General features: G+C 38.8%; 6 protein-coding genes and 1 long non-coding RNA gene across 12 annotated transcripts; 4 read left to right on the forward strand and 3 right to left on the reverse strand.

Annotated features, from left to right (window-relative positions):
- Positions 1-5,483: 5,483 nt before the first annotated feature.
- Positions 5,484-78,052, reverse strand: klf8 (Kruppel like factor 8). Its single transcript, XM_032575849.1, has 7 exons — positions 77,638-78,052; positions 38,567-38,884; positions 22,892-23,140; positions 22,574-22,808; positions 16,669-16,780; positions 12,940-13,079; positions 5,484-12,234 (listed from the first exon to the last, which is right to left on the reverse strand). Exons 1-7 carry the CDS (start codon positions 77,662-77,664, stop codon positions 12,053-12,055), a joined length of 1,263 nt encoding a protein of 420 aa, XP_032431740.1. The 5' UTR covers positions 77,665-78,052; the 3' UTR covers positions 5,484-12,052.
- On the forward strand, positions 45,389-47,979 carry LOC116728080 (uncharacterized). The gene is made up of 4 exons (XR_004340938.1): positions 45,389-45,479; positions 45,576-45,896; positions 46,005-46,057; positions 47,664-47,979. It is a non-coding gene; the product is annotated as an uncharacterized LOC116728080 (long non-coding RNA).
- A 1,479-nt stretch (positions 78,053-79,531) lies between the features above and the next one.
- Positions 79,532-87,620, forward strand: rbm41 (RNA binding motif protein 41). The gene is given in 8 exon segments (XM_032577102.1): positions 79,532-79,644; positions 81,550-81,666; positions 82,566-82,770; positions 82,847-83,051; positions 85,367-85,821; positions 85,919-86,066; positions 87,340-87,493; positions 87,495-87,620. Coding segments are annotated over 8 exon segments (1,320 nt in total). The 5' UTR covers positions 79,532-79,636; the 3' UTR covers positions 87,523-87,620.
- Positions 87,621-90,130: 2,510 nt separating this feature from the next.
- cldn2 (claudin 2) lies at positions 90,131-95,009 on the reverse strand. The gene is made up of 2 exons (XM_032577103.1): positions 94,342-95,009; positions 90,131-92,384 (listed from the first exon to the last, which is right to left on the reverse strand). The coding sequence occupies exon 2, from the start codon at positions 92,358-92,360 to the stop codon at positions 91,542-91,544; it is 819 nt and encodes a 272-aa protein (XP_032432994.1). The 5' UTR covers positions 92,361-92,384; positions 94,342-95,009; the 3' UTR covers positions 90,131-91,541.
- A 4,432-nt stretch (positions 95,010-99,441) lies between these two features.
- On the forward strand, positions 99,442-136,582 carry clip2 (CAP-GLY domain containing linker protein 2). 4 transcript variants are annotated; one of them, XM_032576597.1, is made up of 19 exons: positions 99,442-99,932; positions 102,800-103,016; positions 110,011-110,510; positions 115,445-115,569; positions 118,210-118,423; positions 121,531-121,728; positions 121,805-121,908; positions 122,730-122,790; positions 124,203-124,307; positions 125,880-125,930; positions 128,290-128,658; positions 128,791-129,354; positions 129,440-129,497; positions 130,128-130,211; positions 131,442-131,598; positions 132,565-132,724; positions 134,045-134,233; positions 135,522-135,581; positions 135,827-136,582. In XM_032576597.1, exons 2-19 carry the CDS (start codon positions 102,902-102,904, stop codon positions 135,836-135,838), a joined length of 3,126 nt encoding a protein of 1,041 aa, XP_032432488.1. In that variant the 5' UTR covers positions 99,442-99,932; positions 102,800-102,901; the 3' UTR covers positions 135,839-136,582. The 4 variants fall into 4 exon arrangements, with proteins under 4 accessions (XP_032432488.1, XP_032432489.1, XP_032432490.1 ...); XM_032576598.1 differs by lacking the exon at positions 125,880-125,930 and having other exon boundaries at positions 99,443-99,932; XM_032576599.1 differs by lacking the exon at positions 124,203-124,307 and having other exon boundaries at positions 99,444-99,932.
- Positions 136,583-143,015: 6,433 nt separating this feature from the next.
- On the forward strand, positions 143,016-193,736 carry gtf2ird1 (GTF2I repeat domain containing 1). 2 transcript variants are annotated; one of them, XM_032576601.1, is made up of 27 exons: positions 143,016-143,295; positions 165,513-165,642; positions 166,810-166,951; positions 168,734-168,910; positions 168,986-169,169; positions 171,947-172,245; positions 173,332-173,427; positions 174,220-174,303; positions 175,369-175,552; positions 177,396-177,421; positions 178,178-178,292; positions 179,462-179,505; positions 179,642-179,722; positions 181,556-181,708; positions 185,274-185,327; positions 185,468-185,548; positions 186,322-186,505; positions 186,632-186,693; positions 187,772-187,840; positions 188,834-189,101; positions 189,185-189,213; positions 189,298-189,345; positions 189,437-189,514; positions 191,154-191,346; positions 191,671-191,708; positions 191,793-191,902; positions 192,925-193,736. In XM_032576601.1, exons 2-27 carry the CDS (start codon positions 165,517-165,519, stop codon positions 192,991-192,993), a joined length of 2,994 nt encoding a protein of 997 aa, XP_032432492.1. In that variant the 5' UTR covers positions 143,016-143,295; positions 165,513-165,516; the 3' UTR covers positions 192,994-193,736. The 2 variants fall into 2 exon arrangements, with proteins under 2 accessions (XP_032432492.1, XP_032432493.1); XM_032576602.1 differs by having other exon boundaries at positions 191,796-191,902.
- Positions 193,737-194,507: 771 nt separating this feature from the next.
- On the reverse strand, positions 194,508-215,529 carry dtx2 (deltex 2, E3 ubiquitin ligase). 2 transcript variants are annotated; one of them, XM_032576604.1, is made up of 9 exons: positions 214,936-215,529; positions 210,932-211,505; positions 208,798-208,856; positions 202,892-203,107; positions 199,884-199,951; positions 198,467-198,634; positions 197,460-197,621; positions 196,849-196,938; positions 194,508-195,720 (listed from the first exon to the last, which is right to left on the reverse strand). In XM_032576604.1, exons 1-9 carry the CDS (start codon positions 215,249-215,251, stop codon positions 195,475-195,477), a joined length of 1,899 nt encoding a protein of 632 aa, XP_032432495.1. In that variant the 5' UTR covers positions 215,252-215,529; the 3' UTR covers positions 194,508-195,474. The 2 variants fall into 2 exon arrangements, with proteins under 2 accessions (XP_032432495.1, XP_032432496.1); XM_032576605.1 differs by lacking the exon at positions 202,892-203,107.
- Between the last annotated feature and the right edge of the window lie 10,909 nt (positions 215,530-226,438).

The raw sequence follows: 226,438 nt of genomic DNA on the forward strand, positions 1-226,438 counted from the left end.
GTCGAGGACTGGCACCAGCAGAGCTTTGGCTACAGTCACACGGATGACTCACCTGTTTATCTACAACCATCAGTCGCTCTTCCATTTTCTGCTCAGCTACTTTTTTATTTTTATTTTTTTTGTGGTGAAGCTGACAGCAGAGCACATGGCTCATTCCACAAAAGGTTCCTGTTAAAACTTGTTCAACTGCTTGAAGTTAACTGTCTCTCAGAGGAACAGAAAGTACAGAAAGACTATAAATACATTTTTAAAAACATGTAGGATATTTCCCACAGGCATTCACTACCGCCATCAGTCTTTCATGTTGTTGCTTTGGTTGAGTACCGATAATTTTTTATTACTATATTTATTATTATTACTAAGATTTTATTAAACTTGTCTAGGCTATTTTGGAACATTATTTCTTCGGGTTTAATTAGTAGTGACAGACACACTAAATAGATAGGCTACTTAACAGTCTATCTATCTGTAGCTAGCTGGTAGCTAGCAATTTATTGAGCTATTTAGTGCTGTAAGGTTTCTACCAACGTCCCCCTAAAATTGATCTTAATTATTTTGTAAACATTCAGAAGTAAGTTGAAGTTTTGGTTATCGACTGTTAAGAACTCCTCAAGTACTTAGACGTTTATATTTAAGTTAGCAGTTTAGCATAGCTTTTGCTAAATACCACATTAGTGTAGTGCTTAAACATTGGCTTAAGCAATGTTTATGATCAGTGCTTTAGGTTAGCTGCACTGCTAGCTCTCTTACAGTCAAGGTTCAGAAGTTTCCATCCATCCGTCCGTCCGTCCGTCCATCCATTTTCTAACACTCTTGTCCCTAGTGGGGTCAGGAGGTGCTGGTGTCTATCTCCAGCTAACGTTCCAGGCGAGAGGCGTGGTCACCCTGGACAGGTCCCCAGTCTGTCGCAGGGCAACACAGAAACAGACAGAACACACAACCATGGACACACACACTAAGGAGAAATTAGAGAAACCATTTAACCTAACAGTCATGTTTTTGGACCTTGGAAAAACGCCAGAGTACTTAATATTAAGTAATAATTTCTTAGTACTTAATATTTGTTTCTTATTTTGATCAGCAATAAATAAAGAATCTCTTTCAAGTTCATACGTTAATTTGACTTAATGATGTCCTAAAATGTAATGCAGTGGAAGTGTAGAACTGACAGGAGGTTTGTTTAAACTTTTCCTCTCAGATTTTTTGCCACAATAATTGACAAAACACATCCGCTCAACAGTCCCTGACGTGAGTGACTTGTTCCAACAAAAGCCAGCACTGATCACTCAGGATGTTCACGGTGAAATTCCCTGAATTGCTTTATCAGAAATCTGAGAGACGCTTCTCCTCTCTTCTCAGAACACTTGAAATGTCAGAGATGCTGAAGTGGGACAACCCGGCAGGTGTCCCTGCCTGCCAAACCTTCAGGGTAGAGGATGCCTGAACGGCCTGAGCCTCTGTTCCACACAGGGACACAGCTCCTGCTTCTGCATGCCGCTGTTTGTTTTAAACACTCTGACACTGTTTCGTTTGGAAACTGCTCTCCGAGCCATGCCTGGATGACATGTGCGATGGTGGAAATAGGGAAGGCAGCCAAAAAAAAAAAAAAAGATGTCAAAACAGCCCTCAGCGCCTGCAGACTGTGACTTCTCGCTCTGACACGCAGGGCTCAGCTGCATTGTTTGCCTAAATCCATCGTTTGGCAAAGAGCTGCCTTAACAAAAGATCCACCAAATCCACAGAGCGTTACGTGATGTAACGGACGACTAACTGGTCTGTTTGGCTGCGTTGCACCGACATGTTGCAGGACACCATCTATACGTTGGTTATGCTGCTGAGACAACAATCCATTCTCAGAAAGCTTCAGGAATCAGTTTGGACTGGTGGCCCATCGTGACGATGAGCTGTGGAAAAGCTGCTTCCAAGAAACCCTGTGATGCTCTGCTGTGGATGTAAGTTTTCAGGCCTGAGGATGGCTGCAAGCAAAACGCCTACTGCAGGAATATCTCTATCAGATATGGAAAACGGAAGGCCTATGAAAAGCATCTTCTTAGTTTGTTCTTATTTTGCTCAGGAAAGCATTCATCAGAGGATTCTAACCCGAACGTTTTCAGAAACATTAAAGTCCAATAGTTTCCAACACAGCTTCATTGTCTTCCAAAGGGACAGAAAGAGTCACAAAACAACTAAAAATCTGCTGAAACAATAAATGAATGTGTTACAAAAAGCATTTTACGCCTCGTAAACTTATTGTTGAGGAGGTGTGATGCTGTGGGGTCCGAGGTACTTGTTGTCTCATGAGCTCATTTTGGCACCAGGAGATTTGATTTTATTTATTCATTGATATTTTTTGTTGGAACTCTTTGTTTAGGTTTACACAATTCAAAAGAAAACATAACCAGAGACAAGATTGAACACAAAATAAACTAACAAACAAAGCAAAACAAAAAAAACATGTTCTTCTCTTGGAGCTTCTTTCCAAAACTTTTTGGAAATACTTTCAAAATAAAGTATTTTTAAAGTATTTAAAACGACTTTAATTTTTTTAAGTATTTTTAAAAATTTTAAAATACTTATACTTCAACTTAAACTAAAGTTGATAGTTTAAGTATCAACTGGATACTTAAACTATCCAGTTGATTTATTTTTCTATCACATAAACCTGTTTTAGTCTGATCTAAATAATAAAAACCTGATGTACTTATTTTATTCTGTTCTAATGTGGGAGTTTTGTCTTTTGATTAAAAGTGCTCCTCAGTCAGAGACACACTGGAGTGACCTGACATCGGAATGCATGTCAACAAGCCATCAAGCAGCAAAGATTTCTCTTTTTATTGCATTTATATGGCTCATAAATGTCTCCATCTGCAAAAATCCAGTGACTACCTGCGTGTGTGTGTGTGTGTGGGTCTGTGGGCGGGTGTGGGTGTGTGTGTGTGTGTGTGTGTGTGGGGGTGGGTGTGCGTGGGCGTGTGTGTGTGTGTGTGTTAATGATTGACCCGATCAGGACTGATTGGAGCCAATAAACCTGTTTGGGTTAAAAAGTAAAGTGAGGAGCCTCTTCACTTCTTTTAGACAACTTTCTGTTGTTGACATCCAGCATGTCTTTCTGAGAGTTTTTTATGAATTAGATCAGTGTGCTGGATATACTGTTTGTCCTGCTGCAAATGAACTAAATATATTGGTTTTCAATTCTTTAAGTAAAGGTCAGGATGTTTTTGAAAACACACATTATTTTTGTTTAACATCAGTAACAAATCACAACAAATGAAAGATTTGAAGACAGACAGGTGTTTGGTTCTTGGCTTTTCCACTCTTATGTTTTTACATGGCGCCCTCTTGTGGACGCAATCTCAACATCTGATTGTTTTTGTGTCTTTCATAACTAATGATCTCACATAACTAATGATCTCACATAACTAATGATCTCACATAACTAATGGTCTCGCACGCTAACATGGCAGGAATAACTGTCCTGCCAAATGCCAAATTTAAAATAAAATAAAATAAAATTCTGGGACTATGTATGAATTCAAATAACCCCAAATCTGATGCTTTTGTTTGTAGGACTTTTTATACGTTGTCACATTTTAGTGTATTTGACATGTCACCTGGATACATTGTTCTGTGCAAATACAAATCTGAAAAATTTTGTATTTTTATAACAAATTTGTAATAATATGAGCATAAAGTAGCAATGGGCTCTTTGCACCTCAGCTTCCGCGTTCGGGGAAAAGCGGCTCAATCGTTTCCGATCTATTGAAAAAGGCTCTTCACCCTGGGTGTTTGCAGGGCTTGTCCAAGGTAACAATTAATGATGAACATCGATCCGAAGCCCCGACAAGTAAGCTGGAGAAAGATTTTAAGATGTTCGCCTCGTTATACACAGATACAAAGGTGAGTTTTACTTTCTTTAAACTTTGTGGCTAACATTAGCTTTAGCTTATGCTAGACATTTTTCTTGTAAAAATGTGCTATTTAAGTATCTAAACATTTTTCATCATTCATTAACGGACAATGTTTTTACCTTATGTTCAAGTATATTATGTGTGTTTATTGTCGTTAGTGTCAGAGACCAAGTAACGGGGATTTTACGGTTCAGGCTTTTTGCTTCTGAAGCCTGAGGAACAACAAGCCCATAGCTTAACAGTAGAGCAGCTCTGGTGTCAGAGTTCTAGTTCAGCTGACGGTTCAGGTTCAGAGTTGTTGCTTTTAGAAAAATATGGCCGTGTTCCTTAAGGTCTCCATGTTATTTCGCTTTATTAGTTTTGCATGTTTCTTGTGAAGCAGGACGGTGTTTACAGCAGTGTGTACAGGCGGATCAGTAGCTCGGCTGTCTGGCTCTGGTCTGCTCTCTCGTTCCCATAAACTCTTTCAGGCTGAATACAGAAGTGATTCCATGGAAATAACACAGGAGGCTCCTTTACCTTCTTCTTTAGGCTGAAGAAGTTGATCCGGAGTGAAGTGAAGGCTGTAAACTTTGCTGTGCAGCGTTAGCTTTAACTGGTAGCCACGAATATTTACAAGCCACCATCTTCTTAATTCAGGATCCCTTGGAAATCCATGAAAACTTAAAAGCCCATTATATTAGGAAGACAGCAATGTTCATAGTATTGTTTTATTTGCGTCTGAAATAAGACTTTGTCTTTTCTAGCTGTCATGGTAACTCAAAGCTGAAAAAAGAGAGCCGCATTTGCGCATGCGGTTGTGACGTCAGCGCGGCAGGTGCAAAGAGCCCATAATACAAGAATAACATCATTATCAGGCGAGAATAAAGTCGCAATATTAGATGAATCAATTAGTGAAAAAATAACTCCTACATTAAAAATAATGTAGGAGTTTGGGCATCTTGTCAAGTAATAATTTAGTATTGTTTTTTACAAATCAGAAAATACTTAATCATTTATAATAAATCTGTATCAAATTATGATCAGCAGGCAGAACCTGAAGCACTTGTGCAAACGATTGTGTTCATTACAAAGAAAGAACTGCATAGACCAGCCAATCTGGTCACATCAGACCTAAATATATCAAAGCTTTTTTTCCGTTATTTTCCCTCTTCTAGTAATGTTGCGTCTCAATTCTGATAAAATTATGACTTTATTCTTGTAATATATTTAAGATATCCTCTTTGTCTGGCCCTAATGATTTGTTGAGGAATTGTATATTAGCAAGAAGTACTTTTATATTTCTTCAAAGTACCATAATGTACATTTAGAAATGTGGAGGACTAAATTAACACTGTGCAATCTTAAAATAACTTTAAAATTGTGCTTAGTAACAGTTCAAGGAAAACTTACTTCATGCACTGCCAGTACAACCTGAAGCACCAGTAACTGGTGTTACCCTCTCAGTTGCTGGTTTCGATCAAAATCCAGTAACTTAAGTAGTTGTTGTTTTGTTTTGTTTTTCCACTTGATTTTGACTCGATTGTTTCTCACTGTGAGTTTGTAATATGAGAAACAACACAGAGACAGCAGGCGTGAAATCGCACCAAAAAACATTTTTTTATTCTATAAAAGAAGAAGAAAGGGAAGAAAGGGGGTCAAAATAATCACAACTGTACAGGGAGAAAGCGACTTTTAAACACCATGAGTCACAGTATCAAAAAGCTCACGTTTTCCGCACTGATCTTTACACTTTTGTTCTGTACAAATAAAAATAGAAATCAAGAGAAACTAAGAGATAATTGTATTATTATGATAACTGCATTGCACTGAGTAAATACACTACTGGCCCATAAGTTACTGCATTCAAATAGAAAATACCTAAAAGTTCTGGGTTTTGCGGGAGAAATGATTCACGGTGGGTCGAGGCACGCAGACGGACACGGGCGGTGACGTCTCAGCAGGGGTCAAACTCTAAAAATATGTTTCACAGATGAACATCCCCGGTTGTGTACATAAAAAAAAAAAAAAAAGACAAAAACACCTCTGAAGGAATACTGACTAACAAAAGATTTGATAAAGAAACAACAACCAGAACAGGAAAGTTAAGTATATAGAAAAATGAAAAAGTATTTGCTCTCTTACATATTTATGTTGGTTTAGCTTTAAAGGTTTTATATCATTAAATGCATTTTAATATCCTGAAAGAAGTTGTTCCATACTTTTTGTAGCAAGATGATCAGTATTTTTTGGAAAGGTCCATTTAAATTTTGAATTTGATGTGATCAAATCAGACCTGGAGAATCAAGGAATTACTTCAAAAGAACCCGCCGGACAGCATGAAGTAGGCTAAACATTTTCAATAAGCAACACATCATGCTCTGAGTTATACTTAAAAGGACCACAGTTCTTCCACAGTCTCATAAAAGGCTCATTGCCAAGTACTGCAAATAATATGGAGACAATAATTTGACTTAGGGAGCAACTCCTTTTTCATACAGTGCCTATCTCAAATTAAATCATCTAAAAACAGCGTTTTATATTTTCTGTGGTCATTTTTGTCTGATAATTAAACTTGTTTGCTGATGTGAAATATTTAGTTTGCCAAAACCCGACAAAATTTGTGAGGAAGCAAATACTTTTTCACATTGTTTCACTGGACATTTTACCCTCCAAATCCCACAGTAACACACTTTGTCCGAGTCGTCATGACCAGGTGTTTACTGACTCTCCTCAGTGTGACTCTATAGGTCTAAAGTGTATTTGCTCACAAAAGCTTCTGTGATTTCTTGTGCTTGTTAAGTATTTTCCCTAAAGTGCTACTCTCTAAAATGAAGGGACGTAAGATCTGGGATGAAGGATAAAAACACAGCTTGCTTGTTTTCTAACAGAATTCAGTTCTAGTTTGCCATAAAGTTTTGTTTTATCCGACTGTGATACGTTTGCCTTAGCCAAAACATATTTGATTTAAAATGTTTCTACAAACATTTAATCTGAATGCTCCACGATACTGCTGAAATAATAATCATAATAGTTTCAAGTATTCATTTTGGGTGGCTAATAAACCAGATTCGGTGGGGTCACAGCAGTATAAAATACGTTGCTTCTTAGTTAAGAGTGTCTCTCATATTTAGATTATGGCATTTGTATCTCCAACTGTAGCTAATAAATTGAAAAACTTCCAATAAAAAAGAAAATTAACATTTGATTTCTTACTCCATCATAAATGCTAGTAAATGCTTTAGTGAACTAAAGTTAGATAGCATTTGTGTAAACTAGCTTGCAGATAGATTTATTGGTCAGGGATTGTAATAGTTCTCCCACTTAAAACATAATTTATAATTTTAGAGCATTTGTATAGTTTAGCTTTAAGAAATTACAGAAATTTTAATTTCATTAATGAATTGGTAAAGTACTGGAAATGTTAGCTTTTGTGCCTTTGTGAATCTGTTTCTTCAATATTTAGCTTCTTTAGTTTGATTTTTCATTCTTTATGCATTTCAGCATTGGGGTCAACAGCTGCATGAAGTTTGAAAAACACAGATAAAGCAAGAACATTTGAATTTTTTTCTGGTCCACCTTTGATATTACCAACTAGTGTTGCATTTGAGTGAATTAGCTACCTATTTAGAGTTAGTAGAAGAAGACTTGTAATCTCTTCAACGTCTCTAGATAAAACTATATGTTTAATGGTATTTTTAAACTACAAGAAAACTAAAATGTAAAAAATGTGAAATTAAAATCTGAAATGTTACAAGCATCACAAACTAGTATTGCTCCATTTGCCTCAACAGAATATTTAGCCATGATATAATTGATATTTCTCGGAAAAATTTTGTCTTTTGATTGAGTTTTATGGCGACATTAATATCTAAAACTAGATTGAAAAAACATGTTCTAAAGAAAAATAGTTCACAATTGTTATTTCAACCCTCCTTAAACGCTAGTGAGCTAAGTTTATGTAGCATCTAAGTTAAAGATCGTTTTGCTTCTATAGCTGAAATCTTTTCGTGGTAATGTAGTTTGTTTGTATAACAACAGTCTTTTATGTACTATTTGGGAACTTTTCAAACTTTCTACAGAAGTAAAAGTAGGTCTGATTTAACCCCCAGTAAGTCTGTTTCTTTTGACCACACCTGAACCTTAGCTGACCTCACCGGCAACATCTGAGTGCTTTTTGTGTGACAGAATTCAAATCAGGTCCACTGATAAAATATTAAGCTCTCTTACTATTTAAAAATAAAAACCCTGTTCGTCTTTTTTAATAAAAAATCCTCAACCCGCCCAAACTGTCTCACACGCACTTACATGCTCACCAACGTCACTAGAAGAAAAAACAAATCTATTCTCCATGCAACACAAGTGTGCACAACACAAGTGGGACCACTTTTTAAGAAACTACGAAACAAATGTATTAGATTTTGGGGGGACAACACACATGATGAAACACATCGTCATCAAACCAACAAAGGAAGAAAAAGAAAAACTTTTTTTTTTTTTCACATTATCTAGTCAGTGTTAAAAATAGAAATTCACCCGTTACATTTACTCTGCACTTTCTGATTATATACAGTTATGTACATGGATTTCTTTTAATTATTTGTCCTTAATGTCTTATCAACAGTTTACAAAAGAAAGAAAATTGCAATCAAATGCATAAACTCTTCTAAAAAGATGTGCTTAGTAACTTTTTCTTTTTTTACTTGAAGCAAGGGGGGATAATAAGAAAACTGGGACTGTTGTGTTGGTCTGCTCAAGTAAAAAGAACAATGTCCCTCCAAACCAGTGACTGAACTGAGTTAGGATTTTAAACATTTGTTTTTACGTGAAGAATTTTTCAGATTTCTTTTAACTGGCCTCCACTGATTTACAGCAAAACACGTTAAAATCCAGAATCAGATCCAGTGACTGTATTTGGATTGCTCTTCTTTTGCAGTTTGCAGATCAAGCAACAACCTGCCCTCGTCTCAGCATGCACTCAGCTCACAGGAAACCTGCATGTCCATTTCATTCACTAACTTTGCGTTCTCACATTCAAATTTTTTAAATGATGACAAAAATCTGTATGGTCTATAAACAGAATATCTTTTTCTTTTTTTTTTTGCACATGAACAGACCAGAACTATAAAAGAGGTTTTTTCAATCACCAACGAAGCCTCCATAAAATCTTAGAATCTGTTGGCTTTGCTCAACAACACGGGCTCCTATCCTGACGTTCCCCCATTTTTAAGGTTCTTGTGAGTTCAAACTACCAAGCTAGTGCTCTACTTACTGAGTTGAACAGAACAGCGCATGGAGCGAGGTCTGCGTTTTGTTGCATAATCAAGTTCAGCCCAGGTCAGGGGTTGGAAACCAGCCTGTTTAAGACATGTACACAGGATCAGTTCTGCTCCGAAACACCAACAGTTTGATTTGTGTGCTGAACAGCACTAAAAAACAAAAACAAACAAACAAAAAACCCATTAAATGCAGATTTGCTCAGTATTTTGTGGAGCGTACTGTATATTTACTGAGAGGATTGACCTCCTTTGGGGTAGAAATGCTAGTGAGGAGAGCACTGTAGTTTCCCCGTGGTCTGAACCCAAAGGCGTGATGGACCCTGACAGCCCGGCACAGTGCCTGTAATTTCATTCAGGACCTCTGACAGACGACCTACAGCCAAAACCTGACGTACGCCACTGGATGTTTCAACAAAGATGAACATGAGGCGCAAAATGGAACGATTTCTGGTGCTACACATTCACAAAATGAATTTTTAAACTAATCTAGTGGAGATCCTCACATTTTCTCCCGTGTCTTTAAGGTCTTGAACACACGTAGCCGCATCTTTATAAAAACAAGTATTTCTGCCACATCATTTGAAAAAAATAACATTGTGTCCACAGTATGTGTTTAAGAAAGTGTCTTCATCAACACGAACCTGCTGAATTACACCACTCACCGTTGTTTCAAACATGCCAAACCCATAGGGGGCAGTGTAGGGCAAAGCTGAAATCTATGTCAGCCAATTACATCCTTCAAAACAACCACGACTTCCTGTAAGGAATAAAACATGGCACTAGGATTTGTGTGGACAGAGCGGTTGAGCTGCTTTAAGGATTAATAAACGAAAATAAATGTAACTTTATCTCATAAGCAGAGCCCTTTTTTATATTCTTTATTTTTATTTTCATTGTAACAGACCCTTTATATGTATTTGATTTCTCTTGCACATTTAAGAAAATAGTAGTATTTGAACAAACTAAAAGGTGCACATTATTTTATTTTACTCATTTATGTATATATTGAACTTTTTTTTTGCTTAATTTATTTTACATGGTATATTTCTAGACATCAACAGTAATATTGCCAATGATTGTGGTTAATTTATATTATTTATATGTCATTATTCCTCTTTATTGTGTTGAAAATCTTTCGATGTAATGTGTTTAGAATTAAAAATATTTTTTGAAAAAAAAGAAAACAAAGGTTGAGCTACTTTTAGTAACCCTGCTAGAATACAGGGTCAATGAAACACAAATCAATTTTAATGATATTAAACTGAGTTTACATGTGGATGACATCCGGCTACGTGTGAACCAGGCCTAAGAAAACCTCCAAAAGCTGCTGGATTTATGATTTATTTGATTTATTACGTCACGGTTTGGACTGCAAACTTCGTCTCAGTGGTTCTGGTTTCGCCCTTACAGATTGACTTCAGTTATTAAGGCTCAACGGGCAAGAGGTAAAAGAACGTTGACAAATGCCCGCAATAAACACTCGTAAAAATGTTCATTTCTGATTATTTCTAGTTTTTTTTGTTGTTTTTTTTTTCTCAAAACTCACCCACAGTCACACAAACGCAGGCAACTAACACACAATCTGAAAAGTCCCCCCTATTATATTTCCCTGCATGAAGAGTTTGTCTTATTAAACAACTTGTGTTGCTCCGTCTTTTTCACAGCCTCAGAAAATCAACAAAAAGGATCTGACTTATTTATTTTTTTTGTTGCCGTTACTGTTCAGATTGGCAAACCTGGAGGAAGAAGAAAACAAAGTGTTCACCGAAGGCCTAGCTTTCCTTCTTTCTTTTTTTGTGTAAAACACCAATAAGAATGCATATAAAGCAAATACTGTTGCCGAAGAAGGATTGGAAAAGTGTGTGTGCACGCCCGAGGGAGAGGTGAAGGGAGAACAAAAACAACGTGACTGATACACTGGAAAAAACAAAACAAATCAGTCTTTAAAAAGTTCACAGTCTTGCAGCTCCATGTACCGAGGAGAGGCGGGAAGGTGGGTTGGTTTGTGGACCAGGATGCCGGAGATGTCACTTCAGCTGCTGCAGGCGGGTTTGCAACATGGAGTCGGCAAAGTACTTTATCCATAAATATTGGAGGCTGCGTTTGCAAGGAACCCCAGGAGGTCAGTTAAATTTCCTCCATTCATTAAAAATCTGGAGTAAACATTTACTATGATGTGACTTAAAAGATGAGATAAACCAGATCCACCAATGAAGGCGAGCTAAAGGTCATTTATAAACCACCTTCTGGTCGCCTATGTGCCACGCTGCATTGATGCACTAATCCATGCAAAACGACTCCCGACCAACAACTCTATAGTGCGTACTTTTCAATACGTCAACATTCCTGAAAAGGTTCCTGGACTCTTTGAGGAGCGACTGAACAACTCTTCACCAACTCCAGACTTAAACTGAATTTAAATGAAAAAAGAAAGAAAGAAAGGAGCAACTGAAGTGACATCCAAGTTACATTAGGTTTTAAAAAAAACACTGACCAACCTCTTTGTATCCCCTACTCTTCCTCCTCTCCCTTGGATGGACTAATGGATGGATGGATGAATGAGTGAGTTTCAGTCCCGTCTTCTTTTTCCAATTCTTTCAAAAACTGAGTTCTGGATTGTAGAGATAGGACTGAACTGGGGTGCACAATGAAGATAATTAATAAATCCACCATGCATAAACACATATGCACAGACACACTCCCAGTTGTCCTGTAATTTCAACATGGAGAGAAGGAGGAAGTGTTCTTGCTCCCCCTCTGCAAATTGTGTTTAGAAATCCTGGACGCAAAACGTGGAACAACGTGGAGGCTCTTGTCTACCCGGGCAGACTCTGGGAACCCGAGAGGGTCAGAGGTCGGTTCGATGGGCTGGTTTTGGAGGGGAGTTCACATCATCACGTGGCGGCGGCGGTGAAGGGACAAATGGTCCGACCGGGAGAAAGAGCGGTCGCATTCCGTGCAGCGGAAAGGTTTGATTCCTGTGTGCTTGCGGAAGTGTCGGGTGAGCTCGTCGGAGCGGGCGAAGCGCCAGGTGCAGCCCTCCCAAGTACAGTGGTACGGCTTCTCTCCTAGAAATAAACACAAAAATCATTGTTACATAAGCAGCAGCATCACGCATCTAAACTATATATAGTTCATACATGGACATCACACCCAAGGGGAATGTGGATGTCTTAGCACCTTCACTTTTCCTCCAGTTTTGCTCAAAAACCGACTCTGGGTGTGCAGTGAGACTGATGTGAGCACATACTGTATATCTAACAATAATTAATGATGTGTGTGTTTAAATCACACAAACTCGACACGTATTCTGTCACAACTCTGATAAATCCTGGCTCCCATGCTCCTCACGTATGGAAATCCAGGAGGGCCAAAAGACATGCAGCATTTTTAGTCTTTCACATGCAAAGTACGTTTTTTAACGTGCACAACGTAAAGGCAATAACAGACAGTTTTTGTCTAATAAGTGTATTTGTTGGATGGAAAAAAAAAAAGAAATCACTACCAACAAATTAAAAAAAAAAAAACTCAGCAATTTTGTGGAATATGTGGTTAAGCATACAAACATGTTTACTTTTTGCATTTCCGGTAGTATTTCAACGAGTTACTATGTAACATATGAAAATATTTAATAGTTTTACATTTGATTTTTTTTTTCAGATAAATCCAGTCAAAGTAGCTCAACCACTTTTTCAGTCACTCACTTGCTTTATGTCGCATTTAATTATAAGTGAGAACGAGCATGCAAAAAAAAAAAAAAAAAAACCTTTTACCTGTGTGTATCCTCCTGTGGGCTTTGAGGTGAGAGCTCTTGGTATAAACTTTTTTACAGCCTTCATAGTCACACATGTGGATCCGCCGCCGCTTTAGGTCTAGTGTATCAGGATCGACAGGTTCCAAGTCTATAACTGACCTGGGACAGAAAGATGCAAGTAGGAGTTAGTGATGCTGGACAGTGAAAATACAATACCATTTTTTTTATTTCATGTCAGTTTGTGTAACCTGTTTTTAAAATAAAAAATCATATCAATGTATTAGAGCAGTCCTGGGTTTATGGAAGTCAAAACATCCCATAAACCCAGTCTTCTACCTTAGCAACACCACCACTTAGTGATTTTCTTCAAGTGAAAAAGAAAGCTAATCAAAACTGTCTGTGACTGGTTGACTTTGATAATGCCAGAAAGTGTATTGGGATGTAGGATATATTATTATTGTATTGGATTTTAGACCACAAATGAAAGGGAAAATCAATTTTAGCTCATTTCCAACCTTCATCTGTCTTTCACTGGAAAATGGCCAGGGTATCCTTGGCTCAGCATTTCCTTTGTGAGAGACTTATCAGTTTAAACATGTAGCTTATTCACTGGAAGAATGTTGGAGTACCAACACATCGGGACCAGATGGCACAACAGAACAGGAAAGATTGAGTTTGTTTATGCTAACATCTATATTTATGTGCAAACACCACTGTATTTTATATATAAAGTTGCCTGTTGTGTTTTTCTCAGTTACAATTGCAGTGCTATTTCTGAAACAGTAAAGTTCTTCAGTGACAGCAGTTTCCAGAGTTAAAACTAGTTACAGTAGTGGTTATAGAAGAAACTACTGCTACAGCTTTGCCTGTGAAACTATAACATGAGCTGGAGCATCATTAAACAAGAACCTCTTCTGCTAATTGTGTACGTAATGGTCCTTTAAATAATGATAGCATATAAACTGTTGTTAGCATAAGAGATTTGGCTGGCATAAGCTAACACGTTAGTGTTAGCCAACATGTTAATGTTAGTGTGTTAGTTAATGGTAGCACGTGAACTGATTTGAACTTAACTAAATGTTAGCAACCATAATAGAGCTGCTCATTTTAGCATTTCAGCTAGTTATAATATATAAGCTGCTGTTAGCATGGTAAATAGGTAGCTAACAGGCATTCAGTTCAATTCAAAAATATTCTAATAATCCAAAAATGAAATTGTATGTTGTTGTAACTCATATTATCCGAAGTTAAGCATAGGAAGCTGAGTTAAGCTGTCAAATATATAGTTTGACAACTAATCAATGTAGAGCAGGAAAGACTAAGGTAGACTAAGGTACATGTAGGCATAAGTGCTTGAAAGTAATGAATTTATTAACTGTTAAAGGCCTGTGAGCACAAGGGGCCTAAGAACAGTGAAAGTACTACCCTTTGACTATCAATGGATTTCACTTTGACTTCATTCAGGTTTTCAGCCATCAGCTCTCATGTTAGTCTGCTGATCAGGTTCAGTATCAACTTCTTCAACAATTTTTGGCTTTAGCTCAAGCTTTGATTGTTCAGTATATTTCTACGTATCTGTGAAGGTTTTTCTTTGAATATTTATGGTAGTTTTGTTTTCTAACAAAGCTACCATAAATGGATCTCCAAGTCCATTTTACACAGAGGTGTGATGGCAAACTGCATTACGTAACCCTTGAAGTTCTTTCTTCAGCTGAGCTCATCAGTTTGGCTTAGAGAACTCCCTTTGAGCTTTCTCCAAAAATGCTGATTTTTCTAGTTAAGAGGAAAGTCCTGAGAAGATTTTTGTTGTTGTTTTTCTAAAATATAAGCAGGCATCAGTTCTGTGAATATGAATAATGTTGTAGTTTCATCTCTGCCCAGCAGGTGGCGTCACACATTCACTCTCCAACAGCTTCTCAAGACAACCTACTGTATTTTACCTATTACCTGTCTCTCTTCGTCATGTATTCAAATCATTCCGTTTATTCTTTTCTGTCTTCCTCAAATGAACAAGGCCGGTGCTGAAACAGAAACTATCTCTTCTTAATTTCACTCTGATCTACTTTTCTCTTTTCTGCTGAAGTATCTAAATTATAAAGCTTTCAGTCATTTAAAATGTCTCAGAAGATTTTTTGGGGGCGGTTAATGAATCACTGATCTCCAAGTCCATTTTACAAAAAGGTGCGACGGCAAACTGCTTACGTAACCCTTGTTTACACCCCGGTTCTGGGACAGCCCTGCCCAGCAACACACAGTCGCACAAGCAATCCCTTTTTTTCCCTCTCACACAAACGCACAACTGTCCAAATAATCTTTCTTATAAATATAAAATACCCCACAAATGTGCTGAGTTTCTACAAGGCAGTCTCTCCGTCATGCACACACATGTAGATTACAGAACTGAACAAACCATCAGCGTCCACACCCTGGAAATACAGTTAAGTAACAGCGCCGCGCCCATGCGGGTGTGGCAGAAACCCTGTGCTGATCTTCTAATGAACCCACTGGACACTAACACACACACACACACCCTGAGAAGTGTTTCTGCAACATCTCAGACTTCTTTGTATGAAGTATACAGACTGCACCTCCAGTCTCTCTGCACACTTTGTCTTCCTGTGTTGCAGCCTGGGCGTCTCCAGTGTGTTCAGCTGTATGGTGGGTTATATAAGGTTATATAAGCATCCAGTCATGGCTTCGCTGCAGTAATCTAATTAGTCAGGAGCCTGCAGGCGAAGGAGGTGACCCACGCAAAGACCGAATTTCTCATAAACCCTGCTGCACATTGCACTCTCTTTCTGACCCTGCTGACTTGTAGTATGGCTTCTAGAGTCAGCTGACGTCGCATTAATGGCATATCAACAGCTTCAGCGACTTACAAAGACATACTGCACCTTGCAGAGTTAATCATGTTTTAATGGTTAGCTTCCTCGCTGATAATTGGGGGGAAAAATCATTAGTTGGTTAAGGTGTGCAGAAAAACGTACATTTGACCATTTGGTGTTTATTTCAGCAGAGAGAATCAGGTTTGTTAAAGAAGTTATTTTGAAAATCAAGACGAAAGCAAAAAATAAAATGTGCTTAAAGATCCTTTTGAGATTGACTTGCAAAAAGACAGTATTGTGAAAACTTCCACTTCTCATTAATGTTGCAAAAAGGCATCATGAATATGTTAAGTGCAGAGCTAACCAGCAGGGAGCGACTCCAGTGGCTGCAAACATATGCTAATTGATAGACTTGGACTTTCTTTTTTTTTTTTTTTCTTTGTCTAAATCCTAGTTAAACACATCCGTCAAGTGGGATGATCTGACATTTTTCTCAGTATATGATGGTCAACAGTAGAGCTTATGGTAGGCCTATAGCATAAACCCTCCACCACCATTCTTGACAGAACGACATGTTTCTGCTGATATGCTTTGTGTGTGTTTCTTCAAACAAGGGGCAGTACATTATGACCAGACATTTATGCTATGGGCTGATATAGCAGAAATGGAACTGGACACTGTTGCATAAGCCTCTCGTTTCAATTAAATGCAACTTTGCAAATCTTTTCAAACAATATAAAAACAGAGTTCTACCATCTTCTATTAATTGTAATGAACTTTAACATTTAACAGGATACGTGGGACCTGTAGAGAGAGAGCTGTTGTTTTGGTTGTTATGTCTGATACAAAATTTGTTGAGGGATGGAGGGAGCGAGGGAGGGAGAGAGGGAGGGACGGACGGATGGACGGACGGACGCGCTTACCCTGCGTCGATGCTCTGGGCGCTGAGGGAGGCCGATCCAGACTCTGTACCGCTCTCTGCGTCGCTGTCACTCTGATACTCTACTGGAGACGTCGAACCCGGCTTGATGCGAACTGCAGGAGAGGAGAGGATGACAGAAAACATAAATCAGTTGTTTAAACAGATGAGTGGAACCGTGGAGACGGTGGAAGGTGGAAAAGCGGTGGGGATGGGTGGAAAGCAGAGAATAGAACAGCAGGGGGTTAATTGGAGAATTACAATGTCAGGATTTAGGCAACTTGGCAAGACAAAGACTGTCTGAGTCTGAGTGTGTATCAGAGGGTGTGGTCTGCTAAGCTGTAGCATTAATGCAAAACCTTATATTGGGATTCCCTGTATCTTTATCCCTACATTTTACAGTTTATTTTCAAATGCATTAGAGTTAAAGGAAACTCTTCCTGAAGCATCCTCTTTACTCCCAGAAGCTAATTAGTAATTGAGTGAAAGATAAATCTCTGTGTTGGGTTTCCTGGAGCCTTGGCAAACTGCTAAACTCCTCACAGATGCCTGTTTATCGTGAAGTCAGGAGGCTGTTTGTTTTTCAGCTGTGATCTCCTGATAGTCCAGAGGCAGGGCGAGACTTGTTCAGCTTCTCTGCATTCACAGAGATTAAAATTATGTCAGAATTGGTTCTTCTGCGTGAAAATAATGGCCTCTCATTTCTTAGGTTTTAAAGTCGGAGGTGATTTTTAAGAAAATAAGAAAGAAGTAAGAGGCTCCAACTGGTGATGAACCCACAGAACAGGGCTGCAAAGATTTGTAGATCTGAGCCAGATCTTTAAACTGACTTGCAGCTAGTCAGCTTGTTTCAGCTAAAGCTCTGTAAAACCACAGTGTGCTGCTTGTTCAAAACCAAACAACATGAATGAGCAAATTATTTCATATTTAAATCTGAAATTTAGATTCCTAAGCTAACAAATGTGCAGCTAGACCAGCCACAACCCATCATCACAATATGGCTGTAGTTATCCGTGTTGTGCACTCTTTTTTTCCACACTTTTTCCTTCCACTCAGCTTTCCATTTACATGCCTGGATACAGGAATCTATAATCAGCCAACGTCTTTAGCAACATCTAATGGGTGGGGCACAAAAATGTTAGTGCTGTTAATTCTACAGCACTAATCATAAACATTAGTTCTGCTAAAACTAGATAACTACAGCAATACCGTATTCATTGGAAGAAATGCTAAACTGCTAACTTCTATTTACTATAATTTGATCTTATAATTTACATGTTTTATAATACCCCAAGACACTTTATTTACATTTATGTCTTGATCTCTACTGTCCATGATTTATTTTTTTTTCCTGTATGTTTCTTGTTTTGAGAAAAAAAGAGCGAGAACGCTGCGTAAACAGTCTTCACACACTTCAAAATAAGAGTGTGTGAAGAAATCTTAACAGTTGAAAAACACAGATGTTGAACTTCATTCAGCTGAAAGTTCACAAACAGCCAAGTAAATCAGTGCATTAGAATATATCTGAGAAATCTAATGTAGGCGAAGCTAACTGTGCTAAACATTTTCAACATTAGCAAAAGGGCTAAACAAAAAAGTAGCTTGATAATTTAGCCACTAGAAATATTCTTTTGTGGCTTATTGACCTCGAAACAAATGTCTGTGATTGTCCGCTGGAAAACTTTCAAGTCAGCAGCCTTCATCATAATTGCGTAGGTTATAATCACTGTTTTAAAAATGCATTTTTTTTAGTGCTTTTTGCAATATTAAAATTTTTTTTAGTTTCCAAGTTTCACTTTTGAACACTGACACTGAAAATAAATACTTCATGATATTTAATATGTATATACACGATAATATTGCCATTTACTGAGACATTCTTGTTTGTGGGTCAGGCTTTTTGTATGAGACTCCTTTCGAGGATCTAAAAACACCCAATCATCAGAAACAGTTGGACACATTGTTTGCAGGTTTCTGTCCAATCGCAATCAGTTCAAATTAAATAAAACATCTAGTACCCATTTAGGTCCCATTACGGCCCAGATTTGTCCTGAAATAATTATTTTTGCAATTACGCAACACAGAGACAATCCTATCTGGCACCCATATGTAAATGTTGGCTGATTTCTTATCCATCACACAATACCTTCGTGTAGCTGTCTTATATGACCATTTAGGAATGTGTTGGGTTTTTTTTTACTTTTATGGACCTTGTTGTGCAGAATTATCTGATGTATTTAGCAGTTTTAAGAGCTGCATTGCTTTGCTTTGAATTATTTGTTTTATTCAGTCTTAATACTTTTGAAAAGATCAAGCAACAATACCAGGAGTGAAGAAAATAAACACTTTTTTTTACACAAGATTGCCACTTTATATCTAGTAATACAGTGAATGGAGACAGGAGTGACCTCCCCCTCGTCTGCTATCTGCAGGAATGTGGAACCCAACAGTTCAAATTCTACCAGCCTGAAGAGAGCAGTAAGGGGTGGGGAGGTCTGAGGGGTGATGCAAGGAATTTGGGTGGAGTATATGCATACGTGGGGAGGGTATGCATATACACACCAAGCAAAGACTTGCTTTTTGTCTCTTGAGATCATCAACCCCCCCAGTCCTCTGGTTGCTGCAGCTTTTCTTTTTCAAAGGCAGAGAAAGAAACAACCCATCTTGTCTCCTGTCCAGCCCCCTGAGCCGCTCCCCTCTCCTTCACATCCTTCCTGCCGGACCCTCCCAACTCATAGAGTCATGGAGCCCGCTTTCTCTCTGCACCCTTCCAGCCGGCTTTAAATCTCGTTTGCCTCCCACACACCACCGCGGCGCACGAAGCGTCATCTGCCTCCAGCTTGCTCGCCTTGCAGCCACACAAGGCTGAACAAAACGTCAAAAAGTTTTATCTGTGCGCTGCACATTTTACTTCCAGTGCTGCCAGAAAATATGGACAGAAATCTAAATACGCAACACAAGGTCTTCAGAATCCACCTGGCCTGATGAACCACACCAACACTGGAAAAATAAATAAATAAGTGGGGGCCTTTCAAAATTCTTAAAATCTACCTAAATGTAGACATTCAATGACATGGAAAATCATAAAAAAATTTATCTTGTGTTTGTCCTTACAGCAAAAACTGTAATTTTGAATAATGCTACAAGTATCTGGAAAGGTGCTTTTGTAGAGCATTATCAGGTTTTCAAGCTGCTAATCTGATTTAATCTGGCACAAAGGGGATGAAGTCTTTAAGTCATCTGACTAGTTGTAACAATAGACGTGAAAACAATATATACAATTTATGAAATTAAATAAAATACTACCCCACGGATGTTTATGCTGCCATCCATCCCTGGTAGATAGCATCTCCTAGGTGCTACCGTGCTAGCTCTGTAATTTTTGTTCAATGATTAACCTTTAGCACTTTCAATTTGAACCATAGTGCATTGAAATAGAAGGCAAAGCAGAAATGACAAGAGGAAATGAAGATGAGGAGAATCAAATGGTTGACGAGGAGAGAGTTGGCTGAAAAAGCTGCTGTTTGTGCAGCTGCTGTTTGGAAATGTCAGCCGGAAAAGAGAGCACATGATTTAAAGAGCTCCAATTTCTAACTCAAACTGTTTACAGTTAGCATCGGGATGAAAGCATTTCGTTCAATATATTAAAATGGTGTGTTACAATGGCTTTAAGATGCTTTATTGTCACTTTAAGCATTGACTTATGTTACAGTTTGTTTTGGCTTTGCTTTAGCTTCCACTAATCATGTTAGCTCCTGCTACTGGTGTTAGCTTCTACTGATGGTGTTAGCTCTAGCTAATATAGTAGTGGATCAAGCCGATAACGTTCATTAATTTCAACAGATTTCAGGTGTATAAAAGTTTATAGAGCATAGTCTTCCAAAGCATGCCCACCTCATCATCACGGCATGCATTGCTCAGATGAAAAAATCTCAATCTCCATAGGCAAAAAATATAATAAAGTTGTACAGTTTTTTTTTTTTAGAGTAACTATGAGTTTTTACATTTCACAAACAACTTTTAGTTGTTTAGTCTAATAGAAAAAGGACAACATGTTCAAGCCAATAAGTTCACATTGGCTTAAATATGGCTCTCATTAAAGACACCGTTTCCCCCTATCAATCAACCTGATTTTCTTCACTCTGAAAGGTTTCTTCTTCTTTTCTTTTTTTTTAACAGATTAATTGATTAATTGTCAGAATTATAATAATTGATTACTAAAATAATCATTAGTTACAGCCCTACTTTTATATGAATGGTTCTGTATTAACAAGATTGCCTTCCCATATAAACAGTAAAGCTTCAAACAGAAGCTCTACTTTTCTCACAAGTGAAAAACAGTTTTAACCCCTTGAGAAATCCTGACCTGACATTTTTAAAAGTCGCTGCTGGGAACTGGGGGGAAGTAAGAGGGCTAGTTTGAGACATGGATGTAAAAAAAAAAAATAGGAAGAAGGAAAAAAGATGATAAATTAGAACGCTGCAGCTACTGGCATGTACTGAACGTCACAGGCTGCTGAGGACAAACAGTCCGAGAGCATCTTCAGACCGGTCAGAGCGCCGCAGAGTCTTGTGGAAATTTTCCAGAGTTACTGCCTCCGTCGTTTACATTCCTGAGTCGAGGCCATGCTGGTTTGAATTAGAAACCAAGGTGAAGCAAACAGGGACTTTAAAAAGTTAGTCAAAGAGGTGAAGGCAGGTCTATGCCCAGAGTTTACCCAAGGATGGGCGACACTTCATTCAACCTCATCCTCGCTCCAGTTTGATGAGATCAGCGGCACATCAGCAGTGTGCACACGTGACATCATTACAGTCCGACTCCTTTGAAAGTGGTTATATCTTGAATTTCAGGCAACAAAAGATTTGCAAAAACAAAACAACAACATAATATCCAAGATGTTTTCCTAAAACTATTAGTCATCTGCTACCAACGAAGATCTTAACACCAGCTTTCAGGACAAGTAAGGGAGGGTGAAGAACTGTCTCTATATGCTTCATACAGCCAAAGAGGTATTTAGTCGTTCATGCAACTTCTGCTGGTATCTCATTAAAACAACTTAAAGCATTGGAAAGGTAACAACACAACATTTTCAGCCCATAGCTAGTAAGTATTACTCCATCTTTGCATCAGTAGTCCAGTCTTTAGGCACCCGAAGCAGGCACCTGTCTACTATCAAGGGGTGCATTCACACCAGTCATGTTTAATCAAAGTCTAACTAGACTCTCATTCGTTTGCCTAGAAAGTCTGGTTCGTTTGGGGAGGTGTGAATGAGCAATCAAACTCTGATGCGGACTAAAAGTGCGAACTCTGGTCCACTGCCAGACCTAGGTCTCAGCTTGGTTGAATTGAACTCTGCTGTGGTTGGAATGCATATGAGAATACCAATCGCATCAGAGACCGTTCCAAAAGCAGGAAGTGGACCATAGCGCAGGGCATTCTGTAGCACTAGTGGTAGAAATGGGTGTTTTTGCCAAAGGCAAAAGAGAAATCCTACAACCTCTAAAATCTGACACCATTCCATTTTTGTTTACGTTTCATAAAGAAGTGCCTTCTTCAGAGGTTTTTGTGTCGTTTCCTTCAGTGGTTTTCGGTGCAGTGCCACCACAGGCAGGAGGGGAACATGTTTTCAAAGGGTTTAGTTTGTTTGAAGTTTTGGTCCACAATCAATTCGAGTCAATCAGGTGTGAAAACATCCTAAGTGCAAACAGCGTTTTATCAGCAGTTGCTAACAGTGTTTCATACAGCCTAAGAAGAGTGAGATGAAGTCAAAATATCCCAGCTATTGCTACAAACCAGGACTCTGTAATGTATTTATCTTTATGGATTTGTGCGGTTTAACCCAACCTTAAGACCAAATTAAAACTTTGAGATTCAGGAGGAGTCTCAAACAGCACAACAACCCACTCACCTGATCCTTCTGAGCGCCCGTCGCTGCCTATCAGTGGCACTGTGATGGCTGCCGTTGCGACGCCGTCTGTGGGCATGGTGGTGTAAACTACAGGAAGCGACTGCACCACCACAGGGATGGTCTGCAGTTGGCCCACCTTGCTCGGCATGCTGACCGACGGGATTGTATGGATGACGTGGAGAATCTGCTGTCCTCCGGCTCCTTGTGTTGCTAGGATAGAACCTGGAGAGAGGACCTGGCAGGAGAACATGATGGAGTCAGAAACCATGCTGTGTGTCTTATTATGAATAAACAGAGGAGGCAGGAGTTTGTGTTTACCATTGAGCCTATGGATTGTACCGTGGAGGGAACCGGCGTGGCTGAAAGGCCGGGCTGGGACATGACGCTGCTGGGCGCCGGGTTGACCGTGGAGCTCATTGTGGAAGCAGAGCGAGGCTTGTTGAGCGACAGGTCGACGGGTTCGGTCTGGTCCTCAGCGGGACTCGAGTGAGGCGAAGACGGCTCCGCCTTGAACTCTGACTTCATCTTCAGGTCTGTGGGTTGGGAGCAGTCATCACCTACATCCGCCTGTCGGGGGAAGAAAGAAGGGGAAGAGCTACATTAGACTAAAACAAGACGTTGTTTACACATTAGACATATCATATGACATACAGCATTAAATAATAGATTACATTACTAATGTGAATCACGACAAATCAGTACAATAATGACGACAGAAGTTTTCAAACAATCTTTTGTAGCTTTTTTCCCAAGAAAATGTGGGCTTTCTCTTACTGTAAAAGGTTTATGTTTTTCTTTGTTTTAAAACGAGAAATGCTGAGAAACTAAAGCCTAGTTCTTAAATTTCCCTTGAAATAATGAAGTTTTGTACGGTAGGCATTTACCAAACATAAGTTTGTTAATCAGTGTCAAGTTCTGTCTTGATAAAAAGGCCTTTTACCTTAGAAAGTAATCTTAACAGAAAGAAGAAAGTCAAGTTTCAAGGTGCTTTATGTGATAAAAACATAACACAAATAAACAAAACAAACAGTACAGTGGCAAAATAAGACAACTACATTTATAGTTCAGACTAGAATGTATATATTTTCCAATTATTAAATAAAAAAAATTCTAAACAATTTGGTTTTTAGTCTTGATTTATAGAACTCACTGTTTCAGCAGTTTTGAAGTTTTCTGAAAAGTTTGTTCCAGATTTGTGAAGCATAGAAGCTGAATGCTGCTTTTCAATGTCTGGGTCTGGTTCTGGGGATGCAGAGCAGAACCAGAACCAGAAGACCTGGGAGGTCTGGAAGGTTGATACAACAGCAGACTATTTCCACTGGCAGAGTATTTCACTCATAGCAAGACATTTCCCCCTGTTATCGTGAAAAATCTGCCAGGAGAACTTGTACTTTTTATCAATATCCAATAATTATTTTGATGAAAAGTTTCTTGTTTTGTATTATTTCATTGCATAGATATTTAGACTAGACAAAAATATTTGGTAAGATTTTGTGTTTTTGCAGTGAAACAGAATGAGATTCAAAATAAAGGGAATTTTAGTAAGGCAGACTATTTAAACTGGAAAACGGTGCAGAAATGATGCCATCAGACAAGCGATATGCCTCTATAAACGTGTCATTTCATATTCAGTCTTTTTTCCCAAGCAGTGGAAGCGGGAATGCCGGCGTTGGGATCCAATAAGCCCTCGTTCTCTGAGCCTCCTTAGAGGAATGGAGCGCCGATTCTCCTCTCCAACCACCCAGGGCTCAGCTGCCATGCAGCCCCAAAGTACAGCGAACAATGGCTGCTGTGTGGAACGCTGGGAAGAGGGGGAGGTGGATGAGAAAGTGAGACGGACAGAGACAGAAGGCTGCATGGGTATGGAGAGAGACTGGTACAGGCTGAAAGAGAGAGAGAGAGAGAGAGAGAGAGGAGAAGTGGAAGAGGGAACAGCAGTGAGGCTCCAGTCCAGGAATTGGCCTTCATCCAATTGAGCTGAGCATAGTTTGGCTCTGGGCGAGGAGGAGAGGGTGGAGGCTCTGCTACACCCTTTTATCAGGTCATGCATTCAGCTGGAAGCTGGGTTTATAAAGGTGAACGGATTAACAAACATGTAAACATCAGATATCCACCTGGATGTCTATGCAAATAACAAGAGTGTAATAAGGAAACTATTTGTTCTGCATGTTTGGTTGAATTTGTTACAGATTAACTTCTTTTAAAGGGATGAGTCTGTCTTCTCTTCCAGCTCCAAAACTAAATTTACAAATGGAGATTTAAAAGTGCTAATGACCTGCTCTTTGTGTCGGATATATTATCTGTTTTCTCTGCGGATGAACTGAGCAGGAGAGAACAAAAATGAACAGAGAAGAGGAAAGAAAAAGGAGCTCAGAAGACAAGAGGAAGAGAAAAATAGAAGTAAAGGAGGAAAGGAAAGGAAAGCAGAGGCCAACAGGTATATCTGAAGTGAATTCAAAATCTAAAATTGTTCAAAACTTGGCAAAGGTCTCCTGAACAAAATGGAGAAAAAGAAGAAAATAAGAAAAGGATTATCATAGGCCAAAGAAAAAGGAAAGCCGTAACGCGATTATAGTGAGACGGTCAAAGGGAAGGAAGAACGGAAACAAAATCCTGAAAAGAAAATCAAGTGTGAAAGAAGTGAGCGAGGCAGGGAAGAGAGAACGAAACAAGAGAAAGAAAGACAGAAAGGAAGGAAGGAAGACGGAGTGGGTGGGAAAGGCCCTGCCGTTTCCATGGAAACTGAGAGCCATCAGCTGACTCCATGTTTTCCGCTCGTTCCACCCACCACCAACTCCCTTCCTTCTCCCTCCCAGCCCGTTCACCTTTCCATCCTTCATCCCTCCATCTCACCCCCCCTCTTCACTCTCCCTCTTTCAGGACCACACCTCTGACACCTCCGCCTCTCCCTCCTCAGCATCCCTCACTCTTTACACCAACCACACCCTCGGTGCCTCACCCTCTCATCCCCACGGCAGCTTTCCTTTCTACCCACTCGCTCATGTACTTTTTTTTCCTGTTTTTCCCCTCTCCTCACGGCTGCTCAGACGATCCTGAGCAGAAATCCACAAACAAAGACTCCGAAAGGATCCGTCTCGAACAAAGAGTAGAGGATCTTTTCTGGACTCGAGACGAGATAAAAATTAGAAAAAGAAAAATATTTTGTAGCTTTTACACAGGTTAGTTCACGGAAATCATATGTGGAGATATAAACTGAGTTTGTGCAATTCAAATAAATTACATTGCCTTGAGAAAATATTTAAACAACTTAAACCTTTTCACATTTTGTTATTCAATTCAGTTCAAAAATCTTTTTTTTTTTTTATCCTAAGATGGAAAGTAAGCATAACTAATATCATCCAAGCATCTTCAAAGAGTTCCTGCTGTGGGCAGGAAGAATGTCCTGGAGCAGTCAGTCTTGCAACAATTCTGAAGAAGCCTCTGACTAAAGACTGTTTCTATGACAATATAGTTTGATTTCCAGAGACAATATTCCACAGAAAGCATGTTGCTGCTCCCTCCTGTGTTTATGCTGGCAGAAGCTGGAGCGTATTACTGACAGACATTCTTCTCTCAGCGCATCTATAAGCCGTTAGGTATGTCGCAAAAAGCGATAAGTCAATTAATTGCATGATAAATTTCTACCAAAAACTGGATGACGAAAGTCTTCATTCTGGTGCTTTGGCCAATTTTGTGTACAGAGACTTCATAATTCATTTTATTTATTGTTTCGTTTATTTATTTTGGATATTTCAAATGTCTTCCAGTTCCAGTGTTAAATGCTCATTAGAATATAAAGTTTATTGATCTTTGAGAATGTGTTCTTGCCATTACCATTAGATCACTTGAATATTATTGTTTACTGCAATAACTTCTGGGACAATTTATTGTCCAGCAAAATGTGTTATTGCGAGAGGTCCATAAGTCATAAAGAAATGGAATTCTACCAGACAGCCTTTGGGCTTTTGACGGCAATTAAATAAACAAATTCAACTTTTGCTAAGAACTTTCCAAAGTCAAAGAGACTCGCATCAAACTGACTTTGTTTAAGTCACAATAAACTTCCCACATCGGGATGCTCTGAACTGAAACCCTTGACTGAGTGTGATGTGTTGCTCTTCTTCATCCGCCTGCATTCCTCAGTTCAACAGCTCAGCCGTAAAATGGGTCACCCGGTCCTCATCTTGCAATTAATTCATGCGATCCCGAACTCTGCCTGATGCGGCCGGCAGCTGTGACTGCGGCGGCGGAGGAACGCGCTCCCTCGGCGTCCGCAGGACTTTAATCATCTTGTACTTGGGGCCGCACGTTTGGTACCGGTAATGAGTGATTTACGGGTGGGCAATAAAGCTCAGCTGTCAGCTGGCCCACAGAGGACAGCTGACACATGTAAGACGTATGACTGCGTTTAATGCATGTGAACAAGGATGAGGTATTCAGAGCTGGCAGTGGCTTTAAATGACGTTTTAACCGTGTGTGTGTGTCTGGTTTTAGTGATGTGACTGTAAGCATTTAACAGAGAGAAACTGGTCAGGTTAGAGGAGGTCAATTAAAGGATGGTGAACGGTTTGTGCAGCTTACTGGTATACGTGGGATTTTTAACTGTCATTTTAAGGTAACAAATGAATATATGGTTATGTAATTTTGGAGCACTTGGGGAAATAGAAATAATTATTGAACCAACTGACCACAGAATGAATCCCACAAACCAGATGAAGGCAGCTTGATTATTTGTATGACTAAACTTCTGATGCTGCTGTTGTTGTTGTGCTCTCTGTTAGACGACATGGAATCAAGATGATGGTCCAGCAGAGACACATTCATAATTACATCCATCCAAACAGGCCGGGTCAAGCGTCTATCCATCAATCAATCAATTTATCCATCTCTCCATCCGGCTGTCGCCCACTTTTCTGAGATCGTGTCTAGCAGGTAAACACCAGTGAGATCCCAACATCCTACTGTCCCAGTGAGACAGGGCAGAAAAACCTCCAAACGGAGGCATTCAGGAGGAATCCTTAAGACAGATTCCTCCTTAGTGCCTCCATTTGAAGGTGAACTGGTTTCTCTGCTGCTTTTACGTTTGATCATAAGGGCAGAGATGGACAGCACAATACAGACATGAAGAAGGAGAGAAAAGAAACGACAGCTGACAACATTCACACAGATGTAGCTCCATCCACTCCAACACCAATTAGCTACAACCAGTGTTTAGGTGAGAGCATTGTGCTCTCATTTCCTGCCCTGCTGGATTCACCTGTTCGCAGACTGATCCCAGCCACCAGGCCAGACTTTTTCCTGTTGCTCACTACACACCAAAACGCACCAAAAATGGAGGTTCGCTTCGGTCTGGAGTGATTTGACAGGAAAACTCTGGCAGTGGGCAGGAAAAGCTCACTGCCAACGAATGGATTTTTAGACAGTTACCATAGTGTAACTGGTAACTGTCCAGTTACCAGTTACACTATGGTAACTGGTAACTGTTACCATAGTCACAGGTTGACTATGACTGGTTACCATAGTCAACCAGTCAATCTTGGTTGACTGGGAACCAAGATTACAACATTTGTTATATTTTCAGCTGCTGCGGTTCGCTGCACTGTGTCAAACAAACCAAACCCTTTGAAAAACCTGCTCCCCTCCTCACCTGTAGGGGCGCTGCACCAAGAACTACTGAAGAAACCGACATAAACATCCCAGAAGGAGACACTGAGCGCAAATGTCTTCTTCAGGAAATGTAAACGGAAATGGAGCGGGAGTGGTCTGCATCAGAACTCCATTATGCATTCACACCTGCCCAAATGAATCAGACTTTCTAGGCAAACTAATAGTTTGATGAAAGGGGAGTAAACCAGGCTGTGTGAAAATGTTTCAATAGAACAGTCTACTCAAAAGGCAGTAAAATGATGAACTTTTGCTGTTCGATGAGTCATTTTTTAATTTCTTAACATTTGCATAACTATATATAATTAGCATTGTGTAAAAATTGTTCCTGAATTGTTCGAACAAGCTTGCCACACTATGACGGTGAAGAGGTCAACAGTGAGGCCTCGCTCATCACTCGTCACTCCACTCCGTGTTTCACACCTCAGTGACAGTCAAAGTGTCACCAGAGGGTTTTTCAAGTTATAACTCACAGTCACAGCATACCCTCTTCTAAAACTGCAAAAATATTCCCGTTCCCTTTCTTCCTTGTTCCGAGGTAACGACTTACAGGAAAGACGAGTTCTGGGAGATACGTTACATCCACCTACAGTAACAGACAGCAGAGCAGTTCCAGAGCCACAGCAATCTGAGTTCAAACAGCAAACATGTAGCTTCTGCACAGCTGGGGAAGCAGGAACTCGTCTTTTCACTCTGATAAAACCAAAAACAACACTGCAACAAGCGCTTTCGCCCGTCTCCTGCGCCGTATTCATCCCTTTCATAATTAAAATATCTTGATTGAATCATGGTGCACGGTAAATCTTTCAGCACTTCATTAGAGGAAGAGCTGGCACAGACGAGTCCTCCGTTTAACCAGAGGAAACAGACTGTTTCTGTTGGATCACCACTGGTAGGTATTGTTCTCCTTCAGTTTATAGGCAAATATAGAAACAATAAAACTATAATCCTGGTTTTATGGATGATCCTTGATGAAGACTCAGCATCAGAGCAGCTTTTGTCCATCGCAGTACATCCCACTATAGATACAGTATATCTACAAAATAAACGCCTTATTAAAACATTAAGCCAAAAAGTGTGCCATGATTGTTTGTTGTGTTTGAGCTTAAAAAACATTTTTTGTTCCATGTTTCCAGAAACATTTTATGCGTCTATATATTTGCCTTCAAACTGTAGCTCAGTTTAACTAAAGCAGAAAACTTTTCAAAATTAGTTTTATTTGGTAAATAGAGGAAATACATACAATTATAATATAATCATATTATATTATGATGTACATTTCATTATTTAAATTTATCATACATTTTTTGTATTTAAAAAAATACACACATTTTCCAAATTTGTGCTGTTAATAGTTGAAATTATTTATTTTTGTAATTCCTAGAGCAATATATTAATCTACAATTTAATATTTTGTGTTATTCTAACAGAAAAGAAGAAAAAAAATCTTTGTTATGTTATTCATTTTCCTATTGTTCTTATTGTTTTTAATACTCAAAATATACTTTACAAACTTAAAATGACATATTCAGCACGATGTTAACTTTATTTTTTACAAAATATTTTATACTAAAGGAAATTTTTTAAAAATTCTCCTAATTGTGCATTTTTGTTAATTTATTTGTTAAAAATATATATATATTTATATTAAATTATTGAATAAATAAAACAAATATTACCTATCTGTTAATATAGTTAATTACACTTTTTTAAGATTTAATTTTCCATTTGGTTAATTTAAATTTGTGCTCCTAAACAATACAAATAGATTTAAATTTTTTGATCAAAAATAAACATATTCTCCAGAAATCTCAGATTTTAAATTATATAGGTTCCTAGCAAAACAAAAATCTGCTAAAAATATTAAAATAAGCAGTAGAAATTGGTCTTTCTGTGCAAAAATGATATTAATAATTCATATTATAAAACTTTCAGTATAGAACATCTACATTTTCCCAACAATTTAGGTAATAATTTCACCTTTTTTTTTCTTATGTTCTGGATTTTACAAGCAATGCAAATACATGTAGCCTGAGTGGTTTGGTGCAACAAGCCCCACATTTATTGCGAGAGATATAAACCATTTTTGCCTCAAATTGCTTGAATTTCCTCAGCAGATGACAGTTGAAGCCGGCAGCTCAGTTCCCCACAGCTGTCTGCCGGGGCAATTAAAGCAGCAGGGTGTGTGTTTGTCGCTGCTGCCAAGGATCAAAGGCGAGCCAAGCATTTCTCAGCCTCTCCAGTTGTTCTGCACCGAAACCCTCGCATTTCAGAAACCAAAACAACACGTACAGTACGCAAACTGCTTCCTGTCTCAATCAGGGCTGCTGCTTCTACTTCCTGGAAGCCTCGCGGCGTAGGAAAAGCGAGCTGCCAGCAATGACATCATCATCACCATCATCATCCTCATCATCCTGCAGCAGCAGCAGGAGAAAAGCTGCATCCATCCAGTATCTGCACTGCAAAGCCCCAACTCCCCTGAAACGTCGCTGCTCTATCAGAGTCTGGATGTGAAATCCTCTGAATGGGGTGAAAGCTCGGAAACAAACACACACTAACTAACTCATACAGGGTAAACGCTCAGCAAATAGACCTCGAAGCTCTCACACATGCAAACACACCCCCACACACACGCAGGCCTTCGCTGTTTGCTTGTGTGTATTTGTGCTTATGAGAAGCACAGATTAGATCCATTCACTGTTTGGCTGGCAGGTATTCACTGTGACTGTGTTTGAAAAAGAGAGAGAAAAGGTGGAGGAGGAAGAGGAGGAGTGATGGGGTGGGTTTGGGGGTGGGGATGTTGGTGGGATGAGGAGGGTTTGGGGGGGTCGGGCTATACAGTCTTTTGGCAACTCCCGCCAGAGCTGTGGTTGCCATGGTGACTGGGCGAGCGGAAGCAGAGCCTCCCCCGACATATCCTATTAGGGTGAGGTAGCGAGGCCGACCAAGAGAGAGAGAGGGGAGGAAAAAGGGGGGGGGAAGAAGAGGAGGATTTATGTGAGAAAGTTTGTGAGAGAAAGTAGAAGAAGAAGAAGAAGAAGAAGAATGATGGAGGGAAAGGTGAAGGTGAGATAAAGGTGTGTCCAGATCATTTTCTCCCAAACTTTTCTTTTGCTGCTGCAGTACCACAGCTGATGAGCTGAACGACCCTTGACCCCGTTCCTTCGCACTGACGAACACTGATTAACCTGCATGAAGCAGACATGTTGTTTAATCATCAACGCTTTCTCTGCTGGTGACCCAACGTCACAATGTTTGTTTCATCAGCATATCAACCAGAAACACCTGTTATCAATTCATTATCTCTCCATCCATCCATTTGTGAATCCATCATTCATCCCTCCCTCCCTCTATGAATCATCAACAAATCCACCTATCCCCTTTCCCTAAATACATTTTTCTAAAATTCTAAAGCGCTGACTTACTTGACTGAATGTAAACTTGCAGTTGAACAAAGTTTAGCATCTAACGTTATTTCAAACAAGGAACACAGAGGAACAAAATAAAACAGGGACAGCAGGGAACCAGATAGAATCATCTACTAGTCTTTCAAGGACAGATATAACTTCAATTAAAGTTAGCGTTTTAGCATTAGCCTCAGCTAAATACCATGTTGGTGTAGTGCTTTAGCATTAGCGGAACAAATGTTTATAATTAGTGTTCTAGAGTTAGCACAGTTAGCTTTTTTCTTAGCAATGCCTAATGCTGACCTGTGTTCAGATCTCTCCCATACAGCTACTAGTTGAGCCTCGCTTGAGCTAACAATGCTAATAGGCCGATCATATGCCAAGTTTAGTGACATATTTTACTTAATTTCCTGATAATTTTTAAATAACAGTTTGAAATTACTTGAAAAAGTAACTGAGACATTCCCTTCATATATGTGAGAAATTTCTGCTGAATAAAGTTGACAATGTGTCAAAGCAGTCATTAAAACAGTTCAAAGTTCACCACAGCCGAGATGTTTTAGCTCTAATTTAGCTGCAAAATAAATATAAGCAGATAGCAGTAGGTCCGCTGGATGCATGACGGTTCTGGACGGCATTGTCTTTGAGTTAATGAATGTTGTTTTTATAACTTTATGCCATTTATAAATAAAATAATTAACCCAGTATTTATTGTATAGTTGAATGGAGCTAATCATTAATCATTTTACAGCTTTTTGCCATTTCTCCGGTGAGATCAGGACCCAGAGAGGAGCTCTCAACGTCTCCTGCTGAGAAGCAAAGTGGGACGCTTATTGTTTGCATGCCTCTAACATGTGGGAAGCCACTGGTGCATGTAGCAGCTGTATGGCGGTGTTATTCATTTTCAAGCAGTTACACAAGGGCACAGACTTTCAGAGTAAACATACAACAGCGATAATAATGATGGTTCTGATGGTTTTGAGGTATTAAGTAGGATGTTTTAGGTTCTGAACTCCAGGAGGGTCCACTTCCTGGAGACTTTATCTGCGGACAGGAAAGTCCACTCCCCTGTGTTAGAGTCAGCCACAGAGGTGTGGTCAACACACACACACACACACACGCCCTCTGCTTAATGATCCCTTACGCAATACTACTCCACCCAGCCCCCACCCATCACTAACCCAAACCACACCACAACACAAGGGGCTCCACCAGAACCCTCCCCCATTCCCCAACACTTTCAGCCTCATGTGAACAGAAATTGCTCAAAGTTTTTCCAATCAGAAATTTGCTTCCGATCCATCGGACCTTCTGTCGTTTCTGAATGTTGTTCTCGGTGGCCAGAAGATAACAGTTTGATCGAAAATTCATGTGGTCAAATTCTAAGTTTGGATGCAACTATTTTAAGTCCATCTGCAGCTACAGTAGAATTACAGAGTTCATGAATGAAGAACTCTGGTACTGTCGGCATGAACGTGGCATTTCATTGCTTGAAATTAGAGGATTTTGTGGTAAAACGTCATGGTCTCAGTGTCTAGATATTAGGGTAACCCTACTAATACTAATAACAGGTTTGTTTAGGACACAAGTTACATAAAATGGTGTGATTTTTATCATTAAACTGCATAGAATAACTGGATTTACTAAAAATGTAGAATTTTTTGATATTGAAGTAGAGCGGAGAAAATATTAAAAGTAACAATTATGAGAAAAATCTGTATTTAGAGGGTTTTTAGACATCATTAATTCAAATTCTTATTATAATTATAGATTTTTCACAAGAAAAAATGAGACAATAAAAGTACAGGATGGGCTAGATCTCAGTCCAAGCTTGTTTTGTACCAACATTACTAGAAGACATCGCAATCTCAAGGAGGAGCAGATTTATGACCTTCGTTTCGAACAGATCCTTGTCTATGATTAAGGGAAAACTGTGATAAATGCTGAGTACTCTGACCTATGATGCAGCTGAGCCAGGTGTGACATTGCTTTATGTCTCATCAAAATTACAGTGGTCAATATCTGGTAACACATAAGAAAGCAACACCAGCACAAAATAATGTGGAATTAGAAAAAATGTATATGTCTTTCAGACTAATACGCACAAACTATCCAGAAATATTGAAATGCAAACTGTTGCAAATTTAATCCCCCTTTATTGCATGTTTTTTTTTTAATAAAATGGCTGCTAAAACAAATCCTTTAAAAACCCCAGCTTTGTATCAGATGGAACATGCTGAAGGCATTTAAATACTTGCAATTTTCTGCATTTAGCAAATGTGCAGCACAAGGTCTCTATGTGTCGGCTTGAGTCTGGTCAGTTAATACATTCATGTTTTTTCAGCTCAGGCTAAACGAAGACCAGCCATGACATTTACAGGAGCAGTGTAACCAAACAGGAAATGATGTGTCCCTGAAACTTTTTAGTAATTTGTTTATTTTATGATGGTAGGGTTAGTTAAAGCTCATTCACCTCCAAATTTACGATTTTTGTACAAAGCTGCTAGATTTATACACATAATTTCAAGGGTCATCCTGCAGACCATTACAACGGCAAGACCGAAAGACATCCAACCTTAGAGATGTAATTATTGCCTCATATCAGCCTGGAAAGGCCCATAGCCATGTCCAAACTATTTGAAGTCCAAGAAAACATGTAAACATCAATCCCAACACATATGCAGATTGTGCAACACAAAAAGCTCCATCCCAGACTCAGCATGAAAGTTCAAGGTTACATCAGCCTAATTAGACAAAGACACGCTAGTGGTAGGGTGATGGTCTGGGCTTCATTGAGGCAGCATCAGCCTCTCCAAACACCAATGTACTCTAGAGTCAAACAATCATCTCAAACAAAGCAGCACATCCACAACAGAATTTCCCAGGAAGAAAAGAGAACCGTCTTTCCATAATGCTGGAAAAAAACTGGAAGAAGCTTCAAAAACATAAAAGCTGAGCAACTTTTTATCAATAGGAACTTTTAAAGACGCTGTCTGAAACGTGCACATGCTTCAATTAAGATATATAATGTCATTTTTATCCTGTGTCTTTGTCTCAGTATTGTTTATACTGTTTTATGACCTCAACTACAGTATGTTGTTCATGTTTGTTGTTTACTGGAAAAATGTGCAGTTTGATCTTCCAACATGTTCTTCCCTCCCTGCCAGGTGGTTAGTGTAAATAAGAATTTGTTCTTAACCACTCACCTGGTTTAAAAAAAAGTTAAATAAGAGGAAAAAAATGTCTGGTGTAGTCAAAGTCCAGACTTTCTTAAACTACTGAGTTATTGACACATACACTGCCTCAACATTCAGGCTTTATTTTGATTAACAAAAGTAACAAAAGTGTTACTTATTACTAGGTGACAAGGTTTTCCAAAAATTATTGCGATATTTTCAACAGCAATATGTGTTATATTTGTAACACTGTTACAAATATAATAGTAACAGTGACATACCAATGAAAGTATGCAAACTCAAAGATTGATTAAAAAAATATTAATCATTTAGATTAGACAGAGAGACAAAGGCAAAAGTGAAAGGTAGTGCAAACCAAAAATGTTTGCAGCATTTTTCAATGATATTCAAGGGGAACATCTCTTTAATGATTATTGTCCAATGGGAAATTATCAAGCTCATTTTAATTTATCATGCAGTAAACTGATTTATATTATATATTGTGCATTATACAACAGTAAGCATCTCTGGTGGATTCTCTTTTAAAAACAAAGCGTCTTCATCTTGCAACATGGAGGACAAAATGGACAGCAGTCTGCTCTTATCTGACTGTCCACACCCTCTCCACCTCCACCCTATCTCCTCCCTCCATCTGAAACCTATCCCCGTCTGCCTCCTACTGCTCTTTTCCACTTCCTCCAACATATTCTGCGCTCATCCAGCCTTTCTCTGGACGGCGGGGCTGAGGTAATGGCTGTTGTTGCGTGCCTGCGACCGACAAACATCGCCTTATCATTAATCCTCACGCCCTGCATCATATATGCTCTGATAATAACAGGTTATGGTCCTAAAGCCTATCAACTTCAATATGCAGTTAGAAACGTTAATGTGCAGCGACTTGCCTGCGCCAGCTAAAAAGCGTTCTCATGCAGGGTGATGTACAGACAGTACTTATGATTATATTTAATTAGCACACATCAATAATGAGGGTGCAAGATGTTAACAGGCGAGCAGATAGAATGATAACAAGAAGGGGGAATTTTAAGATGGTGTAAGAAATAAAGTGTTTATGAGCTATCCACTTTGATTCCTTTAGTACAACTCAAATGTCTTTTAAAGGTGACGTATTTTGCTTCCTTCAACAGGGAGGGTAGGTCTCGGGGCTACACAAAACATTGTTGGTTACATTTTTTTGCGCAAAATCAATCTTAGCTGATGAGATTTTAGTCTGATCAGTTCTGCCGATTCTGAGCTCCTTTCAGATCGAGCTGTTTTAGGGCCTCTTGTCACTTTAAATCCAAATAAGCTGCAGCTGGCCAACTCAACATTTACACTCGCACGTCAAAACGGATGCAAACAGATGCACAATTATACAACCGTACAAGTTTGAAAAGGAGAAGTAGAGCCTCCTGCACAACGAAGAAGAATGCAGAAAGTAGTTTCTGGATGGTAAGTGAACAACAAAACACTTGTCTTTTTCAGCAGCCATTGCACAGCGCATACAGCAGTAAAACTAGCTGATTAAACACGCTGGAGTTCAGCTTGGGTTGCTAAGTAACGGGTTGGGCTTCACTGCTAATATGTGAAGTTCTTTTCCTTAAGTTTTTGAAATGGTTCATTTTCCAGACACCAAAAAAAACTTATTTCCAAAAAATGTTTAAGTGTTTTTTTAAGAACTTGTGCTGGTTTTAGAAGCAGTAGAATCCAAATAGAAGTACAAATTAAAATGCAAAATCAAATAGTTTGTTTAATGTTTTCTTGTTTTCAATGTTCTGATCGAGGCTGAATGTTCCAGGTGGTTCAAACTCAAGCTAAAGGGGGAAAAACAGGTTGCCAGGGTGTTTTAAAACTTGTTGTGACCTTAATAAGCTCATGAACGTATTTGGGTCAATTTCTTTAGAGGTTTTGTAGGGTTTTAAGTGGGACTTTACAGAACATCTTCACCTTGTTTGCCTCTCTGAGGGCAGAAAGCAGTTTGAAACTCAGCATAGTCTGTAGAGCTCTCACCACAGTTTACAGTGGTGAACTCTATCAAGTGTCTACTTAAAGTTAAAAAAAAATTTACTCAAATTTTAAACTTTGCAAACAAATGATGTGGTTAGGGTGTGTTTCTTTCACATATGGCTCCTGGCCAAAGCCAAAATGTTTTTAAACTATAACAATCTTGTAAAGGCTGTCCACATTTTATAACTTTGAGACTGGGCTTAACACAATACCCTTTATTTTGGCATACACTAGTCTCTACTAAGTCACCTCCAAAACGTACAGAATGCTGCTAACAAACTCTAAGAAGCACAATCAGTTTAGGATTGATGTTAAACTTTAGACTCTGGAATAAACTTCCGCTAGAAATAAGACTGACCTCTGACCTAGAACTCTTCAAGACTCTGACATTTTTTATTATTCGACTGTCACTTCTGTTTAATTTTATTGTACTCATTGCAAAGTCATAAAGAAACTCAAAGCAGTGTTTAACCTAGTGGTTATTGTAAAGAGCAATACAAATAAAAGCATTATTATTAATTATTATTATTATTATTATTATTATTATTATTATTGTTGTTATTATGCATAAAATAGCAGCATCTCTATGACTTAGTTGCGATTCAGTATTTGCAGATATTTCTGTGGACGGTAACTCCAGATAATTTGTGAGAAATTTGCCTGTTCACAGATTTTCTTTAAATTGAGCATATGTAAAATATTCAAAAGGAAAAAATTCCTTCACTACTGTGAATACTAAATGTCTACGGTATTGATTTTTCGAGTTCATTTTTATCCTAAAATAGGATCTCAATGCTGAACATGATGCACCAGCACAGACGTCCCCAATGCTAAAAATGATCAGGGGTTCCTGAAACACGGGAAAGCTGAATGGGCATAATAGGAGTTTGCACCAATCTGATAGAGGAATAACCTAAATAACATTAAAAGCAATAAATATCTTTGTTGTTGAGCTCATTTGTCTATTTCTTCAATAATTTAGCAGCAAAATGGGTTTTTAAATTGAAATTGTTGCTCGTTCTGTCAAAAAATTAATTACAGACTCGGCAATTAACTCGATTTAGAATCTTAATGCCATCCCACCACTAATAATTATCACACCAAACGTATGCCCTACCATCATCTTGATAATGACACCCTTCAGTGCGGAAGTATGTAGTGCAGCAAGAAGACTCAAAAGAAGCAGATGTAAGAGTAAAACTCTAAAAGCTTCGACAGAACAGAATAAAGGAGAATCTGGTCCATGATGAGAACTCACTATGGTGAATTTATGAATAAATGGTTGAAAATCAACTGAGAGAAAATGGGGTACTGTCTCTCTGAACCTTCTGGTTTTTGTATATAAGCCATTCATGGAATAAACTTTCTGAATGTTTTGCTAATTTAAATTTAGACAAAAAAGTAAACCTGACTGCTTTCACTCAGAGTCTTGTAGATCTGATGGATCTTTACACCTTCTGTTTGGATTTTTTTTTTTTTTTTTGACTGATTTCTAAAGTCAGGAACGTCCAAAGATATATTTTTTAAAAATCACAAAATATTGCTAAACTGAGAGCAATAAACCAGAATCTTATCTGAAATCCTGTGAGGACTCAACAGGTTCCAACGCGTCAGAACCTGCAGCCACACCCGCTGACGCCTACCTACACCCAACTGATTCTCCTCCATCACTTCTTCTATCCACCAATCATCTCCACCCAAAACCCCACCTCTCCTTCCTCCCTCCTCCTCCTCTTCCTCACCGTGCACTCCATCTCCTCTGGCTCTGGTTTGATCTGTACTGAGGGCATGTCTCTCCGGCCTTGGGCCTCCTTCTCCTCTTCCGTTTCCTCCTGCTTCACCCTGACGGTGAGCGTCCCCACCTCCTTCAGCTTCTCCTCTTCCTCGTGCGGCGGCCGAGGCCCAGTCGCCAGCTCCTCCTCCTCCTCCTGCTCTCGTCGGGCGGCGGGGGGCGGAGGTGAGGACGGCAGCTGCCGGGTCACGGCGCTCTGCTTGGCCGGGCTCCTCTGCTTCTTTCGGGCACCAGCGGCACTCTTCTTCTGCTTTGGAGTCGACTGGCACTGAGGAAGAGGAGGAGAGGCAGACAATTAGTTAGGAAGATACAAATCATGCAGAAGATGCAGAGGACAGGAAGGTGGAGAGAGGGGAGGAGAGGGGAGGAGGTGATAAGGAGGAGAGGAAGGGGGGAGGGGTCGGAAGAAGGTAAAGAAAAAAGTTTGAAGCCAGAGAAAGGGGGTGAAAAATGGGAGAAAACCAAGAAAAAAGGAAAAGGTAGAAAGGAATCTGTAAGCTGGAGTTTAAAGGCAATAGAGCTGATAACAAGCTTTACCTCCTCTCTAAAAATCAGCCAGAAGAGGGCTCACACACACACACAGTTTAAAAAGAGAGGGGAAATTTAAAGCTAGAGTAAGAGAAGAGAGCAGAGAAGAAGAGGCAGAGAAACAAAGGCCTAAATCCTGAGGCTGACACTGAGGGAATGAGAACGAAAGAGAAATAACAGACAGAGCAGGGAGGAGTAGCCGTGAACTGACCCCTCCCTCCCTTTCAGTGGCAGGCAGGCGGACACACCCTTTTCTGGAAGCCGAGCTGCAACACACACACACACACACACCCCCACACACACACACACCCCTTCAGAGAGCGACTGGGGAGTGCCAAGGCAAAGGGACGCAAGCACACACACACACATTCAGGAGGAGAAGCAACACACCCCAGCTCCTCTAGCTTACTCTGCTGTCCATTTGCTCTTCCTTTATAAGTTAAACTATCAGACAATCATCAGCTCTCCCACAAATTATCAGGGAACAGAAACTTTTGACGAGCCCTAAAAGATCAACTTCAAGGGTTTTGAGATGAATATGTCTACAGGTTTAGGAAATAGTTGGAGTTTAAACAGTTTGCTTTTACTTCTACTTCAACAAAGCAAGGTTTCCGCTTTTATTCTGTATTTCTCAACTATATCACATGAATACAGGAAGAGATACAGATAGTTAAAGTTTCTCCTGAACAGGCTGGGAAAAACGCAGCACAGAAAGGGGAAAAGGAAAGAACAAAAAAACATGAACAACCTTTTAACGTCAGAAGAAGACAACTTATGCCAAAAAAAACTGTGTCCTGAAAGAGTATTCATACCCTTTAAACTTTCTATAATACATCTAAAATCTTGTTGAAAGAAAGTCATAGGAAGTCCTGTTTGCCACAAGCTACAAAGGAGGAACAGCAAAATTGTTAAAGGAGGACTTTTGATCAGATAAGAACAGAATGAAGCTTTTTGGGGGTCTACAAAATGCTGGCAAACTAACATTTCATCTGCTTTAATCTAACTCCAGTTCATTTGTCTAGAAAGTCTGATTCGTTTGGGGAGGTGCGAATTCGTAATTGAACTCTGATGAGGACCAAAAAAGAGAAAGCAAGTCTTGATTCAGTTAAAGTGAACTCTGGTGCGGTTTGAATCAAAATGTGAACTCCAAGTGGACTGGAGAGCGCTCCAAAAGCAGGAAAAGGACTAAAGCACAGGGCATTCTGGGTAAATAAAACCACAACAAACACACAAATTTGGCACTAACAGAAGAAATGGCTCATGGTGTTATAATAGAAACAATTTATTATAACCAATAAATTCTGACGCTACTCCACTTTTCTTTACATTTCGTGAAGGAGGAAGTTTTTATGTCGTCTCCTTGAGTGATTCTTGGTACAGCGCTTGGTACAGGGCGGAACAGGTTTCTCAAAGGGTTTGGTTCGTTTGACACAGTGTAGTGTGAAAGCGAACAGCAGCAGCCGAAAATATAACAAATGTTGAAATTTTGGTCCCCAGTTGAACACTGGACATCATCACAGAAAAACACAAGGCAGGCAGCATCATGCTGTGGGGCTGCTTTAGAGGGGCTGCAAAAGACTTGAAACCCTAAACATACAGCTGGAGATCCAAAGTGATGTCTCTACAGCAAAAGGCGATTCTATAAATTATTGACTCAGGTGAGCGAAATACAAAAGCACACCACACTTTTCAGAATTGTAATCATTTAACAAATATAAACCAAATCAATCTTTTCCTTCCATTTCACAGATACTTTGTGCTGATTAATCAAATAAAAAGTCCAAGCAGTGTGAATACTAAACATACTGTAACAACATCCCTTAGAATTGCTCACAGATTTAATCAGTATAGTAAAAACATTGCGCCATTTTAGTTGGTGCTGCAGGTCACGACCCCTGCTTGGACTTTTAAAACATGCTGACTTGCCTACTATCTGTTTCCCTTCCCTATAATTTCAGCTGATGCTGGTGTGAATACAGGCCTGGTTTCTGAGCATTAAATGAATAATATAATATTGTAAGGTCAGCACGTTCACACACATACGCTTTATACAAAAAACATTGCGTTGGTGCAATCAGACCATCCGTACTATAAAGCATCTTATGTTTAAGCACAAGCAAGGCGAAGCTGGTTGCATCTAAAGCAAAAGTGTTCAATCTGAGTGATTTGTAAAAGCCTCCTTAGTGTATATATAGATGCTTATTTGTCAACTAATTTTTCTGGTTGACCAGTTTGCTGTGTTTTGTCTTGTTCCTATGAGCCTGAACCATGGTGCTGAGTTTTATGCTGGTATGCTACCCAGCCCCAGCAGATTCCACAGTGGGGTGGGGCCTTAAGTTAATCAGGTCGGGTGTGGCTGTAAGCACCGCCCCCCTCACTCATGCAGAGGACACACACACACACACACACACACAAGTACCCCTCCCCAGGTCCATTGTGGCCAGACAGAGCCCCCTCTGTGTCTCTAAACAAAGGTAAATGCAGCTTGATGCATTTACCTTCCCCCCAAACCAACAACACAACCCACAAACGGACTATGTCTGATATTTCACTGGACTCCCATAGATGAAAGCATATTTTTGGTGTGAAAAACAAATGACTTCTGGGGCAAAATGTGTTGGCATTTTGTCCTACAATTAAACGTGACACAGAAAAAGTTATTTCTAAGGTAGTAAAGCATGCTTCTACAGTAACACAGCCATGATGTACATGTCACTGCACCACAATGACATGACTTCATCTATACTGGTATGTGTTTCAGTTCTGCTTCCAGGAAGTTTGAACATGAAGGCAAAAAAGGCTTCGACTATTTGTGATCACATTTTTTTTTACCCTTTGCAATTTGTTTGGAGCGTTTGAACCAATATTTTCTCAAAAATGACAAGATTTCCATTGTAATTGTTTAGTGACTCATGACATCTCATCTACCACTCATCGTGCCCCAGTATGTCCAGTCCTACCAATGGCAGATGACAAGATAAAGCTCTAGCTAGATAATCAAACTAGGCTCTATGAGAGAAGATCATTTGCAGGTTGAAAAGTAAACCGTCTACTGCATTAAAACTACAGTAGACACTACAGTAAAAAAAACTAAAACTACAGTATGTGAACTCTTTCCAGGCTAAACTGGATTTTTTTTAAGCAAAAAATGCATTTTAAAAAACTCTTCAATGTACTTTTAGTAAAGCAGCACCAATTACCTGTAAAGGCTCAGTATTTAGGTAAATATGACTTTTGTTTTAAGAGAGGATAAAACTTGTATCAGCAATTTTATGCTATCTACTTTTAATGTTAAAATCTCATTATATTACCCTCATTTCATCCCGGTGAACTTATGGACTGTAGAATCCAGCAGGATTGTTTCTTCAGATGTACAGTAACTCCATAAACTAAAAGTATTTATCTCATGCTAATGCCTCCTGTCTAACTAATGTTAAACTGCTAATGCTATATGTCTAATATAGCATTAGCTAATATAGCTAATTCTAATTAGCTATATTAGCTAGCTAGCTATATTAGCACTAACTATATTAGACATTAAAGTAGAAGACATTAAAGCTAATGTCTTCTACTGACTACTGCCAATTACTGTTAGACAAATGCTAATATGATCTGCTATTGTTCCAACTCTAGCTAAATTGTCTATCCAGTAAAAGCTAATACTATCTGTGGAACTAAAACTAATATCTAACTAAAGGTAATGCTAATCCTATATGTTTACCTAATCTAATGGTATCCAACTTGCTAAAGCTAATGCTATTTTTTTCAACTAATGCTAATGCTAACTGAATCTTATGTGATCTTGCTAACTACAAATAATGCTGTCTTAAGATATCTATACTGCTAAAAACAATACTATTTTTCTAATTTTTGCTAATGCTATATGTCTAACTTACATTCATTCTATTCATAAAATTGAAGCTCATAACAGTCTTGCTAAACGTAGAATACAGCTATCTGTGTAGCTAAAGCTTAAACTATCTGTGAAACTAGAGCCATTATCTTTCAAACTAATGCTAAGGGTATGTGTTTAATGCTACCCCTTAAAATGATGCAAAAATGATCTGCCTGACATCAAAAATTGAAGAAAATATTGTAACTTGTCGAGTTTATTTTTGGATTTAAAAGGTTAGATTAGACATATTGAAGTCATTACTGGTTATATCGCTTGCTGTGAAAGCTGTGTTGGTGAATATTAATCTACAAGAGGCCATTGCTATATTTGGTGCTGTTTTGTTACATTTAATTTCAATATGATTAAAAACATACTCTAAATAAATTAAATAATGAAGTAGTTAATTTTACAAAATATAAAAAAAGCATACAAAGTAATGGAAGAGTAGAATGTGTGTATTTTGATTTTCATCACACTGTCAGTTTGCTTTGTTAACAAGCAAATCTTTTTATTTTTTTGTTCCCCCTCCTCTCCATCCACCCTCACACACACACACACACACCTGCACACAACTGAGCCTGCTTTGGCAAATAAAATTTAAAGACAGTCTGGAGACTTGGATTGAGGTTTATCTGCAGTCATTTACAAGACACTGAGGGCGACATACAAGTGTCACTACTCATGTGTAATGAAAACAGTTTAGAGCTGATCAGGGCAACCCATACACAATAAAAAGGAACAATTGAAAAGAAGCAAGAGCACCTCTGAATATTAGTCCCTTCACAAATGTTTTGGATTTAAAATCTGCATAGTGTAAACATAACACTAATTTGCTAATAATAGCAAATAATTCTCGAGTGTTTAACTTAAGTCTGTCTGGCTTTCTAGATGGATGGGGTTAAGTGTTTAATTTGAACATTAAAAGAAGAGATTTCAAGTCAGCTGGATGGCGTTTCAGCTTGCAGATCACACGCATGTTCTCACTGCAAACAGATCGAAGCAAACACTGGGAATCTTCAGCAAATCCAACTTGATCCACATCTGCCCTCCGACAAGGCAGTAGAGGGGAAGGAGCACACCGAGGGGGGCCAAGAGCTAGATGGGTGTGTGTGTGTGTGTGTGTGTGCATGAGTGTGAAGAGCAGCACTAACGAGTAGCGATAGTGAGAGTCTGTAGTAAGCCTATGCGCATGTTGTGTGCATAAATGAGAACTGACAAGATGCTTGTGTGTGAAACCCCCACCCAGGAGAAGGGGGTCCCACTGTGGAGTTCCAGGAATAAAAAAAGGGTGGGGTGGGTGTGACCCTGTCAGCCTCTGATCCCACCACAGGAAGTTGGGGTGGGGGTAGCTGGGATGAGGAGGATTGCAAGAGAAAAATAGAGAAGGCTGCAGAGTTTCTTCACTTCTTTATCGGCCACTTCTTGGGTAAAAAGGTTTTTTTTGCCCGCTTACAACTATCTTCTCACTGCATGAAAAGAGGGATTTTCGACAGCTATTGACACCTAGAGCTGCCATGCGCTTAGAGATTGAGGGCTATCGGCAAGAGTTTTTTTTTTTTTTTGTCAGAATGGGAAATTGTAGGGAACTGCAAAGAATTGTCAAAAACTGTGTGCGCCTGTGTTGCCCTATCACCCCCCTCCCCTTGGGTCTAGGTGAGGCTTTCATATTCAAAAGAAGTTGCTGGGACCAATGCAAATGCCAATCAACTTTTGAGCACCTGCCTTTCTGACTGCAGTTTCTGTTGTAGTTCACCCATTTTACCTTCTGTGCACCACCCAGGTGTGTTTATCAGTATCAGTTCCAGGACCCGGCCGAAACCTGTCAGTGTTATTGCCTTGAGAAATAATGAGATTTATTTAAATATAAAACAGGCATTAATGCCGAAAATGTTCTAATGTTACAAGTCATATAAATGAAACAAATACAGAGTGACATTCACCAGCTCTTGGCCACACGTAGCTCACTTTAGGGATGTAACCAAGTGTGCATCGCTAAGTACAATTTTCAGGGTAAATCTGATTATGCATTGTCAACATTGCATGTCTGCCAAGCTCATCCAAGATTGTGTGGTGGAATGCAGACAGAGCCACCAGTGTACACATTTCCAAGAGAAGTGTTTCTGCCGACGTGACAAGATTTCGGCCTTGTTTTGAATAAAAGAATGCTTTTAATCGCAAAGTAGCGACTCTCCTCCACATGAACACAAGCGTCTTATTTGTTTCTTACAGAAAGCGGTCTGCCTTCTCCATAATGCCAAAACATGTGTAGGATGAGATTTCTTATTATATTTTTATTACATCTGATGTTATAAACTATTAAAAATACTCGCATCTTCTTTTATTTTTTCAGACGTGAAAAATGGCCCAGCCTCAACAGCCAGGCCTCAGACCTCACTGCCGAGGCGCTCTTCCGGAGTCCACCAGGACAAAGTGAAATCCTGTGAGTTATGATTTCACGTTTAGTGGTGAGCACTCAGACATTTGTAAGTCAAACTGATCTCCCGGTTATTATCTTGTGTCTTCTGCTATAACCCAGTACAGCAAGCCAGAGTGTGGTAAACACAAGAAATCGACAACATGGGGGACGTGATCTTCAATATGAGGACGGAGGGACGGGATGAAGCCGGTATGCATTATGTTCATTCACTGCGTTTATTCCCGATTGCTCAATGGCTGGTTATCTTATGCACTGAGTGAAAGAGAATAACTTGAATGTATTTATTTGTATATATTTTTTATTTTTTATTAATTTATTTATCTCCACAGACACTTCACAGTATGGGGGTCACATGGATGTTGATCAGAACTCTTCAGGCACGTTCTGATGTCCGTGATGAGGACAGAGATGCAACTGTGTGTGAGTATCTAATATTTTCAAATGTTTGTGATATTTATTGCTTCAATATTGTTTATGTAAATATTTTGATTTTGCTATTTATTTATAATGCACAAAAATGTTTTCCAGCTGCGTCCAGGACCTGCTGCCCGTCACCCAGATGTTGGTCAAGAAAGAAGCAGGTAAAATTTATTACTAATCTAGAGATGTCACAATTCCCTGAATGATTCAAGTACCGTAAATTCAAGTAAAATTTTATTGAGGCAAATTATCTGCCTCAAAGCTTCATTGAATTATGTTTTACTATTTATAGCACTATGTTTCAGATGGGTGATTATTTATTTTGCATAATGTTCTCAGTTCCATATATGAGTTGATGACAAATGCTAAGATTAGCAGCATAACCTCCAATTTTCAAGTTCGGTCCGGGGCGTCCGGGTAGATTTCATTGCTTGATGTCTGGGTTTTTATTGTTTTTCAGGTTGTTATATGTCTGGTGCGATGCCTGGAATACAACAGCTCTTCTCCTGCTGGAGCTGCTGCCTTGTGGCTGGATCAGACAGAACACAGTGGGCTGCGAGTTAGCGTAGCTAGACAAACTGGAAATAAATTTCCTATCATTTTTGTCACAACAAACAGGTGGTGTTGCGCATCATGGCAGTACATATGTGTTTCTGTCTGTGACGAAGGAGCCACATCCTGTCACTAACTTGGGACACAAAAGTTAAAAATAGCCGGACAAAGTGAGAGTTCATCTATTAGAGTGACTGAAGATGAATACATAAACTAAAACAGGAGTATAGACATTCTTTTTATAAGCGTCTTTGTAGACCCACTGCTTTATTATTAAATTGAATATAATTTCAGATTTTTGTATTTTTTTTTCCAGGTTGATGTAAAAAGTGAGCTATTATTGTTACTGGTTAGTCACAAGTACAGAAAAGAAAATGTTAGGGAAGCACAAATTTGAAAATTTGGGCCGATATTGATTTAAAGTATTAATACTTCTGTATTAACCAATATTTTGTCAATTTAATAAAGCAAGACACTTATAAAAAAAATTCCATAGTCCTGTTTTAAATTAATATTGTCTTATTCAGTCAACTTAACAGATCAACTCTCACTTTGCCCAGCCCTTCGTAACTTTTTTGTCCATGTGAGCGACGGGATTTGGCTCCTACTTCATACATAGAAACACATCTGCCAGCCATGTACATGCCGGTCTGTTGTGAGCAGAATGATAGTAAATTTATTTTCCAGATTATCCATAAAGCTACCTTTACGCACAGCAGTCCGCTGTGCTCTGTCTATCCGCTCCACCTGCGTAAGTACAGATGGAGTCACGCACTTTGCCGCTATTTGCTCAGTAGCTCAGGGAGGAAAAAGTTGTCGTACTCTTTGCATCGCACATTTTTTAATCATTCATTTTAATAATGCCTATTGGTCCCCTTGGAAATAATAAAAACTTGGACATCAATCAATAAAATCACCCCGGATATTTTTCTTCTGAGGATTTTTTAAAATACCAAGTAATTTTAATTAATTTTTTTTTCTGTTTCTCAGTGTTTTCTATTTTTTTCCATTACAGTTGTTTTATGTTCTGTAAGAATGCATTAATAGGATGTTTTTTTGGAGCTTTCAATGTTTTGTGTGTGCAGTCTAAGCTGGAAGTTGCCACAAATGTTTTTTGTGGCAGTGTTTTTTTTAATTTGTCATTAAAATTTTTTATTTTTTAATGACAACAAAGATGCCTGCAGCTCATAATGATTGTCTGTTCTGTGTTCACAGGTGATGGAGGAAGGCAGAGAGTACTGGCAGCAGAGGAGGTGGCATTCTGGGATGATGGCACCTATGAGGGGGAGTCAGGATGGACTGTGGTGAGGTGGAGACCCCAAGATCCCCCAGCCAGGAGCTCAGTTGCCTCAGGTCTACACTACAGGAGAGACGTCAGGCCTTTCCTGAACGCAGCACAATGTTGGACATGTTTGGACAAAAAAAAACACCACCAGATGGTCCAGAAGTGGACAAGCATTTATGTCTTATTTTGTGTGGAAACAGTGAAAAAAGAAAATGAAATAAAAATGTGTCTCATTTATGTTCCTCATATATGAACACATTGCATATAATATATCATTTCGAATGTATTAAGATATTTGCACGAGAAACTAGACCAAACCTTTGGTAAAATTGTGCATTTTTGCAAGGAAGAGATTAATTAAAGAGCAAGTAAAGATTTAAATGAATTAATAATTTAGTTCACAACATTCTCACTAAACAAATATATGGTATTATACCCACAAGTGTGTGGGTATAGGTTTTTATGCCACCTATTGTGACATAAAAACAATCCAGGTGCATTTTGCTCGTAGTAAAACTGTTTCTAATGGGTTAAATTGTTGAATATGGCCACAGAGTTTAGATTACAGTATCTCAAAAGCAAGTCAAAGACAGTTAATAACAAAAACATGTTCATTTAGTATTAAACATTTGCAGATGTCAACCAGATCCTGCATCTTGGATATGTCAACAGACAAGCCTAATCCAGAGAGGCTCCTCAACGCGGACTTAAAGAGTCCTGACAACGTCCTGGTGCCAGACACCACAGGACTTCCCCCGAGGTCCCAACTCCATGCCCCAATGCATCAGGGCTGATTTGGCAGCACAACGGGGGCACATATGTTAAAGACAATGCATGTTGACTCTGATCTTTGCAGGCTCAAGCAAATGCTGCTTTCTCATTCAGTTTTATGAATGGAGACTGATGCAAGAAAGGCAAAAGCCAAAAACAAAATAACCACTCAAAACTTTGGGGATTGAATTTTGTCCATGAAGTGGGGAATATAAACGGTTTAAAACCCTCCTGGTTTGATAATATAACACTACAACTCACACAGACAGGTTGTTATTAACCAGTACCAGTCCAGGGAGCTTTATTTCCCTTTAAGGAAAGTAAATGCTCTGTCAGAGCTGTGGTCTGTGGCTCAGTGACTACTTGCTCAACGGTAACATTAAATACGAACAGATAAAACCAACAGCCGGCCACTTTTTTTCATTTGCTATCGAGAAACATTAGAGAATCCACATGTAATGAGACTCGAGTCTCAGACCTCAAGTACAAATTAAGTCTGGAGTCTTTAGAGTGTAAGGCAACTACAAGGTCTTTGTGACTTAAGTGTGTCTCAAGTTTACAACTAACGGTAGATTGGCAAAGCAGATTGCCTGTATGAGTAACATACAGGCATTTTTGCCTGTATGTGATAAATTTTTCACATCAGTCTGAACGGCCAACTTCTAAACTTTTCACTCACCCATAATTCTGATTTCCCATATGTGGTGCTAAACCAAATACATATCCAATAGTTTGTAAAGGTCATGTCACATCCAACGTTTTTGTTATTGACATGAGACATGTTTCGTAATTCTGCTCCGCAAGAACCCAGACGCAGTAAACTGGGAAGTAAACAATGGCTGAACATTATAATTAGGAAAATTATGAAAGAAGCCTGTGTCAATGAAGCGAATCACATCACAAACCCACCACTCTTGGTTCCGACTACGCATCCAAACAGACTTCTCTACAGAACTTACATTATTAGCTTCGTTTGTCTTGTCATCATCTTGTGACAATAATGTTGACTCCTTTCCTGAATAGCTTTAAAAATCAATCCACAGTCGGCGGCATCCATTGTTACTTCTGAAAGCAATGCACTGCTGTGTGGCGTCTACGGAATTAAACATTAAGACTTGTTGTGTGAACCTTAGACTGAGTCCCAAACTCTGGTCTTAAATACATTTTATCGGATAAATAACTTCCTCTCATGGACAGTGTAAATATCACATATTGTATGGGGGATGAGTGTCTTAGTGCTTTCAGGTTGACATTAAACCTTTAAGTCCTAAAAGGTGTGCTGGCAATCCAGCCAAATTAGCAGCACCGTAATTCCGCTATCTGAAAATTTCATAGTTTTTGAAAAGGGAGACGTTGCGCTTTCCAGTCAATATCGGGTTATCACGGTAATTTCACCCCTGGCGAAAGGCGTAGCAGGGAGTGAAATTAATCTGAGGGGCATTCTTTTAATAGATGGTAAATTGCGAAAATAATTTGCTAGATATTGAAAGTTCCAGTTGTTACGGATAAATGGGCAAATATATTTACTCACAGGACAATTAAAGAACGGCATACAATTAAAACAAGCAAAAATATAAAATTTACGACATAAATGGTTAAATTAGCATGTTTAATATGAATGAAAACTGCAGAAAACATTTTTTTTCTAGAAATAGCTCCTCCTGGTGGAAACCAAAATCACTACAACTTTTACATTTTAAGTCAACTCATATTTATTTAAAGGTATTCATCTGTTTTTCTTTTTTTTCTGTAGTAACAAAATCAAACTTAATAGGGATGAAGTTACACTGACCCAGCAACTGCAATAGCACAACCAAAATGGGCAAAACTAGCAGTTGTAAAATAAACTACATGCAATAATCATAGCAAATAATGAAGTGATTATAATAAACTACTCTTTAGCGACTAATTTTAGCTGTCACAAATCAACGAAAGTCGACAGTGTGTCAAAAATAACATGCAGCACTGGCTGTGTCTGGGCTTCATAACAGGCCAATCTCCACATTTTTTAAAACCTATTTTTATCCTCTGAAGGCTGGCTGAGCGTGAACTGAACGCTCTGCTTCATCCTCATACGATCCCACACATTCACACCCGCTCAGAACAACCAGTCTGTTGCTGCAAAGCTGCAAAGATCTGATGAGAGCCCAGAGTCATGCTGTAAGTTTGTGACAGAAGTTTTTTCCATTTCCGCTCTGTGCTCTATAGTCTGGGTTTCAACCCCTTGTTCAACTCTGTTCTCGTGAATAATTTTTGGCGCCATGCAGAGCAGTTGGTATTGAAATTAACTGAATGTTTAAGCCTCATTTGATGAATTTTGCAGATGAAGAGGAAGGATACTAGTGCAAAAAGACAATTTTTTTTTTTTTTGCAGTGCGCGAGCCAGAGAGGGTGGGACTGTGAGACTATCTGGGTCAGCTCTCCCTTCGTGTCGCTGCTGCCTCTCTACAAACCCCCTCTGGCTTTGTGTGTGTGTGAGTGCATGCACGTGTGGGTTGGGAGGGGGGAGGGTGGGACTACCCCAGTCAGCCGCTGCGTTCATGCCCTCACTTTGTTCCCATGCATGCTCGCATATGCGCACATCTTTCACTTGTGGTCATGGGTTTCTTGAAAAAGTTCTCAAGAAGAAACACATTCACAGGCACCTGGACACAACATCTGCACAGAAAATAATTAGGTTTCCATTTTTCTTTCTGTGTTCAACTGCTGCTGGGGATTCCTGTCATTTTACGATACTAAAAGAGGAAAATGAATAACCAAACGAGGTGAAAAGATTTGCCCACCTAATAATGGCTTTTTTTCATTCCACTGGCGGTTCAATCTAAGTTCACAGCACTGCTAAACATCCTGCAATACAAAATACAATTCACAGATGAAACAATGCCACAGTTTATCATCCAGCTAAACGTTTATGCAGCCAAATCTCATAGTCGGTTAGATTTTATCGTCCTCGGGTTTGCTTATCCACAAATCAAAAGAGGCAGAAGTGAACAGGTGCAACTAGAGTTCCAGGTTGATTATTCATTGACTAGTAATGGGGAGTGTTGGCGTAAAAAGTGCTTCTCTTTCACAAACACCATTTGCTGGTTTGGTTGGCTTATATTTTTGTTCACGGTGCTCCAAGATAGCGTGACTTTAATTTGAATGAAAAGCTTCAAAGCTTCAGCACCTCTCGGTTTAAGAACCAAATTCAAACTGGAGACGTTGAAGCTGGCAATGTTGCAAGAGATGCTGGATTTCTTCAAGCTATTGGAGGTATTTTTGCTAGAAAATAATAAATAGGTCAGGTCTGGGCTATGACGACAAGAAATTAAGTAAAAACTTGCAAAAACATAACAAAAAACTATAGCGTGCTCGAATCCAGCTATTGACTATCCATTCTGCAATTTTGTGGTGTTAATTAAAATTTCATTCTTCAAAAACTGTCCTGTGGCACAACAGGTCATTGTATCTGTAACTTTAACATTACAATAACACCAACATAAAAAAAAAAAATCAGACTGAGATTTTTGGAACATAATTACTGCAACTACATTCTTGAACTCACAGCCAATCGACATGCTTCAGTTAAAATCCAATCATTTTATGCTAATTGTTATTTTCTCCCCACACTTGTTAAAAAACTGCAGCAGGTGTTCTCCCAGCATCTCAGTTGTTAGAAAACAATTTTTGGATACATTAATGTTGGCATCCTAGAGCTAACTTCAGTTTTAGTAACGCTAACGTTAGCATGCTAACAGCAACAAATTGTTGTTGCTAACACTGAAAGACCTAGCAACAACAATTTTGTATTTCGTACAGTCCAAACTTCCATAAAAAATATAACCAGTCAGGCCTCATATCAGTCATGACTCATAAACAGTCAAAAACACCTTCAGGTGGTGATAATTGTATTCTAGGTAGTCCACATGTCAAACTGAACCAGATTTGTTCAGAATTTCCGATAAAAGTGATTGTCTGGAAACAGCATGGCCCTCCAGATATTTGGGACTAAATACTGATATGTTTTTTGAACCATATTTAAATTAAATAAAGTGTCGCATGTAAAGGATTGTTTCATTTCTTTATTCTTTAAAGTCACTACATAATTGTTGAGCTGTGACAACAAGGTTCAGTTTTCTGAACGGGCCGTACTTTGGATAGAAGAGGACGTGCACCAGATTAGTCTGCTGGGAGGACAGGGAGGTCAGTTTCCATTGGTTTCCAGCTGAGGGTCCAAACATTGCACAACTCCTGTAACTGGAGTCCCTAACACCCACACCCACACACCCACACACCAATCACACACATCCATGCCCCTCCCTGCGAGGCCTCAGCCCTGAGACGCAAAAGGACAAACTTCTTCGTACAAGACCAAGGGTGTGAAGAAAAATCTAGCGTAACTCACAGCCTGTGCTAGCTATCATGGTCATAAGGTTTTGGCTTGAGAGTCCTTCAACTCAAAAAGTTAACATACAAATTTACAGAAGGTCATTACTGTAGCTCAGCAAATCCTTCCCCTCCCCGTCTCAATTTTCTTCCTCCTCTCGCCCTCCCTCACTTTGTGCTGTGTGTGTTTGCAAGGGTGGGGTTTGGTTAATAAGTGACATGGATGAGATGGGCAGATGGGTGGTGGCTGGTTGGCTGCAAGAGTACAAAAAATACTTCACAAAAATACCTAAACCTCAGTGTAGTCCCAAATATTTAATTTTTTTGGAAGTTAAGTCTCTTGGAATTTCCAAAAGGTCCTGAAGACTTCATCTAGATTTATGTTGTTCTGTCAGGCATTCAAGGAAAAATCACAAGCATTTCGGCCTCTAACTCACACACTGAAGGTTGTTCATTACATGTGAGACGACTGGATACAGCAATAAAAGTAAATGAAGAATATAACCTGTAGGTAAATATGCTCAGGAATTATATGCTTAAGGAATATGTGAGGACTAAAAAATTATTTTTGGAACATTAACATTAACCAGTTCTTCCCCAGCCAGATTTGTCTCCATGTGCAGTACTTCCTCTTTTGGTACAAGCCACACCTATCCAGGTATTGCGCGCAAGGGATTTGACTGACAACAGACTGCATTCGTCGATTGGCAGATAGACTGTATGAGTGAAGGCAATACTTTTAAACTCCTCAAAAACATCTCAACCACCATTTTCAACCCAGATGAGAACATAGTATGAGATGCAAATAGATTAATTCCACAGTTAACTTTTAATTTATCAATTGTGGCAGAAGAGAGCATGCAGCATCAACTGGATGGGGCAGCCCGCATCCAACAAGAGAAACTGGCTGCTGAAGGGGACACGCAAAATTACATCATCGGAGAATCAACCACAGTTCCTGCACGCTCATGGTCCACCCAAGGTCCCACATTCCCACCAACATAGTGAGGAACACACTGCCAACGGAGACACACCCTACTCAGCTACAACCAAACCAGACATTAACCGGCTAGAGTGAGACGTGACAATGGAGAAGGGGCTTTGAAAAGTATGTGTATGCTGACCTCACAAAAGTTTGTTGGGGTTGAAATCAGAAAAACAGGCAGGTTGGGCATGGAATTGGTGTAGGTTTTTTAGAAAAGCTTTAAAAAAAAAGAACTACAGGCACATTGTTCTATCCTGTCCTCTCCCAAACTCTGGAGGTAGTCTCTTTTGAACCCTGCTTGGTGTGAGTGAGCATTGTCATCCTCCAAGATAGAGATTGGTCCCGAGTGGAGGGATGGAATTTCCACTGGTTGTTGGAGCTAATCTTGATTGGCCGATAGAGGACGTTGTGAATTTTTCATGCTGCTACTCAACACAAAAATACATTTTCCTTATGAATGCCCACTAAACCATCACTGTATAATTGCAGGGTTGCAGAGGGGACTGGTCCCTATCTCCAGTGATCATTGGGCAAGAGACGAGGTACACCCTGGACAGATTGCCAGGGTGTCTATGTGTTGTAACAGAACAACACAACGACACAAACAACCGCACACACACACATACATAAGTGAATGTAGAGACTAGTTAACTTAATCATGTTTTTAGCTGTGGGAGGAAGCCAGAATACCTGGAGAGAACCCAAGCGTGCACATGGGGAACAAACAAACTATATGCCGTACAAATGTGACATCATTTAAAGTTTCTAAGTAGATGCTAATGCCACGCCCAAAAAAGCTGGTTGAAGAATGGGATGAAGAGTGTGTGACCAGGCAAAGGAGAGAAGAAGCCAGGCTGTTGAACCTGTGGACAGTACTCCAACTTTTGAGGACCCAGTTTGTTGAATGAATTAACTGTTGAATCACCAAAATATGTTGTTTCTCCAATCATAAAAATCCAATCCAATGAACAAGATAAAATAAGAGTCAATAGTGAAATAAGTTGCGATAAAGGCACATTGCAACTGAAAAATGCGTCCTTATGGTCTTTCACACTGGTTACGTTTTGATGCTGCTGTCGTCAAAACACCAAAATATGGGATAGGTCATATGCCAGTTGGCTTTCACTTTCAGAATTTTAATAATGTGAAGCAGCAAGAATGTCTACAGAAACTACAACCAGTTTTGGTTTTCTTTTCAAGTGAAGTTTGCTTTCAGACACACACCTACAATAATCCAGAGATGAACAGGAAGGAAGTGGTTCCTTAACAATGCTTTATATCTAAGAAAGGCTTCAGACCAAACTATTGTCTTGTATTTTTATGCTCTTAATCTAACGCATATTCCACATTTCTGTTGTAGAAAACTCTTATTGACAAGTTCTGAGCAACATTGCTTCTATATTTTTTTTTTAGTATGGTTTCTATTTTCATGTGGGTATCAGATCTTTCTGTATTTTTGCACAGAATATAGAAATAAAAAATAAACACGCCTAAGTAAGTATTGTTCTGTTTATTAAACATTTATTCTTACATTTTATTTATTATGCATTTCTACTCGCACATTGCTTTGCTTCTTATACTCAGAAACTTCACTCCAAAGGGACAAATAAATGAATATTATATTTAATTCTGATCTGAACACATCATGATTAACCTTTTTTTCATAAGATTCTTGCAATTATGAAGTATTTTTAAAGTATAAGATTTTTGTGCTAGATTTATTTATTTATTTATATCACCAAAGGATTTAAAATTTAGAAAAATAGAGTTAAGAGATGTTGTTTATCTTGTAATTGAGCACTCTTAATTTAAGTCAACGCTGGTGTGAGACTAACAAATTCTGTAAATCTTTTGAACTTAATCTGATATAAATGGGCTAGTTGTTATGCATGATGAATGTGAATTGATTTGGATTCCATTTCTTCAGTAGCACACATGATTTTTATTTGGTGGCACCTGCTACTGAAACTTTATCAATGTCTCTACTGCTGGACTATAAATGGAAAAACCTCTATGCAACCTTTTTGATTATGATATTTTCTGCATAACTTCATACTTCATTCAGATGATAAACAATTTCTAACATCAGCTCCTGCAATTCGCAACAGAAAAAAGGTGAGCAGACACTCAATCCGGTTACATCACATCAGCCTTGTGGCTGATAAAGTCCCAAATAGCACAGGAACTACAACAGGGCTACTTCTGCTTCACATCGAGCCACACAGAACCAACTTATCTCGGTTCTTCAGCCACTCCCTGACAGTTTCACTCCCTCCAACCCTGCATCAGCTGAGAACAGCACGACAACGCCCCTTAAAGGGCCACGGCCTCCTTTGGAGAGGGCTTACGTCCCAGGAAGCGGAAAGTTTGAGGTGAGCCGATGGTCTGAGAGGAAACAAGATACTTCTCTGTACCATGAGCATAAGGTGTTGAAACATCAAGAAAATTTGCTTCATGGATTCACATGCAGCGGTACTTTGAGGTTAAAACTGTGTTAATAAGTGAGATTTACATCTGGCAATTAAAAAGGTGTCAGAAAGCATGTGTATTTATTTTTGCCTTCAAAGTAGTCAGCTGTTCTTGTAATTCTTTAAATCATCTTAGTCAAAAATTCTCCAAGCTTTCTGAATGTTTTTCAGTGTTTTTCATTTGGATTTCAGCTGTGGTTTGTTTTGCTACCAAACTCTGACAACAAACTACAGTATTTGTCAGACAGAAAATGGTATTTTAGCAACAACAACGTGTCAGACCTTTAGAGAAACTTTTTTAATCCCTGTTTCCTACAATGACTTTAAAGTACTCTGTCAGCTTAAGGGTGTTTTGTTTTTGTCATGAGAGATGTTTCTTCCTTTGTTTGCCATATGTCCCGTTTTCTCTTTTCTAATCAAAGCCTATTGTGAGAATATTCTATCATGGTCAGGAACACAGACTCACAATAAGACAAGTAAAGTTTGATAGATAAATGACTGCCTTGAAGGAAAATCTCTATAAATAAGGAGTAGCTTAAGATTTACACAGTCAGGTAAATGTTTACAACCAAAAACACAAACTTTTAACTAAAAGAACAAAAATGAAGACAGATTGATGGCTAACTAAATATGTATAGCTAGCTAGCTGCATATTGCTAACTAGCTAGCTGAATGTATGTAGCTACCTAGAAAGCTAGATAGAGAGCATTATTATTTGATGTTTCCTCCCTGAGACTAACATAATAAAAATTGTTGGAAAACACAGTAACATCCTAGAGCTAGAACCACTCTGTCAGGAGGAAATTTCTTAAAGTTCAAAGACCGACCAGTAGTTACTGGTGAAATATGGTGGTGAGAGTTTCATGCTCTTAGTAGGAAAATCTAGTTGGGATGTTTATCATATTAAAGCTTAAGAAAAAATATTCAATCTGTAAATGTTGAGGAAAAAGGCTCAAAATATATATATTTTTAAATATGTTCATTAAAACATTATCTATTTTGGGACCATCCATATAATCTATAGATTTCCTTCTAGCATTAAACATAATGAAGTGCTCATTTGCAGCGGAAACCAAATCACCAGCTGTCAGGCATTCACAGATCTATCCGCTGATTACATGATACCTCTGACTAAGATGTGTTTGACATTCCTCGGCAAGAACTGTCATGCATGTTCCTATAGGACAAAGAAAACATGCTTCAAGGGAAATTTCTCTGCAGTTGGGAATCTGACGAAAACAAGGTCAGAGTCACCGAGGAATCTTCACATGCAGACATGTAGGAACTGACAGCGACATTTAACCGGAAAGGATGCAGAGATAACATCACTAAATGCAAACAAGAGGGCACAGGGGCGTCACTTATTTTAGGTGTTTTTTGAATTAGTGGCCAGAGGCAGTCTGAAATAGAGTATTTGTCTTCCTGTAATGTGCAGCCCAAGTTTTATTGAAGGTTAATTGAAACAACTTAAAGATTTCCGTCTGTTTATATATATGTGTGTGTGTAAACAGATTCCATATATATATAAAAATGTGTGGAAACGTTTAGAAAGATATGGAACTTAAATTTTTTTCAATCTTTCCTTCCATTAACCTATCAGTCCATTTATCTGTCCATTTCCTTCTTTCCATACATCCAACTATCACCTTCTATCAATCCATCCATCCATTACCTTCTGTCTATCTACGTATCCATCCATTTCTATCCAGCCATCATTACTATCCATCAAACCAATACCTTCTTTCCATCTGTCCACAGATCCATAGTTCCATTTCTTTATTCATCCATACATCTGCCCATCCACCCAACCATCAACCTTTCCATCAGTTTGTCTGTCCATCCATACATACATCAAAATTAATATCAAGATATTCTAAAAAGTAACATAATCACAGCTGAAGTCGTACAGATGATAGTCATGTGTTACCTTGTTTGATCTGACTCTGTAAAAAAAAAAAAAAAGACGAAATAAAACACCAGATTGCAGCTTGTAAATGATCTAAGGGACAACGACTTTTTAAAAAAATTTTACAGCATGTTATTTGTTCAATATTATAAGCTAGAAAAGGAAAAACTCCACCCTATGGCTTAGCAACTTGTAAAACCACCTTCAGTAGTGGTTGTCTGCATGACTATCTGTCTAGCACATCACTGTCGAAAGCTTTTGGCCCTCTCTTTTTCTACAACATTGCTTCAGTTGATTGAGATTTTGCAATGCCTTGGAGAACTGCAGGGGTTCACCTCAAGATGAACCTGCTGAGACATCGACACCTGGGAGGAATTCTCTCTGTAAATTTACAGACTTGCAACACTTCTCTGTTTGACAAGAAGCAACTGTTGCTTCCATAGGATCATTTCATAATGACTTGTCTACTCGCAGGCGATCAGTTCATCAATACACTTGATCAGCACCTGCTGCTACTTACCCTCTTAATTCTCCTCAATAAGTAAGGATGTGTTTTGATTTTCACACAGTGCTGATGACTTTGTCCTCAGTCTTTCTTAAAAAGACTGCTAGGTGTGTTTTTCTCCCTGAGACATACATCAGTTCTACATTTAATACTAGGCTTAAAGTGACTGTGGATTAGCTGCTATAGGCATAGTCTGCTTAAAGACTAATAACCTAATACTACCACTTTCCCATTTTTACCATAATCTCAATTTATGCATTATTTGCAATCATTGTAGGGACAAAATAAATAGTGTTGTATTCTGCTGAGGTTTCTATTGTTTAAGGTGAGTAGATCCTATCCACTCTCACCAAATGCTTGCTTCAATCCCTCGTTCATATTTCATATGAAATTTTTCATATTTTGCAATAAATTGTCAACTGAATTTCCTCAATTTAATTTAAAGTTTAAATTAATTTGGCTCAGAATCTGACTGATGACTGGTCTGTATTGCTAAAAATTGCATCTAAAAATTCAATTGATTTCAACTGAATTTAATTCCTGGATATGCATCCAATGATCATTAAGATATTTCTGTTATTGCAGCTCAGATTATTTGGTCTCTTACGGATTTTTTGCTTCACTGATTGCTTTTTTTTTTATGACCAACAGATGCTGTAAACTGGAATTGAGCCAAACGCGGCCCATCTCCAGGGACCTCTCATCCTTTAAGTTTGTTTCTACAATTCAGTCGCCAGAAAAACAAAAGCTGCGCCACAGAGTAACATATTCTTGCCTTGCGGTCGCCTGAATGTTGGGTCAGACATAATAATAAAAAAACAACAACAGAACCACAAACACAGACGGTGAATGTGAGGAGCTAAACTGGGTGTGTCTCCATCTGGCAGGCAAAAAGCTCTCAGAGAGAGAGAGAGAGAGAAGCTGTCTGTTATCACACCACACCCTGCTGACGCAAAACCGGCCACCAGTTCCCTACACACCCTCTTCCCTTTACACACACACACATATAGTCAACAAAAAGTTAGTTCACATTTTTCCTGTCCAAGCGTCAAGGCTGTGTGGTCAAAGCACCTCTCCAAATCTCACACCTAATTCAGAAAGACCAGCGGACACAACTCAGTGTGTTCTCACAAACATATTTATTCCAATCCGTAAAACACCATCTACATTTGTAGCGCATGTTTCAATTCAAACACAAAGTGATTTACGTCTGCTGAAACCAGGAGACAATGAGAGGAGAAAAAGAGAGGAAAAGAAGTAAAACTAAATACTAATCAATAATTATCGATATCGACTGAAATGAAACACTTATATCGTGACACATCTTTCAGCCATATTGTCCAGTTTTTTCAGTCATTATACCCAGATCTCTTGACCATAGATGAGAGTAGGAACGATAGCTTAACCAGCAAATTGAGAACTTCGCCTTTTGACTCAGCTCTCTCGTCACTACAACAGATCGGTACAGCGCCCGCATCACTGCGGATGCACCACCAATCTACCTATTAATCTCCCGCTTCACTTGTCCCTCCTTTGTGAGGAAGACTCCGAGTTGCTTAAACTCCTCTACTTGGGCAGGAGAAGGTACAAGACTCTTTTTTGGTTCAGGACCATGGTGTCAGATTTAGAGGCATTTAAAGGAAGAAAAAGAACACAAGAATGGATTTGGTTTTCTATAGCCAGAGAGCCAGATTGGAGTCATCTCAATATGTCGCTAAAAACGATGTCATCAAGTAAATATTTAATCGTCCCCATGTTGTATTCTGATTTTCTGTTGAGGATTATGTGTGCATTACATATAATCATACATTGGGATATCTGATCTTTTTGTTCATCTTACATAAACACTGATGCAAATAGGAGTTTTCTATTCATTTCAACCTGATTTATAAGGGTAAGACCGCACAGTTAAAACCATATATTAGTTCAGCTGTTTTGGTGCACCAACGTAGACTTAAAGGGAAGCTTTAAACATCTTCATCTAGCAATGGTCTCCAAGATGCCCAAATGTTGGTGCAAAGGTTTAGCACAGAAACCGATAGGTTGGGAAACCCTCACTAATCATTGTGGTTGAAGTATTCCAAAACAATAAATAAATAAATTGCTTCTGATGAGCTTCTACATAAACAAAAGCAATGTCAAAAAGCCAATATTTACAGTTTAAAATTAGTTGTATCACCTGCAATAGATTGGAAAACCACAGCCCCAGGTGTGAACATGCTAAACATTGTGATAAGGCTACACTACAGTAGAAATGAGAAAAAAGGAAAGCTTGTTGCATGTAAGGTATGTGTCTCTGCAGGTAAATAACTTTTATGCCCTTTGGTAACTTAGATTATACCAGCTAGTTCTTGAGGCCATTAGTTCGCCCATCTTATCTAGCATTGTCATCTCAGTGAGGCTAAAAAGGGAAAGGTGGCATTTTTTTTAGAATAGCCCAGCAGGTGACACGTCTTCCTCTTTTTGCTTTTCACTAACCTACTTCTCAGGTAGTAGAAGTACTTCTACCTGAGTACTTTGAAAAGTGGCAGTATGTGTGTATGAGAAACATTTCAATTTCTTATTTCAACAGCTGATTTTCCCCCAGCAGGTACACAATGTGGTAAATTAAATCATCATGGTTCAGTTTCACATTTGAAGTGCTCCATTAGGTTGATGCAAACCTCTCTTTCCTGATACTTTGCTTGTAGTTGTGACACACATTGAGAGCTCTACATCTGTTCTTTGACAGTCACTGAAGAAAAAATGGTCAATAAAGTCTAATTCAGTTTCACACCAACAGCTCGTTTGCCTTCTCCCAGTGCTCCCAGAGCAACCTAGGAACAACCAATCGGAGTTAGGAGGCAGATCTTAGTGCTGTCAACCAACCTCCATGTGGAACTGCTCCTTCCTCCCTCCGCTTTTCTCTGCTACGCTTAAGCATAGCCTGTTGTGAATGCTAGGCTAGTTAGCATTGCCACCAATGATGACAGATAAACAGTTTTCCTGTAAGGGTAAGTTGCAACAGACTGGAAAACCACAACCCCAGGTGTGAACATGAAGATGATTGACAGCGCTAAGACCCTCCTCCTGACTCTGATTGGATGTTTTTGGTCAGGAACGGTGCATTTCTTCAGACGACAGTAGTAGCTCAGGGAGAAGGTGGAGGAGATCAATCTTTTCACAGATTTTCTGTCTCAAATTACACTGTCATAACGTAGTGGCAGTTTAACAAATATGTTAAAAAAACATTTTTTTTATGAGTGACCATGCAGATTTAAAGTATTCATTTTTCACATTTCTTTTTGAAGTAATCTTGATAAATAGTCATCAAGGCTTTCCAAAAGTATTCAGAGTTTTTCTATAGACTTTCGATGCTCTTTTTTCTCATAGGGATCAAAACCGCGTGAAAAGATTACAAGAAAGTGTCTGCTTGGGATGAAGAAATGCTTCATCTTTAAACTCTCACCATTCTCCGTTCAAATCAAAGCTGTTGTCAGTGAGGGAGAGAGAGAGTGTTTTCCTGTTTTATGAATCTTTTACTTACAGGAATCCAACAGTGAAACAGACTTCAGAGTTTTATCAAGTCAAGTGGAGTAACGGTTTCAGACAACCACCAGCTGAGACTCCAGTTCAAAAGCCCGACCTCACAACGATGAAGTCACAGGGAAAAGGGTGAGGGAAAACCATGGAGAACAGATGACCTCAGTCTTATTTGGTTTCATTTCTATTTTCAGCTGAAGCCCTTATCATCATTTTTATGAGAAACCCTGCAAGTGTGTAGCCTTTACCCTGAAAAAGAAAAAAAAGAAACAGATTATCTTCCTCCTCTCTCGGAACTGACACACCCACCACCCTCTCTCCTCTTCCTCTCGCCCCTTTCTTTCCCCTCTTTTCACTTTTGCTTTGTGGCCGCCTTGGCAGCGCTGCCTCGGTTGCCACAGAGACGGGATTCTTCACCCCCCCGGTGAATGACTGTGCCGCGGTTGGTGGGCACGGGGGGAGTCGCTCTGCTCCACCACCAACATCATCACCATCACCAGCCCCGCATCCAGGCTTAATCTAAGGTGACACGGCCACTGTCCTCACGCAAACACACGAGGCACAGCACCCCCCCCACACACACACACGAGCGTGTCAACACCGGCATGCAGCAAACACTCGCAGCGAGAGGAAAGTGTGTCCCGTACACTTAACAAACCCCTTCTGTCCGCCACTACTGCACGCTCATTCACGTAATTTACATCACACGTCTCCACTGGAAGCGCACATTCAGACCTACTCAGGCCTCCGTAGTGAACACGCCTACACACTTCCTTTCCTTTGAACATCCAGTGCCAACGTGTCTCCGCTCCCTTTTCAAAATCAAACTTAAAAGTCAGAGCTCGAAATCCTTGTTCTCTTCAACTGTAAATCAGAAGTTATGTTTACTGATAGGCTCATCATTTCATTAAATAAAATTAAAGAAGACAGTTAGGTCATTGGAGGGGAAAAAAAGAGATTAGGTAAAGAAGCATAATTGTTTAGAACAAAGACCTTAGTGTGAAACCTGTAGTCTTAACAATTTCAAACAATTTAATCAGAATTTATTTTCATTATTTCATTCATTTGAAGATTGGCTGCTGTGTTTTGGATCACTACTCTGCTGTGAATCAGTTCAGGCCAAGTTTCATGTATCAGATTAGAGGAGTCCATGGTCAACTAACAGAGCTGCCATCGATGTTTTTAATGTGTATTTTGAAGAATCGCATTAGAAAGGGTTGATGGAAGATAAAACATTTGAAATAAATTATTTAATTTTGTAAAAAAATAAATAAATAAATAAATTTTAAAAAAGGCTTTGGCTCTCACTTGAGGTAGTTTTGGACTTGTTAATCATTTTCTGGTCTGGTCATGACCTTAAGAAGTTACCATGAAAACTGAAAGCTGTAGAGTCTGAGACGGAGCCCTTGTTTTGTTTTAAGGTAAATTTCCTGGGAAGTCCACTTTTGAGAATATTGACAGTTTTTTAAAAATATTTTTGACCTGCAAGAAAACAACTTAGTTTTCACACATAGTTTTTCAGTTTTAGCTTTGTTTTTCTTTAATACATAATTATGTTTTGAAATATTTAGTGGTCAATTTAAGATTTCATGGAAATGCTAAGTGTTGTCCTGCAACCAAAATCTAGACATCTACATTTAGAGCAGCTTCATTACAAATAAGCAAATTAAAAGTCAAATCTTCTTTTATGATATTTTTGAACATAACACTGCGTGATCGGATTTTACGGCCACACATTTTGAGACAGCCTCATTCCCACAGAATGATTTCCAACCCATCTTTACGCTGATATCATCTCCAGAGTCAGGATGTGAACGTATGTGTGTTTACACACAAGTAACTGCCTCTGAGTCCTCTGGAAGTACAACATGCTGGTAGTAAACTTCCAGCTTACTGGCATGCTTTCACTTGCATCAAGTGGCATTTATGATGAAATATCCTGTGTTTAGAGTTTATGATTTCAACTGGAAGGCAAAACAGAACAAGATGTAATCAAAGAAGAAAACGATGTGCTGCAATATTTTTAGCCAGACATTATACACTAAAGGATATAAATCACTAAAATACTTGAATGATGGCTTATTAATTTGAGCCCCAGTGACACAGTGAACAGCAGCAAATAAAACGATGGATACAAAACTCATAAAAAAAAAAACAAGATAAGCGCAGAAAATAAAAAGTAGAGCAATTCAAACATGAATAGGTGTGTTATTACAGCCACAGCCCTGACAAAGCTGAGCGTTCAGGAGCAGAAGCCCACATGACAAATCCTGTTGACCTTTCATGAACTTCACATGAACTTCAACTCTGCTTCCTGCGATTTGCTGACATCAGAAGAGACTGGGCGTGTTTTCCAAACGGCCACCACCACGCCTGCGTACACGAACAACGCTGACAGATGCCTCCATCAGGCACATGGGAAAAGTTTTCCAAGAGGTGCTGTGGGCAAATTCAGATCTGATCTTCTCTCTAAATAGACCTGGTGTAAAAACATCCTTACACAAAGCCTGTAGCTAGCCAAGAAGAAAGCTATTGTTGTATTTCTTCATGTGCTTGACATGCTGTAGCATTTTTATTACTGTGGTTATTAGATAAATTCAAGTTAGAGCATAGATTTTACAACCTGAGTACAGAAGACAAACACAAAAACTACAAGAGTTATCTCTCTAAATGATTGGTAAATGGCAAAAAATGTCCATGTTTGAAGATTCACTTCATGGCAGTTTGAACTTGTGCATTTCAAACTTCCTGTGCTGCAGTGCAAACACTGGCTTGGACATGAACAGGAACATTAGAGATTTGGCTTCAACTATTATTGTTATTCCTTCTTTATAACAAAAAAAGCCAAATGGATCCAAAAGGATCTCAAAAATAAAAAGAAAATTTAAAAAAAGAACGGCTTCTACAAGTTTTGAACTGTTACTTTTTGAAATTCCTGTAGTAGCGCTGTAGTCCTAACGTTATAGCTTGGTCAATAGAGATTTAGTTTCAAATAAGCATGTCTTTTTGGAGGTGTCTTCTTTATTACTGAAAAAAGACACATAGATCATTAAGTAATGTTTGGGAAATAACTCATTGGAGCTTTAAACTAATGCTGTTGTAACTTTGAGTAGCAGGAGTGCTTACATTAGCTTTGAAATAAAACAAGAGATTTAGTTTCAAATGAGATTGATGTTATTTTGGGCTTTCATTAGTAGCAAAAAATCAACAAATGAATAATTATATAACTTTTTAAATAATGCCTTACCAAAGCTTTGAACTGATACTTCTCTGCATATAGCAGCTAGCTGCGCTGCAGTGCTAACGTTGACTTGTTCAAAAAGAAATTTGGTTATAGTTTGGACATTTTGGACATCTGTGATTCTCTATTACAGCACTCTAAAAGCTGAGGCTTTTGTTCACAAGATACAATAATCACTAATCAATGATAAGTTAGTAAGCTAACGACAAAACAGATCTACAAAATTTCTACATTTTGTAAAGAGGAACTTCACGAGAGTGAAAACTCTGTCTTTTTCTATCGTTGTCAGAGCTTAAAGAGAAAATAACTTTTCACCGTTTTTAAATGTCAAAAAGTCCAATAATCTTCACTTAAGCGCTTAATGTAGGCAAAACAGAAGACAGAGTTTAATCAAATCCTGTAAAAGACTTTTTTCTTTTCAAACCACTATAAAAGATTTTATAAAATAAGGATTTAAATGACAGTTAAAGGAAAACTTGAAGTGTCATTTTGTTCACATCATCTCATGAGACAATGAACAATAACCTAGATAGACTTTCTGTCATCTCATCGTCTGGCTAATACTTCTTTCACAACCACAATTGCTTTGTTTGTTTTTTTTTATTGTTTTTTTTTATTGCTACCAGCATGGACGTCAGTAACTTTAATTAAATATCATTGTCTGCTTCTATTTTGTCTAAAAGAGCTTTTTCAAAATAAAACGTAACAGCTGTTTGTCGTTTAACAGTCTGTGTCAAACCAGTGTAGACATTAACAACATGCAGTATATGAAATAATATTTACCAAAGCCAGTCTACTAATATTTTAGAAATATTATTTGATATTCAAAAGACAGAGGGTCAGAGGTCAGTCTCGGATAACTTTTCAGCTCCAGTTAGGCTGCAACAATGAGGCTTTTAAAAGCCATACTTTTACATTTTGATTAGAGAGAGGCAAGAAACAAATTGCATTTTCTTTTTGTTTTCATGTTCAAGACTAACTCCTTCAAAAGTCTGATTTCCTGCACAACATACAACAATAATCACTTCTTTAAAGCTCATAAAAGTTCATATTTTAAACTAATGTCATCTTTTGAATATAACTAATTAAAGGAAGCTGAGAACAGGACTGGACTGATGGTTTCCATTGTGACTACTGTAAACCAAGACCCTCTAAAATTTTCAGACTGAAGCTTTTAATGATTGTTTGACCTTTTTTGGTTGTTTTAAATCATTATATGTTTTATCAAAGCATTATAACTGATTTACAGATATAACTGTTGACATTTTGCATATATATGCACGCTCGTATTGATTTTTTGAAACCTCATAAACATAACTTTTTTATTTCTATGTTTAACATGCATAGGACGGATGGAATGGCACATAGTTCAGATTGTTTCGCAATATTTGCCCTCAGGATATAAAGCTGCTGCAACGCAACCAATTCCAGGGAATAAATTGTCTCGGTAGTTTCTGCAGAAGCCTGTTAAAAGCCTATAAAAGTTTAAACTAAGTGCTGGTTTTACTGCCAGGTACCACAACAAAAAAAAAAAAAAAAAAAGTATATTCATGATGAAACCAATTTTTATGCGATATGATTTATAGTGCGACTCTAGTGGAGTCTTAAGATCTTGTTTGCGTTTTTGTTTTGTTTTTTCCTGCTGGATGAAGAGAGTGGTTTTGTAGACTACTCATTCCCACCAGAAACCCAGAAACGGAGAGAATCGCTATAGCAACCACTAATGCAACATCTTTTACATCTGTAGCTTGTACGAAGCCCGCTTGGTATTTGTTTCTTACACTAAACTGTCATCAGGTAAGTTCTAACTTCTTTAAAAGGGCAAACTGAAGGAATATCCAAAATGTTTTTCCAAATAACACTTTAAAAATGTGACACCACCTATTATTTTCTATGCATTTTTTTATGTAAATACACATTATAAGACTATCAGGTAGCTCCACTGGGAAGTTTGCATCTTTTCTTTAGAATCAACAGTCTGTAAATGTTATGATGCCAAAATCATAAAATATACAAGGATGATTAGCACATCAAGGCAGACTGAGTTAAACTGTCACTTAAACATGCAGTCAACACAGATGGCCACTGGGCAGGCCAAGCTGTTCCCGGGGAAATTGGTTAGGTGTGTGTTAGTCTGTGTATGGGTCCTTACACACACACTCTTCACTCTCATTTCTATTCCTCCAATTCTCCAGATTTCTACCATCTACTACTTCTTGAATTGTTTATTGTGGACAGAGCAGTTAAAGATGAAAAAAAGAAAGGAAAGTTTTTGACTCAACATCTGTGAAAATTTATCACCAAGATAGAACAGACTTATTATAGAGATGAAATCAGAGTATGTTGGGGGTTTTCAGCTAATGGCCTTTTTTAGAGTTTGTAACGATTAGTCGATTACTAAATTAGCTGATGAGTATTTCAATCTAATCATCACGATTAATCATTTCAGCCCTAATCACAAGAATCTACAATTTCCACAAACTCAGATAAGACAGATGGCTGAAGGTTTACTCACATTTTGGTTTAATTATGTACAGATCATATGAGATTTTATATGATCGTATAATCAAACTATTTTGTCTTGTAAAGTACTTTGGAAGTACCTTTAAATCAAATGGGGGGTGTCATGTTTTGACCTGACAATGACGACTTCAAGAAGTCATTTTCTACCATTACTTGCCAAGGTCACTTTGACAATTACGTAACAGATCTATTCCAAAGTCAGAGTGATACAAAAATTAACTAACGAGTGTTAAATCAGCCATTCTGCAACAACTACCTAACTACTCCAACACCTAAGATGGTTTTTTTTGTTTTTTCTCTGCAGGATATTTTGGCTAACATTGTATTCTTTTGTACCTTGATTAATGATTAGTCAACCAATGAAAGAAAGCGTGCATTTAGTGGAAATTCGATTCATCTCAGTGTCACCTCCAGATGGTGTGAATGTGTAGAATGTACTAGTGGTAGAAAACATGGAGGAGGAGGAGGAGGAAGAGGAGGAATGACAGAGCTGCAGTAAGCTCCTCATCCTTGTACTGCAGCAGCCTGAGCCTCCTGTATCAGAGTCAGATCACGACATAAAGGGGAGTCCCTGATCCGTTCATAACTGGTTACAAGTCCAACCAGTGTGAAACCAGTTTCTCTCCCAGATCATAACTTTAAATCTACCTTTGAGTCTCCCTTCCACTCTCCATCCCAGGCTCAAACTACTTTAAGTTGGTAAAGAGTTTGGGAATCTCTGCAGATCAGCAGCTGTGTGTGAGTCTTGGATCTACAGCAGCTCTGCTGGTGTCTCAAACATTTCAATTCTGAGCCTGGATCTGGTGAGTGAGCTTCAATTTTTGGTATCATGACGAGAGAATTGGCCTCCTCTCCTCTGCTCTGCCTTCGTCATATAAACAGAGATGTGTCTCTATAAATAGAGCTAAAGCCCCGAAGCAGTCCGGCCTGAGCAAGACAACCCAGTGAACAGAGGGGAAAAAAAGCAATAGAGAGAAACCAACAACTCTACTTCCTTTACCGACTGAGTCTAAGGCAAAAAAAAAAAAGGTAAAGTTTCTACCTGAGTTCTGCATGTTTTGACATTTTTTCTTTATCATATAGAGAAACCCCTTCTACCTTTCTCAGGAACTCACACAAGAAACCACAATCACACCAGTCTGTTCCTAATCCTAAGGCCACCAAAACGGATCCCCTCAACACCTTGGCTGCGCCTAGAAATTCGGTCCATGGAAGTAATGAACATAATCGGTGACAAAGGGTAGCCCTGGCGGAGTTCAACTCTCACCTGAAATAAGCCCGACTTACTGATGGCAATGCGGACCAGACTCTGACACCGGTCATACAGGGACCTGACAGCCCGTATCAAAGGGCCCGGTACCCCATACTCCACCCATCAATAGCTACTATCCTTCATTTTTTTAAATGCATCCTTGCTCTAGCACACCTGAATTACCTCTTCAGCATGCCATCAAACTCTGCAGAGGCCTCGTAATGAGCCATTCATTTGATTCAGGTGTGTTGGAGAAGGAATGCATCCAACTCTACTTTCAGACATCTGATCTTGATGCTCAATTACAATTTTCAGTCTTTTTTGATTTAAAGTAGTGACATGTTGGGTAATGAGGGATTTTAATGCATCTCCATCCAGTTTCGTTTATCCCTGCTGACATTTCCAGTATTTCCTCCTCAGACCTGCTCTGCATCATTTCTGTGATTCAGCCACCAAACGGCACAACCAAAAACAACAACAACATCTACCGAGGCGATTGCTCAGATGCAAACGCTCTGCTTCCCACATCATTTTTCTCGTTTTTTTTTTTTTAACTCACTCTCATTTATCTCCTCTGACTCCCAAACACAACCAGACAAACAGCCAGCTGGCCAACAGACCAGTCATCCACTCATTCAGCTGGGTTAGTTCACCATCAGATGTGATTCAAGCAAGGAAACAAGTCTGTGCAGGAGGACGCTGAGCAGGAACTGGAGAGAACTTGAAGCACATTCCTGCGAACTGCTGCTGATGCTGATGATCGAGGAACTGAAGCTGGCTGTACACGACAGCACGACTGGAAATAGAAAAATCCAACAAGCCCAAATATTTCCTCACCACCTGGAGAACATATCAGTTTTTTCTAGGGAACTCCGACATCATGCATTCATTCAGATTAAAATGTGAATCATCAAGCGTCACTTCAAGTAACGCCACCTTTAAAAGTATTTAAAAATTCACTAACCAAACCAGTTAAGCATGCCAGTTTGGCTGCAATTTGATCCAAATGCAGACCAGCAGAGGGTCCATCCAGGATTTGATCAATTACATCAAAGACCTGGCATGCCTAGAGTAGCTGCATCATCTGACAGGCAGTCAAAACAGACACAGAAAAAAATATCAGCAGATTTATAAGCACCATCAGCAACAGTGTTTAAAAGCTGAAAATAGCAACTTTGAACACAGCCATGAGCTACATTTGCCACATGATGAGCAGAAACAACAAAACCTTAGTAAAAAATTATTTAAAAAAAGTTTGTGATAACCTTTATATTAATTGAAAACTCTTTTGAAAAAGCATTTTGCCGTTTATTGAGGAGAATAAAAGCAAAATCATGCTAGGTTTTCCTCCCAGTTTGGCCAAAAGTATTTCTTCCCTCTCCCAAGCAAAGAGGTGGCACCAAAATGAACATTTTGTTTTGAAGTGCGATCTTTGACAGTTTAACCAGAAACAACAGAGTTCCTATCTGACTCCAGATGGAGGCGCTTGCACTGCAGACGTCGCTGCAATGCTTGAAAACAGCAGACAAGTTTATGGATTTGAAGTTAAAATACATTAAAACTAACTCAATCTGTGTATGAGGGACAAAAGTTTTGATATCTCAGAGATCAATTTTTGCTCAGCAGGTTAGTGAATCATTACCTACTGTGCAGCATCGCTTCCCTCCCATTCGCACATAGCTGGACTTTGCACCACTGCGACCTTTGCTGTGGATGTCCTGCTGATGTCGTACGACTGACCCCGTTTGCGTTTCAACGTCTCAGCTGATCCACTGAATGTAAGACCATGCTTAGATAGGCCTTACTGGTAAATGGACTGAACTTATATAGCACTTTTCCAATCATTTTGACAACTCAAAGCGCTTTACACTAGAGTCGCATTTTTACACTAGAGGATTACTAGAGGAAACTGGAATCAAACCTACAACCTTCTGATCACCGGACGACTACTCTACCCACAGAGCCACAGTCACTTCACTGGTGCTAAAACACAGCTATGTTATCAGTTACCTGCTGTGGTGGGCACTCTTCCCCTAATCAAATTTTTTTGATTAGCGCTTTTGCTAACTTTCAAAGAGCTTAGCATACTCAGCTCTGTGTTGCCCTGCAACAGACTGGCGACCTCTCCAGGGCGTTCTCCGCCTCTCGCCCGGAACATTAGCTGGAGATTGGTACCAGCACCCCTCCTGACCCCAGTAGGGACAAGAGAGTTAGAAAATGGAGGGATGGATAGCATACTTAGCTTCCCTTAAGTTAATTTTTACCAATAAATTCTAAATTGCTAATTTACTTGGCTATTTTGTAATCAGATGTTGAATAAAGTTTGACATCTGTGTAGAAGTTTTGATTATCGACTGTTAAGAATTCTTCAATAACAAATTTGACCCTGTTGAAGAAATGGTAGATATTAACATGGTTGTATTTAGCGCTTTAGCATTAGCTGTTACTAAATACAATGTTGGGATAGTGCTTCAGCATTAGCTCCCGCTAACTCTCATGTTGGCTTAGCTCTTTAGCGTCAACAGAATGACTGATCATTACTAGCTCTAGTGCTTTATGGTTAGCACAGCTAGCTTTTCAGTTAACGGTGCCTGTCCAAATTTATCGGCACCAAAAATGTCAAAAACTGTCATCAAGGTAGATAGAGGTGGAAACGTGAAGAGACGGTAAAGAGTGAAGTTAGAGCTGAGGTCCACATTATTATTTTGATTTAGTTGTATCCCCTCTAAGTGCAAAACAAGAATTTGGAAGACAATATTTCATCATAAAGAAATGTTTGAAGTGGGTTTTCTCTAAAATTAAATAAAAAGACTCAACAAAACCTTTCTTACAAACCAAACTGACATTTCTGACAAACTATTTTCACTGACTGGTTGTGACAGACCAGCCATTAGGGACACAGGAAAGAATATATGAGGCCCACTTTTGTCCAAAAGCTACTGGTATGATTGTCACTGTTAATTAGGCGCCACTGATACCAAAATGTAAAAACTTTGTGTAAAAAACTTAAGACACACTTGCTGCTTCCCTGGGCAGGTGCTGCTGATCAGATGCACTTGATTAATTGATCATCAATGTGGCCACCTCCATGAAAGCAGGAGTTTTCATAGTCTGATGCTCCGCAGCACACATGCCAAGACAGAAAGACATCAGCTGTAATCGATGTGGTAGAGAAGCTGCAGTTGCTGCACATCAATCTGGAAAAAGCAAACATTCTGAAGAGAATGATAAAATCGTACAGAAATGGCTCCTAAAAGTTATTGCATGTTCGAGAAACAATGAGTGATCTGATGCCTTTCTGCAAAGTTAATTTAGAAAATATGGCAAAAAACAGATCATTTTCATTTGTCCCAACATATAAAACCAGGGCACAGGAATCAAAAGTTGATGCAATTTCACTTGCATATTTCAACCAACTATGTAAACAAGTGGCTGCGTTGCTGCCAAGTGACAGGTGTCTTCCAGTGCAACTACAGTTCACAACAGCCTGAACCGCAGCAGCTGTACTTCTGCAGCGCTCAATAAGAGGAAACCGTCTGCCATGCAAGATGTGGGGCATTATTTATTTTTTGCGGTTTGTTCAGAAAAAAAAAGTGACAAGCCTACAATAAGCATTCTGTCAGACCAAGAAGACCTTTGTGTTACAAGGCAACAAAAGGGGTAACGTCATAGGGCACATGAGTAAAACAGCTGCAGTTACGCTGCATTTTTGCTCTCAGTGCACAATTTAAAAATGCACAAAAAAAGCTGCCGATGCAGGTTCAACAGCAGTTATTGTAAATAAAGCAGATTTACAATATTTGCATGCATGTCCACAGGCTGAGTTTAGGTGCAAGTAATAAAAGTCGGGTTAATTTCTATAAAGCAGAATTAACTTTGGTTTTCGCAGGTTCAGTTTCAGCCTTGTGATCTTCAATCACCAGGCTGCAGGCAGATCTATCGGTTTCCACTTTGTGCTACAAAACTTTCATTCACCGAAGCAGTCTCATGTTTACCCCGGAGTCCAGAGCTTCTTTGACGATTCACACAGATTTTACATAAAAGAAACTCGAGCCACATTTAATCTGACACAGAGAATGCTAAAACGTTCAAAAGCAGTCATTTGTCATGGAAAAAAAAATTACTTTAACAAGAGTCTGGGTGAGAAGAAATAAGAAATTTATTATTAAAACCTTGCAAGGTGAGAACAGAAATACAGAGTCAAAGGAGTCTGTCAAGTCTGCTCTGACCAACAGTGGATTCTGGCTTCCTTTTATATGTGCTGGTCAGCAGATCATATAGCAGCAGGGTGTCACCGTCTCTGGGTGTTTCCCAACAGAGAGAAGAGAGACCTGATTGGATTATAGGTGTGAATCCTTGATTGTTATGCACCAAGGATTCTGTGGAGCCCAACACCAATGGTCTTGCTAAGGAAAGGATGGTCTTGCTATTGTTAAGGGAAAGGGAGGGGGGTTGTTACTTGATGCATAAAATGCAGCCTCAGTTCTGGGTTGGAGAAGTAACACCTAGATAGTCTCCTGGATCACAGACATCCCCTGCTGTTATATGACACTGTAGAAATCTATAGGAGAGCAGCTTAAACCAATCTTTTTATAAGATCATGCAGACACAATCTAAAGCACAAGAGGGGTGAGGGGCACATTGTAAAATTTTCCATTACATATTGCTTTAAAAAAAGTTGATATTTTATCATTGAAAAGTGTTGCTATTTAAAGCAATGTGGCAGACACTGAAACTTCCTTTCTCTCCCCCCACCACCACTTACGTTTTCAGCCAACAGAGAGCAACACTGCTGGGAATATTTCAGCTCTGACTCGCAGAAATGTTTGTAAAACTACACTTCCCCCTAGCTGCCTCATCCCTCTCAGCCCAGCAGCTTTTTTACAGGCTTCAGCCCAGCAGGTGAAAGGTCTGAGAGATCAATGACATTATGACCAATATGCAGTCATGGGATGGTACTTAAACTGTGCTGAGGAAGTTAAATGGGAATTTGACATGAAGTAGCAGCGATTCTACCTGATGTGCAGGTTTGATTTTAAAATAATAATTAACTTAAATGAAAAAAAAAATTAAGGCTATGCCCCATAATACATGATTTAAATAATTTTGCAAAGAGAATTTGTAAAATGTGTCATACACTTATGTTGCCGATAACCCAAAATTAAATCCAGTGCAACTGTGTGCATTCATGAACCCACCTGTGGGTAATTTTACCTCATCATGAACCCAGCTGTTCCATAAAAGCATCAGAAGTTTGTTAGAGAGCAATAGTGAACAAACAGCATCACGGTGACCACAGTGGAGAGGTCAGAAGGAAAAATGAGAAGTTTATCAAACAATGTGCCAAGCCTTGAACGCTCACAGAGCCATCTGTCATCTGAAAGTGGAAAGACGTTGAAGCTTAGTCTGCAAATTATTCCAGGAGTAAAGTGCCCAAAAACTACGATGAACCGGATATGAAGTGAAACTGTAAATGATTATTTTAGTTATCGATTTTTCTGAAGAGTAATCAATTTGAATACAAAAATTGGGACGTTCTGTTCAGCTTACTTTATATAATATTAACAATATGTAACAAAAAAAAAAAAAACTTTCACTGCCTAACAGTCAAAAACAGAATTATTTTAGAGCACGCTTGATCATTGGTAGCAAAGTCTGAAAAAATTCTAAATAAATGCTTAAATAAGCACTTTCTCCACTACACATCAATACAGTGTCAGGCTGATCTGTTGACTCTTTCAATTAATAATTGGGTAGGAAAAGTGCTTAGAAATTAGGGGGAGGGGGGGATTGTTTTTTTTACAGAATTCGAACCAGGTGATCCTAAATCCGTAATACTTGAGTTCTGGGTTGAACAAATTCACAGACAAAAAAGTTTTCTGTTTTTTTTATCTTAATGTATATATTGTGGTATAGTTTTGGTTTAGTCACTGCTCTGACTGTATTGTTTTTTCTGAAAGTTGTATGTTTTACTTTGTATACTTCAGTTAATTATTAATCAGTCACTAAATTAGTTGGCGATTATTTCAATAATCGATTCATCGTAATTGATCCAATTAAATGTTTCAACCCAGTATAAATAAAAACATAAATCAATTAATTAAAAAAAGACAAAAGGCCTGTATGGGAACTCAGAGAGCCACAATCAGGTGGAGAGAATCTGCTGTGAGGACATCCACTTGTCATGAACTACACAAATCTGGCTTTTATAACAAAACGAATAGCAAGAAGAAGACTAAAAAAAAAAAAAAGTCCTGAGGAGACAGGTTTGTAACTTCACACAAGCCACATTGAGAACACTGGAAGCATGTAGAAGAACGTCCTCTAGTCAAATGACTGCAAAACAGACTTTTTTGGCCAACATGCAAAAACATCACCAAAAAACACCATCTTTAAAGTGAAAATCAGTGGCAGCATCATGCAGTGGGGCAGTTTTCTACAGCAGGATGTCTAAAAGCAATTTAGAGAGACCAACTAACCCAGGGGTGGGCAATCCTGGTCCTCGAGGGCCGGTGTCCTGCAACTCTTAGACGTCTCCCTGATCCAACACACTTGAATCCAATAGTTGAATCAGTTCCTAAGTGCAGTCAGGTTCTCCAGAGTCCTGCTAATGACCTCATTATTTGACTCAGGTGTGTTGAAGTAGAGACACATCTAAAAGTTGCAGGAGACCGGCCCTCCAGGCCTGGAGTTGCCCAACCCTGAACTAACCTAACACTCATGACAACAATGCTGCTTCACCATGCAGCCTTCTAGCTGGTCTACTGCATGTAAATCAAACAAACAACTCATTAGTAGTATACTAATTCAACCGTCTGAATCAGCTGTGTTGGAGGAAAAAAAATTATCTATAAACATAAGTGTCTACTCCACTCCTCGAAGTACAGTGTCCTAAAATTTTAGATGCTTTATAGAGTCTCTGCTTCAACACAAAATCAAAGCATATTTACTTTTTAGAACGGCCCAGTCAACGTGCAGAGCCAAATCCAGTTGCGGTGAGATCGGAAAGCTGATGTTACCCATCCAATCTGACTGAAATAGAGTTATGTTGCAAAGGAGAACGGACAAAAAAGTGCAATAATGCACTAATTTCTGACATAAATTCCTAATATTACCCTTTCAGAAAATTTAATCGAGAAATCAATTTTATCAATTAACTGAGTTTCTGGCTATTGGTAACTTAATTTTTTGGATAATCTGGATTTTTTTTTCACCAATGTTTTCATAGAGCGATGCCAGCGCCCCAGAGCGGCCATCTTGTTTGATAAGCGTGTTTTGCAGCTTCTATTTATCTGGACTTTAAATGTTAAGACCAGGTTACAATTTCTTTTAATTACAAGAATGAGAATAAAGTTGTTATGTTAGGGGACTAAAGTACTAATGTTATGAGAACTCCAACATGAAAAATAAGAAATAAATTTAAAGTTATACTTTGGTATAGGTTTTACATATAATAAAATGCTTCATATTTTAAAACACCAGCATCAAATTATTATTAGTAGCAGGACTTTGAAACGATTGAGTTAAGGATTAAGTCCATTTTAAAGAAAGAGTCACACAGTTTTTTTCTTATTAAAATTACCTTTTCTCTTAATTTCAAGATGTTCTTCTGGTAAAGTTGCATCTTTATTATGACTATATTGTTGTAATAAAAAAAATATATGATGAACATAGCCTACTTATAATAATCCGTTGAACAAATCACAGAATGGATGACTGGAATGAAATCCACTTTTTGAAAACATGTACTGTCATTTGTCTCTCTTTTTTAGAATTAAAAAAAATTATCGGATATGGTATGAAAATAAAAACTAAGATGTTATTTTTAAGCAATGTCGCCCAGCCCTACTTTTTAGGAAGGTGCTACAAAACTGATGGTACAGAGAGTACCTGGAGGCAGTGCACCTGGCTGCTTCCCATGGACGTTTGCAGAAGAGGCTGCTGGCCCTTTAAAAGCTAAGATGGTGTCCTGCAAGCTGCAGAAGCTGCGTTCCGTTTCCTTCCTGCTTCCCTGGGATCTCGGAGCATTTAAAATCGAACCTGAACTACCACCACACACACATACAGAGAGAGAGGCACACACAGAGAGAGAGAGAGAGGGGCGCAGAAGCTTCCGTGTTTTAGCGTGGAAATGACAGGACTCCCCTGTATGATGCACTTGCAAATGCAATGAGGTTACAAAACTCCTCCGCTGATTGCAGAATAAAAAGGATGCGCGTGGCTGCAGCAGACACAGCTTACTGACATTTAAATGATCAGACACATGTTAGGCTGACATGTCAACTCTGCTTGTGTACAGGCAGATCATCCACAAAGGCAGATGTCACTGTTTGTTCCTCTGACCAGGAATAAGGTGCACTTACTTTCTTGTTACGGGTCTCCGTGTGCATCTCGGTTGCCGGAGCGGTGCAGCGGCGGAGGGGTGGAGCAGCAGGAGCAGGAGGGGGTCGATCGGGGCTTTGGGTGTAGCACTATCTGAACAAGAAGTGTCAGAGGGGAGACAGGAGGCTCGCTCTTTTTGGGGGGCGGTGCTATTTTTTTTTCCACCTTTACAGTGAATGTTCGGGATATATAGGAACACCGATCCCCGCCTCTTCCAGTGTGTCTTTTCAGTTCATGTCCGCAGCAGCGTCGACGGCTCCCTGAGCTTCATCCCCCCCAAAACAAATCAGAAATACGGCCGGTGCTTTCTGCGTCTCTCCCTCTCTCTGAGTCGGCTTGTTGTTGCCGTGTATTCAAGGGCTGGGCTCTCTCTCTCTGCCTTTTCCTCCTCCGCCTCTCCCTGCGTGTGACCCCACCCTGCGTCCCCACCCCTCATCTCTCTGTCAGTCAGCAGAGCTGCAGCCCTGCAGAGGAGCGGAGCCGAGCCCGACCGAGCCGGACCGGGCGGACCAGGGCCCGCTGCACAATCCTCTTCAAATGCGAAGAGAGAAGGGGGATAATGCATGCAATGTGCAGCTCATGCAGCGCCTTAATAGCATGCAGCGCCCATGTCACCTTACTGACGTCATGCCGAGAGCTAATTGAGGCCGCTCGTGGGTGCGGAGGGTGTGGACACATCCGACAAAAACCTTCACCTTTGACAGATAAAACACTCATATAGACGATAGAATGGTCACAAGAGGCAAATATTCTTAAATATAAAAGTTATGAGATGAATATTTACATAAATAAAATGATCAAATTGGAAATACATTAGTCATATTATCTGTTTAAAAATTTTGATTGCGATTATTTTGCATATTTTGGTTCTGTGTGTAAATGTATATAGGATAACTAATTAATGTCATTATTGTTCAAAGTTATGATAAAATTAATATGACATTTAGGAATAAATAGAAAACATTTATATATAAATATATATATATATATATATATATATATATATATATATATATATATATATATATATATATATATATATATATAGACAGATAGATAGATAGATAGATAGATAGATAGATAGATAGATAGATAGATAGATAGATAGATAGATAGATAGATAGTTCTATGTATAAATAAATATACATAGATAGATAGATGTATCTATATAGTTATATACAAATTATTAATGAATTTAGTATACACACACATATACATACATAAAATATAGGACCATTCTTTAAAATAATTCAATGTAGTGTTTAAAAAGTATAAAGAAAATAAGTAATTATTTAAACTTGAATTATTTTTAAACTACCTTCTGCCAAATAATTGAGTTCTACTATAATTGAATGATGCCTGTATTATCAAGATGTTTATGTGTATTTGCTAAGCCAAACAGTTTAAATAGTTTTATGATAGAGTGTAAATAATTAGCTAAAAACTATATGGCATTATTAAAAATATAAATAATATTTTGGACATTGAATATCTTGTTACATTTTTGTCACATTTTGTATTTAATGTTTTTGAAACAGTGATGTTTAAAGGGTTATACACATTAATTGGTCGTTATTTTAAGCCTTTTGGTCCTCGAAAGAAAACAGGTTTATAGGCACACCCCTAGCAAGGTGTGGCGCCTGGATTTTATCGTCTTTATTTCCTCGTACATATTTTGTCGCAACAGAAAAGAAAATATAGGCTACAGGCTTGTCAGGACTTATTTTGATTTCTAGGCGAAAAGTCATTGGAAAGAGAGCTTTTTAAGAAATTCAATTAAACTTTTGTCATGTATTATTCATTTAAAAAACACCCTGTTTCATTTTGTCTTCTAAATCCCTCTCACCTAAGTTATCTATAGATTAATTTTTCCACTACTGTAAAGATAAGAAAACCAACCTTATGCGTTGAACACGTCAAAATTCAACTGCATTTCCCATAATTCCTTGTTTCCGGATTCGGAAATCTGAAACGGGAAACATGCGAAGGTAAACAACACTTTCTGTGTGAGATACAGTTGCATTTTTTAAAGTATTTCCTTTAGCTTGACTAAAAACATTTGGCTTTAGTCTCACTTTAGTTTCGAAATTGTGTGAAAATGCAGACCCAGAGCTGTTGTTTTAGCTTTTGCGTCGCTTATTTCGTCATGTTCCTCTTGTTGTCATGGAGATAGCGCCACCGTTCCAAGCTAGCAGTTATGTGTTTACTGTTTATAACAGTTTTATTTGAACATACGTTAAGTTTTATCGTGTACTGTTGTGTTTAGTGCTCTCACAGACTTTCTTCTGCACAGCTCGTTTCTATCCATACTCCGGAGGTTGTTTATTTCGCATAAAATGGGAAACGTAACAGAAAATGAAGCCGAAGTCGCCATCTGTCCACCACTGTGCTTCACTGTTAGGAGGTTTTACACATCCACATTGTTGGGCTAAATATCTCCAAAAGGTCATTCCTGTTGGGTGCTTTTCAGTCTCCTAGGAACTGAAATTCCATTGTGAATAAGTTTTCTAACTGTAGAATGAATGAAAATAATGTTGTTTTGGTAATTGCCTTATAACTCTTCCCAGATTTTTCCACCTTTGCTTTTCAATGGCAGTTGGTGGTCTCTCTTTGTCCCGGAATTTCAACACAGTTGCTCCAGACTAGCAAACTGACTAAGTCCCTGTTTTTGTAGAGATAGTCAAACTTCCTGTTTATCAATGACATTTCATTAGCATCACCTGACTGCTCCTTTCCCCAATGGTTGTTTCCCCAAGGTCATCTGTGTTGTCTTTTTTTCTTTCCCCTGTTAAATACTAACAAGCTACTTTGGTTTTCCCAAAGCTGCACTTACATTGAAACCAACATAGTTGGAGCAGCTCTGTTTCTTTAGTTCTGATTTGTAAGATTTTATTCATAATTTTGTTTGTTTGAATTATTGTTTTTTTTGGGTAAATTTTCCGTCTGGTTTTGGATGGTATTCAGCTGAGGAGACTTTTTCCTCTTACTAGAACATTTGTTATGTTGCATAACAGTGGTGACAAGGTGTGTTGTTTACAATTTTTTGCATTGAAGTAAACAATTCAAAAGAATATTTGCTTCCTGGATTTTTAACTTTAATGATAATCATGTCATGTACTCAGGACACTTTTATGGGCAGTAGGAAAAAATTGTATCATAATAGTTTGTGGTATTTGTCCTAGCAAAGATATTAGAGGTGATGCAATAGTTAGCACAATTTTTATGACTTTAAATCAGATATAAAACACAAATATAATAAACCTACCCATTTTAATAGCAAGTTTAATTTATGTTACCCATTTAAGAAATAAGAAAACTGTTAAAAAAAAAACATATTTATAATAATTTCAGAGTCCTCCATGTTACTCAAGTGTCTGATTGCAGAAAGAAATGCATACTAATGTTTCTACAAATGGTTCCAGATGTAAATGTATTATATTTTATCACTGTCTTCATGATGGAGATAAACATATAAACACAGGCATCAATACGTGTCTGAGTGGCATCAAACCTCAAAGGGTCAACCAGTGTTGTGCTGTCTCACCTTTATTTCTGATGGTTTTGTAGCAATTCATAAATTATGAAACCTAAAGAATGTTGTTTTTTTTTACTGAAAAAAAGAATTTGGGCATCTCCTTATATATTTAATAAATCAGTTTGAACAATTTACACTTTGCTCAGGAAGTAATGCTTCTTGCTCATGAAAGATTCCTTTCTCTAATATATAAAACACTTGTAACCGAAACAAAGTCCACTCTTAATGCTCTTCTTCTAAGTCTTGTGTTGTTGCACAATTTCCAGCCACGTGTGACGTGAGAGACGATTGCAACACCATTGTGTTATGATTGAGTGCCAGTGTCATCAGAGCCCTCAGTATTGACGTGTCTCCTCAGAGTGAGCCGGAGAGCCTGCGAAGAGGGCCCCCTGCTGGAGGAGCAGGAGACAGAGGGCCAAAGGCAGCTGCACAGCCTGCTGCTGCAGCAGCTCCACACCGGCGTCGACGTTGACCGGTCAGAAACTGCCTGTTTGTGTTTGTTTGCTAAAAAATTTGGATCAAGGCTGTAGGTTAGCGGAGGCTTTCCCTTTACTGCACAATTTATTAATAAGTCATATTTTCCCCCTAGTTTACACGTTGATGGGTTGTTCTTAAATAAGGCAAGCTTTTGCCTTATTTAAGAACTTCACAGAAACATTAAAGAGAAGGAGAGTTCTGATTGATATAGTTGCAGTTCTATCCATGTTTTAATGTCGCAGAGCTCTGTCTCTTTGCAAATAGTTGAAACTTTAAGCTGGTATTGTTGTGCATCTTTTATCTGGTCATTTTGTGGAAGATTTAACAACTAAAATTGCACAGAACAAAAATATTTTTGTCCTCTCTGATTGGCTGCTGTTAGCCATACTAATTTTAACTTGAATGTTCATTCGTTGCATTTTTCGTAGACGCCTGTAAAAATCATTTCTATTCACATGGCTTGTTTGTTCTCTGGGAAATTATTTTTGATGATAAATACAGAAACAGAAACCATAAAAATCAAAACATCAACAATAGTGATAGTAATATTAATAATACAATAATATTCAGTGCAAAGTAGCCAACAAATTCTTTGATGGGGCGGTAAGGGACCTGGATAATGGACAGTGGGGTGCTGCCCCAAAAAAGGTTGAGAAACACTGATTTAGACACACACTTGGATAAACACTCCAATCAGACGCTCTGCTATGTGTCCCACAGAGCAACATGGAGAACCTAATTACTCTTGGCCTTCAGGGCTACAGGATCTTACAGAGTTATCTCTCCTTGTAAAACATCTGAGGCACACATTCAGACCATTCAGCTGCGAAGCCAAATGTCTTTGAGTTTCCCTGCAGCTGCAGGTAACGTCACTTTGAAACCAGCTTCTTCTTCCAGATGTGTAGCAAAGAGGCAGTGCTTCGCTCCGGCGTCGCTCTACCGGCCATTTGGGGAGCAGGCAGCAGGAGTGAGGAGCCTCTCCCAGTTTCAGGCTCTGCAGGATGGGGAGAAGGAACTGGTCGGCCTGCAGGAACTGGGACTCACTGACGCTGAGATCCAGCTGTGGCAGAACAGGGAGGCACCAGACATGTCAGGAGACAAGGTTGCCGCTCAGAAATTCAAAAACTTTTAGGTAACTTTCAGAGACCAAACCAGCTGAACCTCGTCATGTCTCACAGTCCAACGGTGTGTGTGCGGCTCCGGACGCAAGGCGGCAGCGTCTGCAAGCGATCAGGGACAAGATCGAAGCTAGAGCGGAGCTGCTGTCCCGACCGCAGCGCTTCTCCGCCAGCCGACCACTCTCACGCCGGGAGATGGAGATCGAACAAGCGCTGTTCCAGGGGAACGACCGACTGGGTTTCCTCACAGCTCTCTACCACCGAGGTATTGTTCAGCAATATAAATCAATTAATCGCAAGATAAACTGAAATAAGTGCGATCATTTTCACTTCAAAGAGATGCTTCCCTTTAATATAGTTGGAAACCGACATTTTGAGAAACGCTGCAAATATTTGGCACCAAGTATGAAGTGGTTAGTTTGCACTACCTGCCACTTTTGCCTGTTTTCTCTGTCTAAGCTGAATAATTATTGTTTTTTGATTTGCAGTTTTGGTTAGAGAGACTTCAGAATCCATTTTTATTATTGTTGTTTTGGTTTATTGTTGGTAGGCCTGTCACAATAAGCAATAAATCAATTAATCACATTAGAAATTAAAGCAAGCTTAATCATTTCTTTTGGCATGATTTATCATTTTTCTTGTGTGTCTCTCTCTCTTTCTATCAATAACTGGATGACAAAATTCTTCTGTCTGGTGCTTTTGGTCTCAACCAGCCCTTTTTTTGAAGGGCAGTTTTGTTGACAGACTTCAGAATTCATTTTATTTGTTGTTTTTCTTGTTTTATTTATTTATTTTGGATGTTTAAAACATCTTGTTCCAGTGAAAAATGTTTATTACAACTTAAAATATTCAAATATTTCAGAATGTGTTAATTCTTTAATATGTCATCACTATTTTACATTACTAAATGGTCTCAAAAAAACAATGTTATTGTTGATCGCAATAACTTCTGGGAATTTATTGTCCAACAAAATTTGTTATCATGACAGATCTATTTGTTTGCTTATTTTGGATATTTAAAATGTAAGTATTCTTTAGAAATTAAAGTTTTTTCTATATTGATCATTTGAAAATTTGTCATTGTGACAGGCCTAAGCAAATGTCAAGCGAGCCGTCAGAGAAGACAGGTGAAATTACCGTAGATTTCACAGAAGAACTTTTGTCCCAAACGAAGCTCAAACAATAACGTTGAATTCTTGATTTTCTGCTTTAAAATGAAGTTTCTGAAAAGGTGGAATCACGTTTTCTCCCTTCCAGGCTTTAAATTACACCCTTCACACATCTTCAGTGCATTTATAGAAGTCACATGCAGAAATTTTCTTTGTCTAACTTCCTGCTGGGAACTGCTCTTTGTTTCCCTGTCAATTCCCTTCATTCTTCAGCTTTTTCAGTTATTCTGCAGATCTGGTTATCCTAAAATAGACTCCATAGTGTTTTAGATACAAGTTAAGTGAAGAAAAAGAAGAAAACTAGATGATATGTTCTCTTTTACATTAACACAACTAACATCGGGGTATTGTATTAGGATGTTAAGTGATAGGCCAACAACAAGTGACAGAGGGGACTATAAATGGTCCTAATTATTATTTTTTAAAAGCTGAAACAATGAGGTTTGCATTTGTATTCGGCCTCATTGAGTGAAGACAGTTGAAATATCACTTAAATGTCACAGTAATAAGAAAATATGTCAGAGATTTATTTATCAATGCCTTAAAAATCAGATGTTTACATAAAGAATTGACTAATGTCTCTTTAAGCAATGAGGTAAAGCGCTGATGATGATGTCATGGCTTTGGAAACCTTTAATACGCTGGTTCTGACTGGAGGAACGGGCCAGAACTCCAGAAAACTATGGTGAGAAGCATGAGAGAAACCCAAAACACTTGACCCAATCATACAGTTCATGCACACCGCTACCAAATACTGAGGAAATGTACGTAAACTTCTGGTTTAGAAGATGTTAATAAATAAATCTTTCTAACATATTATTTTTGCTCATTATTGTGGCATTTAGCAACTAGAACTTTGATTACAAGAAAAGATGGGGCAAATTGATTAGATTCCTTGAGAACAATTAGTGTAGTATGAATCATAGACTTTAGAAAATGACACTAATACTCATACTTGTAACTTTTTCTACCTTTATAATGGAATGTGAATTTCCACACATATTTCCATTGTTCTGCTTGATAAATGGAAAGCAGTCAATAAAGACTGAATTCAAAAAAACAAAGTCATTTTGGTAATTCTAACCTAGAGCAAGAAAAGTTTGGTCTGATTTGACTTCAGAGAGGAAAATTAATCCATCTTCCAATCCACTCTGACCCCAGTACCTCAGCGGGAAAACGTCTTAATAGCAAAATGCTGCCAACACCGTGCTTTTCTACAGGAATGGAGTGTTCAGGGTAATGTCCATTGGTATTTTCCCTCAGCCAAAGCATTCTATTTTGAAGAATGTTTTGGCTTCTTCTGAAGGGTTTTGGTTGCACAGGGGTTTATTTTGAGATATTCTGTATTATCCAGTAGTTTATGGTTGTAAAGTGACAGAACTGTCTTTGATGTGTGTTGCTTCCAACCCAGACGGCAACACAGAGGAGAGCCAGCAGGGGGCATCATCCTCTGACCCGATGGACTCGCTCTACAGAGATGTTCTGAGGTGTCAGAAACACATTTCACCAGAGGACTCTGAGGGTCAACAAGCAGTGGGGTCAACATCTGGTGGTACATCTGACCAATCACAAAGCTCTCAGAGCCATTCACCTCGCCACGGGTCAGATCTGCAGAGCGAAGACGCATCAGAGCTTCAGCAGGACAGAGCAGACACAAAACCGCGAGCTCCTCCTGAACGGATAGATCTCAGTCAGCCAATCGGCAGACTCGGCGGCGCATTGGGAGCGAAGTCAGGAAAACTGTTAACCGTCAGCGGGGAGATCAAGACGCTTCCAGACGAAGAAATCCTGAACAACCGTGAATCTGTCGAGGGGATCCGGAGCATGGCACGGTTCCAAAACTACCAGCCGGGAAAACCTTCCAAGGCACTTTAACCCTCGTCTTATATGAAATGTTTAGAGAAACTTCCTGAATAACATGCTCATCAACTCCTGTAACCCTGCATGTTTTGTCTTGCTGTAGGTTCTGTGTGTGAAGAACCTGAGTGCACAGGCATCCATTGCACAGCTGGTGGCGCTGTTCTCCAGATATGAGCAGAAGGACGGGCCTCCAGTTGTTTACCGATTGCTGACAGGAAGGATGAAGGGTCAGGCCTTCATCACGCTGCCAGGTGAGAACCAGTTTTACTTCCACAGAGGTGGGATCGATGGAGTGTTCACATGTTGAACACTGAGGTACCAAAGTCCACAAAAATCCTGAAAAAGTAGAGTTTGTGGCCAAATCTTAAATGATATCAGAATACATGTCTCAAACTAACTGAGCCAAAACAGGAAATGTTTAGTCAGATGTGAGGAAAACTAAAATGTTTCATCTTTTTTCACTGTACATTTAACAGAATATAAGTCATATTACTCTACATGAAATGGAACAGGGTCCTACAGAAGATAGTAAGGGGAGTTGACTGGAATTAAATAAAATGTGGTTCAGGGGTGTGCAAACCTATGCAATCAGGTGACTGATTTTATTTTTTGCATTTCCTCCTAAGAAATTTGTTAGCCTAAGTAGATAAACTCAGTTTAAGGTACCTTGTAAAATAATGTCTCTTATTTATGGTAAAATACCAACAGCTGTAATCCTGGCAACTACAACATTTTACAGTGTAAATATAGATTCTACCATATTTATATTATAAAATTCTGGCAACCACAGCTGACGTTTTTTTTAAGGTGTATCTAGAGGTTAACAAAGTGGGACCAAGGACTCAACTTTGTGGAACCTCAGAGTGAAAAATCTGATGATGCATTTTAAAATTTTTCAACAACTGAAGACTTGTTTTAATTTGTATATTGCTTATTGATTATCACCTCCATTTTCTACTGAAGTCATTATTGGACATTTCCTCAATGGATGTTTTCCTTTGACACCAGAAATTTAGCAATACTTTCTTTGAAATTATTGATTTTGATGTTGCTTGTATCAATATGGACTGACAACTCCCAACAATAATCCTGTTATTTGTTCATTAGCAACTTTATTACTAGGTTTTGGTAGAAGAAAATAGGTTGGAAATGTCATTAGATTCAAATATTAGGCTTCAGTATCTTAATGTTAGCATGTTATGCATTCCAAAGACATAATAAACCAACAATACTAGTTATGATGGATGGATGGATGGATAGATGGATAGATGGATAGATAGATAGATAGATAGATAGATAGATAGATAGATAGATAGATAGATAGATAGATAGATAGATAGATAGATAGATAGATAGATAGATAGATAGTTAGTTAGTTAGTTAGTTAGTTAGTTAGTTAGTTAGTTAGTTAGTTAGTTAGTTAGTTAGTTAGTTAGTTAGTTAGTTAGTTTTTTGTAGTAAATGAATAACCCTGTGTATATTCTTTTATGGATGTTTCCTTGTGTGTCTATTTCTCTGTGCCAGACACTGAAATGGCCCAAAATGCCCTGCGGTTGGTCCATGGATACCGGTTGCTCGGGAAACCTTTGGTGGTTGAGTTTGGCCGCGAGCGGCAGGAAGAGGAGAAACAGATGGAGCAGGAAGGAGAGAAGGAGATGAAAATAAAAGAGCAAAGAAACAACAGAAATCCATCAGACTTGTAAATAAGCCTGTGAAACTGCACAACATGATATTTGTGTCTCCCTGGGAAAAAACAGAGTGTTAGAGTGTTGTATGTTGTATTAATAAATCTTTGTTTTTTTTAACCCATTGCCTCTTTTTATTCATGGAGCATTTTCTTGGCTATAATGTTTATAGAATTATTTTATTGTCTTATGTAAATGTGACTAATACAAATAAACTGAAATTATTAACTAGTGCAGAAAAGTTGATTTCTGATTCATTCCATATAAATTTTATTCAAACAATTGTAGAAGATATTTTGTTTCCTAGTGCCTCTTTTATTTTAGTTATTCCTCATTTCTATTTTTTTAGTAACTTTGTTATAAGACATAAAATATTTTTAAACCCAAGAGAGTTTTTAAGGCCTTCTTGACCTCTGGGTCTCATAAAAAGAAACTTTTTTATGGAATTAGCTTAAAAAATATTACAATTCAGCAGTTTATTGATGTTGATTCTCTTGCTCTAAGTGGTGTAGAAATGCATCATTTCTCAGATTTATAATTCTCGTTTGCAACTCTGCAGATATGTGACCAATGTGTGCTCTCAAGCCTCTGTGAAGTGTTTTCAGGTGGAGTTTACCTTTCCCACAGTTGCATATGAACATAGTCCACTGATGTTCTGTCTGTTAGTTTCTGCTGAATGGGAGGGGGGCCAGGGGGACTGGCTGCATTCAGGGCTCAGAATCAGGCTGGTTCATTCCTCCCATCGATCAAATTGTCCATTGAGAATAAACTGAATCCTTGTATAATGAAAGATTTGCAAACTGGAGTTTCAGAAATGTCTTTACAAATTTTCCTTGTAAAGAAAAGTTTAGCCAGTTTTCTCTAAATGAAGTAGAGTCTACACCACAAATGATCACCTAAAGTGTCAGAAAATAAGCTGTATTTTTTAAGAACAGCCTTTAAAATTACATTTTTGAAGCATTGTGGCTAAAGTGAATTCATAACCTGTTTGGCGAACTCAAACTACTCATTGATTGGAGTGAAGCGCGTCCTTTGTTTGTTTAAGTCTGTTTGTGTCTGTGTGCCGTTTGCCTTCAGTTCAGGGTTGTGATCTTTTTCTCATTCCACTCAAAAGAAAACATCAGTCGAAACTCACCTGCAAACACAAAAACTCGATCTTCAAACAAGATCGTCACACCAACTGCTCAAGAAACAATTTTCAGCTAAAACACGTCTTTTAAATTTCTTCTTTTTTTTCCAGTATGAAAAATAAAATATTTAATTCAATTATGTGCCTTCTGAATGAACGAAAATCCCATTTTGGAGTTTGATGATTTGAAAATGAATCACTGAACTGAGACTTCTGTACATCTCGTACAATTAAAACTTAATCGATTTCCATCTGGCCCAGTTTGGATTCTCTTAATATTTGCTTTTTCAGATTTTATTTACGAATTGTATGTTTGAATCAAGTAATTTAATCTTGTTTTAATTGATTTCACTTTGGAAAACCGTTAAAACCGTTTTAATGGTTCTGTTTGCAATTACAAATAAGGTTGTGGGTGTTCTGTAGGGATTGTTTTGTTGTTTTGGAGATTTGAGTGTTTATTATGGTATACAACCGTTTCCACAAAACACCTAAAAATAAATACATTTTTCATTGCTGCAGCGTAATGTGGCCCGCCCCAGAATTTTATACATTTTGGTTTTCGGTTCAGTTTCAAAACTTTCTCCAGCTGAACAGAAGAAAAAAAACTGAAGTCGTTATTTTTGGACTTAAAGAGGAGCGATCAGGAGTCAGTTCGCAGCTTCTGTTATTACAGCTGGGAACTAGTGCTGAACTCAGACCTGCACCTTCAGAGACACGTAAAGATAATTACAAAGATGGCCTTTTATTTTGTAAAGCACTTTGAACTGCCTTGTTGCTGAAATGTGATATAGAAATAAACTTGACATAGTATTTTGTCCGGATATGAGCATGTTGGCAATTCCTCTAATTGGCTTCCACTTTTACGCTTTTATCTGCAGGTAGGCTGCAAGAACCTTCCTTTTGAAGGCCTCAGCTCTGTGTTAGGTAAGTTGTAAGTTATAATAACTGCAGCTGTGGCTGTATGTGCAAATATGAGAGAAAAAATAAAGCAAGAATGTAAGAAAGATGTTGAATGCAATTTACCTTTATTTGCAAATAAAAAAGACGTGAATATATATAATATATTTGTCACATGTGTAAATTTGGCAAAGTGAATATAGTGAAAAGAGGAAAATGTAATTTACAATGCACATATTCCCTAAAACATTATACCGATACTTAAAAAAACAAGCACTTTTACACATTTTCATACTATTAAGACCCACTAATATTTTAGGATTTTCCCTGATTTCATATCAAAATGACTCCTAACTGTGACTGAGGACTAAAGGGAAAGATTTTAAGGAGTTGAGATTAGTCGAGGTTCTGAAAACCAATAAAAATCATAATTACAGCAAACATAAAATACTCATCAGCATTCATTTGGTGGTTGTTTGGTATCAGCTTCCGCAAACTGGACCCAAACTCTTCATTTATAACTTGTTCTTGTGAAGAATTTATATATAAATGTGATATATTTTTATTTTGGCTTACTTTACTTCTTAAACTGCTCTAGCTAGCATTTTTTTTGAAAAGCAAGGCAAGATAAGACTTTACTTTAATCTATTACCAAGAAATGTACAGGAAAATATTCAAGCTTTGTGAGGGAGGAATCACTTGAGGGGCAGGTTCAATTTAAAAGTATTACCAGCACATACAACAAGGTGCAGCTGAAGCTGTGTGATAGCTTAAAACTGTTCAAATTACACGTGGATGTTTTTTGTTTAGTACAGGAATGAGAACAAGAACTGAATGTTAAATAGAATTATTGTATTACTATACATTTTAATTTTATTTGTAATGTAATTCATTAGTTGTTTATTGTTATTGTTTTTACTGATGTTAAGTAGAGGAAAGATATCTAAAGACAAAGTGGGGGGGATTATATAAGTATTTACTTCTATCTACAATTTTTTCAACAAGAAACTGATGAATAAGGATAAACGACTTATCATATCATTTATCATTTATTGTGAAAAGCTTCTTATAAGAATTTTTTTGATTTATCATTGTCTCAATAAATTTCAATTAACGAGAAATAAAAAACAATGCTAACAGTATTACTGGAAATTTTATTTTTACTGTTTTCTCTATAGTTTGTTCCACAAGGCCACCGATGTCAGTAAATTCTGCTGCTGTGTGCAGTTATGTGATATAAATCACAATTTCCATATTTCAAATGGGAATGTTTTTTTAAGATCAGTATTTGTGTTGGATTCTCAATGCAGTTACCTAAAAAATGTAGTTAGTGGAAATTTTATAGCATTCATTTTAATGTTATCACAATAATACCACAAATTTCTGAGATAAAAATTCTAAGTCCACATCGCCCATCCCTACTGATGAATCACAGGCAGAGGGGAAGCCTGGAACATTTATTAATCTGCTATTTATTTTTTGCTGACTCTGCTTCGTTGTCTTTCCATCTGATTGCTTTGTTCTTGTAAAAGGTCTGAAATAAACGTTAAAAAACACCTTGGAGGTTTTGACAATATGAAATATTCCCGATCATCCAGGAAGTCTGACTTAAATCCAACTGATTTGGAAACAGAAGTTTTGTTCTACGGTGGCCCTGAAGTGCAAACCACTTCAGCAAATCTACAAATTTAAAAACACAACTTTAACTATATACAACAATAATATAGATATATTTTTTAAACACAGCAATAACTCAGCACAATTACAAATTAGAAAACACAATGACTTTAACAAAACAGAAGCGGTAGGTCTGAGTGATTTGTCGATGAGGTTTGAACTTCAGGGCCACTGTGCTTCTCCTTTAAAGAAACCACTTTCATCACAATGAAAATAACTTCATGGATACAATGAAAATAGCTTCAAAAGTCCACTAAAATGTTCCCTCCATATTCAATATACCTTTACATAATCTGAAGTTGTGTTTGGCATTTAGTTCACGGAGTATTGGAATCGTATCACACATATCCTGTGATGTCATATCCTGCTGCAGTGGGCTTCTTAGCTCCTGGGGCTCCCTGAGCGCTGGACTCTGAGGTACTAGTACTTCGGACCATTGTCTGCCCCCTGCTGGCTGTGTTGACGGCCCCCATTTGCAGGGTGGGGTGGCGGTAGGTCTGTGAAGTTGTCCGAGCGCCTGTGCCAGACATCCCAACTCCTACTGGGTACGGATATCCTAACCCATGCCGCCTCCCCCTGCCGCCCTCCTCCTCCACACAGCAGGAGACGCTCAGCAGTCCGCCACCCAGCATGGAGATGAGCGCGGAGGCCAGGCCGAGGTACAGGCACTCGCCGAGCTCGTACTTCATGCCGGCCGGTATGTTTGGGCTGTAGAAGCTCTGGACGACCTCATGTGTGGTCCATGACACAGGTACCAGAGACAGGAAACCTGCAGCGAGAAACAAAACCCCACCAGCTCCAGCCACACGACTCTTAACCGTCCCCGCATTCTCCAAGCAAAGAGTGCACTGCATCCCTAGAGACGCCATGCCAATCGCAAGGACGGACAACACGACAGAGATGACCATGAGGGCGCGGGAAGCCTGGAGGTCCGCCGGCAGAGCCAGCATGGAGTTGTAGGTCTCACACTGGAAGGCCCCTGTGCTCTGATAGACGCACTCCATCCACAGGCCCCTCATGTTTGCCACAACCGTGACGATGTTAGAGCCGATGTGAGCAGAAATTTGCCAGTAGGGCAGCACCGTGGCGACCAGGGTTCCCAGCATGCCCAGGAGGCCCAAGAAGAAGCCCATCAGCTCCAGAGCTAGTGATGCCATGTCAACAGCAGCAAAGACGGAGATCTGACAGGAAGCACATAGAAGAAGTTCAAGTAGATTAAACCAAAACAAAATATGTCTCAATAGTACGGGTTCTTTACTAGAACAAGTTGTAAGTTACAAGTTTGTGGATGCTGACACCCAAAAACCACCAAGTGAATATTGATGAGTTCTTTATGTTTGCTGTCATTAGGATTTTTCATGGTAGCTTTGGTAGCATTGAGTTCTGTAAACTAATTTGCCAAACTCTGTTTTGTGAAAACAGAGAAGTTGACAAAATATCAGCGGGCCTTATTGCAGACATTGTGCAACAGTGCTTCATTTTTGAGTATCTGTGCCTTTGGGAATATGTGCATTGCAAATGACTTCTTTCCACTTTTCATTATTTTCACTTTGCCAAATATACACGTACGACAAAAATATTTACGTCTTTTTAAAAAAAAAATAAAAGTGAAGTACATCCAACATCCTTCTTATGTTCTTGCTTTACTTTTCCTCTGATATTTTGTTTTGTACATTCAGTTACAGGAATACCTTACTGATGCAGCTATAAAATAAGTAATTCCTTCTTTTAGAAAGCAATGCCTAACAGAGCTGTCTGAGGCTTTCAAAAAAAGATTGTTGTGACTTTTGTTCAGATAAAAGTCTAAAAGTGGCTTAGCAAACCCTTAAGTCAAGTTTATTTGTATAGCACATTTCAGCAACAAGGAATGTCAAAGTGCGTTACATCATAAAAACATCATAAAGTCACCGATTAAGAAACCCAGCAATAAACATTATGTTTTATCAAATGCCACCATCAACATCATTGATACCCATCAAATATAATGATCAATATTCCAGTTAGTAATCAAAAGCAACTGTAAACAGGTGGGGTTTTAGCCTTGATTTAAAGGAACTCAGTGTTTCGACTGTCTTGCAGTTTTCTGGAAGTTTGTCCAGATTTGTGCACTGCGCAGAAACTATTTTAGGAAAAACATAAACATGTTTTCTTTATTTCAGGATACAACTAATCAGGTCCTAAGCACATTCATGACTTTGTTTTTGTTTTTATTTCATTGCATTATTGTCTTATTGTGCACGGCTTTGTGATAAATAAATGCAAACAGCTTGTGAAGTACCGCTTCAGATGGCAAGAAAGTCGATATGCTGTTTACATTATGTATACAGTTAAGCTGAAAATCATTTAAACCTCTGCCACGTTTGGATTTAAAATTGTTTTCATTCAGTGGAGAAGTTTGTCAAATAAAATATTCCAGTTTTATTTACATTTTAATTTAAAAAAAGATAGACATGTCAGAAATGATCTATTACCTTCATAAAATAATCTTTATTGCCATAAGGTAATTAATTATGTAATAATTATAGATAAATATTCATGACTAACATCAGAATGGAAACAAATACATTTTATAAAGAAGGATTTGTATGTGTCAAGAATTACTTACATTCATCCATGTTTTGTCCCACCCACTAACTTAAATGTTTGAGGCAAATGTAAAAGGAAATGAATTAATGATATCTTGCAGCACACCATTTTTAAATAAAGTATATTCTCTTAGAAATTAATACATCTTTTTTTAAAGTAATAACATAGTTAATTCTATTTTTATTGATATTTGTTTCAATCATGTATAATTTATGACACATTACATTTGTATTAAATAATTGAAGTATTCTAATACTGTGGCACTGTTAGACCTCCGTATATTTAAATCTGTGACCGTTACTTTTTTAGGGCAGACTATGTTTGTAGACGTCTAAACTTTTTGCCAAATCATCTTTTTGTTCCTTCTGAACAGCATGCAGCTCATGAATGCCGATATGCTGACGTCCAAATCTTATTTCATGCCAACGCTTTCAAAGTTCAAAGTCCTGTGATATATATATATATATATATTGTTTCATTCAGGAGTTAAAACACTGTTTCGCCTGAAAATAGACCAATATGTTCCACACGCATCCATTTTTCATGCATTACCTGAGATTTCTGCAGGTTAGGGGAGAGCCGGACTCTGAATTTGTTGAAGATTTAATAATGCTCCTTTGCTGCAGGTGGTGAAGTTGCAGCTGCAGACGATGAGGAGGCAGAAGGAAAAGATGTAGCCTGCAGCCAGTGCAGATTGTGTCCACCACTGGTATTTCTGTGTAACCTGCTGCTACTGCTACTCCAGTTGTGAAATATATTTTCTGCTTGCTGGATCAGACTCTGACTGCTTCCTCAGTCCTTAACATAGTGGCAGCTGTCGTGTTGCAGATGAATGGCACAGCCTGGATCAGACTAACGGAGTCAGAAAAACGCTTTTAGGACTAACTCTGTTGAAGAATGTATCCAAAGCTCTGCATTTTACAAATGGTCCTCTTAAGAAAACAAGAAAGTGGGACAAGAAATCTTCCACATTGTTCTGTTACTGTCTCTCATCTCTGTGTTGGTCAGATGCTCTGGTGTCTTTATTTAAAATTTGGGTCAGTGTCCCTCATTTAGACCTTCACCTAATGTCATGTACACACACACACTGAAACTGTTGGGTCTGATAGCGACTTGCATTCCTGCTGGCAGTCGGTTTAATCATTTTCTCATTTGTCATCTCTCCAAAACAAACCTTTGTTACAACGTCAGCAGTAATTTTGAACAAAAGCAAAAGCCTCAGCAACTTCCTGGGGGGGGGGGGAAATGACAATTATAGTTCATTAATGATATTGCTAATAACTCGTCATATTTTAACTTTACCAGAAAAATATATACATATACATGTGCATTATGTAAAAACATTTGGGTAAATTTGAAATATGCTAACAGTATTAGCTAAATATTACAAGAAATGTGTTTTTGCTAGATTATCCTCACTTGCAGCATGGCCAAACCTAAACAAGATATAGTTAGTTTGCCAGTTATATGTCTGAGTAACTTATTGAAACAGGTGCTGTGATAAAAACACCTATGCTAGCAATAACTGAATACACCTTACAATAAAAACAAATAAACTTTATTTTTACTTCCTAGCTCAAATTTTATTTTAATAGTAATTTATTGTTTTCCCCAGTACAGCTTTATGTCTAGCAATACCCCTGATGTTTTGTTAGTTTTAAAGGTGATAACTAAAATTCTTTGACTTTATTGGAGGCTAAAAATAGCATAATAACAAATAATGCCCTTATTAAAGGGTTTATAATAAATTAAACAGGAATGTTTTAAATAGTCATATCCTAAATTTGACTGTTTTAGTTAAATTTAGGAAAATTAATTAAGTTACTGTACAACTGGCATCATTTATTTTTAACAGAATATTGAAGAGTTAACAAATATTAAATATTAATAAATCATTTTATCTCCTTCTCTTACTTATTTCTTTCACTTATTAGTTTTTTATGAAGATATATGTATACATAAAACTACCATGTCAAAATTATTTATTGTAATGATGCACATTGACCATGAATATGTATAGTATCGTAAACATACTAAAGCAATTTAGTCTCTTTCATTGTTTTTTTTTTTTTTGTTTATTTAGTAATTAAACTGTTAATAAGAGAAATAAATTAAATCTGAAGTTAACATTCTACAGGTCAGTACCATCTACTAAAAATTCAAAAACAAACTTGAAAAACACAAAAGTAAGTCATATTAAACAATACATTTCTCCAGAAACACTGAGGATAATTAAGATCTCATGAATGTAAAATAGTTCTTCTTTTGTATATTTTGTAAACGTTTCATTTTTCAGCTGAAATGTAACTGCTGATTTCTCTTTTTTGGCACATTCAACATTCCATACCCAAACTGCTCGCAGCCTGCAATAATAAGATGTGAATTTACAGCTCAGGCTGACGACAAGCTTGGCAGCCGCCTGTACCTAATCAATTAAAATATGTTTGTTGGCTTGTCGGTTTCTAGAGGATAATAAAGTTGGAGAGAAATTCCATAAATAAACATTACATACCATGCTGGTGTATCCCAAGATGAGAGCAAGTGAAACTTCTCAGTTTGTTTTGTTTTTTTTTTATTTTATTTAAGCTTTTCCGATTCACAAATTCATTATTGGTCACTGGGTTTGCTTCTGATTAAGTTCCCAAACTTGAGTCTTCAGTTTCTGATCCTTCCATCCAGGCCTCACATGGCCACATCATCATAATGGGATTAGGTTGTAATCCAGCCACTTCCCGTACAAAGCAGACTGAGAGGCCAACGTCCACACTCTCTGAAACACTAAGCCATTATTATGAACCACAGAGAGGCATTATATAGACACACTGCATATCAATGAGCCTGCTCAGGTCAGCTTGTGACCCTTTGTTATTATGTTGAAGTTGGCTGCTGGTCAGTTGCTGTAAATCAGAGAAACAAACATAAATTTTTAATTTGTTTGGTCTTGCACAAATAGTCTACAACATCATTGGCAAGAAGCTTGATGACATGAAGCTTGGTCCAGTTGTAATGTAAATATACTGTTTATGTGTAGTTTAATTGAGTGAGGTCACTAATCAATTTTTATTCTTTTAGCGACTAGATCTAATAGTCATTTGATTTTCTGCTAACTTCCGATATAAATGTTGTAATTCTAACGTAAAAGATATTTTATAATCTATTCTTTCCTTTCTTTTCTGTGATGTTTGCAATTATTGTTCCCTGACAAATAGAAATAATTTTCAGAACTGATTTGAGACTGGTCAGGAGATGGTATATTTTATTTAATACGAGTTACAAGATTTTTCATACATAAACTTTAGCAGCTTATGAACTGCTATATTAAACACCTTATGGACACTGCCTTAGAATAGAATAGAATAGAATAGAATTACTTTATTCATCCCAGCAGGGAAATTACTTCGCAGTTACAGCATAGAGACAAGATACAACAAGACAAGACAAGACACAACAACAACCACCACTGAGTAGCAGTTGTAGACAAAATAAAAATAAAATAAAATATAACATGCTGTTAATATAAAAAGCAACTTAGAGCAGTCCTTGCAAAGATTCAAAAAATGCAGATACAGTATGTATATGTATATATATGTACAGCAAGTGTGCCATAGTGCAGTTGTGCAAAATTGGACTGATTAGTGCAGAACAATGATTTAGCTTTTATTGTACAGTGAGATGGCATGTGGCAGGAAGGATTTCCTGTATCTGTCCCTACGACAGCGGAGCTGGAGCAGTCTATGTGAGAAGGTGCTCCGCTGTCTGTCCACTATGTGGTGGAGAGGGTGCTGTTTGTCGTCCATAATAGACAGAACCTTCCTCAGTGTCCTCCTCTCCACCACAGTTTCCAGGGACTCCAGCCTTAGTCCCAGTACAGAGCCAGCTTTCCTGATGATTTTGTCCAGTCTATTAGAGTTGCTGGCTCTGATGCTGCTTCCCCAACACACAGCAGCAAAGAAGATGGCACCGGCAACAACACTGTGATAAAAGGTCTCCAACATCTTGCTGCACACATTGAAGGATCTCAGCTTCCTTAAAAAATAGAGTCTGCTCATCCCCTTCTTGCACACAGCGTCAGTGTTAGATGCCCAGTCCAGTCTGTTGCCGATTACAACTCCCAGGTATTTGTAATCCTCCACCTCCTCCACCACTTCCCCTTTGATCTTCAGTGGCCGTGAAGGTAAGAAAGGTAGGATGCAAAATGTGTAATATTTACACCATAGATTTTGTGCACCCAAAATATGCATATTCCAAAGTACCTGGAGTGCTATCCAAAGCCATACTAAAAAGCATTTGGCCCAATAAAGGTTCAGTATCTCTGGCTATTCACGTTCAGCTTTGGTGTCCTAAATAGAAGTTGAATGTATTTAGTCTTTAACTGGTCTTTAGTTCCCTCTAGTGGCCATAATAAAACTTACAGCCTAAAATTTCTTGAGAGGAAAGCCATACTTTTCACTTTGCATAATTTGTTTGTTTTGAAGGAAAGTGGCTGATTGGTGGCTTTTTTAGGAGACAATGCAGTGATTAACAGATATAGTCTCTAAACTAGTACTTTTAAACAAATTTTCTTTCGAAATGGTTTATTGATACTTAAACATTTAAAACATGGCATTGCCATACAGAAATTCTTTTCTTTTCTCATTTTCACTTTTTTCCTAATAAACACAATAAAAACAAATTGTCAGCTAAATTAAACTAAAGATAAGAGAAGGACATTTAAAAAGTTTCTGTATAGTTAAAAGTTCTTCTAGACAATACTTCTTTCTAATATTATGTTTCAAAAGAGTCAAAGTGATTTGACTCGGTTTACTGAATATTTACACCAATTTCTAACTTGGAATAAGCAAGTAAGTTAAACTTTATTTATATCCCATTGTCATGGAAAATAGAAATGACAAAGTGCTTATTTGTGCTACTAATGCTTGAGAGTATCAACCCAGACCAAACAGTCACATTGCTTGGGCTGAACAGACCTGACTTGCTCAACAGTTTTTGTGTGCTTCAACAGAAATGCCTATCACAGTATGGGTGACGCGTTAGCATACTGTCCTAATGCGCATGCGCCTTATTGGTATGTGTTTGTTTGTTTTTTTCTGGGGCTCTATCCAGCAGTAAATCAGTGCAGCAGCGGAGGTCTTCGCGGTAAGGACTGTCAAACTGGCCACGCCTTTGAGAAACAAAAATGCCCAATCAGGGAGCTCTTAAAATGATTATGGATCCACCGTCCAATCACAGCATTAAGAGAAAAGTGTCCCCGCCCCTACCACTATAAATTATGTTGAAAATCCAAAAATTCCACGCGCTAGCTGTGTCAAATGAGTTGAAATCTGTGAAAATATACAAAAATAATTGATTGAGGTTATAAACACATACAACATGATTGAGCGACTTTTTGTGTTATTTCAGTTGATTTACATAAAAGATTCAGTATTTTTGAAACATAGAAAATGAGAAGACTAAGCGGATTATCATGTCTGTGTTTGAAAAACGTCCCTTTCTCGGATTTGTTCAATCCGATTAAAAAAGTAGTACCAATGAGAGATAAAGGGAATGCGAATATAAATGTATTTCGGTTTATAACTCCATACTTTTAAGTTGAAAACAACAGGAAAATGAGCCAGACTGTGTGTAGTCTAGTCTCATTTTTTCTCCCTCTCAGGAGGCTCTCCTTCCCAGCCCCTTTGTTCGATCCAGTCGGTGGGTTGAGTCACAGACGGGAGGCCGAGCTGGACCCAATAAACCTCCAGCACCGGCGGAACCAGAGCGGAGGAGATACCGAACCGGATAAACAGGAATAAAAAAAAATCAACGGAAAAAAACTTTGACTGAAAGTATTTCTGAAACGGTTCGGCTTCTTTAAGAGTCGCTTTTCTTCGACATCCTTTCCTAGCCGTCTTAGCTATCGCCCTGGAGCATGAACCGGCAGGCTGACGGCTGCTAACCCCACACCGGTCTGTCTCCATCACCCACGCTGATCCACGCTGATTCTCCCCTTTCAGTTTTTTTTTTCTTGGCTCAGCATCCATATTTGCATCCCAGGGAGTGGCAGGCACTAATCCGCCCTGTCTCTCCCCCTCCTCCGCCGGTGAGGACCTAGAAGTTAGCCGCTTCTCGGACACCCCTCGGACTCTGCATTTCCACACAGGAAGGTGAGGATTTTCCTGCATGTTTTGAGTCATTTCAGACATTAAAAAAAAAAAAATTCTGTCTGTTTTTTTGTTTACGGGTGGAAGTGAAGGGCAGAGTGAACCACGCTGCCTGCCGCAGTAGCTACAACAATAGATCAAACTGCTGGCGTTGTGTTACATTATCATCCCGACGCTTCCATCCTGTCCCTAAAGAAATAATATATTAAGGCCTTATTGCTTATTCCATATATAAAGCATAGCTTTAAACCACCAGCATCGCAATTTTGGCCAGTTTGATTTTATTGACCTGATTTAAAGCGTAAAATGCTATTTTTTCTGAATAAAAATGAGTGTAAATAAGATGTAAAATCCAACGCTATGCAGGAAAATCGCTTAATTTAATTCCTAACACAAATCTTAAATAAAATGAACATTCCTTATTTGAGGCTATAGCAGCTTTATGTCTTCCTAATAGGCTCTGGGCCATGATTTGTAGGACATGCTCCACTTGGGCACCGGCCTACATTGGACATATATCAGCCTGCTGAGACTATTGCTTCACAGTAAAAAAAATATGAAGAAAATTACTGTTATTCTTATTATTGCTTTTGAGAAATAGATTTAATGACAGGGCATTACCTTCCTTATTGATCAAAGTGAACTAATGGTGTGGTTGTCACAGATTAAATGTGTGTAATAACCAACTTAGAATGTATTTTAGATATTTAAGCAGGAAACATAAGCAGCAAATTTACTTAGATTGACTTTTTTCTATAATTTAGCCATATTTGAGGGTGTTTCAAGCATGCGCGGCCTGCTTAAGGTTCCGCCACAAGTCCTGACTTGGACTAGGCCGCATCAGAACTTTCATTTTGTTTTGTTTAAGCCATTAAGTTGTAAACTTGCAGGTGTGCTTGAGGCCATGCTGATTGTTGTCCAGGATTTTATTGCTGAGATTCCAAATTCACAGTTTTCTCAATTACAACAAGTTGTCTTGAGCACCAGTGATTTTACCTTGAAGCTCTCTTTCTCATGGTTTGAATCGTGAACTCTGACCTTGACTAAGGTAACTGAAGTCTGCGGCGCTTTAGATGTTGTTCTGGCTTCTTCTGCAATGAGTCTTTGATGCGTTCTTGTGTTAATTTTGGTCAGTCGTCCATTACTGAGAACATTCAGAACTATGTTGTGTTTTATCCATGATTTATCTACATGGTTTTAATAGTGTGCTTTTTATGCTCAAAGTCAGTCAGATTGTATGGAAAGCAGTGTGAATTTTTCAGTCTTACCACAGACTTTCTTTGGTTTTGGTCAAGACTTTAACTGAGCCATTCTAGCTCAGTTAAACTCCATTCCTCCAGGGCTTCTATCCTGAAAACCTTTAGATGCATCTCTGCTTCACCGTGTATCCCAGTGATCTCAGGGTGGAGTTCAAAGTTTCCTGTCGCACAAATTGAAAACAACTGAATTTTAGATCTTGTACACATGCAGCTGTATTTTTATAAAAACAAATATCTCTGCCACAGCGGAAATATTTCAAAATTTTATACGTAAAAAAACCAATAATATTGTACACACAGGATTGGTTCCTGAAAAGTTTTCATCAACATAAACTCACACGAACACTACCGTAGCGTTATTTTAAACATTCCAAACCCATAGGGGGCAGTGTAACGCAAAGCTAAAACCTGTCAGCCAATCAGATTGCTTCAAAATAACCATGACTTCCTGTTAAGAATTAAACATGGCACCTGGCAGTTCATTTTTGGGGACAGATATACATGTTGAACTACTTTTAATTAGCGTATTAATTACGCTAATTAAAAGTAGAATATAAAGTCATTAAAACACAAGATAATGTCTAATTACAGAAAATATTTTCCATAAACCTCATTTATTTTTTTTTGTTTCGGTCTTTTTTTGTGTGTGTGTGTGGATGCTTTTTCTTCTTTCTTTTCTTTATTCTTATTGTATACTTTCCTTAAGATATGTATTTATGTATTTGTTTTTGGTCTAGTTTCTAGTGCAACCCATTGTGAGACAATCAAATCTTTTGATTGTCTCAAATCCTTTGATTGTCTCACAATGGGTTCTTCATCTTGCCTTTTCTTCTGATGTTCTATTCTTTAAGGTAAAACCTGTTTGTTTTTGCACATTTTTGTTCAATAAAGATTAAAGAAGTCACAGAACAGCTGGATTTAAACACACAGTTGGTTGCACTAAGGTTTAATATAAGGGTATGAAAATAAATGGAGCTTGGATAACGCTATACTTTTTAGATTTTTATTAATGGAAAAAGATCCACTTCCCAGTTATGCAATGCTTAGACATAAAAAAATACAATAAAGTCTGTAGTTGAGTGTAACATAGTTTGAAAAGGTTCAAGAAGTTGTAATAGATCACCCTCCTGCAGCTGTGTTCTATTTGGTCTTATCTGAGACGATAAAGTCAGGTTTTGTCTGGAATTTGGTTGGTTTTGTCTTGTTTGGAGCTCACAGATAAACCATCCAAGCCACCGCACAAACTTTACTATCAATCTGACTCCGTTTGTTCTTCAAATGGATCAAAATATGAAATTTGGAAAAATATCTTTGTGTCTGTAATGAAGGTCTTCATTACTTGGTTTGAAACAAGTAAAATATAGATTGATTATTTTAAATGAAACCATTACAAGTATAAACCGACTGAAGTATTTTATTGATAGTTTGTGGTATTTTCCTTGACTCTGTCTAAGCAGCTGCAAATCTCTCCCATTCCTGTTCCATTCCTCATTTCAGTTTTGTCAGAGTTGAGGTTGTGGAGACTTGACAAGTTCCCTCCTTTTTTTTTAACCTTTGTATTTTGTATTGTTTGTGTACTGGCATCTTTTCCCTTCTATTTCATTCCTTCAGCTAAACATGGAGAACAACAGCCTCCGCTCTTTGATCTAGTACCGGATCCGTACGCCTCCAGAAGATCGCTCCAGATCCCCGCCGCCTCCCTGCTCCTGTAAAATGAACATGCTGAAATCCAGTGGACTGAAGATTCCCGGCCGTGGGGCCAAGCATTCCAGCCCGGTGGGACGGAGCCCCGTGGGCGGAACGTCCAGCCCCGTCGCCACTAAAGACAGTAAGTCACTTCCTTCTCCAAACTCCGTGAATATTTCTTCTCATCAGCAGGAAGTGGCTTGGAGCATTTATTTGTGTTTCTGACTCAGTCAGCCTAACACAGCTGTTGTAGGAAACACACTCAAGAACTTCAGTGCGTCTCTCTGGTCCCAGGGCACTTCTCTGTTTTCCCACTGGATTGATTTCTGACCTTTTTATTTGTTCTATCGTGCAAAACCAGAAAACCTTACCAAGTATCTTTGGTCTAGTTTCTAGTGCAAATATCACAGTACATGTGAAATAAGACAAAACTAACTTGCAAGTAACTTTTCAGCGAAATATAGGTGCTTGTTTTAACACTAGGAGTACTAACAGTTATTTTTTAATTTTGATTTTAAAATGTATAAGTTCTATTGGCAGATTATTTCACTTATAACAAGAGAAATAATTATGTTATATGTAAAATAATCTGCTAGTGGAACTAGCTAACCTATCAAAAGCTTCCAAACCTGTGACATCATCATCTGGGTTTTCCTTTATTGTTTAAAGAGACAGTAATTATTATGTTAATGTCTCCTTATTTTGAAGACATTAATAAATAATCCTTGACATATTCTTATTCTTGTTATGTAGAAAAAATTAGGTAATTCTGAACTTAAGAGAAGTTTGGTCTAATGTAACTTCAGACAGTAGCTGCATTTCCATTATAAACGTGCGCAAAACTTTGTTGAAAAACACAATTTCTCAATTCCATTAAATATGAAACACAACTAAAATCACAGGTGAATAAGTTTGTTCAGGCAATAAGTGACTAAAAACATCCCACGTCATCATCCTCCTACCACTTCCTGTTGTCTTATTCGTCGTTTCCACCAGTGGCAACATCCTTAATCTTGTGACTCGTATGATGCGAAAGATGTTTCCTTTGCAATTTCTTGCAAAATACACAAATTTTGATACAGCTGGAAGAAACACTTTTTCGTAGATATAAAAGCCTTTTAGCGAAAAACTGGAGTTTTTTTCAAAATTGGAGTGTTTGCATTAAGCAGATTTATTTTGTAATTCCAATTTGCACAGTTTTATGGTGAATTGAAGTGCAGCTATTATATATAAATATATAAATGTATAAGTTTTTCTTAAAGATTTTTAACGTTCATACATAAAATGATTACTGTAAGCAGAAAGTGGTCAGCAAAGCTGCTGACTAAATCTTTCATTTTCGCTGAGTTACACCAAATTACCGCCCTGTCTAAAGTAATCCTAGCTGTTTAGAGCCACACTGTTTACACCGTTCAGTTGTAGCTCACATGACAGGCTTGTTCTCACAGCTCCACACGCATGTCTGTGCTAAATTACAGCCTGACGATGGGAACAGGAGAGCGGCCGCCCTTTTTCTACATCCACCACAGCTACAAGTGTCCGAGGTTCACGCTGATTGCAGGTTTTCATCACAGCGCTCTTAAAACCCCGACTGAACACCGTCAGGCAATATTTTGCAGATACCTCCTCAGATTTTAAGTTGGGTTTTAAGTTGCTGTCTTCCCGTTTCAGTTCTGGGGTGTAAAATAAGATAGTTTGGCTTCAGGCCGCACGACCTCTAAATATGGGAGCAATCAGAGCGCAGAAAGCGCATTCTTTCCCTGGTTCATTAGAGCCACTTGAAAGCAGGAAAAACAAACATTCCTCTCAGTTATCCGTCCAAGTCTTTAATTTGGCCTGATGGTGATGTTTTGGGGGGACTCTCTAGCAGATGACTGTTTGGCTAAAATCTCCACTCTGATTCTGTCAAACTCAAACTTTACTCTCTTCTGACAATAGATTCTCTCAGCGTTTTAGGTTGTTTGTGAATGAACTTTGACTAGAGTTTGTAATTAGCGGGCGTCACACACACACAGCTTTAGGCAGGGCCGATGAACCACCTGGTGTTCTGAACAAAACCGATGTTAATGAATGGAGCCACAAACAGCATTTATAACTACGGCTGAAAATTGTGCTTGTGAACACATTCTGACTGGAAATTGTTAGGGGTCACAACCCAGGTACTCAACTCTGTTGCTCAACCCACAAATGCAGTTCTGTGCTAATGTGGTGCAGTTAATTAGCAGGTTTATTCAGTGGTATAAAATTCATTGCTAACTTCTGGTGCTGAGGTTAGTTTAGACGCTGGTAAAAATGAAGTTTATTTAGTTATTATTTCCTTTTTCTGTTATTTTAAATGTTTATGTATATATACAGTACAGACCAAAAGTTTGGACACACCTTTTAATTCAATGGGTTTCCTTTATTTTCATGACTATTGACATTGTAGATTCACACTGAAGGCATCAAAACTATGAATAACACATGTGGAAATATGCACTAAACAAAAAAGTGTAAAACAACTGAAAATACCCCTTATATTCTAGTTTCTTCAAAGTAGCAACCTTTTGCTGTGATTACTGCTTTGCACACACTCTGCATTTTCTTGATGAGCTTCAAGAGGTAGTCACCTGAAATGGTTTTCACTTCATAGGTGTGCCCTGTCAGGTTAATAAGTGGGATTTCTTGCCTTATAAATAGTCATGAAAATAAAGAAAACCCATTGAATTAGAAGGTGTGTCCAAACTTTTGGTCTGTACTGATGGATGGATGGATGGATGGATGGATGGATGGATGGATGGATGGATGGATGGATGGATGGATGGATGGATGGATGGATGGATGGATGGATGGATGGATGGATGGATGGATGGATGGATGGATGGATGGATGGATGGATGGATGGATGGATGGATGGATGGATAGATAGATAGATAGATAGATAGTATTTATTTGTCTTTTTTTTCTTTTGATTAAAACAAATGTCCTTATTTAATTTGTTATCCTATTCTTACCCTAACCCTAAAAAAACTTTGTCAATAGAAATCTGCTCCTTCTTCCAACAAGTCTGCTACATAAACACTAGAGTCTGATCAAGTGGAAAAACTAAGATTTTCCTACAGCCATGCATACAGCTTTAAATACCACTTTTGGTATTTACAGCTGCACACCCTTCATTATTTCAATATTGAATATGAAGCTGATTCACTTTTGGTTGCTGAGAAAAGAGATGGAGGCACAAAATCGCTTGCTGTATGTATTCTGACTTTTTTTGCCCAGTAGCTGACACAGTAAATATTTGGGTGTATTAGAGATAGAGATTTGCTTGTGTCGCAGCTGTGGATAGTTTTGACAAAATTTTCAGAGTGTGGTGGAAAAGGGTTGTAGGTTAAATCATCAACTAGGTCTTAATTAGTCATGTAAACAAATCACAGCTCAGATTGTAAGAAGTGGTGTATCTTTAGTAGTTTAATGAGCAATGAGATGAGACATTGTAGCTTTTATTCTATCCTTTCTACCTGAATGTGGCTAAAAACACACAGAGGGATCTGTTTTCTGCAGCAGATGATCTTCACAGTGACCCGACCTCGTGCTCTGAATCCCAACCCACAGTTTGTTAGTTTTAGCTGCTGCGACTGTCGGAGAGAGGGGCCACTGTGTCGGAAGACTTGGCTCGGCGTCCAGCGGAGGCTTTAAGCTTTCCTTCAGCTGCTTTTGAGGTGAAAATAACAGAGCCGTGCCACCTCTCCTGGTTCTACTTCTCCTGAAGCTCTGGAAAATCGATTTGCAGCAGCAAGGATCTTAGCTGTAGATGTGCTTCCCTGGCAAATACATGTGTAAATACTTGTAAAATGAATTCCTCTTCTCCTGCAGTAGTGTGATGTCACTCTGAAAATATTAGACAAATTAACCCTTTTAATTTGAGGATGTCTTTTCAGTGCAGTGAGAGGAAAAAATAGCATAACTAAATACCATATTAGTGTAGTGGTCTAGGGTTAGAAGAACTAAGTATCATGTTGGTATAGTGCTTTAGCATTAGCTCGCACTAAATAACAAGTGGGTTTAGCGCTTTAGTGTTAGAGGAACTAACTATCATGTTGCTATAGCACCTTAGCATTAGCAGACCTAAATGCCATGTTCGTATAGTGCTTTAGTGTTAGCTAAGCTAATGTTTATGATTAGTGATTTAGAGTTAGCGCAACTATCTTTTTAGTTAGTGTTACCCAAAAATGCTGGAAACTGATCATGCGAAGCTTACCTTTGAAATGTTTTGTACAAGGAGTCCTGTTCAATAGACAGTCTAAGAAACCATGTGAGCTCATGTGATGCAACAATTAAAAACATCATAGCCTGTAGCATTGGGCAGAATAAACCAAATACCACCATCTAACAAGAGCAATGCTTCCCCTGAGCCTAGCAATATTACATATTAAACCCTCCAGTTATTTCCTCTCACATCAAAATGATCCCACAACAAGATAAACATGACATTTTTAAATAAATTAAAGCCTGTTTGTATTTACAGAAAAGACCTTGAATATCCAACTTTGTCCTTTAAATGTTGGTCATGACTCTCACTATTGTGCTAAATGATACTGGACCACGACGCGAGGCATTTAAAAGCAACAAATTGATCAAAAGTCAAAAACGTTTAGGCTCAGCCACCCAACACCCCCTCCATCTGTCGTCCACAGCTGTCACAACCTCTGCTGAAGGCAAAAACACAATGTCAGGCCTTCCCGACAGATAAATCCTACCAAACATTAAGCGACTGAGGGCGGTGGTTACTGTTGAAAATGATCATAAAAAGTGGATTTAAAGAGAGAGGAGGGTGTGTGTGTGTGTGAAAGAGAGACCAAAGCAGTGAGAGATAGGGGGATAATTAGAGGGAGGAGGAGGAGGAGAGGGACCGGGAGGAAGCTGTGGAGGTTTCATTGTGCACATTCGATGAATAGTGGGATTCAGATGGTGGTGGGAGGTGGCCAAGCACAATGGTGAAAGTAAAGGCTGTGTTTCCAGTCGTCCCTCTGCCAAGGATCCTTTTGCCCCTGCCTCCATGTTGCCTAAGAAACCCAGATCATGGTGTTAGTTCAGGTTTTAAACGCCACACTGAGTCTACAAACCTGCTTGACAAAAATAATTTTGCAAGCATTTATAAAGTAGCATATCCAGAAAGTACTAGTGTTTTGAGGCTAAGAGCATCCCTGTTATCCAGAGCATAGCTCCACCTGCTCCCCCATCTCACTACGAAGCACAGTGTTGTCCGTGGGGATTGCTGCGTGACCTCCTCTGTCAACCTGTCCATCAACACTGCAAACACGAAGGTGCCCAAAGCTCATCCCTGATGTAATCCCGCCCCTCTTATTGAACCGATTTGTCCCTTCTGGCGTACACTTCACAGCTTCTTCACACACACTTCTATGCCACACCTTTCTGCCAGCGTTTCACAGTTTGTCCTTTAGGTCAGCTGATGGCGATCACAGAAATGAAATGTGAACTAACGGGTTAAATGTTTGTTCGGTCCATCCATCCATCCATCCATCCATCCATCCATCCATCCATCCATCCATCCATCCATCCATCCATCCATCCATCCATCCATCCATCCATCCAGCCAGCCAGCCAGCCAGCCACTCATTCATTCATTCATTCATTCATTCATTCATTCATTCATTCATTTACTTACACTCTTGTCCTTAGTGGGGTTAGGAGATGCTGGTGTCTATCTCCAGCTAACGTTCCGGGCGAGAGGCGGGGTTCACCCTGGACAGGTCGCCAGTCTGTCGCAGTTGTTCGGTTCAAGTTAGAGCATTTCATATGCAGAAATAAAAATTAAATAAATAAATCAAATCAAAAATAAAAATCTTGGTTTTGTAGAAATAAATAAAAACACAGAAGTGCCTGGCATTGTTTCTTGTAGTTATTTTCTAACATATTGTATCAGTTCCACAGGTAAAATAGGTTGTTATTAATAGGTTGTTATTAATAACCAATACCTATTTCCACCTGGTTGTTATTTATATTTCTGGTGTGGGTTTGGCCATGTGGTATTTGCTTAGTCATGTGACAGTGTTAGCGATGCAGTTGAAAATGTAGGGAGGTATATTATACACCAGGGCTCTCCGACTTTTAGGCTATGATCACTGATTTATACCATTTTTTTATGTGTTCCTAAATCGGATACAACGGTTTTGAACAGTCATGTCGCATTTTATTTGACTTTTACGTCACTGACACGAGAGATGCATCATAATGCTGCACCAGAAGACGCCAGACTCTGTAAATCTGGATGTAAACAATGGCTGAAAAAAGCCATTATTGTGACATTATAAAAGAAACATCACAATCCCACCACTGTTGGTTCTCACTACACATCCAGACACACGTCTTTACGGAAGCTGCAGTTAATGCGCCACAAAACTCTGTTGCTATTGGTTGTTTTCTTTTTACCAGCTTCCTTCCTCTTCCTCCTTCTTGTGACATAAATGTCACTGAGGGTCATTAATTAACAGAGAATTAAAAAAAAACTTTTGATAGCCCAGCTGCATAATGGGACAAAAACAGAGCGACCCACTTTGAAAGGCATCTGCCTAATGAGGAACCTCTGTGACCCCGTGTTTTCTCCAGATTCTGGCACCATTTCGAAGCCATTCCCACCACATCATCACTTCTCGTCTTTAATAGTTGTTTCCGTCTCACTTAATCTCTCAGAACTCCATATGCGAGCAACTGAGGCATAATCTACATAAAGCACAACAATTTTAGGCCCAAAAAGCCTCTGGGTTCTTGGTGCTATAGAAAGTAGACTGGCACCAACCACTGCTGCTGTACACACACACAGGCAGTGCTGCTCACCAGACCGCATGCTAATGGTACCCTTACAGACTGCTGAGATGCAGTTCGCCTATGTGTCAAACAGGCAACATCCCAGGCAGCATGGCAGGGTTAATCACCGGCTTGTCACTGATACCGTGTCTCTGACCCACTTTTCACAAAGAATTAGAGTATCGTCTAATCTGCCTGCTGAATGTTGCTGCATAGGCATTTTTTTTTTCCCCTGCAGGAATGTCACGGTTAAGTGGGAGGAGGTAATTTAGTAGAACAATGCAAGAAACTGCCAAAATTCACAGATGAAATATGATGTCTGTGTTTTTTAGGCACTCCACCAAAGGCTGTCGCTCCGGCTAAAATCTCAGAGGAAGGCGATGATGTTGTAGGAGACTACACTGTTGGCGAACAGGTGTGGGTCAACGGCGTCAAACCCGGAGTCATCTCCTACCTGGGGGAGACCCAGTTTGCCCCCGGACAGTGGGCTGGAGTCATACTGAACGACCTAGTTGGCAAGAACGACGGGTCGGTGGGCGGCGTGCGCTACTTCGAGTGCCAGCCCCTCCAGGGCATCTTCACACGGCCCTCCAAGCTCACCCGACAGCCGGTCGGAGAGGGGAGCGACAGCCACTCCACCGACTCGGCCCAGAATCAGACTCACCAAGGCGGCGGTGGCGCCCCTGCTGGCCAGAGGGTGGTGGTGCCGCTCAGAGAAGGGCTCCTCAACAGCGCAGTGAAAACGGGAAATGAGTCTGGCTCCAACATGTCGGACAGCGGCTCGGTTAAGAAAGGTGGAGATAAAGACCTGAGAGTTGGAGATCGAGTTCTGGTGAGTAATCACTAGTTGTAGATTGGATGGATGTGATTGGAAAAGGCAGGCAAATATTAAAATTCTGAATGGGGAGAGAGGGTCATATTTGTTGCCTTGTTGGCCAAATTAAATTAAATCCAGAAGGCAGAAAAGTATCAAAACTACAAGGATTTTTTTTTCTTTCTGCTGAAAGGTAAACAAGGCATAACAAGATTTTAATTTATCAGTAATAAATTTGCCCTAATTAAAAATATAAAGTCCGCATCTGCATCAGCCACCTGTGATGGCGGGCCACATTTGTCATTCGAGTGCCAAACATAATCAGTGCAGGGGCCACAAATAGCCCACGAGCCGCACTTTGGTCACCCCTGGGTCTAAACAATCTATTGATTGATACTTTCATCCATCCATCCATGAAAACTTGAGTCTGGAAAAGTAGGGAGTTTTGATGTAGAAACATCTAGGGCAACTCTGGCTGTAGGTTCAGCTCCTTCAGTCATGTCAATGTGCCCCTGGGCAAAGCACTTAAGCCATTTTGCCTACTGATCTGTGAATCGGGGTATAAATGTGCACATTTATGGGTGAAACTGGGTGAACATGCCTGAAGTGTAAAACACTTTCTAGTGGTCAGTATTGCTAAAAGTTTAGTTCCAAACAAGCTAAATGAACTCAAGCAGTAGAGGGGTTGAATATCCACCAGACTTATACCAGACGCTTCTTGATGCCAACAGAAATTAATGTTTGTGGTGTTACTTACTAAAGGATATTAGCAAGTCCTTTAGCAATACATACATTATCAGATGTATGTATATACTGTATTTGAACCTGTACGTCACATTTTCCCCACATTTTAGTTGCAGAAAATGAACCTGTGGAGAAGAGAAATAGGTGCATGTTAGAAGACCCCTTAACGTCGTCTTCTAACCCTCCCCAACAGTGAGGAGTGACATTGGATGGCTACTGGTGTACACAGCGTTCCCTCGCTGATAAATTTGACCCCGGCCCCCGTTGCTTTCCATTTACTGATGGGCGAGGGGGATGACTAGCACCTCCACGCCGCTCAATATTATAAATCACTCTGGATTAGTTTCAGCACTTAAGGAGAGGAGCGTCCGCTGCTGACACATTGATCAGTGAATCCATCTATTTCCTAAGCCTCTCCCAGTGAAATCCATCTGGCTGCGGTGGCGCGGATGTGCTGCTATCCAGTCGTCTCGGCCTCTGATATTTTGTGAAATTAGCACAAACTCAGATTACACGCTGTGGACACAAAGCGGGTGGTTGTTTCTCTGTATTTGGTGTCAAATTCTAAAATGGTGGCAGTAGAGGGGACACCCTGAAGAGGAGTTTATCAGCGCTGACTGGGAACCTTTCTGATAATTTTGTCAAATTCAAGCGTTTTTGGTAAAAGAATAACTATACGTGTCGAGGATTAGACGTTGTGAAAGGAAGGAGTAGTTTTATCTCTGCAGACGACACCCTGGTGACGTTTTAACCCTGATTCGCTGAGACGTCTGCCGGCCACGCTGACAGACAGTCTCCGCCTAACGTCTTATGACATCGCACGTCTCTGTGGATTCACAGAAGGACAACGGTGCCTGATAACATCCCCCAGTTCACTGCTTTCTCTTATAACATATGTCAGCTTTATTTGCTGTTAATTAATCTTAACATTTTCTCCTAAATTTCAACAGTTATTAGGAATATATATTTTCTGCCCGATCACCAATGTTTTAAAAACCCTGACCTGCCGATTCCAATATAGCCAATACTTTTTTTTTTTAATAACTGACACGGTCAGGTTTTATAAGATGGCAGAACACAAGGCTGGGTTTGCTGCATGACAAGTTAGACAGACCCTGTAAGTTTCTCACAGGTGGGAGGGGCTCACAGCAACTCTCTTAAAAAAAAATCACTGTAGGCGTCTGAAAAGTCGCTAAACTCAGCGACAAATATTTTTCACCACCTTTTAGGAAGATGCACTGTAAACTCACCATTATGCATTAGCGAGGACAAATGCGTGGATCAGTTGATTTTATGTGAATTTCTGTGGAAAACTGGAAGGGCTGATTTTGTAGAGGTAAATAAGCAGATTATTTCACTTATAGAAAAAAATGTCTTGAATAAGTGAAATAATCTACCAGATAATCTGGTACGAGCATTGACTTGAAATAAGCTTCTGTATCTATCTGAAAAGTTACTTCTGAGTTAGCTTTTTTTTTTCTTTCTATACACTAAGACATAAGTAAAATACTTGGTAAGATTTTGTGTTTTTACAGTGTATACCGCCTCTCACCCAATGAGCGCCTCAAAATAAGTACCAGCACCCCAATGACCGAGCAAATATCAACACATGTTGACAATGGATGGACGTCCCGCCCTCACCTCAGCAAATGACGTCACCTAGCAACCAAGATGTCGCTAACATCAGCTGGCAAAAATGGAGCTCAAAATCGTGCACAGTTTTTGTATTACTTATTTAATGATTTTTAGCTAATAAATTTTATGAATGAAATACATTTTATGTATTATAATACTATATACTGTATATATATATATATATATATATATATATATATATATATTTTTTTTTTTTTTTTTTTTACCCCTCCAGAGGGTCTTTTGTGGGCTCTAGTGTCCCTTATATGATAGTAGGCTGACAGGAAATGGGGAAGGAGAGGGGGGAAGACATGCGGCAAATGTCGTCGGGTCCGGGAGTCGAACCCGCGACGGCCGCGTCGAGGACTCAAGGCCTCCAAATACGGGTCGCGCTAACCACTACGCCACCACGGCACGCCCAATACTATATATTTTTATAAAGATTTGATTAGAAAGTATTAAAAGAACACTAAGCTTTTCATTTTTGTCCCGCCAGATGTTATTGTACTCATATTTCAAACTGTACTCCTCTCACACTTTTGTTAGAAAAACTAAATTCTCCCGTTTGGCCAGGAATAAATCTCGTAAATACCATAGGGAGATATTACAACTGTTAAATACGGCAACACGTTCTCATACTTAAAATAATTTTCTGCACTTAACCAAGTTTACTGCAAACACAGAGTTTTGCAGTAAAACTTTAAATTATTAATTTAACGTTTGAAACGTAGTGACGTAGCAAGATGCGTCCAGAAAAAACATTCATTTAGCTTGAAGATCCCACTTTCATGAAGTCACTTCCTGAGGAAATGGGATGTCAGGAGTGTTTTCATGTGTGTCATGCATGTGCTCGCCATGTGTGAGAGACGTTCAGCAGCTGCAGTGCGTGCAGCTTAGACTGTCCTCCCAACAGGAAACCATTATTTTCACCCGGTGATGTGACGTTGCTGGATGAATTATTTGTGACTGGTGATTTTTTTTTTCCCGTAAATTTATAAAAGCTGCAGCTGCCTTGTCAGAATACCGTTTCCCTGAATAAATGCGCTAAAGGAGAGGAAACAGAGGAGTGACACTAAAAGGGCTAAAAGTTCAAGTTTTCATATTTTTATTATTTTCTTCTCTAAGCTTCTTCTTTTCACTTGAGTAGTTTCACTCAGCAGGCTCCAAAGCAGCATGTGAGTTAGCAGAAAAGCAACAGTTTGTGAATGGGTCCATTGTTCAGCAGTGCAAAACGCTCCTTTTGTGACCACTCTTCATCACTTTATTGGCCACATCTGAAACCGGTTGTTCGGAGCAATAAAAGAATACCTCTGCTGCAGTTTTTTTCTACAAACCTGCATGAATCATCCTTCTGTTTTCTGCAAAATGATGTAGAGTGTGACGTTATCGGGACCTACTTACACATTAATGGGAATGGCCTGACCAATAGATGCAACATTGTACCGTGTTTCATTTGTCATGCATTAATGCTCTGCATATTTGTAATACACTAAGATATTTGGATGCACTGTAACTTTAAACTTTCCTCACCTTATGTGTATTTTTAGTTCTTGAGATACTGAGTGTGTGGAGGGGACAATGTATAATGGTAAACAAAGAAAAGAGTAAGAGAAATATGGATCTTTTGCAGTAGGCATTGCAATTTTCAATAATAGTATCACAAATACCAGCAGTGGACAAACTTCCACTAGTCCCCTAATATGAAGCGAAGCTAATTTTTAGCTTGGCGCTTTAGCTAAAACTGTTTATGCAGCAGTTCTAGTTCCTCTCCTCACATTCCCTCTCTTTTTTCCCCCCAATAACTTTATTTCAGGTATTAAACATACAGGAATAAAGTTAAACACAGACAAGAAACATAATTACAATATCTAATGGCATTATGGAGCATGTAAATTATAATGTAAAAATTTAATTAGTGCTAGAGCGTTGTACTTTCTCAAGGACAGATGTAATTGGTTTTGAAGCTAGGACTTTAACATTAGCTTCTTCTAAATACATGTTTGTGTAGTGTGTTAGCTTTAGAAGAACTTATCCATGATTAGTGCTTTAGGGTTAGCACAACTAACTTTTTTCTGAAATCCTGCAGCCATAATGAAAGCTAAAGAAGACAGCAGACAGGCAATGGAGAAAGTTGCCTGTCCTTCTCCAGTTTCTTCCAGTTGCCTGGAGAAGTTTAAAGCAAGTCTAGGTTCTTAAACAATATCAATAACTATTAGCGTTTCAGTCAGATCTGTTCTGTCTACTGTCTGAAAATGGAAAAAAAACCTGCCAAGACATGGCCATCCAGTTAAAACAACCCAAAAACCAGAGAAAGGCGTATTACATCCTCTTCAGATTTCCTTCAAGTGCTTCAGCTTTTTGTCCGTGAAAACGTTTTAAAGTTTGCATCATTGTGAAATGGGATGCCTCCATTTTATAAATAAATGTCTCTGTACCACGTTTAAAATTAGAAGTGACGCCTGATATCCCACCACCATGGTACAACATCTCTCTGTTAATAACCTCCAAGTCAGCGTAAAGGTTTATTGACTCCACGTTGATTTTATCAGTCTGACAGCCATCTTTGTTTTCAGGTGGGAGGCTCGAAGATGGGAGTAATACGTTACATGGGGGAAACGGACTTCGCCAAGGGTGAATGGTGCGGGGTGGAACTGGATGAGCCCCTGGGGAAGAACGACGGTGCAGTCGCTGGTACAAGGTGCGCACTCACATTTACACACACACCGTAAATTCCCAGCTCCTGAAATTCCTCTGCTGTGTTTCCCCTAAAAGGAAATCAAGGGGAAGGATGTGGATCCATGTGTTCAGATGCATGACTTCCACCAAATAGTCCTTGAAAATGGCTGCGGCTGACCCCAGATCAGATTTGCTCCATTTATCAGGCTTATGTTTTTGAGAATGCTATTGACAATTATAAAGACAATTATTTATTAAATGCCAGTTATATAACCCTCTAATTATTATTTTTACATTTTTATTAAATCTTTACACTTTTTTGCAAACTCATAAGTGCATCAGACCACTATGGGAGTCTGGAGTAGGACATATTACCAACTTGCTGCTCTTCTATAATATTGTAAAAGACACTGTTTGAAAAACTAATGTAAACTTGTAAACTCAAGTATGACATACAATTTTCTTCCTTTTTCCATCTTTCTTCTGGAAATCCTGTCCAGAGTTTACTGAGCGTCTGGTTCATATGATTCGGTGGTCAACTCCCCCTAGTGGTCTGGAGGATTTCCGTTTTGTGGCGCGAGTTTGCAGTGTTTTATACTTGCTGTTGTTTTTGCTGTTTGCATCATTTCCCCTTTTGCTTCAGTTTTCTGCAGTTGCAGAATTTTTCTGTTGCGTTTGTTATTCATGCATTTGAAGTGCAATTTGCGCTTGCATTGTGTTTGCACCTGTCATCCACCATAGAGAAGTCATGCTTAATGCTGTCAGTTTGTACACTGAATAAGCCATGAAGCATGTCACTGCTGCATCAAGTTGTTTCATAGCTAAACAGGAAAGAAAGTCAACCAAAAATGTGTCACAATGGACTGTAATTTCTTCCTAGATCAAAATCTATTCACCTTATTCCTGGGAGGCTTAATGGGGAAACGATTATGGGTCTTACTTCCGGCGCCCAGCGGAAGTAGCAGTATTTCACTGTAATTTGTAGGATTTTTTTTGCAAATCTATATTTATGATAGAAATTACATCTCTCTTTTCGGTTATAATACAAAATTTTGTTAAACTTGTTCACGGACACACTGTCTGCTATCAGAGAGATGCTCAGTACAGAGGATCGTAATTGTGAGTTTAATCACAGGGAGCGACAGGAACACGATCGTTAAGTTTTGTAACGGAATGACCGTGAATTAGCTGCTCGTTTCTCTGAAGAACTGAGAGAAGCTTGTCAGTAGTGATGGGTAAATGAGGCGTCATGTATCGTTTCGACCCAATGCAAAACTGTATTGATACTGTGTCGATGCTGCGTCACTGAATACTGACATCTGCTGGACATTAAAAATCTCTGCAGGCAACGTAGTTGACAGACTGATTTGATGACCTAGTCTATTCAATAAGATTTAAGTCATTATATTTTATTGTCTATTATATATTGTATTATTTCATATCTTCAGTTAAATTCAAAATATATTTGATATTCTTCGATACAGTCAATAAATAATGTGAACATGAACCAAGTGATGAAAATGAAAGTGAACATGTTTGGAATTAGGATGCTTGTGGACTGTTTTTTTTTTTTTTTTTTTTTTTCCACAAATTTTCATTCAAAAAAATAAGTTTATCCAACATTTTGAAATTTAGTCTGTTCCGTTTTTTTCACACAACTTCTGCTGTAGAAAAAAATTAAGTAAACAATACATTTATATGAAATAGTTTATAAAAAGCACCTGAGTAATTTGGCTGTATACCTGAATTTATCCTAGTTGTATCTGGGACTTCATTCTCATGCTTTGCTCTATAATGCCTCAGCATTGAGGAGGTGAATTTATTTAAATAAAACAGTTCTGTCAAACATATGCGACACTTAACCTGCAGAACATAATATGAAAGTAAAGTAAGACTCAATTTCAGCTGAATTTGGATTCAGATAGATCAAGTACAAACTGAAAAGAACCGGATGAAACAACGAAATGAAAACCAATACCTTATTTTCCGATGTAAGATCAAAATGGTCCCACACTGCGGAAAACTTTCGTTTGCCTTGAGGCTCCATAGTTGACGCCGTACAGTAAAAGATAAAGAATCTTTTTGGCAAATGCATCCCGGTGACAGATTCGCTTCCTTATAAACACAGTTTGGCGCGTCAGCGTAATTTCAAAACAGTTTCTGTATCGGTCACGTGACTTACTGAAATCAATATGCACCGACACGGGTTTTGGTCTATAGGCTTGATTCATGCACCGACGCATCGGTGTTGCCGGACCCATCACTACTGGTCAGTTTTGAGCTGCCGTTCTGCGCCGACAGTGTAAAACACCAGAACTACATAATATTAGCTTGGTGTGATGTGAATTTTATTTTTTGTTTGTATTTAAAAAATAATAAAGTTCATGGTCTGGTTCCTGGCTCATTATGTTTGGGCCAGGGACATTTTTTATAAGACAAAATAAAATGTCTGGGTTCATTTAGACCATCACAACCAGAACCTCGAGGTTCTCCATTGCTGAGTGTCGCTGCAAATCAGCGGAAACATGTCTGCAGCTGCTGCAAAATTGCTTAAACTCAAGCATTTCAATATGAAGCACAAACTTGTATAATATTTTACTTTTACCCAATAGTTTCCATGGTAATCTAAGTATCAAGCCTCCCATTCTCCTCTCTTTTTCAGATACTTCCAGTGCCTTCCAAAGTTTGGCCTGTTTGCTCCCATCCACAAGGTGATCCGCATTGGTTTCCCCTCCACCAGCCCGGCCAAGGCCAAGAAGAGCAAGCGGGTGGCCATGGGGGTCTCCTCTCTGGCCCACAGCCCCAGCAGCTCCTCCATCAGTTCAGTCAGCTCGGTGGCCTCCTCTGTGGGTGGACGCCCGAGCCGAGCTGGACTGGTAAGACGGCTGCAGTGCGCTCCAGGCTCACGCTGATAGCAGACGGGCTGTTTCAGCATGAGTGTGACGAGCAGTTTAAAGGATCCGGTTGGCAGTCAGTGGTGTGTGTGTTTGTTTGCTCTCTTGTGGAGGGTTGGATGAGCAGATCCCATCTCTCATGTCTTGGTCGGTCATACTTTCATAAAAACCAAGCCAGGCTTCCCCCTACAGATCTTATATCACTTACTTAAACTTCTGAAATCTCTGAAACGTAGCCATATCTGGAGATCAGAAGCAGCAAACATGCTTTTGAATGTTTTTGGCTACGTTCAATCAGCAACTTCTTCATCACAGTCTGCTCGGCTCAATTCGGATCGTTTCACAGCAAAAAAATATGATGTGTACCACTTCTATAGGTAGTACTAAACTGCATGTGAACCTGATTGTTTTCAGAGTATCTTCAGTCTGAACGCATCTTATCCGTCTTTTACATCATTGATGTGAGAAATGCGTCATAAACCTGAACCAAATTCTGAAACGATGCAAAAAACCTCTGAAGACACTGAGCACAACTTTCTTCTTCATGAAATATAAACCAAAAACAGAGTGTTGGCAATTTGATCAATAGACAGCGGCGTCCATTATTATTTGCGTAAACAGTGCACCGCTGTGAGACGTCGATGTTATTCTGGACATAGAGGTCGCTTTGGGGTCGTAAGCTGTTCAAACAGAAGTCTGTTTTCAGACACTTTTACATTTAATTAGTAGTATGGACCATCACACACAAAAAAAATCTGATTTCAGCAAAATATCAGAAATTGAGCATGAAGACTTGCTGTGTGAACGTAGCCAGAGTTGGAGCATAACTCACTACAGGGTTGCCTATCTCTAGTGGTTATTGGGTAAGTGAAACACCATTAACAGGTTTATCACAAGGTTTGTCATAAAATTGGATTTAAACTGTGTTCTACTCATAGTTTCATCTCTAAATATGGATGTTTCAATCTGCTCTATAAACTGTATATCTCCAATATAAAGCACTGGAAAAATACCCAATAATATAAACATGACTTCCTGAAGGTTCTGTCACTCAGGATTTAATTACTTCTTTCCCACTTTGCTTATAGTTTTTTGTAATTTCCTGTTTATATGAGGCTTGAATGCTTATTTGTGTTGAAAAGAGTGATGATATGGCCCTTCCTTCCTTCTCCCCAGAAAAGGCAGACATCAGTGACTTAGCAATATCACCATTTTTGGTTTATTATTGAGCATTTCTTGTTAAGTGTTTTGTTTTTGTTTTTTTCAGACATGACTTGTTGGGGCCTTCTCATCTAACTGCAGAGATAGCGAGTAAACATGGTTAACCAGGCTGGTTTAAACATTCTGCAAATTGAAAGATGTTAAGGAACTGGTTTAGCTGCAGCCTAAAAGAGAGCTTCATCCCATTTCAGACATATTGTCGCTTTAAGATTAAGACTCAGAGTGGTCCCTGGCAGCAGACTAAAGAAGATGGGGCATCAGAGTATCTCACATTGATTTTTAGCTTCTGGTTACAAGCCAGCACTTGGACGGAGAGCACTCCCCTCTACTTTCCTTAATTGTTGGCAGCGGCGTCAGACAGCACTGAGAGCAAGCTTTGTGAATTATCTGGCGGATCATCCTGACTGAGCACCAGATATTCAAAAATATTTGCCCCGTCACTTTCATTTAGTAGAGTGCTGAAGAACAGAGGATTTTCTAGTATCTGTGTGGCTAGTGCGTTGGTAGAAATTTACATTAAATGTATGTAAGAAAAGGAGTATCTCCAAAAATATTTTTATTTTTTGTTCTCTCATTTGGTTGCTGAAGCAAAATCCTAATTTATCTGGTTAATTCTGGTTAAAAACAAACAGCCTTACCAAAATAAAACCCTCCTGGAAATCTTTGAAAAGAGGTCCCTCTAGTGGACAAACAACATGTTGCATTGTGAAATATTTTAAAGTAGGAAATACATGGTTTAAATGCTATTTTGGAGCTTTTGTTTATATAGTATGCTCATGAATAATGAAAATAAAAATAATACGTTTGCTAGGTTTGAAAGGTTTTTATTGAAGAGAGACGCTGGCTGTAAACTTATAGATAAAATCCTGACTTGTGGGGCGTGCCGTGGTGGCGTAGTGGTTAGCGCGACCCGTATTTGGAGGCCTTGAGTCCTCGACGCGGCCGTCGCGGGTTCGACTCCCGGACCCGACGACATTTGCCGCATATCTTCCCCCCTCTGTTTCCTGTCAGCCTACTGTCATATAAGGGACACTAGAGCCCACAAAAAGACCCCCTGGAGGGGTAAAAAAAAAAAAAAATCCTGACTTGTTAATGTTGTGATCTCTGAGACACTTTGTTGTCACTTTTGCCTAGAGATATCATACTGAAATAATTCCTGGATTTTTTAAGAAGAAGAAGAAGAGGATGTTTTGATCCAACTCTGTTCATAGGGGTATTTTTGGACAGAAGTGGGAGCTTTATTTAAGTACTAGTTCCACTGGCAGATTATTTCACTTACAACAAGACATGTTTCCCATGTTATGAGACAGTCTTCCAGTGGAACTAGTACTTTCTATTCAATATTCCAGAATTATAAGAAGCTCCTATATCTTGCTGAAACGTTACTTGTAAGTTAATTTTGTCTTATTTCAAGTGTACTCTACAATAGATGGATAGAAAAAAGGTGTCAATTTTTGAGAAAAAACTCAGAAATGTGCCTGTTTGTTTTAAAAAAGCCCTGAGATCAATCCCAGAATATCTATTTCCTTGCAAATGTTCGACTTTTCCAACTCAGAAATGTTGGAGTTTTTTTTCTTAGAAATCTACTCCTTTAAAAATGTTTCTAGCTACAATAGCCCTAATACACTCTGTTATGGTACTCTTGAAATAATTCAAATTTAAGAATTAAGATATTTGCACTCAAAACTTGACCAAAAATACTTGGTAATATATTGTGTTGTTTTTCCAGTGTTTAATTTCTGACCTATGTTTCTGTCACAATACTGTGATGTTTAGGATAACATGGTACGCAGCGGGTTGGCAACAGACGTCCAGGCGGCTGATTCAACACTCGTCTCTTAATGCTTCATCTTCCTTCTCGCTTTAAGCTGACGGAGACGTCGTCGCGCTACGCCCGGAAGATCTCGGGCACCACGGCGCTCCAGGAGGCCCTGAAGGAGAAGCAGCAGCACATCGAGCAGCTGCTGGCCGAGAGGGACCTGGAGCGCGCCGAGGTTGCCAAGGCAAACAGCCACATCTGCGAGGTGGAGAAGGAGCTGAGCGTCCTCAAGGCTCAGCATGTGCAGGTACAGAGAGAGTCTGGGCCTCCGGTGCATTTTAACACAACAAACCAGAATCAGTCGTCTTCTTTTGTGTTCTCAGTACGTGACGGAGAACGAGAGCGCCCTCCAGCAGGTCCAGACCATGTTGGCCAGCACACAGAAAGACAAGCTGGAACTGGCCAATCAGCTCGAAGAGGAGAAGAGGTGATGTCATTCACTCGCCTCTCTGTAACAAAACATGCAATGTCTAGTTGAATGTTGTCTGTAAATCATTTTAGATCGGAAACATACAGTGCCTGTAAAAAGTATTCAGCCCCTTGGATGCTTTACCCTTTTTATTGCTTTCAGAAATCAATTATGATCCACAAAATCTGGCCTTTTTTGACAAAACAGATACAAAAAAAAACCTTTTAAAGGGGACTTGTTATGTAAAATTCACATTTGCAAGTTTTTGTGCATCTATTTTGGATCTCAACGACCCAAGTGTTTTTTTTGGCAATAAGTTAATGTTTCTCGGTGTCTGGAAAATGAGCTGTTTCAAAAACCTTTGGAGTGTAGCGTAACAAATCAACTGGCACTGCCCCTCACGTAGCAACCCCAGTGAAGCCCAGCCTGTTACCTAGCAACTCCATCACATTTAGTCAGCTGATTTTACTGCTGTATGCGCTGTACAATGGCTGCTGAAAAAGACAAGTGTTTTGTTGTTGACTTACCATCCAGAAAGCACTTTCTGCATTCTTGTTGATTGCGCAGGAGGCTCCACTTCTGTTTTTGAAAGATGTACGGGTGCAAAATTCCACATCTGTTTGCAGCCATTTTTACATATAAATGTAAATGTTGAGTTGGGTGGCGTGGCCAGCAGCAGCTTCTTCGGATTTAAAGCTCATTCTGAAAGCCAGAGAAATTACAAAAATAAATTCCCAGTGAGCGGGTAAATTGGTTTTCTGTCTGTTCTCATGATTGCTCCGAGTCATTTGACTAAATTTTGTCAAATCGTAATAACCAACATGTTTAAATGTTTACAGGAAGGTAGAGGACCTCCAGTTCAGAGTGGAAGAAGAGTCCATCACCAAAGGAGACCTGGAGGTAATTATCAGCATAAAATACCCTTTCAACTCGCTAACACTCAGTGTAGATTGTGGACAAGATAAACATAGTATTTCAGAACCATTTGCAGGAGTTTCATGAGGGTCAGATTAGTTCAGTTATGAGTCTTAGACAGAAAAATGCTCTAGATTAGATTTTTGCAACCTTTGGACTCCAAAGAGCCATTTTTTTCCCTTCAGTCAAACTAAATAAGGCTCACTTATAGACACTGATATTACATAACCTTTTGACAATTTTTTATATGAAATATCCACTAAAATAAATATTATTATTAAAGAGTGAACATTTTTGTATTTCTTTTTGTAAGGTTTTCTAAAAAGAAATAAACATTAAACATTATTTTGAACTAAAGATTAAAAAAAAATAAAATGTATCAAGTATATGTTACTGGTAGTTTCGCTGTCAATGTTCAGTGCAATTATTCCATGAAAAACTGTTCAAACTTGAATTTGTTTTTACTTTCTAAAAAAACAAAAAAAACATTAGCCGAGCCATTGAGTCCAAAAGCACAGTTCCAGAAAGCCACTAGATTTACAACTGACAGCTTTAAGTCAGTTCAGTTTTCAATTCAATTTCTTTATACAGCTCCAATTCCCAGCAAATGTTTTCTCAAGGCACTTTACAATTCAACCATACATACATTCAAATTGATCCTTTAAAATTTTGCTTTTGTTTGTCCCTGAGTTTGTTTTTCTGCCTCGAGGTTAGGCTTCTTAGTTACAGTAATTAATGATCACTGTTGACTGACTCTTTTAAATGATTGTTAAGACGTTCAGAAGAAACTAACAGGACGTCATTCATGTTAACATGTTGGTGCAGATCCAGTACATCCAGGACATGGCAACCCAAAGCATTTGTCAGTTTTCCTTCTCGAGACGTTTCCCGCAAATTTTTCCGTGGCTCAGTTAGACTTAGACTTAGACTTAGACTTAGACTTAGACTTGTACTTTATTGATCCTTTGGGAAGACTCCCTCAGGAAATTGAAGTTACCAGCAGCTCCCAGGCAAAAAACAAAGTTAACACAGTTAAGAGCTGACATCTAAAAATGCATTTCATAGATTCTCAAATACTGTCAAATATTAATGGCAAAGTTCTCACATCACTGAAGCCTCCAATTCATATTTTATTGTACTTTGTCAATGAAATCTTCAAACATTGAATCGTTAAAGGACTGGCATGTCTTTTGTAATAATCGGCTATAAAACAGAATGGGATCTGCAAAATGCTGACTTGATGAAATCCGACCTCGAACGATCTCCAGCTCCACTCTGATCATCTGTTGCCACTCCGTTGAGTTATTCCTCTCTGATCTGCATTCGTCTTTTTTTTCCCTTTCAGCCTTTCCTTTTCTCTTTCCTTTTTCTGTCTGTGTCTTTGTGTTTTTCCGTAGACTCAGACGAAATTGGAACATGCCCACATTCGTCAGCTTGAGCAGAGTCTGCTGCTCGAAAAATCGAGAGCAGCGGCGCTCCAGAAAGAATTAGAGAGGCGAAGGGTAAAAAGCATGAGCCCGCTGCCTGTGCTTACTGTCCTGTGGTGTTCTGCCTCTCTGTCAACAGCATTTAAAATAAGCTGCACTGGTTGAAGTCATGTCCCGTCTGCCTTTGGTTTCCACATTTTAATTTAACCCTGAGGAATGCTGATTATAAACGTACAGAATATTAATTTAGACTGAATTACCTGTGTAATATAGATATAATTGAAACATAATTTGCATTTTTTTTGTCAACTCTACCTGTGTTGATCTTTGTCTGTGAAAAATATCTTAATACTGGTAACTGATCACTCCTACAATTGATCTAGAGTGACCATTCATAATTGTTATGTTTTTAGGCTGTAGGAGGAAGCTGGAGTACCATGAGAAAACCTATGCATGCTTAAGGAGGGCATGTAAATGACCAACAATATGTTTCCAGCTTTGCACGTCTGTGCAGCCTCATAAAGAATTAGCTTAGGTTAGCTTATTTTGTCTGATTTTAGTTCAGTTTTGCCTTAGCTTTGCTTATTTAAGTTTATTTAAGTTTAGTTTTTGCCTTAGCCCATTAAATTTTACATTAGATAACTTTAGCTTATCTTTATTTTTGTCTTAGCTTATTTTAGCTTACCTTAGTTTAGTTTTGCCTTAGCTTATTTTATTTTATGATACTTTAGTTTATCTTAGTTTATGTTAGGTTAGGTTGGGATATTTTACTTTAGCATAATTTAGCTTATCTTAGTTTTGCCTTAGCTTATTTTGTGTTGGGATATTTTAGCTTAGGTTATTTTATCTTAGTTTAACCTTTCATAGCTTAGCTTATTTTAGCTTATAGGATAAGGTTAGGGTAAGGGAAAGGGGGTTTAGTTTTAATCAGCTTATTATTTTAGGATACTTTAGCTCAACTTACTTTAACTTACCTTAGTTTAGTTCTTGCTTTATTTATGTCAGTTTGTTGTAAGTATCTGATCCCAGATTTGATCATTTCCTTTGTACTTTTGTAAAATAAAGCAGGAATCAAACAACTACTGATGCTATAAAACAGGGGTCTCAAACTCCAGTCCTCGAGGGTCGCAGTCCTGCAACTTTTAGATGTGCCTCTGCTGCACCACCTGAATAGAATAATTAGGTCATTAAGGCTCTGGAGAACTGATCTACACAAGGAGGAGGTCATTAAGCCATTTCATTCCAGTGTTTTGTACCTGTGGCACATCTAAAAACTGTAGGACTGCGGCCCTTGAGGACTGGAGTTTGAGACCACTGCTATAAAACCAAGTGACACATAACCAGCAGGTGGACAGCTTCATTGTTAACTTTTTGCTCACTTTCCAGAATGGATATCCTTTAGCTCCATATCCATTTTTGTGTGGTTATGTAATTTTTAAAGCTTGAAATGTTTGTGGATGATTGTGGGATAAATCATAGAGATAATGTCCCTGATGTCCTGTGTAGTGTCTTAATATGCTGCGCTGCACCTCCTAGTGAGAGTCTCACCAATAATAAATAGGGTGCCACTCTCTTTTTCTTTTTCTCTTCAAGATTTTGAAGATAACTAATCATTTTGAAACACTTGATTACTGCTTCTGTCAACAGGGAAGCCGCAGTCATGTTGCAGAATCCTTGAGGTTGGGCAACAGAACCAAGGTGAAAACAAAGATGCCATCTTGTTTTGGCTTTGATCCGCTGCTGAGCTGTCGCAACTCTCGACTTCAAATTGACTTCCGATGCTCTCGGCGACATTAACCTTGCATAGACTCTTCCGTTTTCTGGTTTCCCTCCTGTGTTTCTGCATCTGGATGCAGTTCAGGAGAATGCGTTTAAAAAACTCTGCAGCCAATTGTTTTTCCACACGGTTGTACTGTGTGTCGTGCAGCAGGTCTTTCTCCTCGATCTTCTCTTTGAATACAGATGTGTGTGTGTGGAATGTTTACAGAACTGACACTTTTTTCAGGTTTGTTGTTGGCTTCCTCACATTCGCTTGGCTGCTTTTAGATGATCAAACAGAAAATGGCCTCTCATCTTCTGCTTCATTGGACAGTGACACATTGATCATTTGGCTCATTTAAACATTTTGGAAACAATGCATTGACTTTAACTTTAATATCTTTCAGCTTTTATTATCCTGCTGGTACCATTACTTTGATGGTAGTCTCCTGAAATAAAGACAAAATTCACTAATGGCTATTAGGTTAGAAACTATTGGACGCATCAGCAAGATTTGGCTCTAATAATGAAAAAGACTTAAATCTCACTTAATTATTGCTTTTACATTAATGGAGAGGAAATCTAGCTGCATAAATTGTTGCTTAGGATTATAAACCTACAGAAGATTATCACCTGGTCTGCTTTTAAGTGCCTCCTTATTCAGAGTTTTGGATCCCAGCCTGTAAATTGAGTCTTAATTAACCTTGCGAAGAACAGAACAATGTTACACAGCAGGGCGGCAAAGTCAGCAACAATCTTCTTCAGGAGACAAATAAACAAATCAACAGGGTTAAATGCTGGTTGGATATTGACCTTTCACTTAGTTGTAATGGCTTGGTCAGCTCGCAGACTTGTACCTTTGTGTTTCATCCAACCTACTTTAATTTCATGCCTGTAAACAAACAGTGTCGTAACAATCAACTTAACTGTTTTACGTATGTTTATATTTCACTTGGTAGATGGGTATTTGATTAATTTTGGAGTAAAATCTCTCAAGTCTTATAAAATATGTGGTAGAGCCACATAAGAAATGCTTCATGACAGTTTGCTCTTCTTCATATCCAACTTTTTGGGTGTAATATGGAGCTCTAGGGAGTTAGTGTCAACTTAATCTTAAGTGGCCAAAGTGGCGTCAACATCAGCCAGACCATTGTGGATGACGACGACGTCCAGATCCTCTGAGACTAAGGAGCCGTTGGTCTGACCCTCAGAGACTATGAAAGACTTGGCATCAGCTGGACCATCAAATACTGAAGAGGGGTTGGTCTTACCTGGACTGAAAACATGGTGTCTGGAGCCTTAGAGACTCAAGAGGTGACTTCAGAAACCTTGGAGACTAAAGACATGATGACTGGAGTCTTGGAGACTGAAGATGTGACTTCTGGAACCTTGGAGACTGAAAACTTAATATCTGAAGACATGATGCCTTTAACTTTGGAGACCGAAGACATAATGTCTTAAGTCTTGAAGATTGAAAAGATGATGTCTGGAGCTTTGGAGACTGAAGACGTGGAGGCTTGGAGACTGAATTGGTGTCAGCACTAACAAGTGTTTGCATGAGCAAGACTATTGGAAACTGAAGATGCGCTGATGTCACTCAGATATCCAGAGACTGAAGAGACAGTTGGCTGAACCTTCGGAGCCTGAAAGATTGTTGACTGGACCCGCTGAGTCTGAAGAAGCAACTGCTCCCTGACCCTTAAAGACTGAAAAGGTGTCGGCTAGATCCTAGGAGACTGAAGAGCCATCTCCATTCACCTGAACCATCAACAGGGCTGTGCTGGTGGCTCTGGTTGCTATGTGGAGGATAAATCAGGGAGCTGAACATACAGAGGGTGGAGGTGGATTAAAAGAGGAATTGCTCTTCTATGTATTTAGTTTGAGAAAAACTTCAGGTCAGGGATGTGCCAGCACTTAAGACCTGCCATCCTATAACTTTTAGTTGCATCTCTTCTCCAACTCCAACATGCCTGAATCAATTGATATGTTGTAACGACAAAAAGCTAAATAGTGTTTTTAGTCAATGGATGTGTTTGAATATGAGAGGGAGCCAAACGTTGACCAATCTGTTGCTGTCCACATATTTTATTTGTCATTTATATCCACTGCAATGCACTTTACTGCCTCAAGTCTTCAGCAGTTTCTCTTTTGATTTCCGTTGTCCTGAAGCCTGATCTCTGCTTGTTTCCTAGCTTAGATTTTCTTTGTTCTGCGGGTCGCAGTTTGAAGTTCTTCATCTTCAACCTCTAAACGAAAACGTGTCAGAATCAGTGATGGAAGTTGTTTTGTGTCTCATCAGCAAACCACCGTAGAAGAGCAGAGTCGCATCATGCAGCTGGAGGAGGAGCTCGCCCTCCGAAGGGCTGAAATCAAAGACCTCCAGGGTCAGCTCAGACGGGTCGACGCGAACTCCCACCAGGAGGCTCCGGGGACTGACGCCAAGCCGGAGACCGTCCTCCTGCGTGAGCAGCTGCTGACGGCGGGCCGCGAGCACCACAAGGAGAGCAGCGAGCTCAAAGAAAAATACGAGACAGCGTTGGCGGCAAGCCAACAGGAGGTGGAGTCGCTGAGGACGGTTGTGGAGAAACAGAGCGCCGAGATCGGCGAGATGAAGCAGAAAGTCCAACAATCCACCAAGGAGAGCGTGGAAATGATGGACTCCTGGAAGGTACTCTCTTACTGCTTGGTCTTCAGATTGTGGAGCTTATGGTAGAACAACGGCCACACTTCATTACTTATTACTTTAATGGCACTTTCTTGATTTCAGCCTAAATGTGACTTGTTTTTGTTTTTTGCACAGGCTAAGTTTGACATGTTGGTGACTGACCATCAGCAATCCTTGAAGGAGCTGAAGGCATCGCTGAGCAGAGGTCAGTCTGCTCCACAAGGCCAGGAGCAGGACGCCCAGGAGCTGAGGACCACTCTGGAGAGCCTAAAGATGGAGCACCAGCTGGAGGTGGAGAACTTGAAGGCCAAACACAAGATCGAAGCCGCCGTTCTGATCAAGGAGCGCGAGGATCTCTGCAATCGCCTTCAGGAGGCCAGAGACCAGCTGAACGGAGGCAGGTCTGACATGGAGGCTCAGAGCAGCAAGGCGGCGCTGAGCGAGGCCTCCCAGAAGCTGCAGAGGGCGGAGGCCAGGCTGGCAGAGATGGAGGTGCTCCAGGTGGAGCGGGACAAAACAACGACAGCGCTTCGAGACAGACTGGAGCTGTCAGATAAGATGATGACGGACTACCAGGCCCTGCAGAAGGCCCAGGCCGAGAGCCAGGAGGAGATCCAGAAACTGGAGGAGAAGCTGAGGGTGACGGCAAACCAGCTGCAGGCTGTGAAGGCAGATCACTTTAAACCTCACGATGCAAACGTAAGCAGCTGAGAAGATCTGAGCTCAACATTACTCTGCTTTACCCTCATGTCGAATGTTTTTACAGCTCTTTGTTCTTTTTCAGATGATTGAAGATAATGAAATTTCAGATGAGAAGAAGACGCTGAAACAGAATATTGAAGGTATTTATATCCATTTAGTAGTAGGTTATCTTTTGCAACATAACAAGCATTTGCTTCATAGCACTTGTTAAATTGGGAATGATCTTTTAAAGTACTGCATGTATGATACATGTAGATGCAATCTTGATAGAACAGACAAAACTGTTTTGCATTGCAGGCGCAATTAATTTTGCATGTCTTCCTTCATGAATATGCAGAACATATGCTGATAATCAGTAAGTGCAAAATGCTGGTAGGAGTATATAGAGCTGGAATGACTGCAATGCGATTTATTAAACCTGAACCAGGTTGCAGGAGCTGTGTTTGCATCTATGCTTAGCACTTTTAAAAAGCAGGCGCAAAACTGACACGCAACAATTTCTGCAGTCGCTGTGGCAAGAATGAGGCATAGATGTAATAACAAAAGATGTTTCTGTCAAAATATTTGGGACATTTTAAAAATACAAAATACAAATATTTTTAAAATATATGCCAATTTTGAATTGGCCCAGAAAAAAAATGCAGCAGTTTTTATTTGTCTGCTGCACGTACAACAAATTTTGAGGCAAAAGATGATCGCTTAAGACATATCAATGCAGGGGGACTACTAACAGGATTTATGCAATTAAAGGGTTGATTTTTTTTCTTCAGAAACGATGGAGAAGTTGATGAAAAAGGAAAAAGAAGTCTTCACACTCTCTTCCCAGGTCGAAGCTCTAAAAACACAGATTGGAGGTAAATGTTGTTGAGCTCTGATGGTTTTCATTCTTATACACATCATACACAGATGCTATATTTCAAGTTAAATATTGTTTTGCCAACCATTTCAGGAAGTGAAACTCATATATTACGTAGATCTACTCCACTTAGAGTGAAATATTTCAAGCCTTTTTATGTAACAATTGGATATGAAAACCTGAAATTCAAATATTACATCATATGAAAAATTATATTTTGAGCAGAAATGTCAAGCTTCTGAAAGGTTTGTCAATACTTTGTCTCAGCTTTCTATTAACATACAGAACTCTGAAGCCGCTTCGTTAGCAGTGTGTGGCTTCCCCTCGTTATGGAGGATGTTAATAACTGTCCAGTCAGCAGTTTTCTCCACGAGAAAACGACCAGCTCTGCTGGCGTTTTGAGTTAGCTAAGGATTTTAATATTTAATTTTTTTTCACAATATTCTAACTTTGTGAGACTCAAAAGTTTGGGTTTGCATAATCTGTTAGCCATAATCATCAAAATTGCAAGAATTAAAGGCTTGGAATATTTGACTCTATGTGTAATGATGAACCTATATAAGACGAGCTTCATCTCCTGAAAATGGTTGACAAAAATTCTAATTTTTGTCAACCATTTAAAAATATTCTAATTTCTCACATGTTCATGCACGTGTTTTTAACCACTGACAGAGGTCACGCTGCGGCGCTTTGCTTCTTTGCAGTTTCTTTCTTTTGATCTTTTCAGAATAATCTTTTGAACAGCTCTGTGACATCAAACAGACTCAAAATGTGCTGGACCCAGCTCGGATAATCAAACTGACGCCCTCTGAAGAATGGCTCATAAATCATTCATAGAGGAAAAAAAAGGTTTAAAGGGCTGTCTCTTAAAGCATAAAATTCATTTTTAATATTTATTTTAGAGTCTAAAGTTCACGGTGGGACAAACGGGAGGAAATCTCATTACTTCTGACTTCGGGTTAGAGGTCAGAAGTAATGGAAATAACGGTGAAAAATAGCTTTTTGATTGAGGTTCTGACACATACTTAGCAGATGGATTTAAACATAAGCCAACATATTATTCCTCTTTGGAAAGCATTGTCATCAAGAGATAAAGATAAAGGGATAATTATCCTAAGGAAAAAAGATATATTTAACTTGGCTTGTTCTATTTTAGTGGCTGGCTAACAGATATACCACATTGCATCAAGTTCTCTTTAAGTCTAACTTTATTTTCCTTCTGCATTAGCTCTGGAAAATAAAGTTCGCTCTGGGGAAAAGAAATTCGAAGCTTTAGCCAAGGAGAAGATGCGTGTGGAGGCGGAGCTAGAGGCCATGACCAAGAAGTCCCATGATGCATCAGGGCAGCTGGTCAGCATAAGCCAGGAGCTGCTGAAGAAAGAAAGGTAGCTGCTGGATTGATTTTTCAGTCTCCTCCAGGACTCACTGGAATAACTGATGAGAAAAATCAGCAGAACGGTATGAGGAGGAAAAAAAAGTTTCCCCATCAGTTTGATAGAGATGACTCACTTGGAAACAACAGATAATTTATTGATTTTACTGTGTTTATTGTGTCCCACTGACAGGTCTTCTGATTTAAAGCAACATTTTCTCATAAACGAAATGAACTCGGTGGACAGTAAAACACATCGAAATGGTTTTAAAAAAGTGATGGCCAGTAATAATCTTTAGAGCAACTGAAAGAAGCTGCTGTTTTTGTTTTTTTAACTATATTTTTATAGGTTTTTAGCTGCAGTATAGAAACTGTAATTATATTTTATTTTGAGTAACAATATTATTTCAGTTACCAATTAATTCCATATTTATTAACTTTTCAAATCTTTATTTCTGTTAATTATAGTGATTTTTGTCTTATGCCTAATAAAAACAGGACATTTAAGATCAGAATATTACATCAGACCCGAAAAAACATTTTTAATACAGAAATATGGACTTCCCTGCTGAACTGTTGTTATTTTCAATTCATACTTTTAATCAGACAAACGAGTCTCATCGAAATGCATATTTTAGTTCATTGAATATGACTGCTCAGTTTGTCTGGATTTATTTGATTTGAAATTGATTTGTTTTGTTTTGGGGGTTTTTTGCCTCAAAAATAAAATGGAGACAGACCACATGTAGAAAATCTTTATATTCTTACATTAATACTAATAATTTTCTCCTGAAAATGAGCACAGTTTGCATTAGTCTTAAAGTGGTTTTAAATTGCAGAAATATGTGGGTGTGTTGACTGAATATAAGGACTTTTATCATCCTTGGCATCAAAAAAGAGTTTTAAATCTAATTAATAATGATGTTTTTGTAATACAGTTGCTGTTTTGTGAATTGTAATGTTTTTCTCTTTGCTCCAGGAGTCTGAATGAACTGCGGGTGTTACTCCTGGAGTCCCACCGCCACTCTCGGGACGTGGAGAAAGACCTGAGCCGAGAGGTGCACAAGGCTGAGTGGAAGGTCAAGGAGCAGAAACTTCAGGACGACATAAAAACCCTGAGAGAAAAACTGCTTCTGCTGGTGAGAACAAACAACGGCCTTGATTTGATATCACACTAATTGAATTGAATCGGAATGACTCCAAAAGCACCAGCAATATTTTTTTTTTTTTTTATCTGCTGGAAACTGTTTTTGTCGTGAATTAATTTTTCAGAAACATAAACATCCCATAGAAGAAAATGTGTCCATCCTCTTTTTTTCAAAACTTCATTTTTTTTTCTTAATTTAAAATAAGAAAAGAATGTATGCTGCATTAAATATTAAATAAATAGAAGATAGCTGTTAAAAAATATTAAAAGCCTGTAAGATGATTAATAAATGTTCTTTGTTGTACTTTAGAGCAAACACAAAGAAAAAACACTAAATCTTACCAAGTTTTTTATAGTCTAATTTCTAGTGCAAGTGTCTTTACACACTTAAAATAAGACAAAACTAAATTAAAAGTAACTTTTCAACTAGATTAATCTTTCAACAATATTAATGATTTCTTAATATTGATTTTTCAAAAGCACTATTCCCACAGGCAAGTTATTTCACTTATAACAAGACCTTCTATCATATTACTAATGAAATAATCTTCCAGTGGAATTACTTATTCATCAATATTAAGGAATTGTTGACTTAAATCAAGCTCTTATAGTTTATGGAAAAGCTACTTGTAAGTTAGTTTTGTTTTAGTTCAAGTGTGCTAAGATATTTGCACTATAGATTTTGTGTTTTTTTTCTGTGAACCTGTGCTGTTTGCCCTAAATTACCAGAGGGACATTTAATAATCTTTCAGACTGTTATTATTTATTAACAGCTATATTTCAGTCAATTATTATTTATTGTGAATTCCTAACCTACAGAGATGGAGGTTTAGAGCTGAGCTAGATGTCAAAGTGTTCATTTTGGTTGTTAAAGACTCAAACACTCATAAGACATGTAGCTGGTCAGTTTATGGTTGTTTTGTTTGAGGCTGCTCAGTGTTTCTGTTTGATGAGATATTGGTACTGCGAGGTTACCCTGTTTCCTGCTCCACGAAAACAGCGGGAAAACCATAGCAACCACTAACTCGGTTTTTATATTTCTCACGTGCTTCTCCATTTTTCACTGGATTCCTAAATCTTCTAAAAGAGCAACAAAATGGACGTTTTTACCACAGTAATAACTATGTCTCCTACCATGTTACAGTTTGAATTTAAAAAGATGTTGTAAAATATCAAAATTAGTAACTATAAAACAGAAATGACCAGATATTCTTGGATTTTGGCTCCCAGTAATCTCTGACACTTTATATCCAGGAGCTTTACTGCTGTTGGCTTATATTAATAATTTGTCTCATCTGCGTTTGTTTTTCAGGGAAGGGAGCGGTCCTCTCCTGACCACCGGCGGTACTCCATGCTCGACCCGTCGGCTCTGGACTCGGAGGTTAGCCGCCTGCGCCAGCGGCTGCTCAACACCGAGGACGCCCTGAGGAACGCCTTGGAGCACAACCAGCAAGTCGACAAGCTTGTCCAGGCCATGCGAAGACATCCAGATAAGAGCCAGGTGAAAGTGGTTTAGAAAGGAGTACGCATGTTCTTTGAAAAAGCTTCATTGGTATTAAAAGCTGGAGAGTGGATTGCTAGTTGTCAGTTGGGGGAATTTGAATGGGAAGCAAAGCTAGCTAAAAGACCTGCAAAAATCATCCACATTCTGACTGTTTTTTTTTTTTTTTAGCTCTTTTCCTATTTAAATAAATAGGAAAATAGACCAGAACATGTGCATTAACATTGTGTGAAAGAAGACACTTTTGTCAGAAAAAAACAAGACTGTAAACTGAACTGGCACATCATTCTAAACATAATAGAACATGGTGGGGGCAGCGTCATGCGAATCTTTTTCTCCAGGGAAAAGAAGAGCTAAATACACAATAGAGCAGTGATGGGCAAATGTTTTACCTTATCAGCCAAAACTGTCAAGTTACAAGTAATTGAGGGCCACAGAATATTGATTTTTTTATTTTTTATTTTATTTTACTGTAATAAGAATTGTAAAGAAGAGAAAAAAAATTTCATCTTCATCAAAATTTACATTTTGCACATTTTTATACTTCCATTTGGGTCTCAACACCCAGCCGTTCTTTGGCAATAAATTCATGTTTTTTGGTGTCTGGTCATTTCGAAAACCTCCCGAGTGCCAAGTCATAATCAACGGGAACTGCGCCGTTACCTAGCAACCCTAGCCGAGCCCAGACTTAGCAACACCAGCTGAGCTCCAACATGGTTGGTCAGCTGGTTCTACTGCTGTATGTTCTGTACAATTGCTGCTGGAAAAGACAAGTGTTTTGTTGTTGACATGCCATCCAGAAACCACTTGCTGCATTGTTGTTGGTTGTGCAGGAAGCTCCACTAGTGCTTTTCAAAGACGTATAGTTCTATAACTGTGCAATTGTTTGCAGCCATTTTCATGTAATAATTGTAAATGTTGGGGGGCGTGGCCAGCAGTAGCAGTATGATGGGCTATTTCTATACATCAAACATCGATTTGCTTTGTAAATGCCAGACAACATCATGTTATGTAGCATTGCTCTCCAAGGTGCATTTTCAATCAAATATTTTATATATGCTTTACAAAAAAATCTGTGAATAAGTCGGAGTTAAATTCCACAGAAAAGTCTTTGATTACTGACTCACGAATTGGCAGGACTCCTCTGTAATGTCTTTTCCAGGCAGATTAATTAAAATTTACTCAAATATATCTGAAGTCATGCACGTTCATAGGGCACTATGAAATGTTCTGGTCAGACATTTGTCTACATGTATCATTTCTGGGGTTTTTTTGTTGTTTTTTTCAGGTTCTAGGTGCAAATTCGGCGAATGGAATTCATCACCAGGAATCAGACATCACTCAAGAGGTTGTTGCTGTTTTCTACTGAAATGTTCTTAATTCTTCATTTTTATTTAATTACCTGTGTAACAGATAAATTAAATAAAAATCAAAAAGAAACAGGAGAGGGCAGTAAACATACATGAAGGGAGCCATTGACAAACCCAGAAATATTTTGTCTGTCACTCAATGCTATCCCACATCTACATATCAGAAAGTAGAAGTGGTTTTGTTCTCTTGCTGAAGCCAAATGCTTTCAACCTTCTTTTCTAGGAACAGCACTGATGGGGGCAGCAGCGATGATGGGGCGGGCGACTCCAACGTGAACCCAGACTGACGTTGGGACCTTCAGACGGGAGCAGAGCGTCTCCCGATGCTGCGTCAAATGCCTGAAAAACATTTCCGTTTACAGTCAATGAATACCAAAACAGTGAATTTATATGTTGTTGCAGAATGCACCTAATAGCCAATCACGAAGATCACTTAAAGTACTATAAAGTATGGGACATGAAGAGATATTATCAGTGAAATAACTGCTGAGAACTCGAGAGAATGGCAGCTTTGGATGCTTTACAGTAGTTAGGAAGCTTCGTTCAACAAGTCAGCGGGAAGAGCTATTGGACTGACTCTTGGTCGCTTTCTTTGTTTTATTTATTGCTGTTATTTTTGACATTTTGCTTTCTAATAATTCTCTGTACTGCTCAAAGAAACACCCGAATTCTGACGTTTCTATTAGATTCTGACTCAATCTGATGTCACCGAACTGTAAAGGTCAAAACTCCCTCTGTAACGCACACAAGCAACAGAAATGTTATCTCTGTTTAATCCCTTCATGATTGTAGTCAGGTTGTATGCATTGTACGAATCTTAGATTTCCCTTTTTTAACATCCCTATGAATGAACCAAGTGTGGCCCAAATAGAACAGAGCAGAATTTGCAGCGTATCCTTTTCAAAATCAGTCGCAACAAAAGTGCAGAAACCGACCAACAAGTCACTCTAACCTAAATAAACAGAGTTACCAGGAGCAACTATGTGTCTTAATATAAACGTTATATGCCTTTTCCATCCTTTCAGTGCATTATTATGAAACAACAAGACAGCAGTGGAAAGCATCAGTGTGCTAGCAGCTTTCTGATATAAACCCACTGGCAACCGTAGTGAACCACCACAGTGGAGTGATGTGATGTGGACATGATTTAATGCACATGTAGACCAGCGGTGGGAGAACCAGTAGAACCAGCACCAGAGGACAGAAGTTTTCATCTGGACTGAAGGAGTTGTGTAAAATCAGGCACATCGTGACACTAAGACACTATGACTACATTCACACATAAACAAGCCATGTCAGACTTTTTCACTGCAGTCTGAACGGCCCGATTCCAGTCCTTTCATCCCCCAAAATATCAGATTTGTGCCACTTCCATGTGTGGTACTATATCGGATACGTGTCTGATTGTTTTCAAAGCGTCTGCAATCTGAACAGTCATGTTGCATTTCATCCAACTTTCACGTCATTGACACCCGTCGTAATTCTGCGCCAGATGATGATGAAGGCAGCTGGCTTTTATTTTAATAGTCCACTTCCAGCTATCAGCAAATGCATTTGCATATTTGCTAAATATTTTTGGTCTGTACTAAATATTTAGTTTCAAGCTAAACATGTAGCTCAATAACTAAATATTTAGCTTGATAAATAAATATTTAGCTCACTAAGTAAATATTTAGGTTCAAGCAAAACATTTACATCACGTTGTAAATATTGAGGTTATTGTTAATGAGCTTAATATTTAGCTCATTAACTAAATATTTAACTCACTAAGTAATATTTAGCTTGCTGAATATATTATTTAGCCTGATAAATAAATATTTAGCTTAAAACTAAATATTTAGCTCACTAACTAGATATTTAAAGTGAAGCTAAATTTGTAGCTTAAGAAGTAAATATAAATATTTACTTATATTGCGTAAATATTGCCTAAATATTTAGTTTCCAAATAAAACTAAATATTTAGCTCATTAACTAAATATTTAGTTTTGTTTGGAAACTAAATATTAAGCTTGCTTACTACATTTTGAAGTTAGCATTTATACATGAGTAAATAACTTGGTGTAAATTTGACTTTGAAAAATGAACCCTGATTTTTCCCCCCCTCTATGCCAGGCTACATGACCGAACTTGTTGCTGTTTATTTTTGACTGTGACTTTCTAAACAGCACTCCGTAGGAGTCCACTGGCCCATGAACACGCTTCCAATAAAACCACAGCAGAAGCAGCTCACTAACCCTGAATCCCTGGGCTGGTCACCGCTACTGCCATCGTATCTTCAGAGATGAATGTCGGTTGTGTATTTGCATTGAACGGCACTCAGTACTACTTACCTACTAACATTGTAAAGAGAGACATCGACATTATTCTTGGTATTATGGTCTGGGAAGCCACAAGGAGCCAGGTTCTTCCACGTTTCTTCTCGGCTTCAGATCCAGTGAGGATTTTCTGGATCTTAAAGGTCCAGCTACATGAGCTGGAGCGATAGCAATGACTGTATGACTGATTTGTATCAAATTATTTCTTAAATTTGACCCACTCACATCCATGAGCTCGTGCTGCCAACTTGATTATCCATGTGGTCAGATATTGTAATCATTGCATTATGGTCACACATGAACTTTCCAATGGTTAATTTCCCACCACTCTCTGTGGTTACCTAGCTCTTTTTGTCAGTGGCTGTACAAAGTTAAGAGAAACTACAACTTGACTGAAATGCATTTAGGATTGTGAAAAAGTATTCTGGCTTTCCTTCTTTTGTCACATTTGTATGTTTCAGACCATCAAACTAATTTTAATATCAGACGGAGATAACCTCAGGTGTACCAGGCCTTTTGTCCACAAAGCTGACATGCATGGAATTTTTGAAAGTGTGTGCTGTTTTACATCTTACTGATGCAATATTTCAGAAAAAGAAGATTATGCTAACTTGGTGGTGGAAGTAGTTTGATGGTCTGGAACCATCAAACTAGACAGCCAACGGTAATTGATTAACTGCGTAAGTTAAAAGAAAATCCCGAAGGAAAATGTCCAGGCATGGGTTACCCATACAAGGATCCGAAGTACACCAGCAAGTCCACCTCTGAAGGTCTAAAAAAAACATTTGGAGTGGGATAGTAAAAGTCTAGACTTTTTAATTTAGATGATGTGCCAAGACCTTAAACAAGTTGTCGATGCTCTACAACTGTCCATGGTTTCTAACTTTAAACAATAAAGGGCCAACAGTGTGGCAGTTGTATCAACCAAGGGTGGTACAATCAGTAATTAGGCACCAGTTACATTTTCATGGAGGCCAGGTTGGTTTGGACAGGTATTTTCCCATGTCATCATTTGAAAACTGATTTTCAAAGACTTGCCGCTGCCTATTCGCAGTTTAATATTCACAGCTTTACTATGGAACGTAACTGAAAATTATTTTCGAAATGTTTGCCTGTTCCCTTAAGTTTTTTGTAGAGCATGTCTAAAATATTTAACAGAAATTGAAACTCTGGGAGCTGAAATACCTCAGCACAATGCTACTAGACTTGCTTTCAGCTGCCGTTTGCAGAGCAGCCAATCCAGGAGCACCATTCATTTTTCTTGGCGCTGATTGCCTATACCACCGAGAACTGAGATAAGGAAATCATTTGATGTTGGATCCTGCTGTAGTGCTACGGCGGCTTCCATTGTGTGTATTGATACACATTTAAGTATATTTGGTGTCCAAACTATTAAAATAAGCAGTTGTAAATGTTTTCAGAGGGGATTTCCAGGATTTGCAAATTGCCGCCATAACGTCCATACCATAATTTAGTAGTTTATAAATTAAATTATAAACTACTAAAATCTTGTTGTTTTCTTTGTCCTCCTTTGGAAATAAAAAGAAAAAAAATCCACTCAACAGATGCGGGAGATCCGCATCTGTTGAGTGGATCTTTAAACTCAAAAATATTTTGGTGTGACCAAAAAAGCAAAAACTGAAAAAATGTCTAACTTTGAGAATACTTTTTCACAGCTATGTACCTCTGCAGCATTGACATGATAAAAAAAAAAAAAAAAACAGTGTTGAATAACTACACTATATCTTCCTTTGTTATACTACAGTATTTTCAGGTGGTTGCTAAAGGATGCTTTTGAGTTCGTCGTTAAAATCAAAATTGCTGGGATTTGGGATGCAAACAAGACTTATGATTAATTGTCATAAGCCTAATAAACCATTAATTATCGATTAATGGTTTATTAGATGATGATTAGTTCCACCCAATTAACTAATAATGTCCACTTACGCCTTATTTCAATGTTGCAGTGTGGCCGCCATCCAGAAGAGGGCGCCGCTGGCCGTTCTTGAAACTGAATTAAAGATGGCGCAGTATTCCACTACAGGAAAAAGGAACGAACCCAGACATGAGACGGAGGCCCAGGCGGTGTCTGGTGTGAGATTTAAAGATTATGCGGTTCTTTTTTGTTACAAGACAAAACTCGGGTTTTTAAGAAAGTGCCCGCTTATAAAGTAATTGTTAATTGATCGATAAGAACAATTAGCTTTAGTTTAACTCCTCGATCGATAACTTGCATCCCTAGCTTGGACAGAAGGTGGATGATTATTATCCTGGAAAACCTACAGAAAATAGCCGTCCTTCAAAAAACACAAATTATTGCAGTTATACTTCATTTACTGTGGACTCTATCAACACCGATCTCATCCATTTGGTAATTCATGATGTTTTGTTAAAAATGGCAGCCTACATGAGCCCATTCTTTTGCTGTATTAATAGTGCTTTACTGACCCCTGAATGGCTGTCTCACAAGTTGAAACAAATAAACAGATGTGGGATGCTGAAACTCACCCAGCCTCTGATTATTTTTGGCTCTGGTTTTGTGCTTATGCTGTAAAGTCTTCCAGAAATTGATTTATCCATGTCTCATCTGAAGCAGAAGTTTGTTTTGTGGGTTTGCTGGAGACATGAACACATCATGCAAGGCAGCATAAAGTTGTATTTATGCTGCCTTGCATAAATGCAACTGGATGTATTTGTATTTGGCCTCCTCCGCTTGGACCCTTTGGTTTATTGCTGCAACGGTTTTGGGGATTCAGTCATTAAATATTAACAATGTGGCTGAGAGTCTGTCAGTTTTGTGTGCTTGTTTTTGAGCTCTGGGTTATTACTTACACAGTTCAATCTGTTTTTTGCTGATCTTGAGCTACTGAAACAATATTCACAGAAATCACAGTCATTTATTCCTTCCACCGCCACAGCAAAACACTTCCTATGAAACTGAACTTGTGCTGCAGATCTTTAATCCAAATCTGAGTTTATTAATATTATCTCCAAATGTATTTTCCTGCTGGTGAAGTTAAAGCACCCAGTAAGAGGGTGTTTATTTTTCATTTCATTTCCTGGAAGCATTTCAAGCCTCCTGGTATCACTTTTATTTGTTGGCCTTGGCAAAATGTCAGCTCTTATCTGTGTCCTAGTTTTAAAAATTTGAGGGCAAATTAGCAACATTTAAACAGCTTATGTTTTGACCAAAGAAACAAGCAGCAGGCCAGGCAAACATCCCAAAACAGTATGTGAAGAATAAAATAAGGTTTATTATGAGTAAAGTTTGTACTTTGTTGATGGGTAAAACCACAGTGGTAAATTTTATTGTGGATCAACAATTTCTGTTTCTTTCCATTAACTTTACTGTACATTAAAAGCCAGATTGTGTTCATTGAAACCACTTAAAACAGATGCTAATCCTAAAAATAATTTAAAAACTCCACTGCTATCCCATTACGCAATCAATGCAGAGGGATATTTAGTCATCCTGGGCCCCTCTTTTCATTTTGTGTCACTCTTGTCTAAGACTTGCATGTTGTGTATTATTGTTAGTACGTACTTTCAATCTGCAATGGGATTTTGACATCCAATCTTCAAAAAGGGTGTTTCTAACTTTTTAGAAGAAGAAAACATTTAAAAAATATTTAAATGTTTTAAATATTTAAATTTAAAAAATTTTGGAAGCGCTCTATAGTGAGGGGTTTGGATTTGACTGTAATGTATTACATATGGAAACAACAGCTCTAAAATTCATAGTAACTCCATCCTGATTCATTTCAAATAGTTGTTAGAAATAGATTAGTGGGACGAGGAGGCCTTCCAGGATTCAAAACTTATCATGGAGGAGAAATTGTCATTAAGATGTGCACATATTTTGAATGTTCAAAAATACATTTATTTTCATTACAACACAAGAGTTCTAGCCTATTGTAAACAGTTAATGCATATTTTATAAATGCAGTATTGTAAATAATTTAACTTTCAGAGTGCAAAATTTATAAACTATCATAAATATTTAGATTAGAATATGACAACCGATGATAATAACTGAGGTAAAATGACTTGGAGTATGAGTGGGAAGAAGATAATAATGGATTAATGAGTACAGAATTAATGAGTCAGATAACAGAGATAAAATAATAACTGGAGAAAAGTGTGACACAACAAACCTGAAAAAATTTATGGAATAGTGCAAAAACGTGCTATGGATGAGTTGAATTCGAAATTTATGGGAGGCATCGATCTTGACCAATTGTCAGTACTTTCAGAATTCATCTTTATATTAAACGTGCAGCTCACATTTCTCAAAAACTACTGCAGATCACAAGGAAATGTGCTGCTACTGCAAACCGCAATAGTAGCAGGTAGAGAGCAGAAAAGATGCAGCACCTTTGAGTAAACAAGGACAAAAATGTGCTTTTTCGTCTGTTGTGAAGAACAATGCATGAAAAGAATTACTTTAAAAAGTGTTATATATGTTACTCTTTACTTTTATAGTAGGGAACGTATAATAAAAACCTAACCATAAATTCCTGATGGAAGGATTAGAGAAGAAATGGAAAATCCAGGTATTTGAAAAAGGAATCAACTCTGTCTGCTTATTTGTCTTTTTTTCCTATAGAAATAATTCTTAATTTAATATTTTTCTATAAATAAATAAACGAATAAATACTCTTTTGTTGTTGTTGTCATTAATTAGATCAGAAAATGTAATTATGAAAACCTCCAGAAACAGGCCCAAGATAATTCTGACTAAAAGTCTGCCAAGAATTAGGATATTTTAATTTTACTAAAAAAACCTCTCGTTTAAGATTTAACTTTTGTTGTCCCTTTAAAAAAAAAAAAAACACCTGAAATTGTAGCACAAATGAAAATCCACATTGTGAGTTATCTTTTGGGGCCCCGAGCTGGGGCCGCCCCTGTCTGATCAGGGATTTCCTAAAGCAGAACAGAGTTTATGAACTGGATGACATGATTTTAAAATAAATACATCTTTGCATGAGTGAATATTTGTTCCCTATGCTCCCTTGCTTGTGTCCAGAGGTTGACCCGTTAATCCTGTATGTAAATCGCAGCCAATGGATGCTGCTGTTGAGCTGGGCTGGGATTAGCAGGAGACGAATGAGTTTCAATTTTACTGGATTACAGAACAAAGAAAAAGGGGAAAGGGACACCCTGCTCTGTTAAGGGGCATAAACAAGAAACAAACTCAGAAAATAAGACAGAAAAACACTCGGCTGCAGGAGTCGAAGCCGTTGTCTGGAGAGTGATGCGGATTACGGTGTTTTAGCGGACATTGTTGGATGGGAATTGCGGCTGTTTCTGATGGATTAAAACGGGGGAATAAACCGGGATTGACAGCAGCAACAAGGCTATTTAACCACTAATTAAGGTGGGATTTTACTACTCTCTTTTCATAATTCTAAACGTGTTGATTGATTAATTTATTATAGCGTGGTTTTTGTAGTGACAGCGCGGTGAAAATGCACGGATTATAACCTAATTTCTGGACTGGGGGAGGAGATGAAAGGCTAGCGTTAGCAAGCGAGCTAACGACTTGGAGCTAGCTGGTTAGTTAGCTTAGCGTCTGTTTTTGACCGTTAAACGACCCAAAACGGTCACTGAGACTAAGTTTGAAGACTTTATAATGAGTTTTCAGGTATTTCTTTTTGAGTAAATGGCTAGACTCTGTTTTAAAAACGCGCAAGCAGCCCCTGTCTGCCTGTGAATTATTCTGGCTATCGCTGACACGAAGGTTACCCAGCTAACAACAAAGCCAGCTGGCTGGACGGGAGGTTGCGCATTTTAAACCGAAAGCGACGCGGTTGAAGTGTTACTAACACTTTAATAACGACCGTGTTGCACCGTTAGCAACACCTTACTGTGTAATATAGCGCTGTCATCGGTTACAGCTTGTTTAAAAAGTCCTAAAAACTTAAAACTTGAGTGCATTGTTTTCCAGCTCCAGACAGACTTCTGACAGGGTTTGAAATTTCAGACTTTTTTCTATTTTACTTCGGCTAAACTCATCTTTGTATATGGATTTATTTAAATATAACCTAAGAACACATGTAAACGACAGACGGAAGACGTGGTATTGTATGAGGAGGTCTAGAGTGTCAGATAAGTATATTAGTGTTGCAGCATAGAGAGCAGTAAGGCAGCAGTGAGGTGTCCTGTAGGTGTTCAAGGAGGAGGTGGGGCTGGATCATGGATCCACTCTAAACTCCTTCTTGTTTGCTTTGGTGATGCACATGCTGACAGATGAGGTTATACAGAAGGAATATGTTATTTCCAGTTGACATTTTGACCTGCAGTGTGAGCAGGGCGCAGGTAGCGCTAAAGCTACCGTAAACATCTGTAAACAAAATTCATAAATTTTTTTGCATTTCACTTTTCCAGGCTCACATTTTCAGTTTAAAATATTCCTGAACAAAAGAGGTCCTGCATGTTTTTCCTATGTAAAATGACATAATATTCCATATTCATATTTCTGCAATCTTTTTATTACCCCTGAGTCATAATATTATCAGGGGCTTGTCACAATAATCCATTAATCACATTACATAAAAGCTTGATAACTTCCGTTCTAATGATTTATATTTGAAGGGACTTTCTGTTTACGGAGACATCCATTTTATTTATAATTTTACTTTTGCATGGTTTTTATTTCTGTTTTATATTGTTTTCGGTTATCGTATTTTGGATATTTAGAACATCTTCCAGTTCCAGTGTTAAGAGTTCATTACAAAATGAAAATAAATGAAAGATACTAACATTTGTTTTTACAGATACTAATAGGTTAATGAAAAATATGTTGTGCATTCCTCCCAGTTATAAAATATTTGAGAAGTAGTATTTGTGCGAACTAGTGAAAACTAACTTTTAGACAGGAAATTGGTCCAGTATAAAAAAAAAGAACATATTTGGAATGAAAACATTGATAGCTGATCTCCTTACTTTTTTACACCTAGGAACTTTGTCAGGAAGCTTTAACACTTCATTATGTTTTCTTTTCAGTTGTCCATATGCAGTTTGCTCATGTTAAGGTTGTAACAACAGCTTACAGGACTGAAGACTTGTTTTCTCGCTTTAACTGTGAGAAGTCAAATAAAACAAAGTTCAATGTTATTTATTGAATCCATTTCTAAAGTTCTGTGGTTATGTTTTTGTTTTTTTTCCAAGACATTTTTGTCCATCATTTTTCCAGCCCACAGCTCCTCCAGAGACCATGCTGGGTAGTTGATAGACATAAGTCTTGCTGCTGGCCGCATATTACTCAGATCACAATTTATTTCCTTGAGTTCCTGCTGCTCCTGTCAAATAAACTCTAGTGCTTCGCTTGCATGGAGTACTTTTGCTGTTGAAGTGGAACAACTGCTGCTACTCAAAAAATGTGTAGTTATTGTTTCAGTTTGCCTTATTAAGCATTCTGAACATGACTAAAATCAGACCCTTCTTACACAAATGAAGCAATCCAATTGAATTTATTGACCTCATGCACTGTATAGTCCTACATTTGATAATGATGGGGGGGTTGGTACCTACTTCAAAGGGCAGATTTGAGGACAGACAAGAATTCACTGTTTTGGTCCACATCAGTGTTCCCTTACGCATTCACACTTCCCCAAATGAACCAGACTTTCTAGGCAAATGATCTAGAGTTCAATTAAAGCGGACTAAAGAGGGTTGCAGTGGAATGCACCCTTAGAAAGACATGTCCTGTTTTTGAACTGTGGGATTACCCAAAGAGTTAACCATTGATAGTTAACAATGGTTAACAATGCTGGCTAGCACCAACAATGCTAACCAGGAATGGAAATGTGACTTGATCTGAAAACGCAGAAGAGCTATCTCAAAGTCAAGCGTGTGGTTCTCTTATATCTCTGATGGTGATGGACCCACCAGATAGGACTAACTCTGTGATAGATTACCTGTCCTGCCAGCAGCTGCCCCCTGTGGAGTGGAGGTCACACTCTCAGGATGTGCAGATTATTAGCAATCACTTTCTGAGAACCAAGAGAGATCTTTTACCGTACAAACCACAGCTCATTATGCTCTCTGTTTTTCTCTATTTTGAGGTTAATACTGTCTCGTTACAAGGTGACAGTTTCTCCATGGTGCCATTAGGCTGCATCCCTGCAAAATGCAGCCAAAGAACCATCCGCTGTGATAGCCACATTCAAACTTCAAACACAGGACCTTGCAAAAGTGTTCAACAAATGTTGAGATCTATCTAGCTATCTATCTACATACAGTACAGTACAGACCAAAAGTTTGGACACACCTTCTAATTCAAAGGATTTTCTTTATTTTCATGACTATTTATAAGTCAAGAAATCCCACTTATTAACCTGACAGGGCACACCTGTGAAGTGAAAACCATTTCAGGTGACGACCTCTTGAAGCTCATCAAGAAAATGCAGAGTGTGTGCAAAGCAGTAATCACAGCAAAAGGTTGCTACTTTGAAGAAACTAGAATATAAGGGGTATTTTCAGTTGTTTTACACTTTTTTGTTTAGTGCACATTTCCACATGTGTTATTCATAGTTTTGATGCCTTCAGTGTGAATCTACAATGTCAATAGTCATGAAAATAAAGGAAACTCATTGAATTAAAAGGTGTGTCCAAACTTTTGGTCTGTACTGTATATATAGATAGATATATATAAATAGATATATATGTAGGTAGATATATATGTAGATAGATATATAGATAGATAGATAGATAGATAGATAGATAGATAGATGAATAAATAAAAGAAAACCTGACGACTGTAGATAATCCATCTTCCCATGACTAGCTTCTGTCTCTACTGACTAAGCATGACCCTTCCACCACTATGTTTTACAGTAGGACGGATGTTTCTGTTGTTGGTTTTCTACCACACAGCGTTTTGAAAGGACTTGTAGCATAAAAAGAAATCTATTATCAACTATCCTGTGTCTGAAAGAGCACAGCTGCTAAAAAGCAAACAAATGGATCTGACCGCTCACCTATTGTCATCTTGATGACAGGCCGCTCTTTGCTGCATGCATTTTCAGATGATCTTTAACATCATCATTTTGAAAATGTAGTGTTTTCTTTAAATGGATACCTAGTTTTTTAAGCAGCATTTTCACTTTCAGCTGTCTATTTTTAAGATGCCTTTTTGCACCATCTTATGTTGAACGATAAATCAATTTTGAAGGTCGGCTGTTCATGTGACAACAGCTTCTTTTTTTAGGTCGTCCTGCTTAGATTTGCAGAGATTAAACATAATACGACACAAGACAAAAGGCGGATGCCAGACCTGGAGCACAAACATAGGGATTATGCTGTTTGTTATGAAAAGCAAGATTTTAGCTGTCCAACCACACCCTGTCTAAAAGGTAGTAGAAGTAAATTAAAATATAGTTTTGCTTTTGTTTCCTTACTTTGTAAAAGAAATACAACTATTTGGCCCATTTTCAGATGTTTTCTTCCTGAATATCTCTGAGGATTGTTTTGGCCCATTCAAGCTGCACTTGATTTGGAGATGATGACAGATTTACCTCAGCATGCGCAGTGTATTCTCAACGGACCAATATAGCTTAGCTGAACACGGCTTCAGAGTAAATGTGTTTATGTCAGACTCAGTGGATGGGATTGTGTGGAATGTATATATACTAAAACCCTCTGTGAAATGTGGGCACAACTAAAAACTTCCTCTTAAAGGATGGAGATGTTGATTTATGGTTTTCTTCACTCCATGTCTCTCCATTGTTTGTGATCAATTCTGGGAAAGTCTTTAGGGCGCATTCACATAAACCACGTTTAGTCGCTTTAATCGAACTCTAGTTTTTCTAGAAAGCCCAGTTTGTTTGGGGAGGTGTGAATGTGTAATCGCACCAAAAAAGAGAACCCTGGTCCGCCAACAAACCTCAGTCTCGGTTTGATTGAAGTGAACACTGATGCAGTTTGACTGCACATGTGAACGCCAACAAGACCAGAGATCAGTCCAATAGCAAGAAGCGGATTAGAGCGCAGGGTATTCTGGGTAAATACAGCCAATACAAACGCACGTGTCCAGCTTTGGCGGGAGAAATGGCTCATCGTTTTTTGCCGAAGATAAAACAGAAATCCTCCAACCGCTAAAATTTGACGCCACTCCATTTTTGTTTATATTTTGCAAGGAAGGAAGTTGCACTCAAAAAGTCAAAAAGTATTCGCCATGCCTGACAGGTGGGCAAAACTGCTGTTTTGCTGCTTCCGCTTTCAGCTTCGCTTCTAGATAAGTTCATATTCTTTGTATCTCTAACAGTCAGTGAGTGAGACACAGAGGTAAAATTAAGAGAAAAATTAACCTAATCACTTTTTTCCCCAAAGGTAGGAAAAACCGGAGCACCCGGAGAAAACCTATCCATTGAGTTTAAGGAGTGTGTCCGTTTAACACTGGTTTAACGCACCTGGATCAAATGATGGCTCGTTAGAGGCCAAAGAAGAACATTGACTTGCTGTAAAGGTTGTTGGTACCACCAGGGAGAGAACTAAAACATGCAGGATGCCGGCCCTCGAGGACCGACTTTGGGGAACCCTGATTTAAAGCATGTCTCCAACAGTCAGTGAGTGAGAGACAAAGGTAAATTTAAAAGACACCAATTAGCCTAATCACTTCTTTAGGCTACCATTCGAGTTTTTCCTCCCGAATGGTAGGGAAACCGGAGTACCTGGAGAAAACCTATGCATCCCATTTAAAGAGTGTATGGTAGAAAGAAACACAATGTTCAGTACAGGTAGGGATGCAAGTTATTAATTAATGAGTTAATCTAAAGTTGATTAGATTAAAAGAAAATTATGGTTATGACCAAACTGCAAGAATAAATAAGTCTAAGCAGACGTTATTAGTTAATACAAGAGGCGTTTACGAACTGTCCATCCATCCATCTTCTTCTGCTTCAGATCGCATAAGTTAATAAGTTCATATTCTTTGTATCACCAACAGTCAGTGAGCGAGAAACCAAGGTAAATTAAAAAGACACCAATTAGCCTAATCACTTTTTTCCCCAAAGGTAGGAAAAACCGGAGTACCCGGAGAAAACCTATGTATTGAGTTTAAAGACTGTGTCCATTTAAAGAGTTTCTCCAACAGTAAGTGAGTGAGAGACAAAGGTAAATTTGAAAAAGACCAATTAAACTAATCACTAATTTAGGCGACCATTTTTGCTATTTTTTCTCACCTCTGTTTTCCCTGAGTTTCCTGCCTGCTGATGTAAATTGTGGCATTTCAGGCTTCCTTTGTTGAGGGGGTGTTGGCTTTAGCAGCTTTATCTTTCCTGGTGTTGTCAGGAGCTCTTTAAAATCTGGCAATAACTTGCCTTCACTCGGGCGCAAAGTTCTTTGATTATGAACCGATTTTGTTTTGGGTGGCTGGTGGGTTGATGAATTAATAAATGGTAAATATTCAATTCGTCGTTTAGTTATGTCGTTAGCTTTGCTTTCGATTTTAGGTCGTACCACAGCAATATTATCTTTTGCCCTAGCCATTTCGCTATTTGTGGATTCCTTCAAATCCTTGTATTCTCTCCTCTCACTGATGGACACTTTTCTGGCCTTAAACTCTTGGCTGGTGACTTCTTTAATGTGATCTTGATCCTTTGGCCTGTTTTTGGCTTGTGCCTCTGTCTGAAAATTGAAAGATGTATGTGGCCTCTTCTGCTCTCTAAAATCAGATGCTTTGGGTTCAAAACTTTTTTTCACCACATCAGCCTCTCTCTTTAGATGTGGGAACCTGGGGGGGCACTTACCTTGCTCCTCCAAGAGTTTATGCAGCTGGCGATCTTTTCTTGTCAGACATTCTTGTAATGCCCTGCTTTTCTGCTTTTCCTTGACTAATGCCTGGTTATCCATCAGTACTTCAAACGCTATCTTAGTTTTCTCTATAGCTTCCTCCCTTGGAGTTTTTAAAAGATTTTTTACAAGATTTTTATTTTCCTTCTCTGCCTCCATTAGCTTCTTTTCCAAAGCTTTTATTGTGGCCTCAAGAACTTTGGACTTTTCTTTCTCTTTCATAATTTCAATGTTCTTTATGCCAATGTCGTTTTTCTTTCTGGACAATTCGTGCTGAAGTTTCTCCACTTCACTTTCATGCTTTTCACCCTTGACTGTGAATGCTGTAATTTGCAACATCACTTGTTTTTTTTCATCCAATGTCTTCTCAACTTGCAGTTTTGATTCCCTCTCAAGGTTTTTCAAAGAGGTTTGAAGCTCTTTGACTTTACCTTGGTAGCTTATTACCTCAGACCACAATTGATTCCTGTGGGATCTCTGGTTCTCTATCTCTTGTTTTAACTTTGGGATCACCTGATTTTCCAGGTCATTGTTTTTCTTGAGAGATGTGTTTAGCTCTTTGTTGAGTGAATCAATGTTCTCATTTAGAAGCTCAATTTGTTCATTAGCTTTTTCCAAGTCCTCCTGTAGTGTGTTCTCCTTAATAAGTATCGCAGATCTCTCTTTTAATCTTTGCAACCAATCCACAAGCACGATGACCAATTCATCTCTGGTCATTCGTTTAATTTGGTGCTCTGTTAATGAATCAGTATCAGATGACGACATTTTGACTGTCCAACTGGTCGATCAGAAAAGGTACGAAAAAATGCAAAGTTAAATCCAATATGGAAAAACCAACGTCCGTTCTGCTGCTTGAGATCTGCAAGTTTGATTCAGATGCAGGATATTCAAGGATATGATGTCCCTTATGACATGATAACACTGTGACATCATCAGATTCCATCAGTCGAATAATCTAATGTATGCAATGTTGCTAGGCAACAGCAAAGCCAGCTCACATTCTCCAGCCTCCTGGGAGGCTTTATACATACATTTATACATATATATATATACACTGCTCAAAAAAATAAAGGGAACACTTAAACAACACAATATAACTCCAAGTAAATCAAACTTCTGTGAAATCAAACTGTCCACTTAGGAAGCAACACTGATTGACAATCAATTTCACCTGCTGTTGTGCAAATGGAATAGTTCCAAAACATTCTCCCTGTGTGCTATGCTAACTGTATTGCGGGCCTGAACAAAGAAACTTGAATGAAAAATGAGGAAGCAAAGTCCAGAAAAATTAGGCTATTTGCCTACAAGAACCAGACTCGTTTAGAAAGAAAAAAACGTGTACCATATTTTCCGCACTATAAGGCGCACCTAAAAAAAAAAAACCTTCAATTTTCTCAAAAGCCGACAGTGCGCCTTATATATGGATCAATATTGAGCCACAACAGGTCTCACAACTACGGTAAGCAGCTGCAGACTTAATATTCCCCCGTAGAAGAAGAAGACACACTTACGAGCAGTTTAAACTCAAGGCAATCAGTCACGCAGTAGAACACGGGAATAGAGCAGCAGCGAGAGAATTTAACATGAACGAATCAATGGTGCGGAAGTGGAGGAAGCAACAAGATGACCTGCGCCAAGTAAAGAAGACTAAACGGTTTCTGAGGGAACAAAGCGAGATGGCTACAGTTGGAGGACAAACTCGAACAGTGGGTTGTTGAACAGAGAGCAGCAAGTAGAAATGTCAGTACAATCACTATTCGAATGAAGGCAACAGCGCTAGCACTCAAACTTAACATCAATGAATTTAGAGGTGGTCCTTGGTGCTTTCGGTTTATGAACAGACATAATCTCTCCATCCACACACGAACGAATACCATGTCACTGACTTTACCTCGGGGAAAATAATAAAACAGCTGTTTATTCATTTTGGGACTGAACGGAGTTTTCAGAACGCTGGTTTGTAATCTATTAATTATGGAAGCCCATTTCCGCCGCTCTGTTAAAAAAATAAAATAAATTATCTCATTAAAATGAGTTACCATCTCAAAATAATGAGATGGTATCTCATTATTTTGAGATAGTATCTCATTAAATGAGATAATTTATTTAATTTTTTTAACAGAGTGGCAGAAACGGGCTTCCATACAAAACTGACAGTATTTTATGATTTTTTTTATTATGTTCTTTGTGTTTAAATATCAGTAAATTCAAAAAATTATTAAACACGGTTAGTGAAATAAATCACTTTTCTTTAAGTGGTGCCCTGAAGGAAGCCTGTTTCAAATGCTAATGTTTTTCACTAACAATATTTGTGGCACTATGAATGCTGTGCCATGCAGTCACAGTCGAACAGTTACCAAACAAATAGTTTTTGAATCCTAATTTTCAGTGCTATCATTTCAATCTGGAGAGACTCACACGGAGAAGAAAATAGCAGTTAAAAAGATTTAATGGTACAATTTCTTTGGCGCTCGGACCCGGCAGAAGACCGTGAGCCGAGGATCGCCGTGAGCAGGCGGTCTGCTCGGCGAGCTCGGGATAGTCTTCCCCCCAAAAGAGGGAGCTGGGCCGAGGCCTGGCTGGCCTGCAGTCGGATGACTGATAGGCGCACCACGTTGGTTGGGGCCTGCAGTCTGACGAGACTGATAGGCGTCGCTTGGGGCCTGCAGCTCGGTGAGACTGATAGGCGTCAGTCGGGGCCTGCAGTCGATGGGACTGATAGGCGTTGGTAGGGCCTGCAATCTGACAAGATTGATAGGCGTCGGTAGGGCCTGCAGTCTGCCGAAACTGTTAGGCGTCAGTCGGGCCTGCAGCCTGACGAGACTGATAGGCGATAGGGCCCGCACGCTGGCGGGACTGATGGCGAAGCAGCGTGATGGACTGCGAGGCCAAGCCGGCAGGGCTGAGGGCCTGTTAGGCCCTGCTAGCTTCCCTAGGTGTGAAATAAATGTTAGAGGTGACTGTAGCGGCCTCTCGGAATGGACAGCCAGACGCAGGGAGTTCCGAACGGGTGCAGTTTAATCTTAACCTTTCTTGTCAGACACCGTGAAAACTGTAGCATAAATAAAGGATACATAATGTATAAATAAACATAAATGTTCACAAAACACAATTGAGCACATTCCTACCTCATTCTGCTTTCCAAGAGCGCTATTTTACAAATTTTCTTTTCTTTTTCTTCAGGCTCTAACGCTGACTCTGCGTGGTTAGCGAAACAGGAAGTACCTAACACAAAATACGCAAAGAAGAAATCTACCGCTCTTCAAAATAAAGCACAAATCAACCACTAAGTGTCACTGTGGGACCAATGAACAAAAAGAAAACTATGAATTTATACGAAATGTTTAGCTATACATATTTTACAGTAACTGTTGGGGATTTTGGTAAACAATTAATTTAATTTATTTTTAATATTTTTTATTTGTTTTATTTTTTTTTGCCATCTCCAGGCCTAACGCACAATTACAGCACTTTTTTTTTGTACAGAAAAAGAAAAAGGAACTAATTTGACTCTCTTTTTTTTAAAAACAGAATATAAAACCAAAAGAAGAACATTGTCAAGTATTTCACCATTTAGTAGCTATTTACGGTGACTAGGGCTCCACCACCAGTTATTTGGAGAGATGCTCACCTGCAGACATTGCACGTGGAGCTTCGAGCACAGCTGAAAGATTTGGTAGGATATAGGATGAGAAGGCCGGGGATGACCAGCGGCCGAGCTGAAGGAGAGAAGCTGAAGGTACGCCTGACGATGGGGATGTGGCAACGCCTATTCTAAAAGAATGGCCCGAGAAGTGGCAAGGGGGAAGATCTCAGCTGAGATCAGTCTGAGGTGGCAGATGAACCAGGCAGCGGTTGTAGTGGTCAGGGAAGAATTTAGTATTGGAGTTAGATAGTCTCTAACAGATTGAATACTTTAGATGCAGATGTGAACTCACTCCGTATCAGAAATCCATAGAAGGCTAGGAGGAAAGCGCATGAGTGGAGCTCTGATGTAGGGGATGAAGGCACCGGATTGGTGTGCAGTGATGAGATTCCCAAGTGATGGGAATGAGATGGGTTTCCAGCTATCAGGATTAGAGGAGCTATGCTTAGAAATCCCTTGAGAAGGAATTCACAGCGGGGTTCGACTAGACTAGATGACCAGACTAGACTAGATGATGTGCTAGGTTGCTAAAGCTTAGCGTGAAAGTTGCTTCCAGTGAGCAGACTGCGGATGTAGGAAAGAACTGAAGAAGGGAAGCTGTAGGAATGCTTTGCACGGAGGCAGATGTGGGAATTATAACTGGACCTGGAGGGGCAGACTGGCTGCCTGTGATCTGCTGTAATATGATTAAGTTGTACGGATATACGAATCCTGCTTAACTAATTAATTAATTAATGCAACTATGGATGAATGCATGGATGTAATTCTCGAAATCCTGGAGTGTTTTTATCTTATGCTGGGGGCAATGAGACGAAGTTGGATCGCTAAATAATAGGGGCCTGTAAATCCCCCAAAAGCTCTTTTAGAGAACGCAAGGAAAAGGGTAGAATAAGTCAGGATTCCTACTGCGCGGTAGACTAGAGCACGTACACGAGACCGAGAGTCGACGTCGGGCCGGAGTTTAGTTTCCTGCCAATGAAGATCGCCATACGTCCTGCTCCAACGGGTGGTAGCGACCGACAGAAGGGGATTACCGAAACGCTTTTAGGTAATCGGCCACATAACGGGGAAGTTAGATCTTCGTAAGCCGTATTGCCAGCGACGGTCCGGCTTGGTGGTAAGCAGTCGGATTATCGGGGAACGGGAGGCTTGTTTTATACGAGCGAGCTTTGTGGTCGGCTACGACTAGCTCCAGCGGTAATTACTGACCATCCATTTACCAGAAGAACATTGGCTGGTTTTATCCCGTCGTGTGTATCGAACTGACGGCTGTACAGATGACGCTGACCACCTAGCGCGCATGTCTGCGTACTAACTGTGTGTATGCCTCCTTGATATGGGTCGGAACCAATGGATGACGAGGAAAGAAAGCTGTCAGAGCGAGCGGCGTTGTGAACTATGAATCACTTGAAAAAGGACTCGTGAAGTTCGGATCGCTGTGCAGGTGAAGCTGACTGTTCAAGGGTGGAGGTTAAGATTGACGACTGGAAAGTACGCAGATGAGATCCGGTCTGCTGGCTGCAATGAAGCTGCAAAATTAGAGAGTCTACGAGCAGCTCATGATGATCAGACTACTCGGGGTGCGACATTGGCCCGACTGACGGGGAAGGAGAACCATCCTCCCGGCTTTGTGCACCAGGAGCGGCCCGTGATTGATGGAGCTGCTAAGGTGTGTGTGCGTGACTGTTTCTCCCCGTGTATGTCGGCTGCCTGAGTGGCTTGTGTTCCTGATTGCTCAACTGAGATCGTCAAGCCATCTACGGTCAATGGCTGGGATTGCGGTTGTTGTGGATGCTGGACCTACTAATGAAGCCATTCGTGTGTTCCTGCAGCGTTGTTACGCTTCCACCTGGTTCACCAGATGATAAGCGCCGATCTAGGTAGGCTGGGTCTCTGATCTCGGGTAATCTACCTGCTGGGTCCATAGTTAAGGTATTTTCTCTTTCAGACACCTGATGACTGCACCATTTTGGAGCTGTAGCGCTCGGACGCTCTGCCGTCTGTGTGGATGGGCTGTTTGAATGGATCTGGAGTAGAAGGGGCAGTTGGGTGGGCAGCACGGCTTTTTTTTTTCCCAGAAAAGAGGAATTGTAAATAAAAGATTGCCCATAACTCCGTTTGTTTTCAGGTGCGTTTTATATGGAACTTTAGGCGGATCCCCTCTACTAGTCATGAAAAGCTTTAAGAAAATGGTGCTGCGATTAGGAGACCAGCGGCCGGTGGGGCGGAGGCCAGAATGAGCTGAAATGCAAACTGGAACTACTGACAGAATTTGGAGCGATCTTAGCAACAGAGGGAAGAGAGGGCTACGGCGGCCTGAGCGGGGAACTAACGGAACGAGCTAGTCGCGACCCTGGAAATGCCAAGACTGACCGGCGATAGGAGGCGTGGTAAACATGAGTTAAAGGCACTGAGACGTAAAGCGAAGGGAGAATGAACGAGTCAGGAGCAGGTAAGTCTTACCTAGACGACGCCCGATGGGCGCAAATGAAGCTGCGGGTTGATGAGGCTGACAAGCCAGCTGCGAGCCGAGATAGGTGGAGGTGAGCGCAGCGGTCTGATGCGACGTTCTCTCGGAGGTGAACTGGGAGAGACGATCGGGCAACGATCGAGTCCATGGTGGGACGAGCAGGAAGAGCCGACGTGCGTCGGTGCAGCCACGGCGGATCGTGGAGACGACCAGCGCTTGCTGCGGGGGACAGCGCCAATGAGCCGCAGCAGCCTATGGTGAGCCGGAGCGGGGAACCGGGCAGATAGCGGAGGACTGCGACGTCAACGAGGGGAGGACGGAAAATTCCGGCTCGTCGTCGCCGATGGAGGCCGAAGGAAGGCGTGATGAGAGCGGTTAGATTGGTGAGGAGTAGCGGGGAGTCGACAGGAGCGCAGCCGGTCGGTGAGGGATACTCCCTGGATCTGGGCGGACGGAAGGCAGCTGAAATTTGTTGACTGAATGTCGGAGAGGTAGGAGAAGCGTTCACGTAGGTTCGAAGCACGGCTGACGAGCAGGAAGACTCCAGGGTAGCTTGGACTTTTAAAGGTGTCTTTGGACGACGATTGGCTGGAGCGGCGTGAAGTTCCGGTCCGGATTGGCTGCGGTCGGGCGTAGTGATTAGATGATGTGGTGAAGCTGGTCGAGTCTCCCAGTTTGAATTTTCGCCAAGGCTCCATGATAGTACAAAATATCACAATAAAATTTCATGTTGCCCACCTCTAGTTTACAGACAACAAGTCAGCTGGTATCTCTTTAAAGCTGCAACAAATTATTTGTTTTCTCATTTTATAACTTTAGACAGTTTTTGTAGAAATTGACTGTTTTGCAAAATTAAAAATAATATTAAAGGGAACTGATTGCAACAAATAATAATAAATTCATTTTTTGTAGTTCTTCAAGCTAAAAAAAATAATAAAACATCCAAGACTTTCTGAGTCGTCTGGAACAGAAAAATATCCAACAAGTAGTTTGAAAATAAACTGACTAAAGGAGTTGAAGAAATCCTGTAGCTTCAGTTTTGTTTCTACATTCAGCTTCAGCTTTAAAGCGTCAAGTCAAAAAGTATTCGCCATGCCTGACAGGTGGGCAAAACTGCTGTTTTGCTGCTTCCGCTTTCAGCTTCGCTTCTAGATAAGTTCATATTCTTTGTATCTCTAACAGTCAGTGAGTGAGACACAGAGGTAAAATTAAGAGAAAAATTAACCTAATCACTTTTTTCCCCAAAGGTAGGAAAAACCGGAGCACCCGGAGAAAACCTATGTATTGAGTTTAAAGACTGTGTCCATTTAAAGAGTTTCTCCAACAGTAAGTGAGTGAGAGACAAAGGTAAATTTGAAAAAGACCAATTAAACTAATCACTAATTTAGGCGACCATTTTTGCTATTTTTTCTCACCTCTGTTTTCCCTGAGTTTCCTGCCTGCTGATGTAAATTGTGGCATTTCAGGCTTCCTTTGTTGAGGGGGTGTTGGCTTTAGCAGCTTTATCTTTCCTGGTGTTGTCAGGAGCTCTTTAAAATCTGGCAATAACTTGCCTTCACTCGGGCGCAAAGTTCTTTGATTATGAACCGATTTTGTTTTGGGTGGCTGGTGGGTTGATGAATTAATAAATGGTAAATATTCAATTCGTCGTTTAGTTATGTCGTTAGCTTTGCTTTCGATTTTAGGTCGTACCACAGCAATATTATCTTTTGCCCTAGCCATTTCGCTATTTGTGGATTCCTTCAAATCCTTGTATTCTCTCCTCTCACTGGTGGACACTTTTCTGGCCTTAAACTCTTGGCTGGTGACTTCTTTAATGTGATCTTGATCCTTTGGCCTGTTTTTGGCTTGTGCCTCTGTCTGAAAATTGAAAGATGTATGTGGTCTCTTCTGCTCTCTAAAATCAGATGCTTTGGGTTCAAAACTTTTTTTCACCACATCAGCCTCTCTCTTTAGATGTGGGAACCTGGGGGGGCACTTACCTTGCTCCTCCAAGAGTTTATGCAGCTGGCGATCTTTTCTTGTCAGACATTCTTGTAATGCCCTGCTCTTCTGCTTTTCCTTGACTAATGCCTGGTTATCCATCAGTACTTCAAACGCTATCTTAGTTTTCTCTATAGCTTCCTCCCTTGGAGTTTTTAAAAGATTTTTTACAAGATTTTTATTTTCCTTCTCTGCCTCCATTAGCTTCTTTTCCAGAGCTTTTATTGTGGCCTCAAGAACTTTGGACTTTTCTTTCTCTTTCATAATTTCAATGTTCTTAATGCCAATGTCGTTTTTCTTTCTGGACAATTCGCGCTGAAGTTTCTCCACTTCACTTTCATGCTTTTCACCCTTGACTGTGAATGCTGTAATTTGCAACATCACTTGTTTTTTTTCATCCAATGTCTTCTCAACTTGCAGTTTTGATTCCCTCTCAAGGTTTTTCAAAGAGGTTTGAAGCTCTTTGACTTTACCTTGGTAGCTTATTACCTCAGACCACAATTGATTCCTGTGGGATCTCTGGTTCTCTATCTCTTGTTTTAACTTTGGGATCACCTGATTTTCCAGGTCATTGTTTTTCTTGAGAGATGTGTTTAGCTCTTTGTTGAGTGAATCAATGTTCTCATTTAGAAGCTCAATTTGTTCATTAGCTTTTTCCAAGTCCTCCTGTAGTGTGTTCTCCTTAATAAGTATCGCAGATCTCTCTTTTAATCTTTGCAACCAATCCACAAGCACGATGACCAATTCATCTCTGGTCATTCGTTTAATTTGGTGCTCTGTTAATGAATCAGTATCAGATGACGACATTTTGACTGTCCAACTGATCGATCAGAAAAGCTACGAAAAAATGCAAAGTTAAATCCAATATGGAAAAACCAACGTCCGTTCTGCTGCTTGAGATCTGCAAGTTTGATTCAGATGCAGGATATTCAAGGATATGATGTCCTTTATGACATGATAACACTGTGACATCATCAGATTCCATCAGTCGAATAATCTAATGTATGCAATGTTGCTAGGCAACAGCAAAGCCAGTTCACATTCTCCAGCCTCCTGGGAGGCTTTATACATACATTTATACATATATATATACACTGCTCAAAAAAATAAAGGGAACACTTAAACAACACAACATAACTCCAAGTAAATCAAACTTCTGTGAAATCAAACTGTCCACTTAGGAAGCAACACTGATTGACAATCAATTTCACCTGCTGTTGTGCAAATGGAATAGACAACAGGTGGAAATTATTGGCAATTAGCAAGACACACTCAATAAAGGAGTGGTTCTGCAGTTGGGACCACAGACCACTTCTCAGTACTATTAAAAGAGGGATAATTTAATGTTAACTTTGGACAAAACGTTTGGCTCTTTCCTCCTTAATCTTCCGAGTCCTCAGCGAGTGGCGGCGGCGTGCGCTAAAGTGAAACAACAACAAAGAGCGTTGACGTCACAGATCACAGAGTTTAATCTCACACAAAGCAATCAACAACAAAACTGCAGAGGAACAGAGATATGCATTTTTCTCATAAAAATAAAGACAGACAAGGGGAAGACAGACAAACACAAAACAAAGTCGAACAAAAAGGCAAAGACGCGTCTTTGGAGAGAGCCGATGCAAAAAGGCAAAATGTTGGCCGCTCTCTGTATTTTTTCTCCTGACACGTAATCTTATAGTAAGGAGGTGTTTTCCTATTTAATTTATGCACTCAAGGCGTTCCTCTTGTTGACCAACTGGAAACTCCCTTAAGCACTCAGAGAAACTTGGAACTCCCCCTGATCTACGCAAAGATCAAAAGGCCATCTGGCTTCTGGCGAGACAAAGAGCGCATCGCTGCGCCCTGACCCCCCGTGGCTCCCACGGTCATTCTGGGCACAGTAAAATCCTGAGATAAGACCTCACAGATACCTGTGAAATGTAAAGTCTCTCTCTCCCAAGGAAAATGCTAATTTTATGGCTGCGTGGTTTGGCCTCACAGCAGGGAGACCCTATTGAGTGATCTGCATTTTGGCCCCTGTTTGTCTGAATGCCTGCTCATCTGGCTCAATCCCAAATGCTCAACAGAAAACTGTTCCCAATAAGAGTGTTGAATATACCTTTTACACATGTCGTAAGATTAACTGTATTAAGCACTAAAAATAATTATTTTTCCTTAACAGTACCTATGCTGTCTGGCTGATGTTTTGGTCAGTTTTGAATGTTGGTGGTGCTTTCACACTCGTGGTAGCATGAGACGGACTCCACAACCCACACAAGTGGCTCAGGTAGTGCAGCTCATCCAGGATGGCACATCAATGCGAGCTGTGGCAAGAAGGTTTGCTGTGTCTGTCAGCGTAGTGTCCAGAGGCTGGAGGTGCTACCAGGAGACAGGCCAGTACACCAGGAGATGTGGAGGAGGCCGTAGGAGGGCAACAACCCAGCAGCAGGACCGCTACCTCCGCCTTTGTGCAAGAAGGAACAGGAGGAGCACTGCCAGAGCCCTGCAAAATGACCTCCAGCAGGCCACAAATGTGCATGTGTCTGCACAAACGGTTAGAAACCGACTCCATGGTATGAGGGCCCGACGTCCACAGATGGGGGTTGTGCTCACAGCGCAACACCGTGCAGGACGCTTGGCATTTGCCAGAGAACACCAGGATTGGCAAATTCGCCACTGGTGCCTTGTGCTCTTCACAGATGAAAGCAGGTTCACACTGACCACATGAGTCTGGAGACGCCGTGGAGAGCGGTCTGCTGCCTGCAACATCCTTCAGCATGACCGGTTTGGCAGTGGGTCAGTAATGGTGTGGGGTGGCATTTCTTTGGAGGGCCGCACAGCCCTCCATGTGCTCACCAGAGGTAGCCTGACTGCCATTAGGTACCGAGATGAGATCCTCAGACCCCTTGTGAGACCATATGCTGGTGCGGTTGGCCCTGAGACGGCGTGTCACAGCATAAGGCAGATATAGCTTGACCTTTGTTTTGAGCTACAGACGTGTTTTCTAGTAAATCCTGTGTTCTGTGACAAATGGACCCAACGTCACCACAATAACAAATATGCACCGTTTTCTACTTTGTTCTGTATGGCCCATGATAATTAGGAAAGATGTAGAGGTACTGTAACACTTGAACAAAAAGATTCATATTCATTTATTTTCATTGCCTGTTGAATCTGATGCTTTCACTGTGTAAAGAGAGTGTGGGCTGTGTGAGAATAGTGAGTTTAAATGTTTAAGAAAACCCTGTACCCGCTTTTTTTCTGGTGGATTATTGAACTTTTAAATGTCCCCAATAGCAGAGGAGGGAAGCCGTCTTTGGTTGCTTTGTAACTATGTCAGATGATGCAACAGTGTTGCTATCATCAAACATTATTCTTTTTATTTTTCCTTTAAAGATAATTTTTGTAAAAAACTAGCATATTAAAATAGGGTGACCAGACGTCCTCTTTTTCCCGGACATGTCCTACTTTTCAGGCTGCGTGTCACGTAATCCCTGAGTGACAGACTGCTGCTTCCCAAGTGCCGGACCAATAGATTTAAGAACTCTTTTGTCCCCCATGCCTTCAGACTGTACAATTCCTCATTGGGGGGGGGCAGGTGACACAGGACAGAGGGTGGAAGGAGTAGTGACCCCTTGTATTTTTCTCCATACTTATCAGGTCAAACCACATAGTGCAATACGATATCACTGGTCAATCTATCCGCCAAATTCTTATATTTTTTTTGTGTTGTATTTATATTTACTTATATTCTATATTCTTATTCCTTGTTTCTTGCATAATTTAAGGTTTTTCTTGCATAATTTAAGGTTTTGGTTACTCACATTTGGTGTGTACCTTAGTATTTAATTTGTATTTTGTATTCTTTTGCACTTTTACTTACTGTGTGTTATCTTTGTTTTTTGCCTGGGAGCTGCTGGTAACTTAAATTTCCTGAGGGAGTCTTCCCAAAGGATCAATAAAGTACAAGTCTAAGTCTAAGTCTTTCCCCACAGTAGGATCAAGTGGGAGATGAATTGACTCTGGCTGCACTAATATGGGCCTTACTCTAGTCTGACATAGTGAAGAAAGAGCTGAGCTAACTGAACGACACTTTCTATTTACTGTTCTGTTTACCTTCACTTATAGTCCTGAGATATGGACTGAGACTGAAAGAATGAGATCCTGAATACAGCTGGCTGAAATGAGAATGACATCAGCAGAGTTTCCCCAAGGAAACTTACTAAACCCAGTGGTTGGAGCAATAGTCCACCAGCGGCCCACCATGTTTTTGTGTTAAAAAATGGAAACATGTTTGCTCTCACATCAGTCTCACTGAACGCTCAGAGCAGACCTCTAAAATCGAGACAAATCTTTTTGTCTCAAAAAAAGATTTTGAGACAAAACTTGAGCGACAACTCAAACTTGAGTGAACTCAAGTTTCAGTTGAGTTCGCTCAACTCAAACTTCTAGAGGTTTGAGTTGAGCGAGTCAAGCAAGCAGTGAGGCTTGTATGCGTGTAGCTTGGTGCAGTACTCACTGACAACGTCTGCTCCACAAGAACACATCCCAACAGACTATTTTGAGTGTGTGGTGTGGTGTTTGATCTCCAGTATATTACAGAAGTGCACAACCAGGCGCTGCAAAAGTGTGCAAAGACGTCGTGATTAGTCCCTTGACCTTGAGCTCAGTTCAATGCTTCAACTGTAATTTTGCTATCAAAAGCTGCTTTTCGATTAACCATAGAACCATGCCCAAATTGAAATTATGAAAACAAATTTGCTCGTTTTCATAATGGAAAAATGGCAGTTAAGAAAATCCTCCTGTTTTTCAATAGAAGGTTTTTGCACTAGGATGAGGTCGTTTTTCAGCTGTATCGAAATAGTCGCAAAACTGCAATGGAAACAGTAAGTGGTAGTAGGATGATGGTTTGTTTTTGTGCTTTTTGGGGACAATGTGCTGCTGGCTCCACCAGAGCTCCCACAGCATCCCACAACTCATAAAAAGTTGTCGTTTCAACGTGTTGAATCCAAAGCACTTCTATAACATTGCCGACTACAAATATCCAAAAAATGGCGCCTACGTAGCCAGTCTCAAATTTGAAGGGCTTGTTGCTCCAGCGTCTGAATAAGACGCAGATGTCTCCTCTGATGGCTGATGGTTGAGTGCTAGCGCCATGACTGAATTATCAGGATTTTCAGCGACATAATCTCATGTAAAGAGTTACATGAGATTATCATGTAACTCTTTACATGAGATTATGTCGCTGCCATGATTTTTAATGACTTATTGTGTGAACAAACTTATTCACGCCTAATTTTAACTTCATTTCTTATTTATTAGAAACACTGCTATTGCAAAATTGTGTTTTCTTGACATCAGAATAGTAACAAAGATTTTTGCACGTTTGTCATGGAAAGACAGCTACTGTGTCTGTTTTATAAAGAAATGAATGAAATGAACAAGCAGTGCTTGGCCTGGTGGGGTTTCCAAGTAAAGCCTGGTGGCCTGCCAGGCTTGTATACTGTGGGGAAACTCTGCATCAGGAACGATTGAGACTCTTTTGGTTGAGATAATAACTACTAAACTTTTTCTCTGGATGAAGTATTAGTGAATAATATTTGCATGGCGACCACCAACAGAGCAGCGGAGATCAAAGACTCCACCGAAAACCTTCATCTGGGTTCCTTAGAAACATGACCGTCCTCCCAGACTGATTATCCCAAGCCTCTGCTTGCTTATCTCCATCGTCCTCCTCCTAGCCTTCCGCCTTTCTAAATATGAGAGGAAAGCAGGCCATCTATTTTGAGGCCATAATAATTTTGGAAGGGAGGGAGGGAGTCTAATGTTTGCTGTGTGGCCTGAGGGGAGGCAGATTTAGATGGACTTGGCACGCTCAGACTGGTGTGCAGCTGAATCCCACCACGCCCACCCTCCTCTCTGTCCTCGCCTCTATTGAGTCAGTGGTTTGGGTTTGCCAGAGGCTAGGATAATGGCTCCCAGTGTCTGGAGAGATTAAAGGCCAGAGCTGCATTGTTCAAATGCCCCGAGATTAGTTTCCACGGAGACGGGTTTCAGCGCAGAGCATTTTTTAAAATCTTTTTTGTTTTTTTTCTTTTCTTTTTGTTTCCATGACTGTTTTCCCCTTTATGCATGATTCAACTCGGATGTTTTTAATAAAACGATCTTTCGGCTGCATATTAACTGCAGTTGAACTTTTGATAGAAACTTAAGAGTCGTCTTGTCCACCTTAAGTCAATACTCTTCCTGCACCATCTGTCAAGGAGAGAAAATCCGGTGTAAAGGGTATCATATGACATCCTCTGAGCGCTCTAATCATCTTTAACTGACAACGGCAGCTTTTTGATGGATTTGCCTTTTAGATATTCCAGGAATATGACTCTAGGGATACAGGCGTCTGTCAAACGGATGGATGGATGGATTAGCGTGATCTTTTTTTATTTTTGCCATTATGTTCCCTGGAGGATCAGCTAAGACAAGAGCAATGTGGTGAAGTCATAAAGATGAAATGTGAGAGGATAGATCTAACATGGTTTACAGAAGAGCATTAGAAAGAAGATGGAGAAACATGTGGAAGAGGTGCTCTGGTCAGAAGATAACAAAATGAAACTTTTTGGCCTAGACGCAAAACACTGTGCATGTTATTCTCAGCTATAAAGCAATTTTACTGATTATAAATGATTTTTCTGTTTGTTTTTGAAGATGAAATTTTCGGAAAATCAATTCTTTTTGGGTCTTCTCTTTTTAAGCGCGTTTTACAGCTTGTATTTACTTGAACTTTAAATTCAGTTCAAGTCTATGATGGGATATTAGGTTAAGATTACATTTTGTATTATTCATGAGAAGAAAGTCATAATATTACAAGCATTCATTTTAATATTAGAAAAATAGAGTAGTAATTACATGAGGACTACACTGCAAAAACAAAATCTTACCAAGTATTTTTGGTCTAGTTTCTAGTGCAAATACCTTTGTGCACTTGAAATAAGACAAAAACAACTTTTTTGGTAATATTAAGGAATTATTGAGCTCCTCCTATATTTTTGCTGAAAAATTACTTTTAAGTTAGTTTTATCTGATTTCAAGTGTACTGAGTCATTTGCACTACAAACTAGAGCAAAAACATTTGGTATGATTTTGTGTTTTAAAACATTTTTTCTGCAAAATCTGGATCTACAGTATATTGTGCTAGTATTATGAGCACATTGTCATAATTAAATAAAAAATCTCATAGCCTGGCCCTAGTACTGCATTGTGAACTCACAGAAGGAATGACTCAAATAAAAGCCACTTTTTGAAAATATTTTCTGTTATTTGACTTTTTTTTTTTTTTAGAAAAGAATGGTTGGGAAAAAAAACAACAAACGATTAAAACTGGCTCTGTTTTAAAACTCTTAGATTTGATGAACAAATCTAAGAGTTTATTTTTATGCCATATTGCCCAGCTCTTCTCAGAACACCATCCCCACAGGGAAACATGGTGGTGGCAGCATCATGCTGCTCAGACTCCCCACTTTTCAAATTTTATTTATAAAAAAAGTATGAAAACCATGTATTTCACTTTTTCTTTGTAAGTGAACATTACTCTGTGTGTAAAATAAATTAAAACTTGTGTTTGTCATACAAAAGAATATGAAAAAGTACAAGATGCATAAGTGTTTGAAGGCCTAGTTTTTATTTGATATGCGCCTCCTTAAATGCGCCTTCGTCTTTGTTTTTGCAGAGGTATGGCTCAGATGAGGAAGCTGGCGTGTGACGGCCTGAGGGCCAGCTCCCGTGGCGAGCCGCAGGTCCAGCTGCTGTCCGCCAGGCAGGAGATACTCACCAGCCTGGTGTCCGCCCTCGATTCAGTGGTACGTTCTGCATCTGCTGTTTTCATGATACTATCAAACTGAGATCTACCCAGAAACGGTACGGATTTATACAGCTACTTTAGAGTTTTGATAATTCAGGGTTTGTACAGGTGCTTGAAATCCTTGAAGATGCTTGAATTCTGTTTTCCAGGTTTGGAAAGTGCTTGACTTCTGTATGAAGCCTTTGAAAATGCTTGATATTCAACCTGCACAATTTTGTAATAAAGTGCAATCTAATGTTTGATTGAAAACCTAAATTTGGGTTTCAGTGTGTGGACTAAAATAATTAACCCACCATGTCACAAAGTAAAATATTCTTATTATTTTTTGTCCTTCACCTCCCAACTTTTTTTTTTCTTCTCTCTTTTAAATTATTTCTTTCTTCATGTTTGTATGGTGTTTTATATGTTTTATCAAAAAATAGTCAGTTATGTAAGTTTTGCTAAATGTATATAATGTGAACAACGTTGTATAATATCTTGACAAACAAAGAAAAATATTATTATAAAATATATTTGGAAAAACCATATACTTTCATACACCTAATAAAAAGAGATTTTTTTCCCCCTCACTCTTCTTCTTCGCTGGTTTTAGGTCAGTTAGAATTACCAAAATGATTTCTATTTGCTAAATACCAGAAAACTTGGCAAGAATTTTTAAATAGATTTTATTCTAACTTTCTTTATGTATTGTGGTTAAACATTACTGCAGCGTTATTTATTTGGATTGTTTCCATTTATTGAATATTTATTATTCCCAATGGCTCGGTGACGTATTGATCTGTGCAATTGAAACAAAGTTGGATTATGTTTCACACATTAAGCAAAGTTATTGAAATTTCAGATTTTATTTTGTTAGTGTTTGGTTCCCAGACCAGTTAGGTGTATAGGCTGTGTGTGTGTTCAAAACATGAAATTTAGTTATATTTTAGATGACCTAGTCCCAGCTGTAGAGTGTAGAATACTACCATAAGACATTATTAATAACAGTAATAAGTAATATAACATTTCAAAGTGTTATGCTGGGAAAGTTTGAAAACTTACCTTGAAAATGCTTGAAATGTGTTTGAATTTTACTGTGGGAAAAGTGTGTGAACCATCTAATTGGAGTATGAAGTATAACTGAAGGTTTCTATGCTTCTGAATCCTGTCTCTCGCCGTGTTGCAGTGCATGGCGATGTCTAAACTCAACGCAGAGGTGGCGTGCGTCACCGTGCACGAAGACAGCGTGATCGCCGTGGGGACGGAAAAGGGCAGAATGTTCCTCAACTCCAGGCGGGAAATCCAAACGGACTTCTACAAGTTTTGCCGTGAGCCACACCGCTTTCCCGCTCTTGATTAGACGTTTACTTATTCCGTTTACGTCAACAGCTGCGAGGCAGTTGCGCAGTCGAGTCTCCGCTGGGTTTTAACATTCTGATTGAGCCAGAAGCTTAGGCAACCGCAGCTGTTTGTGTTTTAGCCCAGCGTCAGATTACTTCAATGTGAAGTGATCAAATCAACAGAAGCGTAACAGAATCATGTTTTCTCTCGATCTCTTTAAAACTGCACAGTATCTACAAGTTGATGCATAATGCGGTTTTTATGCGTTTTGTAGTTAAGGATCAGGTGTGAGAGGCTTGCAAAAATTGCTGAAACAATCTGGATTAAATTTAGTTCCCTCAATAAAAATAGAAAAATCACTACAACATGCCTCATCTGTTATCCGGTTGCTTTTCCACCTTTGTGTTGTGAAGCAGGATAAAAATAAACCTGTTTTAGGCTTTAAAGTGTGGGAAGGTATTATAATTTCACACTGTGTTCCTAAACCGATCAGTCATAAAACAAAATCAGTTTGAAGGATAAACTCCTGACCTTTCCCATTGGATTATCCCTGTTACACAATTAAAGTATCAGAAGATTTCTTTACACTTCTCAGAGTTTTAATTTATTTATAAATCAATTGATGCTGTCGTTGCATTGCAGCAACAAGGTCCTGGGTTTGAATCCCGGCCTTTCGTCTCTATCCATGGAGTTTACATGTTTTCCCTCTACTTGTGTTTCCAGCTTCTCTCTTAGCGGTTTAACGTTTTTTGAGAAAAGCCAAAAACCATTTCAAGCCAGACAGTTTAAAGTTTTTGGGGTTTTTTTATTTACAATTTTGCCATTTCCATTAACCTTTTCTAATGCGATACTTAAAAATGCGCTTTAAAAAAAAACCACATTGATGGAAACACAGTGGGTAGCGTAATCAAAAAGGACTTGACTTTCTTGGAGCATTTATTGTTCCAACAGTGAACGGTGAGAACCAAATAAAAGATAAACTCTTCCAGGCCTCCTAAGAAGAAAGGTCAATGATCTGGCAAGATTCATACCAAGTTTTCTTGATGGTAGCGCGGCCATCTTGTTTGACAAGCATGTTTCACAGCTTCTATTTATTTAGACTTTGAATTCAGGTCAGCTATACAACACAGTTTTAGGGCTTGGCTAAGATTTTAATTTATTTACGAGAATAAGGTCATAATATCACAAGAGTAAAGTGGTAATATTAGGAGAATAAAGTAGTAGCTTATTTTATTTTTACAGATATTGCTTTTGAGAAAAATAAAGAATTCAAATGAGGAATATTGAGCATCTTGTAAAGTTATACATTAGTATAACTTTACAAGATGGAAATACTTGATCTTTTAACATATCAGCAACAAATTATTATCAGCAGCAGGCCTTTGAAATGATTGTGCAACTGAATGTGTCTTATTTTGAAGAAAGCACCATATGAACTGAGCTGCTCACATTACGTCCTGATAATGAAGCCTTTTCTCATTAAAACAACTTTTTTCACATAATTTTTTACATAAAATTGAATCTTTCCTTGTAATATTATGATGTTCTCGTAATTCAACAACAATTCAATTCACAAGGGATGATTGAAATAAAAGCAACTTGGAAATATTTTCTGTCACTTTAAATCTCTCTTTTTGGAAAAGTAAGTGAGTGAAATGGAAGAAAACCAGAACGATTTATCTTTAGGCCATATTGCCCAATCCTAGCTTGAACTGCAGTTGCGTGTTTGTGAGCCGTTTTTAGCATTTCACTTTTCATCCTGGCTTCAGGAGCGCCGTGTCTGCAGAGTCTGACCGCCGTGAACACCCATACCAAAGACCAGGAAAGCGATCCCATCAAGCTGAGTAAAGACGGCGAACATGCGAAACAGCGAGCGCCATCAGACCCCCAGTCCAACGTCTTTGTTCTGAGGAAGATGGTGGAGGAAGTCTTCACCGTCCTCTACAGTAAGACTGTTCTACGCTTTATTTGAAGGGCGGGGATTGACTTTATCCGTCTGAACCGTGTCTTGTGACTCGCAGGTGAGGCTCTGGGTAAAAGCAGCCTGGTCCCTGTGCCTTACGAGTGGATCCAGAAGGACCCCGGTTGTGTGGTGGCCCACGGTTTGCCTGAGGGAGTCATCCTGAAGAAGCCCTCGGAGTACGACACCAAGACGCTGATGAAGATCCTGGAGCACAGCCACCGCATCCACTTCACAGCGAAGAGGTGAGTCTGTGGGGAAAGCAGCCACTTGCTGTTTAAAAGCTTGTATCACACGAGTAACGCAGCTGTTTCACATTAGATTACTCATTCCAGCCTCTAATGGTTTGCAGAAATTAATACTTGTGTGTCGCTGGGAGCAGGCTGCTGCTTCAGCAGAGTATTCATCCTGACTGGACAGGATTTAGAGTCAGTTTGGAAAAAAAAAAACTCCCCCTCATATTACATTTTTAGTGTCTCCAGGACACATTTAGTAATATTTATTGGTGTTTAAACATGCAGCTTGAAGAGAAGTGGTAATATATTTCTTTTCGCTCCACAAGAGTGCTTTTAGGAAACAGAAATTGTCCCTTAAGAGTCAAACAACGATTACGATGACACAAGTTTGAAAAACACACCCATGAAATTAAAGGATTATCAGCTGCAGCACCGCTGTTACACTGAGACTGAGGATTTTACAAACCCTGGCCCAGGATGTGTCATAAGAACAGAAACTAAACATTTTATTTGGTTGTTTGGGCCGAATGAGGTCATAATGTTTTACATACTTTATACAACATAAAAAATATGTAAAAAAAATTCAAATAAACAAATGATTCAGTTTTGTTTTAAAGAAGAAAACAAACATTTTACTGCCTAAAATGCAATAACAGGTTTTCTTTAATGTACGTTTGAGCTGCAGCTACTTCTAATATCAAGTTCACACACCTCTGCTAAACTTATAAACACATCTTAGGGTTGATTTGTTGATTATTTTTCAAATTAACCTATTAATAATTAAATAGCAAAAGGTGCTTAATAAGAAATGCTTTTAGATCATTTGAACCAGGTGAAACTAAGTCCATTCTATTTAAAAAGTTCCAGGTAAAAAATATCTGCAGACGAATGCAACATGTAAATATCTTTTGAATAGTTTTGACTTAATTACTGCTCTGAGTATGTTGTTCTTTTAGCATTTGGTCCTTTTAGTCTGTGTAGTCTAGCTATCGATTAATCAGTTACTAAATTAGTTGACGGTTATTTCAGTAATCGATTCATCACCACTAATCCAATTAATCATTTCAGTCATTTTCAATTTAACTTGATCTATATGTGGACAGATATTTAATGCTGGTTTCCAAGAATGTCCTTTAAAATTTTGACTTGAACACCAGAACTTATCGCTTTTCCAGTCTGCCAGCTTCGATGGACGTCCATGTCTTGGTAGATTGCAGAGCAAATTAAACACAGTTCTGCTACACGTTTATTTTACCTTTAGGCTTTAATGTTTGAAAAACTTCCAGCAAAAAATTTAATTTTTATTTTTCTTGTTGTTTTCATCTTTATCATTCATTTTTGAGAAAAACACAAGTTTAATTTGAAATAGTCTTTCAAGCAAACATTTTGTCTAGAAGGAGTTTGCTGCTGGACATTCAGCTTTCCATGTTAATCCCTGGAAAACGCAAGCGACATTTGTGATTTATGCAAGTCCTAAACTTACACTTAAATTTAGGACTTAAGTCCAAAACTTAAATTACGGACTTAAGCAGTCTTGTTTTCAAAAGATTCACCACACACAAAGCAGTGTGTGGTTGAGGCAGAGCAGCGCGCAGGCAGACGCTCAAATGAGGCATTTCATAGGCTTGATGATAAAAACAGAAACGTACAGACATGGAGCATGGAAACGGAAGACTCCAGCTAGGAATAAATGAAACCAGTGAGCTTTTATGCTGGGAAGGAGTGCAGAATGGCATCGGATCCAGGTGAGGAAAACAGCTGTGGAAAATGCAATAACAGAACTTTTACAGCTTTGTATTTTATTTGCACAGTTTTGCAGTAAAGCTGTAATAAACTTTTTGGAGGAAAGGTCAAATGATTACTTAGATTGTGCTAAAGAATTTAATTTGAGCAGGAAGGTCATTTACCTTAACACAAAGCAATTTGTTCAATGTAATGCATATTTATGATTCTTAATGGGTCGATGAGTTATTGATCTGTGTAACTGAATAAAGGTTGTCTTATGTTTTACACATTACTTATTGAAATTGGGGGATTTCTTTTTTGTTAAATTAGTGTTTTTTCTCAGACCAATCAGACCAGGTGTATAAGGTGTGTGAGGGATGTTTTGTTATATTTTTGTTTATTTTATCTCTGCTATGTGAAATACTATTGCAAGACATTGTTAATAACGGTACTAAATTATGATTAATATGTGTCGAATTGAAGTCTGGTGTTGGGAAAGTTTGAAAACTAACCTTGAAAAGTTCTTGAAGGAAAAATGTCTGAACCCTACAAATATTGATTAAAGAGAAGTAAATTTATATATTCAAGAAACAGAATATTCTTTCTGAAACATAAAGGAATAAATTAATAAGGCCAAACATAAACAACAATAATAAACAGAAATTAAATGAACATGGTGAGACCTTTACAACAAAAACTAACACAAACTCAAAAGAATGTGACAAATTTGTTGGTCCTTCAGATAAAATTCCATTAAACCACATTGAAGGTTATGGTTGCAGTGTGACAAAATATGGAAAAATTTACAATCAGCTTTCTTATGTATTGAGTTGACATTTCAGCTATTTGTGCTGTGATAAGAGCCACCACATGTTCAGCTCACCACAAATGAGAAATTTTCTGTTTGTATCTTTGTGTAAAGAAGTGAAATATCTGATCAGTAAATACATGCTGAGGTACTTCATTGCTGCACAGAACTAAATGCAGGCAACTAAATACAGGTTAGCTTGGAAATGTTCTAGTTTCCTTCACTTCAACTGTGTTTTTTTGACTGTTTACAGGCAAGCTGAGGATTTGTCCAGAGAAGCCAAGCCAAGCATGGAAGTGAACAACAACTCCTCCGCCGCCGCCGTCGTGACACAGAGCAGCCACGGCGCGGCAAAGGCAGTCACCTCGCCGAGTCCCGCCACCGCCAATAACTCGGTTCTGTCAAACTTCCTGTACGGGATGCCCATGTCCTCCAAACCCCATCCTGACAGCAAGCTGGACTTCAAACCCGCAACCCTCCTCAACCTGGGCAAGGACAGACTGGCCAACTGGACAGAGAAGGGCTCCACTGGGAAGGACGGTGGCAACACTGGTTAGCCTGGCCTTTAAAAACTTCTTAAGACCCTCGCCCCCAGTAGCAAGGGTCCCTTTTTGGTATCCACGGAAACTAAATAGGGACTGTATTTACTTATTTTGGCTAATGCCAAAAAAAGTATATAATTAATTTTTTCAGTAAAATGTGCCTAAATATGTTGTAATTTTTCTTTTTTACATTAGATTCCCAAAAACTTCACTTTGATTGGAGTCAAATACAACAATTTGTTACTGTTCCATTGTAATTGGATGAATACAATACAATGACGTATTCGGGCCATTGTAGAAACAAAAAAAGGAAGTGCATTGCCACTAAAAAAAAATCAAGGAAAAGTCAAAAATACCTTGAAAAAACTCTGAAATTTTGAGACTAATCTCAGAAATTTTCTAGTGAAAAACAGGGAAATTTGAGGTTTTTTTGCCAGATCTTTACTCTTCTTTTTTTAAATTTTTTTTTACCTATAATGGCCCTAATACACTGTTGTAGATAAAAAGTAAAAACAACCCCAACAGAAGCAGTTCTAGACAAGTTTAAGTTTAGTAAGTAAAAAAACGGGACATCATTAGGTTGGAAAGATTGTGGCCCAAACAAGAATTTTGACTTAAATTTTAAGCCCTCACAGCCTGCAGATAACAGGTATAAATTGTAATCAGAAGAATCCAATTATAATTTATTCATATAATTTTCCTCTATAAGCTTTAGAGGAAAGCAGTCTTGTTTTCAAAAGATTAAGTCAGATTTGTGGCACTAAACAAGTTTTATTTAGCTGGATTGATGACAAATATTGAACATTGCAGACCCCTATTATAAACAAACCACAACCTAAATGATAGCTTCGCCATCGCTTCTTTTTCCGTCGGATCTATTTGACTCAAAGCCCAAAGATGTTTTAAATCTCAGCTTGACAGCTCAACAGCCAATAAAACAACTTTAATTCTTTCTATTAGGGTAGTGCACTTTTACAGTCATTATGAAGGTAATTAAGAAAATGAGAGCTGGAATGCTGAATATGTGGGTGGTAAATTAACATTACAGCCTTAAATGAATTGAGCCAAATGTATTTAATTTGCCTTGTACTTTTAGATGAGCCAACAAGGCTACCTGCTGAGCAGGGTCAGAGTCCGCCTGGAATCCACATCTCAAAGAGGCTGCTCTTCTCCATCGTGCACGAAAAATCAGGTTGGTCCCAATTAATTAAAGAGCAATTACTTTGTATAAAAGTAAATTCATCACTCATAAGTTTCTGAAGGAGCATTTCTGGGAAAGACACGCAGATTTATGGCATGCATTATTATATAGTTATCCATCCATCCATTTTCTTACACTGTTACACCTTATCTTTTAGAGGGGTCAGGAGGGGTGCTGGTGCCTATCTCCAGCTAACGTTCCGGGCGAGAGGCGGGGTATACAGGGGTACACCCTGGACAGGTCGCCAGTCTGTCGCCAGGCAACACAGAAACAGACAGGACACACAACCATGCACACACACACTCACACCTGGGGAGAATTTAGAGAGACCAATTGACCAAAACAGTCATGTTTTTGGACTGTGGGAGGAAGCTGGAGTACCCGGAGAGAATCCAGCATGCACAGGGAGAACATGCAAACTCCATGCAGAAAGACCGCGGGCCGGGAATCGAACCCAGAACCTTCTTGCTGCAAGTGCGCCACTGTGCAGCCCTTATATAGTTATATCATAAATAATGTGATCACAGAGAAATAAATCCTACATATTTGATTGGATTTACAGACAGTTTCCATGTATTGTTCATGGAAACCTACATCAACCTGTGTTCACTTACTAATTTGTCTACTGTAATCCTTTAAGAAGATTGCTCTGGTTTACCAAATTGGGATTGAGTGAGAGGGAAAAATGAGGGAATTTCATGATATTTATTTGACTTTCTGAAGGTTTGGTTTACCGTAGCCATCAAATAACCAGGATATTGAGAGGATACTCTTCTGTTGCAGAAAAATGGGACTCATTTATTCAGGAAACTGAAGACATCAACACTTTGAGAGAGTGCGTTCAGATCCTGTTCAACAGCCGATATGGTGAGAAACAGTTGGTCGTTAATATCCCAGCTATTTTATAACCAGTCAGTGCAACTTTTGTTTTGTTTGGAAGTTAGCACTTTATGTGATCATCTGTTCCTTCCCTGTTATTTCAGTAAAACAAAGATTGCTTTTCTCCAAAAAAAGAAACGTTTTGACTTTTAGTTGGACTTTTACTTTCTCATAAATCTAACTTTATGAGACATTTGGGAGTTTTTTTTGTTTTTTTTTAACTGGTGTCTTTTAACTTTTGTTTCCCAAATCTCTTTAGTTGTTGTCCATTTCATTAACACTTACATTTTGTGAGATTCTGGCAGGCGTTCACTCATTAAACAATTAACAAAATGTCCATTCCTTTGCTTATTTTATCCTGGATCAGGGTTTTCAAAACAAAGTTTTTACAGATTGCAAACTAATCTCTAAAGAATATGTATTTGGTGTAGTATAGTCCTGTCCTGATTTCACAGTTTACATAAATTGGTTGAAATGGACCACATGTTTTTGGTCGTTATGGTTTCTGAGTTCTGTTTATTTTCTCTTTCTGCAGGTGTAGAGGCAGACTTCTATGATGTTGTCTTGTATTCTTTCTATCCTCTACACTTATCTTCTTCTTTCCTTTTAAGCATTTCCTCCACCGTTTTCCTTTCCTTTGCCCCTTTCTTTTCCATCTTTGTTTCCTTTATATTTTGATTCAGAGAGAAAATGTCTGTGGAATAGCCCTTTAATTTGAACCCAACTTCAGCATAAATATGATTTGTGGAAAATAAACATTTCAAATGCCAACAACATCAATGATTTCCTCCTAAACTTCTCGAAAGCTGTAGAAATTGTACAAAAGAAAATCTAAGAATTGGACTCTTTAAAATGTTGGAAATTGAAAATAATTGAAAATTTGCAAATGTTGATTTAATCCAGTCACCAAGTCCAGTTGAAGGCAGTTCATTGGTATCCACTGCCTGTAAAATTATGATGTTGCCTGTGTATTTACAGACCTAAGGAAAACATTTCATTAGAGTTAAAGCACTAAACCCTTTTTTTTGGTTTGTTTGTTTGTTCTTTCTTCAGCGGAGGCTCTTGGTCTCGATCACATGGTGCCTGTCCCCTACCGCAAAATCGCCTGCGACCCGGGAGCCGTGGAGATCATCGGCATCCCAGATCAAATCCCCTTCAAGAGGCCGTGCACATACGGCGTGCCCAAACTCAAACGCATCCTGGACGAGCGCCACGGAATACGATTCATCATTAAACGGTGGGAAACGCATCCATTTGTGACCTCATGGCGGCGGCGGCGGCCCAGAACCATACACAGATCACAGCCACTTTATGTGTCATTTTAAACTTACATTCAGTAAAAATGAATCTCCCAGCCATCTGCTTCCTTCAGCAACCGACTGCTGAGTCATTTCTGTCCCGAGCGACTCTCCAACTCACCAGCATGCTGCACTAATGGCTGCTCTTCCTCCCATTTGTTCAAGCTAATTTAAATGAGCCAGCATGCCTTGTTTGAGATAACGCATCTTTTTACCCATCCTGCAGGCAGCTCATTAGTGTTAATATAATTAGCAAAGATTGAAAATGTGATTAATTCACTATTATGTTACATTCCCATTGTCTCCCTTCGTGAGATGCTTCAGATGCAAACCCTGAGGTGGATTTATGCCAAAACAAATGGACTGTGAGCTCAAAGCTATGCTTCAGCTAACTGAAACCAGAGTTTTCTTCTTATTTAAGCCACAGATCTACATGGTAACACATGAATTATTCACTTGGTTGAAGTTGAATGTTATGAAAACCTTAGTTTTAGTCTTTGATCATGTTTAAGATTGTCTGACTTGTAATAATTAAACCACATCAAGGCTTTTATCACACATGGTCACCACAGCTGCCTGCTGAAGTCCACCTATGGACTTCATGCTCCCAGGAAGGCTTTGAGAGGCCTAAACATTTACAGCATTGTTACTGTCATAATCTGTACAATTATTAGAAAATGTAGAGGTTCAAAGAATATTGAAAAAAAATTAATAGACATTGTGTCTATTTATTTATCTGTTGTCCCCTTGGATGGATGGATTTATGGATGGGTTGTTGCATGAATAGATGGTTGGTTGGATGGATTGATGGGATTAGTTTATTGGATGGATGGATGGATGGATGGATGGATGGATGGATGGATGGATGGATGGATGGATGGATGGATGGATGGATGGATGGATGGATGGATGGATGGATGGATGGATGGCTTAGTGAGTGTATGGATGGATGGATGGATTGATGGGATTAATTTATTGGATGGATGGACAGATGAATGAATGGATGGTTTAGTGAGTGTATGTATGGTGGATGGATGTGTTCTTGTTGGGATGGATGGATGGATGGATGGATGGTCTGTCTGTCTGTCTGTCTGTCTGTCTTTTGGCCCTGCCCTCCTCCTGCTATCCTCCTGCTTATCTTCTCTGAGGCTTATCCAGTCGGCTCCCTCAGAGCTTCAGTGGTGAAGCCTCTGCCAGCTCTGATAATCAGCAACTGACGTTGATCATCCGCCAGTGGATTGTTTCTACTCGCTGCATTTTTACCGCTTTACTGGAAAAAACTGCTTTTTATATGCCATTGTACCTCAGATGAAAACCTTTTATTTGCTTCTCTGTCTGTAATTGTCTTTCTGCCACAAAGTTCTGCAGACCTCCATGTGTGTCACTCCGCTTTTATATGATAGGTGGCAAAATAATTATAGATGGATGAAATAAACACAGCTTCATTAAATCTGCTCTCCGCAAACAGGTGTAAACAAACACGAGTCACAGAAATCTACCTTGAAGCGAATTATAATCGTAGCGAGAGGGGAGAAAAGCAGCATGTGGCAGAGAGGATTAGGTTATATTTCACATCCAGACGACCATAATCATCAGGTTGTTTCAGCTGTAATGAAAGAACCTGACTGTTTTTGTGACACTGATTGTTCAAACAGAAGTTAATGTGCTGATAGAGTCAGTAATGACGTCCTCCATTTGTTTCAGAATATTTTTTGTCCTGAAAGCTGAAACAGCCTCTGAACTCTCTGACTAACATCCTGATTTTTTGTTTTTCTATTGCAGGATGTTTGATGAGAGGATTTTTACTGGTAAGGCTGTAATTAGTTCTGTTTTTCTTCTAATGCCATTATCGCTAAAATGTACAAGCTGTTATTTGGGCCTTCATTACTGAAATGCTGCTGTGACTTCTTAAAATTACTGTTGGTGACTGCGGCTGAAAATGTAGGGAAATTATTTCCAGGATGACTAACTACCTGCAGAATAATAACTAAAAACCTTTTAGCTTTTCAAAAATTTACATTTGCGATATTTCCATTAAATAAGAAATGGAATTAAAAGTCACACATGAATACGTTTGATCAGGCGATATGTCATTATCGCCATCATGCTGCTACTTCCTGTTGTCTTCTTTGTTTTATTTGCCAATAGTGACATCCGGTTGTTGACCATATGAGTTGTGTGATGCAAAAATAGTCTTTCCATTCCAGTTTTGCGGAATACGCTGATTTTGGTAAAGCTGAAAAACCAACACATCATATCACAAAAACTTTTTAAGTTTTGTGATATTCGATAAATATCGAATATCACAAAATTTCCATTCGATAAATATATTTTCCTAATTCCAATTTGTGCAATTTTATGATCAGTGGAGCAAGTGTTATCTTGTTTTACTCACCTGTTGATATAAATGCTTTAAAACGATAATAGTACATATCTAAATAATATATATCTTGCTAACTAAAGAAACTGTCAAGTTTTTATTTACTGGTGTACATTTACTCTCCCAAACACACTCTCTGCTAATGTGCTTTGTTTATTTATCCTCTGTGTCTTGTTTGTTGAAGCTGCAGGCAAGATTGCCAGAGAGGAGGGCAAGCTTGACCCGGGCTGCGTGCCTGAAGACGGTTTCTCCGACTGCCTGGGCTTCCCTCCCACCGCAGCTGAGCTGCTCAGCAGCAGGTTGGCTCTCAGCCCACAGACACACTGTCCAAGATAATGCCATAGCCTTAATGTGCTAACTGAACAAGGACACAACGTATCGCTGTCATCATTTGCTTGACAAGAAGTAAACACAAGCAGCTAATTAAAGCGCTCTAATTCATCAGCAGCAGGTGTGACGTCCTCTGCCAAAGCAGGAGTTTTGGCTCCTTTGTTGCTCTTGAACGTACAGGTCTTTATTAACACAATGCCAGGGTGGAAAGACATCATCAGTGACTTCGGAGAAGCAATGATTGCTGCCAAAGAATATGGGAAAGGATGGAACAGTGTTGCTATTTAATTGCGAATATAGTCAGACTGCAGTGTGAGTGGTTTACGCTCGCAATACTGTTTACGGAAGCAAAACTGGATCGATTTTAAAATAGAAAAGAATTCAACTTAGTAGTCATTGCACATGTACAAAGCAACAAAATGTAGTTTGTATAAATCCAGAAGTATATACAGTATTTATATGTGTGCCAATGACATTAAAACATTGGATAAAATATGACATGACAGTTCAGACAGAAGACTCTTTGAAAACTATCGGCTACATATTCAATTTAGTACCACATATGGAAGTGCCACAAAACTGATTTTTGGGGGGTGAAAAGCTCAGAAACAGGGCGTTCAGACTGCTGTAAAAATCTTAGTTTTTTTTCTCTTTCTCCATATGTGATATAATATTCATGGGAGTGCTATGCGGTGTATAGGGAGCCCCTGCTTTACACCACCGGGCTAAGCAACTGTTTATTATTTGGAAGCTTTACCATCCACACAAGCAGAAATGAGGTGACATATTATATAATCTGCCAGCGCAAAGAGCCAAGATGGTTGTTGATGTGGGCTTGTTTTACAAGAAGGAAATCTGGGCACCATGCAGTCATTGACTGGACCAATGAGCTCCTCACTAAACGTATTCTAGTGTGAAAAAGAGAAGAAAATGATCCAAAACACAGCAGAAAAAGGAATCAAGCTGTCTGCAAACCTCCATAAACTGCAGCAGCTTTGTAAGGAGTGGGTCATAACTCCTTCATGTGAGAAAATAATAAAGTCAGACAGAAACCTCAACACAGAGAGTAAAGGTTTCTGGACTTGTTTGGTTTGTATTGAAAAAACACCAACACATTTTCTTTTCTACTTTCTCACAGATCAACAAGTGCTTGCGTGAGCCCCCAGGCTGACTCTGAAGCAGGTACCAGCCTAACAAAAAAAAACCAACTCTTTTTTTAATAATTCAAAGTTTAGTAAATATGCTGCTTAAAGGGAAAGCGTCCTTTGTAAACGCACTGATGACGTCTGATTATTGATGGAGCGGTTAACTCTGGCAGGTCCTTCGGGAGACGGAGCTCCTCTGAGGAGGATTAAAACGGAGCCTCCAGATGGAGACATCATTCAGGTCACAGTGCCTGGTAAGTGAGCCGAGATCATTACACTTCCACTGGTTACTCTGTTGCTACGGTTTGCTGACTTCAACAAAGGGCTTTTACTTGAATTTCTTTCTTGCTTTCTCTTCTAAAACAAAAATTTCAAATAAGAAAATGTTTTCAAAAAGTGGCTTTAGCTTCAATCTTCCCTTCTGTGGGTTATGAGAATTAATTACGAGAATATATTCATTATTTTGGCAGAATAAAGACGCAATTTTATCAGAATGTCTTAAAATTACAAGAAAAAAATCTGGGTTTTTTTACCAAAATATTTTTACTGAGATTTTTCACTTTGAAAATACAACCATGTACCAATCTTGGACTGTGGCAAGTCTAAGTCCTTAATAAAGTTAATAAAAGGACCAAAAATCTTCTCAAAAATATATTGTTTGGATTCCTAATATATACTTTTCTTTCCAGTGGCCAATTAGACGCCATCTGCTTTAACCACTGGGTGGCGCTAGGTCTGTTGACATTTTTCCAAGCCAAACTGGTACATTAGCAGGTGTACAGATAAAATGGGTATATCTATAAGAGTACATCCTGTTTTACTGAAATTATGTTTCTCAGGTTAAAGCTGAAAAAAGTTAATTTCAATGAGAAGAAAGCTTGGATAATTAATTTTCTGCTATTTATTTATACTGAAAATTAAAATTACTACTTTGTTCTCCCAATATTATGATTGTATTATGGCAATAAAAGACTTTTTCTCGTACTATTTTTACTGTATTCTTGTAATATTATGATGTTAATAATAAAAGTCCAAATAAATAGCGCAAGGTGTAAAAAAAATCTTGATTTTTTTTTTTTTACACCAAAAATTTAATCTTCCAAAATCTAAAACCATTCAATAAAATCAATTAATAATTAATACTCCAGTTTACCCTCTTCACCACAAGTCCAGAAATAACCGCTTTCCTTTCCTGACTGCTTTCTAGTTGGTATTTAAAATGTCAGCCATGTTTCTGTCAAACTAGATTATCACGGTTTGACTATTACGTTTGTTGAATTAACAAAACCTTAAAGACACCAGTCATACGTTCCTTGTCTTCCAGAGCTGGTTTATGATCTAAACTAGATGTCAATCTAATCAGCCACTAAAGGTTTTAACTGTTTTTATTTCTTGTAACAAAGTAAAAAGTGGTTTTAAATCTGCTAAGGAGTAGTTTACTTATTGTACTGATGAATAATCCCAACATTTGGAAGCAGCTGAACTGTTAAAAGCCAAAATATTGGCTGTTAAAAGCCAAATAATGCAAAGCCTTTCCCACGCTTTGCATTTATAATATAGTCTTCTTCGAAGGAATTGTCACATTTTCTTCCAAACGTTAGAATACTGACCTCTACTGGCCTCATTTAGGAAAATGAAGCCCTGAACTCTGGTGAGTTAAGTAAGAATGAAACTACGTATTTAATTTGAAGTAATAGTTAGAATGCATTAGTGTATCCTCTTGACTTACTTAAATCTTATAAACAAAAATACAAATTTGCTAAATGTTTGTTATAAATAGTGAAAATGTATAAAATCTTAAAGAGAGGAGCAGAAGGACAATGATAATCTGAGTTACAAATTAAAAAAATTATTTCATATAACTTGGGAAAGTACTTTTCCTACAACTTGGTGTAAAAATTTTAGGTTTACAAAAACACTTTGTTAGAATTACATGTAAAAAAAATGAAATACCAGTGATCGAACCTGTTGTGAATTTTGCCGTTAGAGCACAGCAATTTGTGATAAATATGCTGAACAGTTGGACCTGTGCATTCCAAGGTTTAGAGAAGGTCAATCTGGGGATGTTTGATTTATTTTCGTTGCAGATGCTGGGACGAGTGGGGAGGACCCTGTTGAGTGTTTGGGCGAGGCGGTTTCAGCCACTCCGTGTCCGACCACGACCTCGCCCAGCGCTCCCCCTGCGGCCCCCGCCCCTCCAGTTCCTCCTGCTCCCCCCCACCCAAAGGAAAACCACTCAGGTACACTCATCCTCCTCAGATCAGTCCTCTATTTAATCTACCTCTTCACGCTGCAGCTCCTCCCAACTACACCCTCTGACCTTCTTTAGATAGCAAAACGAAGCACGTATGGAACCACATTTTTGTCAGTATTTTTGCTCCTTTTTTCACTTCCTCAATCCACTAATGCCCTCTACCCCAACCTTATAAATGGCCCTTTCCTTGTTTTAACCTCCTTTAGCCCCGCCCTTTCTTTGAAGATTAGCTCTCATCTGTGAAAAGCACCATGCATCATCTGCAAGTCTTAATGCCTGTAGAGGGATTATTTGTTTGTAAGCCTGACTGCAGAAAGAGCCAGTCTGCCATTAAACTGTTGCTGATTGCCATGGTTACCCGCTGTTGTCTTGCTGCTTTAACATTAGCTAGCATGTTGTCAGCGTACTACAACTAAAATAAGTTGTACTACCAAATTAACATTAGTGAATGAGATGTCTTATTGAGCCAAAAAAGTTACAAAATTCCCCAAACTTTAATTGTCACTTACTAGGAATATTAAAGCAGTTTTGTACACAGTAATTAGCTCTCAGTGTTTCTCACTAAGTCAAGTCCCTCACCATGGAAACAAATGTATCCATGATGAGCAGGGGCGACGGAATAAGGTTTTCCTCAAACTGTAAATTTGAATGAAAAACAGAATTCATACTTAGCATTCTTTGACAAAAACGCTAAGTGTCAAAGGACAGATTTAATAGACAGATGGACATCTCCACTGGCAGATTATTTTACTTATAGCTAGTCCTTTTTCATCAATAATAAGGAATTATTCATGTAAAACATGCTCCTATATTGTGCTGAAAGGTTATTTGTAAATTAGTTTTGTATTATTTCAGTTGTTTCTAAATATTTGCACCAGAAACTGGACCAAAAATACTTTGTAAGATTTTGTGTTTTTGCAGCGCTATCGGCAGTCATTTTGACGGCAGGGAATTTTCCGCTGTTCTTGTTCAATTTCTTCAGCCCAGGCAGAATAAAAATAGAAACCAGTTTTCTGCCGTTTGGTCACCCTTACAGAAAAATCTGATGAATGCCACATGTGAAAACCGTGTTTCACATGAAGCCATCAGAAATCAGAAGTGCAGCAGACTGAATGGGAGACACTTCACTAAAAGTAAAACCTCTGACATCTGCAGATGCCACCAAGCTATTGGATTTGCGCCATTATGAGAGGTGATCTCGTGAATAATTTTGTCAGCATAATTGTAGATAGTTTAAATTGTTAGAGTAATATCTTCTTGCTTTCTTTCTGAAGGCGATGTGCTCAGTACAGCTGGTGCTGACGCAGCGTGATGTCGACTGATAATCCCTCTATAGTTTCTATTCATGTTAAACCCAAACAACTGGACATGTCAGTAATTAGAAACGGTGCGTTGTGCATTTTGCAGGTTGTGAGTGTTAAATGTTGTGTAAAAAAAAAAACCAATCCCTTATCTTCAACTTACAACTGATTTCTCCCTGAAACGTTAGGTAGAGCAACAATACCAAGAACATTTGAGTAGACTCAACTTCTTCACTCCTGGTCTTTTGTTTTAGACCAGGAGTCTCCAACTTCAGTCCTCCTGATCCATTTCATTCTAAATGAATTAGGCTCAGATGCCCTGGCAGGATTTTCCTGACATTTACTCATTATATTCTTTTTAGCTCCATGGAGAGATTTGAAGAAAAGAACCGAAAGATCAGGGAAGTATTGGAATTTTACAGGACTTATGTCACAGTCCAAATTTCTGAATGTAATTTTCGATTATATACATGGGGACTTTTTCTACCTCATTTGCTACTAGCAGAGTCTACTCAAAATGATCTTGGTTATAACTTTTATTGGTTCGTAGAGGTGATTATCTTTTGGGTTTATTTGATTGTTCTTTCTTTAAGTTTTCTTTTCTTTCACAATTTACCAGTAAAGGAAGAAAAATGAAGGTAAGTGCTGACATCGAATGCAGATTTTCATTTCTGTTTCTTTGTAGGGAAACCCAGTTTGCAGTTGTTTATCTGATTTTAATTAAATCATATTTCTCTTTTGTTGTGTACAGTTGAAACCAGAATTTTACAAACACCAAATAAAAGGACAAACATTTTTGTTCTCACTGTCTGAAGTTAAATCAGATAAAACTTCTTGTTAGCTCAGTTAGAATTAACAAAATGATTTGTATTTGCTAAATGCCAAATAATTTTGCAAGAATTTTTTTTTTTAGAAATGTTATATTTCAGTATAGTTTAGTATGAGGTATAATTATATTTTATACTGTATGACTTCAGTCAAACGTTCAGTAACAAAAGAATATTTAGCAAGTAATAATTTTCGATAATTAATCATTTAGGTGATTCTATCTGACCTAAAACGGAAGAAGTTTGGTCTGATTTTATGTCAGATGGTGAGAAAAAATGTGTTTTTATTATGTGTATGTAAATGTCTGCTTTCAACTGTGTCAGGTTGTCTGTATTTAGGCAGATTTTGCTCAGTTTGCTTTTTAAAATCTTTCAACATCAACTTGTTTCTTTATTGTCCTTATTGCAAACCAGTACAATAAGATTAAAAACTACCCTCAAATATTTATTTGTTAGGTTTAATATTCCATATAAAAACATGTAAAGAATTTTACACCCGAGTATGTGACTGCTGTTAATTATAAGAAAGCACAGCTTGATTAAGAAATATTTCTTATTTTATTTCAATTAAAATATTGCAAAGTTTGGTCATTTTGGGGATCACTGACTACTTTTTTCACTTGAAGCTGCTGTTTTTGAATGATTAGTATTTTGAGCCCTGGCTTCAGTTTTTAGCTGAAATTATGATTCACATGGTTTTGTTTTATTTTATAGCATCATTCAACATCTTTCTTATATTCCCTCTAAGTTTTTTTTTTTTTTTTTTAAACAAAAGTTGCAGCGACGCACTGTTTGGCAGGTTATCGTAATATTATGTCTAACTGGTGTATAATATGATTCCCATCTCTTGTAAGTCTGCCCATTTATTCATATAGCACAATAAAAACTACAGATGTTGACCAAAGTGCTTCACAATTCAATGACAGATGACAAGAATAAGAACAAGAAAAATATACTTAAAAGTATGGCCTATCTACAAATATATTCCATACTCATACTTTATGCATTGAATCATATATTATTTGATTAAATTTTTTTTTGAGATTTAAAGCTGCTACTATCTCAATCAATAAGCCTGAAGAACATTTCTGTCAGAGTTTAGTGTATTTAGTTGTTTCATTAAATAAATAAAAAATATATAATTTTGCATGTGTCAAAGTTGGAAACTGCAGGTTAGATCTCAAAGAAAACCTGCTTTAGTCAGTATAAACCTGATTGGTGCATCACTATATAAAATCTGCACAAATGCAGATATTTCTAACATTGGATACTTTTAATTCTACTCTGCAGGACTTGCATCCGTTTCCTCGGACAAATTAAAAGTTAAAAAGTCTCTCTGCTGAGTCTGTGAATTAAATCTCTTCATTTGAAGAAGCTGAAGAAGTCGCTCGTTTCTCATGTTTTTCCTCTTTGCACCTTGCAGCTGAAGCTTCGTCTCCCAGTGGAGCGCCTCAGAGCATCAGGAGACCCGCTGAAGGTAGGCTGCACTCCTCCACGGTGAAACCTCGTCGAGTCCCTCGTTCTGCTATATTTAGCGTTAGTTGCTCAGTGGGTTTCCTGGTAGCACAGCTCAACTCTGCAGACTGTCATGTCTTCCTCTCACTGTGATTGGTTCAGCGGGGAGTCTGGTGGAGGACATCGGCGAAATGATCCTTCAGCTTCGGAGGCAAGTGGAAAACCTCTTCAGCATCAAGTACGGTAAGCGACAGGTTCATATAGAAAAATGAAAAACAGATCATAATTTTGATGATAGGTTTTGAAAGCCAAAAATTCAGTTATGCCAAAAATTGGATGAAACAGCACAATAGAACTAATAATTGCTCAATTCTGTGTTGCATTGTGTTTCTGTGTTTGTTATGATGTAAAGCACTTTGAAATGCCTTGCTGCTGAAATGTGCTATACAAAGAAAATTTGATTGATTGATTGATTGATTGATTGATTAAAGAAGTTGGCTGATCAGAGAGAGCTTAATGGAAATTTAGTGGAAGGAAAAACTGTGATTCACGAGTAATGTCTTGAGAGGATTGAGAGGCAAAGTTTATCCTGCCAAAAATAAACAGTTACTGGAAAACATTTAACGATTGTTCAAGAAGCAAATGTATAAGTTCTGGGGGAATCAGTTTAAAATTCAGAACAACTAGAAAAAAACGCTGCATGTGTCAGTTTGTGTATCCGTAAACTGTGCAAAATTATATACAAGCACAAATGCAAAAAAATGATTTCTGCTAAAAGCAGATTAGCGGAGGTGTTCCTTGATGTGTTAAGATTTATTTCAGATTTTTTTTTTCTACTCTCCCGCATCCATTTAATTAAACTCTTTGTTGCTGTTACTATATTTCAGCAGCAAGTTTTATTCATTTAGAATTTTGTTTTCGTTACTTGAATTAAAAATATGTTTTTATATATATAAATGAGACCCAAGTTTGAGCCGGATGTCTATCCCTGAATTATTTCCGTTTCGCGTCTCCAGCCGAAGCTTTGGGTCTTCCAGAACCAGCCAAGGTGCCGTACTCAAAGTTCCAGATGTACCCAGAGGATCTGTACGTCACCGGCCTGCCAGAGGGAATCTCCCTCCGAAGGCCCAACTGTTTCGGAGCGGCCAAGCTACGCAAGATCCTGGCTGTTAGCGGTCAGATCCAGTTTTTTATCAAAAGGTAGAGGACGTCTACAGAAACTACCTTCATCCACTTCATTTTATATGACGCTGTGAGGTTGTGTACATTTTAATGTTGAAATTTCTTAGCAAAGTTATTACTAACCGCCTCACTTTCCTTTTTCAGGCCTGAACTTTTAGCCGAGCAAGTTAAACAAGAGATGCCTTCGATGCCCGTTTGTGATGCAGGTACGTCTCTCTCATGAACCGGGGCTGCAGTTTTCACGAGTGCAGCTGCTAGCATCTGATTTTCACTTAAATAAGCTTATTTTATACAATATTAGGAATACATAAGTGGAAATAACTAATTCAATTCCTTTAAAAATAAGAAAATAACAATTTTATTGTCTAAAATGCAATAATATAGCATTCTTTTAGTGTTCGCGTGATCATTTGTAGCAAGGGATGCATCTGCAACTAAAAAATACTTAAAATAAAACATCAGCATGTGTTGAGCTCCACTCTCTGTTGGACTGAACATCAGTAATCTGGTGATCATTTTATGGATTAACTGATTAATAATTGGATAGCAAAGGTGCTTAGGAGGAAGTTTTGTTACAGCTTTGCCACAAAAGGAGTTCTGGGTAAAATAAAGTTGTTTTTTTATCTTAAGTGCAAAATATATATCTTTATGTAGATTTTTGTCTTCTTTACTGCTCTCACTGCGTTGTTCTTTCAGAAAATTTCATTTTTTGAGTGTACATACTCCAGTTAACAATTAATCAGTTACTCAGTTAGTTGCCGATTATTTGAATCACGATTAATCCGATTAATCATTACAGCCCCAGTCATTTTTACTTTAACTTGAACTAAATGTGGGTGTTTCCAGGAATGTTTTAACTTGAACTGCAGATCCCATCAGGTAGTTTGGTTTATATCAATTCTGGGAAATCAATCTGTATTACATCAATAAGAATAAATGTAACACCAATTTTGGATATTATAAACTTTGCTTTAAGCTGCAGGTTGCTGCTCTGTTCCTTCTCCTGTGATATTTATAGCTCTGAATACATTGCATTTATTCTCAGTGTACAGAAAAGAAGCTTTACAAATATGATTATGCCTGCCCTCTCTATGATCAGAAGGATCGGGTCACTTTCAGTTCAGGCTGCATTTGAAAACAGCTCTTTTGGAGACAAAACAGAAAAACCCTTCCAGGGATTTCCTGCAGCAGCTTCTGCTTTAATCCCTAATGAAGCTCCGCTGCCGAGGCTACAGGCTGCCGTCAACGAAAAAACAAAAACAAAAATGTATTGTTTTTCCACAGAGCCAGACGCCAAGGACAGCGCGCCAGCGGAGGACACAGCTGCTTTATCTAAGAGACCCGGATTCTCAGGTACGTTCATGTTCCACGTTTGATCCGCAGCCGCAGATCCGAGGCTCAGACCTGGAGCCTCAGTCGGCTTAGACATCAATTAGCAGAGTATTGGAGCCTGACTGCGAGATTTTTTTGCTTAAAATTTTGAGAATAAAAGTCAGAATATTTTGACAATAGACAAAAACAACAGAAGAATGTCGTGTCATTTCTAGAAAAACATCGTCTTGATGAAAGCAGAGCGTCTGACGTGAGCCGCTGGTCAAATCCAGCTACTGATGGTCATCTGATGCTGATGTGTTCACAGATGAAGTTTGTCCTGTTTGTAAAATCAACACCAAAATATTACTTCACAAGATGCTCAAAATTCCTCATTCATTTTTTACATTTGTTTGTGCAGGAGTTATAATAAAATAGCTTCTTTATTCTACTAATATTTTTACTTTATGCTGGTAATATTATGAGCTTATGCTTGTATGATTTTGACTCAGTTGTCATAAGACTTTTTTCTCATGTTATTATGACTTTATTCTCATAATATTAGGACATGTTGTGTTACAAATTCATTCTCGTATGATTGTTTTCATACCATTATAACTTTATTCTCCTATCATTCTGACTTTTTTCTGTATTGTTACAACTTTAGTAATATTTTTGAATTTTATTTGTACAACATTCTTTTCATATTATGACTTTTTTCTAGTATTAATCTCATAATGAGTTTTTCTCTTTATTATGACTTTATTCTGGTAACAGGGCTTCACTCTTGTGTTATTGCAACTTTATGTTCGTATTAAGACTTTTCTCGTATAACTTAATTCTTGTAATATTATGAGTTTCGTCTCGTATTGTTATTCTCGTTTTCTTCCGACTCTGTCATACGACTTTATTACTGGAATTTAATTTCTTTTTTCTCAGCCTGGCCATAACTTTACTGTCTTACCTTTGCAATTAAAGCAGTGTGAAAGGAAATAAAGACTTTCAGCGTGTCCTGTCTGTGTCTCGGGTCCTCAGAGTGCATGGAGTCCAAGCTGTCCAGGATCGACTTGGCCAACACGCTGCGGGAGCAGGTCCAGGATCTGTTCAACAGGAAGTACGGCGAGGCATTGGGCATCAAGTACCCCGTCCAAGTGCCTTACAAGAGGATCAAGAACAACCCGGACTCGGTCATCATCGAAGGCCTCCCCCCCGGTATTCCCTTCAGGAAGCCCTGCACCTTTGGCTCCCAGAACCTGGAGCGGATCCTGGCGGTCGCCGACAAAATCAGCTTCACCATCACCAGGTGGGGCGCAGGAATGACGACTTTCAGACGACCTTCCAGCAGAACTTCAGCAGTGATCTTATTCTTATTCTCTGTGTTTTCAGACCATTTCAAGGACTTATTCCCAAACCAGGTATTCTAAGAATTTCACTTGAGAGCCAATTCATGCATCAGAACATGGAGAACCAAGTTAACATGTTTTATGTTCTCCTGTCAGCACCCCGTCGAGTCACTTTACTAAAGAAGGCCTACGCCTCAATAAGCGGTGAGGAGAAAGTTTTCTTTTTTTTTTCTTTTTCTTCTACTCCATCAAATGCTGCATCTTCACCCTCGGTGTTGTCGCTTTCTGCCGACAGACGATGACGACATCAACCGCATGGGCGAGAAAGTGGTTCTCCGAGAGCAAGTCAAGGAGCTTTTCAACAAGAAATACGGTAACAATAATCCATTAAACCAATTCAGACCTGGATCTGATGAAGTTTGATGAAGGGCCAAATCAGAAAAAATTAGAACATGCGAAAAGGTTTGAATACAAAGACAGAGAAGAGTTAAATAACAGATGTTTTCATCTGCAGGAATGCAATGACCATAGATTTGACCATCTTTATAAAAAATAAACAATGATTAAATCAGCTTGATTCAGAAGCCAATCAGTTTTTTTTTAACATATCAATTCGAAACAAACATCTTTCCAACGTACTTTGTAAGAAAAGCAGATCTAAGAATCAGTGAATCTATGAATCAGCTTCATAACACAGTTACATAAACAGACTAGATTTACCACACCGAGTCAGTCTGTTCAATTAAGACATGACAGAAATATTTTATGGATGCTTCCGTCGTATAGTTTTGCAGCAATCCCTCCTTCCTAGCTAACCAGCAGTGACAGTTGGTTTCATTGACAGCTCGACTTTTTAGGAATCAATTACAGAGTAAAAATGTGTCAACAGCAAACAAATAATTGATTAAAGTCACTGATTTAGCAGCAATCACTCTGGAGCTGCAGAGTGTCAACAGTGGACAGTTGATTTCATCAAAATGTTTAGTCAACAGTCAGTTTTGTGGACATTAGATGGATGATTGCAGCAATCCCTCATATTAAACATGCATTTGCTAACAGTGGACATCTAATTGTATCAAGACTGTGACTTTGCAGCAATTCCAAAACATATAGTGACAGTGGACATATAGCTGCATTTCCACTAAAGCTAAGCTGAACTTCTTAAGAAACTAGCAAGAGAGGTTTGTGTCGTCAGCATGTGGACAGATACATAAATCTACAACAGAATTTCCTTCATTATTAATATAAATGGAGGAAATGGTGAAGTATTGACCCCTTTGGGTTGCCATTGGTAACTGGGAGAGAACAAAGAAGAAACTATGGAATAAATTTAGGATTAAAGGGAGAAGTTTCCAAGCTTTTTGTCATGTGGGCCAAAATTATTCAAAACTACAAAAAAATACATAAAATCAAGCAAATAAAGTAGCCCAATTTTTTTTTTTTTTTTTTTTTGCTGTTTTTGTTTTTTGTAGAAAAGTGATCCTTGTAGAACTAAAACTTTAATATGATTTTGCACATTTTCTGTATTAAAAAAATGGCATTTAGTCTTCAAATCATTTTTGGCTTGGATAAAAAAAATATATTCTGTTATTAAAAACAGGATTTGGGTCACTTTATTTCAGAACGCTATCTACTAATTTAGATAAGTATAAGACCAGAATACTTATCTAATTTTAATAAAATTAGATATCTAATTTTAATAAAATTAGATAAGTAATTTGGGTGCTGCAAGGTTGGATTTATTTGGAAAAGTCTCTGGACCTACTTATTGGAAAGGTTTGGTTATAAAAAGACAAATATTTTGTGCATTTTCCATCATGAGAAGATTATGCCAATAATAAATTTTAAAATGTTTAATAGACAAATTTGTATCATTCTTGAACTGCAGTTCAGTCACAAATGGCCCGGACAGACGCTCTTGCTCTGAATATTTCAGAAATATTGAGTAAAGTTGGTTTTATTCACGGCTCGGTTTAATATTTCCACTTCCTCTTGCTGTCTGTGCGGTCCAGGCGAGGCGCTGGGCTTGGACCGCTCCGTCGTCGTGCCGTACAAACTGATCCGCGGCAGTCCGGAGTCCGTGGAGGTCGGCGGTCTTCCAGACGACGTCCCCTTCCGAAACCCCAACACTTACGACATCGTGTGCCTGGAGAAAATCCTTCAAGCTGCGGATAAAGTAACGTTCAACATCAAGAGCCAGCTCCAGTGAGTGCAGAGCCGCCTGGAAGCTGTCAGCGCCTCGGTTCAGGGGAATTTAGGCTCTCATTGTGTCGCATTAAAGCTCCTGACGGTTTAAACCCACCCTTTGATATGTCACCCACTGCACCCTCTTCAACAAATATATTTATATATATATATAGATAGAATAAAACAAAGCAGAGTCTGCTTTGACATCAAAGCGGCTCGTTTAAGATGAAAGGAAATGAAAAATCGTTAAAATAATCCAGGTTTCAGTCTGGTTCTCTCAACTTTTAGGCGTCAGAAAGTTCAGTAACCTGCAATCTAATGGAAACCTTTTACCTCTCACAGGCCTTTTGCAGAGATCTGCAGCCAGGCTTGTAACACAGGTATGAGCAACTCAGATTGGATTTGTAGGATTAAAATGAAAAACCTCCCTCTGTTAGCTGAAACCTTCTGCTTGGTGTCTCCAGCAGGAACAGACGCCTCCACTAACCGACGGAAACGCAAGAGAGTCCAGGAGAGCAGCCGCATACCCGCCTCCTCCGACCTGGGGATATCAGCCAATCAGATTCCAGTTATGGTACTTTCACCCCGCCTCTTATTTTGTCCTAATTCAGTCTGTGATCCATTTCTATAGAGTAGACACCCATCCTTTAAACTAACACTTTTATGTGGGACCTTGTGAACTCAGTTCTCCTGAAGCTCATCAATCTGCTGGACATTTATTCACTTGCACACTTCAGCTAAAAACACCGTTTGCATGGAGGTTAAAAAGGATCAAATTGAACAAAGGTATCAGTCAGAATAAGGTTGCAAAAAAATGAAACAGTGCTGAGCTGTTTGTAAGCTGCCGTTTATTTGATCAATTGACCTGATGATTATTCTGATAAAACAAAATATCGACACCTGCAGATGTTCCATTTAACCACAGGACTTTTGTTAGACAGTATTAGAAATACATCAAAAGATGCAAATAATCAAGTAAGTAAATAAATTTTTAAAACAAGAAAAACAAATGTGCATGCAATGGCAATAACAGCATTCCTTTAGTGTACGACTGATCATTTGTAGAAAAGGAAGCATCTGCAGCTAAAAAAATCCTTCTAACATCAACATGTGAAGAGATATTTTCAGACAAAGGGATTTTTTTGTTTCTTAACTGCAAAATGTTTTTGGCTTCACTTAGTTCAAATTCTGTTAAAAAAAATGAAGGAAATAAAAAAAACAAGAAACAAGAATCCTATTCTTTGCTGTACAATTTAAAACAACGGATCAGAGGGCTGAGATTTTCACATTGACTGTTTTTAGCTGGACATGCATCCTTTGCTGCAATTGATCAAATGTTGACTGAAGGAATGCTGCTGTTGCATTTTAGGGAATCAAATTTGTATTTTATTACTTAAAAATGTATTGAATTGTTTGTTTGCATTGTTTAACGTATTTGCAAAAAAAAGGGTTAAATCTAAAAAACCAGCAGAATCAATGGATTTCTAAATGAATCGCTAGTCGCAGCGTTCCTGTGAAATGAAGCTGCGGTCAGAGGCGTTGCTGTCTGCAGCATTTTGTCCCCTGCTGACCCGTCCTCTCTTTGTGTCCCTGCAGCAGTGGCCCATGTACATGGTGGACTACAGCGGCGTGAACGTCCAGGTTCCCGGGAAAGTCAATTACTGAAGGACAAACTCAGACTGCGGCAAGGAGGAGCCTGTTTCTCTTCCACAGAGGGACACTAGGACTTTTCCCCGGAGGAATAAGACGTGCCGCTCTCTGCAGAATGCTTTTCTAAAAGCTGCAGGTTCGACTCTTGAGCGGCAGAATGTATGTGCGTCAGAAAGCCTGGCTCGTTTTGCTTTTAAAACACAAGTTATTTCACTTTTTGTAAAAGCTGGAAATGTCACTAACATGTCGTCATTTCACTTTGTTTTTTTCCAGTTGCAAACTGTCCATTCACTGAGTCATGATTTTAAATCGAGATGATCTGGTTCCGCATTATTCAGATATTTGTACCTTTTATTTATTATATTTATTAAAATATAACATTATGTGCAGGGATGTAAAATATATTATTCTGTTATACTTTGAGGAACCCACGACACTAACTCAGATAACTATAGGTGGCTGCTAAACACGAGACTGAAGCAGCAGATTTTAAGTGTCTTAATTTGTTGTTCTGTTAAACATGAGACTCAAAAAAAAAAAAGGACTCAGTTTGGTCAGCAGGAAGTACTACGCCTCTTTATGTTAACACCACATCAACATGTAAAATATGTCATTTAAAGTCAGCCTGAATGTATCATGTAAAGAAAAGAATGGTATGTTACTCTGCGATGACTGTCTCTGGACTAATTCTATTTAATATGCTGTACCTTAACGCCAGTTAGGCCTTTGAAATAAAATGTGTTGCCTTGCACTTTGAATTTGTGGAGTTTGTTTTTAATTGGTTTTGAACACAGAGTTCAGTCGATTAGAGGATTTTTTTTTTCTTGTAAAAACGCATAGATACTCTTAGCTGATTCCTTTGATTTCTTTGTTGTTAGAAATGGATTTGAAACAAATCAGTTTAGATCTGTCAACATTTTTAAGTTCAGTGAAACAAACCATCAGGTTCCACTAGGGGGCAGTATCTATTGTAAATGTTTTAATCAAGTTCATTGCAGGGTCTGTAATTAATCGCATTTTAATCACAACATAACAAAATAAGCAACATCTTCAATTCAAAGTCTTGTTTTGTTGCTGAAGCTGCATGGGATATTCAACCATCAGATCGGTACAAAGTTTTTCCAAGAACCTCTGATCACCGTGGAGCTTCTTTAGAAATGCGGACAGTGGATGCTCACATTAGCATTGGGGACGTCTTTGCTGCTGCAACATGTTTAGCATTGAGATGCTACTTGTGCCCTGAAGTAGCATGCTAATTGTGCTAACTGCCGTTAGCACAATTAGCATGCATCAAGCACAACTGGGCACCATATATATAAATTAATAAAAATACGTCCCCAGATTTCCAGAGTGTGTTGAATCATTTCAGGTGTGACTGTGTATGCAGATGATGCCACACACTCTTCAACAATCTGTCCCGTCAACTCAACACAACAGAATGACATGATTGGAAACAGTTCAGATTTGTAAAAAAACAGGGAAAAAAAAGTCACACATAGTCATGGTTTTATTTTTGCATTGTTTCTTTATTGCAGATCCATTTTTTTTCCCCTTTTTTTTTTTTTTTTTAAGTTGTACACACGTCAGGCTGAGCTGATCAGCTGTGACTGCAGCACTGTGAGCAGGATAATGTGAATACAGGAGGTCGCACCTCGTGGGAACATGGACACGTTCGCTGCAGCTTTGCTAGTCTTGCTTTAATCAAGACAAAGTTGAAGACTGATTGTCACACTGTCAAATCTTCTTAACTAGAGATTTTTTTTTTTTTTTTTTGTCTCAGAGGTGAGAAAATAACTGAGGTCAGGGGGCTTGTTGTTCTCTCTCTCGCACGGCAACTGCAACATTAAATGACGAAAAACAGCTGCAGAGTGGCCCCCAGTTTGAAGGCTTAAATAGAAGATGGCTAAACAATAATGCTAACAAAAAATAAGACAACTTTTATGGTATTTTTTTTTTCATATTTTTAATGCATTTATATTTTTATTTACAACTGAAGTATTGCCTCTTCTCATCAAATGTGTTTGTTGAACTGACGTTGCTACTTGAAGTTTAGTGTTCCGACTGCACATGTTCCCAGCTTTTACCAACAGGAAATAAAACGACTGAATAAAGTAACTGTCGCCGTGTCAGCTGAATGCACTGTAAGAGCTAAAGTGCTTCATGAGATTCTCATTCCCAGAGTGAGCTCTGCTTCCCGCTGCAGCTGAAAGACCAGGATAATGACGTGGCTGGGATGGGGGGGGGTAAAAATCACGAGTTTTCCAGTGTTTTGGAGGTTTGAAGGAGCAGGCGAACACGGCGATGAGGCCTGCGGTTTTTTTTTTGTTTGTTTTTTTTCCCCTCCCATCGTTTCTGTTTTGTAACGTGCAGAAATGCAGCAGCGTATGAACCAGGCAGCTTCTCTGCAGAGATTATGGTTGTGTTTGTTTCTTTTTCCCCTCAGCTGAGAGCTGAGCTGGAGGTTTGCAGTGGAGTGGAAATGTGCGAAGCTGCGACCTAACTGCTGCTGCCGCTGCCCGGAGGTTTGAGGCAGTCCTCTGTCACGCCCTGCGAGGCCAGCTCTGACAGAACGTTGTCCAGGTAGTTTGGGTCGGGGTAGCCGTGGCCCGACAGGTTGGACATCATCTCGGTTTTGTGGTGGATGCCGTTCCACACCACCGTGTCGTGCTCACCGGTGGTGCTGGACGTTCCCACGGTGAAGATCAGGCGCCGCATCCACGCCACCTTCAGCAGCTCCAGGACCTGACCGTGAGCAGAGAGACCGCTGAGCCAATTAAGGGAGACATATTGTACTTCCTTGAACAGGTTAGCATACATGCAAACATTTTCATTACATTTTTGGCACCAAATCATTCTTAGATGATGAGATTTTAGTCTGCTATTTAGGGCCTCCCTCACTTTAAATACAGATAAGCTGCTGCTGGCCACGCCCCCAAACTCAAATTTCTAACACGTGAAAATGACTGCAAACCGATGCATAGTTGTACAACCATACAGCTTTGAAAAGTAGAAGTGGAACCTCCTGCACAACCAACAAGAATGCAGCAAGTGGTTTCTGGATGGGAAGTCAACACTCTTTTCCAGCAGCCATTGTACAGCGCATACAGCTGTAAGACCAGCTGACCAAATGTGCTGTTGCTCAGCTTGGGTTGCTAGGTAACGGCACGGTGCCCGTCAACTGTGACTTAACAATCAGAAGGTTTTTGAAACGGCTCATTTTCCAAACACCAAAAGCAGCATTCATTTGTTACCATTAAAAACGGTTTGGTGTTTTAAGCACTTGGGCTGTTTTCAGCAGCAGCAAAAACCCAAATGGAAGAACAAAACTGCAAAATGTACGTTTTGGACGACGGTCCCCTTTACGGGGGTCTGGGCGATATGGCTTAAAAATAACCCTCTGATGTGTAAGTGGGTCTTTTTTTGACCCAGTGATGTCTCTTTTTTTTTTGCAACATCTTTCTAATTAAAAGTTTCAATCATTTCATATTCCAAAAAACATGTTACTGACATCATGCAATTCAAATTTAAGAAGTAGCATATAGTCTGCTCAGATATGGCCTACAGGTCTGGACTCAAAAAAATGACTTCCTGAATCACAGACGATCCACAGCAGCCGTGTTGTTAACAGCAGACAGGCTGCAGACAGGCTGGGAAGGTCAGAAGGTCCTGACCTGTTTAATGATGCTACTGACCATTTGGACAGAGAGAACTGAATGTTCAGAGGCCGACGCATGTAAAAGTGGATGTTATGACTGTGTATTAAACCTGCAGGTGGCCGTGCCTGCAGGGAGCGGCGGCGGCAGCCCGTATCGTTTATGATGGGCTCAGATTGAATCGCAGCGTGAAGCAGACATCTCCTCCATGTTTTACCTTCCTGCCCTTGTCGTTGTCGGGGAGGAAACAGAAGCGAGGAAACCCCCTGCAGGTGAACGGCTGTCCTGGGTTGGGATGCTCCGGGCCCTGGAGGATGAGGAGGAGGGACGAAGAACTGAGAACTCTTATACAGCTCGAGGCTCAAGCGATTAATCAAATTAATCATGATTGATTGTTGAGATAATCTTCGGGAAAGGCTTCTTGTAATGCCACATATGTAAAAATTGCTAGGTCAGCTAGTTTAGCACCGCCAAAGTTTCTGATACTGGATGTTCCACTTTAGTTCCGGTTTCATTCGTCTTTGTTTGTATTTGCTGCAAATTCTGGAAGTGACATCAGTCAAATTTGCCACTTGAGGAGAACATGTTTACAGACGACGGTTATTTTTCACCTCAAATGTAAAATGCACATTTCTTGTACAATTCTGATTCAATTACAACTCTGACTTTGTTGCTCTATCAGTAAATAGCCTTCCTTTTCTTTTTTTTTGAGTCAGTAAACTCCAGTTAACGATTAATCGATTACTAAAACAGTTGACGATTATTCCTATAGTCGATTAATCCCGATGAAACGTTCGGCGCCTGTAAAGTGCGGTGGGGCTGGCGTACCTGTAAGCCAGGCGGGATGCTGTAGATGATCTGAATGGTGCCGCAGTCGGGGTGACCAGGCAGCGACTGAGCAACGCTGTAGATCTCCATCTTGCCTTTGGGCTGCGTGCCGGTCTTCTCTCCATAGATGGTCTTGCAGGACGGACACTGGAGGCTGCCGTCCTGCGGGGAGGAGGCGGAGCCGTTTAGACTGAGCTCAGCGTTCAAACCAACAACCAGATCAGGGCTTCGTCCACTTTCACAGTAAAGTTCAAGCATTTTCAAAGACAATTTAATCACTTATGTATTATTTATGACAGTTACTGATTATTTTTTTTGTGATAGTATTCTACAGCAGAGACAAGGTCGACTAAAATGAAACAATTTGACGTTTTGAAACGTCTCACTCACTGACTAATTGAACAAAATTCAATAACTTCAATTTTGATAACTTTATAATATGATGAAAGCTGTTAGGAATAATACATATTAATAAGACAGAAACAATCCAAACCAGTCCTGTCGAGGTAAATGAGCGTCCTGCTCAAATGAAGTGCTTGAAAACACAAAAAGTCATAAACATTTTCAAAATGTTAAAAACAAAATGTTTTTAAAAAACATTTTCTGGCATTTAGCAAATAGAAATAATTTTGGTAATTCTAACTAACATAAAACAAGACGTTTAATCTGATTTCATTTCAAACACTGAGAAGAAAAAATGTCTTTTTATTAGGCGTATAAAAATAACTGGTCTCAACTGTAAACCTTTTCCACATTTAAGCTTTTATTCAAATATTATTTTGCACTTTACTACCAAACTGTGCCATGTGAATATCAAGCACTTTCAAGGATTATATACAGAAATTACGCACTTTCCAAACCTTGAAAAACACCTACGTGGAATTCAAGAATTTTCAAAGATTTCAAGCGCCTGTATGAATGCTGCAGCCATGTTTGCTTTCTATATGTATTCCTGTGGCACTCTTGAGTTTTGCAGGTGTAGTTCGGGACTCTGGTCTGCTGTGTACCTTTGTTCCGTTGTTGTACATGGCCAGCATGCAGAGCATGTGCAGGGTGTGACCACACTTGATGAATTTCCCCACGGCCTCCGGCGCGATGCTCTGGCCTCCCTCCTCCGACGGCGGTGTCTCGTAGCTGGACGGATTGGACAGCTGCTCCATGCAGATGATGCAGTCCTGAACAGGACAGAGAGCTACGCAGTCAGAAAACCGAATCCAGTAAATATTCACTTCATGTTGGGACCGCAGTCCTGGAAAAAGGTCTGAGCCTTCACAAGCCCAGGTAAATCTGTGAAACTGCTTTGTCTACTAAACACTGTCGTCGTCGTGGTTTAGCGCTGGCAACCGCTGCCTCAAAAGAAACGTTTATGCAGCAGGTGAATTCGACACATATTGAACGCAGCTTCAATACGACTCTCACTAATTATATACCTCTGGCGTTCAGCTGGAGTCCATTCAGCGAATCAGATTTGTTGTAGGTATGCAGAGTACGATCTAGGACTGAAACGATTGATCTGATAAATTGTGATTAATCAATTATTAAAGTAATCGTCAGCTAATTTAGTAATACAGACTCAGAAAAAGGCCAATTGATGAAAGAACATGTTACGAACAGTAATTAAGCCAAAAATGTATGAAATGTACCGGTACATATGTTTGGTATTTAAGATAAAATTTTTTAAAAGTCTGTAAATATGTTTTACCCAAAACTCCTCAAGTGGCAGTTTTAGCTTCTCCCAAATTCTTTTAAAGAAAACTCACATTAAGCAACTTTTGCTAGCTAATAATTAATTGGTTAATCCAAAAATAATCAGTGGATCAGTCCCACACTGATGTGGTGAAAACTGGAAGAGCTTTTCATGTGTTTGAAGTAGAATTTTAGTTCCAGACGCGTCGTTTGCCATAAATGATCAGGTGTTCACTAAAGAAATGCTGTTAAGGCATTTAAGGAAATAAAATGCTTTTGTTTAAAAACACCTGAATTGTTAATCTGCATCTTTAATGTATTTCTAATATCGTATAAAAAGGCTCAGGTGGTTAAATGAAAAGTCTACAGATTTTTTATGATTAATGGCCAAAATAACAGCTGGCTAGTTAAAAAAACAAGACCAAAGAACAAGAAGACGAGAACGGCTCCCATTCAGCCAGAATTTTATACAACAAGTTATGAAGGAGAATCAACTGGAAATATTGAGTCGTTGCTTAAATGTAATTATTTACCAACACATTCCATCTAGAAGGTATTCATTTTAAAGTATGCCTCAAGAACAGGTTGTAAACTAATTGAAACTGTTGTCGGTACGTGAATTAATGACACAAACGCAGGGCAATGACTTCCCGTTTACTCGGCCGTGTCTGTCAAATGCTCCTCTGATTGTTTCTAATCAGGATACTGATGAGTCGGGGAAACGTGGGAAACCTTTACCTCCTCTGGAGCGTCAGCCACGACCTCCATGTAGCGCTGGATCACGTCTTCGGACCTCTGGCCTGGCGCTGGCGGCGGGACGAAACAGGAGAACAAACATCTGATTATTTTCCTCAAGAAGACGACGGGATAAAGTCACGTTTACATGCAAACTGGTAAGGAGAGACGATGTGACGAGAGGGTGAGCGTGGTGATGGAGACAGACATTAATGACGGTTAATATAAAACATTTCAGACAGAACGTTCAGTTCCACGTTAAACCCCTCGAATTGAGTCGGCTCCATCTTTTCTTCCCTTACTGTCAGTTGGGAGGGTGTACTGAAGTTTGTTAGTTGCAAACTAGTGCAGCAATATTATGACACGAGTACTAGGGCCAGACCAACAAATGCTTTTAATTACGAGTATTATTAGTATTGTTACCACAATAAAGGCAGAAAATCACTAGGAAAAAAAGTTGTTTTAAAGAGAGCGAAGCAGCTTTTTCTTCAAAATGGACTCAGTCGTCTGCAAAGTCCTGCTGCTGATCGTTTGGTGCTCATGTGTTAAAGGATTAAGTAAAAAAAGGATTTCTTCGCACGATTCTCAACATTGCTCATTTTAATTCAGTTTTTGTGTCGTCGTTGTAAGATTACATCTTCCTTCCCCTAAAACGACTTTCTTCTGGTAAAATGACGACAGTTCTGACTGTCGCACAACGTTTCTCAAATATTAGAACTTTATTCTCAGAATGTGCCATTATTTTCATATTAACACTTTATTCTGGCAACATGACCGTCATGTGGCTTTTTTCTTGTATAACGACCATCATGTTTCACGTTTTTTTCTTGAATTCACTTTTTTTTCGTAACGAGTATTATCAAATAATTTCAACTTTTGTTGTATGACTTTATTCTTGTAGCATAATTCTTACAACTTTCTCGTATCATTTTTTTTTATTACTCCATTACGACTTTATTCTCAATTGCTCATATTACTACGGCTTTTTCAGAATTATTACAATTCTTTTGTATTACGACCTTTTTTGGTAACACAAGTCTATTTTTGTATTAAACCTTTTTGTCGTACGACTTTATTTCACGTATTTCAGCTTTTTTCTTGTATCGTTACGATTTTATTCTTGTAATGTGACATTGCCATAGGACTTTTTTCTCCTACTATTAAGCTAAATTATTAAGCTTTTTATTATTATTAAGCTAAATTCTTGTACAACTTTTTGATTTTTTTTTTTTTTCTTAATTTGGCCCTGATACTTCTTGGTAGATGATGGATCATTTGTCAGGTTTTCCAAATTTCTACATGCTGAAGCATCACACCAGATGGTTGCCTTATCCAGCCGCTGCTGGTTCGGGTGGAAGACGCCTGAACTCATGCAGGGCTGGAAACGTCACGATTGAACAGAAACGATAAAAAGAAGCTTGAAATAGTGACATGGATGGACCACAACCATCACTGTCACTGCGTTCACTTATCTTTAGACAAATACCAGGAAGGTATACTGTATATTACCAATCCAGCAAAATTATTCCAACCCATTTTTCTATTGTATTATAGATTATACTGCATATTTTGCCTTGCTCTTGAACAGAGTTTAAATCAGTTTGCACACGTTTGTCAGCTTTGGTGAAGCACAATTAACCAATCACTTTATCTCTAGGTTAGTGGAGGTTAGGGGGGGTTTGTAGTCTGTACAAACTGAAATCAGTTTAACTCTGTAATACTCAGAAAAGTATGTACTGGATTGTCAGAGATTAAGAACAGAAACTTTAAAAAAATTTTTTTTTAAATCAATAAAAACAGGGGAAAAAATATATAAATTTCAAAGCTTCCATGTTTGCTGCATAAAAACCACAAAGAATCCCAAAGTAAAGGTTGTCTTCTATGTTTCTATCAACATAAAAGCTCCTTGTTTACTAGACACAAATGAATAAACAACATCTGGTAAGTTGCATTTTCATCCAGGCTATTTACATTCTTCCAGACCGAAATTTCAACTTTTTCAAAACCACCAGGGAGCCTCGGAGCGAGGGTGAATCCACCGGAGCATCGCTGCAGGCACAAAGATGATTTCATGTCTTTTTTTTTTTTTTTTTGGCAGCTTGTCGACACGTTCTGTTCCTTCACCATCTCCTGTTGTCGCGTCGCCTCCAACCCCACCTGCAGCCCTGGTTGAGAGCTCGGATCTCTTCCTACAGGCGCAGAGTTCCTCTGCTTCCTCATTTCAAAGCAAACTTTTTAAGTTCAGGGATGAATTTAAAAAAAAGAAAAGAAAAAACAAATCTGGTTTGAAAAACCAGATGTGAAACAAAAGAACTTTCCTTCCTACAGCCTCCAGCTTCTTGACACAAAAACTATTCTTTCATATTAAGCTAAACAAATAAAATGAGTCACACCAAGAGATTAATTTAGTGTGCAGGATCTCTGTACTGCAAGCACCAGCCTCTGCAGCTCATCCTTCCTTTAAACTTTAACTCTGACCTCTGGAGGGAGATGAGCTTGCATCACTACCTCCTGACATTTCTGAGGGTTTTCACAGCAGATCTGCTGTTTTAAGAGTTGCTGCATCAACATAACAGTGTTACAGTAACAGCATCCTGACCAGCTCAGCCTTACTGTCAGCAGATCTTAAGAGCCTCTTTTCTCCCTTTGTTGTTTATTTTATTTAATTCTGAATTATTTTATTCAATCAAGTCTGGAGGATTAATAACTTTTACTGTCCACTTCTCTTTTGTTGTTTCAAAATTTTCGATCTTGAAACATTTTTCCTATTTTTACTGGACAACTACGGTGTAGAGGTCACAGTGAGATATCCACGGGTGGAAGCAAATGTTTTAAAGCAGCGACACTGATGTGAACGTCACGATGAGATGACAAGCCAAACAGAGCGGGATTAGTGCGAGACACGTGAAAACAAAAATCAGCGCTAGGTGGAGGATGAAATGCTCCTCAAGCCGGTGGAGGATGACGATGGAGATGAAGAGGTGGATTTTGGCTCGTAGCGAGGTAGCTACCTCTCCTGTGCTGCCTCTTTGCTCTCCTAACTGAACTGCTGCTGCTGCTGCTGTGGGGCCTGCTGGCTGTGGGGAGGAGAGGAGGAGGAGGAGGAAGAGCAAAAGGAGCAGGTTGTTGCTGCTGATGCTGCTGCTGCAGGGGCTGCTGCTGAGGGAGGGGAGCGGAGGTGAAGTGCACGCCGAGTCCCACCGCTGACATCAAAATGGAGGCCATGCCTGGAGCGAGGGTGAGGTGGGGGTGGGGTGGGAATGGGTCGGGATGAGTCGGGAGCGAGTGAGGGGTGCAGGAACAGAAAGGAACAAATCAAAAGAATGAGCGGCGTCCACTGCGACTCTCACCCACGCACAAAAAGTCACAAAGTCTGAACAGGAGTCGCAGGTTTCAGCGGCCGAACTCTAAGGGACAACGAGACGGCGCTCTGGACGAAAACTTGACATTGTCCCCGGAGGAGAGCGAAGAAATGTAATGTGGTTTGTTGATGCAAGCCAACAAGTGAGGAGTCCGGAAGGCGATAAAACCCACTGCAGTGAACGCGCCGCACCTTAAAATGCATTCAAACTGATGCCAGATCGTAAAATTGCGACTCCAGAATCTAAATAGGAACTATCAAATTTAATGTTCGTTCTAAAAAAAATAATAATAAAAAAAATACTGAATGAGGCTGCAGGATAGGGTGATAAAGAGAAACTGCATCTGAGCCTGAACTGTAACTTAAACTAACGGGGATTTTGTTGCATTTACAACAGGTCACGATTCTGTAACGGGTTTGGTTGGAAAGTCGACATATTCTACGGTCAGCTCAGGTGGAAGCAGCAGAAACAGGCGGGATGCAAAGGTCAATATGGCCTCACCTGCTGAACACAGAGCACCTGAGCCACAAACCTTGGGACGACAGATTACAACCACACCATATTTGTCCACGTGAATTAACAAGAAGCGCTATGGAAAAAGATTAGGGTCACTGGAAAATAAATAAATAAATTATATACATTTTTTTAAAGTCAGTTCTTTTTTGTTTTTTTTGCGCTGGCCGTAATCCTTCCCTGTAAAACACCATCTAGTGGCTATCAGCATGTGCCTTCATCTGGTCTAATATATTATTATTATGAACCTGAGGATGTGAGCGCTTTGAGCTCTAAAACCTGTAGCCACGTTTCAGACTCAAGGTGTCACCTCTACCTCTGTCCCTCTGTATCTATTTTTGATTCTGTATTATACGTTTTAAAAATGCTGATGACCAGTCGAGCTGCACAACCACAGGAAAACATAGCTGCAGTAGTTTTTCGGAACATTTCTAGAATCTGTTTGGAAAAAAAAAACCAAAAAAAACCCAAATAGGATTCTTAGTTTTCCAAGAAGTCAAAAAAAAAAATCCAGTTCCTGAAAATACATTAAAATAAAATTCTGTCCAAATTCACAATCACAAAAGAAAATACTTGTATTGTTGCATTTGAAGCAACAATATAAGAAGTCCCACAAATTAAAATCTTTTTGGCCGACTTTCACGGGCGGGTGTTTATCCCATGCCTGATCAAAATGTTGAGTGGAGTGGAAACAAAAAAAATATAGAGTTGAAAATGTAGACAAATCACATAATTTGGCAATAATATTGCATAGGTTTCCAATATGGTGCAGGCCAGCAGACTTATTTTTGCCACATTTTAAAAACTGGTTCCTACTGCATACAGCAGTAAACATCTCAAAAGGTCACTGATGAATCTTTCTGCATGTTAACTGAACTCCTGCTTAAATTGTAACAGAAGACGTCCGTTGTGCTGTCTGCAAAAAAATAAAAAGACTAACTTCAAAAGTTTTACTTAAACGTAAACTAATTTCTTCAGATATGTTAATATCTAATGAGGTTTTTTATTGTGGTTTTTAATGGCCCAGAGGTTGCAACCAAACAGTCCTGATGTGGTTTGTTTTTACTGCCGTTTCCATCCCACATGTACTTAAACTCCAATTTAAAGACTCGCTGTCAGGAGTTCTAACTGTACCCTTAGTCGGTGCAGATGTAAGTTTTCCTGTCTGCTAAGCAGCTCTTGTTGTTGAGATATAATGACAACGATCCAAACGAGCTCCAGGAATGAATCGAATCAGAAAACAGCATGTTTACAAAATGAAATGTGACATCAAGCAAGCAATTTTCTAAACCGTATGCTTGTGTTGAAGTTATTCTTGGTTTGTCAGAAATTTAGATAAAGATGTTTTCTTTTTATTTGCTGAATCTTTCTGAGGGACTCAATTCTCAGGATTTCATTGCCTCTCGTTAACTTCAAACAAATAAAGAGCTGATGTTCTCCTGCATGTGTTCAATTAGACCAAAAATTCCAAAAAGTATTTTGTCATTTTTTCTTGTTAATGAAGAAAGCAAAACGAAAAAGTCAATGAAAATCCAATCTGGTATGGCAAAAATCTGAGACATTGTCTGTATGCCATATTGCCCGGCCCTGACTAACAGGAACTGTGAAACAGCCACATATAACACATTGATGTAGTGAAATACTAAAAAAAATAAATAAATTTTTAAAAACCGTCAGGGGGAGACATTAAACAAAACTTACAATTTGGACGTTTTTCTTCTTTACATTTTCTTCTCTGCCACTTCAATAAACACACTAAGCACTTAAAAACCAGCTGGGTGGTTTTTTTTGGGCAATGAGTTTTTTTGTTGATGTTTTTTGGTGTCTGGAAAAACCTCCAGAATGTAACGTCACAAATCAACAGGCGCCGTCCCTCACAGCAAAACCTAGCATTACCTAGCAACCCGTCAGTCTCAACCCAAGCTGAGATTCAGCATGTTTTGTCGGCGGGTTTACTACTTTATGCACAGTGTGTTGTTGACTTACAATCGAGAAACCACTTGCTGCATTATATGTGGGTGTGCAGGAGGCTCTACTAATGCTTTTCAAAGATGCAGAGTTGTATAATTGTGCATCAGTTTGCAGCCATTTTCACATGCAAGTGGCCAGCTGCTGCTTATTTGGATGTAAAGTGACAAGACGCCCTAAAACAGCTCGGCTTGAAATTAGGCAGAACAGACCAGACTAAAATCCCATTATCTGAGAATGATTTTGTGCAAAGCGTGAAAAGAACACGTTTGTACCTATTTTAAAATGTCCAAAGGAGCATAACATGTCACCTTTAAGAACTAAGAAAATTCATGTCCCCCTGACCAATGCATAACCTACTGTGGTTCAAGCTAGCGGACGCTGCCAGTTTCAGAAATTTTTCAGGATTACTGCATCCGTGCATATCTGCATCAGCTGAACACTTTCAACCTTTAGCTCCGCATAATGACCCAAAAATAAATCTCCAAAACTAATAGAATTTCTGCAGCCGCAGATGTTGAAACATGCATGTGATTCTTTAATATTTACGTTTCGGAGCCACCAGTATTTGTTCTGCGTGCGCTGAATGCCGTTTGGTTATTATTGCTGTTCATTTCAGTCTGATGAGCAGTAAAACTGCATTAGGAGAAGATGCTGCGGGGGGGGGGGGGGGGGGGTGACCTTCCATTTGAAATCATTTACTCAAAGTCTCAGTTGGGTGCTCCCGTCTAATGAGGTTCTGGTCCAGCAGCCTCTGATTGGACTGATCCAGTCAGCTCGGCACCTGGCTTTTAAATTAAAAAGGTGCGCAGCAGGAGAAAACAAAGTGACAGAAAATACTTTATCTAACATTTAATGACAGCCCTATCTACCGTTACCATGCTTAATTATGCAGAACTGGTTTTTTTCTCTGCTGAATGCATCAGTTCATTTCAATTAAATTCCTCAATTTTTACTCAAACATCGCTGATTAAAAAAGTTTCAAAGTGAGGTTTGAAGCTCGGCCTCAGAGCCACCTAGCAGGACTAAATGTAAGGTTTTGACCAAACCATTTCTTATTTAAACACGGTGACTTGATAGGATTTTGAATTGTGCTGACGTCGGGGAGCCGAGCAGCATGAATATGCATTAAATTATGAATATTTTCTGCTCAAGCTGAGCCTCAGTGAGTCTGTAGATGCTCTGTTCTAATTAAAAATTGAAGTATCTTATATACTTTATGAAAATTGAGTGCTTGGACCAAAAAGCAGCAGGGAGAATATCCCAAAATACAACTTTGAGCAAATTTGTAAAGTTTGTCCAGCAGAGCAGATTTCAATGCCAGACTGGCTCTGAACATGCATAAAACAACAAGGCCCAACATGGAGACGCTTCAGTTCAATAGCAACAATCTCTCCCTGTTTTATCTAAAGCAGAACTGAAATCAAATCTCAAAATATTGATATTGCATGAATATCACTTAGTGAAACATTTCCCCAAAAACATTTTAGGGAATCATTTCTCCGGCCCAAAACTTCACTTGTTTCGAATGTCTTTGTTGATAAATGCTGAAATGGGGGAACTTCTGGGTTACCGTCCCTTGTTGATGATGTCATTGCTCTAAAACGACTCTACTGTCTGGTTATTTATTAGTGGAAATGGAAGAAGACTGTTGTATGTGAAGAGATGCTGGAAGACTTTATGGAAGTAAGTGATGTACAGCCATGACAGGATGAGTAGTAGCACAGAATACCGTATTTTCTGGACTATAAAGCGCACTTAAAAGTCTTTAATTTTGATCAAAAAACGACTTAGAACCTGGAGCGCCTTATATATTGTTCTGGAGTAAAACTATCCCCCTCTAGTGAATTAATTAACAGCGCTCTGTCAAAATGTTTTAGTTACGTTACGGCTACCGTAGTCAGGAGAGTCGTGGAGTTTTGTTTCGCTTAATGTGCCTTATGTGTGAAAATGTGAAATTTGTGAATTTAGTGCATTAATAAAGATTTCTATTCTGGTAATTATGTGCAGCACATATTTGCTTGAGATGAGCCCTTTGTCGTTCTGTCTCGTTGTCCAGTGCTAAGCCAACAATTCGTTCATGTTGAAATGTTTTTAAGTTTGGTTTTTTTTTTGGCCTGGACGGATTGTGTTCGGCTTCTGACTTCAGTTCCTGAATGATACAAATTTGGTCGCCCCGCACAGGTGTTTGATGGCAAATTTATAGTTTTGATTAGGACAAAACTATTACAAAGTAATACATTCTGACAACAGAAAAGAAATGATTTGTCTTTAAACAACCAGGCTTTGTGCTTTTTCTTATAAGAACCAGTGACTTTTACTCTAAAACAAATTTTGCTGCACCGAAATCTGCTTTTAATTAATTTAAAAAATTTGGCTAAATATAGAAAGCATTTTCAAAGAGAGTGACAAAAATCCTGATATTATTGTTCAAAATCAACTAAATTGTGTTTTGTTTTTTTCAAATGATTTGAAAAGTTACTTTTAATGATGCAAACTTTAGAACCCTTTTTAAGTTTTGGATTTAGAATAATTTACAAATCCTTTTCCTGCAATAAATCTGACTGGTTTATTTGTTTAAATAAAGTATTACATACTTAGTTTATAAGTATAGGTAAAAAGAGTAGACAAAATAACCTTTTTTTGGGTAAGGCAGATCGAAACATGACGTTCATGGTTGGCAGAGATTATAAAAGTAAAACCTTTTAATATGGTTAAAAAGAAATAACATATGCTAACCCTTCAGCGGTCAAGGACCTCTGGTTTTTCAATTTGAAAAAAATAAAATTTTAAATAAATGAGCTTGATTAGGAGGACGGAATATGTTGCATAGATTTTCACCCTTGAGGAAATGTTTCCATGCACTCTTTCTCTTAGCATTTTTCATCTTTAAATTCTCAAACGCTGGACTCTGCGCTTCCTGTTCCTTTCCAGATTTTGGTCCCAAACAGGCAGAGACGAATGCAGTGTGGCGGCACCGAACTCGGCAACGACCTGCGGCCTGAAACCTGCATCCAGCCGGAAAATGTGGTGTGGAGGAAACTGTGAGGATGGATGATTAGTGACCCGGTTACCTGCCAGGGCAGAGCTCACGCTGGTGGAGCCGTTCAGCTGCACAGAGATGGAAGGAACACTGCAGGCCAGGAAACACACACAGAGACACGCAATCAGTAAAAACACACACCAGGAAACTCAGAGGAAGTGCAAAACAAAGACTGGCAACTATTTTAGTTTTCAACACACGTCACAGACTCGATATCGGCAGAAAATGCTGCTGTGACCTGAAAACAGAAACCTTGTGATGGCTCCTGCATCCTTAGTGCTGGGCCTGATGACTCCAGGTTTGGCTGAATGACTCGACAGTCGATATGTTGATGGACAAGCAGGAAACAAACCCGATTACAACCTAATTCAGATTTAAAGGTGAAAAAGGAGCAGAATGGAGCTTCGGTGCAACGTTAACATTTAAGAGTTATAAAAAAAAATTTTTCAGGTTCTCACAGATCTATGGAGGACTGATCCTGCCAAAATTGGCAATAAATGCAGAAATAAATAAATGGCTTTATAAAGTAATTAATGTGTTCAAATATTGCATCCCTAAAAAAACTGAAAAATTTTCCCATCTTATTCGAAAACACATTGAACCAAGTTGATATTTATCATTTTAACTGTATTAATTTAACAATCAAAATTATTTAATTTTCCACTTTATTGCTAATCTTTTTTTTAATTCCTTTTTATTTCTTTATTTTTTCTCATTTTGAATATGAAAAACACAGATTATAAAAAATGACAGTATAGCAAAAATTTAACATTAAATTGAAACATTACATTAAAAATGTAACAAGAAAAAAATCTAAAAGAACAATTTAATAATATTGATCATGTCCAATTAATAAAGAAATTAATTCATGCAGCTGGCTAAATTTTTTTGGATTCAATATTTTGCACAATAATTACTTTATCAAGCCATTTACTTATTTATACAATTATTGCCAATTTTGTAACTGAACGCCTGCCACACCGATAGGATTTGGAAATTTGAAAACCATGTATCGTTTTCATTCCATTTGAAATTTATGCACTAACTACATAAAATACGACATCTGCAGCTGCAATGTGGCAAAATGTCAAAAACGGTTTAAGGGGTTTGAATATTTCTTTTACAAATCACCATGTAAGTCAACTGTGCACATCTGTTTTTATGGGAACAGCTGCAGAAATTAACTGGTGGAGTAGCTCTACAGTTTTTTACTGCACAATTATTAATAACCTGTGGTTGAGAAGAGACTAAATTAAACTCTGTGTTGAAGAAAATTAGACCCCAAATGAAGTGCCAGTGAACTGCGTATTCATTACAGTCATTAGTTTAGCAGTTTGTCTTTTGGAAGCCGCTTTCTTCAACTTTAGGAACAAAAGGAACTGAGCCAGAGCAAACATCGCTAAAGCATTCCTGTCTGACGGGACGGGTCAGCGAAGAGACAGACGGAAAGAAACGAGGCTGGGATTAGGGGACATCAACGCCGTTCCTTACAGCTCAATGTATCAAACTCAAGGGTCGGGGACCAAATCTGGCTTGATGCAGCTTCTGATGTGGCCCTCTAGATCCCAGAGAGAAGCATGAATAGAACATCCACAACAACAGTTAGCTACATATTATTTTATCAATCAAATCGGAGCAGTTTTTATCTGTTTGCTGCCTTTTTTAGCCCCTCCAGTTTTGTTTTTGAAATTCTGCGAACTCGCAAATTCACGCAAAAATCAACAAATGCGTGCACTTTTTTACGCTATTGCATAACTGTGAGTTTACAGCAAATTTTATCACTACGCTGCTGCGTCAGTCGTAGTTTACGTCAAATTACAGTTTGTGATTGATACGGCGCCTAACAAAAAGTTACACTTACTGCCATATAAGCGTAAAGTTTCTAGCAAATATTTCTAAATTAGCTCCACAAATTCAATGGTTTTGATTACGAAAAAACCCTCAAAAACAACAAAAAACAATCATGAAATCCTGGAAGGAATGATGAGGGTGAGAAGATGGTTAATATTATTTCATTTTGAGGAGCACTATGTAACGACAGAGTGTTATAGCCATGATAAGAAGAAATAAAGTAAAAATTACAAGAATAAAGTCACAAATTGATGAGAGTGCAAGTGCACCCTGCTGCAAGTGATTCACCCCCATAGCAAATGGCAGACACCAACCTTAACCCGTTAGCACTGGGAGAGCCGCTCAGATGAGGCGCAGACATCTGACCAGCAGAGGGCGGCGGCCAGGGGCTGCCCCAAGACATCCCCCCCACAGAGAGGGGTCTCCTGGGGTAGGGCGAGTAGACGGAAGCGGGGTGAGCAGCAGCGACCCTCCCCGTCCCCTGGAGGATGGGCCGGTTCAGGCTACTGGAGGAGAAGGAATGTCGCGAGCGGCTGGGCATTGGTCCTGTGCTGCTGTGGCTCAGACACTGCTGGCAGGAACAGGTGGGGGCTGGGGGCCCGGAGGAGGCCAGTGGGTAGGGCAGGTTGCACTGCCGCCGCACCTGACGCCTGAAGCCCGTCGATTTATTGACCTGGGCCAGAGACGTCAGGTCCACGATGTAGTTGTATCCGTGGGGGCCGAGGTCGGCCGTGCCCTGGCGTGCCTGGTAGCTGTGCTCCAAAAGGATGGAAGTCCGGGTCTCGTACGGAGTCCAGCTGCCTTCGTCGTTGGCCCATTCCCAGTAGACGCCGCTGCCGAGGCCGGAGGACTGGGCGAACAGGGACCGGCGCACGGAGCGCGTCTTTCCTGAAATTACACAGGAAGGATTTCAGCAAAACAGCGACACAGAACACCAAAAACATTCAGCATTTAAAACTCCTATTTATACTAAATATCTACTTAATTGATTTTTTTAATTTTTCCTTCCATGTGAAGAGTTTTTAAATCTATTTTTTGCATTAATTCCTCTATTATTTCATGCTTTAGTGTTCATTTTTTACTACTGCTTGAATAAACCTCATTAATATGTTGTCAATGTATTGCCATCTTAGCAATAAGGCTGTTACGGCCCCTGGCCTCTTGAGGCTGTGCAGGCTCCTTGTTTTTTTTCTGTTATGTGCGGGGCACACCTTTCTGATTGGCTGCCTAGAGGCTGCAGGAGAGCAGCCACCCCATTGGATCAGCAGAGCCAATCAGACGTTGATGACGCCCACCTGCACCATATGAAAGACATCTGAATTCATTCCTCCAGTGGGGCAGCTAGCAGGAAGAGGTTGTGTAAAGCTGACCCCCACCTTCTGTGTTTGGTGACTGTTTTCGGACAGTTTGAACAATTTTGTTCTTGCTTATTTTGCTAAGTGGTTTGAATCTGCTTTAGATAAATCTCAAACAAGCTAGAGGCTTGTGTTTGGGAGGTTCTGGTGCTCCCTTTTGTCCTTTCTTTTTGGGTTGTTTTGAGTTACTTTAGACTGATGTGTTTGAACATCTTATTTAATTTGCACTCAGTGATTTCTGAATTTGTTGGTCCTTTACTTTTGTTTAATTGGGTTAAGTTGTATTGTGTTTAGGCTGCACAGTGGCGCAGTTGGTAGCACTGTTGCCTTGCAGCAAGAAGGTCCTGGGTTCGATTCCCGGCCGGGGTCTTTCTGCATGGAGTTTGCATGTTCTCCCTGTGCATGCGTGGGTTCTCTCCGGGTACTCCGGCTTTCTCCCACAGTCCAAAAACATGACTGTCAGGTCAATTGGTTTCTCTAAATTCTCCCTAGGTGTGAGTGTGTGTGTGCATGGTTGTTTGTCCTGTCTGTCTCTGTGTTGCCCTGCGACAGACTGGCGACCTGTCCAGGGTGTACCCCGCCTCTCGCCCGGAACGTAGCTGGAGATAGGCACCAGCAACCCTCCCGACCCCATTCGGGACAAGGGTGAACAGAAAATGGATGGATGGATGGATGTATTGTGTTTTGGTTCTGTGAAAACCATATTTTTGTAATAAATCATTTTTTCATTCCACTTTTTCTCTGGACACATTTTTATGTTGCCGCCCCTGAACCCCTAAACCTTGGGGGGCGTAACAAAGGCTGAAACGATTAATTGGATTAATCGTGATTAGTCAATTATTGGAATAATCACAATTATTAGGATTAATAGATTATTGTATTAATGATCAACTAATTTAATAACTGAATAATCATTAACTTGAGCATACAGACTCTAGAACATCCAATTTTCTGAGAGAACATCATCCTCAAAGCACCAAAACTGTGTGTGTGTGTGTGTGTGTGTATATATATATATATAAAATTTTGGTTGAAGAGTGGCATACTTTTAATTAGACCTGTCTCACATTTTGAAATAAAAAAATCTATTAAGCATCTTTTGACCTCCACTTATCAATTAATAGTCAATAGGTCAATATGCCTGCTATTGATAGATTAAGCAGAAATGGCTGAGCTTTTCACATGTTGATGTTAAAATATTATTTAGCTGCAGCATCCTTTGCTACAACTGATCAAGCATTAACTAAATATTATGTAAAGATCATTTTGTGATTTAAAAAGGAAATTATTGATTTATTTTCATTTTCATACATATTTATAATATTGTATAAAATAAGCTCAAGTAGTTAAATAACAAATCTGCAGAATGTGCCAAATTTTTTATGTGAATACTGGCCAGAATAGTAGATTACTAAAGTAATTGTTAGTTAATTTTATTACCAAAAATGTTAGCATAAAGTCATTGGGAGCGTCCTAAAGAGCCTTCACCTGTGACTCAGATATAAACTCCACACATGTTCATGGTCTGTTAGAATCATGTGGGATGCAAAAGCTTTCAGAAAGCCTGAGAACTCATTTTTAATCACACCTAAGAAAGCTCAGGTAGAAGAAGTTTTAAAACAAAACCTAATTCAAAACTTCAGCACCAGCTGGAGATGCAGTTCATTTACTTTGCTGCTCCTTTTCAGATCTCAGTCTGGCTGTTGGAAGAAGTGCCAGACAGAAAACACTCTTCTGTGTGACAGTCTGCTCCCTCTGGTCTGTAACGTCCTTCATTTTATGGAGCATTTCAATTTGAATAAACATTTACATTGTTAAGAGTTACACTTTACATTTGAATTACAAAGCTAGGTAAATATCTCTTTTGTTTAATGTGGCTTTTCTTGGTTCATCGTCACTTGTCATCTGGATCACTACAGAGTATTTTAAAAATTCTCATTTATTTATTAATTTTTTCATACATGCTCTTGCAACATTAAAATTAAATCCCAAACTTTTATCGTTGCATTTTTTAAATTGAATATGAATTATGTTCCTATGTGTTATATTGTATTTTAACCTTTTCTGCAGCACTGTTCATCTTTTCACCAAATATTTCTGCTTATGAAAGCTTTTAGTGTTCATTTAGTCACATCTGTAACAACGCCATGCACATTAACAAAAACTCAACATTGCGACTGTTTGCAGTCATTAGCTCAATTATTAAATGATAATATAAAACAGTGAGCCTATAAAACATTGATGCCAGCAGATAGAAGGTTGATTCTGTTCTGGGGAAAACATTTTAACATCTGGAGATATTGGAGATATTATTACTTTCAAGAAAACAAATGTATGCTACAAAAAGGCCTTTTTCCTCCATTTTTATTCATGTTTGTCAACATTTCTTTGCATCTCTTCAGACCTTAGGACAGCACTTCAACTGTGCATGTTCTACAGTACAACATTATGCTAAAACATGCACTGGGATTATGATAGCTCAATGTAACCCTAGAAATCCAGCCATCTGTTGCTATAGCGATACCTTTTGCCTCTTTCAGCATCTGAAGAACGTGCAGAGCTCATGTCGTTTAATATCTTGTTACACTCCTATAAAATTAAGCTATCTACGCACAACACTGAACATGTATGTGACCGTTATGAAACAACGTGTCTTCAGTCAGTTGCTTCTTCAAAATTGCTGTAATACAGACTGCTACAGGAGATCCTTCCTGCCCACAGCAATCAGGATGTACAAAAACTCTTAGAAAAAATTTGGATGATATGATTTAAAACATTTAAATTCCCTTTGGGATGAAAAAAAAATTTTTTTAACTGAATTAAGCTAAGACTGTGATTTTTTTAAGGAAGCTCGTTTGAAGAAGCTACAACAATCCAGGCCTGTTAGATATGTGTGAGAAACACCGTTATAAATACAACACATTAACGGCCTACAAAGGTCCAAACGCGTTGAATTTGTTCACCTGTGTCCTGTCGGAACTGCTTCAGGCTCGGTATGTCTATGAGGTAGGGCGACAGGCTGGGGTCCGACTGTCCGAGGCAGATGCTTGTAACGCCGGCTCCACCGCCTCCCCGGTGGCCGCGCGGTGACAGACACCGCTCGATGTAGGCGCTAACTTGGCCGCTGTAAGGCCGCCAGTAGCCCAGGTCGTCCTGCCACTCCCAGACCGCTATCATGGGCTGAGACTGCCCCACGGAGCCAGAGGCTGTCGTGGCCGACACGGAAGGCCCGTTTCTGGAGCCGTTCACCCTGGCACAGGAGCCAGACACAATCGCCATGTTCGCTAACACAACGACTGGTTAGCCGACTGTGGCTACGACGAAAACAATGTCCGCAGCGAGGCTAGCTGGGCTCGTTAAAAGACTCCATTAGGAATGTGTTAGCACGCCTGCGAGGAAGTTACAAGGTGGGGATCAAACTGGAAACGGCCTGAATAAACATTCAAGACCATGTTGACGAAGCCGAAGCATTCAGATCGCTTTACACGAGCAGAGACGTTAACAGGAATCCTTCCTCTTCAGCGGCTGCCTTCACGGACTGCCGGAAATAGTAGTGATCCGTTCCATTTGTGCTTCAAAGTAGGAAATTTATGTTTCCGAGTCCGAATTATGACATTCGCTTAATCCAAGCAACAGAAGCAGAAAGCAGTTTATTTCGAATAGAATAGGATAACAAAAGAAATAACCTTTTGTTGCCTCAGTGGGAAAATTCAGCGGCAAACAGGGAAGTCCAAGCATGCAGATTTAGACAACAATAAAAGTAAAAAAAATTAAACAAATAAGTAAGAATACTGTACTGTACTGTACACAAGGGGTAGACAAAGCGGGAGTCACAAAATGATTTGCAGAATCATATACACCGGAGGTGTACGACGGTGTTCTAGGAAAAGAATAGATTTTTAAAAAGAGTAAATGTCCGTCATAAAACTCAGAATTTATCAGATAAATCTCTAACGAGATAAATCTAAGAAATTGTATAGAAAAAACAAGAAAATGTATAAGTGGAAAATTTGAGAAAGAAACTGTAAAAATCTCAAAGCTAGACACAACTTTTTGAGTTTCAAAAGTCTTTTTTTTATTTTTATTTTTTTACTTTTCTAACTCTGAGATTTCAAAGATTATTTTGAGAAAAATTCTGAGATTAATCTAAAAAGAACTTTAACAGATTTTTTTTTACTTTTCAAGCTTATAAATGTTTTTGTTTTGTTTTTTTCTAAGAAAAGCTGTAATTGCTCTAATACACTGCCATAGATGTATGGGTCAAAAAGGACAAAATCAAATGCATAAATATACCATGAAATGTCTCATTACATAATGTTCAATAGTATACCTTTAAATTGTTTTTATAAAATAGATATATTTTAAAATATGTGTAATCATTTGATTTCATATATTTAATTTTAAATAGAGTTAAATATGTGTATTTTTAGGTGGTCTCCAGGTAGCCTATAAGGAGTTGCCATGCTGTTTCTGGCATTATTATTTTGGGGGTCAGAGGCTGAAAAGTTTGGGTACCCCTGCTGCACAGTGGCAAAAGCAAAAGAAAATATTGTGCAGAAAAATTACTATGCATATTTCTTTGAACCTCATTCTCAAAGAAATGTGAAGCTTGTGTAGGATAGTTGAAAAAAAAAATCTATAAAATGTGCATGAATAATAAACTGACAATTTCAAGAAGTAAATGCAAATGACAGCATTTCTTTTGCCAACTCTGTTGGAAGCCTGGATTAGGTCCTTAAAGGTAGACCACGATACCTTGAGGCATCTCTATTAAAATCTTAAATAGACAAACAGAAAGGAAGAAAAAAACAACGATGTCACGATGTTTTGTGAGGTCTAACCACACTTATCTTTTTTATATTTACATCAAAATGAAGGCGGAACCTTCTTGTTGCACACCATTATTGTCTTTCCTCTCTCATTTGACTATGAACGATTTCTGCCCTCAGCTGGAGATAAACATGCATGACATGAGCAGCAGTGCATGTAAGCTTTCCAGAAGCTCAGTGTGCTTGAGTTCATAACGGATGAATCATGACTTACAGTTTACAAACAAAACAAAAAACCCAGTACACTTTAGAAAGATGATTGTTGTTGCAGTATATGGTGGTTAATGAAACATGAATAAAAAATGTGCAGAACAGCTTATAAGTGTGATCTCTTTCGAGCTTTAAACAAATACTGCAAGACAAACCTGGGCCTTATTAATTAAAACTATGTTAATAATGAATGAATATCTCGCTTTCTAGAAATCGACTCACTAGACCTCTGCTTTGGACATGGTTTGCTTACTTTGGAAGAATTTCAATTCATTTTAATGTTGCACTTTTGTGTGCTTTTTTTTATGCAACATCCTGATTTAGTTTTTTTTTTTTTTTTAAATCCACCAAAATAGAATTTAGTACAGTTAGACAAAAGTAGCCGAGAAGTTTCTGAAGTATGGAAAATCTCTCAATTTTGCTGAGCATAAACTTTTGGTTTGATGCACTCAGGTTGTAAATTATGGAAGAAGAGGATTCCTGGCTTCTCCCTCATCCATTGGAGGCAAATAAAAGTTTGAGGTTTTGGTGCAGCAGTGAATGATATCAGAAACAGACTCCCTGCTGAAAGAACATGGAAGTTTTACTTGCTGAAAAAGCAATTTTCAGTAGTTGGAAACTCTTCTACTGCATTTATGTTAGAGAGGATCACAATCATTACATCAATCATACATGGAAATTATGAACACTGACCAAATATTGTTATGTGCGGACTCCACTTGACCCATAAGATGTGCTTTGGTATATTAGATGCGGATCCCCTGTCAGAATCTACTGTAACTTCTAATTTAAAGTTTAGAATGCCAAAGTAACAACAAATGCAAAGGCCTATGTTTAAGAAAACACAAAATAAAGTTTTAACCATAATCCCTAATTAATAAACCCCTGTCAGTTTTAGTGTGCTGTTGATTCTATCAAACAAATAGTGTTTAAAAACCCTGCCATTGCAAGTAAGTTGAGAAAACACTATTGATTTTAAATTTAAAAATACACACTGGATCAGATGTTGAAGGTTCTTTGTTTTATTTTTGTTTCCATAAAACATTAGTTGTCGTTTTTGTCATGCAAGTATTTATGTACTTTTATTTATTAGAATATTTATGCAAGAGCTGACATTTTATTTTTACTACCGTAAGTAAATTGTGAGGCGAATGTCTTTGATTAAATACGAGGAGATGTCTGATGGAAGAAAGCAAAGATCTCTCTTTGTCATCATTATGATGAAGAGATGTTTTGATGATAATTTAACTTCAGAAAATAAGACTGTTTATTTGATCACAGTTTTGTCTTTTCAGCTGACTATAAAAGTAATCTGCTGAACATTGAAAGCTTGCGACACATTAAACTATTTTCCAAAAGCACTTTATTGAAAAGTGTATGAAATCATTTCCCCCCACTCTCAGGCAAAACAGAAGAATGCTGCTTTGCTCGGTCTTTTGTGCTTATGGATGATGGCTAAATGTGACTTTTTCTGAATAATTTTGGTATTTTCTGTACATTAAGCGACCTTTGGGTTATAGTTATTCTCCCTGGCTCCAGATGTCTTGAGGATCCCTGTTAGTACCTCCCTGCCCTAAAGGAATTTCCTGGCAAAAGCTGAAAAATTTGAAATAGATTTCTGTTGAATGAACGCTTGTGGATGAAGATGTGAGTATCTGGAGAAATTCTTTTTTTTTTTTTATTTCAAGATACTGCAGCTGCATGTTAACCTTGAGAACATCTTTGTTTTCGTATAGTCACAAGATTGTTATGGGGGGGGGGAAAAAATTGAGTTCCCTGAGGATCCCTGTTGTAAAACATAAAGATGATCTATGATAATAAGTAAAGTCAGGAATGTGACACAAAGTAGTCCCCAAATATAGCTCAGCACAATAGTTAGTATTTATGCTGATTTGCAGCATTTTGTGGACTTTCCACTTTGCTTTTGTCATCTTTTTATGTCTTTCCATCTTGAAAAGAACCTTTGTTTCAATTTGTGTACAGCGGTGCAAATGTCTGGCAGCAGTTGCTTCTTTATGATGCATTTTTGTTTATTTCATGCATTGAGCCAACTCACTTGTGTAGAAGATCAGGAAGCAGCCAAACTTTTGCTTTTATAGAAATTTTGAGGCTTTTCAGTGATCAGTCTTTGAGGCACATTTGAACGTCTCATTCCAACTAATAAGTCCCTTAATTACTGAAAGTAGCAACAATGCTTTTAGTATTATTACTTATTTCTTCCCTCGTGAGTGGCGTTTCCATTAACCATGAATTTTAATTTCATTGCTTATTTAATGGAAACACTGCAATTGCAAAATTGTGTGTGTGTGTTATTTTTCTTTAGACATCAGCAGAAGATGGACAAATATTTACACACATGCGTAATGGAAACACAGCTAAGTATCTGGTCAGAAAACATTGCAATATTTGAAATAACTTCCTCAAACACAGCCTGACCCAACACAACAGACTGGTATGACAAGGACCCAACAAAGACACAGAGACACAGGTGGTATTAAATGCACAAAGGGTAATCATGGAACGAGACACACCTGGGAACAATCAAGGGGTAGACAGGACATCATGGAGACTCAAGACACAGAAACCCAAAAATAAACACACAGAAAACTCAAATCAACACAGAAAAACCCCAATCTGGACATCATCAGCAGACTATAAAGGCTCACATGTCCACATTAGACCTTCGAACAACTGTTGAACAATCCATATAACATTGATGTCCATAAAAAATGAACTAGGATGATCTCTTTTTCTCAATCACATCACACATGTTAAAAAATGCACAAAAATGCCTCGAGGGAAGAGTTAATGAAGACAAATTAGCTGATGTGAGTCATGTCTCGTAGATGACTGGATCACTTTGATGAGAAAAGACTCATTCTTGTACAACATTTCCGAAAGAAAATGAACATTTCCGTCACTGCGTCACTGAGTGACAAAAAAAGTAATTTTCCACACCACTGTTCGAAAACCCGCCTGTCGTCCTCTCTGTGGTCAGGGCCTGTGCACTCTGAATGGTGTCAATTACACGAATGAGACCCGCTGCATTCAAATTATGCCTCTCATATGCCAGGCTTACAAGACGAGGTGTTCCAGTTGGGGATGAAATAGTGGAATACATCCTCTCAGGAAGCCAGGTCCCAGGGTAGAAAGAGCTGCGGCTGGCGTCAAGGGAGCAGAACAATTTCCATTATCCAATGGCTTCTTGCCCACATTGTGGCCATCAGTATCAATGAAATATCCTCTCCTTCACTCCTTTTAAGACCATTCTGGAGAATGGGTCATTAAATCAGGGAAATATAGGAAAGGCACTGAACATCCTTCTTAAAGACAAACGGGGTGTTTAAATGCTAATGGGTATTTTTAACTCAAAAACCAAACCGTACAGTGATTAGCTAAATTCCAGTGGTTCAGTTCTAAGGTATCCCAGACGTGGCCACAGAGAACTTATAACACATGATAGATAAGAAATATAACTGTCAGACGCACATCTTTATATTTAGAGGAATATCAATAGTAATTCAGTTTTCTACAGTTAGGGAACTTCTTCATTAGATCACATAAGATATTTTCTGGTAAATGTTGAATCTTCTCTTGTGTTCTGAATTTTTCACATGATCACGCAGTGCATGGAGAGAGTTTACACATATCGCTTTTGTCTCATGCTTTCTGCAAATGTTCTTGCAACCTGTGCTTGTGAAGGCAGTTTACAATCCAAAACAGATAATAATGTAAAAACTTGTATTTGTTATTATTAGAGTTGTATTTAAAAACATTAGCTGAGCCACTGAGGAAGTTCCAAAGAGCCACTTGCGGCCCCAGAGCCACAGGTTGCAGACCTCTGGTCTAAATAAAGTACAGGCCATTTACCATTTAAAATGCCTCCAGAAAACCTGAGGAACTTCATAAGAGTACTAAAATCAGGCTGTTATGACGCAAAACATGAAGACATAACTTGAGAGTTTGGCACAGTACTGTGAATACTCACTGAAGAAGATGAGTCATGGAGTTGTGCTTCTAAATTCCCCTTAAATAAGATGCAAAAAAAAGAAAGAAAAAAGGATTAAAATAGGGTTTACATAAGAGTTCTTTGGTGGATGTAATCCTTCTGCGTTCGACCAAAGCATATCACAGATTTCCTTAAGACTGGAAAATTTTGTCAGCGTGTGAAACACAAGCATAATATATCTCCTTTCGGTTGTTAGTCAGACATTCATACATCTGCATTCAGCAGGATGTTCTGCTGCCAGGGTTCATCATCTCAGCCGACGCAGTCTTACACAACGATTTCCAGGTTTTCTACGAACTCTTGAGAGAGAGAGAGCGCAGCTTTTAGAGAGGAACAAAGACAAACAGTTGGGCCAGAAGACGATGCACAGTGACATACAATCTCATCAGCTGCACACAGTCATAGAAAGTCTGACAGTTTAATGGGGTTGTTAAGTTAAACTATGAAATCTGAAAGTGTATTTTTGGCAAGCCATAAGAAAGGTAGGCTTTTACTAATGAGCAGTGACTCAAATATGGCTAACACCCTGTTTACAATTCAGTCTGTCTGTCAGATGTCACATTGTGTCAGAGCAGACATGCCAGCACACTGCTTGAATTATGCAGAAAAGTTTAGTTCCGGCTGCGTAGGTTTCCAGTGACACAGATTCGGATTCTGCTTTAAACTGCACTTCTTTTCTTCCCTGCAGAACATTGGAAAACACCCCTCAAGAAAAAAAGATTAAATTATTTGGATGGTGTTTAGTGAAAACCCAGCAACCTAAGCAGTTTTGGGAATAGATTTGTAACATTAAAGAGGTATGAAAATGCTGCACAAGCCCCCTAAAGCTAAGATCGTTTTCACACTCGTTAAAATACTCTAAAAAAAACACACAACTTGCAGAAAAATTAAGATGCTGTTACAAAAAGAAAGACAGTGCGAGATTTGGGGACTTCTAGAAGTAGCTTTTGTAAACAAGAACACATCATGTTCTGATGTTTTAAAAAAGATTGTACATGTGTCACTAGCATGCAGAGATAATAATTTGCAGAGTGAGTAAAACTGAAACCACGTTAGGGAGATGGCTAAACTTTAAATAAATAAAGCTATTTGAAAATTAGCCTGCAGGTTTTTGTCATTAAACTCAGGCAGAACACAGAGATTTGCTTAAAAGGAGGAAGATTTAAAATTAAAAAAAGATTCATAAATTCATTGCCCTGAGACATGATTACGCAATACAAAATGCAACCCACATGTTGTTCTGAAATCATAACATTGCTTCTTTTTTTAGTTTTTACAGAAGACATTATAGCATCTTAAGGTTTAAACATGTGAAGTAGAAACTTTTAAAGCAAAAATAAGGACACATTATCATGACAACACAAATTTATAGCAGCTTAAAGCAGCTGCTGAATGGTTATGCAAATATTAAAATTGAAAAACAATGGATCAGCTGTGCTTTATCTTATATGGAAACATTTCTGGTTGATTAATCAGAGATATATGAGAGTACTGAAGCATTAATCTGTGGAAAATAATAGAACAAATGTAATACATTAACCCACCGGCAGGTAAAGACAATTTAGATGATTGCAAATCAAAAATTAATCCCAGATTTATTCTCACCATTTTTTTTGTTGTTAATGATGCCTTCTGGCTGCTTAGGCTGTCAGTATTTAAAAACGCTCAATCAGACTCAAAAGCATTTTCAAATTCAGTTTGTAAAAGCGTCACAGTTGGAAATCCAAACTGAGCAAGTTGAGGACTTTTGGTTTAAAAAGCCACTGAAACATGGGCAACACTGAAACATGCTGTTTGTACTCAGTCATATTCACAGAAACTACAGAATAATTACTGTCAAAACTAGGAATTAAATTAAACTGTTACTGTGACTGCTTAAATATATATTTTTTAAATTATTGAAACAACTGGGCTAGAGTGCAGAATTTCAGCATGAATAATATTCCGATGTGAATGAAAGTAGGAAAGTTGCTGATTTGTGAAATCAGAAGGTGGATTTTTTTATGTTAATGAGACTGAAGGGATTCATAAAAAGTATCAAGGGAGATTTAGATTGTCCAGATCTGTCAATAAATCTGAAGCAGTATCTGTTATCAATACAAATAGTGAAATATATATCTTTTGAGATCACCTGCTGCTTAACAAGCATCCAAAGTTTATTTATGTTCTGCAAATTACCCGATTCTATTAAATATGTAAGAAATGTTGGTTGTGTTGCCCAAACATTGTTGATTAGATATGAACTGACCAGGCTCTTCCTGGTCGATCCCAGTTTCTGGTTTTCTTCCAGATCCAATTTGAGATATTTGTTTTCTTCAGACCTTGATGCATAAAAGGCAAGAAAAACTGTTTTGATAGAGGTAGTAGTTTTGATTCCAACAGAAAATGAAGTTATTTCAAGATTATCCCAATATTAGCACAAGGGATGTGAAAATTTGGCTCAACATCAATATCCGACGTCATTATTGCTGTTAACCTACATATACCAATATTTTATATATTTCCCTACTTTTTAAACACCATGAGGAAACAACTGACATTGCCTCTCTGCTTATGTGTAAATATAGTTTTGATTGATTATTTCTGGGACCTTCTGAGCAAAAAGCTTCACAAACATTTTACCTGTACAGCTGTTAGCAAAACATTTCCAACTTGAGTTTTTTGCGTTTCTTCAGTACGTCACATTTACTTTGATTTAAGTACAAAAACTATAACCTTCTGCCCAAGCAACATTGCTTCCAAACACATAAGACATCAGCAGAAAGCCAGTTGTTTGCCTGAGATGTTTGGACTCCCTTCCCGCTGACGCTAACACGCTAATGTGTTCACCAAAGGTTATCAGATAACTAAAATAATAAAGTACTCATTGCAGATTTTAAAATGTAATTTTATGCTAGGCTGGACAACCCCAGCCTGCCCCCCCCCCCCCCCCCCCCCCCCCCAAAAAAACATGCATTACGTTATGGTATTAAATTTTTTCTCAGTACAAATGGCGCTAAAATGATTAGTTGTTGGTTTTGCGGGATTTAACATTATTCCCTTTGGGTGTTCCCATTCCAACCAGGTCACAACTCTTGAACTCTTAAACTTTTGAACTCGAAAACATCAGATTATGGGGCCCTTTTCAAAAAAAGAAATAAATAAAACTAAAGTGAGAATTTTGAAAAAATACCAGCACATGACAGGAACAGTTTGATCCAATAACACCAGGATATTTCAGCATCTCTTACAGGACTAAATCCTGATTACCTGAGCATTCATTTCCTCAAGTGAATTAATATTATTATTATTTTTTACCTTGAATATTAATGGGTTTTAATCATATTCTGCAAGCAAAAAAAAAAAAAAAAGCGGTATTAAACCTACTCTTTAAATTAGTAATACCTTTTACAACACAGGCAGCCTCTAGTCTAACACACTGTCCAGAAGGTTCGGCTTTACTTTCAATGGATAAAAAGATAAGCCTATCTTAACAGCCTTATCTCTGGATTGGTGAAGGCATAACAGCAGTGAACATAAAAGGAGTAGGATTTACATACTTAAACACTAACATTTAGCAATCGTTATGTAAAATAAGTCTGAATTAACAACATTTATGCACCTTTAAGGCTTGAAGATTCACATCCTTGGAACGATAAATAGGAAGTTTCAGCACTCAACTTGAAAAGCTTGTTTGATGTAAACATTGTGACACGAACGGACTTAGTGGTTAGGTTGAGTGTGATTAAAGGATTTGATGTGTAAAATAAGGTCACTGCTACCAGGGAGCCAAAGTCTTGATCCTCGTGTTCCCAGCAAACCGTTTCAAGGTTAAGGATATAATTGTTATCCCTGGAGGGCAATTAGTTTTATGGCTAGTAACCCCAAATTCCTAGATAGATGCCAATTGGATTTACCTTCTTGGTTCTTCTTTCAAGACTTTTCACTTCTCGCTCAGGGCTTCTTGACTGCCGGAGAGCCCCAGGGTGGTGTGTCACTGGGCACTTTGTTACCTGTGTAATCTGGCCAGATGAAATTATTTGGTTGCATATTTTAAAGTGTATTTAGGTTATGAAACCACTGTTTGAGCAGAGTCAAAATTTTGTAGCAAATCTGTTTGGAGGGCTGTCAAATGTAGTGGCAATTGTAAATTCATGCATCTAAAATTAATCTTTTAAAATGTCTTACATTAATTTACAAAAAAACATAAGTTAGCCTTGAATATGTTAATCACAGGTCTTAAATTTTATATTGAGAAGTCTATTTAGTGGTATTTTCGTTGTATTTTTCTTCTTCTGGGACTTTTCAAACGTTTGAGCCGCATTCAGACATCTACGTGACTCTAGACCACATGTGTCAAACTCAAGGCCCGCGGGCCACATGTGGCCCGCTACGTCATTTTATGTGGCCCTCTCCCCCCCACCACCGTTTTACAGCCCCATTGAATGACTTAAAATAGGTTTTGAGCACGAATTGACTACAAACTACATCTCCCATAATGCCTTCTGATTCTTACCAGCCAACATTACGGCTTCTCGCCACTAGAGTGCAGCAGAGTCACCTCAAGCTGATTATTAATTTTCCCAGCGAATAAAACTGAAACGTCGACAAGCCAACAAGCTAAAGAGCGAAGTTCCGTGATGTTTCAATCTTTTACCGTCTCCTGCCCCCTGATTTGATGCCACAGCTTCGACTCCACGCAGCTCGTGTTTTGTCCACGTTTGGAAGCACCTATCTGTGCGAACAGATGTTTTCAATAATGACTTTAAACAAGGCCAAGCACAGATCGCGCATTACTGACGAAAACCTACACGCCGTTTTGCGGATTGCCACAGAATAGAACTAAAACCAGACATCGACGAACTGACCAGGGGGAAACATTGGTAAGCACGAACAAACTAAATTTAAATAGAATGAATGTAAAACCAAAACTCAGTATACTGGAATATGCATATAGTTTATTGATTTTGCTTGTTTTGTGTTTATTTACAGAACACAACACAATGAGGATGTGTGTGAGTTGGTGGCGGGGTGAAGAGGGATCAACATCACCTAATTGTTTTGTTCTTATGTGAAATACATGTTCGTTGTGTAATAAATAACAAAAACGTTTTGTGAATGAAGTTGAGAGTTAATATCAAAACTTGTTTTTATTCTTTGTCTGCTTATCTTTAAAGCAGACAAAGATTAATTTTCCCAGCGAATAAAACTGAAACATCGACAAGCTAACAAGCTAAAGAGCGAAGTTTAGCTGAGCAGTTTAAAAACATTGTAATTTTTAAACTGAGCAGTAATTTTACATCCATGCAAACTCAAATGTAATATTTAAAACTTGAATACATAAAATCAGTTATTTAACAATATGAGGTGTTGTTTAATTTATTTTTAACATTGTATTTTCATACATTTATGCTAGGGTTGACCAAGTCTAGTTTTCCA

Source organism: Xiphophorus hellerii, chromosome 11, assembly GCF_003331165.1.
Source record: "Xiphophorus hellerii strain 12219 chromosome 11, Xiphophorus_hellerii-4.1, whole genome shotgun sequence".
NCBI classification, from domain to species: domain Eukaryota; kingdom Metazoa; phylum Chordata; class Actinopteri; order Cyprinodontiformes; family Poeciliidae; genus Xiphophorus; species Xiphophorus hellerii.

Excerpts from the sequence above, each read along its gene's own strand:
- dtx2 (XM_032576604.1), bottom strand. The coding sequence starts at position 215,251 with ATGGCGATTGTGTCTGGCTCCTGTGCCAGGGTGAACGGCTCCAGAAAC. Across the intron at positions 196,939-197,459 it reads GCATCCCGCCTGGCTTACAG|GGCCCGGAGCATCCCAACCC; the intron begins GTACGCCAGCCC and ends CTCATCCTCCAG. Across the intron at positions 195,721-196,848 it reads ACAACGACAAGGGCAGGAAG|GTCCTGGAGCTGCTGAAGGT; the intron begins GTAAAACATGGA and ends GCTCACGGTCAG.
- cldn2 (XM_032577103.1), bottom strand. The coding sequence starts at position 92,360 with ATGGCATCACTAGCTCTGGAGCTGATGGGCTTCTTCTTGGGCCTCCTG.
- clip2 (XM_032576597.1), top strand. The coding sequence starts at position 102,902 with ATGAACATGCTGAAATCCAGTGGACTGAAGATTCCCGGCCGTGGGGCC. Across the intron at positions 129,355-129,439 it reads TTAAACCTCACGATGCAAAC|ATGATTGAAGATAATGAAAT; the intron begins GTAAGCAGCTGA and ends GTTCTTTTTCAG. Across the intron at positions 134,234-135,521 it reads GACATCCAGATAAGAGCCAG|GTTCTAGGTGCAAATTCGGC; the intron begins GTGAAAGTGGTT and ends TGTTTTTTTCAG.
- gtf2ird1 (XM_032576601.1), top strand. The coding sequence starts at position 165,517 with ATGGCTCAGATGAGGAAGCTGGCGTGTGACGGCCTGAGGGCCAGCTCC. Across the intron at positions 165,643-166,809 it reads TGTCCGCCCTCGATTCAGTG|TGCATGGCGATGTCTAAACT; the intron begins GTACGTTCTGCA and ends GCCGTGTTGCAG. Across the intron at positions 179,506-179,641 it reads CCAGGCTGACTCTGAAGCAG|GTCCTTCGGGAGACGGAGCT; the intron begins GTACCAGCCTAA and ends TAACTCTGGCAG.
- klf8 (XM_032575849.1), bottom strand. The coding sequence starts at position 77,664 with ATGCACACGGAGACCCGTAACAAGAAA. Across the intron at positions 38,885-77,637 it reads CGGAGACCCGTAACAAGAAA|TGCCAGTCGACTCCAAAGCA; the intron begins GTAAGTGCACCT and ends CCTCTTCCTCAG. Across the intron at positions 23,141-38,566 it reads CAGAGGAGATGGAGTGCACG|GCGGATGTAGGTGATGACTG; the intron begins GTGAGGAAGAGG and ends TTCCCCCGACAG.